General features: G+C 37.8%; 16 protein-coding genes across 29 annotated transcripts; 9 read left to right on the forward strand and 7 right to left on the reverse strand.

Moving 5' to 3' along the window:
- The first annotated feature begins 356 nt into the window (after positions 1–356).
- On the forward strand, positions 357–33,693 carry cabp1b (calcium binding protein 1b). 4 transcript variants are annotated; one of them, XM_056243867.1, is made up of 8 exons: positions 357–1,175; positions 24,892–25,050; positions 27,012–27,042; positions 27,739–27,882; positions 27,970–28,079; positions 29,416–29,490; positions 29,588–29,660; positions 32,931–33,693. In XM_056243867.1, the coding sequence occupies exons 1-8, from the start codon at positions 627–629 to the stop codon at positions 32,954–32,956; spliced, it is 1,167 nt and encodes a 388-aa protein (XP_056099842.1). In that variant the 5' UTR covers positions 357–626; the 3' UTR covers positions 32,957–33,693. The 4 variants fall into 4 exon arrangements, with proteins under 4 accessions (XP_056099842.1, XP_056099843.1, XP_056099844.1 ...); XM_056243869.1 differs by lacking the exon at positions 357–1,175 and adding an exon at positions 17,942–18,348; XM_056243870.1 differs by lacking the exon at positions 357–1,175 and adding an exon at positions 17,944–18,348 and having other exon boundaries at positions 24,892–25,054.
- Positions 33,694–38,495: 4,802 nt separating this feature from the next.
- Positions 38,496–48,715, forward strand: gpat4 (glycerol-3-phosphate acyltransferase 4). Its single transcript, XM_056243842.1, has 12 exons — positions 38,496–39,030; positions 42,788–42,857; positions 42,951–43,233; positions 43,737–43,811; positions 46,640–46,729; positions 46,879–46,972; positions 47,083–47,198; positions 47,302–47,357; positions 47,446–47,531; positions 47,617–47,745; positions 48,149–48,228; positions 48,349–48,715. Exons 1-12 carry the CDS (start codon positions 38,863–38,865, stop codon positions 48,455–48,457), a joined length of 1,356 nt encoding a protein of 451 aa, XP_056099817.1. The 5' UTR covers positions 38,496–38,862; the 3' UTR covers positions 48,458–48,715.
- A 12,228-nt stretch (positions 48,716–60,943) lies between these two features.
- rab11fip1b (RAB11 family interacting protein 1 (class I) b) lies at positions 60,944–78,611 on the forward strand. 2 transcript variants are annotated; one of them, XM_056243768.1, is made up of 6 exons: positions 60,944–61,401; positions 70,190–70,617; positions 71,336–72,926; positions 74,693–76,036; positions 77,459–77,570; positions 77,733–78,611. In XM_056243768.1, the coding sequence occupies exons 1-6, from the start codon at positions 61,052–61,054 to the stop codon at positions 77,937–77,939; spliced, it is 4,032 nt and encodes a 1,343-aa protein (XP_056099743.1). In that variant the 5' UTR covers positions 60,944–61,051; the 3' UTR covers positions 77,940–78,611. The 2 variants fall into 2 exon arrangements, with proteins under 2 accessions (XP_056099743.1, XP_056099750.1); XM_056243775.1 differs by lacking the exon at positions 74,693–76,036 and having other exon boundaries at positions 60,945–61,401.
- Positions 78,612–79,231: 620 nt separating this feature from the next.
- Positions 79,232–84,241, forward strand: brf2 (BRF2 RNA polymerase III transcription initiation factor subunit). The gene is made up of 6 exons (XM_056243850.1): positions 79,232–79,366; positions 79,631–79,780; positions 79,863–79,922; positions 81,704–82,025; positions 82,106–82,283; positions 83,610–84,241. The coding sequence occupies exons 2-6, from the start codon at positions 79,633–79,635 to the stop codon at positions 84,204–84,206; spliced, it is 1,305 nt and encodes a 434-aa protein (XP_056099825.1). The 5' UTR covers positions 79,232–79,366; positions 79,631–79,632; the 3' UTR covers positions 84,207–84,241.
- Positions 84,242–88,656: 4,415 nt separating this feature from the next.
- prlhr2b (prolactin releasing hormone receptor 2b) lies at positions 88,657–92,713 on the reverse strand. Of its 2 annotated transcripts, none has more exons than XM_056243881.1 (3): positions 92,551–92,713; positions 90,606–91,061; positions 88,657–89,388 (listed from the first exon to the last, which is right to left on the reverse strand). In XM_056243881.1, exons 2-3 carry the CDS (start codon positions 91,031–91,033, stop codon positions 88,752–88,754), a joined length of 1,065 nt encoding a protein of 354 aa, XP_056099856.1. In that variant the 5' UTR covers positions 91,034–91,061; positions 92,551–92,713; the 3' UTR covers positions 88,657–88,751. The 2 variants fall into 2 exon arrangements, with proteins under 2 accessions (XP_056099856.1, XP_056099849.1); XM_056243874.1 differs by having other exon boundaries at positions 90,606–91,064.
- A 16,280-nt stretch (positions 92,714–108,993) lies between these two features.
- adrb3b (adrenoceptor beta 3b) lies at positions 108,994–114,625 on the reverse strand. Of its 2 annotated transcripts, none has more exons than XM_056243866.1 (3): positions 114,500–114,625; positions 111,996–113,213; positions 108,994–109,079 (listed from the first exon to the last, which is right to left on the reverse strand). In XM_056243866.1, exon 2 carries the CDS (start codon positions 113,199–113,201, stop codon positions 112,032–112,034), a length of 1,170 nt encoding a protein of 389 aa, XP_056099841.1. In that variant the 5' UTR covers positions 113,202–113,213; positions 114,500–114,625; the 3' UTR covers positions 108,994–109,079; positions 111,996–112,031. The 2 variants fall into 2 exon arrangements, with proteins under 2 accessions (XP_056099841.1, XP_056099836.1); XM_056243861.1 differs by having other exon boundaries at positions 111,996–113,311.
- A 3,900-nt stretch (positions 114,626–118,525) lies between these two features.
- On the reverse strand, positions 118,526–130,856 carry anxa4 (annexin A4). Its single transcript, XM_056243891.1, has 13 exons — positions 130,700–130,856; positions 129,247–129,301; positions 128,139–128,226; positions 125,817–125,911; positions 124,610–124,723; positions 121,969–122,059; positions 121,783–121,862; positions 121,542–121,598; positions 120,671–120,764; positions 119,990–120,085; positions 119,847–119,905; positions 119,636–119,758; positions 118,526–118,809 (listed from the first exon to the last, which is right to left on the reverse strand). The coding sequence occupies exons 2-13, from the start codon at positions 129,253–129,255 to the stop codon at positions 118,750–118,752; spliced, it is 966 nt and encodes a 321-aa protein (XP_056099866.1). The 5' UTR covers positions 129,256–129,301; positions 130,700–130,856; the 3' UTR covers positions 118,526–118,749.
- A 2,035-nt stretch (positions 130,857–132,891) lies between these two features.
- Positions 132,892–174,165, forward strand: aak1b (AP2 associated kinase 1b). 5 transcript variants are annotated; one of them, XM_056243793.1, is made up of 21 exons: positions 132,892–133,240; positions 137,043–137,161; positions 138,277–138,385; positions 143,955–144,097; positions 144,313–144,434; positions 146,477–146,558; positions 146,953–147,085; positions 148,769–148,872; positions 149,036–149,121; positions 149,202–149,368; positions 152,740–152,822; positions 154,286–154,588; positions 155,647–155,822; positions 155,974–156,194; positions 156,823–156,910; positions 157,380–157,432; positions 161,250–161,351; positions 161,971–162,072; positions 162,954–163,064; positions 163,939–164,043; positions 172,702–174,165. In XM_056243793.1, exons 1-21 carry the CDS (start codon positions 133,075–133,077, stop codon positions 173,292–173,294), a joined length of 3,168 nt encoding a protein of 1,055 aa, XP_056099768.1. In that variant the 5' UTR covers positions 132,892–133,074; the 3' UTR covers positions 173,295–174,165. The 5 variants fall into 5 exon arrangements, with proteins under 5 accessions (XP_056099768.1, XP_056099775.1, XP_056099783.1 ...); XM_056243789.1 differs by having other exon boundaries at positions 132,893–133,240; positions 161,250–161,354; XM_056243814.1 differs by lacking the exon at positions 172,702–174,165 and adding an exon at positions 165,887–167,513 and having other exon boundaries at positions 132,897–133,240; positions 161,250–161,354.
- A 6,998-nt stretch (positions 174,166–181,163) lies between these two features.
- Positions 181,164–203,462, reverse strand: antxr1b (ANTXR cell adhesion molecule 1b). Its single transcript, XM_056243902.1, has 18 exons — positions 202,880–203,462; positions 199,711–199,782; positions 199,271–199,342; positions 198,877–198,958; positions 198,762–198,795; positions 197,567–197,646; positions 197,207–197,275; positions 196,993–197,073; positions 195,251–195,311; positions 194,946–195,044; positions 192,184–192,253; positions 191,102–191,180; positions 190,066–190,161; positions 189,690–189,734; positions 186,860–186,955; positions 186,600–186,767; positions 183,700–183,780; positions 181,164–181,883 (listed from the first exon to the last, which is right to left on the reverse strand). Exons 1-18 carry the CDS (start codon positions 203,032–203,034, stop codon positions 181,299–181,301), a joined length of 2,025 nt encoding a protein of 674 aa, XP_056099877.1. The 5' UTR covers positions 203,035–203,462; the 3' UTR covers positions 181,164–181,298.
- Positions 203,463–204,492: 1,030 nt separating this feature from the next.
- npffr1l1 (neuropeptide FF receptor 1 like 1) lies at positions 204,493–207,242 on the forward strand. Its single transcript, XM_056244570.1, has 4 exons — positions 204,493–204,497; positions 205,100–205,392; positions 205,526–205,625; positions 206,184–207,242. The coding sequence occupies exons 1-4, from the start codon at positions 204,493–204,495 to the stop codon at positions 206,992–206,994; spliced, it is 1,209 nt and encodes a 402-aa protein (XP_056100545.1). The 3' UTR covers positions 206,995–207,242.
- A 3,465-nt stretch (positions 207,243–210,707) lies between these two features.
- bmp1b (bone morphogenetic protein 1b) lies at positions 210,708–242,229 on the forward strand. 4 transcript variants are annotated; one of them, XM_056243932.1, is made up of 20 exons: positions 210,708–210,950; positions 218,727–218,841; positions 220,900–221,024; positions 221,292–221,409; positions 224,047–224,225; positions 224,400–224,505; positions 229,152–229,276; positions 230,314–230,429; positions 231,160–231,262; positions 231,628–231,744; positions 233,302–233,447; positions 234,180–234,375; positions 234,454–234,579; positions 235,684–235,847; positions 239,157–239,337; positions 239,701–239,826; positions 240,834–240,961; positions 241,079–241,292; positions 241,371–241,621; positions 241,698–242,229. In XM_056243932.1, the coding sequence occupies exons 1-20, from the start codon at positions 210,815–210,817 to the stop codon at positions 241,830–241,832; spliced, it is 2,907 nt and encodes a 968-aa protein (XP_056099907.1). In that variant the 5' UTR covers positions 210,708–210,814; the 3' UTR covers positions 241,833–242,229. The 4 variants fall into 4 exon arrangements, with proteins under 4 accessions (XP_056099907.1, XP_056099888.1, XP_056099898.1 ...); XM_056243913.1 differs by having other exon boundaries at positions 218,727–218,837; positions 220,878–221,024; XM_056243923.1 differs by having other exon boundaries at positions 210,709–210,950; positions 218,727–218,837; positions 220,878–221,024; positions 235,687–235,847.
- A 2,644-nt stretch (positions 242,230–244,873) lies between these two features.
- trim69 (tripartite motif containing 69) lies at positions 244,874–250,323 on the reverse strand. The gene is made up of 6 exons (XM_056243952.1): positions 249,506–250,323; positions 249,325–249,420; positions 247,751–247,984; positions 246,893–246,915; positions 246,673–246,788; positions 244,874–245,418 (listed from the first exon to the last, which is right to left on the reverse strand). The coding sequence occupies exons 1-6, from the start codon at positions 250,025–250,027 to the stop codon at positions 244,874–244,876; spliced, it is 1,536 nt and encodes a 511-aa protein (XP_056099927.1). The 5' UTR covers positions 250,028–250,323.
- A 7,867-nt stretch (positions 250,324–258,190) lies between these two features.
- Positions 258,191–260,571, forward strand: pcna (proliferating cell nuclear antigen). The gene is made up of 6 exons (XM_056243963.1): positions 258,191–258,617; positions 259,181–259,278; positions 259,449–259,516; positions 259,605–259,799; positions 259,885–260,008; positions 260,084–260,571. The coding sequence occupies exons 1-6, from the start codon at positions 258,397–258,399 to the stop codon at positions 260,158–260,160; spliced, it is 783 nt and encodes a 260-aa protein (XP_056099938.1). The 5' UTR covers positions 258,191–258,396; the 3' UTR covers positions 260,161–260,571.
- Positions 260,572–262,839: 2,268 nt separating this feature from the next.
- LOC130078455 (GTPase IMAP family member 8) lies at positions 262,840–267,096 on the reverse strand. Its single transcript, XM_056243973.1, has 6 exons — positions 266,998–267,096; positions 266,148–266,742; positions 265,967–266,043; positions 263,954–264,548; positions 263,823–263,872; positions 262,840–263,700 (listed from the first exon to the last, which is right to left on the reverse strand). The coding sequence occupies exons 1-6, from the start codon at positions 267,005–267,007 to the stop codon at positions 263,069–263,071; spliced, it is 1,959 nt and encodes a 652-aa protein (XP_056099948.1). The 5' UTR covers positions 267,008–267,096; the 3' UTR covers positions 262,840–263,068.
- A 2,001-nt stretch (positions 267,097–269,097) lies between these two features.
- On the forward strand, positions 269,098–270,657 carry zgc:113625 (uncharacterized protein LOC553227 homolog). The gene is made up of 2 exons (XM_056243987.1): positions 269,098–269,176; positions 269,633–270,657. Exons 1-2 carry the CDS (start codon positions 269,122–269,124, stop codon positions 270,394–270,396), a joined length of 819 nt encoding a protein of 272 aa, XP_056099962.1. The 5' UTR covers positions 269,098–269,121; the 3' UTR covers positions 270,397–270,657.
- A 6,662-nt stretch (positions 270,658–277,319) lies between these two features.
- zgc:172131 (uncharacterized protein LOC100002821 homolog) lies at positions 277,320–279,224 on the reverse strand. Its single transcript, XM_056243978.1, has 3 exons — positions 278,790–279,224; positions 278,626–278,702; positions 277,320–278,142 (listed from the first exon to the last, which is right to left on the reverse strand). Exons 1-3 carry the CDS (start codon positions 279,116–279,118, stop codon positions 277,493–277,495), a joined length of 1,056 nt encoding a protein of 351 aa, XP_056099953.1. The 5' UTR covers positions 279,119–279,224; the 3' UTR covers positions 277,320–277,492.
- Between the last annotated feature and the right edge of the window lie 9,134 nt (positions 279,225–288,358).

Consider the following 288,358-nt stretch of genomic DNA (forward strand, 5'->3'; position numbering starts at 1 on the left):
TATGGCTCAAAGTCAGCATCCAGAATGCGACTGACGTTTGCAATTTAAGCAGTGAATAGATTTCTCTTGCTTGTTTTAATTTCAGATATTTAATGAACTATATATTTTTTCTTATAGAGAATAAATGTTACTATTTTTGTAGTCAAGCCTTCAAGTTATGAAATATTTACTGATGTAAAATCCCTCCCCAAATGAAAAGAAACCTGCTTGCAAAGCTTGAATACAAATGGAATACTCTCATCATTTTTATTAGCCTAATGTCATGGTTTTCATTTCACCTGCGCAGCAGTCACGTCACACAGTTATTAATATTTTGACGGTCTTTTATTCTTCAATGGCATCGCAGTTTGACGTAACTTTCATCCTGTGAGAAAGAGAGAGAGAGCGCGAGAGAGAGAGATGCACTTGCTGTATTTTTGTGGTAGCGCGCGCTCAATGGGGTCACGAGGGACCGAACAAAACTCTGCGCGAGCGACCTGTGTGATGATGCTCTCGTGCTCTATAAAGTAATTGACTGTGCTTTCACCGGTGAGACTCCCACCCAACCAACGACACGTTTAGATATTCAGGCTTTTGCTGCTACATCTGACTGAACTGTAGAACTTCACGAGTTTGTGGTTGTCAAAATGAGCTCCTCGCTTCCAAAAAGCGAATCCACCACGTCCCTCATCAAAACAAACCGGAGAGTCCGCACGGACCCCGCGAGTCACCGCAACGGTCACCGGCACACGGGAGGCGGCGGCGGGGAATCGTGTTGGACCGTAGAGTGCGATGCCACCGCCCGCAGACCCCTGTGCCAACCGAAACTCGGACGAAAAGGGGAGAAGATCCAGAATCACCGCGGCCAGGATGGATATCATCAGGAGGATGGACTGCAACACTGCAAACCGTCACGGCACCACCAGCACACCATTGACCCCCCGGTCCAACTCCACGGGAATTCACGCACCAGCCGGACGCCTTCGCCGACTCTTTCCCAATCCAAGCGCTCGGAGGAAGCCGCGCTGTTCTTTGAAACGAAGGGCAAGCATCGGACGGGCTCGAATCAAAGCCTCACCTCTAGTCCACCTCCAGCGCTTCAGCACAGCAGCACGCGCGTCCCCGGGAGAGCTGGCGCGTACAGCGGCGCGCTTGATGCAGACCTCCATCCCATAGTCAAATCAGTCTTTGGACAGGTAGGGTGACTACTGTACGATACCACTAAATATAAATAAGTTATGTAGCTGATTCCTGTATCTAAGGTGACTTACAGTAGCTACATTTAAAACTAAGATCTACTCAGTAACATGGCAAGCAACTTGACTAATTAAATTCAACATCAAAAAGTGAATGATTCAAAATAAGGAACAATGTTTTAAATAGTTCTATTATGTGTTTCATCTCATGTGGTCCATAACCTTCATATATTTATGAATAGTGCTTTGCACATCAAGCTTTTTAGGTTTAAATGTAGACTATATATGGTAAAGGTGATGCATCTTTAATCACCTTTTGCCTTTTTACCAGTGCATGATTGCCCTGTATATACCGGTATATATTTTTTTTTAAATCATTCTATTAATATGAGGTCATTACAGCTCTATGTAGGCTGTATGTAAAAAACTATTAATAATATTTTAAAATATTTTTAGTATGTCTGAATGGTAACAGTCAATTTATCAACTGTGAATCAACATCACAATAAATTACTAAACATTACATCAAAATCAACAACAACAGTGTAAATCAAACTGTCAAACCATAATTATTGTGTATGCCTTGGTGCATGCTGGGAAGGCAGTGATTAAGACCGAACCATAAAATCATTGAAATATGGATTCACTAATAATCTCTTCATTAGGAATTGTTCAAACAGAATGATTATAGCATTCATAGAAAAAAAGTGTAGATTTTATTCCAAACATGTTTATATTAAGTTAACCCAAATTTAGTACAAAGAAAATACTATTATTAAAATTGAAATAAAACTCAACAGGTGATCGGATTAAATAGAAATACACTCAGTTTAAAAGTAATCACTTTTCTGCATTCCAGCTTTAAAACATTTTTGTTTTGTCTTTGCACTAAATGTCTAAGTCACTTTAGATGAAAGTGTCAGCTAAATAACTATCATTAATGAATGTTCTTCCTTATAACCTAATGCTGCCCAGCTGAATTATGGATTATGACTTCATTGTGCATCACAGTGCCTCATAGAAGATGTTCTGAATGTGTAACTGGAGTGCATGCGTCTTTGGGGATATGATCTCTCTATGATCAGATAATGATAAAACTAAATTATGTATGAGGATTTGCAGATTGAAGTGAAACAGAAGTCTCAGAGATGTCAGTTTGAATTCAGTTCAAATGGTGGTCAATCTTAAACGACTGACGGATAAATAATATGCATTTTATATAGTGAAACGGGTGGAGCTGTTGTAGAAATTGTAACCGCATGGTTGAAAGTGCATACATGGTGTAACCTGAGGATCATTTTTTAATCTATTGATGTTATTGGAGATCCTTTGAGGCTCTACAGAAACTTCCAGTAAAACACTTTATGACTTTTAAGAGTAGGCCTATATGACTTATTATGACTTTTTTGATATACACTCTCATGCAATACACTTGAAGAAAAAAAAGACAAGAAAAAAAAGAAAATAAATTGTGCTGGTAATTTTCTGCCAGGACATGATCCGTTAAGTTTATGGACATTTCCATTAACCCAAAACGCAATTAAATGCGTGATTCAAAATATGAGTAAAAACCCTGTGAAAAATCAATACAATAATTTCCTTCATATTAACACAGTACATTGGCCCTATATTTAAGGACTTTTTTTTAGAGTGTGTGTTACAGCGGGACCTGTATCAATGTCGTGTTCATGGATGATCATTCTCATCCTCACTGTAAGTCCATGCCGCTTTCTCCTCCTGCTTTCTATCTCTGAAGGACAATAACTAACCATTCGTCTAATGTGCCACAAATAACACCCTATTTCAGGTTAAAGCTTCAATAGGTCACAGACACAGAATGGCACTTGAAAACGGAAATGGAAACGAAAACAAACAAATTAACACCTCTCGCATAGCTGGGTGGTCACAAGACAAGTGTGAAGGTATGGAGCCCCTAAAGGGACAACATGGTGACAAAAAAAAATGGGATGGGAGGAAAACCTGTATTTCTGTTATGACAACTCTCAGAGTGTTTGGCATGGTAATGGATATGACAATGTTGATATGTTTGGTTTTGGCGGAATAAATTATGCTGTTTATTGCTGCTGCAGAGCAAATAAGACGTGCTGCTGTTGGTTATTGCTGCTGCCGCTGCAGAGCAAGTACAGGACTTGCTACTGCCAATACACGACACACTGCTGTACAATATAGCATACATGAATTACCCGGAATCTAGCAAATCTATACAGGTGGAGCTGGGGAAGGTGGAGGGTTTCTGAAAGCGCGCTGCAACTGCTACAGCAAATGCTGATCAAGTATTTGAAGGTTGAACAGCGAGCTCATTGGCTACTGATACAGCAGGAACCAATCAGCTGTCCCTAGAGAATGATGTGATTGCAAGCAGATTGAGTTAAGGACCTATCAGCATGTGTCATCTAGAGTTTCATGAACTTTGTAATCCAGTGCTTTTGCAAATTTCTCAGGGAAACGGAAATGTTTTGCGAGAGAATGCAAAGTCTCTCCGGGAACATAATAATTTTGCGAGAGAACACAATAGCATTGAAAGATACTTATCTCCCCATTCCATATTTTTGTCTCCTTATGGGCTCCATATAAAGGACAAAATGAAAATCGAAAGTTGCAACTTTTTTTTAAATAGCAATGTTTTAAATACCTTGTTCTGGCTGAAACTATTTTTACTTCAAGTATAACTCATTTATATCATTTTTAGCTTTAAGGACATTCCCAAACAGTGGTTTTGTCAGATTTAGATGACATTTTGAGACATTTCTGCCTCCAATTTACAATAAATATTAAACACTCACAAACTAATAGACCTTATATATTTGTGAGGATGCAATGGTTTTCATATTAAGATAATTATATTTGCCACAGCCTTAACTTAAACATACAGTAACCCTCAAACAAACCTGTTGGCATTATTAGATTTAAAGCAAAACATGATTTCAAACAGTTGGAGCACTTCAGATGTGAATTTGTTTAAATTTTTTTATGTGAAGAGAAGGGGGCAGTTATAAAGAGCCCATTCGTGTCATTATAATCGGTGCAATTTTGAATTTAAATATGTGTTTGATCAATTATTATACAGGTACCTGTAATACAGGTACAACAGAAATCACATTGTTACCACAATGCCTTTTTTGTGAACCACATCTCTGATAACGTCACAAGAAGCCTATTCTGACACCAAGCATCAGTCTTTTCAGTTGGAAACTCAAGACTTCGTATTGCCAGCAACCAGGCTGAGTGGGTCCTAGTTTTGACACGTTTGCTCGGTTTCAAGAGCCTCCCAGGCATCATTAGTCTTTGGCTTGTAAATGTCACACAGTCATTTTGTCATAACCCTTCAGTGTAACCTGCTCAAAAGTTAAAAAGCATGCACATTTCTTGAGAGAACATTCAGCCAAGACTGACGTGACACATGATTGCGATGCGGTACACTATGTTTGTATGAGCTCAGCTCGTATCCAGAAAAGCCTTGCATCTGTGAACGGAAACGCTGCTGTATTTATAGCGCCGTCGTGTCTATTTTTCTTCTCATAGTGGATTGATATTCCTCAAATACTGTGTTTCATATTTCCTTATGTAACATCAAGGCCTGCATACAATCCCTACAGAAATCATTCTCCGCCAGTAGGCGCTAAATATAGCAGCTCAAGACCTGATTAGAGAGGAGAGGGGAAAGCTGTCTTTTGTGCTGGAGTGAAAAAATTCAAATCCATTAACTACCTGACACGTGGGGTTTGAAACCGTGAAAATGAAGAGAGGATTGGAGCGTATCATCACCCTGCCGAGACTGGTCTTAATGTAAATGACAGAATATGGAGTCACATATGTTTGCGCATTAGTTTTAAAATGATCATCAGTGTTTAACTGATTGATAAGTGTGATTTTAAATCTAAAATCAACCAGTATTTTAAAATATGCAAGCAGTGTGTTATATGTACTCTAAAGGTTTAAAGTTCAATTTAGATCCATATCTACAGAAAGAATGTATTGGTGCGAGGGCGGGACAACCTGTCACTCACATGACATCACAGCAATAGCAAACCACAATCATCCAATCAGTTCCCAGTGGACAAAATCAAGCCCTGTCCTACATTTTTCTTGTTTGAGAAGCCGTTTCACTTATATACATCACAATAGGGAAGAAAAGACTATTGCAACTTCCATTTCATGCCAACTTTACAAAACCACCCGATTAAAGTTTCTACACTTCTGTGAGAAGGTGAGAACAGATAGCACCCATAATGCTTTGAAACATAAACACTCACTCAGAATTATTTACATTTACATTTATATTTAAAATTCCAAAAAAGTATAATAGCATAGAGATTTGTAAAGCACAGCTCATAAAGAATCACTTGCAAACCAAGCAGCTTTCTGTTGTTCAATCCAGCGAATTCACATGGCCAACTTAAACATGAGTGAAATTTGCTTTGGGAACTTTTTTGGCCTCAAGTGAAATTCCAGATCGCGCAGATTACTATTAGAACTCGCCCACAAAATTTCAACGAGAGACAGTCAGCTTGACTGGACCTTTTCACTACGATGCTACAATATATAAAAAAATAAGTATGCTAACTATAGAAAAGTTACTTTTTCATCCCCGTATAATTTCATCCTGATTGGCTTCATCACTGTCTCCTCTCCACCAGTAAGCTGGTGTGTGGAGGGCGTTCTGGCGCACTATGGCTGCCGTCGCATCATCCAGGTGATGCTGCACATTGGTGGTGCACATTATTTAAACATGACTAAACTTAAACATGAATATAATTGAAAGCTTTACCTTTATTATTGTTGAATTTTTATAATGATTACATTTTTGTCAGATTTCCTTGATATAACTTAATGAATCGTAGATTTATATTCTTGAAAATGGTATGGGAAAACAGGTTTATGGCTGTCATATGATATTTTCTGCTATGTTCATGTGCAGAAAGCTTTGATGTTGCTACTTAACCTTACAGTCTAATTTCACCACAAATTACCATAATATAGACCCACATTCCAAACATTCACAAATTTTCATAATGTGATCTAATGAATTGTACTACTATACTCTTGTGGATAAAACATTTCTATAAGCAGGTTTATTGTTGCTGATTGATATGGCATACATCCGAAAAAGCTTTTGTTCCTTTACCAAAACTACTACGGGCTCTATAAAATATTCACTTGTTTTTTTGTTTTTTTTTTAGAAAACATTGCAAATTTGTTTTTCAATGTAACAAATGTGTGCCCTCACTGAATTCCTTGTAATACCGGGAAATATGCGAGTATAACACCTGTGCTAGCATCCCTTCATTGGCTTCTAGTCAAATTTAGGATTAAGTATAAGATGTTATTATGGCACCAAGTTACACTAGTGAACTTCTTCAGAAACATACATCCATATGCCTTTAAGATCTGTACAAAGGTTTCAGCTAACCATTCCTAAGTCTCGACTAAAATCAAAAGGAGACAGGGCCTTCTCGGTTGCAGCTCCTTGTTTATGGAACAGTTTACCCCTCCATGTTAGATCTTGTGCCACCCTTGATGCATTTAAAGGTGCAGTGTGTGATTTTTAGCGACATCTAGCGGTTCGGTTGCGAGTTTACACTAAGGGCTCAGCCCACCGCTTACCCCTCCCTTTCGAAGAAGCTACGGTGGCTAAAACGGGACAAACATCACCGACTGAGACAGCAGAGAATAGCCAGCGTAAACCACGTTTCTGTACCACAGTCCATTATAAACCACATCATGGATAAAGTTTCAGGTGAGGATCAAGGGTCTTAATACATATAATAATAGTAATCAGCTGATTGTCTCACGAACGTAACCAGCACATTCTCCCCACATAGCAAACCCATAATACAGCGAGGGAGAAGAACCACATGAAACTATGCAACTACCGGTATATATTTTTTCTAACAGGGTAGTAAAAGTTTAGCTGGCTAATATGAGCTGTTACTGTGGCTGAGCTGGTTAAAGCGTTAAGCCTTGTTTAAACCTGACGCGTCCGCATGAGCCCAAAGGTGCGTGCGGCAAAAATGACATGATTGTAACAGCGCGCGCGCCTCCGCATCCCTAGACACCACTTACTACACACAATAGGCTTTTTTTCTCTGATTTTGGAAACTCGATCGACTTAAAATGCTTCCAAGATCGACGGGTTGGTGATTCCTGTAACTGTTTTACGGTCAATGACAAGAGTAGCCTACTAATCAGCTGTCTCACGAACTTAACCAGCACATTTATCCCCACATAGCAAAGCCATAACACAGCGAGGGAGAAGAATTAAGTTACATGAAACAATCCAACTACATATTTACACCACTGACAAGGGAAAAGTCACTACTCACGGTGTTTATGACTAGCTTCTTCTAGCTTTCTGCGGCTTCTCTTTCAAGGTAGTGACCAAACGCGCTCTGTAGCGCTGTTTGTTCGCTCTCGGCTATGGTAGAAACATGACGTCACAATATGGCGACCTTCATAGAAGAGGATTCCCGCGCCTATGTAGATATAAATGCCTCATTCTAAGGTAATAAAAACATTACGGTTAATTAAGTAAGTTCTTTATACACCACTGAACACATAGTTATGGATGTCATATTGCATTTCTGTTAATAGATACTCAAAAATGTTACACATTGCACCTTTAAATCTCATTTGAAGACTCATCTCTTTTCTCTTGCGTTTGATCGTAATACATTTTTGCTATTGTTTAATACTTTGTTTTATAATCTTAGATTGTATGTGTTGGGCTGTATGTAAAGCACTTTGGTCAACGTGTGTTGTTTTTAAATGTGCTATATAAATGAATGTGACTGATTGATACCTTATTGGGTAAGACTTTGCAATAAGGTCTCATTTGTTAACATTAGTTAATGAATAAGTTAACATGAACCTTACTATGAGCAATATATTTTTACAGCATTTATTAATCTGAGCTACCTTGTCAGATTCTTTTCAGCCGCTGTGTGTCGTAGAAGTCTTGTGCCTCTGCTCATAATCTTCCTCTCTCTCTTCTCTCTCTCTCTCTATCTCGAGGCAGAAGAGATTAATATTCTAATGCTGGTATAACTTGACCTGACTTGCGTTCACTAACATCAAATTATGCCACTAACCCGCTTTGGAGATGTACTGCGTACATCAAAAGCAAACAAATTTTGCATTGATATTGTTTTCACAGTGAGATTTCAGATCAATGCCCTCGCTCTGCCAGCAGGGGCTGCCCGTCTCAGGCTCTCTGAATGGAGTCTGACTAAATGACATTCTGTCACTCTTTGTCAAGTAGCTTGCATCCTTCCTCCCTGCTGGATCCAAACTGGGATGGAGGGATACAGGAGATGAGAATATGAAGGTGCAAGCGTGAGAGACCTTTATGTATTATGTAAGAAAGACACAACACTCAGTGTTCGGAGGCAGGTGATGCAGAACCACTTTAGCTCTGCCTCTCACTCTCTTGGCTCCATTTGCACTCATTTTTTGGGCTTTTTCCAGAGCATTCAGTCGCTCCCGCCCTCCCTCCCTCCCTCCCCATCCCACTTGGGTCACACTGACCTTGCAAGGGTCTGAGGAGGGGGAGAGATACAGAACAAGAGGGAGGGCGGAAGGCAAACGGAGGGATAGTTGAAAGAACCAGGCTTAGAAAGATATGTGAAAGCGATACAAGCTGTGTCGTAAATTCCACGTCATTTCTGTCTCCCATACAATCTCATAGTCTGTGCTATTTATAGAAGCCAGTGTGTGTGTTTTTTATTAGCCCATGGATTGCAGGGGAGGAAATGCAAAATTTCTAAGCCCTTCTCAGTCTGTGTAGTCGAGAGTGAGAGAGAATAGACCTTGAAATTCCTTCCTCGGCACATCCCAAAGGAACATGTTATTGCTCACAGCTTGATCTTTCATTGCTCAGGAGATTTCGTTGAGTTCTCACCTCAGGAAAAATAAAAAGGTGATCCTCACGATGTTCAGGTCACATTTCACCAGAAAATCAAAAATATATTTTTAATAAAATTATGACAGAAAAACATAAGAAAAAAAACATAAAATATAGAAATAATTCAAAATATAAAATCAATAAAAAAAATGAAATATGACTAAATGAAATGCCACAAAATCTTAACGGTCCTATAGCCAATTTGGGAGTAGATCTCACAGTTACGTCACTGCATCTGCACGCGCATTGTGGCGGATAAAAAACAGCAAAAAACAAGTGGAAACAAACACTGCACATCCACGGAAGAAGGGAAACATGTCTTGTTGTGCCTTTGGATGTCAGAATGCGAATGCAAAAAAACATGCTCTTCATTTTTCTAGAACACCATCGTCAAAGACTTGGTTGTAAGTCATTAAATGGAGAGACTGGACTGATGAAACCTGCAATGATACTGTATTAAAGCATAAAATTGATGTAAACAATAGATCAATATAATATACACATATGCAGTTAATAAATGGCATGATGTATCAGCCCAACAGTCAGTTTGTATTCATATTTGAACCTATTGCTCTCACAATTGCATGTTTATATGTTATAAGTACATGTTTATAATTTTTGTTTAAAAACTCAGTATTGCGAGAAAAAAGTCATATTTGTGAGATATTAATTAACCTTGTTTATTCTTTTATTCTGTGGCTTCCATATAAACTGCTACTGCAGAATTGTCACTTTCTGCCGCCAGGTAGGCTACGCTGACAAAACACATCATTGCTGTTTGCAAACACCCAAACGGTCTATATAGGTACAGCTTGATTTATTTTTTTTAGCTTGATTTTGATGTTCTTGACACATTTTGTGATATTCACCCCAAAATAGACAAATTGTGCAATTGTCAAAATACACTCTGGCTATATAGAGCATACACAAATATTTGGATTTGGATTATATTTTGGATTTGGATAGCAGCTCATATCATTTGAATTTGGAAAATATTCTCAGATCTCATCTTAAACTCCACAATCTGCATTAGGGCCAAAAATGACAATTAAAAACACCCTTTAAAAGTAGTTTGTATGACTTGTGTGCTATTACACTCAAATCATGGTAGGTTTGACATCACATGTCATTGATTCTCAAGTGTATTGTCATTTTACGCCAAACCTAATGCGCAAAAGACTTGGAACATAAAAAAAGTCATTTTTATGGTGCTTTTGTCATACTTTTTGTCCCCATTCACTGTCATTGTATGGAAAAGAGCAGAGACATTTTGCTAAATTTCTCCTTTCGTGTTCGAGTTTGGAAAGACGTTACATTGAGCAAATGGTGACAGAACCAAAAGTCTCAATTTGCTCTCCATTTAGTCTCATTGCTCACTATGTGAAAGTCTTGCAATATTAAAAAGATCCCATTTGGGATTTTTCTTTCCTGTTGGAAGGGAATGTGCATTCAGGTGCTTTTATAAAACATTTAGAACATCTATTTGTTTTTAGCTCAAGTCTTCATAGCACCAAAACAGTGCGCCACCGACACGTTGTAGGTTACCCGAGGCGAGCTCTTGACACTCGGGTACGGCAGGTGAGTGTGAAGGGTCGAGTGGAGAGAAAGACAGAGTGAAACCAAAGCTAATGAAGCGTTCGGATGGGGAAAATAACAACACTTCTGAAGAGCTGCTACATTTTTGATGCTCTTAAAAGAAGGTGAATGAATATTTCAAGAGAAATATCGAATTCTGCGCGTAAATCCGGCTCCCTTTTGGGAAACCGACATGAAATGTGTATTAAAGCGAATAATTCAAGACTTTCCAGCAGATCAGCGATCACATTTTTTCAGACAATATAAAAATCTAGTTATCAATATATACATGATTTTCATGATATATTTAAGTTTATATTTTTTTGCAAATATTCCCAAGGTCAGAGATGTTTCTTTGATCTATGTGTGTAAAGTCAAGTCACCTTCATTTATATAGCACTTTTAACAATATGGACTGTTTCAAAGCAACTTTACAGTGATAATAGGAAATGAAAGTAACAGAGATTGTTCTGGCTTTACAGCAGCTCTAGAATAAAGTTAATGTCCAGCTAAAGTTAGTTTTGATTGATTCTGTTGCAAAGATCATTAGTTATTAACTTAGGGGCCGCTAACACGACATTGTTCTAACAGAAAACCCTTAACGCGCTCCGGCCCGCTCATTCGCACAACAACAGTGCCAGGTGTCTCGAGAACGCAAACCTTGAAATAGGTTCCAAGGTGCAAGTCTTGAAAAATATATATAAATATATATATATATTATCTCTGCACAAGCTTTAAAAATGCAAACCTGTGAAAACGCTGATGGCGTGCACATGCGTATACGTGTTGAGGCTATGTGTTTGAATATATATGTGCGCGGGCGTGTAGGCTTTCTTTACAAATTGACCTCAACAAATTCCTTGTCTGGCCTTACAAATTTATAATACAGAATTATTTATCGCTTCCACATCGCCATGTGAACCGGAACTATTTTGACAACGTTTTATCTGTACAGAGGTAAAGGGAAAGAGAAGGAGGCCTTCACAGGGGAGAGACTAGTTGACACTTCAGGACTGCGTTGTAAAGATATGCTCATGCTAAAGATGAACATGAACCTCTCTGCTCATCTTCCTGTCTCTCTGGCAGCCCGTCGCCGTGTCCAACAGGATTATCCATGACCTCACGCCTTCATTAAAATGAAGAAGTACTTATGAACATCGCTGTCAGAATGATCCGTTTTGTGCATGTGTGGCTCAAATGCTCGAGTTCCTGGAGTTTAAATGCAAGAGCGTATGACACCAGCAACACTGAGGTCATGGAAAAAGAAAAAAAGAAAGAGTGTATGTCATTCAACAGCAGAGTACATTTAACATTTATTCATTGAGCAGACACTTTTATCCAAAGCAACAAATGAGGAACAACACAAATGCAAGTTATTAATCATAAGAAGTTGACAGCATTGCAATATATTCTAAACCATGCAGAAAATGTTCCTAACACTGGAGAACAATGATTAATTAACTTGGTATTTTGACTTGTTTTCCAATACAAATATCTAAACATTAGCAAATCAAGATACATACTTGAGAAGATATTATAAGACATAGTCTTGTTTTCTGAAAATAATCTGAAAATGTTTGTGTTTTTGCTTAAAACAAGAACAAATATCTGCCAATGGGGCAGTATAGATTATTATTATTATTTATTTTATTTTATTTGCTTTAATACATTTGTAATGGAAAAAAGGATGTTTTAAAACATCATTTTTTGCAGTGCACTGCCACTGAAATGTGTGTATCTGATGCCACATTTACACATAGCCGGGTATTTAGAGAAACGAATATTTCCCCCCCTCCGTTTTCAATCATAACATCGTGCACACAACATCGTTTTCAAAAAAGTTGTCATTTACATCAACCCGCATAAATACGCCATCGAGCGCCATCATAACTATGCCAAACCTATGGGCGGGCAGTAGGGAGAAGGATAAAGCCATGCAAGTCAATCAGAATCCTCAGAATGTGACGTTTGAGAACCTAAAAACCCGTTTCTCCCAGTTGACACGGCAACACATAACCGGCGTTATCAGAAATCTCCACTTTGGCCGGAGGTTTTAGAAATAATCGGGGTTTTTTTTGTGATAAAAACTGGGTTTTCGTATAAATAAGAGAGATGGTCCTCACTGCAGAACACGAAATCCAGGGGGAGGAGTTGGATCCAGATCCAACTCCTCCCACCTTACATATACCTAAACCTACCCATCTCCACCCCCTAAACCTACCCATCTCCGCCCCTGATCCCTAACCCCACCCCTAATCCTACCCATCTCCACCCCCTAATCCTACCCATCTCCGCCCCTGATCCCTAACCCCACCCCTAATCCTACCCATCTCCACCCCCTAATCCTACCCATCTCCGCCCCTGATCCCTAACCCCACCCCTAATCCTACCCATCTCCGCCCCTGATCCCTAACCCCAACCCTAATCCTACCCATCTCCACCCCCTAATCCTACCCATCTCCGCCCCTGATCCCTAACCCCACCCCTAATCCTACCCATCTCCGCCCCTGATCCCTAACCCCACCCCTAATCCTACCCATCTCCGCCCCTGATCCCTAACCCCAACCCTAATCCTACCCATCTCCACCCCCTAATCCTACCCATCTCCGCCCCTGATCCCTAACCCCACCCCTAATCCTACCCATCTCCGCCCCTGATCCCTAACCCCACCCCTAATCCTACCCATCTCCACCCATTAGATCTGGATCCAACTCCGCCCCCTGGATCTCGTGTACTGCAATGAGGTGCTACTGAAATAAGAAGCCAAACTGCAGGGAAATATCTGCGTCTTCCCTTCGTGTAAATGGGGCTTGAGACACCACACCAGTTTCTGAAACAAAAATAAAGTGCATTAGCCAATTATCATACATCTAACATAAAAACACATCAAGGAGTATTAAGGTGGGAATGATGTTCCAGTGCAGTGTTTTTTAGTTATATATATATAACCAGCGCTTGATATTAACTTTTTTGCTCACCAGCCACTGTGGCTAGTGGTTTTTCAAAGTTACTAGCCACTCCGCATTTTCACTGACCACAATTTTGACATCGATACCATGGGGAAAAACTGCCATATAGATATTTTTAATATTATCTCATTATTTGGCAGCCGGTATATTAGGCTGCTGTTGCTTTAAGACATAACGCACAGGACCCATTATACTGTTTTAAATAGCCAATATACTTGTCTTTAGTGCAAGCACTTTGGGTGTGAGCACAAAATCTGCGGGAATGAGTACAATTATGCTCAATATGCGCAATCCCTCACCCTGTAACCAACAATATTCACCCGGAGCAAATTAAACGAGTGAGTAAAGGGACGCGGGTTTGTGTGTCAACCATAGACTGTAAAGGGTGTCAACTCGCAGTCGGACAGATTAAAGAGGGAGAACGCGTTGCTGGTGCATCCTGCGGAAGAGTTTCAGATAGTTCAGTATCGATATGTATCGAAAAATCTATATTTTTGACAACACTAGATTGCACTTAGTTTATTATTTCAGATGCCTTTTTAAAAGACTACAATTGAAAAATGTATATAGGCCTAATATAAAATTCAGCCCGCCAAAGTGGCTAGTAGGAGTGACTGTGTTACACACCACTGCTGAAATCCACCCGCATATGGCGGGTTGGCGGGTGTTAATGTCAAGCCCTGTATATAACTATAAAAACACTGCACTGGAACATCATTCCCACCTTAATACTCCTTGAGATGTTTTAATTAAGTTTAAACCACCATTAGAATTTAATTATGACAGCCAAGACATATTTTAAATGAACCAAATCATTAAACACCACAACAGTATTGTTTTATCACAAAATGTAGGGGTCTACAGAAGACTGAACATTTTCTGAAAAGGCCAAGTTGATTTTTATCAGTAAGATTGCCACACTGTAACTGTGGTTATTGTTTGATGAATGCAAAGCAGCTCTCCGTGAAAAAAAAAAGTGTGATTGATGTCACTGAAATATTGTACACATAGCGTACTGTAACACCGGTTAAACAGGTTGTGACCAGAGCACTAAATCATATCTGTGTATTTAACCTCGACATACTCCTATAAGCATTACAGTAGTGGAAAGATGACTTAAATGACCATGTGTGGAGGATTCATGCATACATTCATGCACAGTTTTGCGATTACGACAGTTCAAGAGCCGGTCTGAGCATGTATGGATATGTGCGAGTGTGTGTGCGTGTGCGAGTGTGTTTCTGCGCTGCTGGTGCGTTCTCTCGGCTGAGTTGACGTTATGAGAGTGGACGGCGCCTGGCTCTGATTTCTGATGTGTTCCGAAGTTCACAATGAGCCTCCGGTGAAGAGGCTGGCTTCAACTATGAATCATCCTCACCGACAGAGAGAGAAAGAGAGCGAGAGATAAGCCGTACATGAGTAAACCAAATAGATCAGCTGAGAATTAATCAGGAAGGTTAAATGTGTTTACAACAGAGATATTGATGGATCCAGGGGAAAATGTATGTCTTTTTCATAGCTCAGGAGTTCTTATTGAACTGATGTTTCTCATAAAGTTTCCTAAGAGAAATTAAATGAGAAATGTATTTTTTACACATTTACTAACCATTCGCTAAACATTTCACTTGCGTCTTTATCCATACAGTTTAACCATATAAAAAAAAAATACATCAAAAATATCACTGCATAGTATAAAAAGTATCATTATTTCGAGATCAAACATAGGCTCATTATAGATTGCACCTTATTACAAAAATCAGTGTTGCATGACACAATTAATGTTGCGCTATTACAGCCTGCAGAAAGGGGGCAGTAGTGATCACAACAGCAGTGCTTAATCAAATAATCATCACGTGATGAAGAAGACCATTTTTTAGTGCTGAAAACATGATGGCCGCATCCAAAATCGCATACTCTATTGAGTAGGTATACTTTTTTTGAATAAGTAATTACTTCACGACTGCTAAAAAGTATGTTCTATATAGTATGAATGTGTGTAGTATGAATATAATTTGGACGTACTACATCTGCCATGTTGTCATTAACATGTGACCTACCAGCATCAGATGCTTCTCCGCCATTCATTAATCCTCTCCCGTGGCCTCATGGGATAGTAAAGTGTCCATCGATGATCGACCATCGTATGCACACATCAGAATCTACCCGGAAATACTAGGTCATCCGGGTACTTTTTGGCTACTCTTTTATGAGTACTGCGAACGTACTGTTTTCCGCCTACTATATAGTAGGAAAGTATGCAATTTCGAATGCAGCCAATTACAACAAGGCACTCCAAAAAACAGCACAACTACACAAAAATGAAAATGAAAATGAACAGAATAATTAAGAAAAACATCATCCTATTTATCTGGGTCTTTTAAAAAATGTAAATTCCAAAATTAACTCAAATTCTTTTTGAAAAACTGAAATACATGGCTTTGTTTTAACGCTTTTGCATTTATAAATTTCCCTAAAATAAAAATATCATTCTATAAAAACTGAATGTGTATATCTTCAACTATTATACTAAAGGTTATGTCATTTATAATAAACTCAGATACCAGATCAATTTAATTTTAAGCCAATCACATGCCCGACCAAAAGACACTGCTGAGAAGAGAATTATAACAAGGCATATATACATTTTAATATATATATAAAAAAAAAATCAGATGTTTGTGTTGCAATGGTGGCCGTGTTTATGCTGTCACTCAATTAGCATAAAACAATGCTAAAACAATGCATGCAACATGTCCAAATAAACATCAATATCTTTTTTGATAGGTTATGCACATTTTGTGTGATACAGATAACTGATAATTACTCACCATTTGAAGCCAATAATCAATATATTGGCCAATATTAGATGTCAATTTACTTTTCTAGAGGTTGAATACGAAACAAAAAATAATTGACCGTTCGCAAAGACCCGCCCCCCTTAGTTACTGTCACTATGTCCGACAAGCTACGCTGCTCTCACACACACACACACACACATCATGGTCTCACGCAGTGAAAAATACATCGCGGACTGACAACACGCTGACAGACAGGGCAGACCAGGTTACTTTTCGGTTACTTTTGATATTAAACATATTAAACAAAGTCTCACCTTTCAAATTTGGTCATTTTTTGTAAAGAAATTTAAACAATAAATACCGTTTTGTGGCTCTTTAATGTGTCGTGACAGATCGCTGTAGAGCATCAGTTAAAGCTGCTCGTGATTCGATCATCTCTTCCTTCTAGTTCATTTATAGCATCAAATAAACATGAATGAACATAAGAAGGAATGTTGTTTTAACCGCGGAAAGGCATCAGTACATTCAGTTTTTCAAGTTCAAATCCTCCCATGTTCATTTATAGCATCAAATAAACATGAATGAACATAAGAAGGAATGTTGTTTTAACCGCGGAAAGGCATCAGTACATTCAGTTTTTCAAGTTCAAATCCTCCCATGTTAATGGGAGGATTGGGGGAATCCCATGTTAATGGGAGGATTGGGGGAATCTACTAACTCTCCTGACTGCTTTGTCGGACAAAATGGCAGATGGCGAAGTATGATTGGTCAGATCACCTGTCAATCAAGCTCCCTGCGAAGGGTCAATTATATAATCACAAATTTATTATTTTGTAAATAATCCACCTAAAATATTTTATAATATTAAATGGACTGCAGACTTTAGCATAATGGCAGAAAGTCTCCATTTAATCTCAATGTTGTCTAGGAGTATAATTTAAGGTTGAATAATATTTTGTCTAATTTTTCTTGTTTCCTATTAACACAAAGAGATTGTGAGGCGAAACAGGAACCATTGGGTTAAGTAGGCGAGTGCCAGCTCAGCAGGTGAATTCTGGGAAGGGCTTCCTGTTGTCCCCTAATAACCTGCCGTGGCCTTCGGCCGGTGCTCTGCATTTTGGCAGCCTTGGCGCATCCGTGCCTGGTGCCAGCCTCAACTTTTCACATGCAGCTTTTGTGTTTTGACGTCCGGTCTTTGATCTGAACACTGCCTCTCTTAGCTGGGCGGCACGACTACAAGTGTGTGTATTTTTAGCTCTGTAGCCCAACATCCGTATGTGTGTAATCGACTGTGTTCGCTCGTGAGTGTGTGTGTTTTTGTATTAGTGTCTTCAGCATCTTGCTTGGGGGAAGGTGATACGCTCGTCCATGCGAGCCTCTTTGTCTCTTTTCGCCTTGTTTGGATGGACGGTTTTAAAACTGAGCAGCTGAGAGTGAGGGAGAGAGAGAAAGAGGGAGGGAAATGAGGGGAAGAGAGAGTGGGGAAAAAAGGGAGGGTGAAAGGCAGAGAGAGAGAGAGAGAGAGAGAGAGAGAGAGAGAGAGAGAGAGAGAGAGTACAAGCAAGTGAACAAGCAATCTTGGCTTTTCTCTTCTGAGCATCCCTTCACACTGAGACACATGTCTCCTTTTCCTGATCCCTCCATCCACTTCTTCTCTCCTTCATTCCTGTCACCTTGACGTCCAGCGTCGCCACCCCTGGATCATCTACATCCTCCCCCTAAAATCCATCTTTCCTAGAAGATAAGCCTACAGACCTCATCTCACCATCTGTAATCCATGCATGGAGACATGTGGATGCATGCACACGCGCGCATGCGGCCGCTTTGACTCTCAAGCGCGCAAAATTAGCAGAAGGGACTTTACTATGGGAAACTGTGTTAAAACGCCGCTTAAGAATTTCTCCAAGAAGGTAAGATGCTCTTTCTGATAGCTGAGTGTGTGTGTGTGTGTGTATGTGGGCTACGGACTCGACCCAGACCTGGACTGTGTTGCATGGACTGTCAAAGATGAGTTTAATAGTCATGCTCTGAATTCCACTGAGTGTAGCTGTGTACAGTAATATTATGGTAATTCTCATTGTAACAGAATCTGGACTGACTGAACTTGAAATTGATGAATTTATTGAGTTTTTGCTTGCTAGAGAGAACTGGAAAACCTAAGAAACCAATCTGGAGTAGCAAAAACATTACTATGAAAAAAACGGACTTGTCCTGCCTCAGGATGTTGGATGTTTGGTTGCCGCTTTTGACCTTGGAAGTTGCTGGACATTTTCAAGAATTAATACGTTTAATAATATGCTAGATCACGCTGCCTTAAAGGGATAGTTCAACCAAAATGAAAATTCTGTCATTAATTATTCACCCTTATGTTCCAAACCCGTAAGACTTTCGTTCATCTTCGGAACACAAATGAAGATCTTTTTGATGAAATCTGAAAGCTTTCTGTCCCTCCATTGACAGCTGCGCAACTGACACTTTAACACTTCAAAAAGTTCATAAAGAGATCGTAAAACGAATCCATATGAATTGAACGGTTTAATCTGCTCAATATCGCTTAATAGGATGAACAGATTGAATTTATGCTTTTATTCGCATAAACATTGATCAGCGAACATAAACAGAGCTCAACCGAACCTGCTTGACATGCGAGAACAAACGTCATTGGTTCTTGCAGAAGCTCAAACGTGCTGCGTAAGATTGCGAGTTGTAAGTTGATGAAAGTTTATATGTGAATAAAAGCCTAAATTCAATCTGTTCATCATATAAAGCGATCGAGTCTCTTCAGAAATTTTTGGACTAAACCGCTCAATTCATATGGATTAGTTTCTGAACTTTTTGAAGCGTCAAAGTGTCAGTTGCGCAGCTGTCAATGGAGGGACAGAAAGCTTTCAGATTTCATCAAAAAGATCTTCATTTGTGTTCTGAAGATGAACGAAAGTCTTATGGGTTTGGAATGACATGAGGGTGAGTAATTAATGACAGAATTAAATTTTTTGGGGTAACCATCCCTTTAATGTACCAGCAATATAACTGCGTTTAATGATATTATACCGTAAAGTTCTTGACAATAATGTCTGAAGTTGCTGTTCTGGAAGGTTTCAGAAGTTCTTCTCAATTATCGAAATAACTTGGAATGTGCGCACTCGCACCTGCCAAGAGCCCAACGGCACAGGTTTCTTCAGAAGAATATACAAGCTGGCACCTTACAGCCTTGGCAACAGATGGAGTGTGAAGGTCATGTGCAAATAGAGGGGAGATGCAACTCACATGTTTGCACAAACATATATGTGCATGCATCATGAAAACACATTTAAAAAAGCTTGACCAGTAGTGTCAGAAGCTGCATGGCAAGATCTTTAGTATATGAGGCCAACTGAGACTGTTTGTGCCGTGTATACCTCAATCTTGCCCAGCAGTCGGATCCTGATTACTTTAGCCACATGTGGTAGGACAGGATAGCAGGAAGAGATCTAAGGAATAGAAATTAGATCTGAAGGAGAAAAAAACTTTAAGTTAATAAAATCAGTTTGATGTCAACGTAAAAACTCACTTTACTGTAATCTGTATTTGCAAGTAAAACGGGATATTCAGTGAGAAGAAGTGAGACTTTTGTCAATCAGGAATTGATTGGATCGTAAAAAGTGAGCGAGTCATGTGGCTGGAGGGGAGGAGTTGAAAAAACAGGGATTCATGACATCATCTGAAAGGAAAGTTGTTATATTTTGATGAAAGATCATAATTGCTGCGCCCCAATTCGCCTATACCTATACTATGCCCTAAAAGTATGTACTCTTACCTTGTGAAGAAAAAGTACATACTTTTGAGTGTGTACCAGAAGAGTAGGCAAGTTTTGGGACATGCTACTGTGTGCCACGTCATAATTTGCATCCTGTGTTATTTTAGTATTATACTATAGTTTTTATTAATATTTTGAATTAGCTTTTATTTTTATATTTTCAGTTATTATTTTAATGGTACAATGGTCATTTTATTGTTTTTTAAATTGAAATATTACTATTTAGGTTAATTTATTTTTTAATTTCAGTTTTAGTTTTTTAATTTACATTTTAGTGCTTTAACTTAAACTTATTTCAGTTAGTTGTCAAGGTAATACTGAAAAGTTTTTTTTAGTTTAAGTTTTTCATCTAATATTTAATATTTTATTTTAGCTTTAGCTTTAGCTTATAGTTTATTTTATTTCAAATAACAAAAATGTTTTTAATTTTAAGTTAACACTCCGCATTTCAGTTCATTTAATTTACAATAGTGAACAATTCTTCTTACTGTACTGGACAGAAAAGTAGAAGCACGTTGATCTGGCAGTCGAATACTCTCCTCATGTTTTTTGCATAATGATGCATTTAATAGTTAATGACCAAACGTATCTTTATAAAAGTTCACAATGTTGTTGTGGATTAATTAAATATTTTTCGTCAGGTAGTATTTATTATTGATCACTCCCCTTTACCTAAACCTCTCTACTCAGCCTCGCACGCGGCCACCACATTTGTAGTTTTTGAACACTTTTTATTTGTGTTTGTAGTTCTGAACCAAATCATCTTCAAAAAGCACAATGGGTTATGGGAAATATTAGAGCGTGCATGGATCTGCACTTTAAATTTTAAATCCTTTAGGATACTCATTTCAACACTACGATTCGGGACACACAGTATATATGAATTGAATACTATTTAGTACAGATAGTATTTTGCTTTGGAATAACGTGCAACACTGAATTGCGCACAATAAGACCAGGAACTTTAAAAGGATTCATGCTGACTGAGTTGAAGGTCAAGTATAGCTATCTGATTAAATAATTTGAGTGATAATTGATCAGTATAAATACAAACCGATATGGTTTTAGAAAATTTCAGTAGCTGTTTCTCGATAAGCACTCTGATTAGCTCTTAGATGACGTCGGTCTTCTCTTTAATTAACCCGTGGGTCTGTCAGTAATTGGGGAGATGCTCTTTGTGTGTTTGTGTGAGTTATATTCCGCGTGCTCTTCACCTCCTCTGCCTGTCGGCTAATTGGTCATTATAATGTGCTGGCTGACTGGTTTCATTCTTATCCTGATTAGCCCTCCACTAAACATGAGCAGTTATACAGTACGTTCTCAAACCATACTTGGTTATTTGAGAATCTGCTCTCATATAATGATGTCGGTTAGTCCATATCTTCACCCTTCAATGATCGAAACACTCGTGATCAGTGAGTTTCATTAGTGAGAACAATTCGAGAACCCCTTGGATTTGTTTTTAAAATACCTTAAGCTTAGTGTGATCATTTGTTTTTATGGCAGCAATCAAATGGCATGGCATTGCAGCAGTGTGCCGCGAGCATGAAAGTGGATGAATTATTCAGTTTGAATGATATCTGATCTTAAAGGTTCTGTCAGTTGCTGAAAGGGAAGAGAGAATAGAGGGCAAAGTCTGGCACAATGTGATTTACCCAAATAGGACATGTTCCTGGATCCAACAGCCTTTCTTGGTCTTGCATGGAACAATGTTCCTGTCAAACAACCATATCCCTAATGGTACATTTCATGCAAACTCGTATGTGGGATGCTCTGCTCTGAATATATAGATTTAGTTGTCTGTTCTATTGTCTGATGCTTGCGATTAGAATAAAAAAGATGGTTTACCGTATTTGTTTTTGAATGAAATCATTATGTTTGATGAATCTGAACATAGTGTTTATGAATGCTAAATAAAATGATCGTGTTGATGTGCGTGTTTATATGTCACAAGCTTCAAATTGGAAATGGATCTTCTGACATGCGCACACTTTTCTTTATTTTAAAAAGCAGACTTAATATTTATCCATTTCGGGTCCTAACTAGAGACGACGAGCACATAAAGCTTTGTGCTGTGCTGCTTATATTTATCAAGCCGTGAAAACGTCTACTTGTGATCCAATCGACGCATCTTAAAGGTAGGGTAGGCAATTTTCAGAGAGGCTAGCAATAGCGAGCTAGCTTTAAAGCATAAGATCCCAACCTCTCTTCAGAGCATTTTCAAAGCCACGCCTCCTTCAAAACACAGCAGGGAGCAAATAAAAGCGTCATTAGAGACGGCGTTAAACTACCTCATGTCTCAAAGCACATAACATTACAATAATAATGAACATAAACAACTTAAAGAGCACTGACCTGTTCCACCTGACTGCTGCAGATTAACTTCGCCGTTGATAGTGTTGATATTGAAATGTATAAATTCGAGTCACAAACCACTCCGAGTATAACATCACAGATTTCCAGCAGCATAAGCTCATTGTTTTGGTTCAGGAGGAACTGTAAAAGGCGGCTGCTGTTTTCGGTTGTGGTGCTCGGTGACTGACGTCTGTCTAACTCTGCATAGCATGAAACACACTGATGACGTGTGAAAATACATACGTTGACAGGCAGGCAGGACATCAAATCATTGCATTCGGACCTAATGCAATGATTGGACGAACATTTTATGGCCCTACACCTTCCACAGATGATATGTATACTAGGGGTGTAACGATACACTTATTCGTATTGAACCGTTCAACACTAGGGGTGTAACGATACACCTATTTTCCATTGAACCGTATTAAACCGAACGGTTCGTTGGACCATTTTTCCTGCCGACCAAAATTTCGTTATTTCAAATGTAGGCGCGTCACGCGTGGCAAGCGCGCTCATAATGTAAGAGACGCTGGCGTGACCACAACATTGCCCAACATCAAATGGCAAATGTAATGTAAGCGGAACGAAACCAGTCGTTATTGTGTGGTTGACGGACCGTTTATCAGTTTGGACCAATGCAGCGCGAGCCGATCTTAATCATCAGCACTGTTACTACACACCGAAATCCAGTAAAGAAAAAATTTGAATTCGCCACTGAAGTAATAACATCACTGCGAGATCTAGTGAGAAACATTCACTTTTCTCCGTTATTAACAGATCAAACAGCGCTGACGTGGAAACCAGGAAGAAACATTGTGCCATGAATGAACTATCCAGTGTCCACAGATCAGCAACATTCACCATGGGTTTACTGTAGTAACACTACTAACTGTAACCATGGAAGTTTGGCAGGAATAGTAGGCTATAATGCTTTCAAGTAACATTACGTCGGTTTTATTTTGACATTATGAATACAATGCTGCCCTCAAATGTTAATCTAAACTAAAATAAACCTTTGTTTATAACTACTACAATATTACATTTCATTTTGTCCAAGGAGCTGTTTTATTTTATATGCTCCTAAGAAAAGTCAAGTATAGCTCCATCATTGCTCAAAGTAAAAAAATATCATGCTTTATGATGTTAGTTTTGATAAAAATATAATTAAAAAAATTAAATCAAGGAAATTTCTCTGGCATTTCTTTCTTTTTGATGTATCGAAAAACGTACCGAACCGTGACACAAGTGTATCGTATCGAACCGAACCGTGAATTTTGTGAACCGTTACACCCCTAATATATACACATAAATACATTTAGATTAGACCACTTAACTTTGTGATTGCTATCAGGATGCGAAGAGACTTTCAACCAGCATAACAAAAAATGTTTCTGGATCAAATCACCTACCCTGCCTTTAATACCAGGTGAAAACAGGGCCACAGACAATGCGTTTTGGTCGAGCGAATCACAAATAGACTAAGGGAGACACATTCCCGTTTACAGCTGGTGTTTTAACTTGTCTCTTTTGTCCACTGTCGACTGCTTCTGTCCTGATTACTTCGAGGGGAGGGACTATGGGCGGGTCCCTCTGTTTTCGTCAAAACACCAGCGGGAGGGTTAAATGTTTATGTGCACTAACATTACGTCAGAGTTCTGCTGCTTGTGTTGTTAGAAAACATAATGTTACGGGGCGAGTCGACAAGTTTTCTTCGGACTGCATCTTCCGCCCACACCGAGATGAGGCACCTGGTGCACGTGCCTGATGAAGACCTGATCGGGCTAAACGTTGCACTGTTCATACATAAATATATAGTAGGGAGCTGTAACTTCAGACTGCAGCCATTATATTTTCTTTTTTTCATAAAATACATTTCCCATCATCCTCTATAGCAGCACATGAGTGCTAAAATCCATAAGACACTGATTAGAGAGAAAGTGAATTATGAAACTGTCAAGAGAATCAATTTTATTCCAACTCTAATCTCTTAAACAAGGACCACGATCTCATAAATAGGAACTTCCCAGGAGACCCTGTAAGCAATATGCTGATCCAGTTGGGTAAATCACATTAAGCGCACAGTCTGAAGATAGAGCTCTGCTCACAGAAAGATAAAAAAAATAATAAAAAAATTCATTTTCAATCAGTCGCTTGACCTGACGGCTGACTGAATTGACTGACTGACCCGTCCATCCATTGTGTCAGACAGACAACCTTGTAGTTTCTAATTGTGTCTTTACACCACGTTTACTCTTCACTTACTTGTCTGGGGCCGTTGGGATATGATGGCTGCCCTCAGGACCGGAAGCGCAGCTACAAAGCAGTGAAGTCATGTGAGGAAGGGGTGACATCTGGAGAGGCCCTCGCGGCCTTGGCTCAGAACTCAACATACATGCACAATGTGCTCGGGCCTGCCTGCATCTTCCTCCGCAAGGGCTTCGCTGAGAGCCGGAAGGCTGTACGTAAGTCTGGACATGCACATCTACACACATATGATAATGCAAAACAACTTCTCACTTATTTTCTTACATTTCAGAATTCAGAAAACACACTATATGCATTGAATATTATATAAGGGATTAAGTACAGTCATCATCACTAAATAAAGTTGTTTTCTGCCAAATTGACTGGCTGACTTTACGCTATCAAAATAATACTTGTCAAATATTATTTTAAAGCTCCAGTCCGTAACTTGAAAATTCTTATGTTGGTCATACTTCCAAAAAGTAGAATCTGTGATTGCGAATAACTGCAATTGCAGATTTCGAACTGAGATGGCGACAAAGAGGAAAACCTACGGACTGCAGCTTTAAATATACACATTGACAAAGTTTGTACAGTTTAGTAGGAATTACCAGAATCAAGCATTCCAGAGATCATGCAATACATTTAAAAAAAAAATCGGAAATTTAATCTGTACTCCGAAATAGTATCCATAAAAATGGTAATCTCTAGTCAAAATACAGAGATCATCTGTAAATGGGTATTTGACATCCCTTTTTCTGTGATGTTACATGCTATATTAGCTAGTTTAAACAGCATTTCGCCAGTTAATGTGTAATTATTTATGTAAACAGCTTTTATGAGCTCACTGAGAGATTATTTGTAGTTAAAGTGGACTAATGAAGGCAAAAGGATGGGGGAAAGCACATTATAAATGCAATATAAGTGCTTCCCCTCTGTTGAATCTTTAGCGATACAGCAAAATAAATCATCTTTTACCCGAGTTGTGAATGTAAGTATGTATTGAATATGATACAATATTACATAGCCTAGTATTGAATATTATGACTGTGTACCGCCGAATAATGGCAAGAATTGCCTCTATGAACATTGCAGTCTGATTCACACATGAATGACTCTTATGTTCTTTGAGTCAGAAACAGACAGCGCAACCAATGTAGTGTAATTGCCGAATGAATGTCTCTTATGAGACGGTTCTTTTAATGAATCAAAAATATATAGAGCGACCAATCTGATTTCCAAACTAGTGACTCTTATGAGCCGGTTCTTTTGAATCAAAAACATATAGCACAACCAAATTAGTCTGATTCCTGAAAGAGTGAATAGGAGCTGGTTCTGAATTGACTAAAACAGTGCTACCAGTGTCTGATTTCTGAACAAATGATTCTTATGAGCCGGTTCTTTTAATGAATAGCCTAGTTCAAGAAATGAGTTACTGGTTTGAATCAATCTGACAGTTCCTTCACTGAACTGAACCCATTTGAGTGGTTAATGTCTCTATATATGTATAAATTCACACACACACACACACACGTTCTGAACAATATTAATATATAGTTTTTGAATATATACATGTGCAAAATATGGTAAGCACTGCTACCATTTTGAGGTACACAAGGCTGTTTCTTTTTTCAAATGAAGACATTTTGCAGACAGTCATAAAGAAGCAGTGCTGCGTGTGTGTTTATGTATGAATCGCAGAGATCTGCGTTTATTGGCCTCTGCAGGGGTCTTGGGTCACGTGATTGAGTTCCTCTGCTGGAGCTCAGAGACTGTTTGGAGGTGAGCCCTGTGTGTGCTTGTGTTCGAGCTGAGATATGTGGAACAGGGAATGCTGGGATCAAATAAAAACTAACTGCTTAAAGCTGATTATGAGAGATCAATCCTGAGTTTATATGTGCTGTTCCAGATCACTTAATCCAAATGGGAAGATCGAATTAAAAAAATCTGACGTAAATTCCGTTAGAGACGGGGGGACGCCATGAAAAGGTTGGGTGTATTAGTTTACATGTGCCATTGCTGTAATGAGTTGTTGCTTCTCTCTAGCAGGAAATGGTGCATTGAATTAAATGGATTCTTCACAGTGGGAGAAGGATGCAGCTGATGTCATCAATGGAACAAAAGTGCACACATTTGTGTGGATTGTTGTTGATTACTTTGTTTATTTTGTTGCAGAACAGAGAGCTGAGACCAGAGGAAATGGATGGTAAGTTCTAGCTCATTGTTAATACTTAGAAATGTTTCTTGAACACAGCAAATTACAATGATTTCTGCAGGATCATGTGACACTGAAGACTGGAGTAATGATGCTGAAAATTCAGCTTTGATCACAGGAATAAATTGTGTGTGTGTGTGTGTGTGTGTACTTTCTTTTTACACTAGTAACTCTGACATGCAAATCTAGTTTTTGAGTATTCAACATTCCAACCTTTAATTCCATAAGCATCTTTCATAAAGCCTTTTAATAAGACAAAGATTATCTCACCCTCTGTTCCCTGCAAATGCATTATAAATAGAAGCGTTTAGTAAACATGCAGTTATTAGGTTGATTGTTTGATATTAAACTAAACAGAGTGTTTTGAACATGTAATTCTGGCATTCCAATGTGTGAAAATTCCCGCTATTGAAATTTCGCAGCATACAATGTGTCAATCGTTCCATTTTAATTTGAAGAGCTTTTATTTCTTTTCGAGTCGAGAGGGTTTGCAAAGAAGTATTTAGTTACAAGTGTTTTGGTCATTCATAGATACATTGTTGTGCTTTGTAAGTGCTTTGTAATTGTCTTCAAAATTGTTTTGCATGAGGGAAGTGTAATTGTACATTAAAATATTCTCTTTTCATCATTTTCGACTCCCTCTCAACTGTCCTTTTTTTTCACCTGACCTGCTTTCTATCTTCACAGAGCTACGAGAAGCCTTCAAAGAGTTTGATAAAGACAAAGACGGCTTCATTGGCTGCAAAGACCTGGGGAACTGCATGAGAACCATGGGATACATGCCCACTGAGATGGAGCTCATCGAACTGAGCCAGCAGATCAACATGAACCGTAAGTTTTCTTTAACTAAATGGCTCTATTTGATGCTGCCTACTGTACATAGGAAGCTCACTAAGTTCTGTGTCCTCTGTCTTATAGTGGGGGGACATGTGGATTTTGAAGACTTTGTGGAGTTGATGGGCCCCAAACTTCTGGCTGAGACGGCAGATATGATCGGAGTAAAGGAATTGAGAGACGCTTTCAAAGAGGTGAGTGAGGGATAGAGCTAAATGATTTGGAGAAATAATCTTTCTTATAAAAATGGCGATGGCGATTTAAAAAAACATTCCAGCTTTGCTGTGCTTGTTTGTAGGGCTGCACGATTTGACCAGAATTTTAAAATGATATATCAGTATGGCTATAAAATAATAATAATTATTATTATTATTATTAATTATCTAAAAAATATAAAACATACTAAATAAAAATGAAATAAGAAATATTACTAATATAATATTTCACTGCACATAAAATGGAGTTTTTAAGAAAAATATGATAATAATTATTTTATTTTACATTACAACTGTAAAAATCAAATTGCTGTTTTTCTGAAAATATTCCAGCTTTGCTTGTTTGTAGGGCTGATCAACTGACCAACATTTTGTGATTTTATATCAATATGTCTATAAAATAATAATAATGAATATTATTATGGTTGTTGTTGTAGTTGTTATTATTTTATAGCAATTATAAAACAACAATAATAAATTATGATTATTTTTATATAAAATAAAATTTACTATTACTATATTTGTTACTATATCATATTTTTTACTATATAATTTACAATTACTATTGTAATATTTCACTATACAATAAAAAAAAATATTTTAGAAGTATATAAGAAAAATATGATAATACAATTTTTTTTTTACATTACATCTGTAAAAATCAAATTGCGATTTTTCTGATAAAAATTGCTATTGTGATTTAAAATGCAATTTTAAAAACATCCCAGGTTTGCTGTGCAACACAATTTGGCCAGCATTTTGTGTATATATCTGTATGGCTAATGATAATAATTAATATTAATATATAATAATAAATATAAAAAATACTAAAAAACAAAATATTTCCTATTGTAATATTTCACTACAATACTATTATTTTCATTTTCAAATGTTAAACCATCAGTCTTTTATTTTGATGGAAAACTGCAGGGAAACACATTGAACGCCAGCGGATAATGAGCTGCTCACGTGTAAGAACAGTGTCGCGCCTCAAACTGAAACATGTGGCACACACTATATATATATTTCATTAAATCGCAGCCTTTGTGATTTGATAATCGCACTAAGCCATGCGATGATTTGGGTTTTATTTCAATGAATAGTGCAGCCATAAGGTGAAGGCGCCACACAACATGAAAATTAACAACAAGGGGTAAATGAAGAACTAACATTAGCAAATAACAAACAACATGTACCGTTTCTGTGTAGACTTCCTGCTTTCTTCGTAAAACACAGTAAAATTGCCATTGAGAGCAGGATCATTTGGATCCAGACATGTTAAGAGAACACTCTTGTTTTGTTCTCCTTCTCTCAGTTTGACACCAACGGAGACGGTCAGATCAGTACAGCAGAACTCAGAGAGGCCATGAAGAAACTGCTGGGCCAGCAGGTGCTGTTATTTACTGTGCTGAACCATCTGAAAGCTTTTAGCTCTCCGCCAATCCTCTCATCCAATTTCATCATTTTATTGATCCTCTTTCCTTCAGGTGGGTCACAGAGATCTGGAGGACATTCTGCGGGACATCGATTTAAACGGAGACGGGCACGTGGACTTTGAAGGTGAGCCACCTTGTGTTGATTTTGCGCTGCTAATTAGTAATGCTAATTTCACTGCTGCAGTTTCTATATTGCTGCGCAATAGCTCGATTGAATCAGTTTACGCGGCCTGGGAGAAAAATGATCTGTCCACAATAACCCCAAAAATCTTAGATTCACATTCCCTCTGTGTTTCTGCAGTAAAATGTAATTATAATAAATCATAATCCCAAATTGAATTATATGTTTGTTCTCTTTTTGTTTTAAAAATTATTAAAGTAGCAAGCAATCAGCAGATTTCCCTTGTGCTTTTAGAATAAAAAATACAGAGATACTCTTACGTTCACAGCCCAAACTTCAGTCTAACCAGACCATGGTTCATTCAGAGGGAAGATTGAAGAAACCTGGACTAACATAAGTGGACTTCAGGGAAAGATGCAAGGCAAAATATAGAATATGAAAAAAAAGGACTGAGAGAAATGATCCCTATTTTTGGATCTATTATTATTTCTATTGGTGCCTGTTGCTGTGAGCCGCTGTCACACAGTTTAGCGGCTAGTGAATCTCATCATGGTGAAGGCGGTAAAGTGACAGTAGTAGAGCTGTCAACCAGATTATCTCTTAACCACGGGATTATTTCACCTCGCAAAAAGAGCATGAAAACGGGAAGGACAAAAATAGCTTGCGCTGTTACTCCTGTTGATGTCTGGAGGTGTGACAGTTCAACGTCCTCTTGCTGTATTTTGAGCTCAGGCTGAATTTGACTCATCCGAGGTCAATAGTACATTTCATTTTTTTCAAAGGAAATTTGTAAAGCAAGAATTTATAGAGCAGTGGTTCCCAAATGATGGGTTACGACTCAAAACTGGGTCACAGACAGCAAGGGAAAACAATGCCAAATGTAAAAATAACACAAGGCGACTGATAATAATAATAATAATAATGCACAGTTTAGACAAAATTCAAGTCAAGTCACCTTTATTTATATAGCGCTTTTTACAATACAGATTGTATCAAAGTGCTTCACAGTGATAACATGAAAACAATATAACAAAGTTTGTTTCTAAAAGAAAATTGCGTCAGCGTCCACCTTAAGTAAGGCAGATCAATAACATTATTGAATATTAAATGTCCCCAACTAAGCAAGCAAAAAGCCAAGGCAACAGTGGCAAGGAACTAAAACTCCATCAGGGGACAGAATGGAGAAAAAAACCTTGGGAGAACCCAGACTCAGTCGGAGGGCCAGTTCTCCTCTGGCCAACGAAGGAACAGTGCATGATTCGGGCAGCATTACAAGTCAGATTGGATCGGAACATTTAGAGTATTTATCCATTTCCATCTTTTGGAAGTCCAAGTAATCACGCCGGTATTAAGACGAGTTGTTGAGGATCAGTGCCGTCCACCATAGAGAGTCCATATCGCCCGTGTTGAGTCGTCACTTCACAGGCTTTGTGATTGGAGCATCTGAAGTCTCCGTGAGAGGCTGGATACAAACTGGAGCTGAAGAACGCCATTTTCTCGGGACTCGCGTCCCGAGATAACAGCAGAAAAGCGAAAAGGGAAAATAATTAGCGTAGCTGCTGTTCATAATGATGATTTCCATAACACAGGCGTAAATGATAAAACATGAAGACAGTGACTCTTGCGTCCCAAAATCACCCCCCTCCGTCCCCCACTCAACTCAGCCCAGCTTACTGACCTCTACGTCCCTCCTGCTGCTGAGACCTAACCACAATCTCACAATCTCTCCACAACCCAACCATACGCGCCAACCCGTTTGACTAAGGCTGTCGAGCCCCACTGGTGCGTTAACATGCAGTTTCAGTGGACAACGGTTCCGTATGGTATACCACCTACCGCAACACAATATCTGCCCAACCACCCGTCATTCACGCAATATATACAGAAACGTAATGACTGTAAATACTATGCAACCTATACAAATAACCTACAGTCTCTTCAAGTTTTATAGTATTAAATGCATTTGATCTGATTCAGCAGTGGTAAAAAGGTAAGCATTATGTAAATGCTTGGCTAAAGAGATGCGTCTTTAATCTAGTTTTAAACTGGGACAGCGAGTCAGAGCCTCGAACTCAGAGCTAAGTGTGAGAACGCCCTCCCTCCTTTAGTGGACTTAGATATCCTAGGAATGACCAGAAGCCTCGAATTTAGTGATCTTAAAGAACGCGATGGATTGTAGGGCGATAGAAGGTCCATTAAATACACAGGAGCTAAACCATTTAGGGCTTTATAGGTCAGTAATAGTACTTTATAATTGAAACGGAACTTGATAGGTAACCAGTGTAGAGATGATAAAATTGGTGTTATATGATCATATTTTCTTGACCTAGTAAGAACTCTAGCGGCTGCATTTTGCACTAACTCTAGCTTGTTTATTGAGGATGCAGGACAACCGGCTAATAAAGCATTACAGTAATCTAGTCTCGAGGTCATGAATGCATGAACTAACTTTTCTGCATCAGAAACAGATAGCATGTTACGTAATTTAGCAATGTTTCTAAGGTGGAAAAAGGCTGTTCTTGTAACATATGAAATATGATTTTTGAAAGACAAGTTGCGGTCTAGTATAACTCCCAGGTCTTTTACCGTAGAGGATAAAGTAACAGGACATCCTTCTATATTAAAGTTGTATTGTAAGTGGTTTTGTGGGTAGTTTTTTGGACCAACAAGTAATACCTCCGTTTTATCTGGATTTAGTAGCAGGAAATTACGCGAAATTACAAAATAAATAGGCATTTCAAGTTTAAAGGGGGAGAAAAATTGTTACAATTAGCAAATTAAACTTGAACTATAAAATAAAGAAAAATGAACTATATTTTCTATTTTATTATATTTATGGATATTTGTGTGTGTGTGTGTGTGTGTGTGTGTGTGTGTGTGTGTGTGTGTGTGTGTGTGTGTGTGTGTGTGTGTGTGTGTGTGTGTGTGTGTGTGTGTGTGTGTGTGTGTGTGTGTTTTATGATATAAGAGGACACAAATTTGCTTAATTTAAAACGGTAATTAAAATGACATAAAAACATACTAAACAATGTTTTATAAAAAAACACTGAAAGTTTTCTGTGATGGGTAGGGGGATAGAAGATACAGTTTGTACAGTATAAAAATCATTATGTTTATGGAAAGTCCCCATAAAACATGAAAACACAACATGATTGTGTGTGTATGTGTGTGCGCACGTGTGTGTATGTGTGTGTATACACAGTAAATAGGACTTGTTGTTAATTGAGTATTTCAGTGTTAAATTAAACCAATTTCTGGTCTTTCTTCTTTCAGAATTTGTGCGAATGATGTCTCGCTAGAGGAAAGGTGGACAAACCACATCAAAAACTGGATCTCCTGTGCTCTGACATTGGAAGATGAGGATGGAGGAGATGAAGAGGAGAGGAAAGATTAGGAGGAAATGGGAGCAGCCTCACAAGAGGAACTTCTGGAATATGACCTCTGACCTCAAAGCACAAACGAAAGAACTGCACTATAACCCTCCATGACAGCTTTTATGAAGCACAGAAGCCAACAGTGGCAATGAGAGGATGCCTCGCTCATACTGTGATCTCTGATATATATTTGTGAAACGGGTTTTAAACCCCATAAAAAGCCTGCGAGGTGTCTGATGCAAAAAACGCCCCGAGAGCAACCTTTCAAAAAAAGCGAGTGATCAAATTGCTGAGTTAATAAGCATCAAAATATCCAGTATACTTTCATTTACTGGCATCTCACACCTACTTTGTGACAGTAGGGTGCAATAACATTGCTGTTTCATATTTAAGCTATTTATTAATATTTGTAAAGTATATAGAGATGAGTGTGTATAGTTCCCCTTTAAAAGACTCTGGCTGTTTTACAGTAGCCTATGATATATTAGATTATCACAAAGATTTTATTTTATATATCAATGTACTGGGAAATGCTGGAAATCTTTGCTATCAATCATTTGCTATTTATTGTACAATACATTGGACCTATGCACTACTGTATGTGTGGACATATTTTTGAAAAAGTTGAGAAAGATTTGCCATAAAGAAAACATTAAACTGCCCTTTTTTGCACATTGTCTTGCATGAATGCTAGTGCTGATGCAATTGTGAGTCAACACAGCAGAGTAGCCTACTGTAAGCATACGTTGTGTAGTTTTGTCCTGTATTTAAATGTTGTGAGTTTTGTTAACAGTCAGATGAGCGTCTTTGATCTTAATTCACTCTTTGAGAATGAGTGTGTGTGTGTGTGTGTGTGTGTGTGTGTGTGTGTGTGTGTGTGTGTGTGTGTGTGTGTGTGTGTGTGTGTGTGTGTGTGTGTGTGTGTGTGTGTGTGTGTGTGTGTGTGTGTGTGTGTGTGTGTGTGTGTGTGTGTGTGTGTGTGTGTGTGTGTGTGTGTGTGTGTGTGTGAGAGACAGAGAGAGTGGATTGGATTTCTTGTATCTTATTTGTGTGATTTCAAGTTTGTCTTGAGTTATTCTATGCATGCCAAAACAACTTTTTGTAGAGTGTAGATTTCATTAAAGAGTTGTGCAATCAAAGAGTTCGTTTTACCTTGTATTCTTCAAACACCAAGACCAAACAATGAAAATAATAAAGCAATTGAATTACTGACCCAGATTTAAGGTCGCAAACAGACACATTTTATATCAAAGGATAAGTCAAATGTACTCAGTGCAATACATTTTTTGTTGTTATAATATATTTTATTCCAAATGGAATCAAATAGTTTCTGTTACCTGCATGATGACGCATAGAGTTCCAGCTCCAGCATCTGGCTAGAGGTGGTTCTGCAGTATGATGGTATCGCCAACATTAATTTATGAATGTCAATTTCACAATCACAATGCTCTCTGTAATAGGAATGACACAAACCATTTTTAGAAGGCCAGACTGGAACATAAGAACCACTGAATTTACTCTGTATGGAACAATTTAACGTATAAACATTTGAAATGAATTGGAACTGGTTAACTTAAAAAAAAAAAAAAAAATCAACAGTGGGGAATTCATGAACATTTCCACCGCATTATTTCCATAACATCACATGCACTTACATTTTAAACAATTTTATGACAAAATGGCCAACTTATTTGTTTAAGGCTATTCAAATTTGGATTTTTTATTGCATTCTAAATACATCCGATTCAATAAGATTTTCACACTTATTGCACAGTTTGACACATTAAAGCTAGATCGGAAGTGACGCACAGATATATTTACCTTTTTAATTTTATTTCTTGTCTTTATCACAGGCGTCTCATTTCATCTCAGGAATGCTCTTTACTGACTCTGTTGTCTCCTAGGCAGTAACCAGGTACGCTAATTGGGGCATTTTTTTTAGTTTTGGTGGAAATGACATCACTAATAGAACCGTTTTATTTCATTAAAAAAAAATCTAAATACATACGATACATACAAATCTAAATAAATAAATAAATATTATCGTTTTTCAATAGTTTTTGATGGATTAATGGATTGGATTTTCAGAGTTTGAACGGTCTTGAACGGTCTGGGCAAGAGTAAATCAATCAAATCTACATAAAATGCATTTTAAAAGTTTCAAATGAAAAGTATGGTAAGTTTACAAGACAATTTCAGTGTGATTTTTGTATAGCCTAACAAAATGGAAAATGGACTTAGTTTAAAAAATAGCCTAAATATTTGTAACAAAATATAATTAATTAATAATAATGCAGACGCCGCTGGTCTAGAATCAGCTATCCCCGCAACTATTTATTCCCGAAACACGAGTGCACCATAGACTGTAAAAGAACAACTGCTCGGAGATCAGTGGTAGGAGGGGCAAACATCCTCAGCCAATGTCGAAGCAGCCGAGCCCACCGGAAGCGGAAGTTGTGGATGCTGCTGATCGAGCAACGCGCGCCGCTACTGATGCTCTTAAACTTGTTGCATAACAACAACAACAGCAGCGTCTCACGTTGCTAAAATATCAAATCAGTATTTTATTGAGAGGACAAATCTGCATTTAAACGCCATCTTCAGGGAACAGGTCAGTATAAACAGCGGGTTTCATACATTTTAAGACGTTTGGGAGTTTAATTAGCCTACGTGATTAAAAGAGAAGCTGTTGATAAGCGCTTTAGCATCCAGTCATTTACAGCTGCATTCAAACAATGTTTCATACAACTGCAGTTTTAACCCATTTATGGTTCATTTAAGATCTAATTAACATTTATTTCAGATGTTAAGATGAAGATTATGCTTTATAGATATTTAGCTTTTAGAGTGATGTTGAATTGTCCGTTACAATCCGTTAAATAAGCTACTGATTATAACTAAAACTTAGTTGTTTAATAGTGTTCATCAATACATTTCATTACTCCGAATCTAATTCTGCTTTAGATGATTAATCATAAAGGGGGTAAAGCCATGTATCATTTTATTTATTAAATAATGCCAAAATATTTGATGTGGACAATTGTGCATGGAAGCATATGGGTACCAATATTCAATTTGAAATGTAATATGCAAAATGACAATACAATATGTAAAATGGCAATGCATTTCTGTATTTAATTGTACTTTTTCCATTACATTTGTGCAACGTTGGTGGAAAATGAAAAAATCAATTAATTTACATTTGCCATTTCATACACTAGTTTTAATATGTAAATTGAAAACATATTTTAACGCTTTATAAGTTGCTAAATTAAAATGTATTACAGAAATGATTTTATATGTTTAACATGTTCAAGCAAAAACTGTCCCATTTCCCATTTCTATTTTATTAAGCATATTGATCAGATATTGATAAATCTATAGGTACAGTAGGGTCACGGAATCTGACGGGTCAAATTCATACTGAAAAATGTGACCGCTCTTTATTTCACCACAACTGAATGTAATGTTCAATAAAGTTTCTCATTTGATGTGTAACCATTTACCCTTTCTATTTTATAAAGCAGCATATTGATCAGATATTGATCAGAGGGGGGAGGGGGGGCTGGTTACATCACCTGTAATTAAAGGCACAATATCTAAGATTTTTTCGCCACAAGAGGGCGCAGTTTCCAACGATAACAAAGGCGTAGGTTGATGACGCAGTGATGAGCTGAATGATGGGACTTGCTGTCAAGCTGATGGATCTAATAATGTTTATGGATGAGTGCAAACAGTCATCTTTTTTAACATTACAGCAGTATGAAGCAGTTCGCGATTGCTAAAGAGACAGATATCACACGTGAGTCCCGCGGATATAAAGGAATAAGGACATTTAATTCTACCGAACTACCCGCAAGTGCTGGATTACTCACACAGGTCAGTTTATTAGACGAATTAAACTTGTGAGGTAACGCAGCGCTGCTTCACTTGGTCTAACGTTACACTATCACACTAAACTGCATTTAAATGTGTGTTGAAAGTTATAATGTTATACTACGTGTTAGTTCGTTTGCTATACGAAACTAGCAGTAAGCTAGATCAACATTAGAATAACATACTGACCATATTCTAACATTTCATCATGTTGAGCTAACGTTATATAACATTGATTTGTTTTATGTACATCTGCTCACCTGTCTAATAAAGCTGTCAATTCGTGACTCGTGAAGCTCTGTCAAGTCCAAGCTAGTCGCGGACGGAGCTCTCGGCATCTCAAAACGCCGCGCTGATAATGATCCTCATCTTAGTTCTCCTTGTTTGTCCCAAAGTCTGCTTGCCATGGTCTATGTTTGAAAGAAACAAGAACTGCAGGCCGCTAAACGTTACGCACTACGCAGTTGTTCACGTCTGTCGCCATGGTTACATCATGGCTATGGCAGTATGGACGGAAACAGAGGATAGCGCGGATATTGCGTCATTGACAGGCGACATTTTTTTCCGGGACGGCCACTTATTTAAAATAGGAATTTCTCTGAAATAAAAAATCTTTGGAGACTTTTGGGATATTGTAAGTACACACCTGCAGGAAATATATCACACTGTGCAAGTGATTTTTGGATATTTTATTACAAAATTCTTACATATTGTACCTTTTAAATGTCTAATATCTTAAAAACCGAAGCAGCACAAACAAAACTTTACCCGGCACAAACGAACGAGACTATTTTATTTGGAGCTTGAGGGGGGCTGGGTGACTTCAGAATGACCTATAAAGACTCTTTTAATATCTAAAAAACCGAAGCAGCACAAACAAATAAATTTACAGCACAAACTAAGTAAAAACGATTGAGCCTATTTTCCCGACGTTTTGCATTGGGTGGGGGCGTGACCAATTTCATGCAGTGATTGACAGGGTGTGAGGGGGCGGGGCCAACTTCACACAGTGATTGACTGACGTGATCGGCTTGAAATGCATTTTCAATTTGCAAATTGAATTTTGCTACATTCATTGCAGGACATTTAAATGCAATCCCAAGTGTCTTAACTGAGTGTAAATGCAATTAAGAAAAATAACATTTAAATGATAATTTTGCTACAGTTTTTGCTTGAACATGTTAAACATACATATCTAATCATTTCTGTAATACATTTTAATTCAATTTACATATTAAAACTAGTGTATGAAATGGCAAATGTAAATTATATAATTTAATTATCATTTTCATTTTGCTCCAACGTTGCACAAATGTAATGAAAAATGTACATTTAAATACAGAAATGCATTGCCATTTTACATATTGCATTGTCATTTTGTATATTACATTTCAAATTGAATATTGCTACCCATATGCTTCCATAGTAGTGATGTGGAACTCTTCAAAAACATTTTTCCCTCTTTTTTTTCCCCCTAGATATGTCAGAAACAAAATATTTTAATGTGGACAGGTGATTATGAGCTTATTTGAACCCTTCAAAAACATTTTTTTTTCCTTCTTTTTTTCTAGATATGTCAGAAAAATGTCAGTGGACGGTGATGTGAGACGATTTCAAATAGGCCTAGGTCATTGATGAAGAAATATTCATTCCAAGAGACTGTGAAAGTAGCAAAGATTGAACATTTATGCACATTTATTTATATTTCCAACACTCCTGTCTCATTCAGGGTTTTCTTAACCCTGATGTGTCCCGCAGACATGTCTGTAGCATCGTAAGGTGTTAATTTGATGGATATGGAATTATGGATATAAAATGATAATTTTCCCCTACATGCCCATGAAGGCTGTGTTTCAGCGTAGGCTTCAGAAATTGAGGCACTAGAGGAATCCATCAGTCTAAGTTTAGGTAATCTCGTCACTTTTAAATCGTTCCTTCCCTGCGTCTTGGTCAAGATGGAGTCCTACCTCTTCCCCTTCGACAGCCTGATCTGTATGCTTCTGGGCATTTCCTTCACGGTGTGGTTAACCCTTCTGCTGGTGTTCATCATCGTACCCGCAATCCTCGGCGTGTCTTTCGGGATCCGCAGACTGTATATGAAGTCACTGATCAAGCTTTTCGAGGTGAGTGAGACCATTTACAATGATTATCTCATGATTAAATTTCTGAACAAGAATATCAGAGGAGCTGTGGAAAGTTAAACAAGGTGAGATGGTCTGTGGTGTAAACGTCTCATAATATAAGTTGGAAGGTCATTCATGGAGTCTTTTGCTCTGTGTTTTACTACTTAGTTCAGTAGTCAGCACTCTCTCCCTTCACTAAAGATGCCAGAGGCTAAAAATAGAACACGCATTCACGTTTGACTGAATTAGTAAGCCTGGAGGGTCTGGCTGTCATTTGACTTTGCCTCAGACTTTAACCTGTGCTGTCACATATTCTTCCATGCGTTGTTGATCCCCGGAAAGTACCCGACTACTCGTTTTAGAAAGTGTTTTTTTTTTTAACCACATGAGTGAAAGAATTTGTTTTGCTTCAGATCATCAGCATGTAACTCTTTGCTTGAATTTATGTGAAAATATAAGCCTAAAAAACATAAAAAGTCATTAATTGTGAATCCCACATTGATGGGTCAGGTACATTACCATTCAAAAGTTTGGGGTCAGGATGATTTTTTTTTTTTTTTTGAAAGAAAGAAATACTTTTATGAAGCAAGAATGCATTAAATTGGCCATTTAAGTGACAAAGACATTTATATGTATTCATCAATTTAGCATAATAATAAGAAATGTTAAATAATAAGGATTATTAGAATGATTTCTGAAGGATCATGTGACACTGAATACTGGACTAATGGCTTCTGAAATTTCAGCTGCTTCATCATAGGAATAAATTATTGAATATATTAAAATAGAAAGGTTATTTTAATAATATTTCACAATATTACACTGTTTTTTGATCAAATAAATGCAGCCTTGGTAAGTATAAGATTTTCACAAATATTAAAATGACCTCAAACTTTTGATAATAGTAACTTGTGTTGAATTTCTTTGAATTTTGAATTCACAGGTAGGTTCTGATGCTTTTGCATCAATATGCATTCATTTATGAATTCATTTAAATAATTCTGGAAATACTTTATTTTAAGGTGACGTTACACGATACTCTAGTAATAAAAATTATGCATAATTACATGTAACCCTAAACCAAACCGTAAGTACATTTAGTTAATTAATATTACTCAGTACTTATTTGAGTTATTACAATGTAACTGTCACCTTAAAATAAAGTGTAACTGTAATTCTTTATTGTAATACTGCACATTTTGGCAATTTAGTAGATCACCTGTGTGTTATGTGCACACAGATTGAATTGACATGCTGTTCATAGTATGCACACCGTATCCTGTAGAACAGTTAGTATGTTAGTCCCAAGTCCTATTGCATGTTTCCATTCAGGAATGGAGAAACAATGGCCTGTCCTCTGCTTGGGTTTCTCTTTTTGGAACTGACAGCAAGCATCAAAGATATCACATACTTTGGATAACATGAAGCAAATCATTAGGTCTAATGCACGATTTAATGCAAAAGATTTGCTCCCCTACACTGTAATTAAAAAAATTGAGATGCATCAAGAATCACATTCTTGACTCTGTCAATTAAAACCAAATCATGAGGTGCCTAAATATTCCTAATTGTTGCAACAATTTGTTTGCTTAATGCGTGTCAGTAGAACTGTGTGTGACCCAGTAGCGTAGGCAGAAATTTTATTTTGGGTGGGCCAGTGAAAATGTGAGTGGGCCTATAGATTTTCATAGAAAAAAATGACTTCAGTAATAATTAACCTTAGAGAGTAGAAAAATGAATCGACAAACTGCAAAAACAGTTACAGCTTTATATTCGGCAAATCATCATGTTCAACCAACAGAGCTTAATAAAGGCTGGACAAACCAGTGTAGACATTAGACAATAACCTGTCTATTTTATTCAGGCTAGTCAGCAATGCAAAGACAGTTCACCCGAAAATAAAGTAAGCTAAAATAATAATATCGCTATTAGATCGGCGGGTAAACCCGAGTCGGGCTGACCGGGAGAGAGGGAGCAAGAAGCAGCCGCCACCAGCACCTGACTAGCCTTCTCCTGGGGTAATGAGTCTGAAAAACTGGGACTCGGTAGTTGAAGGCAGTGGCGTGTCTTCTTCCTCAACTCTTGCTTTTTTCAAATAGCACATTAAAGAAAGTTGTTTAGCCATTAGTGTGGCGCCGACGCCGCTGTGAGTTTTCCTGTCGGAACCCCCAGCAACCATAGCAACCAATAACGTTCAGGAGAGAGGCTTTCTACAACTTGCTTCGACAGTTCCGTTTTATTCGGAAAACGAATTAAACACACACAGCAGTCAACAATAAATCAGGTATATATTAATATATTTTCTTAAATACATTTGAATAAAAATAAACTAAAAATGTATTTTTATCAAACTTGCCTGGGCGGGCCAGTGAGTAATGTGGGCGGGCCAGTGCCGCCCTGGCCCAATACTGGCTACGCCCCTGGTGTGACCTTTCCTATTTCCTACGGTTCCACTCTCTCATCCATCTGGACTGATGTAGTCACTCGTTCAGACCGTCTCCAGACTCCCTAAGAACCTCCAGATGGCTGTTTTTCTGTGACTAACTTCCACTTACTCTTTTGTCCGGTGACCCTGAACAGGGGAGCAAAATTTAGTCTGACAAGCAGCTTGACTGTTCACTCTTTCCCCATCCCGACCTTCGCTTCCACAACTCCCTGAGTCACAGGATCATCAGTGAGACCACGAGAGAGTCACTGTTTACTTTCACACAGCGAAAGGACATCTTTCCACACTCGGTGCTCAGCTGCTGTCCTTGCTTGACTAATCCACTTTAATGATCCCTTAGGGGAAATTCAGATGCAGCAACATCAAATGTTGAGTCCACACCGCGCACACATGTACATGCATGCGCAGGTATACATAAACAAGGCAACATTTTTTTACAGGGATTACGCAAGTGTCTTCAGTTTAATCAAATTTAAGGTTACGGGAAGTAAAAACTAAGGGCCGATTCTCACAGAACGTGTTTTTGCTGTTAAAAATGTGGAATGAATAAAACAATGGAAAAGTGGCGCAGTGGAATGGAAAAACACATTCTGTATTTAGTTCTGTGTGATGTGACAACCCGGTTCTTTTAGCCTGTTCATTTCAATCTGAACTGATTCTTTTAAGTCAAGTGCTCTGGTTTCAAATAGGTTTTATAGATTCCAATATGAGCTTGGTAGATGCTTTGTGAATCATTTTGACTGAATCATCATAAAGAACTGGTTCCACAAAACGATTCATTCTTTTTAAAAAAGCCAGTTGAACTGTCAGTGGATGGTGTATATGGGTTTAGATGAGGTTTTCAGGGGCTTTGGCTGAACTCCAGGTCTCCACAAGGACACATGGATCAGCCGTTGTGTTCTCCTCCCCGGTGGCTGTATCTCTGTGGAATCGGCGCCCCAAAGGCTGTTTATCGCTTGAATGTTGTTTGTTTTCCCAATCCTCATGACAGCTGTATGAGTTTTTTTGGGGTTGCAGACCAGCCCGTCATTGGGGATACATAACAAATGTAACAAAAGGAAGATTAAGTGATCCAATTAAGACTCGTGTCATGTAATTCCATAATGAAACGGATCCACCGTCACGTCCATAACAAGATGAATATTTTTTTTCATCTTTAATTTGGACAAATACCACAGTTTGAAAAATATCACTATTTTGAGGCTTTGTTACTGCGATACTACAATGGACACAGCAGGATACTGTTCTGAACCATTACTGTGTGCAGTTTATTTAATTTGTCTAAATAATTCTCATTCTTCTTTCTTTCAGTGGGCGACCTTAAGAATGGAGCGAGGAGCCAGAGAGAAGAATCAGCATCTCTACAAACCCTACAGCAATGGTGAAACACTAAAAAGATCATTCACATGAGTTCCCACCTACGTCATATTTCCGACATTGTCGTAACCCTGCTCTTTTTTTTTTTTCCCCACAGGGATCATTGCTAAAGAACCAGCGTCCCTCGAACAGGAGATCCAGGAAATGAGGCGTGGCGGTGCAGAGCCTGAGTTTGACATGTCTGACATCTTCAATTTCTGCCGGCGAGGCGTGGAGAGCATCGTCGATGACGAGGTGACCAAGCGCTTCACAGCGGAGGAGCTGGAGTCCTGGAACCTGCTGACCCGCAGCAACTACAACTTCCACCACATCAGCACCAGGCTCACGGCGCTCTGGGGGGTGGGCGTACTCATCCGATATGGGTTTCTACTGCCACTCAGGTGAGAGGGAGATCGATGGATACTGCATGAAGGCTTTGTGGACGGATATGGTTGGTAATCGCCAGAGTAGTGGTTTTCAAATGGGACTATTCAATCAATTAGACGTGATGAACTGGCTCTGAAAAGATTTTGTGTTTCGGTTCCTGCTTGCAGAAATATTAGCAAACTGATGGAGCCTAAGTGAGAAATAGTCGAAGTTCTCTGTGGCCCGATTCCAAACCTTAGAAACAGATGAGACTTTAAGGATTCACCGGTTTTAAACTGTCAGCACTTTTAAGGCATCAGCAGTTTTAAGGCCTTACGGTGCCCAATGCTAAGTGCTCAAGGATAAACGGACACCTTGTATTTTTATTCAAAAGAACTATGCCGAAAAAATGGCTGTTTGTAATCTCCACTAGCCCAGGACGATTACTCTAATGCAGACATAATGTTTGTGGAGTGATTATTTTAAGCTGTGTCCTTCTTAGATCTTCCTTTTAACATTTGCCGTGTTGCTCTTACAGGGTCACGCTTGCTTTTACTGGTGTCGGTCTTCTTGTGGTTCAGTCGTCAATCGTTGGCCTGTTTCCGAATGGAAGGTATGTCTCGGTACACTTCTGAAGGTCTGAGGCTGTTGAGTTGGGTTTAAATACTTGGTCTCAACATCTAATCATTGTATTTGTTTAGACTACATGTAAGGGACAATTTACAGTTACTAAATAAATCCCAACAGTGTTATCAGGATACGGGCAAGGGTTTATTTTGTGATAATGAGTGGCCGACTGTACATAATTCTAAATATTGCACAGCTACTTACTAAAATGTTCTGGCTCACAGAGGCAAAAAAACCCAAAACAACATTAACTACACTGTCAAAATTGAGTTATGACTGAATTTGGGTCTCTTAGACTATGATCTGTCATGTGATGCAGCAGTTTGGCTCACTTTTGCTGTGATTAAATGAAAACTGTAAAAATGTATAATATGCACTACTACCGTTCAAAATTGTGGGATCATTAAAGCTACAATATGTAATTTTTCGCCGCCAGAGGTCGCATTTTCAAAACAATAACAAAGACAAAGCTTGATGACGCTATGAAGGAGAGTGGAACGATGGGAGATGTATAGAATTCACAAATCATATAAATGATATATCGGCTAATATATTAGTTTTTGTATTACCTGTACGTTTGATCACACTATGTTATGTCATCGTAATGAATTGGCTGCCAGGAATGTGAAATGTAATGCTATAATAGCCTGTTACTAATATGTGACTATTTGTCAAATGATTTGGTGGGTTAATGCTGCGCAGTTTTACCCGTTTAAAACAATTGTACTAAAGTACTTTTGAACAAACCCACAGTATTTGCAAGTAATGGCTAAATATTTTTGTGCAACACAAACTTAATTTCACTGCATAGACTTGGTCACCAGACTTGATAAAAAGCGTTACTGAAGTACAAACAAAGTGCAATAAAACTGTATGTGTTGTGTACAATAAATAATATATGCTTAACAGTCTATTAAAACACATGTGAGAGCGGAGACTCTGTGGACAGATCAAGCCCCATTCTGATTTCTCTGTTTTTCCCAAAGCCTGCTTGCCTAATGCTGGGTAAACACCAAAAGATTTTTTACATCTTATAAGATTTTCAAAATGTGATAGACCACAAACATGAGGACAAAAAATCCTAGATTTAAGCGTTTTGCTCCTATAGTGTGTGGTGTGCCATGATGTGACAAAGACAGCACACCACACATGAACAGATTTTCAACCAGAGTCTCGACTGTGAACAAAGGAAATCTCACAAAATCTCGCGAGACTTCAGAATAAGCTTGGCGGACGATATGCAGGAAGAAATTGCGATGATAGTGTTTGGAATGATTTTCACAGAAAAACATTCGTGCTGTTGCCACAAATCAACAAGCTGATCCTCCATCTCTGCTGTCCACATCAATTCAACTTTTTGCAACGCCATGACTGCGTTTGTTATGCTTCCGTCTTCCATCATCTCGCTTTCTGATTGGATATTGTTTTGTTTCACGTGATAATCTCCACAGCGTGCACACGTTTGTCATCGGGGTTCCCCCCACACATCAGGATTTCTGATCGTAAATATTCAACATGTTGAATATTTACGATTCGCGATCGGGGCGGCTTCGACGTTCTTCCAAGCAGGTTCGGACACTCTTAACACACCTCACACCAAGGGAAAATCTGATAAGATAATCTGTAGAACCATCAAGATAATCGGGACATAGCTAGGATTGTCGGAAGGGGGAAAATCGGCCCAAAATCAGCCCGATTCTCTTTTGGTGTGTACCCAGCATAAGTTGATCTATGCTTGTTACGTTTTTTTGGATTTTCTTTACTCGCCAATCAATGATCGTGAACCATGATGACTGAACGACACAACAGCGGTGTGCGAGATATTGTATCATTGATATGCATACATAGATTCCTCATTAGTGGCTTACGTATAGTGGCCCATTGAAACGGCAGCTAATGAGGAATCTATGTATTGTATATATGGTTTCTATAAGCGGAAACCGAGGATAGCGCAGATATTACGTCATTGATAGGCGACTGACCAAGGACAAGCCATTATTAAAAACTAGATTTACAAACCCTTAGGAACTTTTGGTACACAGCGCATGAAATATATCACACTGTGAAAGTGGTTTTTAAATATTTTATTACAAAAATCTTACATATTGCACCTTTAAAATTATTATTTTTTAAATACTTTTATTCAGCAAGGACACATTAAGTTGATCAAAGTGACATTCATAGTGATGCAAATAATTTATTTTTCAAATGCTTTTCTATTTAAAGAATCCTGAAAAACTTTATCACTGTTTCTACCAAAATGTTAGCAGCACAAGTGTTTTCAACTATCATAATAAAAAGAAATGTTTCTTGAGCAGCAAATCAGCATAATAGAATGATTTCTGAAGGATCATGTGACACTGAAGACTGGAGTGATGATGCTGAAAATTCTGCTTTGATCACAGGAATAAATTACATTTTAAAATATATTCAAATAGCAAACAGTTATTTTGGATTGTAAAAATATTTCAAAGTATTACTTGTTTTAATGTATTTTTTTCCCATCATTGGAAAAAATTAGCAGTTTTCTATTGTAATATATTATGAAATGTATATAATTTACTGTATTTTTTTTTAATCAAATCTTCTTTCAAAAACATATAAAAATCTTTCCGACCCCAAACATTTGAATGGTAGTGTAAAATCAATGTGTATAATAATAATTTAACATATTAGAAAGTGTTTGACTTTAGTAATAAGCTATAAATACATGCATATATATTAGCTAGTTGATTTAAACATTCTCAAAGACCCGTTAAATCTCTTGTTCCAATGTAAAAGTGTTTACAATGTTTTCTGTGCTCTAATGTGCAGAGTGAAGAATTATCTCAGCGACAAGGTTCATTTAATGTGTTACCGGATCTGTGTACGAGCCCTCACGGCCATCATTACCTATCATGACAGGTATTGACACACAAACACTTCCATATTCCAGTATTAAACATTATTAGAGTTGTCATGTTGCTTGGTGACTACAGCTACACATCTGTATGCCTGTTGCATTGTTTTATTTTCCATATTTCTTACTATCCACTTACTTTTTTTCCTTCAAGTGAGAATAAACCCAAAAACGGAGGAATCTGTGTGGCCAATCACACCTCGCCTATCGACGTCATCATTCTGGCCAGTGACGGATGCTATGCTATGGTATTGTGATGTTTGTATTTATGACTTTGGTTTGGTATTGATATTTAATGTAATATGAGTCCTCCGGTTCTACTCGCACCGCTCTGAGTGAATAATTCTGTATGCATCAGGTGGGCCAGGTCCATGGTGGTCTGATGGGGGTCATTCAGAGGGCGATGGTGAAGGCCTGTCCTCACATCTGGTTTGAGAGGTCTGAAGTGAAGGACCGACACCTAGTGGCCAAACGGTAACATTGCATTTAATCACATGCATCCATTTTCTTACATTTACAATTTGAGCATTTCTGTTTGTCACAAATTCAAACAAATTAGTATTATTATTATTTTTAGTTTAAGTGACCACGTTGCAGATGAAGGCAAACTGCCAATCCTTATATTCCCAGAGGGTGAGTGTTAAAATTCCTGTTTATAAATAACCATTTCATAGTGAAGTATGTGTGGAATAAATGACCTTTTTTTTTGTCTTTTCTGAAGGAACTTGTATAAACAATACTTCAGTCATGATGTTCAAGAAGGGAAGCTTTGAGATCGGCTGCACAGTTTATCCTGTGGCCATAAAGGTAAGAACAACCTCCTTTTTTGTGTTATACGTTGTCTTCATTGTTATAAAGTGGCTTTAAATTCCTCTGGCTGTTGTTTTGACAGTATGATCCTCGCTTTGGTGATGCGTTCTGGAATAGCAGCAAATTTGGGATGGTGAACTATCTGCTGCACATGATGAGCAGTTGGGCCATCGTGTGTAGCGTCTGGTACCTTCCACCAATGAGCCGAATGGTGAGTGGTGAAGCTTCAAAGAGATGGAAAAACTACCGTTCAAAAGTTTGTTTTAAAGAAATTAATACTTCTATTCAGCAAGGATGAATTCAATTGATCAAAAGTGACAGTAAAGACATTTATATTAATAAATAATATATTATTATAGACTCAAATAGAAAATAGTTGTTTTGGATTGTAATAATATTTCACAATATTCATATTTGTACTGTATTTATGATCTAGTAAATGCAGCCTTGGGGAGAATAATAGACTCAAAAACATTAAAAAGTCTTTCAGACCCCAAACTTTTGAATGGTATTGTATTTTTTTTTATTTTTTTTTAAACATCTTTGCATCTTGGAGCTTTTTGCCACCCCTTCATTATATTTAGGTGAGTTTAAAATTCTTCTTATTTTTACAGGAAGGGGAGGACGCTGTGCAGTTTGCCAATAGGGTAAAAGCAGCCATCGCTAGAAAGGGAGGACTGGCAGACTTGTTATGGTTGGTTCCTCTTTAAAAAGTGTCAAACACAAATGTAATATGAGTTGGGACTTAAAGAACACTCATTGATATTTTAAAATGGAATAAAGCTTAAACCTTTTGTGCTTTGCATGCTCACAGGGATGGTGGACTGAAACGAGGGAAAGTCAAAGAAGTTTTCAAAGAGGAGCAGCAGAAACTTTACAGCAAGGTTTTAGTGGGCAGCAGCGAAGACCGCAGTCGCTCTTGAAGAGATGCAGCTCGACTGGCCCCTTCCTGAACCTGCTCGGACACAACTGTAGAACAGAAGCGATGAAGTCATTCGTGAGCTGTGTTGCCAGACCCTCGGCTCACTGCTGCGCCTCAGGAGCTTTTGCATTGTTGCACGATTGTCTCTGTTGCTTTCAATTCCTGGGCTGACTATGATTTCCGTTTGGAGTGAGAGTTACACATGGCATACTTGAGTGAATTTTTTTTTCATTATATTTATTTATTTTTTCCTTCACAGTTTGTTACATTTTTGAATTTTTGTGCTCTTTTACTGTAATGCATGATGTCCCAGGAGAAGGAAGAGTGGAAGAGTTTGAAGTGATTTATTTAAGATTGTGTAAAAAAGTGAAGGGATGATGTGCGTAGAACTGTAATGTTGGTAGAACCATGAAGAACAATGTCTATTAAGTGTTTAGCTGCTCAGATCATCTCCTCATGGCAGCCTCTCTAGTGTGCTGTTTTTTTTTTTTTATACAGTAGTTGGGCCTGATTTTCGTCTTGCACAGTCAACATCTCTTAAGAATTTTCAAAACAAAACCCTAACTATCTTTGTTATATATCCATAATGTGTAGGGCAGTGTAATGAAAAAGGAAAATCTTTTAAGTTAGAATGGCTGGTCAAAGGGTCTAGACCAGGGGTGTCCAAACTCGGTCCTAGAGGGCCACTGTCCTGCGGAGTTTAGTTCCAATTTGCCTCAACAAACCTGCTTGTAAGTTTTTAGCATGCCTAATGACCTTCAACCGCTAATCAAGGTCTTGATTAGCTGTTTCAGGTGTGTTTAATTGGGGTTGGAGCTAAACTCTGCAGGCCAGTGGCCCTCCAGGACCGAGTTTGGACACCCCTGGTCTAGACAGTGTACTTTTTTCATTCCACCGTTTTTATCAGCAAAATACATCTCTGTGAGAACTGGCGAAACGGTAGCCTAGAAATCTAGACGCACCCTAGCGGCAGCGAAAATTATTTCGCAGCCAGTGTGGTCTAGCAACTCTCCATAGGCTTTTGAGCTGGAAAAACCAAAAACTGGTCAGGCCAATCACATCGTGTATAGAGTCGGCGGGCGGGCTTAACACAATGACGGCACAGTTCATGCCGTTCCGCGTGATTTCCATAGGTGATTTCCCTGCTACTTGAAAACAATGAAGATGCAGCGGTCTTTCGAATCGGCTTTGGCCGCGACTCTGGAGGACTTGTGAGTTAAGAGAACGTCACTTGTCATTCTTAAAAAAGGAAGATGTGTTCGGAGTTTTGCCGACCTGATACGGCAAAAGTTTAATATATGAATTAGCTCCGCTGGTGGAAAAACGCATGGGACTCATGCTGCGTTCCAGGCAGGTTTTTGAGCACGTAAATCACGACTTCAAACCACGACTCACGACTTTGTAGCATTCCAGGCCAGTCACGCCAAACTACCTGAGCGCAATATACATACTTATTTTTTCAGACACATAACATTGTAATACATAATCGTGTGTGTATATACATACTTATTGTTTCAGACACATAACATTGTAATACATAATCTTGTGTGTATTATTATCATTATTATTATATTATTATTAATTTGACTGCAACGTTATATTGTCCTAAAGTGTATTCTCACTGTGTACCGCCTGCAGAAACACTGCATCTGTAGGGGCTGCCATTGTTGTTTTGTATGGTTTTGCGGGCTATGTGACGTCAGAACTCGTAACTGGGAGTACATCGATCTAGTACGAGTTCACGGGTGGGAAGTCAGGGGATTGACTGCCGTTCCAGTGCACTTTCACGGGTATAAGGTTGGAAAAACACGGGTTACAGGTTGCCTGGAACGCGGCATCACTCATCCACAACCGTTCGTTGCTCTGGTTGGTTGTAGCGCTATCCTATTGAATGCAGAGGGATTTTGAAAGGTTTATCCCGCCCCTCGGATTGAGGCATGTCAATGGAGAGTTCCCAGACCTAACATCTTGATGTAGGTCTGGCATGCCAGGCTAGCGAAACGGGTCTATACAGAAAAACGTTTAACTTTTTCATCTGTAAAAAAAGCCCATTATCTGTTGTCAAAAGTGAAGCGATGTATGAAACACAGCTCACGCAAAAGCCACTTTCACAAATCAAGCAACTGTTGGTCAATGCACAGAATTCCGGAACAGCCGATGGGAAGTCTGCGTAGGGAAATCGTTCGTCCGATCGCGAACATAAGCCAAACATCGGTAAATGTGACCGCACCTTAATCATAAAATAACGTTATAAATAATGACAATTATGTACTGATGTTCCTGCCAATTCCTAGGCGAACTGAACTTCTTCCCTTCTACATTTTGCGCCATTTACTAAATATTGAAAATTAGTATGTAGGCTACTAGCGTACTTTTATGCAAAATGGTTTACCCAAGCGGTTCATTTACAAAACATTTAATTTCTTAATACTTGTCCAAGTAACTTTTCCTCTGCGGTCGCCCTACAACTTGGAAGCAGAATTACCATTACCGCTGTCGTAAATAATTTAGCCTATTGTCGCACGCACGCTCGTTGTTTATCCAGACCAGCACCGGCTTTGGAATGAACGATGTCCACAGACAAGGTAGAGTATGTTGCATGATTTCATGAAAGTATGATGTATTGCGACATCAGAAACGAAGAAAAACTAAATAATGACTATCTGGCTTGACGTAAAGCAAGTCAAATTTGTAGTTCTCTTATGTCTCACTACAGAAACGCGACCCAGTCTGGCAATCTTGATAGCGTGGTTATAGCAGATATAGGACCGCAAAGCGAATCCAGAAGTGCCTTTCACCCTGTTACGACTTAATGAACCACTGAAACGATTTTGGAAACATTATTTTAAGGTAAAAATTTTTTACTTAGTGTTGCTTTAAATCTAGCCTTTTTGTCAGCTTGATTATTAGCATTATGTCGAAATTTGCACAGCACCGTCCCATGGATCTAAAACCAATAATTTATTCATATAACCTATTAATAACAAATGGCAAACGGGATCTATAGCCTAGTTATGAACAAACTCCATGAAATCAGCCCCAGTGCTGGAGGAAGTTTCTATCAATTCTCAAACAGATTGTAGAATAGGCCATTCAAGGATGACACAGGTTTTTAATAGCAAAAAAGTTTTTAATTTCTTAATAACTCTTTATCATTGAATCATGTTTTATTAGATTGTGCAGGTTTTAACCCTGTGCAAAACCTTTTTTACTCGGTTAACTCTTGAAGATTTTTTTTAAACAAAGTTAAACATCTCCGGTTGGTTACTAAATTCGGTTCCCTGAGATGAGGGAATAAGACATTGCATCGGAATCTAACACTTTATGGGAAACCGAAGCAATTTCGAAGTGACTGAAATCAAAACCTAATAGTATAGTTTTAGAGTTTTTAGCAAAAATAAATAGTAAAAACATGGTATAGTTTTACCATATATTTTTCTTGCCATGAAAATAGCCACAGAAGCTGACATGGCATTAAAAAACAAACAAACAAACAATGACATCAGCAGAGAACATCATGTAGGCCTACAGATGTTCATGGGTGGTGGTGACCGCACACAGAGCCTCCATATCTCTAAGCTCCAGAAGAACGTTAAAAATACACCATAAACACGGCTGACCCATACTGGCACAGCACAGGCCAGAAACACAAACCGATTTTGTTGTTCTTAAAGGGCATTTCGATTCAAAGCTTGTGTCAGACAGATGAATTTGACAGGTCCATCACCATGGGGGTTTCGTATCTGTGGAGGAAGAGACTTCAAGAGGACTCTGACTGTCTCGAAGGTGAGCTGGCACACATTTTCTCCTGAACAAAACATTTTGAAACTGTAAAGCATAAGATGGTCTATAGGACTTCTTCTCATACTGTGTTTTGACAGGTTCATGAAGGATGCAGGGCAGGTGACGCTGGACTGCAGGCAAGGGACGTTATTTTGGAGATGAATGGTCAGGATACTGGAGCAATGTTGAATGTGAAGGCTCAGAATAAAATCAAGATAAATGAACATCAGCTTTGGCTTCTCATTGAAAGGTGGTAAAATCACAAAATAATTCGACTTTGTTTTGGCAGCATTACATGATTCCATAAATGCTACAGGTTACAAGCTTACCATCCGTCAAGACAATTTTAGGGAGCAATCTTTTGTACAGTGCATTATTTTCATGACAAGAACATCACTCAAAAAAATATATATATTTCAGACTGTTTTTAAAATTTACCAATTTCAATTGTAAAGTAAAATTCCATCAAATTGAATTGTATAAATCTTACATATTCATATTATTGATTAAGATTTTTTTTAGATGTGTAAAAAAACCCCAGAGCTTAATAAAACATTTAGTATAAATCTTAATATAGGCCTAATATAATACTTTACTTTATTTGTGTTCGAGGACTGGAAATACTATAATATTTCTCATTATCTTACAGACCTGCACAAACCGCTGTCCTGCAGCACTGTGGTCACCCTGATCCAAGACTCCCTGTTCATTCGGTTAGTTATTCACACAGTTAACTGGCCAGCTCTTTGTGAACATAAAGTTAATGTTAAATGTTACTACAGTGAAGGCCCGTTTAGCTTGTTTGATTAAAGCTGGATTGTGACAAGAATCCAGTTTTCTGTTGTGCAACTTCCTGCTGTTCTTCTTACCCTGCAGGCGTCAGTCAGGCCAAAGCAAACCCATGAGTGCAAGAGCTGAGTGCACTAGACCCATGCTGTGTATAAACAACATCACATGTTTCTCATTGTTCATGTGTTCAGCAGTTCTCAAAGCTTCAAAGCCCCACAGGAGAGACACTGCAGTCGTAACCAGCTGAAACAACAGGAGCAGGCTGGAGCATGCAAATACTAATATTACACTGGAATAATGTTTGCCTTCAATTCAAGTTTGTACATTTAGTTTAATACCATTACATGGACAAAATTTCATGTTGAAGGCTTTTGAAAGCTTTGCTGCCATCTTGTGTTCCAGAAACAAATCAAGTCAAAATTAAGACGTCATATCTCATATCGTATTAGTTATTTTAGAATAATTGATATACTATTATAGTTTTTGTTAATATTTTGTATTCAATTTTATTTTTATATGATTTATTTTATTTTCATTTTAAGTTTTAGTCATTTTGTGTGTTTGTGTCATTTGTATTATTGTTTTTTAAATACCTCTAGTTTTGTATATATATATATACAGATATATATATGTGAGAGAGAAAGAGGGAGATTTTTATTAAGTTTTAATTTAAGTAGTTATTTTACTTAAACTTAAACTAGATGAAATAAAATAAGTATATATATACTTTGAAATATATTAGTGTAGGTTTTTTTTCAATTGATGTTTATTTTATTTCAAGTAATGAGAATTTTTATGGTTTTTGTTAACAATAATATTTCCGTTTATTAATTTCAGAAGGTTTCCACCACAGAACACAACTCTGCATCTGATTGGATTCCAACATTTAAATCACAGACCACCAAGAGAAAGTAATACCATCATATACAGTCATGAAACTCTAGAGGGCGAAGGCTGATTTGATTTCAGGTCCTTCACATGCATTCTGCAGGCAATCACATCATTACCCCATGACACAAGCTGATTGGCTCTGCTGATCCTGCAGCCAATGAGATCGCTTGCTCAAAATTTAAATTGTCTGGTTCAGTGTTCAGCTAGTCCTGGGCTGCGTTCCAGTCCAAGATTGTCATGCCCTTCACTCGCTAACTTCCCTCCGTCTCGTTCACTCGGATGTCGTCATTGTTTACGTTGCATGAGTGCCCACTACTGGCGGAACCTTTCCAATAGGCTGAATTGGAACATGCTAAGCCCTTGATCACTTAGAATCCACTGTGAGGTTGATTTATTTTCTTTTTTTTCTTACGAAATTCCTTAATGCAGCATTCTATATGTATATAGGTCTGTTTGAGTTGTTTACATTAAAAAAAAATAATGATAATAATATAGGCTATCATAAAGTTGTTTGTGATGGGGTAAATTAAACGCAATATGCGTTGACGTCACAATTGTGTTGCATTGTGGTATATGGAGCTGCCTGAAGTGTAGACTCGCTCCTTCGGTCAAAATCGAGGGAGCGAGGGTCTGTCCATAAAAACTTCCCTCGTCCACTTCACGAAGTGGAACGCACTTCAAAATGGTGGCAGGGATTCCCCCGAGGGGAAGTGCTTAGGGAAGTTTGCAAGTGCGTGTCTAAAAGTGGACTGGAACGCAGCCCTGCTATCAGAGTTCCTCTGAAACCCTCCACCTCCCCCAGCTCCACTTGCCTCTTGCAGCAGTCTTACATGCTCACACAGCAGTGTCTGTAAGCAGACATGCATACTTGCTCTACAGCAGCAGCAGTGTAGCAGATCTTGTAAATTAATACATTAACACTGCCATATTCAATAACATGCTATAACTATTCAGAGAGTTGTCGTGAGTGATACATCTCATTTATAGAACATAAAAGAACATTAGGATGTCTTGTTGAACTCATGCTCTCTGACTTTTGTCTCAGGGTGAGCTTTAATTATCCAGTATGGAGCTACGGTCCCATTGACCCTGAAGAGCTCAGGAGGATCAGGACGCCAGTTCAACCTCAGCGACCCAGACAGTCCAACACTTTCAGAATACTACAGGAAGGACTAGAACGTGATTATTTCAGTTCACTCTTATCACATGATTCATTCTTGCATTAAAAACTCTCAAATTAAACATTAAGTGTGCCTCATGTAATATAAATGCGCATGATTTGTGCAGGAACATCACAGCCATCTGGAGCGATCCAGCTCAATCAAAGGTTCCGCACTTGTGAGAGATGTGGCTACGTCACTGTGTGAGAACCCTAAAACATATTATTATGCTTTTTTGTATTTTCTACTTTTTTTAGTGTGTAATGTTGCTGTTTGCGCATGAAAAGGGTCTGCAAAAGCACAAAGTCACACCAAAGGGAGTTATTCTCTGATTCTGAACTCCTCGATTGTAGTCTTCAGTTTTCTTGAATGTACGTCACAATATCCCTCATTTAAATAATTGCTGCACAAAACATACGCAAAAAAAGGAGTGAGGCCTGGTTGAGTTGCGTTATTAATGTGTTGAAACTCGCGGTTATGGTAAGGCCTGTAACATTTCCGAAACAAAATCGAAACGGCTGACCAATAACAACACACTGGTCCAGCCGACCAATCAGAGCACACTGCGCTTTTCAGGAGGGGCTTCATAGAGACCGGAACTAAACAGAGCGTTACTGACAGACTGGGAAGAGAGGTGCTGCAACAATTTAAAATATTTAAAAAATGTTTTTTGAACAAGCATGAAAATTCTATTCTATTCTAGTAAACCTCCAAATCAAAATCAAGACTCTGAAAAAGGGCATAATATGGCCTCTTTAAAGGTGGGGTATGTGATTTGCAAAACGGCCGGCAGATTTTGAAAATACACAACTCAAAAGGTCCTACCTTCTTTCCTCCAACGCTGGCCCTGACTCGCTCGAGGGGGTTGGGGGAGGGGGGTATGGTACGACTGTTTGATTGACGCACTTACTGTCTAATGATTCTAGGTGGTCTTGGAAATGATTGGCTGGAGTTTTTCGAGTCCTGCCCGTTCCACAGATGATTAATTTGCTCAATTTTCATTTTAGTGCTTCTAACTCAGTGGCTGTAAGTGGGTTAGGAATAGGATTTCAAGTGATTTTGAAAAAATGGTCAAAAAAGAAAATCACATACCCCACCTTTAAATTAAGCTTATATTTTTTCCATCCTGCGGAGTGAATATTATATTGTCTCACCAAGAAAGAAAAGTGATAGTGTTTTGACATTGTCTAATTTTAAGTGTGTTTTAATATCCAAATACTTGTTGTGGTCAATGCATGTCTGAAATGCATCAAGATCATGTATGTTTAGCTCGTTTGATGGTGTCTCCTGATGCAGAACTCAGAGAAGGAAGGACACTACATGCACGTGTGAGACTGTGATCTCAGTCTCATGGAGCGAGGACACTTCTGTATGGATGACGAGCTGTACTGGGAAATATTTTCGGCAGAGATGCCAGACAGCCGATGGCCTCCACTTAAAACACTGGTGACGAGCACTTGGATTCAATGCCATATTCAGCACCTTTCAAAAACGACAACGCACCATTAAAGCAGCACTAAGTAGGAATTCCGTTTTTGTCAAACAGCGACCCCTAGAGTCGCTGTGGAGTTCTTGTACTGTCATGAATAGCACTCACGCAGAGATGGCTCACACTCACGGCCGGATCCCTCCCCCTGTACACGTTCAGTAGGATGGACGCTGTAAGAGTGGAATATAAGCAGTGTTGGGGAAGTTACTTTTAAAAAGTAGTGTTTTCTCGTTACTTCTTAAAAAAGTAATCCGTTACTTTACTTAGTTACCCCCTTTGGAAAGTAACTTTTTATGTTACTCGTTACTTTTACGTTACTTTTATGTTGCTTGACTTTGGGCAGAACCCAATATCTGTTCCTAAATGTGTAGGCCTACATAAAATTCTACTATGAACTCTACTTATTGAAAAACTAGAAAAAAAAGAAAGATTTTGAGATAGAAAAATAAAATATGTTTATTTAAATAACATTTGAAAAACCTGTATAAACTGAACACCAAAGCACAATATTAACTATTGAGCGGTGGTGACGCGTTCATGAAAAATGTCACAAAGAACCGGCAAAAGAAATGATTATGAATATCGAATATCAAATATAGCAAGGAGACATTTCAATTGTTTATTAATAAACAAGTGTTTTCTTTGTCAGTCAGTGTCGGCTGCAAAGATAAAGTTGACGATGCTGACTCGCGATCTTCACAGTAGTGAACGCGCCAGAGAGAAATGCACATTTCATATGGATTACATGCAGAGAGTCTGTTTTCTCTCGTTTTGAATAGTTTTGTTTTAAAGTACACATTTCAAGCTTTCTATATATTTCTCAGATCTTTGAGGCAAGTAGCTTGCGCTAAGTTTCGGTTAATTTATGAGACGAGCTCAGTCCACGCGCTGGCACGGAGCTCCTGAGAAGTCCTGATTATATTGCCTGCTATATATACTGCTTATTTATTAAAGACAATTGGTTGATGAAACATTGATTAAAATTAAGATACAATTAATACAAAACGAAATTCACTTTAAAGAAAGGCTTTCTAAAAAAACAAACTTAATGAAGTGGTCAAAATCATGTCTGCCCACTCTATTTGTCCCCCGATTGCGCATGCTCTTACTCATGCTTTTCACTTTTCATATAATCAACATTGATGAAATTAAAAAATAAATTATTTTATCTAAACAGAAATATGAAACTAAATCGTTTTCTTTAATGACTAGGCTACAACACGCAGGTCTATACAGAGAAATTTAATATCGGAGCGGGATTTGAGCGAACGCCGTCTTACTAAGCATGTGGGGGTAGAGGTACGATTTTCGAGCAATCATTGAATATTATTTTGCTTGATATGCCAATCCTTAATATTTGGTGTTTTAAATGCATGTTTGAGGTCTCTGTGAAAGATTTAAAGCAGTCTTTTAGTGCCGCTTTCAGAGCGGTCAAGTCGGAAGAACTGTTACGTCCATAACATTGTTTCTTTCCTCATAAATGCGAACACGAAAAATTCAATACAATTAATATTTTATGTTCTGTGGAGAGCCAACCCTTCTTCATCCGGTGGGAGTATTACTTTTGGTTTGCGCAGTGTAATTCACAGAATTGATTGCTCTGCTACCAGCCTCTGTCACGTTCCATGTGGAGCTTGTGACTATTGCAAGCGCGCAGCAGAGGAGACAGTGTGTTGCTGTCAAATCTGTCCATGGGAAAAGTAACGTTGTGCGGAATTGAAAAAGGAACTACGTTTCGTTACCAAATTTTCAGTAGTAACGCGTTACACTACTTTTTACCCGAAAAAGTAGTTACGTTACTGTAACGCGTTACTTTGTAACGCGTTACACACAACACTGAATATAAGGTAATTTTATCAGATCTGTTTTTTGCCGTAAAGCAATTCGTTACCTCGCGAGACCTGATATCACACGATACTTCCTAACACTAAAGCCAGCGGCCCGCCGGCCCAAAGTTACAAGGGTGGTTTTGCGGCTCACAGGCACCAGGGGGGTGCGAGACGACCACCATTCAACACGAAATCAGTAATATAAACATTACAATGACTCCAAGCTGTTCGGTTAAGGTAAAAAAAAAGTTACTTAGTTCACATCTAAAAAGCATCATAAAAATGTCCTGAAATCATCAAGTCCCCCCTGTGGTGAAAATTAAGCTTTTGTTTGTATGTCTGTGTGGTGTTTTAATATGCTTTAAGAAAAAACATGTGCAAATAATTCATAAGTCAACACCACTGCTGAGTATTTTCTCCTTAAAACTGCAGTGAACCAAAGACAGTCTCAAAAACGCGGTTTAAAGTCGCAAGTGATTCTGACGTCACAAACTACCTTGTAACCAATCAGATCAACGTGTGATCGTCAACGATTGGATCTCTGAGCTGGTGTGATTGAGTGGAGGCGAGGCTTATTTGCATATTCATAAATCCACGTATACTAAATGAGACATGGGTGTAGAGTTACATTCAAGCTATTTACATTTTTTAAATTAACGTTTAAATATTTAATTTTGGTGATCAAAGATGAGTTTTAAGGGATAAAATTATTGATTACAGGGGGACTTTAAACCATACAGTAGCTTTGTGTTTTTCATTGTATGAGTTTTCTTTTGGGTTCCACATTGTTAAAAAAGTTATATAAAAAAATCCATGATGACGATTCAGATTTTTGGTTGAATTATTCCTTTATTGCATTGGTTCTTAGTCCTCTCTAGAGGGCAGTATTTTCTCATGATTCACTATTGCATTAGTAATTCAATACATGTCTGTGACTGAATGATAAAATTATGCTTTCAATTAGTCTCTGGCATCTTTGTGGAAGAGAAGACATAATTGGAACGCATCCCACGGCCATAACATAGAAAAAAAAAAAGTGTGGCATTTCATAGATGCTTTTCATATATTATGAATGTATTTTTGCTGCTGTAGCAAACCATATCCTGCAGTCTGACCTCATTTTATTATGTAAAAGAATTCAATGATAAAGAGTTAGACGGCCGTGCCCTGTTGACTTCCACTCCCCATGCAGAACTATGAAGGCCTTGAACAACGGGTTTCAGGAACAATACAAGCACTTATCCTCACGAAGCAACTGGTGTTTGTCCTCGTCATGTTTATTAAAGAATGACAATGAAGGTTCATCAGTAATGTATGATGGTAACTGTGTTAATACCGGGTGTTTTGTAGTACAACAACAGATTAATATACAATTATAAATTATGAAACAAGTAAAGTCACATATTATAGTGCTCTATACAGTGCAGATTGCTTCAAAAGCAGTTTCACAGTAATAAACAGGAAAATACATGTTGTTAAATTCGTCACAACTTCAATTTCAGCTGTAAAGCAGCTGTACGGTAATGATATAACTCCCACCAACAATTCTTTGTTTTGGTTGAATCTATCTCTATATTAGGTCATTATAAAACTTCATTTGAAGTAATCAGGGTGGAAGTGTTTGTTTTAGTATCTTAAATGGCTTATCTCTGTTGTTTTTCTCTATATATCAGAGTGCAGACTGTGTTCTTTGCAGAAAAGTATTTCTTTTAAGTTTTAAATCTCTTTTGCAATAAGAACAGAATAGATCCTGTTCATTTGTGTTCCTTTTTTCATGAACAATGAGAAGGTCACTGCCAGTATGACAATTTAGTATAGGCCTAATTGTTGCTTTGTGACACTGTGCAGTTCTCAGATCTCTAAATTTAGACAGTTTAATTATACATCTCTATTAAAGTGTCATAATTGAAAGAAGCCTCAATTATTTTAAACTACAAAATACACAAGTAGCTGGGTACTCGTGTGTGCAATGAAACAAGCTGTTGCTAAAAACAAGTTGCAAGAAGCATTAGTCATGGTTTAATTTAGGCATTGTCATGTAGAAATTAGTCCATAAACCTTCCTTAGAAATCAAAATGATAGTATAGCCTATATAGCAAAGAAGCACAAAAATTAAGCCTTTTTCAGAGTTTTCCAGGTTTTTTTTGTTTGTTTTTTGAAGAAATATCAAAACAAACAATACAAATACAATACATTTCAAATGCTAGGGGGAGGTATAAACAGTATTATAGGAATACTTTATGTAGCCTATAAAATTCGAATAGCTTTTTGTTTCTTCGAGGGCAATATTGACTCAATTTAATGCTTCACTTCATTTTTAAATGTACATTTATGAATGTGAAATTTACACCATCAAAATAAAAATAATAATAAAATAAAAATAAATAAGTGCGGGGTAGATTGTTTCCAGCTCTGCCCAATGAAACAATTATTCGTTGCGTCACAACAGGCCACGCCCACACGCAGCTGCTCCATATGAACAGGCGTGTGGGCGTGGCCTCAGAGTGACGCTCACTTGTTGCTTCACAGGATAAGTGAAACTTTTCCAGCGAAACATTAACGGACCTTTGACACAACTTCTCTTCTGGCAGGACGGCTCGCGCGTCCTTGTTGCTTTTTCAGTTCCAACTGAAACAGGTTAGGTTTTCACAGAAATGTCCCTGGCAGAGCAAAGCCAGCAGTGGTATCCCACCAGCGTCCAGGTAACGGTGCTCCAGGCGCGGGGGTTGCGGATCAAGGGGAAGAATGGCACCAACGACGCGTACGCCATCATGCAGGTGGCAAAGGATAAGTTCTCCACCTCGGTGGCCGAGAAGAGCGTCGCGCCGATGTGGAAGGAGGAGGCCGCGTTCGACCTGCCGCTCTTTCACCCCAGTAACGCGGAGCGCTGCACCCTACAGGTGTGTGTGATGCACCGGGCTCTGATGGGACCCGACAAAACACTCGGTCAGGCGAGCGTCAACCTCCTGGAGCTCCAGGACAATAAATCCCGTAATAAACCAGAGTGAGTGAACGTGACTTTACATGTATCCTGATGACTTGTGCATTCTTGAGTTCTGTTGCGTCACATGAAATGCATTACACTGAAACATTTTATTATTATAATAATGTTGATACCATATATAGGCCTTTACACACCACACACTTGGCAGAGGATATCTGATATCCTTCTGACAAACTAAGGCATTTCTCAAGTGCATGTAACTTTTCTCTGCTTCTTATTTAGTATTTGAATGGTATTTCACAAGCGTACTTCTGTGCTGAGGGATGCCATCAAATCATTCTCATGTGGAAATAATGAGCTAAGCTTCTCTCAGTTCTCATTCATTTGTTCATGGTAGAGATCGAAGGAAACAAGATCCCCCCCCCCCACCCCCAACCAGAACCGCCACAGACCTCCATGTTTTCACCAAACCAATACTAACTTGTTGGATAGAAATTCCTATTTTGGGTTTATTTGTTCAGAATTTCAGTTTATCCAGTGAGATATGTGATTCTTGTTTGATCCTATTAGGATTGTTTGGTGGAAATTCCACTGGCTTTCCAATTGGAATGTTTGTTAAAGGTCTGATGATACAAAAAAAAAAAAGGTCTGCTGTAATCCAGAGCCACACGGCACAGACTTCATGAATAAATTAGTTTAGCTCTAGACATCATTGTAACATCAGTCACGGCAATACAGCAAAGGTCAGAACGGAAATTTAAAAAGTGGCACACAAATCTGTCACAGCATTCTGACCTTGGATTTGAAGAGCTTGCTTTAAAGAGCTTGTTTTCTCCTGCTCCCTGAATGACTTTCATTGTTTGCTTGTAAATGCATAAAGCTTTTGATTACACCTCGTCTGGTCATTTTCATTACGAGACCTAATTCAATCTCCTGCACAAAGGCAGCCAGCGCACGTCTGGCCTTCTGCCGAATAATTGTTTTTCTCCAAGTTCATCTCACTGTTGAGTCAGAATGAAAGCTGTTTTCTAATGAACTGGGCCACTAGAGAGCTTGGCTTCTGTGCCGTCGGGTTCTTTTGAGTCTGACTGAGATGTTTCCTGTTGTGATCTGATAGAGTTTATGCTAAGTGATATCTTGTCCTGTTCCACCGTGGGCTGCTGTTCCCCTCAGGTCACAGGAACCGGTGTCTCGAAGTAAGTGGACTCGTATGAAACTGGACCTCTGTGTTTCTTGTAATCTGATCTGCCATTCTGATGGTGATTTAAAGGATTAGATTGCCAATCTTGTGGCTGACTGACATGAACATGGTGTCATTGCTGGAAAATCTCATTTGAATATTCAAGATTCAATGCAGTTGAGCTCAATTGACAGCATTTGTGGCATAGGGTCGATTACGACTAAATTAATTGATTTTTACATCACATGTCCGTCCTTTTCTTAAAAAAAAAATATTAAGGTTGAATTGGGCCAATTTTTGAAAAGTAGAAATTTGAATCTATAATAATAAAAAAAATTTGTTGTTGTTGTGGTAATCAGCATTATGCTAAATCAATTAAGCATAACTTGTATTGAAACCAGAATATTGCTTATTTCAAAGAAGCTGATTCATTCTTTCTGCCAAAACTTTAATTATTTCCTGTACTTCTCATTGCTGTCAATTTCACTGATCGTCATATCAGTATTTTCTTACTGTTCTTAGTTCCTGGTTTTTCTTTTATCATAACATAAGAAAATAAAGGTCATTACTTATAAAACGTTTATTACTTTTTGGTGTTAGTTAAGCCTAACAGAGTCAGTTACACTGCCGTTCGGAGTCAGATGAGATGATGATTTATTCTTTTTTAAAGAAATTAATGTATTTATTCCGCAATAATGCGTTAAATAAATTGATCAATTGGCCGTAAAGACATTGATAAACTTATAAAAGATTTCCATATCAAATAAATGCTGTTCTTTTGAATATTTAAAACAATAATAAATGTTTCTTGAGCAGCAAATCAGTATACTTCTGAAGAATCATGTGACTGAATGGAGTAATGATGCTGAAAATTCAGCTTTGCATCACAAGAATAAATTACATTTTAAAATATTTTGATATTAGAAAATGGTTATTTTAAATTGTAATATTTCACAATACTTTTTTACTGTATTTCTGATCAAATAAATGCAGCGTTGAGCATAAGAGCCACCTTTCAAAACATTAAAATACCTTACCAACTCTAAACTTTTAAACATTAGTGTTTGCGTGTTTTAACACCCCTCAGAACCTCGGTGTGTAACTCGCACCCCTTCTGTGCACGTTTAAACTTGCACTCAGATTCCCCGGTTATATTGTGCAGTTATTTAAATAAAACAGTATTTTGGAGAAGGCCAAATATCTAACATCCCTTTTTCTGGTTTGTGATTGTTCTGTTTGTGCCCCAGTTCTCTCTCAGGCTTTGACACACATGTTGCCTGATAACTCCAGTTCTGTTAGTGGGGCATAAAGCCAATGCTTGTAAACTGCTTCAGACTTCAAAGTCGAGAAAGCACTTAGTTTTCTCTGTCATAGAGGATATGCCTTAATGCCTCATGCTAATACAGAAGCTCCCGAAAGGCATCAGCCGTTTCTTTCTGCGTGTCCCTATCCACTGAGACTGACACGATAACTCTTTCCTGATTGCAGGCCGAAGGGGAGCATGTCTTCTCCGACTGCTATCAAAGTTTTCGTTGTTGGCAGTCTGTTGTCGTCTTATCTCCTTTGACTATTACAGGTTCTGTCAGGACCACTATCGTCAAATACGATTCACAATTAGCATACAGTTTGGATTGGCGGTATGGTTCTGTTCTGGGCTAGCCTGGGAAAACCCGGACAACTTCCGGCAAATTTAGATTTGCTCTGAAAGTTAGTCTGGCAAAGAGCTCATTCAAGCCCATTTCCAATCCGCCGAAATCGAGGCACCAATCAGAAACGTTGGGGCGGGCTTTACACGATGACGACAGCGCTGGGATTTTGAAGCAGATTTTGTGGCCTACATTACAAAGATGGATGCCGCCGTCGAACATCACTCGTTCGAATCAGCTATCGCGTCTGTTTTAAGCGATTTGAACGTTTCCTTTTTGTTAAAAACCGAGCAAAGAACAACACTCGGAGATGTTTCTGCCGCTCTGCATATGTCATCTCCATCGCTCTGATTGGTTTTAGGTCTATCCGCGACGTCCGTTGGTGACGCCCCTCTGGAAATGATTTGTCTATGACGCTTTGCCAGACCATAACTCAGTTACAACTGAGAATGGTCTGGTTTTAACCAGGCTAGTTCTGGGCAAGAACTCCCAGCGCATGCAGTAAAAGTCTGCCATGGATAAGAGCAGCGATAACCCCCCTTAGGGTAAACGGAACACAACAGAAACAACATGAATGTATGCAGATATCATTATTCAGTATTTTAATGTACAACATCATTCGAGAATTTAGTCTGATTCAAAGGGGAGTCAGAATACCAAATCCTGACTGACGAGAGGAGGAGCTGGGGAGGGAGGAGGGTAATTCGCTCCTGAGAAACGCGATAGCTGGCGATAATACTGAAGAGCTTATATATGTATACAGTGATAGGCGTCGTATTCCTATAGGTAGACATGGATCAGCTGAGAGTCAGCTGATGCGAGCTAGACTAACATGACCTGCCAGAACTGGCGCTACGCTTGATTTTTGCAATAAGTTAAATTTAATGTCTTTTACCTCAGCAGAAATAATTCAAGATTATGAAGACTTAAATAGGTAGGAAAACTGGGCATGTTGCCGTCCAAGGCCACTTCCACCAGTCTGCTATGGATAGGCTTACCAGAGTCAAATCGCCTTGCTTTAGTAGGAAATACTACTTGGCAAACGTTTGGTCATAATGGTGTCGACTTGTACTGTTACCGGGTGCAGGAATTCAAATAAACGTTTAGCGGGAGTGAGTTACATGCCGTTTCCAGTGAAGGATCCAGAGCATTGCAGGCCGTGACTAAAGGCTGCAAAGAGTCGTACATATGGAGAGAATTCCGCAATGGAAAATCAGTCTTTGTAGTCACTGGTGTGTTTTGCTTCATCTGGCAGACGTTTTCTGATTCCTCAGCCCAGGTAACATGGCGAATGAGTAAACATTATTTATTTTAAACCCGCTTTGTATTGTTACAAAGTTACACTTTAAGTCTTGGTTAGTAATGTGTTGCTGGTTTGGAAATATGAATAAGATCCTATAAAGTATAATGTTTTTATGTCATATGACTAAATATGTCTGAGCAACATAGATCATTTGAATATCAACAACTAGGTGAAGCAAGGTCCCTGCGCTGCTGTGTGTGATAAAACAGTCCTGTCAGTCAACGGTCTTATCAGCGCACTGGCACATACAGGAAGTCAAGCTGTTGAGAGAGACACACACACTGGAACAATCCAGTGCTGATTCATCTGATGCTGCGTGCACTTCCTGTCTGGGCACAGCTGTTATTGAGGATGAGTTTATCAAGAACTTTTGCTTATTTCGGTGTTTTTTTATTATCTTACCTGACACTTTCCATAAGGAGGGTACAAAATAGTCACTTCAACAAATGGTCAATGAACCATCAGTCATATAAACAATTATATGAGCATATTTTAAGGTGTTAAATTAGTGTATAGTTTAATGTGTTAAATTAGTGTAATTATAATAATTTTTACAACTTTATTACCACCTGTTGGTTTGACAAGTTTACATTTTACATAAATTAATTTAAAAAAAATTAGTTTGATCACTTTGTCCTATACTGTAGTTGAGCTTGACCATGTAAAATGTGAGAATATAGAATAAGACTATTTGGCTGTCTAACTAAAACTATATAAAAAAACAGTGCTTGAAATGAAGTAAACCTTAACTGAAATGAAATGAAATAAAATTTTAATTTTATTTCAGCTATTTGCCAAGGCAACATTTCTTTCTTTTGTTAAGCTGAAGTACTATAATAACTAAAACTAAATACTAAAACTAAAAAAAAAAAAAACTAAAGAAACATATTTAAAAATAAAAACCTAATTCAAAGTATTAACAAAAACTATAATAGTATATCGATAATATTAAAATCTAAAGACACTTGTTTCCAAAGAGAATTTTAAGAGTGAATTTTGAGAAATTTTAAGAATATCTTTTTGTAAAGGAGAAATCGTGATGTAACGTCAAAAGTAAAAATCACTTCAATATATTATTTTAAAGTAATGACATTGCATGATTTTAACGTGTGTGTGCGTGCGCATGGGGCGAGGGGCAGAATTTATTAAAAATAGCTCGTTTCCATGTTAATTCTTGACTATAATAGCTTATCTAAAAGGTCTCACCAAAAAAAAACCTCTCGCAAGACAACACCCTGTTGCAACTTCCCTTCTGTGAACAGAACTGTATGCAACTTGTGTGCAGTTGACAGCTATCTGAATGACATCACAGTTTGCATCAGTGCATTTCTATGGGTGTGAGGTGTTGTCCGAACATGTCGTGTTAGATGAGCACCTCCCAGATGTGCAAAGCCGGTTCTCTTGTCATTGTGTAATTAGTTGGTTTAGCAACATCTATTGTTTAAGGGCATAATTGTGATTGCTTATGGTTGAGTCTCTCCAGGACTTGATTCAGCAACTTTATGGTTACCAGCCCTTTAACCACTTCTGTTTAATGCCTTGCAATTCCTGTCTTACACCATGATTTCATTTATTTAGGCTTCAGTAAAGCCAAAACTCTGCCATATCAAATATTAGATTATTCCATGTAGTAAACATTAAAACATCCATGCTGTGATTCAGAAATGTAGTCAAGCGACTTCAAAAGCCTGGTGATAACTTTATTGCATATTCAATATTGCTTTGTTGTCAGTACAAAATTAACCAACATTGTGATGATTTGAATGATAACCTAGTGAAATGGTCTTGAAATTTTACATGCTTTTAAAATATATTGCTGTTCACCCCCCCCCCCCCCCCCCCCATCTTTTTTAGCCATTTCAGAGCAAATATATAAATATCATGGCCAAAATGGAGTTGTTTTTAGCAATAGGCGTGTTGTCCATTCTTAGCCAGTATGTTATTCTCTGACGTAGATGTGCTGTGTAATGGTGCTAAATGTTGTTGGCGTAGGCAAGCGGCAGAGATCATTTACTAATAATCCCAGGGTTAGATGCTATATTTAGCTCCAGAGTCATCACAGTATTATTCATCAGATAGACACAGAGTATTTAAACACACGCCCAACATGTTATTTTCTCCACAGCATTATCATTGCATTACTCACTGTGTCCAGTGCATGTTCTGTGTTATCATGGACACAAACTCCTGGTTTCACAGAATAAAATAAGCTGTTAACTGAAAAATATCTTCAAATAGCCTATGTCAGCCATTGTTTTGTCTCAAGATGCACACCAGTAATGTTTTTTTTGTTTCTAAGGGACAATTAAAAAGCTACTTAAATGTCTAATCCTGGCTTAACCTAAGCCTTGTCTGTGAAACAAGTAGCAGCTGTTTTTTTAAGTGGCTTGTTGAGACCCATAAAGTCTCAATTCAATAACCATCAACCAACCTGGTGATGATCAACCGTTGATCATCACCAGTTCTCCATTTCCCCCCTGGACCTCATAGAAGAAAACAAGACAATTATCCCAGCATTTCATTTCCAAACCCTGAAGTCAGGCACTTTTATATATGGCTTTTTCCTATTTTGTCTAAAATGCATATTTTAATTTCAAAATGCACTTTCATTTGAGACAATTATCCCTCTATACAGTGGACTTTTCAAGTCATTGTCTTCCGCTAGTGTCCTTGAGTTACGATAAGACAGTCACTTGGTCATTGAACTGCAATGTGCCATTCTGGTTTATTGCCTTTGAGGAATGTCAACAATCACGTGAATCTATTTACACAAGGTTTGGAGATAAAATAAAATAAATCCCAAAGTCTATGTCAGGCACTATCTGTCAAATTTTATATGGGGTTTTCCTGCAATGATTAAAGTTGTTCAAAGAAACCCACTTGGCTCTTATAAGGTTTTAGTGAACTGCCATTTTTCCTCGTAAACTCCTCATCTGACCCTAAAATGCCAAAGTGTGTTTTTTGCCCTGAGTGTCAGTAATGTGTCATTCACAGAGCTTTCTCTAAATTGCTTTTCTAAGCCACCCACTCAATTCTCAGTCATACGCTACTGCTTTTCCATAAAATGAGGCCTGTGTGCAGTTACAGCACCCTTGTGTCCTCATCTTATTCCTCTGTTTTTTCATGGATCTAAGTTTGTTGTTTCTTACAGTCATGTTAGCTCAGTCATTTATTTTCTACAACATTCAGTCTGGAAAACATGATACGTCTCTTATTGTTGCTTAGAAACAGCTTGCTCAAGGCTGTACGTTTGTTTTTTGGGCATTTTAGATTGACCCATTTTATTGATGGCCGAAAGGAAAATGCAGGATTTTAAATTAAACCTGTCCAATGCAGTAGGTTTTTTTTTTTTTTTTTTTTTTTTTTTTTTTTTGGACTGTAAGGGGGTAACAGTTTAGGACCCAAGGACCAGATGTTTAAATGAAGACCTGGAGTCAGAATAATAATAAATTGAAGAAAATATTTACTTAAGATAGTTTGTAGTTTCTTTAGCAGAAGTCAGCTTCAAGACTCACACAGGAGTTCGTAGGCCGCCCCGCTTACAGTTACAAAGATCACAGCAGTAATGCCATACACCAAGGTCTAAGCTACGTCCTTGCTTCAGGTTGCAGTTTCTGATTGGCTAAGAAATAGATAAACAAACATAGTAATTTTCCACACGTATACAGATAGACGGAAGCATATCTCCATTGATTATGCGGCTGACACTCGGACCCTGAAGTTAGGCGCGTCGTGACCTTCCAGGTCTCAGATTTGGGTTGCTGGGCACCAGCCCGTCCCGAACAACAACTCGGTCAATCTCCAATAATGCCATTGGTTCCTTAACCTGTAACCAAGAAGACTAACACACACATCGACACACAGCTTTTCCAAGGTTGGATTTGGCCAGGCTCTAACTATAAACAGGAGAGTCCTCTCAAAACATCAAGATAATGTGTTCTTTCTCTCAGGGAGAGCTACACTTTAGTCTAACTGGAAATAAGGCTTTAACAAAGAAATGGTCCCTTAAACTATTGGCTTCAATGACCTCTATATGTTTTAACACGTTGAAGACCTTTCTCAAACACAAAACAAGTCCATATTTCATTTCTGGAAGGCGGCTAAATAAGCAAGCACTGTTACTGCATGCAGATATCAAATACAGACATTAAAGAATACATGAAAAGAACATTTCAGTAATTACACTGGAGATTTTACTTTGTTATAGAAGTTACCAAAGAAGTCATTCAACTTTGATATTTAGAAGGAAACATATTGATTAATACCTTGATTATAATCACTCATTACATATACATATACATTGAAGTAGCAGTGCATTCCAATCCCCCCCTTCACAACCCCCCCCCCCCCCCCCCCCCCCTTTGGGACCCTGAAATCATTGTTCTCCGCCAGTGTCCTTGAGTTAAAACAAGTCAGAGTCTAGCTCATTGAACCATAATATGCCACTCTGGTTTAGTCGCTGAGGAATGTCAACAATCACATGAAACTATTTACTTGGACTTTGGAATCCCATAGCTTTGAGTGCACAACAACCTTGTCATTTTTTGCAATTCTGACCAGTTTTGCAAAGTGTAACTACATGGCACAACAATCTTATTCTATAATCTCATATTTTATCTCAAGCTTGCCTCCGGCTTTCTTTTTTCTTTTATGATGGGGGTTCTCTGGCAAATGAAAAATGCTTGAAACTAAACATCCTGTGCTATTTGTTTCCAACAGATGGTTTAAATTGATGGGCAAGACGGGGAAAGCTGACAAAGACCGGGGTGAGGTGCTCCTAGATATTCAGTTCATGAGGAACAACATGACAGCCAGCATGTACGACCTCTCCGGGCAGGACAAGTCACGCTCACGGCTTGGCAAGCTTAAGGATAAGCTTAAAGGGAAAAAGAAAGATGGGATGTCAGATTCTGCTTCCGCTATTGTGCCTTCATTTGGACAGGTACTGACTGACAGCGAGGGTGAGGAAGAACCTGAAGTCACACCTGGAGCCAAAAAGAAGAATAAACTGAAGTCTCTCTTTGCACCCAAGCCGGGTTTGCACCGTAACATGTCCCAGTCCATGTCCACGCTCGCCACCCTGCCTGAAAAAGACTCGGCCATCAGTCTGAGCAGATCCTCTGGCCTAAATGTAGAGTCTCCTGAAGGTATCACCACACAATGCATTGCTGCAATATTGATATATCTGCTACCATATTGTTCTTGTAGGTTAGTACAGTTTAATGGTAGCAATACCAAGGTTATGGGTTCGATCATGAGAGTAATCATGAACTGATTAATTTATGCTCTTGTATCTGCCAAATGTAAATATTGATATCATTCATTATTAATTATACTGATTTAGCTGAAGTTGGAATCAAATGCACCAATCGACCGTCCATAAATTTAGCCTATTCTGTACTTGCGCACAAACTGCATTGCAATCATTTACCAAAATCTCATTTGTGTGGAAATATTTCGAAGTCTGTAAACAGGACGTTAGCACAGGACAGAGACGGGACACGCTGAAGACAGATGCGAAGAAGAGAGCAGACGTGCCAGCAGAGCAAATACTGTACCAGGCACAACAAGCTCTCTGTTCACAATGTTTAAAAATATAAGAAAAATATAAATATTGAATTGAATGCATTTTCTTTTCCTCTTACCGCCATATAAAGTAGTGTTTACAAGCACAGCGCTGCTTTGTGTACAAGCGTTAAAGAAACTGCTGCTGCTCCATAAGTGCCACCTACTGTTAGATGGTGAATTTGCATCGTCATTCAGTCCGTCTGCTGTTTTTGTTTTGTGCAGATGTCTGCCAAAATCACAGAAATTTTCCCCTAATTTTAAGGTGTTATATTGATGTATCTCTTTTTATCTTCAAAGGCAAAAAGAAATTTAAATTTCTGAAGCACAAGCGGACTGGAAGCTCTGACAGCAAGGTTTCCCAAGGTACCGGCTCTCTTGGAACGGGCATGGTGCAGGGCAATGTGTGCATCAATGGCAGTCACGTCTACACGAAAGCGCAAGAGAACAGAGCTGGTTCCACCTTCAGCCTGAACAGCTCAGGCCATGGGTCCATGGAGGACCTGCGCAGAGGTCATGACCAGAAGACCTCAGTGGACTCCCTTAAAACCTCTGACCTGAAAACTCAAGACAATTCAGTGGAAGAGATGCACAGAAAACAAGAGGAACAGAGGAAACAGGAAGCGGAAGTCAGGGAACGACTGGAGGAGGAAAGGAGACAGGCTGAAAAGGAAGAGAGGAAATGGATTGAGAGAGAACAGGAAAAAAGGAGATTAGAGGAGGAGGAGGTGGGGAAACGGTTGGAAAGGGAGGAAGAGAAGAGGAAGCTAGAGAAACAGATAGAGGAGAGGAAAAGGATTGAGAGGGAGGAAGAGAGAAAGAGGATAGAGAGGGAAGAGGAGCGGAAACGGATGGAGAGGGAGGAAGAGAAGAGGAAGCTAGAGAAACAGGAAGAGGAGAGAAAAAGGATTGAAAGAGAGGAAGAGAGAAAGAAGTTGGAGAGGGAAGAGGAGCGGAAACGGATGGTGAAGGAGGAAGAGAAGAGGAAACAGGAAGAGGAGAGAAAAAAGATTGAGAGAGAGGAAGAGAGAAAGAGGATAGAGAGGGAAGAGGAGCAGAAACGGATGGAGGAAGAGAAGAGGAAGCTAGAGAAAAAGGAAGTGGAAAGGAGGATTGAGAAAGAGGAGACTGAAAGGAAAAGGATTGAGCAGGATGAAATGATCAGAGTAAAGAAGGAACAGGAAAGAATTAGACAGGAAGAGGAAAAAAGAGGGGTTGAGGAGGAGAGGATCAAAGAGGAGAAAAGGAAGAGAATGGAGGAAGAGGAAAAGACAAGGAAGGAAGAAGATAAACGGAGAAAAATGGAGGAAGAGGAGAGAACAAGACTTGAGAATGAAAAGCTGCGAAAAAAAGGAGAGACCGGAAAGATTGAGATGGAAAGACGCGCTGAAGAAGAGGAAAGGCGACGGAAGGAAAAAGAAAAGGTGGAAGCAGAGGAAAAGAGGAAAAGGGAAGAGGAGAGAAGAATGACTGAGGAGAAAGAAACGAAAGCGCAAGAAAGGTTACGGCTGGAAAAAGAGAAGGTGGAGTTCGAGAAAAAGAAAATGGAAGAAAGGATGAGAGAGGAGCAGGTGAGAAAAATGGCTGAGGAAGAGGAGAAGAGGAAGCTGAAAGAGAAAGCAGACCAGGAGAGAATCAGGCAAGAGAAAGAAGAAATGGAGAGACAGAGGAAAGAGAAAGAACAGCGGCCCGAGGTGAAACCCAGAAGTGCTCGACTGAATACAAGTAAAAAAGCACCTGATGAGATTAACTCAGACTACACCCCATCCACCAATCCCTTTGAAGACCTTCTCTCAGTAGACGAGAGCGCCACCAATCCCTTCGAGCAAGCCACCGTTCCTCAACCTGAAGCCCTCAGTCGCTCAACCAAAGTGTCTGCGGTCAAGCCAAGGTCAGTTTGTTACCTGAAGTCACAGAAGCGTGTGTATTTAAACTACACCCTTTGGCATTATTCATGAAACATGAACAGATTTTTCATGTAAATTCTTGGGCAACAATTAATAGAAGAATGAATTCACTAAGAATGTTTTTTTTTAATGATTTACACAGAATATCTGCTTGTGTTACATGAATCCGGCCCTAAAACAACATGACAACTTAGTAATTTATCTGTCCTCCTCAGTGAAAGCAAAGGAGTGGGAACGTATTTAGCTTGTCAAGTCACATTTATTTATTTATTTATTTATATATATATATATATATAGCTTTTTACAATACAGATTGTTATAAAGCAGCTTTACAGAGATAACAGGAAAATAATGCAAAAAAGTTTGTTTCCAGAAGAAAATAGCGTTACAGTCCAGCTTAAGTAAGTTCAGTGATGTTTCATTTTTGTTTTAAAAAAAGTTATTAATTTTATATAAATATAAATAAGCCGCTCTGGAGTGAACCGTGATGTCATCGTCGAGCTCAGTTCAGGTCTTTTATAATATTGTCAGTGCAGGCAGAGCAATATTATTGTTGAATATTAAACTAAATGTTAGATTTAATGTCCCCATCCCTCCAAGCTTGTTTACCAATCAGAACCAAAAGGAAGCACTCCTTTTTCATGAAGTTTGTGGCTTGACAGACATCCGGCAGACTCTAACAACTCAACATCTTTGGAGCTTACTGACAGTCCATGTTCTTCATAACTCATTCATGTATCATTTCACAGAACTGTTTCAAATCATTCTCCAAACGCCTTCTTTTTACCATTTCTGCTGGAAGGCAAATCCATGACCTGTGATCACAGCTTTAATATTAAAGTCATGGAAGTGTCTCTCAGTGTTTCTGTGGTATGCTTAGACTCGATTTCAGTGTGGTAGGGTCCATACACGCTGCCATGATTAACACCATTATGAAATATGCAGTCGTGTGTGTGTGTGTGTGTGTGTTATAAGCGTGTCTGTTCATGTCCTAAAAACGTCTGGCATGAGAAGCAGTACTCCAAGTATAATATAGACATGTACAACTTCTATTAGTCTTTCTCTATCATATTTTCTGAAGATGATTGCCATACCGACTAAGTTGAATAACCCTTAACCAAATGAAGAACAAAAACCTGAATAAACGAAATCTTTCTTACCGTGGTATCTATTTATTTTCTGCTGAGATGCATTAATGCTGACAGTTATTTCTAAGGTCTCTAACCCTCATTGTGTTCACTCTTGTGTGGTACTTAATTGAGGTCTAACCCAGAGGAAACTGGAGAAATCTGTTTCCCTGGAAAACGGCTGATCCAAGCAGTTCCTTTTCTCTGACTCATGTGTTTAGACTTGAGGGCTTCATAATGGTTCTGGAATGTGTAGGAGACAGGAAGTAGACAACACGATTTGTGGGTGGCTCTTTAAATCTAAACCAGTTATCTCTAGCAGTTAAAGAACGTTCTGTCCTGAAATTTTCCTTCTGAATTTGTCTCAGAAAGCTTTGTTGCTCAAATGTATTAAACGTCCATAGACTTATTCCAAACGAGTTTAGAATGACATGAGAGAGTAAATGATGGCATACTTTTAATTCTGGTTTTTAATGAAAGTAAATCGGGTCAGTTTTAATGCTTTCAGTGGTTTTGATTGCTATTGAGCAAAGAAAAGTGGCTTTATCTTGCAACATATTTAGACATTTAGCAGATGTGTTTGATCGAGTTTAATCTTCCCTCTCATTATCCTGCTCCTTCAGTTCTTCTGTTTCTGGAAACTTCTTTTCACAAGCATCTGTGCCAAACACCAACCCATTCTTAGATGATTCTGATGCCATTAGCCGAAACACAGAGAGCGTTGTCAGTCTCACAGAAAGATCAGAGAAGAAACGACGTGCCCCGATGCCTCCTCAGAACACGGCGCAGATGGAAAAACCAGACATCCCTCCAAGAGCACCAGCAATTCCTCAAGCCACACAAAATTTTCAATCTAGAGCATCTGAGGAAGGTGGAGACTCTGATTCCTGCAGTTTACGACAAGACAAACGTCCTGCACCTTTACGACCAGATGTCTCAAAGAACAGGCAAGAAATGCAAAACGAACGTGCAGACCAATCCACGACGACTCTTAATATTGGAGAATGGAGAACTACTAGATTCCAAGAAGAAGACCAGATGAACCAAGGGCGCCCAGTCTCGCAGGATGAGTCAAGGACTTTTGACGCAGACAATTTTAGGAACACCAGTTTATCACATCTTAGCCTGAGTCTTCCCAGTAACCGACAAGAAACCAACCCTTTTATATCTACCGAGGTCAAAGTAAATAAACACAACAAGGGTCCAGCTCCAAAGCCTTTATTACAGTCAACGTCATGCAAGAATTCTGCATCTGAACCTGAACCCAACAACCTAGCCATTCGTAACGTCTATTTGACTGAGCATGCTGTATCCCTTGTTGAAGACAGAGCTACCTCAAACTCTTGCATTGATCAACTAGATGAGTCTTCAAACCAGTTTACTGGAAAGCTTGTATCTGAAGATCCTTCCACCAAACCTAAATCTGACCTTTCATCAAGAGAAAGTAGACAAGAGGATGTGCCAGCAAAGTGTAAACTAGACTTTCTTGAAAGAGACATTTCTTTAAGGTCTGAACCAATCCTTGGAACAGCTCTTTGCCATATTGAAAATGTCCTGCCTGATATTGGTGTTTCCAAAAAGAGTCGGGCCCCGTTGCCTCCTGCCAATTCAGCAGCAACTGGCAACCAGAACTCAAGCCAGCAACCAGAAGCTGTACTGAAGTCAACCAGTCAATCCACCAGACCAGATCAAGACAAGTCATTAACTATTAATAGTAGCATGTCAACCTCATGTTTTACCTTAACCCATGGAAAGTCTCCTCTAATCTTGAATCAAGCTCTCAAGAAAAATGAAGTGCAAACTAAGAATGAACATTCTCCTCTGAGAGTGGAAGCAGGCCAAGGGTCAGGGCACCGGTCTCTGCCGCAGGCCAGAGTTTCACCGATTGATGTTAAGTCCATCATTGTGCAGAATAATGGAAGTGAACATGAGAGAACAGGTGATACTGCTGCCTTCAAACCCTGCAGGTGAGGCCTCTCGTAGAACTTCTAGAGACCCTTAGAAGTAGTAGCAGATGTCGATGGTAGGTTCCTGTTAGCCATTAGTTAAAATTCAACGTTCTTGAGAATTGAAATGGTTTTAAAGTTTGTAGTAATGTTCGACACAGAATTACTCTCGAGATGTTTTTTTGTTATTTTCAATGACTCAATTTCAATGGAGAGCAGACAGTAGTATTAGAATGATCTTGGCTCATGAATATTAATTATGTGAGATGATGTACACCTAGTTCTCTAAACTCAGTGGTGTCCAGTCCTGCTTCTGGAGGGCCACTGTACTGCAAAGTATAGCTCTAACCTGCCCCAACACACTGGCATGGACTGTTTCCCAAAAGCGTAAGTAGATTGTAGAAACCATTGGCACTCGTGGTCTGTATGATCTACTTGTTTTTAGGTAATGCAGCCCTAGAAGTTTCTAACAATATTGGAGACCTTGATTAACTTGTTCAGGTGTGTTTATTTGGGCTTGGAGCTCAAATCTGCAGGAAGTTGGCCCTCCTGAAGCAGGATCTGGTACCCCTGTCTTGCCTGAATTGTGCTTACTGCTTGTGTGTTTAACCAACAGAACCCTTTGCTTGGTGTTGAAGTTGTCAATTGATGTGGCCAACTGCGTTTTTTTTTCTTCGTTTAAGACAAGTAACATAAACATTAAAAGAGCCAATTATAAGAGTTGTTGGTGTAATTTTCCAAAAAGTAGCAAGGTTATTATAAGTTATTTATTATGGTGTCTGTTGAAGACCACAACAAAAGTTCATGTAACTTATTGCCTGACTGCAAGATGTGCATATTGGTCTACATCAGATTACACTCTGGACCCTAGATTACTCATTGTTGGAACTTCCTGGTGATGTTCCACATAACTAGTCTTTCTTAAAAACAATGGTATAAACTTTGTCTTAGTCTCTGGTGAAATCAATGGGGTGTTTAATTTCTCAGGGTGAACCTTCTCTTTTTACATTAACTATAAAATGGCGATCCAATCATTGAAAACCACAGATATGAACCCTTTCATCTTTGGAAATAAAGGCTTCAATTTTCACTTTATTTTTTACAAAGTACATTTAAAGCAATGTTTCCCAAACCTGTTCCTGGAGGCACACCAAACAGTGCACATTTTGGATGTCTCCCTTATCTGACCCGGTCTTGGAGTCTCTACACATTTTCCAACTCTTCCGAATCAATCACACCTGAATCAACTCGTTAGAAGTGTTTGTGTGCCTCCAGGAACAGGGTTGGGAAACAGTGCATTAAAGCCAACAAATTCAGGGCTCAATGTATTTGTTCTTTTTTTTTAAAGAATTATCTTCTTGCAGAGTCCTCTGACTGCTTTTTATTCCACCCCTGTATTCTTAGATCTGCTTGTAAGACTTACAGCTATCCTTCTCTTGTCAGGCCACATGCAGTGAAACCCTTGAGCACCACTGACAATCATCCAGACCTCAGAGAGACCCAAGACAATTCCAGATCTGCTGCAATTACAGATGACATGCAAGTCAAGATGAAGGTAGTGTAAGCTTTTTTCTTTTCTTTTTGTTTCTCATCTACTATTGTGCAACCGTTTACCATGCATTGAACAGAAATCTGATATGGTGTTTAAGATGTTGTTCCTCTCACTTGACTTTTTTTTTTAAAAAGATTATATTTCTGTGTTCCAACTATCTTTTAGGCCTCAGAGGCTAAAGGGACAGGACCGTACTCCCAGTTAACCAATGAAGAACTCGTAAACTTGTTGGAAAAGCAGAAGGTGCAGCTTTCACAAAAGGACTCTAAGATAGGGGAATTGGAGCTGTATATAGACAATCTTCTAGTCCGTGTCATGGAGGAGAACCCCGCCATCTTAATGTCCTTGACTTCGATGAAGAAATCCGTTTGAGGGACAGTACTTTAGTAGTAGAGGGTTTTGTATCTAATCTGCACTGTAATCACAAACATGGGAAGAACAACAATACAAGGTTGTGGGCAAATCACAGAGGCCTTTCACTAGACCACACTACTGAGCTGAAGATCAGGTTGATGTATACCTGATTTGACATCACACTAAATGGTGACAACCTGAATGTTTATTATTTGGCTTCCCGCAGATCCACCTAACCATGTGACTGATAACATATGATTTATTTCAAGAATTTAAGTATTTTCCCCAAAGGTTTTTACTGTCCACTTTTTCCATTTGAATTGCTAATATTCTTTGGTTGGTTTTCTTTTTTCATGTTATCATCTATTAAATGTTTTGGTCAAAGCATTCAATGGAAGTGATCCCCACATTTTCACTAAGTAAACAATTTCACTATATCATATTCTTTATGCTAAATATTTTATATTGGTTATGAAGCTGACAAGCTGTATAATGTTTTGTAGACAGAGCACTGTATTGATACATATTGAAGCACTTTAAATGAATCAGGTCATCTGTAAATAATAAATATGTGATCATTTGTATGTTATGCCTTTTGTCATGTAACTTTACAGCTTTATTATTCTCTTATTCTCAGAATGTATTCTGCTTTTGAAATAAAGAATGGCATAGGTGTGGCCAGCCTCACAACATTGTGTCAATGAGCATTTTTAAGAAGGCAGGTTAAGCTTTTAATTATTATAATGAAGAGCATTGAGTGAATGTCAGATGACTGTCTACACACAACACTCTTGGAAATGTTTACATGCTGCTGTTCCTCTGAGAGGAAGACTAACCACATTTATTTTAGTGTTACATTCGCAATGATAACTGGTTAATATAATATTACCCTAGTTCACACTTGATATATTACTCATTGCATTTACATTAGTTTAATTGTAATCTCAGTTATTTTATTAAATCTATATCTTTTCGGACACTAATTTCCCATGAAACTTGTTAACTAACAATGAAATATTTCCAACTACAAAAGTATTAAAAATAATATTTAGTACGTCAGAGATGCATAGAAGAGAATATTATTTGCTGGTGTGTTAAGTTTTGTCATATAAAGAGACCTGTATTAATGATGAGAGTGTTTGTACATTTCTTTTTTATATTTTATTATTTTATTTACACTTTTTATTATTATTATTATTATTTTTCGAACATATGTAGTTGCATAATAAAGGAACTTTTATTGACAACAGTCTTGTTTCCGCCCGGACCAATAACGTCATCGAGAAGCGCGGCGGCGTCTCGTTCAAAACAAACGTACGTATGTCGCAAAGGAAGGGTGATAGAAGCCGCTTTCAGAAGTTTGTAATGTGCATAACAGGAGCAACGCATTTTGATTGTCTGCCATATTAATACTCCACCGACCATTTGAAGAGCAACTGCCACCAGTAAGATCTTCAAAATCCCCAGATATTTGTATAATAAATATTGTCTGTTTGTACTGAAACGTGCGGAACAGTGTGATTCTCTTTCGTTTGTTTCATATTGCAGAACATTGCTTGTTTGTAATTTGCTGATCAGAAACTAAGCGCTGCTGCTAAATGCCTTTAATACGAATATAGAGATTTTCTGTTTTCTCATAAAGAGATCTGCTAATGCTCTGCTTGCATTAAGTGTGATGGTGGACTATAGTTGATGTGCTTCTCATACAGGAATGCCGAGCAGTTGCCCTGAGTGTGGCTCGTCCAGTGTGGTGGAGGATGATCTTTACTCTCAGAGGCAGTGGGTGTGTGAGGACTGTGGCTCAGTGGTCGAGGAGGGCCTTCTGACTACCTTACTGAGCGATGAGACCCAGGGCAGAGGTAACCCAGCACGGGACATTTCGCTTTGAACTGATCCTCTGCTTGAAAGCTTCTGCTTTGACACCGGTTTCATTTTATCCAGCTGTGCCCTATCATGCTTCCACGGAGGAGATCAAGAAACCGTGCAGAAATCTAATTGCTGGTAAGATCAATGGCTCACGTTTAATCATCATTGGGTAACACTTAACAATAAGGTCCCGCTAGTTAATGCATTAACTAACAATGAGCAATACAAAATTTTTTTTTACAGTATTTATTCATATTTGTTAATATTAGCTAATAAAAATACAACTGTTCATTGTTAGTTAATGTTAGCTCAGGTCCATCAACTAATATTAACAGATAGAACTATAATGTATTTGTAAATGCTTAAAAATGAACATTAGCGGTACAGGGGTTGGACAATGAAACTGAAACACTAGCCAATATAGTGTTGAAGGTTTCACACGTATGCACAGCCCGATGGCCGATCTTCACTGATTTCACATTCCATCAGTAAGAGCAGAGTGTGCGGGTTGAATTAGCAGAGCAATAGCACAGCTGTACATAAAATATTGCAATCCACACAACATAATGGGAGACATATCGGAGTTCAAAAGAGGATAACTTGTTGGTGTGCGTCTCTGGCTCATCTGTGACCAGGACAGCAAGTCTTTGTGGTGTATCCAAAGCTATGGTATTCAAGTTAATGTCGGCATTTCACCACATAGGACGAACCACGTCCAACAGGAGTAACTGTCGACACAAGAGGAAGTTGTCTGAGAGGAATGTCCAGCTAATAATCTGAATTGTATCCAAAAAAACCCATAAAACCACAGCTGCCCAACTCTCTTCAGAATTAAACACGCACCTCCACTCTCATGTTTCCACCAAAACTGTTCATCAGGAGCTCCACAGAGTCAATATTCAGTCGGGCTGCTATAGCCAAAATTGTGGTCACTCGTACCAATGCCAGATGTCGGTGTCATTGGTGCCAACAGTGGAAATTACCTTGGGCGGTGGCCAATGTGAAACAGGTATTGTTCTCTGATGAGTCCATCTTCACTGTCTTTCCCACATACGAGAGAGTTACGGTGTGGAGAAGTCTTAACACTCGGACTGTCGCTGCCCAGAGTGAAACCAATACACACAGCAAGACTTGTGATAGAGTGACTTGATGAACATGAAAGTGAAGTTGAACATCTCTCATGGGCTGCACAGTCTCCAGATCTGAATATTTTTGAGTCACTTTGGGGTGTTTTGGAGAAGCAAGTTAGAAAACATTTTCCTCCATCAGCATCACATCGTGACCTGGCCACAGTTCTGCAAGAGGAATGGCTCAGGATCCCTCTGGCCACTGTGCTGGACTTGTATCTGTCATTCTCAAGACGAACTGATGTTGTTTTGGCCGCAAAAGGAGGCCCTACACCATACTAATAAATGATTGTGGCCTAAAACCAGGCGTTTCAGTTTCATTCTCCAGCCCCTGTACTTTTCATTGTTCGTTCATGTTAACTAATGCAGTGAACTAATGTTGACAAATGGAACCTTATTGTAAAGTGTTACCAATTGCTGTTATGTAAACAGTCCCTTTCTTGTGTCTTGGTGTATGCCATTTTTGTATTTATTTATGTACTATTATATTACTTGTTTATGTTACTATGTTTTCAGTTTTCTTAATAGTTCTCACAAGCCCTATTTTTATTTCTGTTATAGTTTTAGTAATTTTAGTACTTCAACTTTTCTCATTTAGGTGCTAAGGCAGCATTTCTAAAACATTTTTTTTCTAATATATTAAAGTTTTCAGCTTTATTTGTTACCTACAATTATTTGTAATAGTTTTAGTACCAAAGTGAAAGTGTTTGCTGGCTTTTCATGGTTTTGAACTTTGTATGGACGGTATTATGCGATTGTAATTTCTCTCTTTTTTTTCTGTCTCTCCAGGCTTCATCCGGGTCCGTGCGATGTGCCGTATACTCAGGTTATCCAACGACATGGAGTCGGAAGTAGTGAGTCTGTTTGAGCGCGCTTACAATCTCCCGAACTTCCTCCATGTGACCTTAACCAAGAAAGAAGTCTTGGGAGGCTGTTGCATACTCTGCGTCTGTCGCCAGAGAAACTGGCATGTTGCCATGGGAACCGTTGCTTACCTGTTGGGGGCGGACAATTCGGTGATCGGCACGGTATATCAGGAGCTCTTAAAGAGTCTGAACATTAAGGCCACCACTACAGGCATCACAGAACTGATGGAAAGCTTCTGCTACGAGTAAGTCTGACGCTGTCACGACTTCCACAATATTTTAGTCAATGTAAAAGTCCGTTTGTTTACTTGCAGTGTTTCTGTAGTTTTAAGCTGGGTCCTACACAGGTGGAGGAGGTGCTCTCTGAAACCCCCCAGCGGCTGCTGGACCGGATGTCTGCTTTGATTGAACTTGCTGCTGATACCTGGATCGTGACGGGACGCCAGCCGTTGCCTCTCCTCATGGGATCGGTGTATGTGGCCTGGCAGTCGCTGAATCCCTCGGTGAGTGACGTCGTATTCTGATGAGTGTGTGTTTCTGAAAGCGAGACATTTGTGTTCAAAGAGAACGATGCAGTTTGTAAGACAATAAAATCGGGCAACATAAAACAAGTGTGCACTACCATTCAAGAAATGAATGCTTTTATTCAGTCAGGACACTTTATAAATGTATTTACTGTCTCTTTTAATCAATATAATGTTACAAAATATATCAAATAAATGTGGAAATGATTCTTGAGCAGCAAAATCAGCATTTTAGAATGATTTCTGAAAGGGATCATGTGACACTGAAATGGGAGCCGTTTCTGTCACATAAGGGGAAAAAATCATGCTTTGGTAAATTATAATTATGACTTACTAAGTCATAATTATGAGATAAAAAGTTGAAATTGTCTCATAATTTCAATGTCATAAATTTGACTTCGTATGTCATTTCAATTTAGTTAGACAATTTTGAATTTGTATTTATCTCATAGACCTTTTAAGTCACAATTTTGACTTTGATCTCATATTTTAATGTCATAATAATTTTTTTAAATCAATTTTGACATTAATCTCATAATTTCGATGTAATAATTTTATCTTTTAGTCATATATAATTTACTTTTTAATCTCAGTTTCGATTTAGTATGTCATAATGTTGACATGTCAATTTCACCTTTTTTGTCATCATTTTGACTCGTTTCACAATTTCAATGTCATAATTTTTATTTGTCATAAATTTGACAGTCGAAATTAAGACATACTAAATTTAAATGATCACAATCTCATAATTTCAGTTTAGTATTTAAATTTTGACTTTTTAAATGCTAGTTTTTGACCTTTTGATCTCAATTTTGATTTGTCAAATTTTATGTCAATTTTAAATTTAGTATGTAAATTTCGACTTTATCTTATTGAATTTAATTCATAATTTCAGTTTAGTATTTCAATTTCTAATTTTTAAATGGTAATTTTGGCTTTTTAATCTCATCATTTCTATTAGTCAATTTTCAATTAGTCATAATTATGATTTTTTTTTAAATCATAATTTCAATTTTTAATCTCAAATACAAAACAGCGATTTTAAATTCAGTTTTTGATCAAATAAACGCAGCCTAGGTGAGCATAAGAGACTTCTTTCAAAAACATTAACAAAACCATACCTACCCCACACTTTGAATGGTAGTGTAAACATGCATTTATTCTATTTGAGTGACCTTTGAGTGTTGTGGCGAAAAGAAAGTGAATTTTATTTTTTGCAAAAAAAAGCATAAACTTTACAGCGGCACTGTTTTTTTCCTGCAGGGAAATGTTAATCGAATTATTCACGATTGTTAATCTTTGCAGGCCCGCATGAAATACTCCTTCAGGACGTTCTGCAAGATTGGAAAAGCACCGGAGCAGTCGTGGCGCAGAAGCCGAGATACGGCCCTGAAGCGTGTGAGCGAGCTGCTGGAGGTGCTGTGTAAACTGGGCCGAGAGCTGCCGTGGCTGAGGGGCGTCCCAGTGGAGCCCAAAACCGTGACCACGCTGGTGGAGGACATCCTGAAGCACCGCAGGGCTTTGCTCTCGAGGGCCGTTAAAAAATTCCAACAACAGCTGCAAAATCAACTCTCAGAGACCCAAACGACAGAATGTGACAATGACCCATCCGAGTCGAACCGCTCCGAACCGCCTTCCTCGGAGAACTCTGACTGGGCCGAATGTGAGAATCCTGCTGATGAAGAAGCTACGGAGTGTCAACTACCAGCTGGCCACTGGGGTAGAAGGCACTTGTTTTTACCCCCCTGCGTGAAGAGTCGCAAGCGGCAGAGGGTGGACGTTCCACAGCTGGAAGTGACCGGAGACGAAGACATATCGGACAGTGAAATTGAATCATACATTCGCTCTCCGGATGAGATTAAATCGTTTGTAAAGGCTCAGAAGGAGCTAAAGCAAGCGTGATTGTCATATCGACGTTTACACATAATTAAGTTCTGCTGATTAGTTTTTCGTTACATTGTTATTTATTTTTTGTTACATGGATTAATTTAGTTGTTTTGTAAATCTTACGAATTTTCATTAATAAAAAATATTTTTGTCTGAACTGGTATATTTCTCCATTTATTTATTTTTGTACTGTTTTATATTGCAAAGCAATGCCATTTTATCCTGGTTTGAATCAGTTAGTTAGTGCTGTAATGAATAGCTGCTGGTGCAGGAAGTAGTTTATAATCTTGCCGGAGATTTCATATATGATTTGATTGATGCTGGATGCCTTTGACGTAAATAATAGCCTCTAACGCCCCGGTGTCCAAAACAAATGGATTTTCCTTTGCCATCGTCCATCGAATGTATTATTCCAGGAAAGTTCATTTCCGAGACCTTGATATTATTAGCGTCCAAGTCACAGCTGTTCCTGCTCACGTCGTGTGTGTGTGTGATGGAATCATTAATATCAGCCGTTTTCATTCTTTCATTTGCTCGAGGCTGTGATACAGACCATTTAAATTGTCCTGCAGGTGTGTGATCTTCACAATGGCAATGATTTAAAGTGCTTGTTCTCATTATGTTGTCGTATTTGTCTGGTCCTTCAGGAGATATTTTCGTTTTAAGATCAATAGCTGCTTTGAATAAAAGGCGTTCTGGCAATTGGAGCTCATTCAAGGACTTGTATTCTGATTTCTGATGCATTTACACGAGGTATTTGTACACTTGAAATTTTTTAAATGTCATTGCATTAGATAACAAAATATCAACCCAGCTGGCATTTATTTAAAAGAAAGCATGAACATAGGCTACTTTCCGTAGTTAATGTGATTATCTACTACACCTGTAGTTGTTAGGACTCTCTTGAGCCTCATTTCTAAAGCGTGTGTATGCACAGATTTAATCTTAGATTGTGCGTACACTGAAATTCATTTTTATTAAAACGGTCTTCGATGTGGAAAAGTGTTTAGCGTCAAGTCAGGGTCTGGTTATTATGGTTTAAACAAACATATTAAGCACAACTGTTTTCAACATTGATGATAATATGTTTCTTGAGCACTAAATCGGCATATTAGAATGATTTCTGAAGGATCGTGTGATTGAAGATTGTAATGATGCTGAAAATTCAGCTTTGCCATCACAGGAATAAATTACATTTTAAAATATATTCATATAGCAAACAGTTATTTTGACTGTTTGTACTGTATTTTTGATCAAATAAATGGTGAGCATAAGAGACTTACCGACCCCAAACCTTTGAATGGTAGTGTACACTGAACATCCAAAAAACACCAATTGATTAAAAGTAAATCTTTATTTATTCTTTAATGGATAGCATGCAATAATTTAATCAGCTTGTTGCAGAAGCTTTGTCTTCGAAGCACAGATGAGTTTACTTTTTTTGTTGGTTTCCCTCATGATGCATCCGACTTTAACATTGTTGCCATGTTGCACTGCACATTCACAGAGCTCTGGTGCATTGAATGATTACAATTCCTTCTTAAGCAGCAAATTGGTAATGGAAAAGTGAATGGTAAAAAAAGTAGTCATTACTGGAGCGCACAGGCTTCTGGGACTCTCAAAGTCAACATGAAAGGTTTCTGGTTTTATTGTGCATGATTTCAAAGAAAGAGCTTTTTTTGCAATGTCATCTCGCAGTGATATGTAATAACTGAAGTCACCAGAGACACTTTCCCAGATGAATATCCATTGAATATCCTGTTCCACTCATAGAAACATAACATTGCAGAAGAAAAATTGGTTGTGAATGCAATTTCATGGTGATTTCACCCTTGTGGATCCTTTGAAAACAGCCCAACAAGTTTAGAATCATTTGTTACAATATCAATAGCAGTAATGAATCAGTCGAGTTAACACAGCCGTCCTAATGGAGCATCCCTTAATTACATTAGGCTATGTCCACACTAATCAAGTGGATCCATTTGAAAATGCCGTTTTCACGTTGTAGTGAGATGTGAAAACTGAGGTATTTGAACACGATGGCGCATGTTTGGTCATGTGACGCATATTGTACCCATACAGTAGATATCTAGATGTGGTATCTGTCAGGAGTTGTACGTTTACACGACAACGATGTACAAAAAACTGAAAAGTTTGTCCTTTGAGTTTTTTTGCGTTAAGGATGACAATGCTCTCAAAACGATAACCATTCGCACGGATCCGCGAAAACGACTAAAAACGAGCATGAAGTCACTGTTTTCACAAACTTGCACATTTTTTTAGTTTATACAGAGATGATAATGGTAAAACTTGCATTTTGGAGTCGTTTACTCAACACCATTTTCAACAAAGAAGGACAACTTTTTATGCTTTTTGCCCATTCATTTACACGACAACAGCGTTTTGGGGGCCTGAAAACACAAACTTTTGGAAACAGGATTCAAATGCAAGTTTTTGAAAGCGATACCGTTATCATCTCCGTCACCGTGTAAACTACAAAAACACGAATTTGAGAAAACTGTGACATCATGCTTATTATGTGTTCAGTCTATGAGCACCTAGTGTTTCTTTGCAAAGTGACATCGCCAACTACTGGCCTGGAATGAATAATGCAGCCTTTTAAATAGTTTTCGTGGATCTGTGTGACTGGGGATCGTTTTGACAACGTTGTTAAAGGAGCTGTATGTAAGAAATTTATTTGAATTAATCATAAAATGGCCCTGATATGCCACTAGACATTGAGAAATCATGTTCATTTCAAATACTTATATCACTGACAACAGTAGTCCGGCCAGGATATTGTCATTCAAAAAGTGAAGTTGCAGCCCTCAACTGATGTTGATGTTGTCATGTTGTGTTTTGGTCTGTTGCTCCACCCTCCACCTATCTACCAATCACGAAGTCAGTAGTGTTGCGCCATCCGGGTTGCCAGCTCTGCTCTAGTTACCACAGCTGCAGCTACACACGTGTCGGATAAAAAAATGCAGCCGATCTGGCAACCTCGAGTCAGGGGGGAGGGGATACACCGCTCTACAGTAATTTGAAAGTGATTGCAGTACCGGTTTTGGCCACAATCTTACATACAGCTCCTTTAACTGTACGTGAAAAAATGCAAAGGAAAAACTTTTCCGTTTACCTTTTTTAGTACCTAATACCTTTCCTGACTTTTGACATCCGTTTTCAAAAGTTATTTTACTTTATAAAGTTTTAAATATGGATATTTTTCTTACACCAACGCATCGCTTCGCTTCAGAAGGTCTTTATTAACCCCACAGAGCCGTGTGGAGCACTTTTATCATGGATAGATGCAATACAGCTACAGCTAGGATGACTTGAAGGCGAGTAAATCAAGGGCTAATTTTCATTTTTGGGTGAACTATTCCTGAACTAGACCCCGATATCCCACAAGCTAAATTGAAGAACAAACTGGTGTGACATTATTTCGAACAAACGCTAAAACAAAGTTCGTTTTGGGAGTTCGGAACAGCAAACATTCCAGAAAAGTTCGTTCCGGCTAGTAAACACCTCATAATAGGTAGCTGTGGCTCTGCAGCTCCACCGTCTTTGATGTGGAAATACTCAACAGTTCATTTGGGATGTTCGCTATGGATTCTGGAATGCACTGCTGCTTCAATGTATATGTAATGAGTGATTATAATCAAGGTTGCTTATTTAGCTCGGCTTCCAGAAATGAAATATGGACTTGGTTTGTGTTTGAGAAAGGTCTTCAACATGTTAAAACATATAGAGGTCATTGAACCCAATAGTTTAAAGGACCATTTCTTTGTTAAAGCCTTATTTCCAGTTAGACTAAAGTGTAGCTCTCCCTGAGAGAAAGAACACATTATCTTGATGTTTTGAGAGGACTCTCCTGTTTATAGTTAGAGCCTGGCCAAATCCAACCTTGGAAAAGCTGTGTGTCGATGTGTGTGTTAGTCTTCTTGGTTACAGGTTAAGGAACCAATGGCATTATTGGAGATTGACCGAGTTGTTGTTCGGGACGGGCTGGTGCCCAGCAACCCAAATCTGAGACCTGGAAGGTCACGACGCGCCTAACTTCAGGGTCCGAGTGTCAGCCGCATAATCGATGGAGATATGCTTCCGTCTATCTGTATATGTGTGGAAAATTACTATGTTTATCTATTTCTTAGCCAATCAGAAACTGCAACCTGAAGCAAGGACGTAGCTTAGACCTTGGTGTATGGCATTACTGCTGTGATCTTTGTAACTGTAAGCGGGGCGGCCTACGAACTCCTGTGTGAGTCTTGAAGCTGACTTCTGCTGATGAAACTGCAAACTATCTTCAGTAAATATTTTCTTCAATTTATTATAATTCTGACTCCGGGTCTTCATTCATCATATCTGGTTCTGGGTCTTTGACTGTGAAACCCTTTACAGTTAACTGAATACCGCTGAACTTTTTTTTGTGTGAAAAATGATTTCGCTGTGAGGGGCCTCAAGTGTTTCCATCCATCATGTCTTTTCTTGTATTTACATTTTGTTGGCCTTTATTAAACTGCACTTCATGAGTTTTTATCTTTTCTGAAGCCCACATTGACGTCATAGTACGACGCTCGCCGTCGCGCAGTGGTTGGCGGGAATGCCAATGCGACGGTGGCAGGTGAACATCTTGCGCAGTTCTGCGCGGAAACGGTCGTGCAGCCACGCGTACAGGAACGGGTTGCAGCAGGACGAGCTCATGGCGCACAGATGACACAACAACTGGATCAACAGGAAATGGCGCTTGTTGATGAGGCGGATGTCGATGTCGCGCAGCACGTTGAACACGTAGATGGGCAGCCAGCAGACGGCGAACGCCGCCACCACTAGAGACACCAGCCTGAAGATCTTCCGCTTGCGTGCCCGCTGGGCCTCGGCCTGGTCCCGCGTGCGGTGTCCGGGGGCCACGCAGTTCCGGAGTTTGACGGAGATGCAGAAGTAAGAGACACAGACTGCGGATAAAGGAAGGATGTAGGTCAGTAGCAGTGTGCTGTAGGCGTACACCAACCGCTGGGTCTCCTGGCCCAACCAGAACTCCTCACAGATGGTCAGACCCTCTTCTCTGAACTCCACGTGATACGTGTGGGCCACAGCGGGAGCGACTAGCACACACGACAGCAGCCAGATCCCAGACAGCACGTAACCGCAAGCCGCCATTGAGATTCGCTTCTTCAAAGGGTGAACTGTAGCGTAGTACCTGTTACAACACACAGATTTTATATTATATTATAAAATATATTTCATTATTTTTCTTCTTTTTAAAAATTACCCCCAAATCAAATCAAATAATTACAAAAAACATTATGTTTTGTATAAAGAAAATTAAGCCTTTTTTTTAGAACATATTAATATTTTTTTGTAATATTAAGCACTTTTAAACTCAAATTCTTATTACTGTAATTCATCTGGACATTTTACATTTGAGTTTTTTTTTTATTCCTGTTAATCTCATTAATAAAATAATGCATACATAATTATCATTATTTATAATAATTTATATTAAAATATCATTTTAATTATCAAAAGAATCAATATAGTTATTTTTACAACAGTAATATGCAGTGATGTTTTTTTTATTTTTTTTATTTCAACAGTAAAAATGCAGTAATGTTTTTTTTTTTTGATTTTTTTTTTGATATTACCCCAAAATTAAATTAAATAATAAAAAAGAATCATGTTTTGTATAAAGATAATGAACCCTATATTCAGAACCATTAATATGATTGTGTGTTTATGTATATTTATATATATATATATTTAGCACTTTAACCCTCAAATACTTCAAGTAATTCATCTGGACATACAGTATTACATTTACAATCAATATAGTTATTTTAACTATAGTGAAAACGCAGTAATAGATTGATTTTTATTGATTTAAATCAACGTAAATTAATTCACTACTACAACATTTAAAATACTATTATAACTTAATAATATTATAACTTTTTACTATTTGTTTTTATTATTATTTTTGAGATTAGAGTAAAAATACTTTTTGAATTATGGTAATGAGAAAATGTGAAATAATGTTACAATGCAAAGATCTTAAAATAGGCTTCATTTTCCTACAATAAAATATAATTATTTCTATCTGTATGGGATTTACAGGGTGAAATATGACATATTTTGTGAGTTAAGAAACAATTCAATTTTGTCAACAAACATCAAAGCAGTAGTGGGGAAACAGCATGGATAGTGAGTGACCTTCTCTCAAACTGCAGACTTCACTTTAGAGACCTCTAATGATCTCCAAAGACGCAAAACCCTTTTCAAAAGAACCATAATTCGGTGCGCATCTTTTGGACATCCTTTCATCTCAAGTGAGCTGACCCACTTTAACCCCACTCAGCTTTGATATCGAGCGCCTGAGCCATTAGTGAAATCATTAGAAGGTCAGGTGGCCGCACTCACCTGTCGACAGCAATGGCTGTGAGGGTGAAAACGGACACGTATACAGTGACGGGCTGGATCAAGAACACCAGGTAACACATGAAGCGTCCGAACGTCCACCCGTGAGCGCTGAAGGCGTAGGCCAGCGTGAAGGGGACGCAGGTCACGCACATCAACATGTCCGAGAAGGCCAGGTTACCGATGAAGAAGTTGGTGACGTTGTGCATCTTCCTCGTGCGGCAGATGACGTAGATCAGAAGGTAGTTGCCAAAGACGCCCACCAGCAACACAAGAACGTAACAGGGGATGATAAGCGGCTTGAAGGTCTGCAGCAGGGCTACGTCTGCGAAGGGAAAGCTGTGAGGGGACGTGGAGTTTGGGACCACCATCACCTCGTACACGTGGCTTCCAGGAGGCTCTTCTCCACCTTGCCAACCAGAGCCCTCCATCCTTCAGTCAAAACACTTCTGTCTCCACCTGCTGGACGAAAACACAAGGGGTTTTCAAAGGTCTCACTCAGTCTTGAATATTTTGTTACATAACTGCTCATTTATGAATCAAAGTGCTTTAATGTACCTGTATGAAAGCGACTATAGAAAATGAAGGTCGTAAAAAGCCTTCTAGTTCACTTTGTTCCAGCATCCCAGCATTTTAAAACACGACAGTGTGCCTGCTGCTGTGATGTATTTTTCAAAAGAGTTTCTGTAATCTTCCTACATTAATCTACTTTCACTGTCAGACAAACAAGAATGATGAATGTCAAAACTTAGCAGGCAAACGCTGCTTAAATTCAAATGTTGCACTCACGTCATCTGTGTAAATGCAACATTTGTTTAAACTCAGATGCCGGTCATTTTGATGAATTGGCATTGTGTTCTCTGTTCTTGCTGAGTTCAGTTGTGCAAAAATGAAACTTTGCAGTTTCATAAAATGCCGCCTTTCAAACATCCATGGTGGATATGGGAAGAATTATGAGATATTTCTGTTAAGTTGACATTAAATTCTTTTAGAAAGTTGAGATCTCTTGCAGTGCAACAGGCTAAACTGTTTTAAACTGAATTTTACTATTCTTCTATCAATCATTTGCATGCAGGCTGTATGATCATATTCATTGAGAGGTTGCATGGAATATTTGTACTTTTCAAAATTCATACATTTGGAGTTCATTAACATCTCTAAAGACATTTTGAATCACAGAATTTCATCATATTCATCAGGACAGCATTTTATCACAATCATCTAAGGAGGACAGCAGATAAAAGAGCTACTTTAATAAATATAGACTATACATGAGAATAAAGGTCATGGATTTATATGGTTTGAGAAGGAATTAGTACCAGACAGGGTAATTATGTTATTTATGGGTGTGAATCTGCAATACCATTACTGTCAGTGTAATAATGCTGATAATGGAACTTTTTTCACCAGTCAGAAATAAAGTCTTCTGTTGTCGGTTACATCCATAGAGTGTTTTTTAATTACGGTATTTTATTTTTTACATTTATTCATTCTAGCACACACAAACTGCTAAATTAAACAGATGCATAGCTTTCTCCACCCTTGATACATGTAGCCAAAATGTAGATTTGATGGTGAATTCTTTAAAAAATAAAATCAATCTATCAATCCATCAATCAATCAATAATACAGCTATCACAACTACATATCTATTGTTAAGTTTTGCAGGGTTGTTTTTTATTTCAGGACTGAACTAAAAAGATATTCTCGTGTCCACATGCTTGAAACGAACATGCAGAGCCAATGCTGCTTTTTTAATCAAAACCTACTGAGATATAGCCCTTGTGACAACTAGCCCCGGGATCTTCTAAATATAATAAAGCATATGCATTCTTTAAATATCATTTCACAAAAATGTATAAGAGAATTCGATGTAGAGTCAAATTAGCAGTAGATCAACGAGACTTCAGGATATTTGCGTTAGAATAAAAAACAAAAGCTACATTACCTAAGACACAGAATATTCCTGTTTCGGAGAAGTGTGTGAAAGCAGCGTTTTTCCGGTGTGGTTCTCCGAGTGTCTCTCAACATCTGATGCGCAGCTTCTGCTCCGAGAAACAAACCACACAAATCAGAGAGACCGAGTGTGCTGCTGGAACAAGTGCTCCACCACAACTACCACTCGTTTACTCAAGCAAACCTAAAGCCCAGCAACTTCTGTCACCCTGACCGTTGCGGGTGCGAATGGAAGGGTTGGGAGGGGTCCAATTAAAGCTCGAACTCTCCTGAAAAAAAAAAGGTTTTGGTTAAAAAATGTGTATAAGAATATATCAACAACGTTGTATCCACAAAGGGGGTATAATTAAGGCGCGAAACTCATCAAAGGAGTGCAAGGAAACGGTTTTGGTTACAATTATTTTATCAATTAGAATAGGCTACCCCCCCCCCCCCCCCCCCCCCCCCCCCCCCCCCATTTTCCCATCTCTTCTGCAAAGCTTTTGTGGATCTCAAGTTTTACATCTGACGTCATGTGTCAATAAGCCATGGAGCTGCAGTCGATTAAAGTCAAGAGCTTTCACATGAAACTGTCTAACACTGATTGATAGTGATCAATTAATATGGATAGCACCACGACTAACCTCCTTGTCTACTTTCGTGTAAGAAAACAGAGGTTTAGAACGAGATATGGGTGAGTAAATGCTGACAGAATTAAAATTTTGGGGTAAAGTTGAACAACTTCCTTCAGGCAGAGAAGCATTAAATAGTTGCTAACCACTGACACAAAACACCACCAATCCAAAAAATAAAGTAAAATTGGAAAAATGCTAATTTGATACAAGCCCAGAGGTCAAAATAACAAGCATAATGAGCTTGTATTAATTTACTCACACTTATGTCATGTGGTTAGTCTTAAATGATGAGCTCTACTGCCTGAGGGCCAGAAATCTGCTATTTTGTGCTGCCAGTAACAAACACATGTTAGGCAAACAACTGCTCTGATGACATATATATAAAAACACTAAAACTAAACTAAACCACCATTTGCACCGTTTCTTTTTTATTTGCTCAGCTTCTGATACTTGATTTGTTGCAAGTGCTTTTATCACACATTTTGTCGTGATTGTTTTCAGTCGTCTATGTTTTAATCAGTTTAAAGCCGCAGTCCGTAACTTTTGGCGAACTCGCGGTTCATAAACAGAACTGTATCTACTTCTCTCTGTTTATGTCGACGCAGGTACTGGGCTACTCCGCAGTGGTACGTCCCGTACTAGCCTAAACAAGTAATTTTGATTAAAGATAATGCCGGTATATGAATTTAAAAACAAAACAAATGATTTGTATGGAAATATATATTTTTATCCTTTAAAAATATATATTTTTCCATTTGATTTCATGGTGACTTTAATGTTCTACATCTTCGCTGAACCGGTTTCCGTCTCGTCCTTTTTAGCAGTAAACGACCCACTGCTGTATAGCATCCTTGCAATGAGGAGATCAACAAAACACTTGAAAAGGAGCTACACAGGCCTGACATTCAGGGAAATATTATTATTATTTGTTTGTGTGTGTGGACATTCTGTATATCACAACTTAGCTTTAGGGGAAAACATAATGTGGCGCATGATGTCATTAGCGAGTGGAGTGGCGTTAGCACAAGCTGAATTAATATCAGATTGGTCTGCTGCACTTTATCATCATAGGATGAGCTTCTACTCGCACAAGAGAATTTTAAATTAATAGCACACCTTTTATGGCCTCCATCATATTTAGAACAGATTCTCTAATTTATACATTATGCAGAGGCTGCATTATTACATTATATGAGAGTCAACTGAATAGCTTATAATCTTCTGGTATGTTTTTGTGTCTTATTGCACATATTATTTCCCATCTGACGTTACTATAATGTGTTTTAGTCTACTAAGATTAGTCTAAGATGTCTGGCTTAACAAGCTTCTACAACAAGTTTTCCACACAAATGAGATTTGTTTAAAAGGGAATACATGTACAGCTTTCAAACATGTTCCTAGAAGAAGACAGGCAGGAATGTTTCTCTGTGTTTAGTGGATTTGAATTCAGACTGATGTAGAATGCAGAAATGTCTTTCCATAATATACTGTACATGATTCTTACCTGCAGTGCTACTGTATGTGCGACCTTGTTGCATAAGAAGTTGCACGGTGCAAACTTGTTCTATTATAATTTTTTGGTGATTTCAGATAGATAGACAGAGAGATAGACAGACAGAGAGATAGATAGATAGATAGATAGATAGATAGATAGATAGATAGATAGATAGATAGATAGATAGATAGATAGATAGATAGATAGATAGATAGATAGATAGATAGATGTCTTTCTATGTGAGTACATTGTATACAGATATATTTATAGTAGTTTTAAGTTGAAAGCACGCAGGATGCTGATCACAGAGTCTGAGTGGACTCATGATTATTCCTGCCATTTAAATGAAATATTCGGAGTATAAATCAGTTGACATTTATCATCGTTATTGAATAATTGTGACTTTGGCCTTTAATTTAGATTTATTTGTTCAGGTTTCAGTGGCTTCCACATGTTCAAGCCAATTAGCCTCCTGCTGTCTGGCTGTTTGCCTGCATGGCATCAGCAGATGTGTGTCTTTTCTGATTGTTAATGGCTTTTATTTGTCTTGTTATTGTGTAGCAGAACATTCTTTTTTACGTTTTCTTTAGAAGGCTTCAAAGGATGATACATAAATTAGACATAAAAAACATGGCATCAGTTCTGTTGTAAGAAAGTGTTTAAAGTGCACTTTTTATCTCTCCTCACAAAACACACATCCATTTTGCTTTTAGTGACCACAGCTCCCAGCTGTCCTCACTCCCTCACAACATAATACCCTTTCTCATTACTAACACCTCTATTTTACACTTCACTTCATTCCCACTTTCCTCTTCTTTTCTTCCCTCTCTTCTCCGTTCGCCAGCTCGTTGCGTCGCAGTTGAGATTCCGATTAAAGGTTAAAAGCATCGAAAACATTTCTGTGGATGCTGAAATCTTAATGATATTTAATGATCAGCCCTTTGCATGTTGCTATGGGAAATGATCACATTCTAGTATGAGCGGAGAATAAAATGCATGTCTTTATATGTGCTCTGAATGCCACATGGGTTTTATTATGTGTCATTTGCTCAGCTTGCATGGGAAGACCATCAAAACAGATTATTTGTGAAATTGTACAGAGCATTTTGTTTTCTCTGTGGAAGCATATAGATCTGTCATCATTTATTCACCTTCATGCCGTTCCAAACCCCTGTAACCTGCAAGTCTTTTGTTTAGGTTTGGAACAGCATGAAGATGAATAGGCCTAAATGATGCCAGCATTTGCCTTTTTGAGTGAACTATGCCTTTAAGGTCAGAATTCCCTTTACGGTCACTTCGTCTAGTGAGCGCGAGTGAAACTCTTCACCATGGGCATGATGCTCTTCCTCTAGTCAACATACAGCATAGGGTGTACGTACATGCTTTCATGCACATGTTCAGATGCTGTTTTGTTGAAAAGACATTTTGACCAGCTGTAGACTTTGACTGAAAGGGTTCGTCTGTTTTTCTCAGTATAGCCCCTTTCACACAGAGATTCCGGAAAATACACGGATAAAGCGACCCGGGATTTGACCCGGGTTCGTTTGATTTTGCTTCATTCACACTGCCAGTGATTTGCCGGAATCAGAGAGCGCGTTCACACACAACCCGTGTATGTTCCGGAAAGACACGTGACATCGATGTGACATGTAATAATGTCTCAGCAACGTGTATAGTTTGTTTGCTTATGAGCTGCGATTTCTCTCTGGAGAAACCACGCTTGTGCATTTTTTCTCTGATTCGATCATTAACTAGCGCATTACGTACCGTTTCACTAGCCTGCTTTAACTTCACTTCAGCGTCATCATTACGACACGGCATTGGTTACGGCTTTTGTTCACACAGCGCGCGTTCCAGGACTGAACACGGCAATGTTACTAGGTCCCCAACCCGGCATCGATCCCGGCATCAGTCCCGGGTCGTGTTTGCGTTCACACAGAAGGCACTCTGGCAATTTGCCGGCAATTTGCCGGGTTCAAAGCGCTGTGTGAAAGGGGCTTAAGACTGCCAGGGCTGGACTGGCCATCGGGCATACCGGGCATTTGCCCGGTGGGCCGACGTGCTTTGTGGGCCGATACATCTCATACTTAATTTTTTTTTTTTTTGTCTGAACGGTCCATAAAACTCGTACATCGGCGGCCCATTGCGTTTAGTTTTGTTTAATTGGCGGCTCTGGGATCTTTGTGCCGGTGTAATGCATTGGACAAAAAAGTCAGCGTAGGTTTTTCTTTTTCTCACAGACCGGCGCATGATGAAACGCGTAAATCAGCAGCCCATTGGTTATCTTCTTGATTGACACTGGGCTGGTCCAATCACATCTTTAAACTCCTCCCCCTTTGAGCTCTGAGTGAGCGAGCAGTGTCAGTGTGTATCTGTCAAAATAGTCAGAGCGATGGAGAAGAAACGCAAGGAATGTGCAGAGAAATAACATGAAAAAAGAAACTTCAAAGGCCCTTCAAGTGTCTGAGGAGGATAAGGAGAGAGATGAGTGAGTGCAGAGAACTGTGGTAAGCAGAACTAGGCTACTGTCACAACACTTATGGTGTGTTCACACCAAACGCGAATAGAGCGTCAAATACGCGTCTATCGCGTTTAGTTATACGCTTGAACATTCGCTCGAGTTCACATTTTTCAACTTGCGCGGAAGACATTCGCGGCAAACGCGTCGCACAATTCGCGTCATTCGCAACGCCCGGCGCAAATGATGCGTCTATTCGCGTCTTTGCATTGACTTTGTATGTAATCTACTCGCCCAAATAATTAAATTCGCGTTCGGTGTGAACACACCATTAGGCTATGTAGGAACCCACTACCCATTTACGCATTATTTACACATCTGCATATTTGACGATTACGCATTTTATTAGAATTGTAATGAGACAATAATGAGTAATCAGTTTGTAAACCATATTTTTCTTGTCGATATAATACTTTATACTCACATGTCTGTTGATATAATTTTAATATCGTGCATTTAAGGCAATTGTTAGGGTTGTTTGTTATTGTTGTGTTTGTGTTTTCTTCATTTTTAATATTTTTTTGTACATATTTTGGAACTATTTAGTAACTTTACATATATATAGATAAACATGTTGAACATGTTTATTTTTACATTCTCTCTTTTTGCATTTGTAATTTTTTTTGACCTCTTAACAGATCTTGTATCAATTAAGTAACTATAGATTTGATAAAAAGGAGCAGATCAATAACTATTTACATCAACTAAAACAAACTTATTACTAACTAAAAATGTTAACATGTTCTTCATTTTTAATATTTTTTGTATATATTTTGGAACTATGTAGTAACTTTATATATATATATATATATATACACTACCGTTCAAAAGTTTGGGGTCAGTGAGAATTTTATTTTTATTTTTTGGAGGAAAGAAATCAATACTTTTATTTGTCAAGGACAGTAAAGACATTTATAATGTTACAAAAGATTCTATTTCAAACAAATGCTGTTCTTTTGAACTTCCTATTCATCAAAGAATCCAAAAAAAAAAAAAAAAAACTGTACAACTGACAGACCAACAACTGTTTCAACATTGATAATAATAATAAATGTTTCTTGAGCATCAAATCCTCATATTATACTGATTTGTGAAGGATCATTTGACACTGAAGACACTGACACTGGTGATGCTGAAAATTCAGCTTTGATCACAGGAATAAATTACACTTTACTATATATTCACACAGAAAACAGCTGATTTACACTGGAATAATATTTAATACTATAACTGATTTTTGTTGTATTTTTAATCAAATAAGCGCAGCCATGGTTAGCAGAAGAGAATTCTTTTAAAAGCATTTAAAATCGTACCGACCACAAACTTTTGAACGGTAGTGTATATATATATATAAACTACTAATACAGAGCTGCCAACTCTCACGCATTGGCCGTGAGACACACGCATTTGATTGGTTTCACACGCTCACACGCCACATCCCCGATCTCTCACGCTGAAGTGTCAACCTGGGGTGCGTTTCCCAAATCCAACTATCGTCGCAAATTCCGTCGTTACCATAGAGTTCAATGGAAATTGCGATCATAGTTGGCCAACGATGCTTTTGGGAAACGCACCCCAGGTCGGTCAAATGCCTGGAAGATGAGTGTATCTATACAGTATCTGCTGTTGAGCCACTCGTGATCGACTTGCTATGCCGCAAATTAGTTAAAATCTCTCGTAATCAAGAGCGAGCGCCAGAGACAGAGATTGTGCTCCAAACTACGTAGCGCGCGCGCACGGCATAGAGGGAAAGCGAGCGAGAGACCTTGCGTGTGACCCTGAATGTCAAATAAAGCTGTTTTCATTTCCTATTTTTTTGTTGTCAGACAATAGAATGAGTAGCTATGAATGATTACATTTTGTATTGGCCTATGTGGAACATTATCTGAATTGAGAGAGTTAGGGAACCGGATGAACTAAGCTCTGTGATAGTGAGTGTTACAAGTAATAAGCACAAGAAAATAAATAAAATTAAAATGGTCAAACTAAATTCTTTAAATATAACAAAAGAAAAGCAGATTAGTGATAAGTCCGTGGAAAAACACTGCTCATTCGCGTCTGTCAGCGGCCGTGCGCTCCTCTCAGCCATTCACTGAACAGGGGAGACGCAGGTAGAGAGAGTGACGACAGGGAGAAAGCAAGACCTCGCGCTCGCAGGACAGAACTGGCAACATTTGGAGGTTACTGAGGTTTGTCCAAAAAGTCGCTAAAATTGTCGCTAGTCGCTTTTTTGAAAAAATGTCGCTAAAGGGGTCTGAAAAGTTGCTAAAAATAGCGACAAAGGCTAAGTTGGCAACACTGGGAAAAAGGAGGGGGTTGGGTAGAAAATAGAAAATAACGTAGCCTATCTCGAGCTGAATTGAATATCGCACCAATTTTGTGATTGGCTGTTATGTAGTGTGGGGCCAGGGTGGGCCAAGCTTCTGATTGGGTGGGCCAGGCCCACCCTGGCCCCCCCCCGTGGAGCCGGGCCTGGTTGGAGCTCTTTATTTTTAACTCTCAAAGTGCACCAGATTGATGAATTTAACATTAAAAAGCACAAAATTTTCTTACGGGGGAGCATGGCCCCGAATCCCCCTAGAGGGACAGAGGTGCTCTCACCACAGATTTCCCAAAATCCTGTGGGAAAAACCGGTATTGCTATCCCAGCTTATAGCTTTCTTTAGGATTCATCACTGTGGAGTATAGTTCAACTTAGTAGTTATTTTCATCGGTTAACTCTTACTCACTCCTATTCACTTATGGCATTAGTGGTTTTAATCATATTCAAGGGCGTGCAAAGTTCGGTTGTGTTATATAGTGGACCAGTCTGGGCCAAAATGCCCGGGCCTATTTTTTGTCCCAGTCCAGCCCTGATGACTCCCCATTTCTGCCTGTTGCATTAAACACAAGGTTTCAGATGTATTAGTGTGCAAAAGGCCAAATGTTCTATACCCTGTTGGCTCACTCTGCTATTTTAAGCTGTTTCTAAGAGGAAATGTAAATAGAGGGGAACTTGTTGAAATTGACTATAAGTACGTTTTAAATGCATGTTCCTGATGGTTTATGGCCAGTTCCATTTGTGTGGTCTTAAATCATATAAATGGGCTCTCATATAGTGATTCAATCAATTACTAAAGGATACAATCAAGCTTTTTTTCTGTTTTTTTTGTTGTCCCCCCCCCCCCCCCCCCATGTTTAATATCCTTTTTCGCTCTGAGAGACAGTATGGTGACTTTAATGCACTCTCTCTCTCTCTCTCTCTCTCTCTCTCTCTCTCTCTCTCTCTCTCTCTCTCTCTCTCTCTCTCTCTCTCTCTCTCTCTCTCTCTCTCTCTCTCTCTCTCTCTCTCTCTCTCTCTATTCCTCTCTCACAAACACAGATTTACCTCACCTGCATTCATGTGTGCATTGCATAGATCTGGTGTGATTATGAAACATTGAAAAGGTGAAATATTGATGGCATGAACTTTCCCCTTTGGCCCTTTCATCAAATCTCAATCAGGTGTGCACAGGAATATGCTTAAAGGTTAGAGCACTGTCCCCTGGGTGTTCACACTCCAGCCTTATAATGTGCTATTATTATGGCTAGGACGGAGTCGAGAATATCAGCAGCCCTTTAAATCATCTGTGATTGAAGATAAAAACATAACTTTTTACTTTAAAGGGAAGTTCACCCAAAAATGAAAATTGTGTCATTACTTTCAATGGGTGCCATCAACTGTCTGGTTACCAACATTATTCAAAATATTTTGTGTTCAACAGAAGACAGAAACTCATACAGGTTTGGAACAACACACATATATATATTATATAGAGAGAGAGAAAGAGAAAGAGAGAGAGAGAGAGGTAGCTAACAATTTGGCTGTGGTGCTTTGCTGCTTGTGCATCATAACAAAGATGTTCCCTGGGGGCAAGAAATGCCTTCTTCCATCATTCCACATACTGCATTGAACTCAGCTCCTGCTTATTCCTTTACTCCTGAGTATATGGAAGTCTGAATGGATGATCAGAAGGTTTGTGCATTGATTGAAGGGACAGTGAGAGAAGTATTTTACTTTGAGCGCTCTTCACTTGAACTCTTCTTACCTGTTTTCATGATGAACCTGCACACCTTGAGCTGCATCTGTTCTTGTCATCCTGCATCTTTGTTGTGCAGGCATGTGCTTTATTCAAAGAGCACCGCATCAATGAGATAGGCACATGCATGCAGAAATAGCAGGTGAAATGATATTATTTTGACACTGACACTCACATTATGAAATAAATGTTTTTCCTCCAAAACACGTTGGCGTTGATGTGTAAATTATCTCTGAAATATATATTCCCATTAATAAAAAATTCCACACCAGTGTCTATCTTTGACTTCTTGTTTCACAGGAGTATAAATACAAGGAAACACAAAGGCCAATAATTCCCTTAATCATACATCACAATGAGTAAAACCAAAGAATATTCTGATGTACAGAAAACGATTGTTGAGCTTCACAAAATAGAAAGTGGCTGTAAGAAAATAGCTAAAGCATTGAAAATTCCCATTTCCACCATCAGGGCAATAATTAAGAAGTTTCAATCAACTAAAGATGTTACGAATCTGCCAGGAAGAGGACGTGTGTCTATATTGCCTTAATGCACAGCGAGGAGGAAAGTTTGAGTGGCCAAAGACTCTCCATGGATCACAGATGGGGGTCAGAAAGCCTAAAAAATATACAATCAAACACCCCTAAATCACCATATGTTTTTTGGGAGAGTTTCAAGAAAAACCCTCCTCGCTCATCCAAAAACAAACTCCAGCATGTTCAGTTGTTAGACACGACTGGAACTTCAAAATGAACCTGGTTCTATGGTGAGATGAAACTAAAGAAAGAGCTTTTTGGCAGCAAACCCACCAGATGGGTTTAATGCAAACTGGGATAAAAAGTACCCCTTGCCCTCGGTTAAATATACTGCTGGACCTTTAATGTTGTGGGCCTGTTTTTTTAGCTGGAGGTCGTTGGACATCTTGTTCAGATATATGGTAACATGGATTCTAGCAAAATACCAACAGATAAAAAATGAAAACCTGACAGCCTCTGCTAGAAATCTTATAATGGGCCGTGGATCTTCCAGCAGGACAACAATCCATAGGATTGAAAGATCAAAAGGATAAACAATGCAGATTTATTTTTACAGCCATCTTTGATCATATTTACCAGGGGTGCCAATAATTCTGACCACAACTGTACATGGCTCTCTGAATGTAATAACATCGGAATCATTCTTGCATTTCAATCCTTCCCTATAGTTGTCTGGTCACTTGCTTCTTCAAAAACTTGTCCCGGACATGTGTTAATGTCGAGCTCTGATATGTATCATATAGGCTATACTATTTTAATATTTATATATTTCCTCCTTTTTATACATGTTTGTATGTACTGTATGTATATTTAAATGCATTATGAAACAACACCATGTTTTCATGAGAATTGCATAAAACACTATTTTTCATGTTATTTTGAAGAGGCATATGGTGTAATTATCCAAAGATTAAGGTAAGGACAAATTAACGAATAATAACCACTGAGACAGCTGATGAGAATTATTACAACCTGAAGGTGGCATTAATGAACCATAAATGCATTTAATTTGACATATCAGTCAACATAGCCAGTCTTTACTCTTTGGATGTGTTCTAGACAGACAGACAGACTGTTGACGACTGACTGAGTGCAGTGTATTGTGCGAGTGCAGTGCTGTTGCATCAGGAGAATGAATCAGTGATGAAGAGAGCAGGGCTCTACTCTGATGAGGAAGCATTGTGCTGAACCACGAGGCTGCTTCTCATGAGCAATCACACCTGTGCTTTGTACAGGCTTTTATGCCTGGGCTATATATACATTTTACAGGAAGCGAGAGTAATTTTCAAGAAGCTTTTTCCTCTCTAAAGCAAACATTAGGCTTGGCCTAAAGCGATGAGAGAGAAAGAGAGGCAGGCTTCTCTTTCAATATTTTTTTAAACATCATGTCAGCTCAGTCTAAATGTGTCTGTGAAATAGCCTAACTTATAGGAAGCTAACACTCTAAAAGGGTACCATGCCTTTTACATGTTGTATATCTACACTCACCTAAAGGATTATTAGGAACACCATACTAATACTGTGTTTGACCCCCTTTCGCCTTCAGAACTGCTTTAATTCTACGTGGCATTGATTCAACAAGGTGCTGAAAGCATTCTTTAGAAATGTTGGCCCATATTGATAGGATAGCATCTTGCAGTTGATGGAGATTTGTGGGATGCACATCCAGGGCACGAAGCTCCCGTTCCACCACATCCCAAAGATGCTCTATTGGGTTGAGATCTGGTGACTGTGGGGGCCATTTTAGTACAGTGAACTCATTGTCATGTTCAAGAAACCAATTTGAAATGATTCGAGCTTTGTGACATGGTGCATTATCCTGCTGGAAGTAGCCATCAGAGGATGGGTACATGGTGGCCATAAAGGGATGGACATGGTCAGAAACAATGCTCAGGTAGGCCGTGGCATTTAAACGATGCCCAATTTGCACTAAGGGGCCTAAAGTGTGCCAAGAAAACATCCCCCACACCATTACACCACCACCACCAGCCTGCACAGTGGTAACAAGGCATGATGGATCCATGTTCTCATTCTGTTTAAGCCAAATTCTGACTCTACCATCTGAATGTCTCTACAGAAATCGAGACTCATCAGACCAGGCAACATTTTTCCAGTCTTCAACTGTCCAATTTTGGTGAGCTCTTGCAAATTGTAGCCTCTTTTTCCTATTTGTAGTGGAGATGAGTGGTACCCGGTGGGGTCTTCTGCTGTTGTAGCCCATCCGCCTCAAGGTTGTGCGTGTTGTGGCTTCACAAATGCTTTGCTGCATACCTCGGTTGTAACGAGTGGTTATTTCAGTCAAAGTTGCTCTTCTATCAGCTTGAATCAGTCGGCCCATTCTCCTCTGACCTCTAGCATCAACAAGGCATTTTCGCCCACAGGACTGCCGCATACTGGATGTTTTTCCCTTTTCACACCATTCTTTGTAAACCCTAGAAATTGTTGTGCGTGAAAATCCCAGTAACTGAGCAGATTGTGAAATACTCAGACCAGCCCGTCTGGCACCAACAACCATGCCACGCTCAAAATTGCTTAAATCACCTTTCTTTCCCATTCTGACATTCAGTTTGGAGTTCAGGAGATTGTCTTTACCAGGACCACACCCCTAAATGCATTGAAGCAACTGCCATGTGATTGGTTGATTAGATAATTGCATTAATGAGAAATTGAACAGGTGTTCCTAATAATTCTTTAGGTGAGCGTATAATCATAATGAAAGAAATGGGAAAGCTGCTTTAGAGTTTGAAGGTGAAGTTTTTTAGTGGCATTGGTATCAGGAAACAGAGTTAAAAGAATAATGATTTTTTTTAACGCATTTTTACGTATTTTATATATCTCATTCGGTCCATTTGTACAATTTCACCTTATCCATAATGTCACGTTGGGCAAAAATCAGTTTTGACCTCCCTTGCCTATGCTTAGTGTTGTGGTTAACTGCAAACCTCAATCTAACTGAAGGAGTTGTTGTTGTTGTTGTTGTTGTTGTTGTGGTTGTTTATGCGTGTATTGTCTTTGGTCCTGTCCTGTAGTGTTTATTTGTCTGTGAAACTGAAAATACTATAATAAATATAATAAAAAAAAGAATTAAAAAAAAAGAATAATGACTTTTTAAAGGATGCTCTTGATCGATCATCCGATAATCACTTCCCATGCAACGATATTGAAATCGTTGCAAATCCTAGAATCGCCCCTGAATCTCACATTAAGTGTAAATTAATTTATCGACCTCACATTTCATGTTTATTAAACCTCATATTTCATCATAGCTGCACTGAAAAAAAACAATAAGTAAAATGTACTTAATTTTTCCTGCAAGTTTTTGTACGCAGATTTTTTATTTTCACATATACCTAGTAGAATTAAGTAAAATCTACTTGACTAAGTTTTAAAAGATTAAAAAACTAATAAAAACTAAATATAAAAAAAATATATAAATTAAGTTGTTTTATGAATTCAATTAATTAGACATGCTTTTGTTTATTAAAATGTAATTAAACCACTCAAATGGAATCCAGAAAAATTTAAACGGAAAACATTTGGTAAAAAGATAAAATGAAATTTGAGAAAAAATAAAATGTATTTCATAGGGCCCTAAAAATCACCTAAAAATGTATTAAAAATAAGTTTTAATAAATTCCTGGTAAATAGTATAAGTTTCATGATTTCAAATAATTAGACTTGCTTTTGGATTAAAAAAGTTTATAATTAATTTAAATTTGGAAAGAAATACAATAGAATTTGGGAAATAAGAAAACGGATTTCAGGGCCCTACTTCGTACACAATAACGGTAACATTCGATGGATCGTTTTTGAGAAGAAAATGAACTTTTTATTTATTTATGCCCAATGCATGATGGGAATTTAATGTAGAATTTCTTTTAGTAGCCTATTTACTTCACCACAGAATCATTTTTATCAGTGTGTATCTAAAAAGCTGAGCTATTGTTAAATAGTGTGTTTGTAATGTAACTAACAGGTCTACTAGTTAGCTTATGGTAAGCAGGTTGGCAAAAGTGTGTTTTCTAAATTCTTGACCTTATTCCCTCTGTTAAGTTGCTGCAACTGCAATGCCAATCCTGATGGACTCTGCAAGATTTGAAAGCTGATGCTATTTATAATGCTGTTTATATTTTCTTGTGATTCAACCATTGGCCTATTTTAGTAGCAGTAGCACTCATGTCATATGATGCTGGAAGAGTATCATATGATAGCTCATGATTAATGCTAAAACTATATTTTTGGCTATCTTAGAGTGCACTCATAATAAAGGATTGCTTTGAAATTTCAGGGATGTAAACTTTATTACGCATGAGCATGACAAATCAATTCAGGACAGTTCGGATAAAGTCATGGTAAGTTTTTCACAGTTGCAGTTGTCAGTGTGTTTCTTCTCATGTACACTTTCAGATGAGAATGGAATATCATACTGCGTTCTGCATATGAACAGTAGCCTGTATACTACCAATAATAAAAACAAAGGTATGTGAAACTTTACCTTTCTATATTGTATAGTTCTTCTAAATCTTTTTATTTGATTTTTATAAATACAGTTATTTTGCATTTTTAATCAGAATTGTAATAATAAATAAAAAATTCGGCAAAGAAAAATCAATCAAATCAAATTAATAAGTTAAACAAAAGATGTGAAAAACATGGCTGATTTTACTTACAGTTCATTCATAACACATACAATGGAAAGTCATATAATGCACATATTGTGGGATATCGTATTTTGTTCAGTTCTGCATATTTTGCATAAAGAAAATCCCTATATTGCAAGCAGTACTTACAGTGCATCCAGAAATAATACGAATATTGTTCCTCCGGCAGGTGTTTTTTCATGGCATTAGCATACTAGCCGGCTGTGCACAAACCTCCAGAAGGTAAAAATTATTATTCAGCAAAATAACAGTGTTTTTTATATTAAGGTCCTCGTATTGATTGTCAGTGGGATCAAGCTCGCATTTGCCTTCGCAGATTTTTGCATCTCATTTTGAAATAAAACCTCAGGATGCTCACTTCAGACTGATGTGTCAGAACAACAGCCTTGGAAAAGACTAAAGCAGAAGTTGCAAATGATGTTCTGACCTTCTGTGAGATTGCAGTTAATTACAATGCTTCCACCATTTGAATAGTTGTGGAGTTGAGCTTTATCAAACTAATGCATTTGATGTTTTCCACAAGACAATGACAAGCAGAGAGAACAGACTCAATTAAAATGACTCATTTCCCTTGTGATGCCACTGATTTGAATTGATAAAAACATGTGAAGAAACAGCTTGTTATTCGAAAATCAAATATTTCCACGTAGCTCTTCGAGATTGCTCCATGAAAAACACTCCACGTGAAGACTTTGGACATATATACATTTTTGTAAACATATTACAAAGTGCATGCATTTATTCATTCTGCTTCAAATTTATGTACAAGGTTTTTTGTGAGGATAAAAGTGACAGTCAGGATCAAAGAAGCAAGAAAAGGCGACTCGCGGTGCTCTGATCAGAAGATGAATAGAAGTTTGTCCTCACCACCAACCACTAATGCCAGTGTGCATTCACATTTGATCAAAACACCAATATCCCAAAGCAAGACATGCAACTGTTCAATTGTCATGATTTGTTTGGCCGTAGTTGCATTTAAAGGGTTAGTTCACCCCAAAATGAAAATTCTGTCAGTAATGACTCACCCTCATGTTGTTCCAACCCCGTAAGACTTTCGTTCATCTTCGGAACACAAATTAAGATATTTTTGATTAAATCTGAGAGCTGGATCACTCCTCCATAGGCTTCTTAAGGGATCGAAACTGACCGGCCCAAAAGTTATGAAAGACATCGTTAAAATAGTCCGAGTGACTACAGTGGCTCAACCTTAAGTTTATCAAGCGACGAGAATACTTTTTGTGCGCAAAAAAACAAACAAAAATAACGACTTTATTCAACTATTCATTTCCTCCTCTGTACGGCCGTAATATTTCACGTAGTGATATTGCGCAAAGCTTCTGTGTTGCACGTCACACGTAGGCTCACTATTGGCCGACGCTGGTCATGTGTGTGATGCGTGACGTACAACCTAGAAGCTTTGCGTAGTTTCACTACGTGAAATATCACGGCCGTACAGAGAAGGAAATTAATAGTTGAATAAAATCGTTATTTTTGTTAGTTTTTTTGCGCACAAAAAGTATTCTCGTCGCTTGATAAACTAAAGATTGAGCCACTGTAGTCACTCGGACTATTTTAACGATGTCTTTCATATCTTTTGGGCCGGTCAGTTTCGATCCCTTAAGAAGCCTATGTGATCCAGCTCTCAGATTTAATCAAAAATATCTTAATTTGTGTTCCGAAGATGAACGAAAGTCTTACGGGGTTGGACAACTTCAGGGTGAGTAATTACTGACAGAATTTTCATTTTGGGGTGAACTAACCCTTTAAGCCAAAATCTTTGGCACTGCATTTATCTGGGCTGTTGAAATCAAACAGATGCTTAGATGTGTGGCACAAAACAGCCAGCTGATCCACTCCAGAGTGCGTGTAGCGTCCAAAATGAATGCTTTGCCACACCTGCTGATGAAAAAATTACCATAAAAAGTTCCTTCCAGCCATGATTTTTCATTTTATTTGAATGATTTGTCTGTTTTTGGCCAGTCATTGTGGCACGTGTGCATTTTGGTGATTTATTGCAAGGAATATTCCATGTGATTCTGGAGAAAAAGAATAATTCCAATCATCCTTTACCGATGGTAATTTTTCCGCTGAGGTTGGAAATGTTTCTTTAGCACCATTTTTGGAGCTATTTGAAATGATGAAGAAAAATATCCGAACTAACTATATGGCACTGGCAGCACATGCTTGTGCGATGTGCTCATTATGTTCCTATTTTTCCGACCAATGGGCAAGCGGCTCTAATTTATTTAATCACCAATGGCAGTCTTTACTCATGTTTTGGACCCTGAGCATTTTTCATTCAAATTCATTTCTGAAGGGCCAATTGGACTGAAAAAAACTTTGTCCATATGCACAACAAATTTGTTTGTTTTTCTGATGGTTTGTAACGTAAAGAGATGGCATGTTAGGACTTTCAATCAGATGTTCAAAAACAACTCTCTGCGTGATCATTTTTTATGTCACGTTTTTTTCTCAATATAATTGTTCCGCTTTCTTGCTTTACTATGAAAATTGGTCTATTTTGCCTTCGCACATGGTGTGAATGTAATACAGCCGGGCTCCGCTTGAACAGCATGACGTTAGAGTACAGTTGATTCCCTTGAAAAGCATATATGATCTGTTTCCAATCTTCAATGTCCCTGTGGGAGGAAAATAATTATGAAATCATTAGACATTTGATCTGTAAGAGAACAGAGAGCTAGTGCGTGTGTTTCTGTGTGCCCTGGTACTTATATGTGCATTGTTTGCGCATAATATGTATTTTTCTATCAACACACGTCTTTTGTGACATCAGAGGGATTATGCTGGGATGTTTCTCAGATGTGTTTGTGTCTGCAGTGTCTCAAAGTGTTCTTTTCAATCACTACACTAGTCTGTGTCTAATCCCATGTGGCATAAGATATATGTTGTTGATTAAAACAACCACAAACTGAACCATAATTCTGATCCAGACCAGAAATATTATAATCTGTGTGCCAGATTCTGCTGTCTGTACTGTACTGTATACTCAGTTCTTCGATTATATTAATAATTTATTAGTTGTGCTTGCTAAAGCTATTGCTCATTCCCAAACTTTAATTATTTCATTTTGGTGCACAACTCACCCATTGTACAGACTGTTGTACTACAATTATATTTATAAAATCATGACTGACAGGTATGGCTTGTTGAATTTTTTTTTCCCCAAAAATAGCCATATATTTACATTTTCATAACCATCTTTTTTTTGGTAATATTTAACCTTAAGTGTCACCGACCCCCATAGCCATTACATATTTAAAACAGTAATATCCTATACTAAACCTAAACTAATATTGACAAACTATATATCATTTGAAAGCTTTCAATCTGTAGTTTTCATATTTGATGTTCAAAATAAATTACAGAAGAGCCGTAATCTATCAATTTGCAACAAAAATATTTTCATACTCCTAAGGTTGGCGTGTTAAGACCTTTATTTTGAAATAGTGATGAATGAAAAAAAAGAAGCTTAGATGCACAAAAGATTAAAATACAACACATATGAGCTCATCACGTAAGCACTCAAGGCCTTTTCCAGCATCATGAAACAGTCACAGCACTACCTCTAGTCTCCTATTATTATCTCACATTAATGAGGTCATGAACACTTAAGATCCACCCTTAAGTATTCACACACACACACACACACACACACACACACACACACACACACACACACACACACACACACACACACACACACACACACACACACACACACACACACACACACACACACACACACACACACACACACACACACACACACACACACACACACACGAATGTCTCTGCCAACTCATTTCAGCCACTTCAGAAACATCTTGAATTGTGTTGTTCTAATCAGTTTTGAGGGTCTGATATCACCCAAGGAGTATTTTAAAGGATATGAGGTAAAGGATGAGAGGTTTAATCTTGCTAAGTACTTTTCACATCTATCAAGATTGGAATGAAATGCATTGTGGGACAAATCTTGAAGGCTGCTTCTCTGGTTCTCTGTTGGAGAGGAAGAGGTATAGATTTATGTCCTAATTTGTGTAATCATCACCGTCGTACTCGAGATCCAGGATGGTACATGGAAACAATGTGGCAAGCTGTGACCCATATAATTCTGAGAAGCATTGCCACCAAAAAAAAAAAAAAAAACTTTTTGTGTGGTTGCTTGTTTGTTTTGTCAGCAAATTGTATTGATTTTTTTTTTTTTGTGCACATGTCAAATTGTATTGAATATGACCATAATGTTTTATTTTTTATTGTTTTTTGCCTTTATTGAGATATGAAGAGAACTGACAGGAAGTGAAGTGGCAGAGAGAGGGAAAGGTCCCCAAGCCGGGACTCCAACTCATGTTGCCCACGAGGCCATCGCCTCCGACGACCATAACATTTTTAAGTTCACTTTTGAGTACACTTGTCTTATTAGCTTGAGTTAGAGATGTTAGTTATTTTGTTCTGTGCATTCCATTCATCAAAGAGGAAGTTCAGTGAAACGCTTTCAAACGAATGTGAAAGTGATAAGTTGACAAACCACAATCACCACCCACATGGAAATGGTACAGTTGGCGTGAGAATGTCTCATTTGTGGCTTTTTCAAAGATAAGCTTGATTGTTAGAGTTACACTTTATTTTAAGGTCATTTATTTGTACTTTATTGTACTTACTCAGATAAGTACTGAGTAATTGTACTTACTATAGAGTTACGGTTAGGGTTTGGTTTAGGGTTAGTTACTTGTAACTATGCATAATTTACTGTTATTACCAAGTACATATAGTACTTACACTTTATTTTAACGTGTCATTGTTACAGTGTAATTATATATTTAAGTACTATATAATAATAATTAACTACATCTACTTACTATAGGGTTAGGGTAGGATTATGGTAAGTACATGTAACATAATGTAACAAGGACACTGTCAAATAAAGTGTTACCTAATAAAGTTCATTAGTTCAAATAAATAAATAAATTATTTACTATAACTTTTTTTATTTCCTAGTTTACTGAACTAAACCAAAACCATAAATTTCTGCTCTATTGTGAACCAATAATTCTAATGGAAAATTATTGTGAATTATTTATTATTAATCATAATATTTTCCAGATCATATTTTAATCATTGCTCTTGGCTTCAGTACAGTGAAAGAGTTTTTTTTAACATATCATTTATAATTTTATTTTTAATATCACCTTTTATATCACACTGTAAAGGAGGAATAAATAGCTTGGGGGTCTTTTGCATCAGTTAATGTGTAGAATATTCAGAAGATAATGTGAGTGCTGCTTCAGAACTCAATGCCGTAATGCTAGGGTATTGCGAATGCTTGCCAGAGGATTGGTATAAGGTGTTCTGAGTAGTTCTAGCATGTTGTTATGCAGTTTCTAGGGATTCTTGGTGTTTTAAATGTTAATGGGATTTTTTCCCCCAGCCATTTGATCATCCTCAAGGTGAAGATCCAGTCACTTAGATAAGTATTAGCACACCCCACCTCACCAACTTGAACGGGTTGAGGCATCATTCACATTATTCACCCTTACCTTAAAAGTCTCTTCTACATTGATCCGTGCCACATTTCAGTCATTGGGAGGCTGTGTTTCTACCTCTTGCACTTCAAGAACTGCACACGTGTCAGAGCACATGTTCCCACCCTCTGCAGTCGGATCTTCGTGACCCAAGCAAGCCATCCTTACAGAACTGTTGCATTGGATGTATGAGGTGAGGCTCTGTAGATGTTTGTGCATGGAGTCATGATTTAGCCTCATTGCCAGTTTTTTGCACCCTAGGAGATTCAGGAAGGCGTTACGGTACTCGGGACTGTGGCAGTAGATGATTGGGTTCAGGCCTGAATTGGCGTAGCCGAGCCAGTTCAACAGGAGCAACACGAAATGTGACAGCACACTGGGATTAAAGACCTTGATGATATTGAACAAGAAGAAGGGTAGCCAACACAAAATGAAGGTGCCCATAATAATCCCCAGTGTCTTGAGCGCCTTGTGTTCTTTTACATAATGCCTCGTGGACTTCCTCCTATAACCACCAGCTGTTTTGCTTCCAGAAACTGTACTTTCACTAAAATCTTCCATGCCTGTGCTCGGAAAGCGCAGTCTGTCCTTTTCGATGAGTTTCAGCTGTCTGGTCGCGATGGCAAACACCTTCCCGTACACAAACACCATAATCACGAGGGGCACATAGAAGGACACCACTGAGGAGAAGATGGCATAGGTCTGGTTAGTATGGAAATCACAGCACTCTTTGTTATTGTAACAGTCTTGCGCATCGGTGGTATTTGCATGAGAATAATGGCTCATGATTGGCACGAAGGAAACTAGGGACGACACCATCCACACTATGCATACGATGTAGACGGCTCTGCGCTTGCCCAGGAGGACCTGATGCTCGAGGGGTCTTGTGACCGCAACATAGCGCTCAACGGCGATGGCGCACAACGTCTCGATGCTGGCCGTGACGCAAAGCACGTCCACGGACGTCCACAGGTCGCAAACCGTTTTGCCCAACAGCCACTTCCCGCTAACCACCATGCTGAGGCACAAGGGCTGGACCACACAGCCCATGATGAGATCCGCAAAGGCCATGGAGATGATGAAGACATTGGTGGTTGTGTGGAGCTGAGAGGTGCGAGCAATAGCCAGGATGACCAGCAGGTTCCCCGTCACCGTGAGGAAGATGACCAGCGCCAGAGGAACAACAAGCAAGGGAACCAGGCTGGAGTTGGTGACGTTCATCCTGAGAGGAAGCTTTCAGTGAAAAAGAGAAATGGACAATGGATTGGTCAATCCCAAAATGCAACAAAAAAAAAAAAATTCTGTCTTCCTTTGCGTGCTGGGTTAATGTCCTGCAAGAAACAGATTCCAGGTGAGTTCACGTTTAAGAACAACGACGGAACGTTTTCACCATCGAGATGGAGATATCAGCGGCTTGCTCATTTTCGAAAGTTCATAGGCTTTATAAACATGAGAGATAATTGTGTGGAAACTCCCAGACTGTAAGTTAAGTAGCTGGGCAAGACTATTTGTCTTCATGCACTAGGAGGAGGAGCATTCGCTGAGTAGGAGAACTGTTTGTTAACATATAGCTTTGAGAGACTTCTTGACCCTCCTTCTGACCTATAATGCATTATTTGTGTCATAATATTTTTCATGTGCTACTTTGAAGTTTATGAAATATAACACAGCAGCAGCTTAATTCAAAATACATATTTATGTGCTGAAATGAAACAGACCGGCATGGAAAGTTTGATGCCTTTATGAAGTAATAAAGCAATTTCAGCTTACTCAGACTTCTTGTCATTTAAGATGATCACATGACCCATAATGCATTATATGTGCCATATTTTTGACTTTTTATTGATTTTATTGTATTATTTTCTTAATATTTACTGCGATTTTCATTATTGTTGATGTCAGTTAATTGCTAATGCACTACTCTGCATTTTATGCAGTATAAGGTCACAAAAACAAAGCTGCAAAATATTTGCTGCAATGAAACCGGCCGATGTGGAAAGTTTATGCATTATGAAGTAATAAAGCAATTTCAGACTGGTCATTTGGGATGATCACAAATCCTCTTGACCCATAATGTATTATTTGTGCTAATTTCATTATTTCATTATTCATGCACTATTCTGCATTTTATGAAATATAACTTCACAAAAACAAAGCTGCTGCTGATTACTTATGTCAAAAAACGTATTTACATGCTGAAATGACACTTACTGATGTGGAAAGTTTGATGCCTTTATAAAGTAACAAACCAATTTCAGCCAGCTTATTCAGACTACCTCCTCCTGACCCATAATGCATTATTTTTTGCCATATTTTGAGGCTTTTATTGCAAAATTTACTTGGTATTTACAGCTATTTCCATTATTGCTAATGTCATTCAATTCTTAATGCACTACTCTGCATTTTATGCATCATATTTACACCAAAGCAAAGCTGCTGCTACATATCTATTTCAAATATTTCCGTGTTGAAATGAAACCAACTGATATAAAGTAATAAAGCAATTTCAGCCAGCTTACCCAGAAAGGAACTTCCTCTCTCAAATTATCTTGATTAATTTACGCTGGATGAGAAGTTACCCCACTTTAAAACTCTTATCTTCCATTACCGTTCACTCTTGCTCCGCGCACCTTCCCATGCCTACATATATGTGAACATTATGTTCAGAAGGATGCAGGACGTGTGGTTTGTGGCAGGCACCGTGTATTGTCAACTTCCTGTGGCAGAATGGCCTTTACAGAACTGCACATGGTGAATGAGAGCATTGCTTTCAAAAATGTCATTGTTCATTAAATAATTAGGCCAAAAAAGATTGCAATTATGCATTTCTGTTATAGTCACTGTAAAAAAAAAAAGAAGAGCTGCCTACATTTTTTAAGTAGCCTACATTGAACTTGGATGTTTAAGTCATTTCAACTTAAATTACATTAAACTGACTTAAAAAAATGAGCTTGTATAATGTATTAAAAAGTTGAAAATTGCCTACCTTATTTTGATGATTTAAAGCAATGTAAAAACATATGTTGTCATAACTTATTGATAATATAATTTTTTAAAGTGTGTTTTATAACTCTTGAATCAACCAACAACACAAAGCTGTTACTCTCTTTACACTTTGTTACAGGACGGTGCTTGTTTCCTGTGTTGTTGCATCTTAGTTTAAGTTTTGTTTACTCTAGATTCACAGCGTATAGATGGTCATGCTACAATGCCGTTCTGTTTGTCAGACATATTACCCATCATTAATTTGCTTCTGACTGAGTTTCACAACATTTCACAACATTTTCGATTTACATTTTGACAGATTGTTTATTAGAGCGGGTTTATGGGAAAATATCACAGAATGGCATATGGTTTGTCGGGATGTCCATGTTAATAAGGCTACCGAAACCGTCTTAATTGCTCAGTACAGAAAACTGACTTGGGAACATGTTAAAGATCAGCACAGCTTGACATTGATGGACTCTGGCCTCAGGGGAAGTTTGCCACTCGCAATTTCTCACACACGTGGTTTTGGATAAATATCAGTCTGGTTTCAGATCACAACACAGTACAGAGTCTGCACTGCTTAAAGTTTTAAATGACTTATATCTGATTGTCGACTCTGGTAAATGTGCTGTTTTAATTCTGCTGGATCTTAGCGCGGCATTTGACACTCTCGATCATGGTATTCTTTTAATTCGTTAACAGCAAATCGGAATCCAAGGTTGTGTTTTGAATTGGTTTGCTTCATATTTAAAGGATCGAACCTTCTCAGTAAAGACAGGCAATTATTTATCACCTCGTGCACCAGTTTCATATGGGGTTCCGCAGGGCTCGATCATGGGTCCTGTTTTATTTTCCTTATACATGCTTCCGCTGTATACTATTTTTACCAAGTATAATGTATCATACCACTGCGGCTCGCCGGCCCAAAGTTGCAAGGGTGGTTTTGCGGCTCCCAGGCACCAGGGGGGTGCGAGACGACCACCATTCAACACGAAATCAGTAATATAAACATTACAATGACTCCAAAGCTGTTCGGTTAAGGTAAAAAAGTTACTTAGTTCACCTTTAAATGATTCCAAGACGGAAGTCTTGATTTTTTGGCTCATCGAAGTTTACAGAGGTTGTCGCCAGTAAATTGGGACCTTTATCTGGCAATATCCATACACATGTTCAAAATCTGGGTGTGATTTTTGACTCTGCTTTGACTTTTGTTAAACAGATCAATGGTGTGGTCAGAAGTTGCTTTTATCAGTTAAAGAATATTGCGAAAATTAAGGCATTTTCATCACCCAGAGACATGGAGTCTGTGATACATGCTTTTATTTCATCGAGATTAGACTACTGCAATGGACTATACTTGGGTGTCTCACAGTCCCTTCTGTCACGTCTTCAACTGGTCCAAAATGCTGCTGCTGGATTGCTAACAGGAACAAGGAAAAGAGAACATATTTCGCCAGTATTGTTCTCTCTCCATTGGCTTCCAGTTAAACATCGTATTGAGTTCAAAACACTGTTGTTTGTTTATAAGGGATTGCATGGACTGGGTCCTTCATACATCTCTGATCTCCTTTTAGCCCACCATAATGTTTTTAGAAATCTCAGGTCTACCAGTAGTCTACAGCTGACTGTTCCGAGGACACGTCTAAAATTAAAAGGAGATCGTGATTTTCAGTGGCCGCTCCACAGCTTTGGAACAATCTGCCATCTTATATAAAGACTGCACTGATTTTAAATCGTTGCTTAAAACACACTTATTTACTGCTGCTTATGGTCACAAGTGGCTGTTGTGGTATTGTATTGTTTTTTGCATTGTTTATCTGTTGTTTTCTGTTTTTATGGATACCTTTTTACACTTTGGCCAACAGCTATTGTTTTTAAATGTGCTCTATAAATAAATATGACTGACTGGCTGACACACACACACGGAGTGGGTTTGTTTCTCTGGCTTACTTTGGTTCTCCGATGATAAAAAAATTCAGAAACTTTCTTCCAAATTGACTACTAAATCTTGGGAAAAATCGCATGGCCTTAAGTGGTAGAGATTTATGCTGTGGGCCATCATTAGCCCGGGAAAGAGAGAGCGCTTTCTGTCAGAGTTGCTGTGATCGCAGCGGCTGCTTGGATAATATGGAGATTTACAAACCGCATGTCAGGATGTTTGGTTTCCATACTGTCTTCCACTGTAGAATCTTTGAACAAAGTCTTCCCATGTTGGTCCATCTCTGATACTACAAAAATCTTCAAACTTGGACACATCTGCAGGGCCAGACAATCTGAACACAAGCTAACTCGAGATAACACTTTCTTTGATCAAACACACACGCCCAAGATTATAGACTTGATTCAAATTTGAGAGTGAATTTTCCAACACACACACACACACACACACACACACACACACACACACACACACACACACACACACACACACACACACACACACACACACACACACACACTTGTTTGCTGGCATCATGGCTGCCATTATCTGCTGTATCAGGCACTTTCCATGAATATGTTACAAATAAATTGGTCTTAACATTTTCTGTGTATAGGAATATTTAAATCATACAACAGAGCCGGTTGCATAATTTTGTCATAAGTTTAAAAATTTAAAATTAACTTGTTTCGAGTAGTTTTATTTATTTTAAATTACCAAACTAAAAAAAAAAGTATAAACTAACAAACAAAAGTCATTAAATTGACATTTTTGTTTTAGTATTTATTGCTGGAAAAATAAAAAATATTCAAACAGTATTCAAATCAGTGTTATTTTAGTATCATTGAGATACTATTATGGTTTTTATTCATATTTATGTTTAGTTTATTTTAGTTTAGTAATTTTGTTCTGTTTATGTTAATTTTATTCGTTTTTTATAATGTCTCTATATTTATTTATTTTCTTTCATTTTTAGTTACTTTAGTGCAATAAGCTACACTAAATGAAAATGAGAAATAATGCCTTGGCAACTAGCTTTTAATAATATTTTATTTGGTCAGTTAAGTAACAATTTATGTTTTTTGTTAACTAATCATTTCAATTTTATTTTTTAGTTTAAATGACCAAACTACCAAGAAAAAGGATTTAAATAAAGTCATTCAGTTTTATTTTTTTATGTCTTAGCATTTAGTGTTTATTGCTAGAAAAATAACAAATGTTTTTAAAACTGTATTTAAATATGTCCAAAAATAAAATACGGATAATGTAATATTTTGTGCACAGTGCCACTTAGTGGTAAAAGTGTAAATACACTGCTTTTGTCAGTAATTTCCCCATAATTCTACCAAGCCTCTCATTCATTCATGCACTTGATTAAATTGAGGCATGTAGTCTGTGAGACTTCTAGAATCTAGAAAAACACAGAAATAGAGTCTCATATGAGATCTCATATGCCGATGCAAGCAACCATGAGCAATTAGTATAATTGGGCCGAGTACACATAGATGTTGTACATTAAACAAATTATACTCTGAGTAATTAAACAAATGGACCTCAATGAGTGTGCTGAGATTAAACAAATATCCAGAGAGACAACAAAAGATCAATACAGTCAATATGGGCTGTTCTTTTCTCCCTTTATTTATTTGACAAACTCTAAGATGTGCCAATCTATAAAGGGCTCCCATAAATTCCAAGGCAATAAACAACAACAAAAATCACAAATCTCATTTAAAACGTCACTGTTTGCTTTTAATTGGTATTACAAACAAGGAATGTGTTTGAAATGCGGCGGCCAGGCGTGAGGGAGAGCGTTTCACACTAATGAACGTGCCAGATGTGTTACTTTTCCCCTCCGCACAACTCCAACAGGATCTTACGGTAATCGCCCGACGTGTCCCCCTAGAAAACAAACAGAACAGGGTTTCACCATGGGTTAAACCAGCGGAGTGCTTGTGTCTGTAGAAAAGTTTAGAGAAAAACAGTGTAAAAACTATAAAAAATAATAATACTGTAACATAATAATATCAAATTATTATATAAATAAAATAATATTTTATGAATTTCATTACATTATAATATATTTTATTATATATTTCTCACATTTATATTTTTTTACTTTTTATTATATATTATAATAATTTATACAGTAGCTGCCTTTTCATTTTTAGGATGGGGGCCCTCGCATCAGCATGACCATATTTGAGGGTCTGTGGCATTGAAAAGATTGAAAACCACTGGGTTAAACGTTAGTACTTTTGATATGGAATTTTTGTGTGTATCTGGAAAATTCCCTAAAATTAAAAGTTTGGTTTCATTCCTCACGGATTGTTTTAAAGTGATTGTAATAGATGTTGTTAAAGGGACTCGAAAACAAAAATCCTGTCATCACTTACTCCCCCTCAAGTTGTTCCAAACCTGTATGAGTTTCTTTCTTCTGTTGAACTCAAAAGAAGATATTTTGAAGAATATCTGTAACCAAACAGTTAACGGCCTCATTGACTTCCATAGTATTTTATTTTCCATACTATGGAAGTTAATGGAGCCCATCAACTGTTTGGTTACAAACATTCAAATATCTTCTTTTGTGTTCAGCAGGACAAAGAAATTCATACAGTTTTGGAACAACTTGAGGGTGAATAAATGATGACAGAATTTAAATGTTTGGGTGAACTACCCCTTTAAATGGCTTTTAAGTCAAATGTCCTCAGTGAAAGCTGTGTCCCACCTTTATAAAGGAGTGAAGGGTCTTTCCATACATCTTCAGGAACTCTGCTTTAATGTCGAGCATATCGATCTCGGCGCGAGCCACCATGATCCTGATCAGCACGCTATCTGTGGTGCCTAAACCCTAAGAGAAACAAGAGAAATGATTACTTTAGCACCGGCCATGTCCCTATCGTGTGCAAATTATTAGATCAATTGGTGTTTTCATTTACCTTCATTGACTTGTAGAGCCTTTCAGCGAAAAATGCCGGCTTGTTTTTCATGCATTTCACTGCAAAGGTGAATGGACGCTTTTTTATATCCAAGTAGGCAAACCATAAAAAATGACAGAAATATTGCAATACTCACAACTGACCTATTGCCAGAAATGCATCCTCTAGGGAGCCGGACATCTCTCTCTTAATGCTGTCTTCAATGTCCCGTCCGGAAACCTTCTGATACTCCTGAAACACTGGGAAAAGAACAGGGCTTGAGAAAATGTTGGATGTAATACTGCAGCGTATGTAAAGAAAGTATGTGTGAAACAATATGCAGTGATGAAGGTTTCAAACAGTAGTACTGGCCGGACAATTTTGCATGTTCAATTCAATGACCTGCGTCTAGCCATCGTAGAAATAAACAGTCATTTTGCATTTTTAAATACAAATAATGAGTTAATATAACAAATAATTAACATTTTGCTTGTCATTTTGCTAAATATGATACTTGGCAAATAAATGGACTGCATATATATATATATATGTGTGTGTGTGTGTGTATGTGTGTTTAACCATTTTATTTCAAATTAAATTAAATTAAACCTATATATATATATATACACTAGTAAAATAACACTGTACTGCACATCATTTAAATTGATTAGATGTGACAGAATGAGAAGCATGCCTATGTCAACTATGTCACCACAAGGTGGAAGTAATGAGTCTACTTCATTGTTCCAGGGTTATTTCCCCATGCTGCTTTCTAAGGTTACATAAGAACGATCACATAACTGGCAAGAGGGATTGCTGTTATTATGTGGTGGTGGCACAGATACCTCGGAGTAAGTGATTTCTGTTTCTCACACACAGCACAGTGAGGAACTTGACCTCGTCTGTTCCCCATCGAGCTTCGCCCGCCTCGTAGATGTCCTATTGGATAAACAATAGAGAACTTTACCTGAGCAATTTCCTTTTTAACTGTTAATGATTAATAAACATCAGCATGCCTGTTGTGTGTCTAAGGCTGATCCACACACAATAAAAAGCAGCTCACTGAATGTAGCAGAAACACAGCCATGAATAATTGTAAATATGGAGATTAGAGCAGCCCCATTCATTCAAAGTATTTGCACACCTCAGCCACTCATAAAAAATATAACTGTGTCACTGTGTTAGATAAAATATCAAAGCAAGCGGTGTTTATTTTAAGGAATGGAAGGCAGCAAAAGAACACTTTTCACAGCTGCTGAATCAGCGCGAACAGTGCCGTCCGAACAAATTCATTTAATGAATCGGATCTTTTGGTGAATCAAAAACAAAGTTGTAAGACGTGAGGTTCGTGTAAGGCTAACTGCAGTTACTGGCTGGTTGTTCATATGACAATGTTGAACACTATGGCTTTTAACAGTTGTATTTTATATATATATATAAAGAATGAAATATGCATTTTTATTGTTTAAATTGTTTCTTTTCCTACAAATAGTTTTTTTTTTTTTGCTTAAAGAGACTAAAAATGTGGTAATGAAACAATTAAGGAACCGAAATCAGGAATTCAGGTTGATTGGGACACTTTTTCCCATCATCTCAATGGCAAAAAGTGTCCCAATTAACCTCAATTCACCCTATATACGCAAAACCCGTTACACCACAAAAATCGAATGTGCTTATTAGGCAAAAAGCTACAGCCGACCACGTCAAAATCTTCACCTTTGCATCCTGGACAGCCTGAGCCTCATCTACCTTGGTGCTCTCGTCACGGCCAGCCTGTAAGCAAAGCAGAAAAGACAATATCTATAAATCCAGCATGACAAACCATCAGGGGTCACGCCTGCCCTGGCCGGACACTGTGGACGGCGAAGGTTTGCATGGTAAATAAAAGAGCTGATGAGTGAAGGCATCAAAGAATCTTCTTCACAAATAAGATAATACAGACGATTTGTTCATTTACCGAGAGTAAAGACACCAAGACCCTCTGGAACATCCCAGACGTGTCTCCGCAGATATCGTCTTCAAGACTCTTGTCATTCACTGTGATGACGTAAGAAAAGTGAATGAAAATAGTGTAATATGGGAAGAAATATATATTTTCACAGTCTAACTTTCTAAGTTTCCATCCATAAATCTTAGCATGTACCTCTCTTGTAAGTAGCGATGATTTCCTTAACCTCGGAATTGGTTCTTGAGGCCAGGATGTCAATAAGACAGGCCTCCTCCGTCCCAGCACCCTGGACACAGGGAAGAGAAGAAAAGAAAATGAAGAATTCCCCTAAAGCCATCAATACACAGGATAAGTTCATACGGAATATTGCTGATGAAGGTAAAGGTTTTTTATAACGGTACTATTATGCCTATTACCAATAATAACTCTGCCACAGGTCAGGTGATCTGTGTCTAAGTGTTTCCTGTTATGTTGCCAACAACATTGGCCTTTAATGTTACACTGAGTATAATTATCTTGTGGACAGATTGCTATCAATTTAGATTTTTGTGACTTTTAATAGCTTATATATATATATATATATATATATATATATATATAAAAAAGAAATAAAAAACAATATATAAAGTTATTTTATGCATTTATATATTGCTTTATTTTTATTTATTAATTAATTTGTTTTTTATTTTATATATAAATATTTTATTTTATATTGATATATATATATATATATATATATATATATATATATAGGTCTCCATGATTGCAATCAATTCTGATTTTTGTGACTTCAATATCTTAAAACAATATAAAATAAAATATTATTGTATGAAATGAAAATATAAAAATGAATATAAATAAAATATAAATATGTAATAACAAAACAATATAAAATATATAATTGCATAGAAATGTATGATTATATTTGATTATAATATAATTTTTTATATATAATAAATATACATGCATATATGGTCAACAAGATTGCGATGGATTCTGATTTTTGTGACTTGATAAATAGCTTAAAACAATTTTTTTAATAAGGTTTTTTATTTATTTGTGTGTTTAAACTAGGGGTGTAACGGTACACAAAAATCACGGTTTGGTATGTACCTCGGTTTTAAAGTCACAGTTCGATACGTTTTCGATACAGCAAAAAGTAAGAAATGCCAGAGAAATTTCCTATTTGTTAAAAGAATTTTTTTTTTTTAAATAAGTGTGAGTTTTCCTACATCTTGAAACTTTCAGGTTTATAAATGGGTGTCATCTTTGAAGGATGAACAAATAATGTTTTGGTCATCACATTAAAAATAACATTTAAATATATGAAGAGTTCAGATGCAAAAGCCATTTGAAATTTTCTTTATTTTTATCAAGCTTGTATATTTAAGTTCAGTAATTTCACTTAAATGGCAATGAAGATTACCTATTAATTGTCATTTGAGTGAAATTACTGAACTTAAATATACAAGATTCATAAAAATGATCATTCTAGAAGAAAATTTCAAATGGCACTTAGAGGCTTTTGCATCTGAACTCTTTATATATTTATATATAATATTTGAGTGTTGAAGTGCTGGAAAAAGATGTGTGAAGTACTTGAAAGCATTTCACTATTCCAGCCAAACTGGTTACAGTTAGTTTTGTTACTATATTACATCCATGGTGAATGTTGCTGATCTGTGGACGTAAAGTATTAGTTCATTCACGGCGCAATATTTCTCCTGGTGTCTACGTCAGCGCTGTTTGATCTAATGGAGATCTACGGTTAATAACGGAGAAATGTGAATGCTTCTCACTAGATCTCGCAAAGATGTTATTATTTCAGTGGCGAATTCAAATGTTTTCTTCACTGGATCTCTTAGCGCTGTGTGTGTAGTGACAGTGTCGCTTGATCGAGATCGGCTCGCGGACCGGAAGCCTCGAACCGAAACGGTTCAATACGAATACATGTACCGTTACACCCCTAGTTTAAACTACATTGAACAAAATTGTTAATCTGTAATTGTTTGTGAAATTTCTGAGTGAAAATTGAATATGAAACTGCATATAACACATTTAATTAAAAGTGAAATTTTAAAATAGACTGACTTCATAGTTTCATTCATAGTAACTTAGAACACATACAGTGTACCACATAATTTACATGTTAAAGGGATAGACGAATACAATCGGAGTTGTATTAAAAAATGTCCTGGCTCTACCAAGCTTTATAATGGGAGTCAATGGGTATATTTTTTTGGAAGTCCATCAAAGCGCATCCATCCGTGATAAATGGCTGGATGGGGGGCAGGGGTTAATAAAGTCCTTCTGAAGTGAAGCGATGCGTTAGTGTAAGGAAAATATCCATATTTACAACTTTAGCGACTAAAATAACTAGCTTCCGGCAGACGGCCGTACGCAAGTCGACTAACGCCAAAATAGTAACGCTTGAATTATAGACTTTTAGTCTATAAAGTTTATCACGGATGGATGCGCTTTGATGGACTTCGAAAAAAAAATACCCATTGACTCCCATTATAAAGCTTGGAAGAGCCAGGACATTTTTTTATATAACTCTGATTGTATTCGTCTAAAAGAAAAATGTCATATACACCTAGGATGGCTTCAGGCTAATTTTTATTTTTGGGTGATGCTATCCCTTGAAGTACAATAATGGATTTTTAAACCATGCCATGGACATGGTACATGTCCAAATCCCATACAACCATGCAAAACGGTTAGCAAGATGATTTTACCCAAGAACATTTTTCAAACCAAACAGAGAAAGAAAAGAAAATGGTCCCTGATTTTGGAAATAAAGCACAGTACACTTCCCCCCTCTATCCTCACTAACCTTGATGGCGTTTCTCAGCTCATATGCGTCGTACACCGGGCCGGGCATCATCAAGCCGACCACAACCGACTCAAAGTTTCCAGTGAGCTCGGACTTCAAGCAGTCAAGCAGTTCCTGAATGAGGGTTTCAAATATACTGTTATTTACCACATGCTTTTAAAAATTCCAATGCAGAAAAGCTTCAAATTAGAATTTTTCTTCTTAAACAAATTGATTCATGCTTTAAGCCACACGGTTACAAATCTTACATCCCAGAAGGAAAGAGAAACAAGTGGATTTGGTGTTGGGAAGTGGTGTTTTGTTGAGACAGCAGACCAGCGCTGTAATATCTGCTGTAAGTCTCCAGAGGGAGCTGGGTGGGGAAGGCATGTCGAGTCCACGAGACCGTCCTGAACACTGTCCAGAACTTCCCCCACAATGACTCACACTTTCTTGCTCTACACAGAGCGCTTTAGTCACTCAAAGTTTCCATTCACAAACGCATCAAGACCTGACTGTGACTTTCACTAACCGAGTTATAAAAGGTTTACAGATTAATAGAGGACAACCACCAGTGCTGCATTCTGCATAGTCGGTTAGATAACAGTCATAAAGCAGGGATGTCTCCTGAAAGACACCGTTTGTAAATTGCATGGACTCTCTGTTCCCTCAGCGTGTATATTATTGACATGAAGAGTTAATGATTGAAGTCGACAGCATCTGTTATCAGTGACACATACTCTGCTTTGTCTATCTTCATTCCGGCTACAGAATCATCAAGAAATGTCAACACTGTTATCTAATCACCTCGTAAACCATGTGTTTAATGTAAATACAAACTGATGGCTGCTCACATCGTCCCTGCCATTAGGACCTTCCCCAAAGATAAGATAGCAACAACAAGCTTCCCTATTTTAGTCAAGATGCTTTCAAAGGAGCGAGCAAAGATGAGCGTCGCCAACATCCATCACGTATGCCGATTGATACCTAAAAGTTGTTTTTTTTTCTTCTACTTATCACTAACATTCAGATAGTAAAATTGAATAAATAGCCAACGATTTAAAAAAACTAGCTAGGTTAGCTGCATGGTTTCCTTAAAATACCATAGATATTGATAACACTTTCCCTGTTTTCCTGTTTGTTTATGTGACGTTCTGCATAAAGCCCATTGCAAATGAGAGAATGATGGCTGTTAATGAGGCAAAAGGTAAAGTATGGAGTATGTTACCTTTCCCACGCTCTGTTTGAAAGCTTCCTTGATTTTTTGCCTTTGTACAATAGTGCGATGAGCGATGATCTCGATGAGAGCTGCCTCGTTGGTTCCTGAAAGTAGTTCATTTCAAGAAACAGTTAATGCAAAAATTCAATTTCAAAAGCAATTATTTAACCATTTTGAGAATATCAGCATAAGCCGATAACTGCATCCTTTTCACCTTTTGTCATCTTCACCATAAACACATTGATAATGGATAGTGTGGTTTTTAAAGTGATATTCAATATATATAAAATACATTATATAATAATTATTACATGTATAATAAATAATGTTGCATTTTTTTAAAGTGTCTTATGCTCACCAACGCTGTATTTATTTGATCAAAATACAGTAAATAATACAGTGATATTGTGAAATATTATTAGTATTTAAAATAACTTTGGATTTTTATATATATATATATATATATATATATATATATATATATATATATATATATATATAATGTAATTTATTCCTGTGATGTCAAAGCTGAATTTTCAGCATCATTCATTCCTCCAGTCTTCAGTGTCACATGATCCTTCAGAAATCATTCTAATATGCTGATTTGCTATTTAAGAATCATTTCTTATTATTATCAATGTTGGCGTTATCTTATTATCAAACAGTTGTGCTGAATAAGAACAGAATTCACAGAAAGTTCAAAAGCATTTATTTGAAACAGAAAACTTTTGTAACATTGTATTGATTTGTATTTGATATATATACAGTCGTGAAAAAGAAAGGACACCCTTTTGAATTGAGTTTTAAATATCAGGACATAATAAAAAAATCGTTAGCAGGTCTTAAAATGAGGTAAATACAACCACAGATGAACAACAACACATGACATAATACACCGTATCAAAGCCAAAAATGGAGAAACCATGTGTAACAAAATAAGTACACCTTTTGATTCAATTGCTTGTAGAGCCACCTTTAGCAGCAATAACTTGAAGTAATAATTTTCTGTATGAATTTTTGACCATAAAACTTTGCTTAACTTCTTTGTGGTTTGCGGGCATTTGTTTATGCACAGCTCTCTTAAGGTCCCGCCACAGCATTTCACTTCTTTTCTTTTTCTGGTGTAGATTTTCAGGTGTGCTTGGGATCATTGTCCTGTTGCATGACCCAATTTTGGCCAAGCTTTAGCTATTAAACAGATGGCCCCACATCTGGTTTACATAGGAGTTCATGGTCGACTGGTCCAGGTCCTGTGGCTGCAAAACAAGCCCAAATCATCACACTTACTGATGATCAGTTAATAAAAGGCATTTGATTATCAGCGCCCGACTGCTACTTACCCTCTTCATTCCTATGGAGCAGTAAGGGTGTACTTAGTTTGTCACCCATGGCTTCTCCATTTTGGCCTAGTTTTTGTTAAATAAATAATGGCACGGTGTAATATGTCATGTGTTGTTGTTCATCTGAGGTTGTATTCAATTAATTTTAAGACCTTCCAAGGACCAGATGATTTTTTATTATGTCCTGATACATAAAACCATATAATTAAATAGGATGTCCTTTCGGTTTTACATGACTGTATAGTGTATATATAAACACAAACACACATATATTATTTTTTGTTTTGTAATACATTCAATTGTTTATTCTGGAGAACTTCCCATTTTACTTTCATGTTCCATGGAAGTGATTGCACAATTTTCATTTCTGCATAATACAGTTTTGACACTTTTTGAATTACCAGCTTATTGGTGTTTAGAGTATCGGATTACATGTTAGCCTTAAGGCCTCAGGCTGGATGTCACATGCTTGATTGTAAAACTGCAAGAGATACTTCTTTTTTTGCACTTTTGCCACTTTCAGAATTATACGTTCACTGTTATTCATAGTATACAAATTGCATGTTTCTCATAACTCACTTTAGGCCAACAAGCGACTCTGTGTGAGTGGTGTTTTGTAATGTTTCTCACACTAAAATCAGCTGATGTCCATTAAACTAAAAAGCTGCATTCTCATCATAATGCCAAGCTCTAGTCTAAACCGATGAGGAAACACCTTTTCGGTTACAGGACAAATGCCAGAGATGTTTCTTTTTTTGATCAAAGCCCAGCTGAGGTGTCAGTGCTGATAACAGCTTGCAATTTTAACTGGAAATGAAGTGCGATTTAGTTCTCTGATCTGCCTGTTAAGACACTTAATGAGGAATGAATGCTTAGACATCATTTAAAATGTAACCAGGGGGTGATTCTCATTTTATTCAAATGGGCCGAAAATGTGATCATGTAAATATGCTCATCTCAAAGTCCGATTCTGATTTGTCTGATCACTTACCAGCTCCTTTCATAGCACCATAGATTTTCTGGGCATCTTCCTCTGGCTTGAAGCCTGATGCCTCAGTCACGGTTCCACGGTTGCCCAACTACACCAAAAAGAAGAGAGAACAGCACCTTTACACAGAGAAGTGTAAACTGACACCTATAAATTTAGAGTTGCTGTCACAGGGCTGCTTGACAACTCACATATTTTTAAGATCAGATTGTGTCAAAGGAAAAACAGAAATGTGAAAAATTAAATTTAGAGTATCACTCAAAATCTTGGACACACAAAGCTAAGATTTTTTTTAATGCTTTTAAGACCCTTCTGCTGACCAAGGCTGCATTTATTTGATCAAAAATATAGTAAAAACAGTAATATTATTACAATTTCAAATAACTGTTTTCTATTTTAGTATATTTCAAAATGTATTATAATAATATAATTATTTATTATTATTATTTATTATAATAATAAATTATTGTCAATGTTGAAAACCGTTGTGCTGCTTAATATTTGTGGAAATGATTTTTTGCAGGATCCTTAGATGAATATAAAATTCAAAAGAACAGCATTTGTTTGAAATCGAATCGTTTTGTAACATTATAAATGTCTTTACTATCACTGTTGATCAATTTAATGCATCCTTACTGAATGAAAGTATTAATTTCTTTTAAAAAAATCGTACTGACCCCAAACTTCTGAACAGTAGTGTACTCATTCTCTATCGTGATGTTTTTCCACAGAACTATTTTCCCATTATTTGAGAAAATTTACACAATGTCTATTTGTCTACAAAACTAAGTTGACGCATTTAAGCAGAAGCCTTTATATCAAAAGGTTTACAAAATCCAGATTTCTTACTGGCAAAGCAAAATGAGAATTAATGAGAGAAAGCAACTTTCATTTTACTACAAATATGTGATAAAATAAATTGCCTTTGAATTAGCTAGAAGCGTGAATAAACGCGTCAGTGTTTCAGACGTGCTCATGCAAATGGTAAATAGCAAGATGACGGTAACAGTGTATTTTTATAACTGCCCGTATGGGAAATGTAATGGTAGATGTGCAATACATTATTTTTTTTATTTTAAACCTCTCTTTACATTCAAAATACTTTTCTTACCGCTGCCATTGTGATGGAGGAAAGGTTTCAGTCTGGAGATGAAGAGATGAGAACACTAAAGGCAAGAAATACAAAATAAGCTTTAAAATCATTAGGCAACCTTGCATATAAAACACAAATACATTTTTACACTGTCAAAATGCAAAAGTGGTTGGTTATACTAGATTTTGAAATCCACAAAGATTCACAAAGCAAAAAAAAGAAAAGAAAAAGGTTTATTTTTGACATATACCGGACAAGTGACAAAGTCTGTGATCTTTTTGCTAGAATAATTAAAAGGAATCAAGACTGCATTTCCCAAAAGCATCCTAAATCGATCATTTGTGCCAGTGGTTTCTGCGATCTACTTAGACTTGCAAAGCTTATGGGAAACCCAGCCCAGTTTGTTTGGGTTTTGAAATGTAATAAGGGGGACTGAGCTCTTAATAACAGGGTTAATGACACTGTTAAATAAATTATAACTTTGGATGCCTCAAGCAAAATGGTTTCCACTTTACTATTCAGCTCATTAAACAGAAGAGGCTCAACCGGTAATTAACAGCCTTCTGCTCTGTATCAGTTTCCCCATTCAAACAATCAACGTACAACCTTTTGTTGTAAGGTTTTGTTTGTAAACCCCAAAAGACCCCATTTAAAACCCAGAAACAGCTGACAGTCTTTCAAATTTCGCCTCATTGTATTCTAACATTGGCTCTATGACGATATAATGCATCATTTAATGATCTTTTAATAATTTATTCAACATGCTCTACATTCAATGTTGACACAGTTGCAGTGCAGTGTCAGAAACCTCTTTTGATTTTGAGTCACACTATCAGAGATGAATTCATTGACATTCACAACATATTTCAGTATTTGAGACATCTCAGCATCTTTCTACCATAGTCTATTCTGCAAATTAGTGCCCAGAGCTCAGAATATAGCTCAGTTGTAAGTTATGATTTATCAACTAAATACGATTCCTCTGAAGAAATTAAAACAGAAACTCAAAACTAACTTTTGACACAATAAGAATTAGACCATTAGAAAATAAATATATTCGAGTTCATATTGAAATCTCTGATTTTTTCTTTCTTTTCTGTGAGACCAGAAGTAGGTCATTGTCATGTATATGTAAAACATGTGTTGTAATTTATTTGCAATGCAAAGCCATGATATGACTCATTGTATTTTAATGAAAGCCACATATCGAAGTATCATGTGGAGCTGTACAGTCACGTGACTGGAATATGGGCGTTAGTGCTCTCGCAAAAACGTTAGGATAACACTTTATTTTACAAGCTTCAATTCACGACTACTAGTTTTCATTTCCATAACATGACTTCTATTCGCCTATTAAATAAGAAAATGAACGTCTATAAACGTTCGTTATAGAGCCGAAAGAGACGAGGGTAACATGAAAGCGCTCAAGTTTTCTATTCAATTCTATAAAATTCTATTTAATGTGTCTTACCTGAAGCGCTGGATTCAACGAGATGCGCGAGACCCGTCACTCTAAATGGATGTACGGAGATCTGCGGGAATGTTTCTGAGTTTTGTTGCCAACTTTAATGGGTGTTGGCTTGTGGACTGCTTGAGTCGTGTTACAGTTCCTCATTTACGGCCCCTCCTCTTTATTTTACGTTGAGATGAATGATTGAACGGTTCATAACCCGAGCTGAAACTAGGACTCACTTGTTGACTTTATAGGATGTGCTTACTGAACCTTTTGAACTCTGTCAAATGTCTCAGCTAACCAATATAGCCAATTCAAAAGTGTCTTTAATTTCTGTTTGTTCTAAACTTTGTGGTAAAGTTTATAGTCGTACATGTTTTAAGTTTTCCTTCAAAGTCAAATTAAATGGTTTACCCTAAAAGGAAAATTTTGTCATTACTTACTCACCCTCAAGTTGTTCCAAACCTGTATGAGTTTCTTTCTTCTGTTGAGCACAAACTATGATATTTTAAAGAATATTGACAGTTAACTGCACCTAGACTTCCATATCTATAGGGAAAAAAAACGGCAATATGGGTGACGTTAACTGTCAGGTTGAGGTTATATTTTTAAAAATAATCTTTTGTGTTCAACAGAAGAAAGAATCTTATACAGGTTTGGAACAATTTGAGGGTGAGTGAATGTCTGAATGATGACAGAATTTTCATTTTTGGGTGAACTATCACTTTAATCGCATTGCATGATCCATCATAAGTAAATCAGCTATGTTACATATTGCAGCAAATATGTACTTTTGTAATTGTGTACCTGTTTGTACATAAAGCTCTTACCCTGTTGACAAGCGTCTCTTCAATCATTTGCATAATTTTTAAGTTATAGCATCCCCTCTTGACAAAATTGAAAGTGCCATCCTTCACATAAACAGCTTTCTATTTTGTTATTTGTCTCTGTAATACATTTAAACCCTTTAACCTTATCCTTATACTTTTTCACTTGTTGTCTCTCCAAAATGCATGATATGCCATGATGCAAGTCCTGGTGTCCTCTACAGAGGTCATGAAGTCGATGCTGTTTTGTAAAAAAGTCATATTCTGGTTTGAAACCCCATAACATTTTCCTGAGGTGTTGTTGATTTCTGACAAACAATTTGAAAATTAGTCAAGATTTAAATGATAGGCCTAATTAAAAAATATTATCATAAGAGTGCTTTGCAGTAAATGACAGTCTTTTTGCTTTGGTTATTTCTTGTTGCTGTTAAAGTATGAAGGTATAGTAGTGACCTATTTATATTTTAAAATGAGTAAAAGTAGGTCTTTGTAATGCTATTTACATGTGGATAACAATTTTTTGTATGTAATAAGTACATTTACAATATGTCATATTTTATACCAATTTCTTTTTCTTACAAATACGTATTTATATGTGGACGCCCCACATTTTGATGACTATGTTGCAAAACTCATAACAATAAAGTAGCTACAATAGAGAGTTTTTCTATTAAGAGTTTCGGACTTTTATTATAGTTATTTTAGCGCTGGCTTCACACTTCCGGTGTGGTTTCCGGTTAGCTGGCGCATCTGCAGCATCCGAAGCCGCAGACGAGAATCGCCATGAACAACACGCTAATTTCTGCATGAATTCGATTCTGTCTGATTAAAATCAAATCGCATCCGTTCACCGTTCACCTGCAAGCCACCGACGGGAGCGCGCAGATGAGATGCGAAACGCGTCTGAGTGGGTTTTGCAGGAATGCTAGCGTTAGCGCCTAGCTGATCATATGTTGAATTTAAATTATTATATTTTCATCAGTCAAGGGACGAATTAATATGGTTACGGGCGTTTAACTAATGAAATTATCCATCATCCTGATTAATATCCGCGTGTCATTTGTTTTTCTGTGAAAAGTGGGTGCTTTTTCAGAGGTTTTAATGAACTGCACAGCTGGCTGATGATGGAGAGTTTGACTTTCATCCATCCAAACAATCATTCCTGTTGACTTCACATCTGAAGGTTCACTTTGCAACTGGCCTTGAATGTTTACATCGATTTCAGCTGGATTTAAATATTTATATCGTGATATGGGCTCGTGTCACTTGCATAGACACTAGTCAAACACATTAATCATATCAGGCCATCGCTGATTAATGCTGTTTATTTGGATATACTCAACTGTGATGCTTTAATTTAGTATATATATATACTGTTTACAATCATTTGCTTGTACGTTTTTGTGGCTATACGGTTCATTTAAGCTGTGGTCAGCACCAGAGTTGGGCAGCAAGTCCATGTTTGACAGTCGCAGCTGATCTAGACCTCTGGCACCAGAACAACCAACCCTCCCACTTCAGTTTCTAATAGACTTGCATAAGTGTTTAAGGGATCTTTGACACATCATGAAGAAGTTTTTTGACTCCCGGAGGGAGCTGGTGGGCTCTGGACCTGGTTCTGGAGGGGGAGCTGGAGGTTCTGGATCCAGCAGTGGTGCTGGTGGGAATTTCATCGGTCGGGCTTTCACTGTCGGGAGACACCAGGTCACTGTAGAAGAAACTTTGGCAGAAGGTACGTCAGGCTGATGTTTGATATTTCCTTTCAACCTACAACCTTTCACTTAACAGGACAGGACAGATCTTCGGCTAAGCACACCATAATCAACATCATGAGAATCAAAATTCTTTCAACGATGAAATTCTTTAAGACTGGGTGAATTTAATTTGATTGAGCTTCAAACAATATCCAGATTTGACAATGACGATGAAGTTATCAATCAAAACATTGTTACTATTATTTATAGATGATCAAGTGGACAAGTGTAATGCATTACTGTCCCATGAAAAAGTAATGGATTTCTCTTAATTTTTCTGTTATTTAATTAGTTACTCCTGATGTAATTGCATTAAATGCTGTATAGACTATAGAACAATTCTATAGGAACCACTAGTGGATTTAACATAAAAATTTAACGGATAATTAATGTATGTTTTTTTATGTAACCTTTTCCCTTTAAATACTTTGGTCATATTTAAAAAATATTTTATTTATTTGAAGGAATTAAAAGAGCAGTTTCCAGTCTATCCTTGGATTGTTCAACTTGTTGAGGTTGTTATGGGATTTAGAAAGTAATAAGTAATGTAATACTTTTTAGAGAGAGGAATTTGTACAGTAATCTAAATACACTGTTTAAGATGTAATTAGTAGTAGCTAGTAATGAATTACTTTTTAGAGTAACTTACCCAACACTGATTGTGAACAAGGTCATCCTGGTCATGGAAAAGCTGGAAATATGGGAATTGTAAAAGTGTTAGCAGTTTGGTAAATTCATAGAAAAGTAATGAATTTATTTATAGATAGATAGATAGATATGAAATACTGTATATATATATATATATATATATATATATATATATATATATATATATATATATAACCACACACAAATTAATAATTATGCTATTTTTTTCTCAAAATTCAATCTTTAAATGTTGTCATTCATTTGCCAAAGCTGTCAGTCAATTTTGGACTTACAAAAGGGGCAGGTAATACATCTGCCAATCATTGGCCAATGCTGATCATTTCAAAATCTCCAGATATTGAATAATTATTCTGGTTGACATATCGCTCTGTCACTGCATAATGTTTTTTTTTCCCGATCCTTCCTTGATGTTCAATCATTATAGGCCAGCTAGTTACAGATAATTGAATCCACCAAACAAATGTCCTGCCGGTGAACTGGTTAGATCTCTGCTCTTCTCGGCTCCTCTGGCAGCTTTAGTTAGTGGCCTAAATCCTTTGTGTGGAAATCCCTGCTCATCTGTAGTTGGGTGTTGACATGTCCGGCGGTGTGACATGTTATATTCCATCTAAGCATTTCATTGATTCTTTTATCATTATTATTATAATGCATTTTTTCTATTAATTGTGAGACTATATTGAGTATTTGTACTTTAAAACATTAATTTGCCACATTGCGTAAAAAGATATACTGTACCGTTCAAAAGTACAGGGTCAATATTTTTAAGAAATATATATATAAACGATTAGTTAAAATTATTTTATTCGGCAAAGATGCATTATATTGTTCAAGTGATGGTATAGACATTAATAATTTATAATGAAAATATTAGGCTATTTCAAATAAATGTTCTTTCGAACTTTCTATTTATCAAGTAATTAACCCTGGAAAAAAAAAAATCACCATTTCTACAACTGTTGTAAACATATAACAGTCATAAATGTTTCTTGAACACAGCATATTAGAATGATTTCTGAAGGATCGTGTGACACTGAAGACTGGAGTAATGATGCTGAAAATTCAAAGGAATAAATTAGATGTCAAAATATATCCAAATAGAAAAGTAGTTCTCTATAGACATTTGTTTAGAAAAGTAGTTATTTTAATGGTAATATTTTACAATATTACTGTTTTTACAGTGTTTTTGATCAAATAAATGCAGCCTTGGTGAGTAGAAGACACTTCTTTCAAAAATATTTAAACAATCTTTCGGTAAAACTTTACAGTAAGGTTCATTAGTTAACATTAGTTAATGTATTAACCAACATGAACTAACAATGAGCAATACATCTGTTACAGTATTTATTCATCTTTGTTAATAAAAATACAGCTGTTCATTGTTTGTTCATGTTAGTTCACAGTGCATTAACTAATGTTAACAAACACAACCTTTGGTTTTAATAATGTATTAGTAAATGCTGAATATAATATTAACTAAGATTAATAAATGCTGAAGAAGTTGTTCAAGGTTAGTTCATGTTAACTAATGAACCTTATTGTAAAGTGTTACCAATCTTTCTAACCCCAAACCTGTATGTGTTCATTCTAACCTGATATATTGATGATTCAAAGATCCATTTTTTAGCGAGGAATTTGAAGGTACAGTTCACATAAACAATAACAATCTGTCATTATTTACTCTACCTCATGTTGTTATAAGAGAGGACATTTATTGACACCATACTAGGAAGTGAATGTTGTCCAGGTGCTGTGAAAGCTTGATTTTATTTAAAAAAGCAATATGAAAATTCTGCCTAAAACCTCTTTTGTGGTGTACAGAAGAAAGCATTAAATTGGTTGAGTGTGCGTTCATTGCGTCGTCATGAATTGCGTGTGTTATCAGTGTTGTAAAGGAAACCGTTGTTTACTCTGTTTAATTGAATTTCCAGTTCACAGATGGAACTGGTAACGAAGCGAGTAGACTTTCTCAGACACATCTGTGCTGTTCAAACACCTCTCAGCATCTTTTTTCAGCTCTGCAATAAAAACAAAACAGAGATAATTGTTACCTCTCATTGTTTGACTGTAAATTGACTGTTTCTATAGAGCTAGAAATATCTGTGTCCTCCTTTCCCCCAGCAGTTTCCCCTGTGCCTGCTTTGAGGAATAACACCCTGCTCCACATTATGCTAACACAGCAAAATCTGAGTGCAAACATACAGGCTCTGATGTCTGACTGGACACTTCAGCATGGACTGTAACACCATGAGTAAATGCTTAGACTAAGTGTCTATATGCTGTTCACATACGCCTGCAGTTGCTTACACTGGTTCCCAGTGCTTCCACTAAAAATGTCTGGCTCAACGAAACACAATTTAATGCTTGCATGCGTAAATGTGAATAATGGATTTTTTTAAGTGAACTTATAGACAGGGTGAGCAGTGTTTGATCACAAATAGTCCCCCTGTGGTGAAAATCAAGCTTTTAATGTTGTTTATATGTCTATGTGGTGTTTTTAATATGGTTTAAGACAAAATAAGTCTAAATTCATAAGTCAACACCATTGCTGAGTATTTTGTCCTTAAAACTGTAGTGAACCAAAGACGGGTCTCAAAAACACGGTTTGAAATCGCTGGTGTTTCTGACGTCACAAACTACCTTGTAACCAATCACGTCAACGAGTGGATCTCTGAGCTGGTTGAGCTAGTGGAGGCGGGGCTAACCGTGTATACTAAATGAGGCAAGGGTTTAGAGTTACATTCAAGCTATTCTAAGACACAAAGACATTTTTTCAAGGGATAAACGTTTAAATATGTAATTTTGATTATCAAAGATGAGTTTTAAGGGATAAAATTATTGACTACAGGGGACTTTAAATAGCCTAATCATATTAATATCAATAATTTATTATTATTGCTGTTTTGATTTATTACAAATTAACTATTTAAATTATAACAATTTTATATAATATAATAATTCTAACAGAAAATAAATTTCTAAGGTAAACTGAATTAACATTCCCGCTGATTTCCACATGGAGGCAGTGTTGTGGTGTAAATATCACCTTACTCCTTTAGTTCTCAAGCTAGTTTTCAGCAAAAGCATTTAAACTTTGTGTGTTTTCCTTTGCAGGCGGCTTTGCAATCGTCTTCTTAGTGCGGACTAATCAGGGGGTGCGCTGCGCACTAAAGAGGATGTATGTCAACAACGAATACGACCTGCAGGTCTGCAAGCGCGAGATCCAGATCATGGTGAGCATGATGAAATGTCTTCTGTGCTTTAACACTGATAAGATCATTTATATTTGAGACATGTTATACTGTAAAAACATGACTTACACTACAGTTCAAAAGTTTGAGGTCAGTAAGTTTTTTTTATTTATTTAGCTAGAATAGATTAATTAAATTGATCAAAAGTGACAGTAAAGACATTTATAATGTTCCAAAAGATTTCTAGTTTAAACAAACGCTGTTCTTTTGAACTTTCAATTCATAAAATAATCATGTTTTGCACAAAAATATTTGTGGAACCAAATCTGCATATTAGAATGATTTCTGAAGGGTGACACTGAAGACTGGAGTAATGATGCTGAAAATTCAGCTTTGACATCACAGGAATAAATTACATTATTACTTTTTAAAATTGTGATAATATTTCACAATATGACCGTTTTTATGATCAAATAAATGCAGCCTTGGTGAGCATAAGAGACTTACTTTTTTTTTTTTTTAATGGCAGGTACCATACAATATTTAATTTAAAGGGGTGATGAACTGAGAAATCAAATTTTCCTTGAGCTTTTGACATCTAAGAGGTCATCATATTATAAGAATATCCTGTAAGTTTCAGAACTGAAAACGTCCTTGTTAGTCCAATAAAAGCTTTTATTTGACACCAGGCTCAGCAAACGACTCGTTTTTCAAAGTGGGGAACTATGACGACAAAGAGGATAAAACACCACCCCCGCAGAAGAAGATCAACGCCTACTTCAACACGGCCGGTTTAGCCCCGCCCACCGATTCGCGCATTACACGAAACTCATTATAATATGCAAAACGGTTATCCACTCACAGCAGTGGGCGTTTACTTCCAAGTCTTCAATGCGAGACGCCCATAAAAACCGAGCGTTTTTGAGCTAGGCTCAAAACTAGGGTAGAAAATAGCCTATTACTTATTCATTTTGATGTTTTTGAATGTAAAAACCAAGCGAACGTCATAAGTTGACCTCAGACAACAATATAAATTTTTTTTAAAAGCCAGTTCATGACCCCTTTAATATAGTATTTAAAAAATCTGAGCTTTTTGTGACGTGTGCCTGCTTGAGCTCATTTCGTCTGATTCATTCATACACTTTCTGGTATTCCAGCGGGATCTCAACGGTCACAAGAACATTGTTGGGTTCCTGGACTCCAGCATCACGGCTGTAGGAGGTGGAGACGTGTGGGAGGTGTTTATCCTCATGGACTTCTGCAGAGGTAAGTCTGCCTTTCAGCCCCATAATGCCTCTGTGCACAGCCGCATTGTGCTCTGTGTGGGAAAACAAACAAACTATATGACAAACAGTGATGCGACTAAAAGCTAAAATTCTTTTCAAATGTCTTTTTTAAATAAAAGCTCTTTTCAAATGTCTCATTAAATTTGCTTTCATTTAGTTTGTGTTCACTGTTCACACTTGTAGTTTAGTTCTTTCGGTCCGGACCAAAGCAAAAAATGATACATTTAGTCCTGGTTCACTTAGCTTTCCAACTGTCATTTTTTTACACTGAACCTAAAGATACAAAAAACTAAAACAAAAGAAAAAACGCTTTTATGACTTATATTTTGCAAAGGAAATGCAAAGGTGTTCTGGCCTAAATGTGCTCGGTGTGTGTATGTATAAATGTGATGGTATTTTCATATGCTGAGAACTCACGAAGAACTTAGAAAATGTGTCAATGAGTCAAAACCACGCTAAAAATTCTTCTGATCTGCTCTAAGAATATGGCAATTGTGACACCTGTCCTGAACTGTAATATGCAACATTGCTCCGATGACGTGAAAAATCAAGTATGTTTGAGCGTTCTCTCCTTTTAGGGTTGCATCTTGTGGAATCACGTCTTGTTTAAGATGAGAAAGAGATACTGTCTTCATCTGAAAGGGTTTCCCTTTGTCTTGATTGGTTAATTCATGGCAAGATGTTATCCTTAGAATTTCGTAAAGCTCAGAACAGATTATTGATTTTTTTCATTATTCTAAGAGATGCTTGTTTCTTTCTTTTAAGTCTTCACAAAGGCCAACCCATTGGATGTCTTTGAATGCGGCTTTCACAGTGAGCTTCCATCACGGGATATTGATATTTACAAGATATTGATTGAGATAAACATGCTTGTTAGGGAGTCAAATGAAGGCAAATTGACATAATTGCTGGCTAATTGAAAATGCAGATTCACTCTCAGACAGTAAGTTGCGCTTATAGAACAGCGGCAACATGGCGTTTCTTTGGTTGCCGCTGTACACTTCCTATATTTTGCATGTCGTAAACTGTAAAACTTTTGAGCTTGGTACAGTATTTGTTCTGCTCTTCTTCGCATCCGTCTTCAGCATGTCCAGTCTGGCCTGTGTTAACGTCCTGTTTAAGAGATTAAGAGACTTTGTAATATTTCCACACAAATTACATTTTGGGAAATTATTGCAACGCAGCTTGTGTGCAAGTTCGGAATAAAAAATAAATAAAAAAAAGATTTCTGGCAGGTCGACTGGTGCATCTCTATTTGGAAGCAGCTTTTCAGGGGTCTCGCTCCGCTTGTTTGGTGCGCACCAGGGTTTGGATGGCGGCGTTCACGCTCATTCAAATGAACCGCACTAACAAAGCAATCGCACCAGAGTTCGGTTTAATCGAACTGAACCTGCCAAGTGTGAGCACACCCTTAAAAGGATCTTTGATTTATTTTATTGTTTAAACAGCCACAAAAGACGCCTGCTCTCCGAGACCTACTGACCTAATGCGTAAACATTATTGGGAAGCACACTAGCCAGACGGGATTTAAACTTTGTCGGCTGGAGACCTAAGTTTGGTTTGAAGATGAAAAACGTACCAAGCACAATGTTCTCTGATCATTCCTGATTTCTAACACACACTCACAGCGTTCGGCGTGGTCTTGCGGCTGTCAGAGCAGAAACGAAAGCTCATGCTCTCCGTATGTTTTTCTGTGTTCTTCGGGAGCGTTCATGTGTAAATTGCGTGAGCTTATTTTGTCCATTAGATCGAAAAAACCTGAAAGAACTCGTACATTTACCAGCCCATAAACCCGCCCTTCAAACAAATCAGGACAGAAGTGGTTGAAAGTGTACAAAAGAGAGGGATTAAAACACCAGGTGTAAACGGGAATGTGTCTTCCTCGTCTACTTGTGATCTGATCGACCAAAACGCATCTTAATACCAGGTGTAAACAGGGCCTTATCTATCTATAAATTACAGGAACGTCTGTCTGTCTGTGTGTGTGTCTGTCTGTCTGTTGATCGCATATCTCTCGAACCGTTAGTCCGATGGATCTCAAACTTGACAGGTGTCTTGCTACGGGCACGAGTAAGTGCAGTGCGTTGTTTGGATTAGAAATGCAAAAGATATCGCTAAATATATCGCTAAAAGAAGCACACATTGGTTTTTGCCGCTCTAGCCGCTGGCCACTCCCCCTCTCACACTGCACACTGAGTGAGCACAGCGCAGGACCAGAGACAGAGGGACGAAGAAAGCAGATTTGCTTCCTGAATCGTCGCGCTTATTCATTTGTTAACTGAATCTGTAAGTCAGCTACGCTGTTTACTTCTTAATATTATATTTAATGCGTTCGTAGTCTCTTTCACGGCCATCATTTGTAGTAAATGCTATTAACGTTATGTGTCATGCGCGCTGAAGTTAGCATGTATATGTTAACTATGTGATGTTTAATGTGCTATGTTAACTATGTCATGTTTAATATGCTATGGTAAATAGTTGCCCTGCCTATTCAACAGTTTATGATGACATAAAGAATCGCATGCACAGGGTAAGATTTGTGAAAGCGTACATAAGATTGCAAGCGTACATTAAATTTGCATACGCAAGAGAAGATTTGTAAAGGTGTAAATCGCCCTTCAAGTGTAAGAAAAAAATATTTGCAGCATTTAACTGTTATTCGTAAGTGTAATTCATGCATTTTGAAGCTGCAGCTTCATGCTAATGCAAAATAAATAGAATCTGTATTCTTCAAACTTTCATTTTTCCGCGCTAATACTTTTGGCACGGTTTTTGCGCACAAATGCGGCCAAAAGCACTGCAAGCCTGTGAACAGCAATTTGCAACCGAAAACAACAGAGGCAGGAACTGCAAAACAGATTACCTGCGTAAAAGTTTAATATGTTTATTTAAAGCTACGCTGTTTACTTCTTAATATATTATTTAATTCTGGTGCGCTTAACATTGTCGCTATCTTTCACGGGCATGTATCTGTATCCACTCTAAATATATCCTCCAATGGATCATTATGTCAGTATCAGTATGCTTTCTACCATGCACAAATAAATATGTCACTGAACTTTTCCTGTGTAATTGTAACAATGAGCACTCAAACACACCAATCCAACAATTGCTAAAAACACACACAAAAAAATTATTTTGCACGGGCATTTTGCACTAGTATATATAGTATCTCCTCTTGTACAAGGTGTTTGTGCTATTTATACAATTCATCCACCTGGAGGTGCTCTTTAGATAGATTTCAGACCTCCATCACAGCCTGACATGGCCCTTACAGGTCCTTCTCAAAAAATTAGCATATTGTGATAAAGTTCATTATTTTCCATAATGTAATGATAAAAATTAAACTTTCATATATTTTAATTCATTACACACCAACTGAAATATTTCAGGTCTTTTTATTGTTTTAATACTGATGATTTTGGCATACAGCTCATGAAAACCAAAAATTCCTGTCTCAAAAAATTAGCATATTTCATCCGACCAATAAAAGAACAGTTTTTAATACAAAAAAAAAAGTCAACCTTCAAATAATTATGTTCAGTAATGCACTCAATAGTCAATACTTGGTCGGGAATCCTTTTGCAGAAATGACTGCTTCAATGCGGCGTGGCATGGAGGCAATCAGCCTGTGGCACTGCTGAGGTGTTATGGAGGCCCAGGATGCTTCGATAGCGGCCTTAAGCTCATCCAGAGTGTTGGGTCTTGCGTCTCTCAACTTTCTCTTTACAATATCCCACAGATTCTCTATGGGGTTCAGGTCAGGAGAGTTGGCAGGCCAATTGAGCACAGTAATACCATGGTCAGTAAACCATTTACCAGTGGTTTTGGCACTGTGAGCAGGTGCCAGGTCGTGCTGAAAAATGAAATCATCTCCATAAAGCTTTGGAGCAGATGGAAGCATGAAGTGCTCCAAAATCTCCTGATAGCTAGCTGCATTGACCCTGCCCTTGATAAAACACAGTGCACCAACACCAGCAGCTGACATGGCACCCCAGACCATCACTGACTGTGGGTACTTGACACTGGACTTCAGGCATTTTGGCATTTCCTTCTCCCCAGTCTTCCTCCAGACTCTGGCACCTTGATTTCCGAATGACATGCAAAACTGAGCAACAGTCCAGTGCTGCTTCTCTGTAGCCCAGGTCAGGCGCTTCTGCCGCTGTTTCTGGTTCAAAAGTGGCTTGACCTGGGGAATGCGGCACCTGTAGCCCATTTCCTGCACACGCCTGTGCACGGTGGCTCTGGATGTTTCTACTCCAGACTCAGTCCACTGCTTCCGCAGGTCCCCCAAGGTCTGGAATCGGTCCTTCTCCACAATCTTCCTCAGGGTCCGGTCACCTCTTCTCGTTGTGCAGCGTTTTTGCCACACTTTTTCCTTCCCACAGACTTCCCACTGAGGTGCCTTGATACAGCACTCTGGGAACAGCCTATTTGTTCAGAAATTTCTTTCTGTCTTAGCCTCTTGCTTGAGGGTGTCAATGATGGCCTTCTGGACAGCAGTCAGGTCGGCAGTCTTACCCATGATTGCGGTTTTGAGTAATGAAACAGGCTGGGAGTTTTTAAAAGCCTCAGGAATCTTTTGCAGGTGTTTAGAGTTAATTAGTTGATTCAGATGATTAGGTTAATAGCTCGTTTAGAGACCCTTTTCATGATATGCTAATTTTTTGAGACAGGAATTTGGGGTTTTCATGAGCTGTATGCCAAAATCATCACTATTAAAACAATAAAAGACCTGAAATATTTCAGTTGGTGTGCAATGAACCTAAAATATATGAAAGTTTAATTTTTATCATTACATTATGGAAAATAATGAACTTTATCACAATATGCTAATTTTTTGAGAAGGACCTGTATATCCTAATCTTCATGTCCCTTGAGAAAGCTTTACTTTACTCGAAGTCTCGAATTGTGTAAGGCCAGTATGTGATCTCCAGCACCTACACAAAAGACTTCTCCTCATTACTGGGAAAACATTTTCCAGTGTCCTCATCTGAAAGGGTTTCCCTATGTCTTGATTGGTTAATTTACTGCAAGATGTTATCCTTAGAATTTCGTAAAGCCCAGAACAGATTATTGATTTTTTCATTATTCCAAAAGAGCTTGTTTCTTTCTTTTGAGTCTTCAAAAAAGGCAAACCCATAGGATGTATATGAATGCGGCGTTCACAGTGAGCTTCCATCACGTGATCTTGATACTTAAAAGATATTGATTGAAATTTAAACATGCTCGCTAGGGAGTCAAATGAAGGCAAATTGACATAATTGCTGGCTAATTGACTTCTGAAGTGCTTACAGATGGATTTAAAGGCCGACGTGTGGGTTCTTGTGTTCAGGTATATAATGTCTAGGTATACACTTTTAATTAATTGTTTTGATTTGGACTGTGTATTTACCTTTCTAATTTCAAATAGTGTCTCCGCTTTAATTCTCCTCAAGAACCTCAGAGAAAACCCTCTCAACCCGCTTTGAATACTATCCTGGTTGTCTTGGTGTTTACTTGGTTCTGAAGTGTTGTAGTGTTTTACATCTCTGTTTGTTTGCGTACAGGTGGTCAGGTGGTGAACCTAATGAACCAGCGTTTGCAGACGGGCTTCAGCGAACAGGAAGCGCTCCAGATCTTCTGTGACACGTGTGAGGCTGTGGCACGTCTGCACCAGTTCAAAACTCCCATAATCCACCGAGACCTCAAGGTTCCTTTATTTTCTGCTTTGCTTTTTGATTACATCATTGATTACATGAGTCACAGTTAACAGCTGTTTGTGACTGACTGTTACCTTGGTAAAACTACTTCACAGTGAACACTTAATCAAGAGGTTGACTCCTTGGGGTTTTTCTCAAAACATTATTTTATTAGTTGAAGATGAGATGTTGTACTGGAGTGTAATTTGTGTATGACTCTTTGCAGGTGGAAAACATCCTGCTTCATGACAGAGGACACTATGTTCTGTGTGATTTTGGCAGCGCCACCATGAAGTTCCAGAACCCCCAGAGTGAAGGAGTGACTGTGGTGGAGGACGAAATTAAAAAGTAATTCTATCCAATCAGCCTGTTTCTGTGAAATTCAATTTGATTTATAACCAGTGGAAATCGGCAGAGGAGGTTTACTCGTAAAATGACCCGTTTTAATCAATTTCTGCAGAACTCAGAACAGTGATGTAAATAAAAATATGTATTTTAGATTTTCACACGTGCATTACTGGAGGTGAGTCCACTCTCTTCACGGATTCCAGGAGGCTATTGATTATTTGGAATGAATATGCATAATGTTGTAAATTGTTGTATTGATGGTCTGTAAGTTTTACTGCATGATTTTACTCATTAAAGGGATAGTTCACCAGAAAGTTTTAATTCTGTCGTCACTTTCTCACCCTATGGAGAAAAACAAACAAACAGTGGAATTCAATGATGCCCATCAATTGTTTTGTTATCGACACTCTTCAAAAAATCTTGTTTTGTGTTCAGCAGCAGAAAGATATGAATACAGGTTTGGAACCACTTACTTTACTTGAGGGTGAGTAAATGGTGACAGAATTTTCATTTTTGGGTGAACTATCCCTTTAACATTCCTATATTGACAAGTTGTTGGGTGAGTGATCAGAAAAAATATAAAATGTTGTTAATCAAGACTAGAGAGAGACAGATCATATAAATTTTTTTTTAAGGAATGAAAACTTTTCAGTAAAGATCAAGTATTCAGTATTAAATTGGTAAAAAGAGACCGTAAAGACATCTATAAATGCTACAAAAGATTTCTATTTCAAATAAATGCTGTACTTTTGAACTTTATATTCATCAAAGAAAGTGTAACATATTTTTCACAAAATAGTAAGCAACTCAACTATTTACAACATTAAAGCTGCAGTCCGTAGCTTTTTTGGGGTTAAAAATGATCATAAATACCTTAAAATATTAAATATGAAAATACATAACCAGCCAGTGTTCAAAACTATCTGCTTGCCTTAGCTCGATTCAAAACGGTAAGCTTGTAATAATGTTTTTAATTCCAGTGGTACTGGTGGATTTCCTTGGGAGATTCGAGCATGTCTTTGCGTCATTACGTCACATCTGTACACATAAAGGAGGAGTCTCGGCTAGTATAAGCTATATTGCATGTGAGGATGTTGGAGGTAGCGATTTATAGCCTTTTCTCACAGCACTTGATATAATTAAAGTTATTAATTTGATGGCGGATCCAGAAAGGTTCAAACGACAATCACCAGTGACAACTAGAGACTCACCCGTTGTAAAATGTAAAAGACTTCGGAGTGGCTACAGAAGAAAAGAGACTGCAACCGGACCCATGCGAAAACAAGGATAAATATCGGAAGGACATTACATGTAGTCACGCAATGCTGACGTTGTTAACATTAACAATTTGAGAAAGTATAATTTGCACGGTTTTGTGTGATATGATAAGCGATTTTTAGATTTAATCAGCGAGCGTGATTTACTGCAATGTCAGAACCAGGACAAAAGTGGATGTTACTTGTTCAGATGACATTTTCCGGTGAAAATTATTATGTTGGTCATACTTCCAAAAAGAATAATCTGTGATTCTGAATGCCAGTATCCACACCGGCACGGTGATTGACAGCTGCACACACTCCTCAAACATTGTGTTCATCCACGCTGTGCCGTGTCGAAGTACAACTCGCGTGAAGTTGATAATTCTGCGAATAACTGCAATTGCAGATTTCGAACAGAGATAGCGACAAAGAGGAAAAACTATGGACTGCAGCTTTAATTATATATATAAAAAAAATTTGAGTGGCAAATCAGCATATTAGAATGATTTCTGAAGGATCATGTGACACTGAAGACTGAGTAATGATGCTGAAAATTCAGCTTTGACATCACAGGAATAAATTACATTTTAAATACATTAAAATAGATGGCCAATAACCATTATGATGGATAATATTCTAAGTCTGTACTGTTCATCCTTCAACCTAGAATTTTGAGGTGAAATCGGCCATTAAAAAATTGCTTGTATTTATTGCAAAATATGACAAATTTCTAATAACTCTAATTATAATGCAGAGTATGATGAAATTGTCTGTTTTGTTTAGGTACACAACCCTGTCCTATCGCGCTCCTGAAATGGTGAACCTGTACAACAGCAAAATCATCACCACTAAAGCAGATATCTGGGTAAGTAAATATATTAAAGATATCAGAGCCAATCAGAAGATATTTTAAAGTGGCTTTTCTTAAGCTTTTCGAATCTATCTTTCACCAGACTAAAAGCAAGTTTGCTAAATCGATGCCTAAATAGCTGTTAGGTCATTGGTTATATTAACGTCAGTAGATAAGCAAATTCATTCCAGAAGAGATTACAAAATGTTTACAATAAGACCAGAATGTGTATTTAAAAAATGAGTATGGTCAATTTTGCTTTCTTATTAACTTTAATGTATGCTTGTTTTGTACCAAAAAAACAAAAGAACAGAAGTTATAAGACTGTTTAATTAACCTTATTCAAGGCTTTTATACATTATATTATTACCTCAATCGAGGGTCTTTTTCCCGTTCTTTGTTCTTTCAGGCAATGGGCTGTCTGCTCTATAAAATCTGTTTCTTCACATTGCCCTTTGGTGAGAGTCAGGTGGCCATTTGTGATGGCAACTTCACCATTCCAGACAATTCCCGCTACTCACAGGACATGCACCGTCTCATCCGTAAGTATCTGTCTGTCGCTGCTCGCGTCTCGCACCAGGTGTGTTTCCGTCTCACCACTGGCTCAGTATGGCTGTGGGTCTCACTTGAAAGGGCCAAAACTGAAATTTTATCATCATTTATTTACCCTCAAGTCCTTTCTTTCTTCTGTGGAACACAAATGGGGAATATTCAAAGAAAATCCTAGTCATTAATTAAAGGTTATGGAAGTTACAACGTAGCTTTGTGTGAAGAACAGAGCAAAATGTAAGTCAAAATACACTAAATATATTCCCTTCTTTTGTAGATATTTAAAATCAAAAACATGGCAACATTGATGTCAATCAAATCAAAAATAATGGTGTCAACACGCCATTTTATTGTCTATATGGCTACGTTCAGACTGTCAGTCCAAATCTGATCAGATTTAGCAAGTGTGAACGGCAAAAAATCACAAGAAATAACATTTTTACAAATCCATTTCGAGCTACATGCATATGTGGTTTGAAATCCTATTCAATCGCATAGCTGAAAATCAGTTTCAGTCTGACTGATCTAATCAGATTTCGCGTAGTATGTGACTTTCTCACGCTGCGTAAAACGTAAGCGTCAGACGTTGTTATAGGAACATGCTGAAAGTTGCTGCAGAAACAAGGTTATGTTGTTGCAAAGTGCTGGACGAGCAGAAAATAACAATATTACGGAGACATGTTTTGAGGCCGACGGAGACGACGGCATGAAATAAAGCGGCACACATCAGCCTCCTACGTTTCTGCCTCTGCCCCAGAAGACGCACATTGTCATGTTGTAAATAAGACAACATCTGTATTGCAAAGCCCTCTATGTTTCGCGTGATGGTGTTGTTTTTGGCATATGCCTAGCAATGCAATGGTATTGCCATAGCAACCGATGCAGATATTCCCGAAAACGAAAGAGCGGCATAGACATATTAATCCGATCTGAAAGGTTGCTATACACAATGTGGACGTCAATCATTTTAGATCAGATTCCAATAGGAAACAGATTTGGAATGAAAGTGTGAACTTAGCATAAGAGAGTCCATTTTAGAGCTTTAATGAAGTGAAAATTTAAATACAGGTCAGGAACAGTTCACCAAAATTTTTGAATTCTGTTGTCAATTACTCACCCTCATGTCGTTCCAAACCTGTATGACTTTTTTTCTTCTAATAAACATCAAAAATATATATTTTTTAAAGATTGTTGGTAACCAAACAGTTTCGGTTCCCATTGACTTACTTTGTATTTTTTGTCCACACAATGGAAGTCATTGGGAGCCAGATAAGAGAGTAAGATATGATCATGTTGTTCCAAACCTGTATGAGTAATTTTTTTGGGTGAACTATTCATTTAAATTTGTCTGTTGCTCACACAAAGCTATCACTGACTTTAGTGGTTAGTCATTTAGGATCTTGACATTTCATTACATGGAAAAGATTGGAATGGATTTAAAAAAAAAAAAAACCTACTCCTTTTGTGTTTTATGGATGTACAAATGGGTTTTGATAGTGAGTAAATGATGAAGACTTTCTAATTTTTGGATGTGCTATTCCTTCAACTAATTCTATTTATGAACGCTTATACCGATCATCCACTCTCCTCTTTTTTTCCTTTGTCACGTTGTGACACTCTCTCTTCCTCCCACTCTCCCTCCTCTTTACCTCTCTTTGTGGTGGTGATTTTATCAGGGTACATGCTGGAACCAGACCCTGAAAAGAGGCCTGACATTTATCAGGTGTCCTATTTTGCTTTCAAACTGGGCCGGCGGGACTGCCCTGTCCAAAACGTCAAGGTTAGTCTCTTTCCTTCCTCTCCTCCAGGGTTACTCTCGGCCTGTTGTTGGGTCAGCACTTTTACCTCTGGGATCAGTTGTTGGATTGGGTGCTTGTGTGCGTCAGCCTGCAGGAATGCCTGAAATCTTAAAAACAAAACTAATCTGAAATATGTCCCCCTAGAATTCTCCCATTCCTGCTAAACTTCCTGAGCCAATCAGAGCGAGCGAAGCAGCCGCGAAGAAGAGCCAAACGCAGACTAAGGCGAGGTACGTGTCCAGAGGCTTCATAGTGCTTTATGGTCGGTAAATTTGACCTGGTCTCATTTGTCTCTGTTTTTGTCCCGTAGACTTACAGACCCCATTCCCACCACTGAAACTTCCATCACCCCACGCCAGCGGCCCAAAGCAGCACAATCCCAGTCTCAGGCACTAGGAGGCATCCTGCCCATCCAGCCTGCTGCCCTGACGCCACGCAAGAGAGCCAACTTACCCGCCGGAGCCGCCCAGCCAATAGGTACAAATATGATGAAATATTCATCACAGTTCTCTGTGTATAAGCACAAAATAAGCTTAAGGCAAATAGTAGTTTTAACATGAACATAAAATCCCATTCACAAAATACTTACTATTCAGAACGTGAAGGAGAATGTTGAGCTGGGTGATGTTGAGAAGTCCTATTGTCGTGCAGTGTTTAGATATAGCCAACAGAAGCAGAGAAAATAATGGGCTATATGCACGCATAACTTCCTCGTTTGACGCAAGGATGTTCGTGCGTTTCCGGTTGGGGAGATTTAAAGCGGAGGAAAACCGAGGAAAACGGGATTATGGCAGAGTCTTCAAAATTTACTGTCCTCTCGTCTTTGAAACGAAACTTTAATACGTTTAGATGTAATTTTATATATAGTTATGTTTATTTAATATAATAAACACAGAAGCATAAACAAAATGAGGAGTGTCTGTTTTGTCTGTTTTTGTGACTAACGTTTCTTTAGTATAGCAATAGAGTATAAAAACCAATATAAATTCTCGGTATAGCATTGGACTCTACGATCGGCGGAAGTAATCGAGCATCCTTAGACCTTCACCGGAAATACCGCCGTGCATAGAGCCCATTACATTTTGAGGATTTTGTAAAAAAAAAAAAAAAATCTTTGACAACATTAATATTTATAATATATATTTTTGTTATAAACAAATTTATAATAAACATACATTAAATACTTATAAATATTACATGTATAACATTTTAAATATATAACTTAAATGTTAAATATATATATATATATATATATATATATATATATATATATATACACTCACCTAAAGGATTATTAGGAACACCTGTTCAATTTCTCATTAATGCAATTATCTAATCAACCAATCACATGGCAGTTGCTTCAATGCATTTAGGGGTGTGGTCCTGGTCAAGACAATCTCCTGAACTCCAAACTGAATGTCAGAATGGTAAAGAAAGGTGATTTAAGCAATTTTGAGCGGGGCATGGTTGTTGGTGCCAGACGGGCCGGTCTGAGTATTTCACAATCTGCTCAGTTACTGGGATTTTCACGCACAACCATTTCTAGGGTTTACAAAGAATGGTGTGAAAGGGAAAAACATCCAGTATGCGGCAGTCCTGTCGGCGAAAATGCCTTGTTGATGCTAGAGGTCAGAGGAGAATGGGCCGACTGATTCAAGCTGATAGAAGAGCAACTTTGACTGAAATAACCACTCGTTACAACCGAGGTATGCAGCAAAGCATTTGTGAAGCCACAACACGCACAACCTTGAGGCGGATGGGCTACAACAGCAGAAGACCCCACCGGGTACCACTCATCTCCACTACAAATAGGAAAAAGAGGCTACAATTTGCAAGAGCTCACCAAAATTGGACAGTTGAAGACTGGAAAAATGTTGCCTGGTCTGATGAGTCTCGATTTCTGTTGAGACATTCAGATGGCAGAGTCAGAATTTGGCGTAAACAGAATGAGAACATGGATCCATCATGCCTTGTTACCACTGTGCAGGCTGGTGGTGGTGGTGTAATGGTGTGGGGGATGTTTTCTTGGCACACTTTAGGCCCCTTAGTGCCAATTGGGCATCATTTAAATGCCACGGCCTACCTGAGCATTGTTTCTGACCATGTCCATCCCTTTATGGCCACCATGTACCCATCCTCTGATGGCTACTTCCAGCAGGATAATGCACCATGTCACAAAGCTCGAATCATTTCAAATTGGTTTCTTGAACATGACAATAAGTTCACTGTACTAAAATGGCCCCCACAGTCACCAGATCTCAACCCAATAGAGCATCTTTGGGATGTGGTGGAACGGGAGCTTCGTGCCCTGGATGTGCATCCCACAAATCTCCATCAACTGCAAGATGCTATCCTATCAATATGGGCCAACATTTCTAAAGAATGCTTTCAGCACCTTGTTGAATCAATGCCACGTAGAATTAAGGCAGTTCTGAAGGCAAAAGCGGATCAAACACAGTATTAGTATGGTGTTCCTAATAATCCTTTAGGTGAGTGTGTATATATGTATATATATATATATCTTTAATAAAATATTTAGTTTATTGTAGTTTTTATTAGTGTCGTTTAGAGATGCACCGATTGATCGGCTGGTGACCGGAATCGGCCGATTTTCACGTGATCGGCCATGATCGGCGACCGGCCGGTCAGTCTGACATGCCGATTTTATACAGGTCAAATGCACTCTGGCGCCGCATGATTAACATCGCGCAACATCAGCATCACACGTGCACACGGAACACACATGTAGGAAACCTCGTGAATTACGACCGTTTCACACCGCAAGCGTGAGCAGCGGGTTTTTTTTTTCTTCGGCGTGCATGTTAATCAATGAGTGCATTCACACCGGGAGCCGGAGCAGCGCGTGAGCGTCAAGCAGGAGCGTCGCGTGAGCAACAGTGAAGCGCTGGATTCAGCGCCGAGTCTATTTTGCTCGCGCTCAATTAAAGTGAAAGCATACTTTTGATGGACAAAATAAATATGATTTCACCCCAAAAGTGCCCAAAATGCACAGAATTTGCACGTCTGGTGTGTTTTAACAAGAACTGAAGTAGCCAGGCTATGTCAGAAAAGAAAATTAAGACTCAAAAATATTTATAGAAAATAACTTGTTTTTATTCCAAATCGTTTCCCTGCTCATGCTCCACTTGTCCTGTTTAGCCTGGCTGGACATGTGTCAGAGAGAAAAACTGTTTGAGAAATATAACTTGCCATTGATGTACAAGTGATTGCAATAGGCCTGTGTGTGTGTGTGTGTGTGTGTGTGTGTGTGTGTGTGTGTGTGTGTGTGTGTGTGTTGAGAAATATATACTGCAAGGGTAGGCTATATTTATTTTATTTTTATTTGTTATTTATATATTATTTTATTGCCATTACCTGTTTTCATACAGAAGTTTAGTTTGCTAAATATATCAATTTTTTTTAGTTGGATATTGGATGTGAAAAGGAAATGGTTCTTCATAGCACTGCACTTTAGATGTGTGTGGATTTCCCACACCAGGAGTAATTTATATAGTCCTATTTTATAGCGATTATCTGTTAAAAAAATGTTCTATGCAAAATGTTCTATTAAAGAGAAGATAGAAAATAAATATTTGTGTGTGCTGTAAAGTGGTTTAAAAAAAGGAAATCGGAATCGGCTAAAATCGGTATCGGCAGGTCAAACTCAAGAAAAATCGGAAATCGGAATCGGCCTAGAAAATTGTAATCGGTGCATCTCTAGTGTCGTTATTAATTTAACATTAACATAACATTTTATCATTATCTTTATAAAAATACATATATTGACATACAGCAAAATGCACCCACATCTATCCAATAACTCCACACAATTGTTCTCTGTTTCCCAGCTGTCAGTGTGAACTTGGCTCAGCCAGCGGCAGCTCTTCAGTCTCAAAAAGCCCTGGCATCTCCAGCCCCTCAGCATAAAACGGTGAGTGTCTTTACTCTCTGTATTTCACTTCACTAATCCAATCCCACAATACACAGCTCTTTTTAATGGCATAATACATTATAAAAGAATGTTAGAAATTAGTATGTCATTGTTACAAATAACAAGAAAGCAGGTTTGAAGGAACTGAGATGAAATGGAGGAAAATAGCTACCGTAATTCCTCAAATAAAGACCGGGGCCTTTATTTACCTGAACTGTAGCCGGCTTTTATTTGAAGCAGGCTTTTATTAGAGGCAGGCCTTTATTTCTAATTCGCGATCCCCGCCCGCCCGCCAGCCAAGTTTCCATGGTGACGCGTCATGCTTGGCACGTGTTCACCACAGCTAAAATAGCGCTGTATGACAGATGTAGCTCTTTTATTTCTAAATATTAACAAACTTGCTTACCATGTCATCAACTATCTTCTATTCTGACTCTCAAATCCGTGTAAGTGAGTTTGTTTTGTCGTTTAAAACCCTTTATAAATTATCTTGATCTGTAACGTGAGATGGGCACCGCAGTTCAGAGATTCCTGTCTGTTGGATTTGTTACGTTACAGCGCGTGAATTCTTCAGTTTCTCCCGAAATACATGAAAGTAAGTGGCCGGTGAACTGGGAGAAGAATAGAGTAAACTTTATAGTTACTTACACTGTGTATCTGATATGAATAAAACACGTCGCCAAATATATTTGAATGGATTGTTATTGCTGCTTCCATAGACACCATTGTGTATTTTACAAACTATAAATTTATTGTTTTGCTATAAATCATATCTATTTAAATGTCTGAAACCTAAAATAAACATGTGGTTAAAAACACTGAATAGTTGTGATATGACAACCGCTGAGCGAGTCCGTCTTTGAGTGTACACTAATTTTTCCCCGGCCTTAATTTGAGACCGGCCTTTATTTGTCCGCGTTGACCACGCCCCCGGCCACTATCAGAGGCCCGGCGTTTATTTGAATACCGGTCTTTATTTGAGGAATTACGGTATGTAATGTTATTCTATTTGAACTTTATTACATTTAATTCCATGGAAGAATGTGTAATTTCTGTGCATCTAATGTCACCAAGTATGACTGCAAAAATGTCTGATTTCCAAAAGGTTTTGTGAACATTATTTCCATCTTTCGTTTGTAGGACAAACATATAGCCCTGCCTCAAACTCACGCTATTGGTTGTGAGAGATGGCAGAGATGCCAATCTTATTGCATGTGTTTTCTAATCTATTTATTGGTTTGAAGTCCTACGAAAGCAGTAGAAAGTAGTGAAGTTTGGATAAAAAGAAATAAGAGTCGGATCTATATGACGTCTTTCCTTGGCATCACATCATTTAATTCATTTCAATGACTATTCCAGCCGGTAGATTGCATGCATTAAATGAAACCTACAGTCTGGGGTGTGAAGGTCACATTTACAGTTTGCATCATGGTATAGTTGTCTGGTGCGTGTCTTTGTGCCAGCCCGTGCAGCCGATCTCCATCACAGCAGCGGCTGCAGCAGGAGGAGGGGGCGTTCCAGTAGCAGCGGGTAACCCTGCGCCTCCGAAAGCTGTAGCCACTCCTCCTCCATCCAGTCCTGCGCCGCCCACCGCACCGGCACGGAGCGCCCGTCGTAAGCAGGCGCCAGTGGCTCAGCAGCAGCCCATGCCCGTCCAGCCCACTACCACTCAGCCGGCTAGTGCCCCGCTTCCAGCACAGGCAGAGCCCACTGTCCAGCAGCCAGCGCCTCAATCCCAGATCAGCCCAGAGAACGCAGAGGAGAGGGTAATCACCTCCATCCTGTGCATGCTGTCCTGTCCTGTCCTGTCAAAGAGCTGGCAGACTCACTCTCACTGTTGAAGCACCTCATTCATCATCCATTGTTTTGCATCCATCCATCCCTGGTTAGATGGTTTTGATTGTTTGTGTGACGGATGTTTGCTTGTTTTGGTTTATTTGCTCTAAAAAGTGTCTGAAGACTGTGACAGACAATGTTTTTGTTAAAACAATACGTTTTGATGAAGTTAAAATCAAATGGTGTTTATGCTTCATTTACTCTGCATTCAAATCTGATTTGTTTGTAATGAAAATGAATGATGAAATCAGCCATTTGTTCAGACAGTGTAGTAAATATCGTGTGTAATAAGATGTTTAAATGTAATTTATTCCTGTGATGGCAAAGCTGAATTTTCAGAAGCCATTTCTCCAGTCACATGATCCTTCAGAAATCATTCTTATATGCTGAGTTTGTGCTCAAGAAACATTTATTATTATTATCAAAGTTGAAAACAGTTGCTGCTTAATATTTTTGTTGTGGAAACTGTGATACTTTTTCCAGTTTAAAGGAACAGCATTTATTTGAAATATAAATCTTTTGTAACATTAAAAATGTCTTTACTGTCATTTTTGGTCAATCTAATGCAAAACAACAAAAAAAGTCTTACAGACAACAAGCTTTTGAATGGTAGTATCGCTCTAATAGTACATGTAAATGAGTACATTTTTCAATATCAAACCACAAAGAGATGTGATTTCGGATTGAGTTTATAAAATATATATTTTTTCTACTACTACAAATGATTTTGAGTCTGATACGTCAAATTCTACTACCTGTCTGAATTTTATTTATCTTGCTATAGATAAGTCATTTTGGAAGTCATCTGTTTATATTTTTATTTTATATCTGTATTCACTGACGCCTGATCAATCACCTTTTCATTTTGTTTTTAACTTTTTAACCATTTCGCTGCATTTAAATTTAATTTGCATGTCACACTCTAATTTCTCTGTATTTTATGAGTTCTTAGTTGCTTCATCCTCCTGTCTTTTCATCTTCTCCTCAGCCTGTGGTCCCTGGCCTGTCTCAGACTCCTCCATCGTCCCCGAGGACGGCCCAGAAGGCGGGGCACAGGCGCATCCAGAGTGATGTCACACACAGTGCTATGTTCGGAGTGCCGGTCAGCCAGTCCACTCAGCAGCTGCAGGCGGCCACAGCAGAAGCCAGCCTTAATAAGTCAAAGTGAGAAATCAAACCTATAAATATAGAATTGAAGCCCTTCGCAATGTGACACTGCCATTATACAGCCTACATAATCAAGAAGTGTTCTGTCACCTTCGAACCTACTTAAACTAACATATGAACACTTCTTTCATTGTTCGGGCACAATTAGGTCAGCCAGTGCCACCCCTTCCAACTCTCCCCAGTCCTCCCAGCAGAGTGTGTACCAGCCTGCCCAGCAAGGCAGCGTTTCTGTCCCCCAAGCTCCTGCTTCAGCCGCTAGCCTGACAAGCCCCCCGGTCCAGCCTACCTGGAATCCCTTCGGAGACGACAATTTCTCCAAACTCACGGCTGAGGACCTGCTCAACAAAGACTTCACCAAGCTAGCTGATGGTAACTTTGCTTGTTCACACACTTTGCAGAATGCAGTTATCAATGTTTTGAGGCTACATCTACATTAGCCTTCTGATAGATTCATCCAAAAACGCTCTCCGTCCACATTTTCCAAAAGTTTTTTGTACACACTGAAATGTCAAAAAATGGCAAAATCCTGTTACTGTGCATGCGTAAAACGTAAGAAAAACTCACTGAGATGATACTGAGAGACCAAACATAACACATTTCTTATGGTGTTCTTTTGGCACAATCATTTTATTAGCAAAATATCCCACCATTTACTGGTGCATCCAGTTTGCACTCAGTCGCCATTCTATGGTCTAAAATGCAATTGCTCTTATTTTTTGCATAGTACATTTTCTGTCATCTTTGCAAGAATGTAATGAAGATTGTACAAAGTAACATTTATCTTTAACAACACTGTGAAAGTGAATAGCACAGAGCAGACACAAACCAGTGTAAACAGAGATATCTATCTGTGCAATATGCATGACTAAACATGCTTCATCGGTTTCAAATACCATTTTCCGATTTATCCACTTGGGAGAGTTTCTTAAAAAAAAAGTGTTTTCAAATGGAGCCAGATTTAGTGTGGATGTAGCCAAATTGTTTTTGCTGTTTGCAGAACCTGTTGAACCTCTGATTGCTGCTACTGAGAGTCTTATTCCCGACCTGGAGGCTGCAGAACCTGCTCCTCCACCACCTCCCGGTAGGTGTACCATCAGCCCTAATCTGATGTTCCACTCTTAAAGATATTTGAGTGAATTGAACTCGCATAGCAAAAATGAATCACTGCAAATCGTCCCTAATCCACTGCAAATCCCCTTAATAGTGGCATCCTTGCTTTTTTGTTCCATACATGTGAGAGTGCCAGTCCCTCTCTTTATTTCGATACCATTCCTGGCCTCCTTCGCTAAATGTCAACACATGCTCAGTATATCTAGAGGAATTCAAACTGGTCTTCAGAATCAGCAGGAGACTCCTATTAAGATGAAACACTCCAGTACGATGTGCCCTTTGAATCGCATCCCTCCACTTACCTCAGAATCCCTGCTGAGCTGCTTGTCAGTGTCTGTGTGCTGCTTCTATTCACGCCGATGCTTAGCATTTAATGACTCCCGTTGATGTCAAGCTCTTCTTGACTAACTTATGTTTCTTTCTCTGCTCTCATACAGCTGAAAGACCTACTGACATTCTGGGCTTGGAACCGGGAGCTGGTTTTCTAGCTGTGCCAGGTAATGCAGGCCCATGCCAGCTGTACTCACCTTAGTACTCATTACACACATGCAGTTGTCACAATACCAAATTCCTATTCTGTTGAAGGTTTGTGATGCACAATAACATTTTTGATACCAAAGCGAAGACTATTGTACTATTGAACAATATTTGTATTTTAATAATAATATTAACAAATTAATCCTGACACACAGTCTTTAGGCAATTCTAGTCATTTTTTAAATAAACTCTCAATAGTACATTTAAAGAACAAAGAAATGAAAAGCAATATAATAAATGCGGAACAAAGAAATGCATTATAATTATAGGAAGCTGCTTGAGCTTTATTAGATATCATAAAAAAATATTAACTATTCAAGTAAAGTAAAAAAAAAAAAAAAAAAAAAAAAAAAATTGCTGTAGTCTTCACTGCAAGATTATTTGATACTTAATACTGATTGGATGCTGTTAACTGAAAAACTGCTGTAGTTTCTTTTGGTTTATCTTTATACTGAACTTTGTGTTTTTTTTTATTTTTTTTATTTAAGGTAAGCCAAATACGCTTACATTAATACCTTGCCAAAATGGTCATTTTAACAAAAGAAGGTAATTTAAGCATATATGCATACAAGCAGAGGCATCATGCCCAGTACGGAGACGAGTCTGGTCATAGGTCTGTGCAGCGGACTTATCTAGTTCTGGTTCTTGTGGTCTTTGCTGAGGATCTGTGCCGATGGCTGTCGTGTCGACGAGGCCTTCACAGGGGATTGTCTAGTTGACAGAAACTCTGCTGACCTTCAGGGCTGCGTTTTGGTCGTGTCTAGGTGCAGGGTCAACATCTGATCTGGATACGGACCGGATACGGCTGACAACGGTAATCTCGGGATAAACAGAGAGACTAATATTAGCGTAGATCATTCTTATGATGAAACAAGTACATCGGCTGTTATGGGAAGGAAGTGCTCCCCGTTTGGCCTAATTTATCCAGCCTAACAATCCTTTAACAGGTGTGAATTACAGAAATGTGATAATGTGTTGTGTATGCCAGGCTAAAGAGAGTGTTTGGTAGGGTTGGGTACCGAAACTCGGTGCCAATAGGGAACCGGTTCCGACGTAAACGGTAGTAACCAGACCGAATAAGAACGAAAATTTCGGTGCCTGATTTCGGTGCCTAACTTCATTATGCACACACGCACACACACACACACACACACAAGGTCTCTCGCTCTCTCCCTCTCCGCCGTGCGTGTGCTACACAGTTTGGAGCACAGTTTCCTCTTCCTCGCATGCGCGCTCTTTCTCGCAAGGTTTGGCTGCATTTCACGTGTAAAATTACGTGTCAGAACGCCCTCTGGGTGTGCCGATAGTCTGAATCCCATATAGAATCAAGCCAATTCATTGGCTGATGGCGCGGGCGCCGCATCGACGCACTTACGTCGTCATATGTTGGCGCGCGCGCGCCATCTGCTCCTCTGATTTCTCTGCCGAAAAAGGAAGCTGGTCGGCAGCGCGAGGAGCTTGGCGGCGTCCCGTTCCCTTTTGAGAGATATGTTACACCAGTAACCAGAGATGTTCTCTTTCATAGGTTTACTCAACGCTGCGTAGCTAAGAAGCAGTGGATTTGTAGGCTGCCGTATCACGTGCCGTTTGAACTGACGCGCTACAGCGATCTGTCACATTTCAAAGAGCCAAAACGTTATTTATTGTGTGAATCTCGTAAAAATATTGACAGAATCTGACAGCTGTGGATTTGTTCCATATCAAAAGTAACCTTCTCTGTCTTGTCTGTCGGTGTCAGTGTCCTCTTTGTCCGCGATTTTTCTGTGTGAAAAGGGTCATTTGCGTGAGTCTCACGGTCAATGCGTGAGAGTTGGCAGCTCTGCCTGCTAGTAATCTCTATTAATCTCCAGTATTATTACATTGTTTGATACAATATTGTTTCATTTGATATTATGTAAATATTAATTTTTATTTTATATTGGTTTTATTATTACCATATGCTACTTGTAATTATATGGTTTAAAGATTTAAGTTAATATTGTGTCCAGTTTGGCCCTGTAAATTAAAGGGTATTATTTTTTGATAAAGTGTGTGCGGTTTCATTTTCTTAAGTACCGATTTAAGAACCGTTTAAGCACCGGAACCGTTTAAAAAATACCGAGTAGGTACTGGTATCGGATAAAACCCAAACGATACCCAACCCTAGTGTTTGGGTGCTAAATAGGTAAAGGATCTACCGCCTGCAGTTGACTTTAATATTCTAGCTATTATCAACTGGCAAGAATTTTGAGATTGAAATAGACGAGAAGGACTATAATGCGTTAAGAGCTCGCTCAATTACTGAGGAGGTAAACCATTCAGTGCTTTTTAAGTAATTAGCAAGAATTAAATTTAAAATTGGTGCAATGTTTAATAGGGAGCTAATGCAGTGTTGACAGAACCGGGCTAAAATGGTCATACTTCCTGGTTCCAGTAATAACTCTAGCTGCTGCATTTTGAACCAGCTGGAGTTTGTTTATTAAGCGTGCTGGGCAACCACCCATAATAGCATTACAATAATCTAGCCTTGAGGTCATGAATGCATGAACTAACTTTTCTGCATTTGGCATTGAGAGCATATGTTGTAATTTAGATTTAGATTTTTAAGATGGAAAAGATGCTAGAAATGTGGCTTTCAAATGAAAGATTTGTATCAAAGAGCACAACCAGGTTCCTAACTGACGACAAAGACTTGAAAGAGCAGCTATAAAGTATTCAGTATTCTAGGTTATTATATTCAGAGGTTTTTGGTTCAGTAATTAAAACCTCTATTTTTTCCGAATTAAGTAGTAGGAGATTACTAGTCATCCTATTTTTATATGGTTTTTTTATACATCAACTATGCATTCCGTTAATTTTGTGAATTGGTATGTTTCGTCGGGTGCGAGGAAATATTGAGCTGAGTATCATCAGCGTAACAGTGAAAACTAACGCCATGCTTTCTAATGATACTGGTATCTAATGATTCTATAAGGATAGAATGTACAGGGTGAAAAGCAACAGTCCTACTATTGAGTTAATGAAATAATTGAGTAATATTAAGTATGATTTGAACCATGCCAATGCAATTCCACTAATGCAATGTAATTTTCGAGTCTATTCAAAAGAATGTTGTGATCGATAGTATCAAATGCAGCACTTAGATCCAGTAACACTAATAGAGAGATACAACCACTGTCAGATGATAAGAGCAAATAATTTGGAACTCCAATGAGAGCTGTCTCAGTACTATGATACAGTCTAAATTCTGACTGGAAATCCATGCAGATACCATTTCTTTCTAAAAAGGAACATAGTTGTGAGGATACTGCGTATTCTAGTATTTTTGACAGAAAAATGGGGATTCGAGATAGGTCTGTCATTAACTAGTTTAATAACAGCCTAATGACAATGATGAACTAATAATATTAAGAAGAGGATCTATAATTACCATATTTGTAACAGGGAGTTGGTTTTGAAGTCATCGCTTTGCTGCAGAACTTTAACGTCCTCAACATCGATTCCATGTGACAATATTAGATCTGAAGTTTGATTATGACCATGAGTGGGTCTTTTACAAGAGTGGGTAAAAGACTGTCTTTTACATTGTGCACTTGGCCTGAATTGTGCAATGTATAATTTAGACCCATCAATAATTCTTCTGCGGTTTATTTCCGTCTGTGCAAGTTAACTTTTTCTAATCATCAGTCTGGCTTTCAAACCCTCCATTGTCCTTACCCTTTCCTCTTAGTTTATGCATGGCTACATTTCTGTGTTTATTCTGGCTAACGTTCACTGTTTCCACTGGCTGACTTACAGAGAAGCTGATAGAGGGCCTGAAGTCTCCAGATACCTCTCTCATGCTGCCTGATCTGCTGTCCATGGCCGACCCCTTCGGCAGCTCCATGGACGACACCAGAGGTGGTGAGCTCTCACTGACTGTCTTTCTGTGTGCTTGCTCCTTTTACAAAAGCTATACTAAACACTTTCCAATTCTCTGTGACAAAGGATATTTTCTATATTCATCCAGTCCCTGTATTTGTGATAGCTTGCAATTTTCTCCTCTTGTCACATACAATTTAACTTGAGGCAAAAATGGATTTGTATAGTTATTGTGAAATCAACACAAAAGGCTGAAACGACAGTTATAGCTGTGTGTTATGCAATTGCATTGGAAGAAAAAGCTGAGTGATTTATCATTTAGTGATGGGTCCCCGAAATATTGTGTATTTAAAAAAAGACGAGGGGGCTAAGCACCGAACTCTGAGGTACACCTGTAGTTAGTTTATATGACTTGCACACCCCTCCTCTCCACGATACCTTGAAGAATCTACTCATCACGTAGGGCTCAAAGTAGCGAAAGGAAGTTCTTATGATGTCCATTGTTGAGAGAATAGACAGGGCAGCACTGTGATCAAGGCAGCAGAAGGTCCAGCAGAAAAATGATAAAGATATCGGTGATGTGTTTGATGATGTTCTAAAAAAATTGGATTCTGGCATCATCTGTTTTCTTTGACTTTCCTCTCTCTCTTACTCCCAGTCAAAACAGACGTGTGTTTGGACTCTCTGATTCCTGGCTTGGAGCCCCCTCAGGCTCACCTGCATCCTGTGGAGGCTGAACCAATATTATCAGCACTGGCAGGTAAAAATATGCATCAGAGACTGGCAGAAGAGCCTCTGCCTAGCATTATAACACCCTGTCAGATATTCAGGGGTGAGAGAATGTTTTCTTTGTGCGGAGAGAGTGCCTGAGGCTATGACTGATTTCACACATTAAAAACCCTGCTACCCTAATCCTTTTCCCCTCCACATTATTAAAGATGCAGAATGTTGTACCTTAAGCAGTTAATCTGTGTTAATCAGATGTGCTCAAAGGGGTCATATCATGAGGAAATTTCCTTCAACTTTAGATATAAATTACTTCAATGCACTTTGAAAAAACTGTAATGGTGCAGTCATATTGAAGGCAAAATTCAGCTATTTAAAAAGAAATTGTGCTTAGGAATTTTGTGTAAAACTTCCCCATTCAGATTTGGCAACAGGTTCAAGTTGGCCACGCAGAACAGAAAACTGCTTGGTTTGAAAGTGACTTCTGTGTGAGTTGTGCTTCATACATCGCTACACTTTTGACAATAAACAACAGACCTTTTTTTGGACTGCAAATTTGTATATATTGAAATTAAGTTGCAAAAACTAAGTTGCCACGTCTTGCTGACAGATGTTGAACACATGTATGTATTAAATTTCCACATACACCTGTTTGGTGTGTATATGGGGAAGCAAAAACTTTGTTTGAATCGGCATATCTAAAACATCATCAGAAGGGTCAGAAAAATAGTAGGAAATGGTTATAATGATAAACTATATTGACTTTTTAGCACAAAATCCTTCGACAATATAAGTGGACCTTCAAAAACATAAAATATCATGATATGACCCCCTGATTTTTTATGTACGGTAGTTGGCATCTTTGTGATTTAATGTTTTCGTGTTTCCCTGGTGTTTCTCTATACTGCACTACAGACCCTTTGATTGGTGAGGACTCCCTGCTTGGCTGTTCACTCCCCTCTGGCTCCGCCTCCTGTCTGGATGACTTTGCAGCTGTCTCAGGAGGCATCTCCCAGAACATACCCGGTACAACCAATCATTTATCGTTTTTCTGGCATTTATAGCTTATGTGCCTTGGTGCAGCATATAACTTGGGGACAACACTGAACATTTTACTGGAATAAAAAATGAAAAGTAATTATTATTTACATACCATATGGACTTTCTTGACATTCATTTAGCTTTTGTAAAGTGTCAGCCACGAACATTAAAGGACAAGTTCGGTATTTTACACTTAAAGCCCTGGTTTAAGATCTGATGAAATAGGTTAAGATCGAAATTTGGACACATGCTGCTGGCCCGAGAATTTTTGGTTTCTGTGGTTGCATGGGTGCACTGGAACAATCCTTCCTAAAACGCATTAAACTTTAGTTTACAAAGACTTGAAACTCACCGAGTGGTCTGGGGCGTTCACTGATAAGCTCACACAAAAATCGCTGCAAAAGATGCTTTCCAACAGGTTTTACTCCATTGACTTTGACTTGGACAAAAACTACGATAAAACCTGTTGGAAAGCATATCAGTGAACACCCCTGACCACTCGGTGAGTTTCACGTCTTTGTAAACTAAAGTTTAATGCGTTATAGGAAAGATGGTTTCTGTGCACCTATGCAACCATTGTGGAGGTGTGGGGGAGTGCAACCACAGAAACCGAAAATTCTCGGGCCAGCAGCATGTGTCCAAATTTCAATCTTAACCGTTCCATTTCATCAGAAACAATCTTAAAACATTGCTTTAAGTGTAAAATACCAAACTTGTCCTTTAATGTTAAAGTTTCAGGGTTTACATCATGCTAACAGTGCTGTATTTTTCTCACCCATCTGTTTTTCTCCCTACCACCCGCCCTCTTAAATCTTTTACCCATAAACTGTCATTTGCCCCAACTTTCATCACCTCTTAGCTGCAGACTCCTGTTTGATCTCAGGCTTTGAGCCTCCGGGCGCTGAGACAGCCAATGAAGATGAATTTGACCCCATACCAGTATTGGTCTCCAAGAACTCCCAAGGTAAAAGCTTTGAGGAACCAAATCCTCTTTCTGAGAATAAGTGAGCAATTTGTTTCTTGGTCATTCCGTGTCAACTCAACCAGAGGTCCCCGGCTCAAATTTTAGATTTTGTTAATATTTTTTTCTGTAGAAAGACAAATATAAATAGTGATGAAAGCCAACATATTAAATGTCACAGATGTATATTTACTGAGTAATCCACTATTTTGTTGAGGGGGTCAAAATGACCATTTTCACCTGAGATTTGGAGCCAAATTAGAGGGGTGTAAAATGACTTAAGAAAGATGGCAGCAGCATTTCTTTTTTTAAAGGGCTTTGTAAGTCTATTAGTAAAATCTGCTGACTTTAGCAATCTTTTTTTGCCTCAAGTTTGCATGCCTGTAACTCAAGAAGTATTAAAGATATCTTAATATCCTTAGGCATGCAAACTTGAGGCAAAATAACACAAGAAGTGCGTTTTGCCATTTTTGAATCAGCGTTGGCATTTAATGATATAAAGATTGCTAAAGTTAAGTCAATATAATTTACTAATAAACCTACCAAACCCTGTAAAAATAAAATAATGATGCTGTCATCTTTCTAAAGTCATTTTTACACCCCTGTAAATTGGCTTCAAATCTCAGGTAAAAATGGTCATTTTTACCCCCCTCTACAAAATAGTGGATCACTTAGTTAGTGACATTTACTATTTTTATTTTGGCATAAATATTTATCATCACTGTTATGTTTGTCTTTGTACAGAAAGCCAGGGAAGTTTCTGAAATTGGTTTGATTTGACACGGAATGACCCTTCTCACTCTCATTGTAATGAAAGCAAGCAGCTAGTACATATATGTGTGTGTGTGTGTGAACTATATTTTGCTCAAGTTTTTTATTTTTGGCAGTTGCGAAAATTCCGAATTGAGATGTTTTGTTCAAGGCAGATGAGCTATTTTGCACTCATATGGCTTGGGATGGGAATCGAATAGAAATTCTTTACACTTTACAATTCATTATAATATCTTATAAGATAAATATCTTCAACTCTGCATTGCCATTTGAAACACCAATCACAGATCACAGAACAATTCACAGATTTTTAAGCCTCATGCATGCATAATAGTGTAACTAGTTCAAAGTTCACATGGCATGACAAAAGGACTTTGAAAAAGGAATATGCATTTTGTGTTCTTTGTTTTTATCAGTATCAATGCAGACAAGCCAGTTTTTTAGTATCATTTCTATATTATTGTAGTATTTATGTTGAATTAGCTTTTTTCCCCAGTTTTTATTCTTATTCAGTCTTTAATTCTTATTAAATATTTCCATGTTGCTTTCATTTTCTTTATTTCAATTTTAGTACTTAAACTTATTTGTTTCAGATAGTTGCCAGCCAAGGCAATGTGCCTAATTTTCATTTAAGTTATTTGTATCCAATACTTATTTCTTCTATTTCAGCTATTTCTATAACCAAAAACGATTGAATCGATTTCGTTAATAACAACAACACTGAGACAAGCTTCCGTTTTTTTCCCCTTAACTTGTAGATTCAGTAGTGGTGCAGGAAACACTGTGAGGTACTACTAAAAATGAACAAATGAACCTCATGTTTCATGAGTTTTTTGGGATCTTTAACTGAGTGAGATATCATCTATAGTTAGTTTATAGTTTGTTTAAAAGAAATCAGTTCCCAAGGTCTCGATTCCCAACCTCCTCTCTTGACTTTTCGTGAACATCTACTTACCTTTGTGTCTTTCTCTCCCTCTCTCTTCTGCTGTCCCCTTCCTTGGTCTCTCTTTGTCTCGATTTGACTGTCCTCCCTTTCCTCCTCCCCTAACCTCCCTGTCCATCTGGCCTCTTTTAGGAGGTCACTCTCGCAGTAACAGTGGCAGTTCTGAGTCCAGCCTGCCCAACCTGGCCCGTTCCCTGCTGTTGGTGGACCAGCTCATCGACCTCTAGACCCTACAGATAACTCCTGCTGTGCTGAAGATGACGTCAACCGCTGTAGTCTTCTGCCTTTAACCATGAATCCCTCCTGCTATCATTTGTCCTATCCTCCACCCTCTATCATGGTCCATTTCCTTGTTTAATCAGTCCTTCATCTTTCCATTCTTCCTGCTCGTCACATCTTACGTTTTAAGTTCTTTCCCTTTCACTTTATTCCTTCAGTTCTTGTCGTCATCAGCACCATCGCTCATTTGATTTGACGAACTCAACATTCCTACCCTGCACCATGCCATTTCTCTCCCCGATGAGTTTACGTTCAACTTTTTTCATTCGAGTCTAGTGCGACCTTTTTCCACAGGCTCAAAATCCGATTTCCTCTGGCATCCATATCTGTGCTTCCTTTGGACACGCATTTCATCTGCCTCGCATTCAAGAGTGCAAGCTTCAAACATCAGATGTTTGCCCAATCCTTCTTCTCTTCGGTCTTTATCTGTGTATTCAATGGCACTCAGGAAGCTCGTCTCCAGATTAAACACACATGGGTTTTAGTACAAGCGAACCAAATGTTTACAGACAGGAATATTTTAGCTGGATGTTTACAGATCTGCAGGTAGGCAAACACAGCTTGTAAGAATTTATCTTCATCCAGACTGAGCGCAGGGTACGAACAGATCTTAACACTTCGTGTAAAGCTGACCAGAAACTCCTCATTGCCATCAGTGGTACCCGTTTTCACCATCTCATGACCTCCAGACCATCATTTCTCTGTTATTTCTTTGTAAATAGCTCTATTGATGTTGTACGTTGGCTCGAAGCTATGTAAATTGATGTATATCTGCAGTATTCGACTCTCCCGCCCTCGAAAGTGATTTGTTCTTCCTGTGTATAAAGCATCTGGTCCAAATGTCCAGCCATTCCTTCAGAGATCCCTGTCTCACCCCATAATATACATGGAGAATCATTTAAAAAGAACTATTTCATATAAGATTAAAATTATATGTGAATATGAATAGAGTGTTAGAGAATGAATGTATGAATCAAGTATCCATATATAAATGCAGATATGTGTATATGAAACCTATTTAAGAGGAAACTTTTATCTCTTTGTTCTGTGTGTTGAGACGTGTTTGCGAATGTAAATTTGTCGGTTTCATCTTCAACGGCCATCGCTGAACAAAGTCAATTAAGAAAAGAGGACAATCTCGAGGCATCGTGACATGGTTTGACGCCATTTGCGAGCAAATCGGCTGGATTTGTTTTTCGGTTTTCATTGCCTTTTATTCTGAAGACATTTATCAACAAAAACAGGTTGTAGTCTCGAGGAAAATCCTCAACGCTGTACGTATACCATTTCCTCCTCCGAACTACCGCCCGATGCCATGCTTTCTTGCACAGTTCTTATGAATCAAACGCATATCGAAGCATGGCAGCTATTATGAATATGAAGTTAAGACATGTCTGTGGCCAATCTTCATATCAGTACTGTACGTATGTGTGCGTGTATGTGTGGACGTGAGGTAAATAAATAGCTAGTCTTAGTTGTTGGAAGTGTTGAGGTGGTTTTGTCTTTGACATGGTTTAAGGACCCGCAGCAGGCACCTCGGATTCAAGCACAGGTTCTCCTCATTCACTGAGTCTTTAGACGTTGAAGTACCTGATTGAGAGCAGGGGAAATGCTCGTAATGCTGTACGAAGAGCAGAATCCCGATCAGTGAGAAATGCTGTAGAATTGAACGTTCTGTAATCATAAAAAACAATATCAGCTTTTTGACATTGCGGAATCTGTAAATGACATTGAAATGGGTTTGAGACGGTGGTTGTCATTTCACAAGACGCATAAGAGCGACTGCAGAAGGGCTGGGCGGTCTGATAGAGATTTTGCTATGCGGTTTATATAACTGTAGATATATTTGCACGGCTATAATATATTAACAGCTTTTCCCATGCTGTCAAATGTGGCTTATCTGACCGGAATGTTTCTGGTTTAATTTTACTATTTTGAATCTTTTTAGTTTTTTTTTTACTTACAGAATGTTAAGGTTTTTTTTTTTCTTCTACATTTGATGCTAGGTGTGTGTGTGTATGTATTTTTGTATGTATGTAAGTGTGTGTGTGTGTGTGTATATATATATATATATACACACACACACATACCTGTATACATACATACATGCATGTGTGTGTGTGTGTGTGTGTGTGTGTGTATATATATATATATATATATATATATATATATATATATTAATTAATTAATTGTTGGTAAGATTTTTTTGTACCACTTTATTACAATAAGGTTTCATTGGTTAACATTAGTTATTCAACTAACAATGAACAATACTTATACAAAATGTATTAATCTGTTAATGTCTACATTTACAAATACATTATAAAAATCAAAAGTTGTACATGTTAACATTAGTTAATGTTCTGTGAACATTTTTATTAGCTTACATTAGCAAAGATTGTAAAAATATATTGCTCATTGGTAGATTGTGTTAACTAATGCGTTAACTAATGAGACCTTATTGTGAAGTGTTGTCTTTTTAAATGTTTTTGAAAGAAGTCTCTTATGCTCACTTAGGCTGCATTTATTTAATCCAAAATACAGTTAAAACCGTAATATTGTGAAACATCATTACAATTTGAAAATATCGTTTTCTATTTGAATATATTTTAAACTATAATTTATTCCTGTTTCATTGCGATTTGTTGGTCAAGAAAAGAAGTATTTTTTATTATCAATGTTGAAAACGGTTGTGCTGCTTAATAAAATAACAGTATTTATTTGAAATAGAAAGTATGTAACATTATAATTTAATGGATTTTTGGTGAATAAAAGTATTAATTTCTTTCAAAAAAGGAAAATCTTACTGACCCCAAATTTGTGTGTGTGTGAACCTTGCGTTACAAATCTTATTTTAATGAGATCAAATGTAGTACCTATTCTTTTGTATTTAACCGGTTTAAAAACAAACATTACCAAAAGTATATATAGACAGTATATATGCACATACACAACTTTTTTTTTGGATTTCCATCTAATAAACATAGTTATATGCCGTTATATAACACTGAGATATACGATATTAGTCATACCGCCCATCCCTAAAGTGCAGTAATGAAACAAAAAAAACCCAATTCTTCAAGTTTGGGATGTTTTATGAGGCATTTTGTTGGAGGCATTGGTGAAAAACCACAGAATAGCACTGCACATCAATGATGCTCTTGCAGAGGAAAAGAGATGCTGCTGGGTCTCCGTTACTGATGTTTGTTGTTGGCAGTGTGGATTTCTGAGATTTCTATATCCTCGCCTCTCCTCTGTACAGCCGTTCGCAGACTCTCATGTTAACCTATGCAATCCTAATGCTTCATCTTGTAGTTCTCAGTAGAGGTCTTTGCCCCGCGGGTAGTGTTTGACTTGTGTTGTTGTGCAAAAATCAAAGATTCCTTTTATGTGCTGTTTTTGTTCAGAGAAAAAAACAATATTTATGACCATGTTTATCCCCAGAGTTGGAACCTCATTGGTCTCTGTAGCAAACACCCTCAGCCCAGTGTTAGAACAGTAATGGGTTCATGTGCACCTTCTATTTTTGTCAAAACCAATAAACAAAGAAAGGGGTGGAAAATAAACATGTAAATGTGAATGTAAAGTGTGCCGGTGTTAATTGTTTTTTTTGGTCTGTTGAAACTACTAAATGTGAACCACTGTTGAATAATAATAATAATACAATATATAAATATGAAATGCTGTTGTAATAAGAGAAAAAAAGATATATTTACACATTGGATTATACATTAAAAATATTGATGTGTAATTCGATTATTTAAACTATATTTAAGTAATAAATTCTTTGTTGATCAAAAATGGGCAGGGAGGGGGGGGGGGGGGGGGGGGTGTAGGAAAAGAAAAAATAATTGAAATATTAAAACTGTTTACTATATTCTGTGAATATTTATTGTGAAATGCGCTATACAGATGCACTTGAGTTGTTAAAAAATATCCTCCTTTTTTAATATTTTAGAAAGGCCAACATATTTATCAGCTTCTTTTTGTGATTCACATTGGTGATACTCAGGCCTCTATGTTTCCGTAAGACTGCAGTCATGTTGTGGGCATAACAGATTTATCAATATATTGAAGGATTACTTGGGTGTAAAACAGTTCTCTCTTTCTTATCACGTTACAACTTCTTGCTGGAGGTCTGGCTGACATAGCCGCGTCTTCTCCAGGTACGTTTTCTTCATCAATGTTGTATTCTTTCTCACTCTTCCTCCTTTGTCATTCGACCATTCACTTGTATTAGAGAATTGCACTTTCACACAAAAACATGGCACTACATGACTAAGGTTAGTGCAAGAATTTCAATGAAGGAAATGGATTCCTGGCAGACACAGAAGGCGAGGTGTCTTAACTGAATCATAAATCTGCAGAATCACAAAACAAGACAAAAGCATTGGCCTTTCTGCCTCCATTACGGCGCATCTTACAAAACATTATTCAAGGACGGCTGAGTACCTTCTGCTTTTATGTCCTAGTTCTACTTGTTTCAGACGCCTAGATCTGTATGCTTCCAGACCTGAATCAGCCTTAACCTTTTAAATATTAATCTTAGGTATGTTCTTATTATTTGTCATAAACTAACCGTCATTCTCTTTCAAGCATAGTGTTTTACAAGTCAATGTAGCCAAAATTGCCAGGATGCCTGTAGGTGTTTTCAGTAGATTTTATGGAGTTTCATTCCATTAAATTCACTTTTACTGAGACTTTAATTGACCTCTTAAAGCATCAAGTTCATGAATAAATTAGGGCTTTGAAGCAAGAGTTGCCTAATTTGGTACTGCGCTTCAGGCTGTGCATTTCCTGCTGGCATTCAATAACAAAAACAGCCTTCCACAAAGGCTTGATTATCTACACATTTGAAGAATTCACAAGCAGTTTCTTTATACAAATGACCTGTTTTGTGATTGGCCAACCTCTTTGCATGTGAAATGGGTAACAAGTCGATAAAGATGATAAATGTGGGAACCAGACAGTTGACGGTAGGCATTGACTTTCGTAGTATTTCTTTTCTTATAATGGAAGTAAATGACTACCGTCAACTGTCTGTTTACCAACATTCTTCAAAATATCTTCTTTTGTGTTCAACGGAAGAAAGAAACTCATACAGGTTTGGAACAACATAAAGGAGAGTAAATGATGACTGAATGAATTTTAATTTTTGAGTGAACAATCTCTTTAATTTCCTTTATATCAGTGGTGATCGAACTCAGTCATGTATAAGGCCGCTGTCCTGCAGAGTTTAGCTCCAGCTTGCCTCAACACACCGGCCTGGAAGTTTCTAGTCTGCCTACCAAGACTGTGTCTGTGTCCGAAATCACCCTCTATACCCTCATTGGCTATTCCCTACGTTAGTCCAATAATATAGTTCACTTGAGGGAGTGAATGAAACGGGGTGAGTGAACACTGAGTGCGCCAGAAGGGCTGCTGCTTTTCCATAGTTTGTGCTTGCTGTTTAATAATAACTTAAACCATAGCAAACTGGCAACTCTGTTTGTCATGTAAACTATGTACAAACCTTAATTAAACATGAACCTTATATATTACACCTGTATGATATTACGCTGTAACCACATTGGACCAGCGGTTTGGAAAATGTATTGATGGATGGATGCTTCAGCTGCAGCGCCATCTTCTGGTGAGACATGGAAATTCATTCAGCACGCGACTCTCATAGTGCATTGTGGGTATTCTCTAGCCGTTGAGCGTACATCGATTGTATTGCGGTGCATTGTGGGATTGAATGAGTGCACTCGATAATGTCCACTATGATTTCGTACACCACTACAAATGGCTGTCTCCTCATGTAATGCCCTGTTTAAGGGTATAGGGGCGATTTCGGACTCAGCCCTTGATTATTAACTGTTATAGGTGCGTTTAATTGTGGTTGGAACTAAACTCTCCAGGACACTGGCCCTTCAGGAGCAGGATTGGACATTGAAATAAGTTTCTTTTTAGTTTTTTTATCTTATCAGTTAAATACATTAGGGTTTTATCTTATGTTGTAAAATGTTGTATATTTCATTATTTTAGTTTCAATTGTGTTACAGTGATGGTGTTTTTTTTCTGTGTATGACACTGTGCAACTTCTATTTTCCTAGTATTCAGCTCAGTTTGTGGATTTGTGATGAACTTTGGTTCATCGTGTGGCTTTCTCTGTACCACATGTGTATTTAAGATGATTGTCAGTATATTAAGTTAAACAGAATCCAGTTATTTAATATATTAACATTATTGTTTTAGTTTTGTTAAATGTATGGGTTTTTTTTTTACTGTAAATTTAAGTATAATCTGTAAAACTTAAAATATGTATCTTATGTATGTGGTTGTTTTTATTCATCTTTGTCATAAATCAACCGTAATTCTTTTTTTATTTTTTTTATGTTCACAACCAAGTACAGCAAATCTTGCCAGGATGGCTGTAGGTATTTTTCCATTCAGGAGATTTTAAAGTTTTTCTTTCCATTAAAATCACATTGACTTTAAAGGGTTTCTTAAAGGAGTAAAATGTTGCTTATTCATATTTTTGTAAAAAAAAAAAAGAAAAAGAAAAAAAGTGAATCTTCTGGAGTTTTTTTTGTTTTGATTTTTTACTGTAAATTTCATTTTTTTTATAGTATGGAAAAGCAAGCGTTCTCTCCTTTAATTCGTTGTGCTCTTATTCTCTTTTGCAGATGATCTTCCTAATGTGAACGGCTACGCATTGGCATCGGGAGCCAGTGACATCCAGAGCTCAGAGGTTCCTTCAGAAGAAGAAGAGGTTCTGCACACGTGCAGTGGCTCAAAGCTTCTTCTGCTGGACTCCAAACTCCTCAACACAACCGCTCTCAAACTCTCGCCATCATCCTCTCCAGACGTTTTCTCAAGTGCCCCATTCCCTGGATGTGGGCTAGACGGTAGGGACATCTTCACCAGTGCTCCCTTTCCCCAAATTCAACGAGCCCATACGCAGCCTGACATCTTCCTCCAGGCACCCTTCTGCAGGAAGAATGATCCACAACATCTTACAAGATGCTCGAATGGCAACGAGCCCATCTTGCCCCATCCACCTGTGCACAGTCAAATCCGGTTTCCCTATTGCGCCGAGGCTCCGATGCCCCAGCAGCCCATTGCCGCCCATCGTGTGGTCTCCAGCGTGGGCCAGCAGGCAGCCGTGAGCTCCGTCCCCGTCGGACCCCTTCACTCCTGGACGGTAGGTGTTCGAGCGGTGATGGACCCCTTCCTGGCGGCCCCGTTCCAACCTCGGGGCCCATTGGGAAAGCCTTAATGTTTGAGAATGTTGCGAGCGCCCCTTCTTGCCGCCCCATTACTGGTCGTATCTGTGGCAAATCTGGCGTAGTCTATCGTGAGACGACTACCTCAGCCCTCGTGATGCCTCATCTGGTGTTTCCACAGCACTTTAGCTCCGCTTTACTCCGATGTTCCGCATCCGTGCATCGCACCACCAGACATGTAGAGAGCGATTTCATCTTTTGATCATGATATAGAGGTCTATTACCCACATGTATTCATCCATTTCTTTTTTGACGCTCTTTGTAATGGTTTACACAAGCTTTTTTATATCATATGTAGTAAATTATTTCTTACTTCTACATTGAGTCCAGTATTAAAAGGACGTAAAATGTGAAAATGAAGGAAGTTTAAGGTGTGGTCACATCAGCGAAATGTAGGCAAAATTTTGCAGGCAAAAAAGTTCCTTTTCCATCGTCAATAGTAAAGCGATGGGTTACACTTTGTTAAGGTGACGTAGTTACAATGTACTCACTTAAATAAGTAATGAGTAATATCAATTAACTACGGTACATGTGCTTACTATAGAGTTATGGTTTGGTTTAGGGTTAGTAACTTGTAATTATGCATAATTTACTGTTATTACTATAGAAGATTGCACTTTATTTTAAGGTGTCTGTGTTACAGTGTAATAATGCATTTAAGTACTGTGTAATAATAATTAACTAGATGTACTTACTATACGGTTAGGGTTAGGATTGGGGTTTGGTTTAGGGTTAGTTGCATGTAATTATGCATCATTTATAGTTATTACTACAGAAATAAAGTGTTACCCTATAGAATGTACATGCAGTAACGTGTAACTATGTCACCTTAAAATAAAGTGTTACCTAGCATGTATGAAACTGCTCGAACGACTTTTAAACGAAGAAAGTTCCTGATGGTTGGCGCTGCAAATTTGCGTGACCAACTTGAACAAAAGCAAAATCTGCATGGGGAACGTTTTCACCCTCACGCAAAACTCCCAATCGCACGCATTCCTATTGAATTGAATGGAATTCGCATGCGAAATTTTGCAGTGCAATGTTAAATGTGACTGCACCTTTGCTCTCTGTTTACTGGTATTTTTGTATAAGGGAGCAGCTGATGAGACTATTCAAAGGTTTTAGACTTTCTGTAGTACTAACTTCCCTTTTGAGTCTCAAAGCAGGCAGAATATCCAGAACCTTGTGACAGAATTGTGTTGAGGCCTTATGTAGGTAACAATGGCTGGAGAATAATGTTTCTTTGCTGTTATTGTGCTTTTCTTGAACCTAAGGTACTGTAGACGTTTCTAAGCAGGGCTGGAATGGACTGAAAGTAACTGACGGTCACATCCACACCATCTGGTGTGAACATTGAAGCACTTTTACAATCTGTAGTCGTGGATATACTAGTTTTGCTATATAACAATCTGATGTATATTCACTGTATATTCCTTACATGATAAAGACTTTGTTAAAATGTCTTGTCTTTGACTCTTCCTTCATAACTTAATATTATATTAATCATCCCTTGAACACCTGCAGGACTTGAAGGTTGAGGTTTATTGCTGCAGTCTTTGGATCAAAAGCTTCACGTCTATCAAAAATTCAGAACTTAATGGATTTTTTGGTGAACAAAGGAAAATATATTTCTGTGTGTGTGTATAACTATATATATATATATATATATATACACACGCACACATACATTTTGTTTGTGTTGCGTTTGAGGATCAACATCAAGACCATATCTATCAATTTTATTTATGGATCTTTTTATGGAGAATGAGAAAAGAATGTATAGGCTTGTAGCTACATTTTCACACATTGAATAGCCTTGAGGAAACTGCTTCACCTGAGGTGAAGGAACCAGCAGCTCTTTTTATTTAATTTAAAATGAAAATTCTGTCAGTAATTACTCTCCCTCATGTTGTTCCAACCCCGTAATACTTTTGTTCATCTTCGGAACACAAATTAAGATATTTTTGATTACATCTGAGAGCTGTCTCACTCCTCCATAGGCTTCTATTGTAATTGAAACTTGCCGACCCAGAAAAGTTAAAGACATCGTTAAAATAGAAATAGAAACATCAAAACACATTTGCTTTTGATGCTAAGCATGCCTACACTAATACATTGCAAGGCAGAACGGCCATGTATTCTGTTTTATGTAAATCCACCAGTCTTCAATATATTTCTCTCAATATGTGTCTGTAATTCTGAGGTTAGGTTTACATGACAACGATGTATTAAGAACAGAAAAGTTTTTCCTTTGCATTTTTCTCGTACATACAACGTTTTCCTAAGGCCTATTTACTTTGTGTGAAAGTCTAGCTTCAAGCCTACAAATCAAACATTTTTATTATTCTCCATAAAAAAAATCCATTAATGGGTTTTTGATAGACATGGCTCTTGATCCTCAAACAAACACGCACAAAAAAACGTGTGTGTCAGGGGGGGTTTCTCTGGGGAGGCAATGTTTCCTCAGAAAATTGGTTACAAAAATAAACACAAAATGTGACATTAAAATGTGTAAAAGTCACTTGTTTTTATAAAGTAACACTGTCCAACAGCGACACCCGCGGGTAAAGTTACAGCGGGAGGCTTGCCTCCCCTGAGCCCATTGACTTTTAACAGAACCCCTAAACTGTGCGCTGGGTTTGGTGGGGGGTAATGGTGGTGCAGGTATGACGTCAACCGGGAGTTAGCATCACACTGGTTCCTTCAACAAAAAAACTATTTTTCCATAGGCTTTTGGATTATTGCATAAAACAAGCTCTCTGATCAACAGAAGTTTATGAAAACGGTGTAGTGTAAATGAACCTTTAGACAGCCACTTCTCTAAACACCACAAGTATCTGAAATTACACTCAAGACTGTGTAGCCTGACACCTTTTTCAACTAAAAACTGAAAAAATTGACATGACAAAAACGTTTTTGGGGGCCTGAAAAAGAAAACTTTTAAAAACAGGACTCAAAAATCAAGTTTTTTGAAACCAATTCCCTTATCTATGTAAACTAAAAAAAAACTAAAAAAAAAACGTGCATTTGTATTACGGCTTCAGTCTATAGGCGTGTAGTGTTTCTTTACAAAGTGACATTGCCAACTACAGGCCTGGCAATGCCTGTAGTCATTTTCGCAGATCCGCGTGAACGGAGATCGTTTAATGTTGTCATCTGTACACGAGAAACGCAAGGTAAAAACCTTTACGGTTTTAGTACATCATTGTTGTGCAAATACCCAAAGATATAAGATAAGAATCCCTTTGTTCTCTTGTAGATTCAGAGAAGTATCTTCAGTTTCAAGTGCATTGAGTTGCATCAAACAGGAGTTTTCACAAGCTTGGAAAAGTCCTTTTAAACCAAATGAAACATTAATTTGTAATGAAAAACGTTGTCTTCCCTTGACTTCTGTTTTTAGGATTTATACAAATATTTGATTTCTTCTTTTATTATGTAGCCTACATTTAGCATTCAAAAAGAAATAAAATCCTTTTCTTTCTCATTTCTTGTCTGACGCGTAACACTTTTAATAGTTTCCCGGTTAGTTTTGCGGCCAATTGTCCTTGTGAATGTGAGCAACACAAGAGTGGAATTTTCCACCCTGCACGCGCACTCGCCTTTCAAAACCAGTCGTGCTTTGTGTCCTGCTTTATATGTAGCTCTGTGTGTCATGGTCTAAAGACAAAAATTAAAAGGTCACAGCAATTTATTATAGTCAGGATCCTGCAATAATCAAACATTGATCATTAGTACTCCAATAATAATAATTAATACATCTGTTTTTACGACCCTCAAGCTTCAATTAAAACCTAGATTTTTACTATTTTCAAAAAAATGTTGGGGTGTTTTGGTTGTTTGCCAGGACATTGCTGACATTATTTTATATACTCTTCTTCTATTTATTCATATTTTGAATTTACTGTTATTTTTTATATTTTCAGTTTTCATTTTATTTTTAGTCTAAGTTTTAGAAATGTTATGTGCTTTTGTCATTTTTATTAGTTTTTCTTTCTTTAAAAATGAAATCTTTATTAAATTAAATATTTCTATTTTGCCTGATTCTTATTTTAGTTTTGGTCATTTTAGAGTTCTTTTGTTAGTGTGTTGCTGTGTGGTTGCTAAGGTGTTCTGAGTGTTTTAGCATGTTGCTAAGGAGATTAGAGTAGTATTTTTCTTGGTTGCTAAGATGTTATGCATGCTTTTATGTGTTTGGAGTAGTTTTTACCAGTCAAACAAGCATTCTGATACGATTCTGATTCTTAGATATGATTCGCGTCCCTCTTCAATGTTTATTGCCCACAATAAAATATAGAAAGTTACATATAACACATATAACACAGAAAGTTACATATAATATATAAAGTTACAATAACATATAGAAAGTTCAACATGCGAGTAAAAAAATAGGCATGACGAGTATATTAAACTCTAACGATTGTTAGTTTGCTGTCGACTGGTAATATTTTTATAAATTCTAACAATATAATGCTATAGAGAACATGATCGAGAACAAACATAAATGATGCTCTGAACAGTCATTGTAAGCTTCCTTGCCAGTTCAAATATTCAAACACAAGAAGATATGAACGGGAACTCAATTTATTACTCGCGCGCTGTGTTGGAAGTTCAAACACCCAGAAAGCCGAGTCTCAGACAGCACGCAAATGCTAAATTGAGCTCTCTTTCAAAATCTTCTCGTGCACGATCAGACAAATTCACACCAAATTATGTAAAAAAAAATGCCCGTCTCTGTGAGTATCCTATAGTAAAAAATAAAATAATTTACGTCTTAAATGAACAGTTGAGAAAGAAAATGCATGTACAGAATGTATCATTGGATCCGTGTATTCGGTTTTAAAGTGACAGCAGCCTAATATTCCTGACGCTGTCTGCGTTTAATGTTAAAAATCACTCACTGCTCGTGACTGAATAACTTTTGAACTTTAATAAGGATCAATCTGTGTTTAATTTATACAGTGAAGACTATGCAGTGTTATTTTACATTTGATTAGCCTACTTTACTCAATTTCTGTACCTGAAAACTATTGTTAGACCTGCCTGGAAAGCACTGTTTATTTAACTTGTGTCATTGGCCGGTAAAACATATTTATGGCCGGTAAATTTCCTAAAGTCACAGGCTGTTGGCAGGGGTGGCAAAAAGTTTCAGGCCCTGTTTTCAATGCAAGTATTTATGTGTTGTTCTTGAATAGAAACGCCATCAGTAAAAAAAAAAAAAAAAAAACAGTGGGGAGGCTGAAAACAGCTCCAACAGAATCCCTTTATTCTGCTGTTGTGGCTACAAACCTCTTGAAATGTTTACAACCTTTTCAGTAGGGTGAGTATGACCAGGAATCAATTACAGCTGTTATAATCCGCCTAGAAGTCATTTTGACAGGTCAGTCTGCCACACTTCAGCATGAGATTAAATCCTTTATCCTCCTCTTAGGTATTTACTACACTTGGCTCTTGAAAGCTGAGAGCTGATGTCATTAGCCACAGGACTGAGAAGACTGTCTCACATAAAATAAATCAACAAACAGGACTGCAAAGCCTTTGTGACAGAAAAAAAAGGTATTCACAACAGAGCCAGAAACCACTGCCACGTTGCTTGAATGCTTCATCAAACTCTATTTATCTGACGTGTAAGAGAATGCAAGTGTATTTTTCTGTAAATTGAGCGAGACTGTTTGTAAATGTAGTCCACTTGCAGATGCCAATGCAATTTTACATTTTTAAAACATATTTACTGGGAGGAGAACCCAGTAAAGTCAACATGAAACTGCATTCACAACCCATTTTGCTTCTGTATTATGGCATCTCTGATTGAAACAGGATATGCAATGGAAAGAAGCAGCCGTTACATTCCAGAGTGGAGCGAATGATGTGAATGTGTGTTTACATGGACCGGACTTTTGGACCAGAGCATGGGGGTTAGATGTCAAGTTCACCCTCCAGAGCATCTCTACATATTTCAGTGGTAACGCTGCTTTTTCAGATCTATTGTTCAGTATTTGCAATTATTGTTATAACCTGCATGTGTGACATTAACCAGCATTAGATTGCAGACGCAGCATAAAGTAACTAAATAGCCGGCTATTGATTAACTTTATATTCAAAAGCCTCTGCAGTGTAAGTGACCAGAGATGAATTTTTGAAAAACGATTGTGAACAGAAATAATTAAATATTTATTTATTTTGAAAAACGTACACTGATGATTCATGCACAATTAGGAAAACATAAAATTCAGTAGGGTTCATTTTAATTCCAGGTTGACTTTATGCTGGATTTATAGAGCCTTCAAAGGGAGCTTGAGTTTCGAGAATTACAAATAACCATGCTTCATATTTTATATCTGAGTGGCTTGTCTCAACAGTAGGCACATGAATTATACATTTCCTGTAGTACAGGAACACTCTAATGTACTGTAGCATTCAAATATAAATCCATAATCCATAAGTGTGCTGCTAATCATTACAAAGAATGAGTTGACCACGGTTCATAAAGCTGATTCAGAACCAGTTCTGGATATTTGATTTGCATAAGGACATGTGACTCAAGTTGAGTGTTTCCTTTATCAACAGTGTGGATGTTTTTTTTTTATACTCCCCAAAAGCCATTCAAAACATGCTATTTTGCTGAAATTCTTGATAGCCCTTATAAATGATACTGACCCAAATGTAAGACGCAGAAATACAAATTCCAACATTTAATTGAAGCGTGTAAAAAACATGCTCTTCGTTTACAAATAATTGCCTGACACACACTGAACATCTGCAACAGCTCAAGCACAAACTTTCAACCCAGCATGAGAAATAAAAAAAAAACATTAAGTAAAAAAAAGAAAGAATAGTTCAAACGGCAAGATTCTGCCATATTTGAATGAATAGTTTGCAGAATAATTATACATTCTGTGATCGTTTACTCATTATCACGCTGTTTCAAACTTGTGTGATTTTCTTTAGCAGAATATTCTGGGAAATATACGAAATTCATGGAAAAGAGTATCCCGGACATCCTTCATTTGTGAGTACTCATCCTTGAGGGTGAGTAAATGATGACAGAATTTTCACTTTTCAGTGAACTATCCCTTTAAATGCATCACTGGCAAACAACAGAACATTTAAATTAAAGAATTAGTTTTTTTCATGAATTTTTAATCATGAATATTGATCTATTCTTAGCACAGCTGTTTGGAAAGCATTCATGTATACAAAATAAAAGCCTGCATTGTTCCTCAAACATTGGAAATTGGAAATGTGTGGCTCAAACATGTTCATTTTCTTCTGGGTTTCAGTTTTTGTCAATGTTCCCTTCCATTGTTGCAGTCACTTGAAGGTCTTATCTGCAGATGACCTATTCAAAAGGCATCAAAGCTGAACATGAACATGATCTGTAATACTGATGCTTCTCGTTCGACCTTTTCTAATGTATCTGAAAAACGAATTAAGATGTTAATAATGATGACAATGTGAGTAATTTACAGATTCATTTTTACTAACAATGAAGACAGTAGGTATTGGAATATGGCTACTTTTTTACCAAAGAATTGTCAACAGACTGCCGAATAGTCAATTATTTAATGGTCTATCATCAAAAATTCTGTTTCAAGACACCATTACCTCATGTTGATGTTCAAATAACTATGCATTCCATGGATTTTTTTTAAATTGTTATTCAAATGTTTATCATTTGTATCCGATTTGCTTCGTCAGTGTCTCTTTCTGGTTCTTTTGCTCTGACTCTCTTTGGCGTTCTGTTCATTTGAAACAAAAAACGAACATGGCAAGGTGATTCTGAAAGTTAACAAACCTAGAACTACTTTGACGTGCAGTTTTAGAAAATGAACACCTTTGGATGTTTGTCAACCAATCAGAATGAAGTCACTGCCATCTGCAGCCATTGCCAGTTGGAATAATCGTGCTGCTCCTTCCTTTCTCTGCCTGGAAAATGTAGGTCTCAATTTTTGCCACCAGCATAACCAGCAGTTTTTCTTGTGCAAATCTCTTGGATCTACTCAGTCCTGGTAGAACTGTGGGTCCTCGGGGCCTGGGCGTGGAGGTGGACGAGAAGGGGGCGGGGCTCGCCCGGGCGGAGCTGCCTGAGGGGGCGGAGTCAAGGTGCTGGGTGATGAGGGTGGTGTGGGAGGAGAAGGGGGCGGGGCTCGCCCGGGCGGAGCTGCCTGAGGGGGCGGAGTCAAGGTGCTGGGTGATGAGGGTGGTGTGGGAGGAGAAGGGGGCGGGGCTTGCCCGGGCGGAGCTGCCTGAGGGGGCGGAGTCAAGGTGCTGGGTGATGAGGGTGGTGTGGGAGGAGAAGGAGGCAGAGTCACATTGATACTCAGACTGGTAGAAGGAAGAGCTCTGGTTGGAGGTGGTGTGTAAGGGGGAGGGGTTATGGATGTTGGGGGTGGGGTTGATGGCAAAGGGGGCAGGGTGGAGGTGGGAGAGTGGGCGGAGTAGCGTGGGGTGGGCGGCAGGGTGCCCTGTGGGACAGGAGGGCATCTGCTATGGGGGAGGCTGTAGATGTGGCCCGAGGGGTTGTTGTAAAGCGGGTATCGAGGAGGTGGGCAGGATTTCATACGGGTGAATTTCATACAGCGACCCTAGAGAGTAAAAAATGTAAAAAACCATTTATATAAGCTTTTATATGTTTTTACACATGGGTGTGCTAAGCTTCTGAAAACCTAAAAAGAGTCAGTAGTTTTTTTTTTTTTAAAGAAATGAATACTTTGATTCCCCAAGGACACATTAAATTGAGCCAAAGTCACAGTAAAACATTTATAATGTTACAAAATATTTCTATTTCATCTAGTAATGATGGTGAAAATTCAGCTTTGATCACAGGAATAAATTACATTTGAAAATTGTAATGATATTTCACGATATTAGTGTTTTTACTGTATTTTTGATCAAATAAATGCAGCCTTGGTGAGCAGAAGAGCCTTTTCAAAAACATTAAAAAAAAATATTACCAACCACAAACTTTTGAACGGTAGCATATACGTATTAATAGTTTCTGTTTTCTAACATCAGAATGAGCTGTTTTTGCACTATTACTATCCAAAGCATGTTTTTAGTACATCAAACTCTTATTTTAAAAGATCAAGGAAAAGAGTGTAAGAGTTTCTACTTGTTTGAAATCAGGGTTTTTTTCCCACAGTATGGCTCTGAATAATAAAGGTGGCATTCGTGGGATGAATTTAGCCCAGTTTTGTGTTATATGGTTCAGTGCAGTTTAATATTGCTTTAAAGTATCAACAGAAGCTCTTTCCCTGTGAAGATGTAGGCCAATTGCTTTCATTTTAAAGGCCATTTGATTTCTGTCCAGCGTTCTTGTTCTATTTACCACAGCAGATCAGACAGCCTAAAACTCCCCTCTGTGCATTCCTCTGAGGGAAAGGGGAGGGTGGTTGATGCTTTAAGCAGACTATGGTGCATTCCTTTAGGCAGGAGGCATATTAGCAGACTGGTCCTATTGGTCTGAACCAATGCCAGAGTCCTGAGTACTTTCACTCTGCCTCTGTTTCTGACTGCACTTATTGCTAACAGCTGGCCTCCTTTCATCCTCAATATACCTCACATTGTTTTTCACGTGATCCTCACAATCTGCCTGCAACATTTTTAACAAGAATAGATTCTGGAAAAACCCAGAGGTCTGCTTTTCTGGGCATTAACTACTATTACCTCCTTATGTGGAAACAGATTCTGCCTTTTAATGTAGTGTTTTTCTAACTTAAAAAAATTTGTCATAGACATAAGCAATAAGCACAGCTGAGTAGGGTGTAACGATACTCTCATGTCACGACTCAACACATATCACGATACTGAACTCACGATACGATACGATAAAAAATGTACTGTTGATTAAAATGCTTAAGTTTATATTACATTGTGGGTGTAAATGAATAGGCTTGGACTTGGTGCTGGTAACCCAATGCACAGGACAATGGTGACACCAGAATAAAAATATTGATGAGTCTGAAGCTGAAAATACAGAATTATTTTAGACGAATATGCTTGCACTCTGTCACTGACTAGATATATTTAAAATAATGTATGACACTTTTTACTGGTAACATAAGACATTTGGCACTATCAGGACCCACAAATATTCCCCCATTGTATTATTATAAAAATTATATTCAACATTATGTATATTAGTTTAATGTAGTACTGACACTAAAAGTCTGAAAACTTGATTTTTTTTCTCACACAGTAATTTTCATTTTGGGTGAACTATACACAATAAATATTGTCACTATCCATTTTTGTATTGCGATATATTGTGACACGATATATTGTTACACCCTTAATATAAATATATATATATATATACCTGTATATATGCGTAAGCCACAAACTGACAAAATATCTGCAATTTTATGGAGCATTTGTGTAATGCATGACACTATTTATCACCTTCTCTCCAGGTTGAGGTCTCATCACGGATACACGGTCATATCCTCTCCTAAGCCACACCCACAGGGCATCCAGTTTCCCCTGAAAGATTCAAACACAACAGCGGTTCAAGGAGATCAACACTTCAGAGCGTGCTGCTGGGAAATTCAAGCTGCAAAACACACTTCATCAACAATGCAAAAGTGATTGTCAGGGTAATCTGTAACTGACTACCCAAAGCTGTGCAAAGAGACAGAGGACCAAGGTACTTCATTTACATTCATTTTATGCAGTGTTAATTGACAAGTTTCTAAGTTTCTAATTTCCTGTCTGAATCAAAGAAATATGCCTCTGTATAAGTGGAACAGCAATGAGAAAGAAATGTATGTTCCTAAAATTGGAACATCTAATTGGAACATCTCATTGGAGCACATAATTGGAACATATAATTGGAACATCTGATTGGGACATCTGATTGGAACATCTAATTGGACCATCTGATTGGAACATTTAATTGGAACATCTCGTTGGAACATTTAATTGGAACATCTCATTGGAGCACATAATTGGAACATTTAATTGGAACATTTAATTGGAACATCTAATTGACTGACTCTTCACTTTGTATTTTCAACTCAATGACATGTAAAGTTTCTCATTATTTGGCAGTAAAATAAACTGCTTAGGATGTAGCAGACTGAATTTTACCTGTTACTTTTCTCAGATATTGAAGAATAGGAGTGCTGAACAAATAAAAATAAATCAAGTATCAATGTATTTAATAATAATAAAATGTTACTTTTCAAATTGATAAATAAACAATTAAATTGATAAATCTTCAACAACATTTGCCTCTGTTGGTGGCCAGTGTGTGTCCAAGGAACATGTCTTGTTTCCACATATGAAGGGTCCAGTTGCATTTTTTTTTACTTGATTAACAAGTGGATAATGCAAATTGATTAAGAAAAGCAACTGGAAATCATTTGAAAATAATTAAAATTCTATGCATCATTTTGTTTTTATTCATTATTTATTGTTGCATTCAACTACCATTTTAATTTGTGAATTTTGTGAACATCTGTGAACATTTTTAAATGAAAAATAATCTATACATTGATAACTGATTCCTTCATTTTATTTGTATGTGGCATATTTTTGTTTTGTATTTTGTAGCAATTCCATCGAGATTGCTGGGATGGATTTCCATTTATAAGTCAGCTACAAATCATTAGACTTGCTTTTTAGTACACAAATGTGTCCAATATGACAAAACATCCAAATATTTTAATATAGCTCAATAGAGGATTGGCTGTTGGAACCACCAATAACTCCCTGAGGTACAGTAAATAATTTTCTCTTAGAAACAGTTATTAGGAACATTTGCCTCACGCTGTCCTGGATAACATCTCACTTCACTTCTTGAAGAGTTGTGGGCTTCAATGGAGACTAAACAGAGTGAATTTCGTGCAGAATCACACAGACTGAAGTTTGTCTTCATTTTTCTCAACCTGTATGTGTGTTTAATCTCTGCCTCTCAGAGAGGACTGTCACCCAACATAATCCTGAGGAAAGAAGGTGGAAGAGAAAGAGAAAAGGAGTTTGTTTTGTTGGGAAACGGACCAGCTCTGCAAAGCTCATCTCTCTTGGGTCAGCTCGGTTCAGCGTCTGGTTTATATCAACCCTCCCCTTCCATCTGACAGAGACATTATGAAACAATGCATGAACCGCTTCCCGGACTGGCCGAGGCCACCACAGCAGCACGCCGCTTCTTCTGAGCTCCTTCCAGTCTTCCATACCCTGGCCACGACATTTGTTGTCCACCAGATGAGCATAACGTAAGCATGACACTGTACTGGGTCATCCATAGCTGTTGGTTAATGTGTTTTTGTGAGGACACACTGGGATTTGAAAATATTTTGGCTTCGTAAAAGGTACCTTTTTACAATGCCATCCCTTTTACCTTTTACAATGCCATCCCTAGACCAATCTGAATTTTAATTCTGGTCCAAGCTGGTTAGAGCTGCTTTGGTTCTGGTCACTGGTTGGCCAACAATGAAATGCTGTTCACCAGCAAAACATGGTGAATCAAGAATTCAAATTTGATATAAAAAATAAATAAAAATTGTAATATATACTGTCATTTTGTGTGAATTAATTCATCTGTTGGTGTAAAAACGTCTGGTGGGGAACACCATCTAATGTGTCACAATACATTAATATGGATCAATCAAATGACTAACAATATAATGTATAGATGAAAAAATCCATATAAATTGTAAATATCTATAACATCTATTAGAAGACTTGTTTGACTGTTGTAAAAAGATTTGTCAATTAACTGTCATCAAATATTTCATTATTTTACCTTTTTTTCAGAATATTTTTTTCATTGCTTTCAGACTGTTTTATTGGTTATCTCATTATGTTAACTGAGTTAATAGCTTAGTTAAAGGTAGGGCTTTTTTTTTATAAACACTTTTTGTTATACTGGTTGAAACTCTCTTCACATCCTGATAGCAGTCAATAATAGTGGTCTAAATATTAAAGCATGTACAGTACAATTCTCTGGAAGTTTCAGGACCAAAAAATGTTGTCCAAACATTACATTCGGTCTGAATGCAATGATGCGCTGTTGTACCTGCCTGTCCATACCTCATCACGCATCATCAGCGCGTTACATGCTATGCATAGACAGACGTGTCACCGAGCGCCACAACTAAAACTTTTACTGTTCCTCCTGAACCAAAACAACGAGCTTATGCTGCGTTCACGCCATGTTGTAACTATGATTATGAGATGGCAACCCGTGATTTTCTACTTTGAGAGTTTACTTTGTCTCTCGTCTCGTGGTGGTTTGAAGAGGTGTGGCTTTAACCTACTTTTAATTGGACAAACAAAACCTTTGGCTTAAACAGATCTACCTTGATAGGGGAGTACCACTTCTGAGGGGAGATTGGTTTTCGCATGCCGTTGTTTAGGGTCCGTGTGGTGGGAAACTCAAACTCTTGCTCGGGCATTTTCACCCGCGCATTCTTGGCCTTCTCCAGTTTGGCTCCTTCATCAGTGGATCCCTTATCTCCCCAGCGCACCTGGAAATGTGACGGAGACACACATTTGTATCACTGCAGTGGACCGGAGCGAATGCAAGCTGTTCTTTTCTTTCCAAACACCCTTGACTTACTTCCATCCTTTTGATGCCACCAACTCCTCTCCCACCGTAGTACGAAGCATCCACTGTTGGCCACTTCTTCTTTGGGTAGCCTTCATCCTCTTCATCCTTTAGAGAAAGACATTGTCATTAAAAAATTGACGCGAATTATTCATTGAGAAATGTTGAGCAGAACTTGATTGATTGATTGATTGGATTGTGAAAATGCATCTCTGTGTAAAATAAATAGTAAATAAATAGTTGATTTTAATTCCATGCTAACTTAAAAATTGTCATTGGCAATTAAAAACATCTACAAGAATATAGTGAAATATTTTCCATTACTTAAAAAAATTCAGTGAAGGATAATAGAAAAAGATGATTTTTGCATAGGTAGTTACTTCATCTAGCAGCAGGGGCGGACTGGCTTACGCTAACCAGCCAAACTGACCCAGTTATTAAGCATTAAAGAGATCATTTGAAGTGTTTGGAAGAGCCAATTACAAATGAATGCATCCTTTGTTTGATTTGATTATGCCAAGGGCGCAACAAGAACAAAGTAATTATTTATTCTCATGAGCTGAAATACACTTTGAGTTCAAAACCATGAAAAAATAATCCTTTCCAAGCACCCCAGGAAATGATGTCAGCCTATACCTTCCTGTCATCTATCTGAATTTCTTGGCTCATAAGAAATCAGACAGAATTTAATTTCCATATGTTCCCTTGCAGTCGGACTGCAACCGTTTTAATGAAGAACTGTTATTTTGAGTTTTACCCTAGATTACCCTCTGCTGAAACTTTTGCAATCTGGGAATGATCCACAACTTTATCTTAAACACTGTCTTCAGGGTTTAAGAAAAATGTGTCATTTTTAAAATGATACATTAAAAATAATAAAAAAACAATTTTTTAAATGTAATTTTTAAATTCCATTTTAATTCTGCTGTCTTGGGAGAACTGTTGACTAATGGATGAACCAAAGCGTTTGGAAAAAAGATTTTTTTAAAAAATCATAAAATTGTTACATTTTAATTATTTTTTTAAATGTGTTAAGTTTGGGGTCAGTAAGATTTTTTTAAAATACAGTCTTCTATTTGAATATATTTTAAAATGTAATTTGTTCCTGTGATTGAAGCTGAATTTTCAGCATCATTACTCACATGATCCTTCAGAAATCCTTCAAAAATGCTGATTTGCTGCTCAAAAAATTGTCATCAAAGTTGAAAACAGTTAATATTTTTGTGGAAACCCAATTTTTTTCCAGGATTTTTTTTAATGAACAGAGTTCAAAAGAACAGAGTTTTTAGAAATCGAAATATTTTATAACATTGTAAATGTATTCAATCTCACCATCTATCAATTCAACGCGTCCTTGCTAAATATAAACGTCATTCTTAGTAAATCTTAGAATAAAAATACTGACACCAAACTTTTGAACACAGTAGTTAATATGTGTGAATTGTTTTCAACCATCATGACCCATCCCTAGTACAGCACAGTTGATCTTTCTGAGGTAAAAAGATCTAAATGTCGCAGTGATGACCCTGAGAGCAGGAATAAGGGATCAGTTTATACTTCCACTGCAGACTGTTACCTCAGACACTGCAAGACCTGCTTTAAGCTTGTGGAATTTCCTGTTTTGAAGGAGAAATCTGAGACTTGGAAAGAGGAAGACTTACAACGTGTCCAGGTTGAAATGTGCTATGGACAATTAAATTGTTCTCAAAAATTCATAAACTTGAAGAGGTAGTAGGCAACAAAAATTCCTTAACAGTGGAACTGCTCTTTGTCATGTCGTCTCCAGATGTTTACATTTATCCTAGTCCAAAAGGGGGGAAATCATTAAAATTCATCATTACAGGGTGAATTTTCTTTGAAAATTCGAGACCTTAAATCACATAATTTTCTGACACTTTCTGTCTTTTGTCATTATCAGTTTGGCACCCGGGACCACATCTGTGAAAACTTTGCTGAGCAAATGTTTGGAACAAATGTCAGCTGGCGTCTTCTCACAAGCAAACCCCCCTGAAGAAATCTTGTTGGATTGGAAAAAGGTTTCATGATGAGAATACACTGTGGCTCCTACCAAAACAGCAAGGCATGGCATTGAAAATTACATTCAATTAAAATGATTATTTGCTAGAATTCTACCCCTCTGTTTTGGCTCTCCAATCTAATTCGAGCTGTTCGAAATGTGCCTTGAGAGCTACAGCAGAGGGGAAGAATTTCAATGTCTTATCTGTTTTACACAAAGCTATCACATGGCTTCAGACCAGTGTTATTTCAGTTAAAGTTTATTTTATTCAAGCGACAAATTATTCTTTTATGGTTTTAGATTTAGTTTAAGTATAATAACCCTGCTTCAGATGACTAGCCCTAATGACTTCCATAGTATACTATAGAAGTCAATGAGGCCCATCAACTGTTGGTTACTGACATTCTTCAAAATATCTTCTTTTCTGTTCAGCAGAAGAAAGAAACTCATACAGGTTTGGATCAACTTGAGGGTGAGTCAATTATGACAGAATTTTCATTTATGGGTGAACTATCACTTTAGCAGCTCCAGTTACTATCAGCCTGGATATTTTCCTAAATTACTTCCTTTTTGATTTCCACAGAAGCAAGAGAGGTACATGCTTTCAAAACGTCACGAGGGTGTGTAAATAATGACACCCTCATTATTTAGTTTTTGGATGAACTATCCCTCTACAGTTACTAAACGTGCAGGTCTGGAGATGGACATAAAATCAGATTTTTCACACTGGTCTCCCAACTGCTGACTGCAATATGTGATCTTGACATCATTCAGGACTCTGAAAAACATGGAAGAAAAGCAAAACCAAAAGAAAGCATCTCTTACCGAACTGTCGTCCATCACGTGTGGCGGCGGCGGCTCATGGACGATCTGTTGCAAATGAAAAGAAACTTTTTTTTTTTTTTTTTTTACAGTCTTTCATGTCACAGGAATCATCTTTGAAGGAATGGAAATGAGATTTTAATGCAAAATGTCATTTAAAAAAACCCCAACTTATTTCTTTTTATCCCATCTCACTTCTTAGCGATACTTTTTCCATGGCTCAAAATTTCACATTCATTTGCACTTCAGAAGAGAGATTATAGACTCAAGAACTGCTTGAAACCCACTTTTCAGCACAGTAATGACTGGATTTTGGCCTCCGGTTGGGGTAACTTCTGAAAAAGAAAGCTGAGATGAGGGGCTTCAGTGCGAGACTTACCACGGTGCAACAGAGGGGCCAAAACCACCAGAGTATGGCCATAGCGATCATCAGCAGCAGTATCAGCAGCGCTATGGCCAAGAACGTCCCGTCGGTCTGATGGACAGAGCAGAAACACAGATCCAGGGGAGGTTTATGGTCCAAAGGAAATAAACATTGAATAATCTTCCTCATGCCACACTCAAACCCTTCTGGATGGGGTTCCACTTAAAAGTTTGCGGTGTAATGGAGTTTAGGGAGAGAATATTAATAGGAATTTAAGCAAGGAGCTTTTTTTAAAAGAGTATCTGGATCTCTGTGTGAGTGACTATGCCTGGAAGTTAAATATAGTATCTCACGAAACCTTTAAAAAACATTTCAGTCACATTTCACCACAAAATCAAAGAAAAGAAATAAGAATGTATATTTTGATTGGAAATGAAAATTAACCATATTTCCTGACTGTTAAGATTTTTTTTTTGCACTGTGACATTATTTTCTTGATTATTTTCATAACTTTTAACTAATGCAAAAAAAAAAAAAACCATTCAATTATTAGATAATTCAATATTTCAACTGATTTTAAAAATCACTGTATTAGTAATAAGATTATGAGAATCACCTTTCAGAGTAAAAAAAAAACTGAATTAAATTAAAAAACAATGTTACAATGCAAAATATATATATACATATTTATTTATATCTATATATTTATCTTCTGGTTTTCAGGTGAAATGTGACGTGGACATGTTTTCATGAGATCACACATTCAACACCTTAACAATGGTGTTCAATCAATTCACATGCTTTTAGGCCTCTGTCTCGCAGCAAATCTGCCGCAGTCTACCAGCGTACTGTTGGAAAGGCACCCCACCAGAGGAGCGTTGGTTTTTAGAGAGGGCAAGAAGGACAGAATACTGACTGTGTTCAGAGGGTAGACTGAAGATGGAGCTGAGCTAGAGGAACTGCCCAGTGTAGTGGTACTGGGAGTGGCTCTGCCCAGTGTAACAGTGGTAGTGGGCGTGGCACTGCTGCCCTGCAGGGTTACTGTACTCACACAGCTGACGGTCGTGATGGTCACAGAGCTGGAGATAAAACTCAGGCCGTTGTTCATACTGACATGGAGGGAGGCAGACCTATGAAGGAAAAAGAGAGACACAAATACCTGACTTGTTTTGTTCTTCTTTTTTTAAAGCTCTTTTATGAAATATTTGGCTTTCATATTTAAATACAGTAAATAGTGATCAGTTGACTTAACTTAAAAAAAAATTAGGAAAACGTTGCCTTAAAATTATTAAGTAAATAAACTTCATTCTTAATCAAAAAAAAAAAAAAAAAAAAGGTAATGTGGGTATACAGTGTATTAAATGACATATACACTACCATTTTTAATCCTGGGGTGGTAAAACTATAATAACTTCATAAATCATTAATAAATATTATATAATGCTTAACGGATCATTAGTTAATAGATATTCAAATAGCTAGAAATATGAAAAAGTGCTTGTTAATGTTTACTAAAGGTACTAAATGTATTATAAAGTATTACCCCTGGGATCGGTAAAAAGTTGTATGATATTACACTTACAGTAAAATACGTAATTCTGTGAAATATTATTAAAATTTGAAATGTGTCTTCTATTTGAAGATGTTTTAAAACGTGATTTAATTCCTGTGATCAAAGCTGTATTTTCAGCTGTCTTCAGTGTCACCCGATCCTTCTGAAATCATTCTAATATGCTGATTTGCTGCTTAATATTTTTGTGGAAACTGTGATGCATTTTTAGGTAATGTATATTATCATGTAAAATCTGAAAATAACAAATATAAAAAAAATTATACAATAGAATCAACTATGATGGGTTATGCAGGGACTTCCTTTTACTGTTTCGACTGTAAATTAAGACATGACTATATGTATTGTTTAAATTTGATTTTTACTGTACAGTAGGCTACATATAAGATTATGAAGATGTTTTACAATGCTTCATAAACTAAAAAGCCTGGAATAAGAATGCCTTTGAGAGAGCTGGGCGTCTTTCTGTCCTATGTTTGAATTTGTTTCTTGGCTTGTGTGTTTCTCTTTCCATTCTAGCTTTATTTGCTTCAGCTGAAGACAGAGTTTCCAGCAACACTTACGTTCCCTCCTCCTTCAGTACAGGCGCTGGGCAGAGCAGGTACGTGTCTTCAACTACCAGAGGCCTCTTCACTGGAGAATAACACACAGGACAAGAAGCAGCTTGGCAAGTGCCCTTAGGGTTGATTTCAGTGATTCTGTTTCTTTTGACCATGTATTTGTGGATAATTTTACAGCAGCTCAACATATAAACCAATCTGAACCACCCTTGCAAAAATAGTTTCATACCGTTCAAAGGTTTGGGGTCAGTAAGATTCCTTTTTTATTTAAAGAAATGAAGACTTTAATTGAGCAAGGATGCATTACATATATCAAAAGCTTCAGTAAAGACATTTATAATGTTACTAAATGTTTTGGTAACACTTTACAATACGGGTGCACTAATAAGCATTAATTCATGCTTAACTAATGCACAGATAATACAGAATTAATGTGTAACTAATGATTATCTAAGCTATTCATTATTGATTACCACATTAGGAACTAATTAAGAGTCTGTATGGTTAATGTATTAGTTCATACATGAATTGTTATTAATTAAATATGTAATTGTGAATTAATTCCCTAATAACTCATTGTTTTAACTAATAGTGTTAATTAATATGTTAATTACCAGAATGAGCCAAAGCCTTGTATTTCAACTTCCAGATAATACAGGTACACTAATATGCAATAATACATGATTAATTACTTTATTGTTAGTGCAAATTCATGTGTAAATTACTACAATTACTAAATGACTAGTTAATAACGATGTGCCTCAACAAGTAAAGTCATAACATAATGATACCTTTGCAAATCATTAGCTAATGATTAATTAAAGCAGACAACTGGAAGTTGAAGTGCATAGCTTTGACTAATTGTGGTAATTAACACATTAATTTACACTATTAGTTAATAACATATGTTATTAAGGAATTAATACACAATGACACATTGAATTAATAGCAATTCATGTATTACTTAATCTATTAATCATATAGACTCTTTATTAGTTGCTGATGCAGTAATCATTAATTAATGGTTTAGTTCTTCATGAATCATACATTAACTCATGATTATCTATGCATTAGTTAAACATGAATTAATGCATATTAGTGCACCCGTATTGTAAAGTGTTACCAATGTTTTTTTTTCAACAACCCATATTTTTCCACAACCATGTTCCTTTAGGGGACACTGAAGACTTGATAAAAATAGAAAACAGCTATTTTTTTTAATTTTGAATAATATATCACCAGTCACTGTTTTACAAATAAATGCAGTCTTGGTGAGCATAAGAGACTTATTTAAAAAACATTACAAAAAAATCTTACCAACCCCAAACTTATGAATGTCATTGTAGTTTCCAATATTAAGTTTTTAATAAACAAATCCATAATAAAATAGATTTTTATTTGTTTGGAGCATAATTCCAGTGCTTAATGTAGAACTCAACACCAAGATGATACAGTGATCTGGTTGGTTGCCAGGGTGTTACTATGTAGTTTCTAGGCAGTTTTGGGTGATCGCTAGGTGGTGACTCCCTGTCTCAAGTCAGAAGTGTCCACACTCAAGTCTCTATGATATTTTCTTCTGTAGATATGACTCAAATCCCTGTTAATTTGTAAGTCTATTGGGTTGTTTTGCTCATTTTCTCGTAATAGCACACCTCTTCTCAATAAACGGCATGCTTTGAGGTATTATTCATGCCTATATAGCACAAACAGTGCAAGACAAGTTATTTGAGGACCTTTGAAAAGCCCCTAACCCTACGTATAAGTGATGGAGATGCTTGCCTTAGCAATTACCGCACTTATAATTATTTTCAGAAGAAAAACACTGAAGCTGCATTGCATTTCTTTACCATTCAGGTTCAGCCTACAACTGAAGGGCAGAATTTTTCATCCTCCTGTCATTTTCCACATGAAAAATGAGAAACTGGAAAATGTTTGACTCCAAAGCCTCATTTACCCTGGCCGAGAATCGCACTGGTGAGATGGGCCCTGCATTCCCCTGTGCCATCTGATATTCTTTAAGTAAACCAGCAGCTGAGAGAGAAGGATAGAAGCTCAGAGCTCAGAAATCATTAAGACATCAACACCGCAGCAGACCAATTTCTAGCCATTCACTTCCAAGATAAATCCAGCGCTCCAGGCGCTGTGCGTTGAGCCATTTTATTAGTTACCAAATGTAACAGTTATGCAAGAGCCATACGATGGGGAGTATAATTTACGACATACCCTAAAATAAATTCAATTTGTTCACCTATATGTCTAACACATTCTACACATGCTAATCAAACCAATACATATACAAATCTAATATCCTGAACCAAAAGTCCTGGTAATATTTTCCATAGTGTGTCTTTTAATCATGTGTAGATGTGTGTTTGTTGCACATGTGGTTTGCGTTCAAGGAAAGTCTTGTGATTTACAAGTGTTGCGGCCAACCTTTCTCGAGCCCATTGCAGAAAACACGGCAGCCATACTGACATTTGGATTCAATTGGCTTCTTTATCATTACAAAAGACAAAAACAAAGCTGTCTGCATTGCCACATGCATGAAGACAATGCTTATTTTTCGATTTCCTCTGGTGAGTTGACCTTGGCCTGGATGAATAAAAGTTTCAGTCATTTATCAACTATCACTTTTGTTCTTTATCAACTGAGGAGATCATTTGGGTTAGCAGCTAATGCTAACACAGGTTGGCCTATTAATAATTCAGCAGCTCACAGCTAGCAATGCAAGGAACAGGAATCCGTCTGTGCTGTTTTTCACTTACTCACGGTGAGGGTGTTGTTGATACGGAAGCTGCAAAGGATTCTGCTCACATCGCGGGCGTGAAGGAATCCGTTCCCTTGAACCACCACCTCAAAGGATTCTGGGAGGGAGGAAACACATTGCGTTTGATGTTATATACATGTGTCCCGAACAGAAAAAACCCCCCCTGCAATCCGATATATAAGTTCATATAAAAGTTCAGATTTCATGTGGTGTTTTACAGTTGTATATGTAAAAAAAAAGAAAAGAAAAAAATTTGTTGCCTGTCTGAACTAGGTCTTTGCTTCAGGCCTGACGTATGTTTACCTCCTGCACAAATACTCGAGGGCTCCACGGCGAGGATCTCTATACAGGATCTCTTCAGAATCTGAGGCAAGAAAAAATTTATGAATTTATGTTTGAATGTTTTGCATGTCATAGTCAATTTATTGTAGAGACATCCACCAATTTTTACTGTAAGTTTTCCTTGTGTGATATAAAGGCTCTGTGCCCAAACCTAGTGAGCTGGCTTTCTCTCTAGTGCATACAGTATGCACCATTCTAAAGCACTGCGCACTGTCCGTGTGACTTAATTTTAGTCATCAGGAGGGTCTTTCCACGTGCAGGCCAATTATTTTGTGGCCCTGCGGATGGTGCGCGTACAACAGCGCATATGTGAGTGACTAGACTTCAAGGCCAAAGGAGTGTACTTTGAAAGGCTCGCTCAACTGTGCACGAGATGGAGCAGAACATGAAGTATACCCGTGCCTTAACTCATGAAAACTCATAAATGACTGATTGTAGTGCTCTACACGGGCAGCTAATATGCGTCAACTCACAATTGATTTCAATAGAGTTTATCTTGAGTGTAATGGAGGCCAGCTAATAAGAGCTGTTTAAGTAAACCTCACTCGCTTGGCCTCAAGAGGCATACTAGCAACTGACGTTAGAGGCCGCGCTCTTTAGTGTCCTTTTTATCGCACCCCCCATCCTATGTTGGAAACGCTGGTTAGAATCCTGCTCGTTACGGTGCGAGTAGAACCGGAGCGGTTATATTGGTGCCGTGACCCGGGTGGGAGTGAGGTTTAGGGGGGTGAGTCTAATACCTGTTACAGACTGTGCGATTTTGGCAATCCTATAAAATCAATACAAATCACACTATATTCATGGATCTAATAAACTTGGGTACGACATGTATATGTAGACTGTACAATGATGATACATATTGAATCGTAGGCTACGATGCAAGTTAGTATAGAAGAATAAAACGTCATCAGCATGCGCTAGTGGTGAACAAATAGAGCCAGATGAATCGGCAATTGTTGTTTTTATGTGCGCTGAAAAAAAAGAGGAGAATATGGACGCGGTCATGGCTAGGGAAAAGAGGCCAGCTTGGCATGCTAATCTAGCAAATGGAGCTTGAGGTAGTTTTAAGTTTTAGCGCCATGTCACGTTGATAATTTTATTGGCTAGTCAGTAGATGCAGGTCGTAGCAGCAAACACACTGTGAGATGATCATGCTTAATTTCTGACACTGTCAGAAAATTATCGCAGGCTAGCTTTGGTCGCAAGACCGTGACAATGGCAGAACCTCTCACACTGTACGACGTAGCGCCAATGTTTAGGAGCCACGACCACAGGAATCGCCACGTTTGGTGATCTTTCGTCTGGGACAAAATCGTACAATGTGTACCGACGGAGGCCAGCTAGTAGAACCAGTGTTTTTTTGATTAGCTAACGATGAGATACTCTAATTAGCATCAAAATACATGGCACTGTATATGTTGGCCAAACTTGTTGCTGGATTTGAATAAGATTGAACTATTTTTTTAAAGATAAATGTTGATTTTTTTTCACTGAGTCACGTTATCAAATTGCCTTTTCAGTGAATGATACATGCAAATTTGGCTAAAAGACGCCATGCTTTTTGTCTCAAAAGAGCACATCTGATAACATAAAATGCTGCCTATAGGCAGCTCACAAGGTTTTGGAACAGCTATTTACATCAATAAAATGATCAAAAGAAAGATGTGAGAGTAGCTGTTACTGAGTTTAGTCAATTCACTCACTGAATCAATGACCCCTTGCAGTGCTTCAAAGCCATCATTAACAGGAAAGACGTGATCTTCGCTGTCGGCTATTGTTGCCAGCTGTGACCGAATGAGAAATCATGAAAAATATGCTTCTCTATTCTTTCGTTCTTACATTGTACATCAGTTGCTGAAAAATACAGATTGTGGTGACCTGCTCACAATGAAGGGGCAAATCATTTTGTCACCTTACCTGGGTTTCATTAAAGTCCTTCACTCCAACACAATACACAGAAGCTCCCAGCTGACGTGAGCGACCGGCCTGCCATTTCATCGTATCAAAGACAGGGTTCAAAAAGATGTGTTGGGTTGCATATTCAATTAGAGCCAGCACATGTGAAATATCAAACTATGCAAATATTATCTAGATAATAGGCTAAAAGAGACTGTCTGAGAGAAAGAAGGTCCAAGGTTCAGTTTATTTTATAACAGCTGCCTAAAGGGTAAAGTCAGAGCTAAATAGGCTGTTGGTGTTACATACATTTTTCATGTTGGGGGAGAAAGAACGGAAAATATGGCAGGATAACAGGATCTATAAGGTGTAAGGTCTCACCTCTCTGGCTGCCAAGTCAAATTCATTCTCGCGCAATTCTCCATCTGTCAGAGCAATGATGACACTCGCAGTGCGGTATCCTAACAAAGAAAGAGAGAATCTATAATAGTCTATAGAACCGTCATCTGTCTTTAACAAGTTTTAAACTTTCTTTGTGTAAACATAATAACATGATAATGACAGTAGACTACTTATATTTTTCGATGTACATCCGATACAAACCTCGTCAGGCGAAAGAACGAATATGACATCTTTAAACATGGTGCGGTCACATTAGTGACATTTCGTGTATAGCTAACCCCTCTGGTTCTACTCGCACTGTGACGAGCAGGATTATAACCACTAACCAGCGTTTCCAACATGGGAGGGGGTGCGATAAAAAGGACACTGATGTTTTTAAATTTGTGGAGTAAAAGTTATAGTTTTCAAAAATTTTGAAATGTATGAAACAGCTTTTTTTGCAAGCGACATTCCTGCTTGCATCGATTCCAAGTGAAATTACTGTAGGCTACTTCGTAAATGTGCTAAATTTAAACATCGGCTTAGTTTAACTTTTCAGGTTGTTGTAACGGCGTTAAAAATGTAACGTTATAGCTAGCCTAGGTAACATGGGGAAAGATGCCCCGGCTCTTAAGAACTATGTGCATTCACTTTTAAACTGTAACCTATTTAGATACAAGTTTAGCATGTGAAGGATGATGATGCATCAGCCAATGTGTTATTATAGGAAATAAATAGAAACATTTGAACAAAATGTACAATTATTCAGAGGCCATTTTACCCCACCAAACCCCCACCCGCCCTTACCCCTGGGGTCTAATTTTAGGGTATTTTTTATCAAAATAAAAAACTATAACTTTTACTCCACAAATTTAAAAACATTAACGTGTCCACAAATCTCTCATTAACAAGTAGACACAAAAACTTAGATATTTAACATAATACAATGTCATAATTCACTATTTTCTAGAGACACACATTTAGATAAATTAACCTTTCTACTGACTAAATCTCACAAGTGTTAATATTCAGCTGAAATGACAAAATTAAAGATACAGTAGCGTATAGCCATTCATCAAAAGTGAGATTTTGTGTCAACTATATGGTCAGGACTTACCCCTATCCTAGCTACTGAAAAAAAAGAAAGGAAAAAAAAGTCAAGTCAGTCACCAGAGGAATTTGATTCGTAACGTACCGTCACCTGTTCCATAGTAGATCTGCTCGCTTGCCTAGAAAACCACACAATATTTTTTTAATAAACTGCATTTGTTCTGATTTGTACTTTAGTGTATTTTACAATATCCGCTTACCCTCTGAAAACCTTTGTGCATGAAGGTATCTCCACCTGGTAAGACATGCTGAAGCTCCTCCAGCCCAGCACGAATCTGATCCCTGAATATTACGATTTGTAGCATTTTGAGTTTTTCATGGCAATTTACTCTATTCAAGTATTTATACATCATGCAATATTAGCTTACTGCTTTTTATTTAAATAAACACTTAAAAAGAGAGATACAATTCATATTAATTAACATAGAGCGTAAAGCCTGGACCAGCATGGATGTGAATGCTGCCAGCTCTTCTTGATTTGTTGGATCGACACAAATAAAGCTGACAGACTCACAGCAAGTAAAGAGATATCAAAGTCAAAAGCTTTTCAGATGTTGGCAGTATGAAAGCACAGCAAGTGTTATAAACTCTTGCCTGTCTTCTGTAAGTTTCATCAGGATCCTTCCCTCCGTTGAAAAGACTATAAAGGACATTCGGAGCTGGGGGCTGCAGACAGAGAAGAATAGGAAAATGTAATTGGTTTATTCCCAGACCATCATGCTGTCGTTGCCGACTAGCTGACATTAATAGGGTCTACTAGGAGTTCCATTATAGCCATTTCTATTATACAAGCTGTCATTATTCCTTAGCACTTTAATTGGCTTTGCAGCCTTTTATTTATATTATATTTTTTGGACAGTGGCAACTCCAAATTGCACACCACAGTAAAGTGTGCAGTGTTTTGACAATTTAATTTTAACAGGACAACTACCTAAAACTTTAGGTTACACACCGGATTTTTTATAAATACATTGTTGTAATGAGATCACAAAAAAATAATAAAAGTCAGCATGCTGAGTTTCTGCTGGAATCACCTGATGAACTTGTGTGCAAGGTGATCAACAAAGTAGTAGATCTCATTCCAGTGGTGCTGTACACTTCCAGACCTGAGAAGATGTTATGCATTAAGGGTTCAGTATTAGATTGCACAAAATAACATAAAAAAATAAAAAAATGGTCATACACATATATGGACATTAAGCGACACTAAAATGAACGAATGAATTTCATTAGATAAAATATCAAGCTAAGAGGCATCTGCTAATAAATACTGCAGGAGTTTTGTAAACAACTAATTTCTTCATATCGTTACTTGTGTTTTGGTTTTATTGGACATGATGTTAGCACCTCTTTTTTTTAGTATTTTATATTTTCTTTATTATTCAAAGACAAAATCTTTTCTGAACTGTTTTGCTTTTTAAAAAAAGTGTGCTTTGTCTTTTTTTCCTGGACAAATACCACTTGCAAAGGCAAATGCAAATACAAATGTCAGTGTATGCAATCTTCTAGGTATCATTTTGTTAATGTGACATATTGCAGAGGCAGAGAGCATTGCAAGACCAGAGTACTTTGGAAACACCCTACTCTTTGGAAAACGTTTAAAAGTTCACATGATGGATTGAATCCACTAAAGGATTTAGGCTGCATGGTCATATAGTGGTGGAGATTTCCCCCTGAAATTACACACTACTGATATCCTATTTAAGGATTATCTCGATATTCATTACAGATTTGCATGGCAGCATGTCCCTTTCCAACTGTCTTAAAAAGTAGTTTTAAAAAGCGTCTGACACAGATAATGATATCTGAGCATCTAGACTCTAACTTCTTGTTAAGTGGGCTTCTTTAATGCTCAGCTTGTGTAATAGCTCATCTGGCAGGGCAATTGTGGTGGAGACAAATCAAAAAAGAATGCTAAGCTTACGTAAGCGACGTCGAAGCCTTCCAAAGTCAGCATAAGCTTTCCTCTGCGCACACACACCCCCACAAACACACCAGTGCTGCTAATTCAGTCTTGATCAGTTCAACAGATGGTGATGCACATTTCTTTTAATGTGGACAGTCTATTGTTGTCTAATTCTTTTACTGTTCTATTTTTCGATAGTTTATATATATATATCTTTTTGGTGTGAAGATATGGAATTGGAGCCAATACCAGACCATTCAAGACCCAAGACTAAACTTGTCAAAGCTTAAATTCAGACAAAGACAAGAACCATGCAAGGCCAAGCATTTTAGCGAACTGAAAAAAAGACTGAAATTATTGTAGTATTCATTATGAAACACTGCTTTTTCAAATTCTCTGCAATACCTCACTGACCTGTGGTTGAGGTCACTATCACCTTTGCAAATAAGTTGCGGTTTTGTCTGAAACCATAAGCCAAGACGCAGATCCAGGCCAAGACCACATTTACTGTACATTTATGCATTTAGCAGCTGTTTTTATCCGAAATGACGTACTAAAGCAATTTGTAAAAGAGCCAACAATTTTTGTAATATACAATGGCTGGTTTATTAGACATCTAGATTAGGAAGCAAATTAGTGAAGAGGAGATATGTAGAGAATAAATATTTTTTATTTATTTAAATATTTAGTTTTATTTCGTTTTTTTTTATTATTACTGCAAACTTTATTTAAAACATAATTCTATTTTAAAACACTATTTGAAATTTGGAACATTTCGACACGAGGAAAGTGAGTGTGAACCTTTTGAGGCCCAGATCCTGTTAGGGTCCAAAAAGCTGGCTGTCCATTTTAATGAGTTAAAAAAGAGAAAATTCGGAATACATTTCAAACGCTTAACCACTTGCCGATCCGTGATTGAGGTAATTATCACATTTAATACATTGAAAATTGACTGTGGTCTTGTCTGAGCCCATAAGCCAAGACCTAGTCCAAGAAATACATTTTGAGACTCAACCCAAGGCCATTTCAGCATTGCCATTGTGCATCTGCACTGTTCCAACAGGAAAATGAAACTTGCAGTGTAAGCCAATACTTCGCTATGACCTCATCATATAAGAACCTATAACCATCACTGAAAAGACTTTTCCAAAATCTGGGCTGTTGTCCTGCACAATGAAGGCATTGTATTATTCTGCCTCCAAAGAGAAATCCAAATATTTTCATGCATATTATATTTGCCTAATGCACTCCATATTCATCACAGGGTGTGTGTTTTTCACATGTCTTTTCTCTGAGTTTATCTTTGCTTTTGAATGAAGAATGTTAAAAGCATGACTAAACAATGGCATACTTTCTCTGTCTCTCCCTCCCCTCGGTCCCTTTCTCATCTCCATATCATTTGTGCTCAGATGCGAACTCTGATTCAAGACAGCTCTGAGGCTTTGGAACATCTGGCCCTGCTGGTGAAAAGGTTCAGCACACGAGGAACCCAAACAGCCCTAAACGCTCCACTCACCTTCACCTCATGACACCTGCATCAATCTACTAGGGTTTCCCATTAAATAATGACCCTAAAAAGTGACTTCAGACTGAAACTGAATATAATAAACATCATAAACAAACCGAGGGCAAACCGTCAAGAGAGCTACAGTAAAGGAAAATGATCCTTTACAACCAAAATATCCCACAAACATCAATAAATTTGGAAAAACTTTTATAGTGTCTTTTCAATAATCACTTCAGATCTTCTGCTGTTTTTATGTCTTTGCAAAGCTCTTTCTGGGTTGTTGTCCTCATATAGTTACTGTTTTAGGGTAAATGGTTATGCATCCACAAAGCTATTAGAAATACAATACAACAGCTATACTGCAGTGCCATTCTGCGTTTGAGGATTTTATCTGCACATGATATGCTTTTGACCATGTCTATATGTTTTCATGCTTCCTCAAAATTGCAGAGGTTATACAGGAGCTGACCCTCTTAGACGTCTCCGATATGCTGCACAGAATATTATTTCCAGGTAAATTTGACATTTTAAAGGCCTTAGGTTTATGCCATATATATAGGCACATTCAAACCTAAAATGTCATGATTCGCAGCATCAAAATGCGAGAGACTGTAATGATGCTTAATGCTTCTGAAATGCTTGCTGATGTGTCTCTTCAGAGACATAATAACTATGATTGCCTGCTTGACCTTTGGTTGTCATGGATGTTGAATTAACATCCATACAGCATCAGATTCTCAGGTGCCATTACAAAGACACTCTCAAAGCTTATGGAAATGGAAACACTCACTTGTCCAGCACAAAATAGAGGTCAAACCCTCCATAGCACGAGGACCCAGCCTCCCAGCGTTCATAGCTCTGTCCAGCACAGCAGCTGAGCCTCAGGATAAGCATCACAAACAAGCCTATGAGCAGCCTGTCACCTCCACGCCAGTCCATGGACATTATTCCAGGTTGATAACAGCAGCCTTGCACAAGTCAATGGCACTTCCCAGCAAACCCTCAAGGCAAGACATCCAACTTTGGTGGAGATGATTTACTCTGCAGCCTCTTTTGCCTGTGATCCATCCAGGTTGGAGCAGGTCTGGAGTCCTGGAGCTGCAGATCCTGAGGAGCCTGAATCACTCCCTCACGCTCAAATAACTCTAATACTGCTGTGCTGCTGCCACAGATGTGTTTCAGGCTTGTTGAAGTGCTGGCCCTCAGCGTGCCCCTGAGACCTATGTTGACAGTGACTTGGGTTGGATTGAAATCTTCATGAAATAATTTGATTTGGTCTGGTGGTGTCTGGATCTCTGTGAAAATGGGGGTTTATCTTCAATACAAAGAGGGAGTGACATGGTTACTTTTGGAAAAACGTTCAAAACAGTTTTACACTGACTCTCTCTCTCTCTCTTTTTCTTTGTTGCTCTCAGCTCTCTTTCTCTGAATGGGCTTTTTGTTGAGGGTATGTTTGTTCTCTGCTGCCACAGTGTGGTGACTTTTATTTTTGTTGTAGTGGGGGGATATTCGGCGCGCCAGTGTAACGAATGTATAAATTAAAAATGGCACCACATTTTTTCTTTATTACTTTTATTTAAAATATATTTCGAATAATTATTGAACTGCATTTATGTAGCTTGTAAAAATAGTCAAAGGGATAGTTCACCCAAAAAATGATGTAATTTACTCACCCTCAAGTTGTTCCAAACCTGTATGGATTTCTTTCTTCTGCTGAACACAAAAGAAGATATTTTGAAGAATTATGGGCAACCAAACAGTTGACTTCCATCGGGAAAACATCCATTGACTTTCATTGTATGGGAAAAAGAAAATACTTTGCAAGTCAATGGGCCCTGTGTGGTTACTTCAAAATATCTTATTTTGTGTTCAGCAGAAGAAAGAAACTCATGGTTGGAACAACTTGAGGGTGAGTAAATGATGACAGGATTTAAAAAAAAAAAATATGGGGGGGGGGGGGGGTTTGGCGAGGGTTTGGCGAGGGTTTGGGGGACTATCCCTTTAAGTAAATTCAAACACCTGATAATCGAATCAGGCTAAATAATCTGAAAATATTTCATCTCATGGAAACAGACTGCTGGAGTCAGTAAATGCAGGAAGACTTGCATTCCTTTCCCCCTTCAAATATCTCCTCAAAACGGCTACTAAAAGACTAACCGGAATCGTTGTGGTTAAATTTTAATTGATTAGTTGTAGCTGAAACTTTAAGTTAATTTATAGCCGAACTGTATAGGCTAGCCTACACACAATCATGTAGCCTACTTATTAATTCATAATCCACTCGGGTAAAACATCTAATAGCCTACATGATTAACTGTACTGTATGATGTAACTGTACTGTCACCGCACTAGAGGAATCTACTGTCACGTCGCGCGCATGTTTCCAGTTCACTGCGCTTTACGATGAAGTGAGAGTTGCGCATTGCAGCCAGAACACACAACACACAGCAACCTGCTCATCACACGAGTGGATTTAACACAGGCACACACACGCAACAGGTGAGCAGTCCTATTCGCTTTTCGACTGATATAATCCTTTCTTATGATATGCTATGTTGTAAGACTTTTTTTGTTGACATTCAAACTTTTAAAATACGCAATTGAAATGGTCAGACTCTGTGGCTATAGATGCTGAGCTGATTAAACTCTCGTGTTTATACTTTGAATAACACGTATGCACAACAGTAAAAAAAATATTTACTATTGTTTTAAGAATCTGTTATGCAATTATTGAAACCTAAACTAATTAAAATATATATATATATTATTAATAAATTAATATAAATCTATCATTTTTAAAGTTCATTTATTAAAGTTCATTTTTAAGTAAATGAACTTTAATAAACTCAACCACACCACAAGTAGCCTACTTTGTGCTGTGGTTGAGACATTTTCATCATTTAGATATCTCATCATCAATAAATTGTGGACAGTATTTTTTTTTTGCAGTATTTGATCAAACCAATATGAATATCTTATCAGAATGAATTGTGTCATTTCCCTTTACAAGATCCAAAATAGACAAAATGACCCTGAACCTCTCTGCTGACAACCTCACCTCGGACAACTTCACGCTCCTGCCATATTACATCCACTCGGCAGGGATGGCGGTCAGCTACATCCTCTCATACCTGCTGGTGCTGCTCCTCTGTGTCGTGGGGAACGGACTTGTCTGCCTGGTGATCATCAGGAACCGACACATGCGTTCGGTCACTAATCTCTTCATCCTGAACTTGGCCATTAGTGATCTGCTGGTCGGCGTGTTCTGTGTGCCCACCACACTGATTGACAACCTCATCTCAGGTCAGTGGGTCATCATCTTCATCTTCATCATCATTGCCATCATTATCAATATCAGAATGTGACCATCATATTCAATATCATGACTTTCATATCAGTATCAATCCTGACAATCCTGTCCTTGATTTCTCGACAGGTTGGCCTTTTGGCCAGGTCACCTGCACTGTGAGCAACCTGGTCCAGGGCATGTCAGTGTCTGCTTCTGTCTTCACCCTGGTTGCCATAGCAGTTGATAGGTAATGATTTATAATTTTACATAAAGAAAAGGCACAAACCTAGTCCAAGACTAAAATGCATTATTGAGCTGTTTTAACTAAAAGTAACTTGCACTGGTATATCTTAAAATATGTCAGTGCCATTGTTTTGTCTCAAGATGCACACCAGTAATGTGTTTTTCTAAGGCATGTTTATAAAAGCTACTTAGATGTCATAATTAAACTAAAGCCTAATTCTGGCTTAATCTAAGCCTTGTCTGTGAATCTTGCCATAGTAATGTAACAGTTTCATTAGAAAATGATTCTTGGTAAAGTAGTGTAGTGCAATAAATACGCTTTTGTGTCAGAGAGATGGGAAGGGCTGTCGTTCTTTTAGGGTATCATTTGCAACTAGTACACTCAGGGACTACAAAACACTGCTGCTGGAAAATTGCCAACCTCAAAAAGCATTCTTTGATCATTTAAATGTCTTGATGTCTAAAATATCAGCAGAATACAGTTTTTTTAACAACTAGTTTTTCTTAATGATAATGTCCCTGTTTTTAACTGAGTACTTAAGCATTACACGTGTCTTTACAGGTTTTCCGGGATTGTTTACCCTTTCCATCACCGCCTGAGGCCGGTCACTGCACTCTTCGCCATCATCTTCATTTGGCTGCTCGCTTTTGCCATCATCTTTCCTTCCGCTGCAACCCTGACCGTCATTCACCTGGATGACATCTACATGGTGCAGGACAAGCAGATCTACCCACTGTTTGTGTGTTTCGAGGACTGGCCGAGAGCCGACATGCGACGAGTTTACACCACAGTAATCTTCATCCATGTTTATCTGGCCCCGCTGGGTCTCATAAGCATCATGTACGGCTGCATCGCTGGCAAACTCTCCAACAACCTACGTGAGAATCGAGCTCGCTCTAGGAGGAGGATGAAAGTCATCAAGATGCTCATCATGGTTGCCGTTCTCTTCATGGTGTCCTGGCTGCCGCTTTGGACTTTGATGCTTCTTACGGACTATCAGGATCTGGACCGCCAACAGATTGACTTCTTGAGCAGCTATCTTTTTCCTGTAGCTCATTGGCTGGCGTTCTTCAACAGTGGGGTTAATCCGATCATCTACGGCTTCTTCAACGAGAACTTCCGGAGGGGCTTCCAGGCCGCTATGGCCTGCGGCTCCTGCAACTCTGTTGGGTTGGAGATGTGTCACACGCACTTTGCTCTCCCGCCCCCTAACAAAGTATCCAACGGGAGCCGAGGTGTGACCAACAGGCGGAAAGATTGCTGCTTCGCTGTAATGCCTCAAGGGGCGGCAAATGGTATTCAGGGAATTCTCCTTGAGGACATGAATGTAATTACAGCCTCCCACAGAGTTATAGGAGCCTGGATGGAGTGAAGGATTGAGGAGTTCTATATCCCAGGAGAAAGCTGTAGCATTGCCATTCTTCTCAATGACTCAAGTTCCTCAGTTTGCTTCATAGATAATCATTCCCCAAACATGTGATTCTGAACTTTTCAACCTTTTTGTATGTTGCTCGCAAAAATTATTTCAGAATAAACAGCTACTTTTGAATGGCTGTGTAACGAGTTAGCTCAAAGGGGAAATATTAATAATAACTCATAACTTGTTATGATTAATTATGAATATTTGGGTCAGTTAATTGGATTAACTTGATGTAGCTAAATTAATATTACAATCAATTTATCAGTTCGTCCAACGAACTCTTTTGATTATTCATTTATTCTAAGAAAAGGGTATTTTTCATGGTCACAGAAAAATCATTCTTTCTTAGCATGTACAGCGTGTGAAACTTAACCAAATACATATGGATTTGGTTATGTTTCACACGCTGTACATGCTAAGAAAGAATTATTTTAAGAATTATTGCACAAGTTTTATTAACTAAGTCACAAACACATAACTAACATACAAACAATTACACATACTGTACATGGGTAGATGGTAAGTGACAGATTGAAACCGGAAATGAAATGAAGCTACAGAAAAGATTCATTGAACATGAAAAAGAACCATCAGCTTATTAATTTCAGAGCACCTGAACTTGCATAGCCTTTGCAGTGAAAGCATTTCGTGACGTTTTGATGGTTCCGTGAGTGTCAAGCATTGAAGTTGAAATCGTTTTCTTCTCCGAAGGATGAAGAAGATATGATGAACTTGCATGGTTAGTTCGACTCTGTTCTGGTTGCAAGTTCCCTCTCTCCATGAGCACATGGCTGGTTGTGAGTCAAGGCCTGCTGCCCTGGGGCCTGCTGAGGCCACGCAGGACAGGACAGCACCCCGAATGTACCGAGAAGGCCAAGAGAGGGAAGGGCTTGTGTAGAGACCATTTAAAGCCTGAGAAAGATCCCACCTTTCAGGGTTGGAAAGTTCCTCTGTTGGGAGGATTTATGACTCTATCTCAAATGTAGTTAGACATAGCAGGCCTTGCCGTTTGTGTCCATTTATACTCAGATAGATATAACAAACACATACTGCATTCTAAGAGAAGGTGATGTACACTAAAGTGTGAGTCAATAAATGAGGATTAATTAGATAGGAGACACGATACAGGTGGGGTTACATTGGCCTTTGGTTGTATCATAAAATACATACTGTAGTATCAAAGACATAATAGTACACAAGACAGTAAATCATTCACACAGTGTCCTGGGGTGCATGTTCACTTATAGATCAGTTCGTCCATAAATTGATGCAGGAAAGTCTGTTTTAAGGGCTGTGGGTCTTTTTCTATGGCCTCTGGTTTTCCCATGTGACCACATTTTTAACCCTTCTTGCCCTTGTTGGGGGGGATGGCACCATAGATCCCAGTGTGAGTTTTAAAGATTTTTTGTTAAATATAACAAATAATTGTGTCTGATTTGTCTCAGTCGTTACAACTGTCAATGGATAAACATACTTTTTTGTCTACTTAATGGTGTAACAGGATGATAAAAAAAAAAAAAAAAAAAAAATGTAAAGCTAAATACAGAAGCACCGAGAAAGAAAAAAAAATGAAATTATGTTTTTACATACATTGTGAGGTTATTTCATGTGTGGTGACATGCTGTAATGAACAGAATTCTTATCTGTCAGCTCAGTTCTTGCTGCCCAGATTTAGGAGTGTTAATGCCTCTGAAAGCACCATATTATTTTGCTGCTATGTATTCATGAGTAACACACTGTTATACAAGTTCATGGAATCATAACTGAAGATAGACATCACCTAACTGGAAAATAAAGCCATTTAATGTGTAAAATGTGACCGCTAAAGATGTTTACTGGAGTCAATTTTTTAAATTGTGAATATGTAAATTAAGTAGATATTATATTCATTTTGTATGGGTTCTCTTTGGCATGTAATTCATATTTTAATTGATTGGTGCTGCTAAATGCCTCTTATATTGAGCTACCAACACATAAGTTTTACATTCACTTGCAAGTAGGGTGACCAAGGAACAGCACTCTCTGAATAAAATGGGACAAAAGTTGTCACTGGTACGGTACCCTTTAAAAAGGTTCTGCTATGTACCTTTTAGTACCACTATGTATCTTTGAGGTACTAATATGCACTGCCCCCAGTGACTGCTTTTGTACCTTTTTTTTCTGAGAGTGTGGTAGCCATTTTGTTTGGGTTGTTCCAAACAGAAGCGCTCAAAAATAACCTCAGGGCCAGTAATAATACATCTGCACCAGGTTTGCCAAATGTAATGTAGTTAAACCAGCTTGATCTGCAAAATGTGCTTTCACAAAAAGAGGTTTCACAAAAATGTCTGTAATTGTTATTATGAACTTTTGAAAACATTTTAAAATCCATATATATTCTTGTAACTGGGTGTAACCGGTCGTACTCAACCCGCTCTGGGGTGCGTTTCCCAAAGCCAACTATGGTCGCAAGTTCCATCGTTACCAATAGAGTTCAATGGAAATTGCGATCATAGTTGAATAACGATGTTTTCAGGAAACGCACTCCTGAGCGGGATTCGAACCGGAGTTGCTGTGGTGTGGGAGGTGCCTCTTGAGGCCAGGGGAGTGAGGTTTACGGGTCACGGCACCAAATGCAACCAGTCCCGCTCAACCCGTTTTGAGCGGGATTAGAACACGAGTCACCAGCGTGGGAGGCGCGTGTGCTAACAAGAACGCTAAGAACCGCAGCCGATAGAGTCGGTATAAAAATAACAAGTCAATGGTTTTGCATTCCCTCAAGAAACTTTGCAAACATTTTGCAAGCGAACAAAAAGTGTCTCTCACCAACGCAAAACATTGGTGAGAGAACGCAAAAGCATTGCCAAATTATTATCTGTCAAGATATTTAGAGAAAACTATTACAAATAGAATATGGTGTGACTTTCCAAAAACAGTGCCTGGATCACTTTTTATATTGGCTACAAAAAAAGCCCATAGTCGACTTAAAACAACTTTTTTTTTTTAAACGACTGTTTTTGCTTAAATATAAATAAGTAACTATATTAATAATAAATAACTTTCCTGGTTAAAAAAAATCTCTGTATATTCTGAAATTTCACAATTTTGCCTCGAGCATTTCTGATGGGCTTCTTTTAACATTGGCTAACAGATCGAAGTGCGGGCCGCTCCGCTTGGAGACAAGCGCAAAATATGTAGATAGCGTTTCTGATTGGTTAATAAAGCGTGGGTCGCCCTCTGCTGTTTACAGATTTTAGCGCAAAATGAGTCACACGCAGAACGCGTTTCTGATTGGTAAAAAAAAAAAAAAACGCGGGCTGCTGCTCACCTGGTTCTTCCTGCTAGTCTGTCACAGAGACAGGTGTGATTCTTCAGGACACATTTCAGATATAGGAATATTTTATGATTGCTATTCAAAAGAAATATAAGATATTGCCACTATAAGTTCAAATAACGAAATATCCTTTGTTAAAATAGCGTCGGATTTGTGTTTAAGCATTTTTGCTTCTGCTCTTCAGTGAAATGCACGAGCGAGCGCGTTCGCGTTCTTCTCCCACACAGATGGGCTCAGGACACTTTGAGTGCACTGACCTCCGATCTGTGATGTTTGTAAGCTTGGTGTTGGCACGAGGCCCGGGTATTTGAGCGAATCACTGGACTAGAATAAAAGCATTGAAGAGAGCAAAGCCTCGCCTTCCCGGTATAGCTCCCATTTTCCCAAGTCCTTCCAAGCTCCCACCGCAGCCCTCAGCTCTCCGCCGGCTCCAGGTCCACATCCGCACTCATTCCCGTCATGAATTCCCTGTGGACATGTTTGCTTATGTTCAGCCTTCGGCTTTTATTAACGATCGCATTGAAAGTGGATTCAAACTATCACACAAGTCCAGGAGAAAGTGATGAAGTTGACTACATGGACCCATGCAAAGCTGGTAATTGCCTATATGACAGTTTATGTTTCTAAACTAAAAGTTTTTGTTTTGTTTTGTCTTATTGCTGATGTTATTTTGTTTTGTTTAATAGCCTACTGTTTTGTTTTATTATTATTATTATTTGCTTTGTTTTGGTTAAAGTTTTGTGATGTTTTGATTTAATTTTTTGTTTTGATTTAAAGTTGTTTTGTTTTATTTTGATTGCTGTCCTGTTGCTTTGTGTTATATTTTGTTTTGGTTAACATTTTGTTTTATGTTTTGTTTAATCTTGCGTTGTTTTGTGTCATTTGGGTTGTGTGTTGTTGTTGTGCTGTGTTGTTTGTGTTGCTTTGTTTTGTTTAGCTGTGTCCTGCAGGACAGCATGAGATCTGGGACAAGTGAATGGGGTCCTGGTGATTCGGCACCTCCCCCTATCCCAACTCAGAAATCAGCATCCTCGGGCAGTGTGTAGAACTAAAATGTTGCCTAATTTACAGCACGAAAAGCATTAATTACCCAACCAAATTTTGATGACCTGTAAAAGTTTAAACCCTAACGTGACATCTCAGACAAAAGCACCAATTCTTTGAGCTAAACTTTTTAAGTGCAGTAGACAGCAGATTAAATGTTGTTTGGACTATTAGAACTGAATTTAATACTAGTATTGTTTACATGCCATATGGTCAAACAGTGCTCTGCGAAAAAAATTTCACAAGAAAAATAGCTACATATTCACTATTTATCATTTTCATTATTGCTGAGTGCAAATTCATTATTATTATTATTATTCATTATTAAATCAGCACGTTTTCCACTTGCTTAGAGGCAATGTTACTGAGCCAGTGGCCAAGCGTATGTGATTCCCACCTGCTGATGAAATCATTAACCTTGTAGTATTGATTTTGACTAATTTATAGTTCACCCAAAAATGAAAATCATCCCATGATTTACTCACCCTTAAGCCAGATATGACTATCTTCCCTTAAGCCATCAAGCCAGATATGACTATCTTCTTTCAGACGAACACAATCAGAGTGATTAAAAAACAAACAAAAAAACATTGCTTTTCCAAGCTTTATAATGGTAGTGAATGATGGTCCTGATTTTGAAGTCCAAAAAAGTGCATCTATCCATCATAAAAAAAGTGCCCCACACGGCTCCAGGGGATTAATAAAGGCCTTCTAAAGTGAAGCTTTGCGTTTGTGTAAGAAAAATATCCATATTTACAACTTTATAAACTAAAATAACTAGCTTCCGGCATACGGCCTAAGTCGACTTGCACCAAAAGAGGAACAGTGTTTTCCCCGAAACTAATGTTGCGGAGCGGGCGTGTTATGGATACATGGTGTAAAATTTTTTAGTAATCAAAAATCATGTCTAATTAATTAAAATCATGAAACTTTTATTATAAACTTTTATTCTGGTAATCAACTGAAGACATAAAACATTAATTACATTTCTTTTAATCATGAAATCAAACAAACTTTTTTTCAAACAACGTGCTGGACAATAGGCCTATTTCACAAGATGGCCCCCGAGACCGGAAGTAGGGTAAACTCTTTTCCGGTGAAAGCGCTAGCAGTTACAGTCGGAGGACAAATGCGGAAACTATAAGCGGTTTAGTCCTGTTGCTTACCTTTTTTTATGGTGTTTATGTCAACCCAAAGAAGAAACAACCCTATTTATCACTTCACAGCTTTCCGTGTCTTACGGGTTTTCATGGAACAACTGGGGAGACGTTAAATCACGCCAGACACAGACGGCAAAAAGACTTCTGGTCGCGCCGCCCGCCCGAATCGCCATTCATTTTCAAAATGGACTTTGAACAGCTTGTTTTCTCTCCCAGTCATTCATATAACGTTATCTGCAGGGCTTGACATTAACTTTTTTGCTCACTAGCCAATGTGGCTAGTGGTTTTCCAAAGTTACTAGCCACACAGCATTTTTACTAGCCACATTTTTGTTGTTGTGAAATTACCTGATTAAAGTTGACTATGGCGTGCTAAAATTTACTTGAACTAGATTTACAACCCTTTTAAATGTAAAACCACTGTACACACGCAAATCAAGACTAGGTATAACAATACAGGTCATTATCATTAGCTCTGATAAGGTTGTGTGTAAAGCTCCTTTAAAGCTCCTATAAAACCATGTATTAAGATGAAGACATAGCTTCTTATTGCATAATAAAAGTGGTGCATGGATGTAGAAGATTAATAAAAAAATATAAAAAACTAAACTGAAAAAACCTTTAGCATTAGAAACACTGTCTGTTTAAATATCAGAATCAGAATTACTTTATTGAGCCCCGATGGGAAATTCGTTGTTACAAGTTGCGTTTTCTGTGTCTTTGCACAGCAGAAACGTGTCTGACTGGTGTCTGACTGGTGTCTGCTGGTAACGTACATGGAGGGCTATCTCGGGATTCGGGCGTTGCAGCATAGACGGCAAAATAGGCTATAAGAATATTTCGTTCTGTATTGACAGGTGCAATATTTGATTTTTTTTAAAATTATATCTGCATTTGCCAAAACCTATGGACTTTCAAACATAAAAATGCCATTTATTAATATGTGTTCGTGTCAACATGACATATTTTCCTATTCTATTTAGCCTGGAAACTTTTCCAACAGGCTTGCGTGTTGCGTGAGAAATAGGCGTCGGTTTTTTTTCTAGCATGCACGCGTTTTCGGCGCGGCTCGAGACGCGCGTCACGCAGGCAGTGTGCAAGTTCTAACCTGTTAACATGGGAGCCGAAATAAAAACGGACACACCACGCAGCTGAGACGCGCACGCCACGCAGCCAGTGCGCTTCAGATGCCTTTTGAAAAGACTACAATTATTCAACCCGCCAAAGTGGCTAGTTGAAGTGACTGTGTTACCCGCCACGAGCAAAATCCACCCGCATTTGGCGGGTTGGCGGGTGTTAATGTCAAGCCCTGGTTATCTGACAAAAGTAAGAATATCAGATGTTGTCCGTTTTGTTGATAGTTTTCAGGGAGTTGTGAAAAGATCGAAATTGGACAAATTCTTGACGTTTGCTTAGTGCTTACATAAAAAAAGTTCCATTCATTTTTGGCATGACACTTGATGACTAAGCTCACATTTAACGTTAATATATCGAAAAACAATAAATAAATAAATTGAAATGATGTCTGATTGTAGGCTATGAGTTAAATCTAGTGGCTTTTGTTAAAAAAAAAATCATGTTATTAAGTGTTAGTCCAGGAGATTGCAGCAATCTTCCACTACTAGATTATGGCTCCTTTTTCATGTTACCATGAATGAAACTAAGAATTGTACATCTTTACAGTGAATTTGACCTAACGTTGCTAGTATGTCTAATAATGAAATTAAGGCAAATAAAAAAATATTTAGACTAAAAACATAAATGAAGTGATTGATTTTACATGTTTAAAAAAAAATCATGTTACAAAATAATATTTAACTGTCTGGGGTCCCCTTATGAAAAGAAAATATTCCCTATATGAATGATCAATATATGAAATGGTTTAACAGTATATTTGAAAACATACAGAATAATATATGGTGATAATATATTACAATATATTGAATGAAACATGTCATTCAAGTCACTTTTTGCATAGAAACAAGTCATTTTCATATATTTAAAAATGTGAGAATATATTTACTAATATATAATGTAATTTTATATTCAGTAATACACTAAAAAATATATACAGGGATTAAAGTTATCCGTCGCTACGACGGACTTCCGTTAATATCAGGTTTCCCCCTGTCCTTATGTCTTAAATCACCCTTTTCATTATTTTAAGGCCGTAAATATGCTTATATTACTCAAATAGTGTAATAAATGTCTTAATTTTAGTTCGAATGGGTCGGAAGGACGAGGTGTTCACCCGCTTAGGGAGATGTGATCAAAGCCTGGACTGGAGCAAAAGCCCGTTCCTCTCTGCACAGAAGCGCTCTATTATCACTCCGCTCCAGATCCACTCCGGGTTTTCCAGTCCCACTCACGGGAAAAACTGCTCCGTGTTCAAACAACTTTAAAAATGATTCCAATATGTTTAATTTTTTAAACCACAAACGTCTTTATTTATAAGACTATATGTAACGGTTTGGAAAGTATTTTACACGTTTAATAAATGTCCCAGCTGCCCTTGCTTGCACAAGTAAACAGCAGGCCTGGCATAGCGCACCCAGGTAAAAAGGAAAGAAAGTTACAGAAAACAACTTCTACAAACAATTTTAATTTGCCAACAGGTAATAATAATAAATAAAAGTGCATGACGTGCAAATCGGGTACCAATCAAGTGCCATATAAACATGTTTTGTCAGGGCATCAGTCCCGAACCGGCATCAACACCCCATTTCAACATCTGCTTCCTCCTTCACACGCGCCTGGCGTGATTTAACTTCTCCCCGGTTGTTCCATGAAAACCCGCAAAACACGAAAAGCTGTGAAGTGATCAATAGGGTTGTTTCTTCTTTGGGTTGAAACATAAAAAGGTAAGCAACCGCTTTTAGTCTCCGCATTTGTCTTCCGACTGTAACTGCTAGCGCTTTCACCGGAAAAGAGTTTACCCTACTTCCGGTCTCGGCGGCCATTTTTGTGAAATAGGCCTATGAGCTTTACTGTTAAAATTAAAACATGGAAGAAAATATTTGATTATTCCTTAAATAAAGTTTTGATCACAATTTATTTGTATTAGTGTTAGTATCATTATTGCTAAATTGAGATGTATCTAAATTCTACTGTACAACAGTAATATATTTCTGTCAAGTTAAACCGAACTTTTATTTTGACGGGTTGCCGTGAAGACCTTTGAGTTTCTGTGTTTATGACACGACGATAGTTTTTCTCAAATGAAGCGGTTAAATGCTCACGAAGTGACTTTCAGAGCGGATCTAGAGTCTGGAGATAAAGTTCATGCATTCGGTTCCTCATATAGGCAAAAAAAAACAAAAAAAAAACAGCTCGAGCATCACACGTGCTTCAGCGTGTGTGTGTGTGTGTGTTAGAGAGAGAGAGCGAGAGAGAGAAGTAAATGAAACTGCGTGTTGTCTGCACCATTCATTCTCACAGAACATGTAGGATTTAAAATATTAAATATTTAAATAGTCTTTTTGCGGTTTAATATTCACACACTAGTCTATAGGCCTATTGCGATTTTATGATGGATATGCACTTTTTGGACTTCAAAATCAGGACCGCCATTCACTACCATTATAAAGCTTGGAATGCCAGGACATTTTTTTTTTTATAAAACTCATATTGTATTCGCCTGAAAGAAGAAAGTCTTATCATCAAGAGAAGCGCTTTAAAAAAAAAATAGTTAAAAGGCATTTGAATTTACATATTAATCATTTATGTTTCTGACAGGGGCTGCCCAGCATTTTGGACATCTGTTCATTACCCTCACAGCATGAAGTGGGCTTCAGGCCATTGAAACCTGTCAGGAATTTGGTTTGGCACAACCAGCATTAAATTGAGACTGTTAATTTGATGCTAACAAAGAGAAGAACTGAAATGGGAGATTGGAAGAGAAACAACTACTGCTGCCATGTAGCGGTAATGACTAGATTCGATGGAACAAAAAGAACAGATTTTAAAGGAATAGTTCACCCAAAAATGAAAATTATCCCATAATTTACTCACCCTCAAGCCATCCTAGCTGTATATGGCTTTCTTCTTTTAACCGAACACAACCGGAGTTATATTAAATAAAATCCTGGCTATTCCCAGCTTTGTAATGTCATTGAATAGTGTCCATTTGTCCGAGTTTTTGAAGCTCCAAAAAGCGCATTGATCCATCATAAAAGTAATCCAGTCGGTTAATAAATGCCCCCTAAGCTAAGCGAAGGGTTTTTGTAAGAAAAATGTCCATATTTAAAACTAAATTTTGATATAAGAGAAGAGGAGCTACGTCTGTAAAAACGCATCGCTTTGCTTCAGAAGGCATTTATTAACCCAGTGGAGTCGTATGATTACTTTTATGATGGATGGATGCGCTTTGAGCTTCAGAGACTTAAGCACTCAGGCCCTTTTCAATGCCATTAAAAAGCTGGGAAGAGCCAGGATATTATTTAATTTAACTCCGGTTGTGTTAGGCTGAAAGAAGAAAGCCATATACACCTAGGATGTGTGAAACTTTGATCGATTTTGTGTCTGTACACTTTTAGTTTTGAGCAGAACAACAGTGAAGATGGATGCTGATAGTGACACATGGTCATTTTTCTGTCAAGCTGTATAGACAGAAGATTTAAATTTAACCTTTAACTGGGAACTGCTTTACCTCAAAATTGGTATGCTGTGACTTGCTTCTTTCTTCTTTTGACACTTGGAGAACAGTGTGACAGGAGGGCGTGAGTGTATGTTTTTATATGCATGTTCATAGATTTGACAGCTTTGGGTGAAAAATTCAAGTGAGACAAAAACATATTCATATATTTTTGTTTAGTAAATGATTCAGGCTCAATAAGGTGTCCTGCCAGGCTGAAAATACCAGGGTAAAATAATAAAAGTGCTCCCTGCTGCCTCAGAGTCCATAAAACTATTAATTCTGCTGCTAGGTCACAAATTCCAGACATGAATGTTCACAGCCACTCATGCAGAGTTATGATGTCTTTATACAGAATAAAAAAGGATGAAAACAATTAGTAGAAATAAAAGCCATGATACCAAAACAAGGTTTTATTCCATTTAGTTGACAAAATAAACTTAGATCTATTTCTTTTAACATAATATATATTGGGCAAGCAGACCAACATTACAGTTGATTCATCTTAATACTTTGTACAATAAAATGTTCTCTAGAACGACGTGGTTCCATCTTCCTAATAAAACACAAACTAGGGATATAACAGCTATTGGCTATTTAAAAAGCCGTTTATTTGATTTGATTTGATTTGAAAGCTTTAAAGGGATAGTTTTAATTTTGTCATCATTTACTCACCCTCATGTTGTTCCAAACCTGTAAAGAAAGTTTCTTTCTTCTGTTGATCACAAAAGAAGATATTTGAAAGAATTGGTAATGAAACAGTTGATGGTAGCCACTGACTTCCATAGTATAGGAAAAAAATATGTCTGGTTTCCGTAATTCTTTAAAATATATTTTTATATATTTTTTCAACAGTTATTAAACTTTTCTTAGTTGCGAAAAAGCTTACTTTTCCCTTCACTTATGGATTACAGTATATTTTAATATACAGACTTAGATTTAAGGATGGTGGTGACTTAAAGTTTAAAAGCTCTAATGAATATAATGGATTAAAACCCCAATAAACAAGAAAACTAACACAGAAAGCAGATTTTCCAGACACGGGAGAGTTACTAGAATCACAAACTTGCAATTACTGTGCTGTCCTTGAGGGAATTACTGTCCCTGAAAAATGCAAAAGTGTCTGCTGAAAGGCTGCTAATAGGTTTTTAGAAAAAGTAACACAAATCCCCGTTCATTCAGATTTGTAAAGTGCCTTTTAAATCCCTCCATTTTAAAGCCACAGCACCTGCACTATATACAGAATGGTAGCGTTAATGATCAAAGCCCTGGAGCAAAGTCACTGGAGTCTTTTTCTGGAAGTTGGCGTTGGTGTGTGGTTCCTTTTCAAAATCTCCCTGCAATCTGACCAGCCTGTATGAGAGTTATCCCATTAAAATCTGAGTTGAGACTGGTGTACAAGTTGCAGGTGTGACCCCAGAGCACAGATTTAGTTTTGGGGGCCTGTGAACATCTAACAAGAACCTGAAACTGGGCTGAAAGCTGCTTCTCATCATGGTGATTCAGCCGGTGATTTATTGTCATCTTTGTTTAGCTGCTTTTCTAGGGGACATAGCCTTAGATGAGGAGGACTTGCGCTTTCTTAAAGCGAACTATATGGATGCTACAGAGAGCGACTCTTCTAAGTTCCCTATACCTGATTCAGGTGAGTATGGTTGCCATTGCCAAGCACAGACTGCTGCTATACCATGCAATGATATTCAGTGCTGGGTAGTAACTGATTACATGTAATCTGGATTACGTAATCAGATATATATTATACTTGTAATTAGATTATATTACATTGTAAAATACTCTTAATCATGATGTATAGCTGTGAATCATATCCAGTGACCTTCACTAATTATTGACTCTGGAAAACTGAAAAAAATAAATAAACCTGGAAGAATTTGGCCATTGTAGTGACTGAGACAGATCAGACCAGGTTTTTGTCGGCCAATGGCGCAGTCTATTTCAGTTGCCTCAAAATAGCAATGCGCCAATAATGCGCCCGAACACACCTCCTTTTGACGTCCACAGGCCCACAAATAGGCGCAAATGCAACCTGGCGCAGAACGTTAAAGGGGTCATATAATGGTACATGCACTTTTACAAGTTGATTGTACTGAAATGTGTGTTGGCAGTGTCTGTACACAACCATCATAAAATGATAAAAATCCATCCAGTGTTTTTGTTTTAATCTCCTTATATGTTTTCCCCTGCCTCAAATTGAGCCGTTCGATTTTGTGACGTCACACGCTCGGAAGCCCCTCCCACGATTGTTGATTGACAGCATCGTTTCAACACAGACCCGCCCTGGCTCGTGAGCGAGCTGTCAATCATAGTCTGCGCGGACAGGCGCGGTCATTGTTGATATGCTGGAGCACTGTCTATGAGCAGAATGGCGTCTAAGCGATTGTGGTGTTCTGTTCTTGGGTGTAATAACGAACACAGTCATTTTAATGTTCCTAAATCCGAACCGCTGAAGACGCAGTGGCTGAGTTTGTTTTCGAAGGGAATATTCCAAACGAGCAACGTCAATGCTTTCATGTTTGCGCGAATCATTTCACACAGCGGACTGCTTTATAAAAGAGGGTCAGTATAATGCTGGATTTGCTAAGAAGCTGCTCATGAAAAAAGGATCGGTACCAGCTATTCGTGTTCCTGCTGAACCTCTAGAACAACTGAAGTGAGTGTAACGTTTTATTAAACTTTATATTAATATTTATATTAATCTTTGCAAATCGCTAGCTGCACGCTTCACAATGAATGCGTCTAAGGTTTACACTCAGGGTACATTGCGGCATGTTTTCTATGTATGATGTTCTCAATATAATTCATAATCCCACGTTTATACTGAACAACGCGTTATGGTTATTGTGTTATTGTGTTACAAACGGTGTACGCACAGAACAGAGGGGCGGAGTGAGCAAAGCTCATTATCATTTAAAGTCATATGCACTGAAACGGCGTGCTGAAAACAGAGCTGTTTTTGACCAGGTAAAATAAGTGTTTTCTTGCAATACTAATGAGAATTTTTAATTAAAGTATATTACAAACTTTTAATTTAGACCCTAAAGAATCATACTAGCTTGTACAAAAATGGCATTATATGACCCCTTTAAAATGAAAACTAGCAAAAAACAATTGTGATGCATTGCGGCGGGTGTATGATAGGGCCCAATATTTAAAAATTGAACAGCACGGTTCCCTGATGGTTAATTGCCATTCAGGTTAACAAATAAAATATTTCATAATTTATTTTTTAATATTTTTTAGTACTTACTACTTTTATTTTAATAGTTGTTATTATAAAATTATTTATTTTAATTTTACATCATTAAGATTGAATTAATTATCTTTTCATCAACTCACGAACACCCTGCACAAAGCTCAGTTTTGGAAACCATGATGTAATGTGATGTTTAATGCATTTCATGTTGTTAATAACAAAGTAGATATGCAATGCTTTTTCTTTAGGTCAAAATGTAGTCTGATTTATTACCCATGCTAAAATGTATAATCTAATTGATTACACTACAGACTACAGTTTTCCTCATGTAATGTATAATTGATCTAGCCAGCACTCATTATTAAATTAATGCGCAATACTTAATTTTGTGCAATCAGGCCTTTATAAACTTGATGTAATATTCTTAGTAAAGTAGACAAGTACATTTTGTCTGAAGCATTGTCTTTGCCCTAGCAAACAGATCCTCAGCTAATAGCAGTGCAAAGGACCCAGTTTTGGCCAATCGAAGCCTTTTACGCAAAAGGAGAGCAGCCACAGCCAGACCTGAGAGAGTTTGGCCGGATGGAATAATACCCTATATTATTAGTGGCAACTTTAGCGGTAAGGCCCCATGTTTTGTTTTTTTATTTCATATTCTCCTGTACAGTATGTGTTTTTTTCCCCCAATGTCCTAATGTTCCAGTGTAATGTAGTTTTTCCAACTGCACTTAACGTCATACAAAAGCTCTATTTCGCCGTAAGCTTAACACTAATCCTAAATTGGAATATTTTGTTAGTCTTATTATCCTTTGTAATTTTTCATTAGTAAGTTGGTGCCCAAAGTGCTATCTAGATGTCCTTTACTGATTTAAATCAAATGCCCTGCAGGCAGCCAGCGAGCCATTTTCAAGCAAGCCATGCGTCACTGGGAGAAACACACTTGCGTGACCTTCAAGGAAAGGAGCACGGAGGAGAGTTACATCGTCTTTACCATCCGGTCATGTGGGTAAGTTCATGTTCTGAGTTTCTTTGTAGAGAGACTACTGTTGCTCACCTTATTGACTATTCCAGTTTCTCCCTCAGTCCCCAATGCACAGAAACTCACCTCCCTGCCAGCATCCCAAAGCTCCAATCATTACAGCAGTTTCCTTGATTTGATTTTCTATAGGCAACAAGTGCACAAGCAAGTTTTCTTCTAGAGCAAATCTGGCTCCCAGCATGCATTGCTGCAGTGCAGTCACTGTGAATTGCCATTCACAAATCATTTTATAGGATATTCGACACACACACACAAAAATACATTATTGTCTAATTAGACACTATTGCAGCTAGAACTGTGTGAATGTGTATTTGCAAAATCAATGTCTAAATAGCTTGGCTATTGGTTAACATAATTCAATTGTTTGTTTAATTGCCATTAAGAAGGTAAATTAAGGGTCAATTGTGATTAAAAACATGGCTTTGTTACTTTTCAGAGTGACCACACATACATGCATAGAATTAATATAATAATACAATAATTTTAATATAGTATTAATGTTATTATACAATCCTAAGAAATTTTATTTTTGTTTTTTGCTTAGCAGATGATTATTTTATTTTTATTTTTTTTATTTGTAGAAAAAAAGACAAAAGGGACACATATTAATGAACATTTTTCACAAATGTAAATATGCCAGATTATAGCCATAGGCTAATTTCCATCTGCAGACCCCCAAGTAGGTAGATGTTTCACATAATACATATAGACACACTATGCACAGGCTATATACAGAGAAGCAAGGACAATAACAGTGATAACAACACACAAGCCCATATTACACTGACCCCTTTTACACAACCCATGCTATAAACAGGTTAAAAGGTCCCCTAGACCTGAGCCATACACTATTGTTCAAAAGTTTGGGGTCAGTAAGAGTTTTTTTTCAATGTTTTTGAAATAAGTCTCTTATGCTCACCAAGGCTACACTTATTTGATCAACAAATATACACTGTTTTTATAGCACTGAATGAATGATTGACGCGGAGTGTAGTAAAAAGATGGACCTTGCTGAAGTTTTCATGGCTCTAACAGCCATGCCACTCCACCGCAGTTCCCAAAAGAGCAGGCCATGTGCCGCCTGTGACAAAAACATCCTTGCTTTGGAATCAGTCAACACAAAGCCTTTTCTTCTCTGCAGAGGCAGATCCTGACCTCAAGGTCTGACAGACTATAGAATTTGCTGCATTCAGCTCACTGTGTGTCTCACAATAACTCAAAAGGCTGAAGGATGAACTTATTTGTTGTCATGCTCGATGGTTTTCAAACAGCTTTCTCAAACATCTTCTGCCCTGGCTCGTTTGTTCAGACAAACAGCACTTACATTACATTCACTAATGCTGCATATATTTGGTATAAAAATACAGTAAAACACTAATATGGTGAATTTTTTTTTATATATTATATTGTTTACTATTTTGATATATTTCAAAATGTAATTAATTCGTAATTTATTTTCAGCATCATTGCTCCAGCCTTCAGTGTCACATGATCCTTCAGAAATCATTCTAATATGCAGATGTGCTGCTCAAGAAACATTTGTTTTTTATTTCATATATTAAGCAACAACTGTTAAATATTATGTTTGTGGAAACCAGTGTTGTGTGTAATGCATTACTAGGTAATAAATTACAGTATTTGAATTACTTTTCCCTTGAAAAAGTAAAGTAGGTGATTACTCTTATTTTTTCCGTAATTTAATCACAGTTAATTATGTAATTGCATCAAATACTGTATAGATTATTGAACAATTCTATATAAAACAATGACAATTTAATGTATAATGTTAAAATGTATGTTTTTTTGTATGTAACCTTCTCCCTTTAAATAGCAATTTTATATTTGTTTGAAAGAATTCAAAAAGCAGACATGAGTAGTTTCATGTCTATCCTTAGATTGTTCTACTGGTTATTAGTAATATGTAATAGTAACACTGTTGAAGATGTAATTAGTAGCTAGTAATTACTTCCTTTTTAAAGTTACTTACCCAAAACTGGTGGAAACCATGATCGTTTTTTTTTTTCAGGATTATTTGATGAATAGAAAGTTCAAAAGAACAGAATTTATTTGAAATAAAAATCTTTTGTAATACTATAAATAGAAAGTTCTGTCATGAAACTCTAGATGGCGCATAGTTCTTTAACTCAATCTGCTTGCAATCACATCATTGTTGATAGGGCACAGCTGATTGGTTCCCTCTGTATCAGTAGCCAATGAGCTTGCTGCTTAACCTTCAAAGACTGGTCAGCATTTGCTGTAGCAGTTGCAGCGCGCTTTCAGAAACCCTCCACCTTCCCCAGCTCCACCTGTATAGATCTGCTATGGGTAATTCATGTATGCTATATTGTACAGCGACAGCATGTCTTGCTCACAGCAGCAGCAGCAGCGTAGCAGATCTATTCTGCCAAGACCAAACATATCAACATTGTCCATTACCATGCTAAACACTCCAAGAATTGTCATGATAGAAATGTCTTTTAAACGGTAGAGTAGCTTAACCTGAGAAGAGAAGAAAGTAAATATACAAACATTAGTTTGACTCAGGAATTCTTCTGCCAAATATGTACAATAGTGTTTTCTAACCCCAAGTTGGCTTCTTTGCAGGTGCTGCTCATTTGTCGGGCGGAGGGGTGGAGGTGCACAGGCCATATCTATCGGGAAGAACTGCGACAAGTTTGGCATCGTGGTGCATGAACTCGGACATGTCATTGGATTCTGGCACGAGCACACACGACCTGACCGGGATGAACATGTTAATATATTTCGAGAAAACATCCAGCCAGGTACAAGAACTATCTAAGCCTCTGGTTAACTGGAATGACATCTCATACTTCTGTTTGCTTATAGTTGCTACTTGTAACTTGTTATGCCTTATACTATATCTAAAATCCAGAATAATACGTGCATGGGATTCAGTGGAAGTGTTTGTGTGATGGAGCCTATGTTGCATTTTACAGGTCAGGAGTACAATTTCGAAAAGATGGAGCCAGATGATGTGGACTCGCTCGGGGAGGTTTACGACTTTAACAGTATCATGCATTACGCCAGAAACACCTTTTCCAGGTTTTGACTCATAAGAATTTAATGCAATTGTACACCACTAGATATTGTTATTTTAGAGATAATTGGATAATATATAACATACAAATAAATACCATTTCTGCTAAACACCACTTCAGTCTGATTATGCAGCCTCCCATTGACACTTTTATTATATTCTGTGTGTTGATTGGAGAATCATTATTATAAAGAATTATAAATATATTAAGAAATATAAAGAAGTATTTATTCTACAAAAAATGTAATGGTAAAACTTTACAATAAGGTTTCATTAGTTAAAGGGTTAGTTTACCCAAAAATCTAAATTCTGTCATTAATTACTCACCCTCACGTCGTTCCAAACCCGTAAGACTTTCGTTCATCTTCAGAACACAAATGAAAATCTTTTTTGATGAAATCTGAGAGCTTTCTGTCCCTCCATTGACAGCTACACAACTGAGACTTTCACGCTTCAGAAAGTTCATAAAGAAATCATAAAACTAATCCATATGAATTGAACGGTTTTCCCACATTTTCTGAAGAGACTCGATCACTTTATATGATGAACAGATTGACTTTAGGCTTTTAATTCAGATTTAAACATTGATCAGCAAACATAAACAGAAGCTCAACCAAACATGCTTGACGTGCGAGAACAAACCTCATTGGTTCTTGCTGAAGCTCAAATGTGCTGCGTAACACGAGAATGAACCTCATTGGTTCTCGCACGTCAAGCGAACATGCTTGAGTTTTCCATTTACCACAACTTATGTGTGAGTTGATGAATGTTTATATGTGAATAAAAGGCATAATTAAATCACTCTTTGTACATGTTCATGAGAGCACCACGACACATGCATGTGGTGCTGACGCATGAGACCGTTTTCAGACATAGAACCCGGAAGAGCTGAGGAAACTCAGTGCAGCGCTTCTGGGTTCTATGTTCGAACACTGGCTCTTGCGTCAGCACCACATGCATGCATCGTAGTGCTCTCGTGAACGTGCATCGGAAATTGTTGAATAAAGTCGGTTTTTTTTTTTACACTTTATAAAATTAAGTTTGAACCACTGGAGTCACATGGACTATTTTAACAATGTCTTTACTACCTTTCTGGACTTTGAAAGTGTCAGTTGCTTAGCTGTCAATGGAGGGACAGAAAGCTCTCAGATTTCATCAAAAAATATCTTAACTTGTGTTCTGAAGATGAACAAAGGTCTTACGGATTTGGAATGACATGAGGGTGAGTGATTAATGACAGAATTTTCATTTTTGGGTGAACTATCCCTTTAACTAACAATAAACAACACTTCTACAGCATTTATTAGTCTTGGTCAATGGTTATTTCTACATTTACTAATACAAAGTTGTATTTGTTAAAAGTCCCCTGACATGGGGTTATTTTATTATTTTAGAATGTTTCCTGGGTTGCCCTTATAGTGTTAGTATGTTTTTTAGATCAAAAATAGTCATAATTTAGAAATAAAAGGCAATTTTCCTAGCCTGATTTAAGCCTCTGATTTGAACACTCTGTTTGAAGGGGCGTGTCTGCTGTGGGATGCAGTGTAACCGGCCAATGCTGTGATTGGCTGACATGCTGGCATATGAAATAGCTACGTATTACATGTGAAAATCTCTTGAATACTTTTACTACAGCTATTATACGTTTTTACTATTACAGCTATCGAGATTAACGAATCGTGAGAAGTTTAAGTATTTAGATCTATTCCCATCACATAAAATGTTGCCGTGATGAGCATTGAGCAGATGACAGTCTGTTGATCGCCAGAATGAAGATCTTATCTTTGCAACACAGTTTCTGCACTCTCTCTAATGCTTTCACCAATGCAAACACGATGATGTACATACAGTAAGAGCTTCGTTGAGCAGTATAACGTGCGTCATTGATTTCATAACGAGTTGTCCAGATAAACTCGCGATGTGTGGAAAGATTGTTTTTTGATCGCTTTCTGTATAATTTGTTCGCAATTTAAATAAGATCATTTTCATCCTACTAAAAGAAACAATGTGAAATTGATATTTTAGTCACTGGCTTGACTTATGCATAAACAGTATTGAACGATTTTGAGAGAATGATTACCTGTCTGAACTACAATTAGGCTACACATCAGGAATTGTTGCTTGGTAGCTCGATCGATTTATTTTCAGACGTTCATCGAGGCCAGCTCTGTATTGGCCCAAGTTGAGGAAACAGTCGTTGGTGAACTTTGGGAAGTTGTGTCGGCGCATTTCCAGAGAAAATAAAATTAACCCATTGTTTCTTCAGAGGCTCGGATGAAGGAACTAAAGCATACCTTTGTGTTCATTTGTACATCCGAACACTGATCAACTGCCATGCTTCGCTCGTTTGCAAGCCATGATATCTCTCCAGGAAAAACTCAAATCGCGCTCACGCGTTCGTACTTCCTAGCTCATTTTCTCATGGGCGAGCCAAATTCTCTGGGCGGGCAAAGCAGAGAAAGGGGAGGTTACCTTTCCTCCTTATGATGTCATACAGAGGAGATTCAAGATCAGCTCGTCTGAGCTTTCATTTTCTCAAAGGCAGAGAAAGATAGCCAAAGCTTGGTTTACACCGATTGAAATTTCTAGCCACTGGGGGACCATATACAGGCTAGGGGAACTCATATTAATGTTAAAAAACCTCAGAAAGTGAAAATTTCATGTCAGGGGACCTTTAATGCTCTGTGAACTAACATGAACAAACAATAAACAATTAGATTTTGACTAACTAATGTTAACAAAGACTAATAAATGCTTTATCAGCTATTTTGGTCATTGTTAGTTCATTCTAGCGAATATGTAAATGAATGTGAACAAAATGAGACCTTATTTAAAGTGTTACTATTTAAACAAAAATAAAAATAGACAAATATTAATTTCTACACTAATTATAAATGACAGGGACATCATTGCATGTGTTGGTGTGTTAAAGTCTTGGCGCTCTCAGCGACTGCTGACTAACCTGTTGTTAGTGGCTTGAGGATGGAGATTCAGCCAGCTGCTCGGTTGTTTAGGACAAGAGGAAGGAATCCAGACAGGGAGCCTTTGGTCAGTTCTTTTGGGTCTTACAAAACTTCTCTGAATTAACCATGTTTAAAAGCTGCAAACAATTTGGAAACAGTGAGGGTAATTCTGGTGTAGTCTTAAACAGAAATAATTCATATTCAAAGTTGGTGTGGTCAGCTTCTGTAAAAGTCACATTATTCTACATTACTCAGTCAGGGTTCCCACAGTCATGAAAAAACTATAAATGTCAAGGAATTTGTCAATTATTTTATTTGTATTTTTTTAATGAATTGGTACTGTTCTGTTTTGTAGTTTGCTGAATGCTGACCTAGTTATTGCTCTTTGTGTGGAGTACAAAAGTTGTGCTTGTGAGCTTTTTTTAGTTGGTTCTTTTTAATGAATCAGTTAAAACTATTTACAAACTGGTCTGAGTGATTCGCTAGCAGATCGGTCTGAATATAGGAATCTGGCATGGTTTCTCTCTGATTGTTATTTTTAGTGTTTTGAAAAGTGGCCCCTGTCCTGTGGCCTCTCAACTAGGAATATTCACATTGTGCGGTTTTACCTCCAGCATTTTGCGGTCAGGGGATCCTGGAACTAGGCCAAAATAAATAAAGCCCTTCCAGGCTGGAGTGCTGTTGTGCTCTGGCATGCAGGGTGGGCTTCAGGGAGTCGGAGTCTAGGGAGACAATGCATTAAACTCTACTCTGACCGCTCAGCGTCCGCATGCTGGCCATTCAGGGTGCTGTCATCATGGGAACTGGAGAGAGTGAAGACAGCACAAGCCAAAACCTATATATACTGGGCAAATGTCAATCAAATATATTTCATGGGTTAGGCAGATATTTTAATTTAGGAATATTGGCATTGGTTGGAGTGCAAGCTGGATCTCTGATGTCATAAACATGTACAGTGGCCCCAAAACGAATTTGGACACCTAAGACACTTAAATATAATAACAAATGTTTCTTGAGCACTAAATCCGCATATTAGAATGATTTATGAAGGATCATGTGATATTGAAGCAATGTTATTATCATCAAATAAAACTAAAACCATAAAAAACATTTTCGTTATTCAAAACAAAATAAACGTTAACTGAAATAAAATATAATGTTATACTTTATTTCAGCTAGTTGGCAAAGTCAGGACTATGTACAAACACAATATTTTTTTGCTACACACAGAACAGACATCTAGCAAATATTCACAAAATTGTTTATTTGGGTGTTGATTTAAATTCTCAACAGCCTTTGTAAGAAATTACTTACTGCACCTTAAATTGTGAATTAAATGTTCAAATACTTTTGGGTCACTCTGGTCTCATCATGAATCAACCATGAATGAACTCTTTGGGTCATTTGTCAGTTTCATAACATGTAATGTCTCAATATATGATTGGATTAATTTTTAGATGCACACTGTAAAAACAAATTTGTTTCAACTTATGGGTTCGTGCTGGCTTAAAATCTTTAAAGTTGACTAAACTTAAAACTAAGGCAGCACGAACACTAACTTTAAAATGAAACAACTTTTTTTTTGTTTACAGTACATTCTCCCTGCTGCTATATCTTAGATACTCTCAAAGGTTTCTGAGAATCCACTTGTGAATAATTGGGGAGTTATTTTTATGTCTGAAAAATAGAGGCACCTATCTTGACACCATGCTGCCAAGGTACGAGGTTGATGGAGTCCGACCTCCCATCGGACAGCGGACGAGACTGAGCAAAGGGGACATCGCTCAAGCAAGAAAATTATACAAGTGTCCAAGTAAGTGGGCCTTCACATCCCAGTAGGATTGTGTAATTAATCGTAATTGATTTCGATTTTGGCTTCGAACGATTATGAACACAAGATAATTGAGGTAAAATGATTATTATGTCTTGGTTATGTCTTAAGTGAATGTAAACGGTTGAGAAAGAAAATGTGCGTGTATCAGTATATTGGATCCATGCATTCAGTCTTAAAGTGACAGCAGCCCAATATTACTGCTTTAGTCTGTGTCATTAATGTTAATTCAAAATTCAAATATAAAATCACTCACTGCTCTTGGATAAATAACGTTTGTAGTATTAATAAGGATGAATCTATGTTTAATGTATACAGTGAAGACTATGCAGTGTTATTTTACATTTGATTACTTTATTCAGTTTCTGTTGTAGACTATTACTTATCTGAATACCACTGTTACATCTTCCTGAAAAACTTAACTTAAAGCACTGTTTATTTACTTTGTATTTTTGTTCTGTTGTATTTATTTGTCGGTTTTTTGTTTTTTTTTATATCAATAATTGTGATAGAAAGTGATACATTTGACTGATATCTAAAATAAATTACTTTTATCATAGTAATTTATTATCATTATAGGCCACCTATAATCATGTTAAATAAGTGTGATTTCAATATTGACCAAATTTTTTTTTTGCCATAATTGAGCAGCCCTACATCCCAGGCACTTTTGTACTGTTTCTAGATTTCCTTCTGCACTTTCTTCTAAAGTTAGGCTTGTTCTTGACAGATTCATTTGCGACTATGACATCAGTTTAATTATCCATTTACAGTGGGAGAATGAAACCGCTGTATAATTATCCCTATAAGTGATATAAGTGAAATCACTATAAGTGAACATTTGTTTTTGCAGTCATCTTTTTTAATCTTAGCTGGAATTATGGTGATTTCCTACTTCAAAATAAAAGCATGATCCATAAAACTGACCTTACCATCTGCAAAACTCTTACTGATTTCCAATAAGAGGATCCGGTTTCAAGGTCAATGATCTGTGAGTGGTTTTGACTGTTTGTGCACAGGATGTGGTGAGAGCCTTCAGGACAGCACTGGAAACTTCTCCTCCCCTGGGTTCCCTAACGGATACGCTGCATATATTCACTGTATATGGAGGATATCGGTCACGCCTGGGGAAAAGGTAGAAGAACTTCACATAGAAAAGACATTTTTCAGTCAGTAAAACATTATTTTATTTCTACTTTGCTTTACACGCAAAACACAATCAAATAAATAAAGAAAATAAAAAATATTTTAATAAAAGATTGTACTTGTTTTTAAACAGCTTTGGGAAAGCATTTATATCTAAACTTATAATATACACCATCGTTCAAAGGTTTGGGGTCAGTTAGATTGTTTTTAATTCTGCAAGTTGATCAAGAGTGGCAGTTAAAACATTAATAATGTTACTAAAGATTAGATTTATATATATATATATATATATATATAAAAATTCAGTATAATGCTTGTTGAACTTTGTATGCTTTAAAGTATCCTGAAAAAAAGTATCACGATTTCCTCAAAAATATTAAGCAGCACAACTGTTTTCAACATTGTTAACATATGTTTATTTAGCAGCAAATCTGCATATTAGAACGATTTCTGAAGGATCATGTGACACTGAAGACTGGAGTAATAAATTACATTTTAAAATGTATTCAAATAGGAATCAATTCTTTTAAATTGTAAAACATATTTCACAATATGAATGTTTTTACTGTATTTTTTAATCAAGTAAATGCAGCCTTGGTAAAAACATTTAAAGACATTGCAAGAATCTTACAGACCTCAAACTTGTCAACTGTGGTATAAATAACCTTCTTCTGACTCCCAACTTCTCTCTTTTGTCTGTATTTCTTTCTCTTTGTTAGATCATTCTTAATTTTACCTCAATGGATCTGTACAGAAGTCACTTGTGCTGGTACGACCATGTGGAGATCCGTGATGGATTCTGGAGAAAAGCACCTTTGAAAGGTTCTCATATTTATTAAGATCATTTATGTGTTCTTTTTGTATTAATTAATAATTATAATTCGTTACATTTATATAGCGCTTTTCTGGGTACTCAAAGCGCTTTACAGGGAAGGGGGAATCTCCTCAACCACCACCAATGTGCAGCATCACCTGGATGATGCGATGGCAGCCATATTGCCCCAGAACGCCCACCACACACCAGCTTACTGGTGGAGAGGAGACCAATTAAATATTAAATGTGTTTCAATGGCTTTAGGATTATTGGAAAGAAACAAATAATTAAATATTCAGTCAACCCTGTCCATGATATTTTGGAAGTAAGTTGAGCTCCATCACTTTTTAATCAATTGGTTCTTTTGCTTCAGGCCGTTATTGTGGAGACCAGCTACCCGAGGCCATCGTCTCCACTGAGAGTCGACTGTGGATTGAATTCCGCAGCAGCAGTAATTGGGTGGGGAAAGGTTTCTCTGCTGTTTATGAAGGTATAAGTCCACTGACCATTGGTCTCAAGTCTCGTTTATTTATAGAGCCCTTTTCGACTACAATGTAGACCAAAGGCCTTTACGCTTAATAGCAGTCTACAGATGATAGCAAATAATAATAAAACAACAAAAAGCAGCGAGGAATAGGCATAACATACACATAAAACATAATACAAATGACAAAATTGATATTTTTAAATTTCGATAGAAAACATTTGTTTTCTATGGCTTTCAATTCTTGAAATTGAGGGTGCCGATCTAATGTCAGGTGGAAGGGTATTCCACAGTCTTGGACAACAGAAAAAGCCCAAGCTTTAAAAGAGAGTTTTAAGAATTGCGAGAAGTAAACAATTAAGTGATCGTTGAGGTCTACATGAATATGCATATGTACATATTCATTACCAAAACTGGGGTAATGTGCTCCCTTTTTCTAGTGTTCGTGAGGAACCTTGCAGCCGCATTCTGGACCAATTGCAACTTTGAAATAAGACATTGACTTGCTCCCAAATAAACTGCATTGCAATAATCCAAGCGGGAGGAAATAAATGCATGAATCACTGTCTCAAGATCAGCAGCAGACAAAAAAGTTTACATTTGTGCAATAGTCCTTAAAGGGATACTCCAGCATTTTTTCATATTAAACTGTTATTCCCTTAACTAAGACGAGTTGATACATACCTCTCTCGTCTCAGTGCGTGCACTAAATCGCTCTGTCTTGCGGTGAAACTTTGATAGCACTTAGCTTAGCCCAGTTCATTCATTAGGATCCAAACAGAGAAGCGACCAAACACCTCCGTTTTCCCTATTTAAATACAGTTACACGAGTAGTGTAACTCGACCAAGAAGGGTGACACAAAATAAAACATTGCGCTTTTCTAAGCGTGTTAAGTGTGTAACTATAATGTATGGAGGAATACCATAGCAAGTGCTTGGGAGCACTTTGACTCGGCGCAGTAATATCATCACTCGTGAAAAATCCTCTCTCCCTCTCCGGAGTGATTTTTTTTTTTACCACACCCTTTATCTGATCAGCGAATGTTAAGGATGAGTCAAAAATTACACCCAAATTCCTTATCTTGGGTCGCACAATTATTGACCATGGACCCAAAACATCCGTTAAGTTTCAGTCACCTTGATTTGGCCCAAAAATGTTAACTTCAGATTTAGTCGCATTTAGCTGGAGACGATTTTGTTCTAACCATCAATTCACCTCCTCAAGACATAATAACAAAGATGAATGAGGAGTTGATCCTCCAGATTTAATGGGCAAGTAAATCTGAATGTCATCGGCATAAAGATGATACGACACACTGTGTCTTTTAAAGATGAGACCTAAGGGCAACAAAAATAAAGAAAACAAAATAGGCCCCAAAATTGAGCCTTGAGTAACTCCACAGTCAATATGAACTACAGAGGAAGACAAATCCTCAATCCTTACTGAAAAAGACCTTTCCTTCAAATAAGAGGAAAACCATTTTAAGACAATCAGCCGAGAGGCTCATCTGCCCATCTGGACAGATGTAATGCTAATGTGTGATGTCCTATCCATGGTTTCAGCTATTTGCGGAGGTGAAGTGAGAAGAGACAGTGGACAGATCGAGTCACCCAATTACCCTGACGACTATCGGCCTAATAAAGTTTGCACATGGAAGATCATCGTATCCCAGGGGTTTCATGTGGGCCTCATCTTCCAGTCGTTTGAGGTAGGGTGCATGAGTCTTGCTTTTTTTGTTTGTTATTGTCATGCAGTATTCTATAACTAGCCTCAGACAGCACTTTAGCAGAGCGTCTGAAACCACTAAAATATACATATATCAAGGTGGGTCCTTCTCAGGAAATGTTGTAATTTGTGCACCATGTGTCCCTATGATTATTACTAATATAAATATCAGCCATGTCTCTATCGTATTTCACTTTATATACAAAAAATATTATATTATATTATATTATGTCATGTATTTAAATATATTTGTAATGATGAAGTTGCAATTTAGTATGTTTAAAATATATTAATTTTGCATGTAATATCGGATAACACACTATTGTTAAAATTGTAACAAAGTATTTTATATATTTTAAGATTGGAAGTACACTATACAAGCACATTCAGTACAATTAAGCACACTTTTTGACAAGTGTTATTATGGAGGAAAGTACAGAGAGAACAATAAATGATGGGAGAGAGGGGGAACTAGACTGGGAAATGTCATAAAATGTTAAAGTCATTGATGAGTAGCAAATACAATATAAATCCATGAAATGTCTGTGATTTACTGCGGCTTGAGCTTGTTGTCATGGCACCACAAGTGCTTATTAGCAGTATGAGAGTCTGAAGCATTCTTGTGTTGTTCCTCATTGACTTTTCTGACAGAGAGATGTCATAGGTAACATTTCTATGACAATCCTTTTCTCATGAGCTGCTCTTTCACACTCAGATTGAGAAACATGACAACTGTGCATATGACTTCCTGGAAGTGCGAGACGGTGATTCTGAGAGCAGTCCTCTACTGGGCCGTTTCTGCGGATACGAAAAGCCAGATGATGTCAAAAGCAGCTCCAACCAGCTGTGGATGAAGTTTGTATCTGATGGTTCTGTGAACAAAGCTGGATTTGCAGCTAATTTCTTTAAAGGTGACACTCCTAAATTGCATATTGACCTCTTTACCTACTTTTGTGACCTTCTGACCTTGAACTTTGCTTGTAATGCAGAGATTGACGAATGCTCCAGGCCTGATAAAGGTCATTGTGAGCAGCGCTGTGTCAACACCCTGGGCAGCTACCACTGCGCCTGCGACCCTGGTTACGAGCTCGCCCCGGACCGCCGAAGCTGCGCAGGTGATTCCAATTACCTGCTCATGTAAAACGCACAGCAATGTGCTGAAAACCATGCAGAATACCCTAGTTATATCCACGATCCTCACATTTAAGCAGAAGTCTTAGTCAACAGAAGTTACATTTCTTCTATAAGACAAACAGTGCTGGATAGATTACTTACAAATTGTAGTGAGTTACTGATTCCAGTTACTGTTTATCACATTGATTTGAATAGGATAATCTAATAGCAAGTGTTTTTTGCTAGTTTCAGCCCGACGCAGTTATTATTTCCACATCCTGCGCTACATTGTTTAAATAGCAAATGGGTGCGCCCATGGGTGTGCTGCTCTGAAAACGAGGTGTGTTCAGGCGCATTGTTGGCGCAATGCTATTTTGAGGCAACTGAAATAGACTGCGCCATTGACCAACAAAAACCTGGTCTAAAGTCAATGGCGCAATATTTTTTGTCATTTAAAGAGCGCGTTAGTAATGTGTGCCTATAGGCAGGTGCACAATGCGCGTACACTCTGCTTAATACACACAAAGGGATGATCAGCAGCACACAAACTAGCCAAATATTACAAATAAAAGGATTACAATGTAAAAGATTAACATTGTGTACATAAAGATATGCTGGGCTTGTCCCGTAGATGGTCTGCTCGCGTGGTTCAACCTCCGAAATTTTCGTATGCGTTTTTTTCAGATTCGTCATTCGGTGGCTCTGAATTGTCAAAACACCTCTCAAAATGCTTGCTACGGATGCTGAAAACGCATAAAATTGAACTCGATCCGAATTTTTTTATGACGGACAAAAGTTTCGGAGGCAGTGTGTAAACGTGATTGACACAACCATGAGGTCGTATTTGTTTTTTAACGTGTGACAATTCCGGATGAGAATTTAGATTACATGCTATTTGCATCTAAAAGCCATAATGTGTATCATACAGTTGGTTTAGTGATGCTTGCATTCAGGTTGCTTTAGATCTTTGGCCAGCTTTGATGTTTGGCTAGTCAGAATATTTGTGTTTAACATTCTGGGTTATGTGTATCTCTTTGCATGTTGGCTTGCCTCAAAGTCTAAGTCAATCAAGCCAATATAATAATGACTTCTCTATCTGATCCCAGCAGCAGCCTGTGGAGGATTCATCTCCAAACTCAACGGCTCCTTCACTAGTCCAGGATGGCCGCAGGAATACCCGCCCAACAAGAACTGTGTGTGGCAGCTCATTGCACCTGTGCAGTACCGCATCACGCTGCTTTTTGACACTTTTGAGACCGAGGGGAACGATGTAAGTTGACTTTTGACTTTGATGTAACTTTTCTGTATTTACAGAAATGACAAGACTAGGGCTACCCCCGACTAAAGATTTTTCTAGTTAACTAGTAGTCGTTTATTTATGCCATTAGTTAACTAATTACACGTTTACCGTAAACTTTTAAATAATAGCCGATAGGGGTGGAACGGTACATGTATTCGTACCGAACCGAAGCGGTATGGGCGTCACGGTTCAGTGCACGAATTTACACGGAGAATACACGGTATAAAAATAAATAAAACTCGCGTGGAAATTAATTAATGTAATGCGGAACTACTGTTAGATACGCGGGTTCTTTAGGGACACATAATCTGTACCATCGGCTTAGCTCTGAACGCGCGTTCACTTCAAACGTTGGCTTTATACGCGCGTCCTATTCGCTTTGGACTAGCGTCGAACTAGACGCGATAGACGCGAATTTAACGCTCTATTCGCGTTTGGTGTGACCACATAATGAAGAGGCTGCGATGTCAAGATTGCAATGCTGGAGTGTGTGTGTTTGTGTGTGTGTGTGAGAGAGAGAGAGAGAGAGGCGCGGCCGCGATCGAACAGTGAAAAACATAAAAAACATACTCCGTCATTTTGTTCATACAGATCATTAAACCTGCAAAGTGTTTACTTATATTTGTGTACACTCGCAATAAAACACAACATTGTGCTTTTGTCACACTGTAAACTCTTGTCAAACTGTAACCTACAACTGTCACCCAACCAAAATCTCTCTCTCTCTCTCTCTCTCTCTCTCTCTCTCTCTCTCTCTCTCTCTCTCTCTCTCTCTCTCTCTCTCTCTCTCTCTCTCTCTCTCTCTCTCTCTCTCTCTCTCTCTCTCTCTCTCTCTCTCTCTCTCTCTCTCTCTCTCTCTCTCTCTCTCTCTCTCTCTCTCACACACACACACACACACACACACACACACACACACACACACACACACACACACACACACACACACACACACACACACACACACACACACACACACACACTGTTTTAAAAGCAAAACATATTTATCCAACTCCATTTCAAAACAGTCTGAATGTCCCATCTTTTGGACATTCATCGCATTGGTTTTCATTTCTCGTCCTCGGAGCGCTAATCTTACACATTCTACATTGATTAAAAAAGAAAATTTAATGCGTTATTAATGGTAGTATTATTTTATACAGAAATCAATTATTTATAATTCAGATGAGAATAATGTTACATTGTTAATTAATAATGTTAATTAAAATTAAGGAAAACAAATATATTGATCTGAAATATAGCAAATTAATTTTAAATTAATTCAGGTACAATTACCAAACATATCGCAAGGTCTTTTTGTCTTTTTATTAATTTAATTAATAAACTAATTATATAAAACTATTATCAGTGCACTACAAATAAACTGGTTTTATGCCTTTATTAATAAAACTTATTTAAAAAATACAATGCCTTCTGCATTTTTGTTTTGCTTTTCCCTCCATTGTACCGAAATCGTACCGAACCGTGATGTATGAACCGAGGTATGAACCGAACCGTGACTTCTGTGTACCGTTCCACCCTAATAGCCGAGTCCCAAATAGACGCCTGTCTCTTTTACACGCCTGGTGTGGCTGCAGGTTTGGGTAAATAAAGGCCGGTCTCAAATAGAGGCCGGGTCTGTTTTTTAGTTTCAAGTTGTATTTAATCTAATAAAACCCGTCAGATCGTCCGCTTTTTGGCGGTCGCCAAAGCAAATTTTTGTCCCGCTAAAGCCTATTTTTTTTAAAAGCCCGGGCTATTATTTGAAGTTTTACGGTATACTAATTTAAATAAATATATACTAGGGCCAAATATATAGCCTATTCAGCACTCAAGCAGAGGCATAAAGCTTGCCGCGAAGCACCAGAAAAAGTATTGATTATGGATGTGTCGGGAAAAATAGCAAGGAGACATTTTAATTATTTATTAACTCTTTTCCTGTCTGCGTTGTTTTTTTGTTTTGTTTTATAGTTGCCAGCCACCGCCGGCATTTTTGGTCATTTTTACAAAAGTTTCATGGCCCCCAGAATATTTTATTGTTTGAATATCTGAACATGCAGTTTATCAAAAGAAAGAACAGAGCCTCTATCTTTTTACAACACAACCTGTTTTATCCTAGCTTCCTGCATTCTTTTTACCAACACTTGAATATGGGTTAGTTTCATTAAAAAAAAGCAACATTTTGAGCAAAAAGCTGAGAAAATCACATTGTCAAAGACTTTGTCCAGCTGGGATTCAGAACGATGATCAAAACACAGATGTAGTAGATCAAGTCCATCAACACCCCTAATGCTTCCACAGTCTTGTAGCTCGTCCTGGGTCGACACATTTCATTCAGTAACATTAGGCAGTTTTGATAAATATGCTTTTTAATGTTGGTGATCAAGTTATTTTACATATGCATATGATTACATATGATATTGCTTGTTTCTGCATATTCTTCACGTGTTTTGATCAGGAGATTCAGTACTCTTTCAGAAGAGTTATAATGGCGTCCTGTACCATATAACAGTAAAAAAAAATTCCGTCAATGGCGGGGAAAGAGTTAATAAACTGTGTTTTCTGAGGCAGTATCCACTGCAAAGATGAAGTTGAGGATGCTGACTCGCCATCTCAACAGTAAAGTGAACGCGTGATTATTACATAATCACAGAGTATTTGTTTTCTATTTGAATTGGTTTGTTTAAAAGTAGACATTTCAAACTTTCTACAGTATATACTTCTCATGACTGTGAGGCAAGTAACCTATCCGCTGAGTGCTATACTATAGCTTCCACACTCTAAAGCCTAATAATCATACACATTTATCTAGGTTAACGTTAAGAGTTATGTAAAGTTGCTACTAGCCTACTTACATGTTTGGATTTTCTGCCCAACATACAATTACCAGAAGGACCCGTCGTTTACGATCTGTCCCTTACAGACTGTGTGACTTTGCCACTTCCTGTGGACTTTTTTCTGCGACTAACATCAATTTTAAACAATTTTGGTCGACTAAGCCTCTTGTAGTCAACTAAGGTTTAGTCGAATATTAGGGGTCAGCCTTAGACGAGACACGCTTGGGCGAGTAACGTATGTATGCAATTTCCAGCGAAAACCATCCTGACAGGTCTAAAATATTAACACATTTAATAGGCTTACCATGAATCAGGGTAAGACAAGAAGACGTTTTGGAAGAAGGATTGATTATCTATTTGTTTTTTAAATGTTGTTCATTTTGAGCAAAAAAAAAGTTATTAAAAAAATGCAAAATCTATTCATTGGTTGTCTGTCTGTTTACAGGTTTGTAAATATGATTATGTTGAGGTACACAGTGGTTTGTCCACTGACGCCAAGCTTCATGGGAAGTTCTGTGGCACAGAGAAACCGGAGGCGATCACGTCCCAGCTCAACAGTATGCGTGTCGAGTTCAAATCAGACAACACTGTGTCCAAGAGAGGCTTCAAAGCTCAGTTCTTTTCTGGTGAGCATGAGAATTGATGATTTGCGTTTGTCTTGTCAGCTAACAATATAACAATATAAATGAGTTTCAGACAGTCTTGACTTTCTTTTCTGACAGTTTCTGACTCTTTTAAAGAATACTTTCTAAAGGTTCTTGCACTTAACCCAGAATTTATGTCAAGCTGTCCTTCGGTTTGTAAATGCATACATTTACAGTAATGTACTTACAATGGATGTCTGTGGTGAAATACGGAACTGTCAAGTTTCCTTTAATAGCCTCCATGAATGTTGTAGACTCGTCTTTCACTGTTATTTATATAATTGGTCGTATTATGTCAATCAACAAACTACTGAATAAACTACAGTTCCTCTTTTTCTCTGGCAGACATGGATGAGTGTTCTAGGGAGAATGGAGGTTGCCAGCATGAGTGTGTTAACACGTTTGGGAGCTACAGCTGTCAGTGTCGCAGCGGCTTTGTGTTGCACACCAATAAACATGACTGCAAAGAAGGTTCGTCTTTACATCACGTTACCAATCATTCTTGTATTAGAGGCATTCATTTTGCATAAATTGGACAAAATGAAGTCTTGAAGATACTTCAAAGCTCTATATTCTTTTTGAACTCACTCAGATGCAGAGATTAATGTTTTTTGCGAAGGCCGTTTCGTTATTGCTCCAAGGCTGCCCTGAGTACACAAAAAAAAAACCCATTTCCATTTGCTTTTTGTAAACTCTTTAAACCTGAAGTTACGATTACCTATAAAGCTACAATATGTTAAAAAAAAAATTTGCCGCTAGGGGTCGCTAACCTCTTACAATAACAAAGGCGTAGGTTGATGACGCAGTGATAAGCGTAATGATGGGACTTGCTGTCATGCTGATGGATCTAATAATGTTTATGGATGAGTCAAAACATTCATGTTTTTTAACATGACTGTGGATGAAGCAGGTCGCAATTGCTAATAAGAGACAGATATCAGCGCCACATGCGAGTCCCGCGGATATAAAGGAATAAGGACATTTCATTCTACCAAATTACCCGCAAGTGCTGAATGTATATATATATATATATATATATACAGTACATGCATATAATTAATATCAGTAATATTTTTTTTCAGTTATTAACTGTCATAATGTAATGTTTAATGCACTTCATTTTGTTGTTGATGTCAAATTTTCAACAATTGTTTTTCTCTTTGTATTGTTATATCACTATAGTACAAGATTATCCATTTCAAATCTATCTGATAAACAAGTTATGGCAAAAAGTAAGGTCAAAAGTAATCTAAAAGTAATCAGAGTGGTGTGATTACATTACCAAAAATGTGTAATGTAACAGATTACGTTGCTAACTACATTTTTCAGTACTTACAACTATTCAGACAAGATAAAATTTCATTTAGCTTACAGATTTAATATTTAATATTTTATTAAAAGCTTTAATATTTTCTATGCATCCTTTCCTTAGTTGAGGATTCACAATAATCATCTATGTCCTGGTTTTGTGTTTTTAGTGGGCTGTGATCAAGCAATTACCAGTGTGTCCGGCATCATCACAAGTCCAAACTGGCCTGATAAATACCCCAGCAAGAAGGCCTGCACGTGGACCCTATCCACCACCCCAGGCCACCGCATTAAACTTGTACTTGCATCATTCGGCCTGACAAAATGAGTGGTTAAAGATACAGTATACACTAGTAAACAATTCCACCAGCTCTGTTTGTGTGGTGATTAATCCGAATTGTATTCTCTCCCATAGGCTTTTGAAGAGATTGACATGGAGGCTCATCAGGAGTGTACATACGACCACTTGGAGATATATGATGGCCAAAATGGCAGAGCGACCAGTTTTGGACGCTTTTGTGGGGGCAAAAAGCCATCGCCGGTCATTTCCAGTGGTAACGCTATGTTCCTGCGGTTCTCCTCGGATAACTCGGTACAGAAAAGGGGTTTTAAGGTCTCTCATTCAGCAGGTATTTCTTTCTCTGAGTGGTCCTGAGGTTCTCCATGAACGTTTGATTTTGGCTACCGATAATTGTTCTTGTTCTCAGAGTGTGGCGGTAGTCTGAAGGCGGAGATAAAGACCAAGGATCTGTATTCCCACGCTCAGTTTGGTGACAACAACTATCCCGGAGCTTCAGACTGCCAGTGGGTGATCTCAGCGGAGAAGGGCTATGGGGTGGAGCTCATCTTCCACACCTTTGAGATTGAGGAGGAAGCTGACTGTGGCTATGATTACATGGAGCTGTTTGATGGCGCTGATGTCAAAGCGCCCAGACTGGGACGCTACTGTGGGTCTGGGGTAAGCTTGACATTTTTGTTAAGCCAGCATAAGCGCACACATCTATACATTTATGTCTCAATTTTATCCTTTATAGCCACCAGAGGAGATCTATTCAGCTGGTGATGCCATTGTCATCAAATTTCACTCGGACGACACCATCAACAAGAAAGGTTTCCATGTTCGGTACACAAGCACCAAGTTCCAGGACACCCTGCACTCTAGTAAGTAAGTTCTTCATGACAGAAGAGCTCCTGTGCACCTGTATTGTTGAAGCCCCCCTTGGCCTCTTGCTCCCTCCCCTCCAGAATGCAAAGAGGAAGTCCTAATGGTGCCATCCCCATATGTAGCCTTTCAGCTATAAAAAGCAGAGATGACAATCTTGATGTAGGGATATGGCAAAAAGAAATTGTCGTATTTCAAAGGATCCATTGAAAACTCTATTGGAAATGGAACATCAGACTGGCAGATGTTATTAGTATGAAGAGCTTTGTTGACAACAAGTCAAGGAGGAAGGATGAATTGGATTCAAAATGTCCCTGATGCACTTTAGCCTCCCAGAGATCTCTTCCATTCCTCGAAGGCTAGCATCTTAAAGACTTTTAGATGTTTCTTTTATTATAAAAATAAAATCACTTTTTTTATTGCCACACATCTGGGTAATTGTTTGGAAATGTATAAAATATCATTCAATCATACTTACAAGGATTATATTTTTTGTAAAAAAAACACAAAAAACCCCAATTCTAGCACTATTCCTTACATGAGAGTTGTACATGATTATTCAGACTTCTAAACTTAAATTATATTAGTATAAACAGATCTAGTGCAACTTTACCCACTCACAAGTTGCAAGGAATAAAGTAAAGCAACAATGAGAGCCTTCTCTTAGACTTAAATTGTTTGGCATTTGAAATTGTCCATCTGAACCAATGAACTGAAAGACAATGTTAATGTGACTAATAAACAATTTGAGATGACTAAAGGTTTTTATTGCTCTTTTGCCTTTGTGTATAAAATGAGCTAGGATCATCAGTGAGTAGTGTGTGAGTTAACCTTTACCAGGAATCATGATCTTTTGAAACTAGGCTACTAGGCTAAGTTTTTAACTATTATAGCCTGTCTGCAGTGAGCCAACTTGGATAAAACCTTAGTTGTCAGACTGGACACTTTTCAGCTGGTCAGGCCCATAGACTGCAAAAAAAAAAAAAAACTACTGTAGGAAAAAGGCCATTTCATGCTCAATATAGCACGGCCTCAAGTGTATTTGTTGCATTTATGGGACATTTAATACATAATAAAAATATTAATGACAATTTTGAATTGTGAATAATTTTTATTTTATAATTTTTTTCAGTAAACATCATTAAATGCTTTGCTTCCGTTGGAAGATATTCCCTCGTAGTTGCGACTCGCACAACAGTAATGTCTGTTTATCTATGTGTATCTATGATACTTATAAAACTAGGCTAACTTCATATCGTACATTTTTGTTTGTATCATCATCCAGATCCGGAACTACCTTAAAAACAATGTCTAATTTTAGAAATTTCTTCTCATTCTTTTCAAACGGCCGTGTATAGGCTGATTATTTAACGCCGTATGCCACACTTTGAATTTTTCACCCTGTAATTATAGTTTTTTTTTAACCACATTTATAACCTTGAATATAGCTAATTCTTGAGTTGTTCAAGTAGGACCCCACAGGGCAAAATAAAGCCAGATCAATTTTCATTGCAAGTTTAAAGGACTTCATGACTCATGCCACTTGTTGCTTAGGTCATTGTGACTAATAATTATAAAGGTGGAAATCAAGAGCTTTAGCGTAGGCCTAATTATGTTTAATTGCTGTTCCCAGAAAACTAGACAGTGAGCGTGGATATGCCTTTCCCTTTCTGTGTCGAATTAACACTGGGGTGTCCAATCCTGTTCCTGGAGGGCCAGTGTCCTGCAAAATTTAGCTCAAATCCCAATTAAACACACCCGAACCAGCTAAATCAAGGTCTTAATAGGCATACTAGAAACTTACAGGCAGGTCAGGCTGGAGCTAAACTCTGCAGGACAGATACAGTTTGGACACCCCTGGCTTAACATAACAAGAGTACAATATCACCTCCTTGTGGTTAGTAAAGGCAACTGCCTCGATCATATAAAGTAACAAGGTGGGAAAGAATTTGTTTCATGTTTACCAGACAGTAAAAATTAAGCAATGCACTTTGTTGTTGGTTTTTAATGAATTTCTTCCAGAGATTGTACATGTTTGTGTGTGTATATATATATATATATATATATATATATATATATATATATATAAAAAGATAAAAACATTAGGCTTGTAGATTTTAGATTATAACTAGTGCACATTATCCTACGACTGTATAGCCTAAATGTGATGTTTTTTATTTATTCACATCTGTATAGTTTCTTTTTCTCAGCAGGATATGTAGGACCATGTTTCTTTATGCATAGAAGCCTAGGTTTAAGCTGATATAAGTGGTATTTGCACTGGCTACACTAACCTGCACTGACTCTATTTAGCTGTTTACAGTATTGAGCTGTGACATTAAAGGCTGCAGATAGGGGAAATAGCTATTTTTGAATAGTCCATTTTCATGCTTTTAATGTCCTTCAGAAAAGAATCTGTCACTGGTTAAATATATACTGTAATATACTGAAATCATTTTGATATGTTGCTTGCAAAAAAATAGTTTTTAGTCAAAATATACTGATAATTTTGAATGAATGTCGATGGAGAAAAATGCTTTTTGTTCTCAGATGGGTGTAGTTACTGCATCTACCAGCAGGGGCTGACTGGACTATCCTGACCAGCCAAATCTTCACTCACCCCTTTTTTTTATAAAATCTAAAATATCACAGAAACATGTGTATATACAAAGGCAGTGATATCTGTCAGGGTATCTTATGCTTGTTAGTCGTCCTAAATAAAATAGCTTACAGAAGCATTAAAGTGAGAAAGGGTCATGAGCCATGGTTTATAACCATTTTTTAAAGATTTGGTTTCATTTTACATGTGCCTCCACTAACCCACTTTAATGTTGACATAAATGCTTTTGCAAAATATGGTGTCATTTAATATATATATATATATATATATATATATATATATATATATTGTGGAAATTGTAATTCGCTTGCCTTTAAAACAATATTCTCTTATTTTAAAAAACTTCAAATATCCAGGTCCAGCCTAGTGTTTATATATAGAAAAGAAATATTAATATTATGAAATATAAAATAATAAAGCATATCAATTCAGATTTTAGGTAGGAACACCTTAAGAGGTTCATTTTCATGCACTTTATCCAGGAACCCCAGGTTAAAATAAGGGTAGAGGGTCTCAGTGAAGGTGTCCTTGAAGGTGTAGAGGTGTGTCATGTTCTCAGCATCGTAGAAGGACACCAGCCCTCTTTTGAAGTCCAGATAAACGCCGATTCTCGCCAGTGGCTCTTCCAAGGCCAGTAATGTTGGTGGAGACGTCCCAGCCATGTATTGAACTCCATACGACAGTGAGAGCGTCCAGAAGCCGTTGGCAGGCATGGTATTGATGACGCCTTTTCTCGTGACGGATTCACGAGCGACTCCTACGGTCCACACTGTGCTGCTGTACACCTCCACCTCCCAGTAGTGGCGGCCTTTAGTGAACCCTTGACTGCCCATGAGAGACAGGGCGGCGTTGAAGCGCTGTGGGTTGTCCTGCACCGTGATGTTGAAGGTCTGGTAGCGCACACAGGTGAGCGAAGATGTAAGACTGAGCCAGGGGTTGGCTGTTTTGGAGTTAAATGTGATGGCTGAGGGAGCTAGAACAATGTAATAGAGAAATGTTAGTTCAGGATATAGTAATCAGTTAAATTTAATCAAATAAGTCTTAACTGCATTTAATGATTCTAGATTGTAGTCTATTGGAATCATTGGTGCCCCCTTGACTTGGTTTCGATCTTATGTTACGGGTCGTACTCGATTTGTAAAGTTGAAGCGGTTTAGATCAAAGCCTTAGTACATCAATACTGGTGTTCCGCAGGGCTCAGTTTTGGGTCGTTTTTTATTTTATTATTTATCTTTTACCCCTTGGTAATATTTTTAGGAAATTTGGTATTAAATTCCACTGCTATGCCGATGACTTTACCTACCTGGTTTACATCAAATTTTCTTAAACTTAGAAGTAAAAATGAAATTCTTCTTGTTGGTTCAAAAATCAATCTGGCCAAATCTAAATGTTCCTCTGTGAATATTGATAATTGGATTTCTGGTGTCTGTTTCTAATCAGATTAAAAGTTTGGGTGTCATCTTTGACAGTACTTTATCATTCGAAGCACATGTTATTGTCAGTGTCATTCGCTCAGCATATTTCCACATAAAATTTATCGACTTCGTCCAGTTCTCTCAGTAAAGAGCACTGCAATTCTTATTCATGCTTTAGTCACTTCCTTTATTGATTACTGTAACGCTCTTTTTTTTGGGTCTGCCTTTAAAGCTTTTCTACAAACTCCAGCTACAGAATACTGCTGCTACAATTATTTGCAGAACTCCTCTAACTGAACACATTACTCCCATATTACACTTGGATTGGCTCCCTGTTAAATATCATATTGATTTTAAAATCCTCCTCCTAATTTACAAGGCACTCAATAATCTTGCCTCATCATTTTTATCTGACCTTCCTCATACACTCCTACTTTTTACACTCATCTTATGCACTCACTCTTGTTCTCCCTCGAACTCGTACAACTTCTATAAGGGTCCCAAGCCTTTAGTCATGACTCATGCAGCTCCTTATTTATTGAACTTGTTGCCATATGATGTGCGAAACAGTGAAAGTCTTCTTGTTTTTAAATCTCGCCTTAAGACCCATCTTTTATGTGATTGCTTTTATGCTTGTATTCAGTTCTAACCAGGCTGTAATGATGATTATTTGTTGTTTAATGTTGATAGTTTTATTGTGTTTCTAAGGTGTCCTTTAGTGTCATGTAAGGCGTCCATAAATAAAATGTATAATAATAATACTGTGAAAATGCATTTTTTTTAATATATATTTTTTAGGATCATTCCCAAACCTGGATAGATGCTTCCCTTCAGTGACTTCCACACTCTGTACTGCAGGGGCCCGGCGAAGCGGCCCTCACACAGGCTGGGTGGTGTCAGTGCCTGCCTCTCGAACTTCGGTGGCTGCCTGCTTGAAACAACAAAAGCCCAGACACAAAAACAATTCAAGCACTTCCTCATGAAAATATTAGTGAACACATTAAATGTAACAGATCCATAGAGGTCACTCACCTTTGAAGCAGGCCCTTTATACTCTGCAAAAAAGACAGGAAAGGGGAGATTAATGAAATTGGCTCAGTTCGAGAGGCAGGGGCAGAAGTTTTCCACATGAGATCAGTGTTTGAATCTAAGCTACATCTGCGACTCTGGAAAATCCCCTTGTGCTGCACTAATGACATTATCTTCCTATTGCAAGGGTGAGATCATTAGATTGTTTCCTGTGTTGACCCAACCCAAGTGATGTCCCACAAAGCTTTTTTGTAACAGTTAACTATTGAAATGATAATTTAGGATAAGATATATATATACATTTTTAATGTATTTAATATTTTTAAATTGTTTACTCATATTTAGTATTATATATACATACATATACACAGAAAAGGAAACAAATTAAAATGTTTAATATTTATTTGTATGTAAAATATTAATGTAAAAATATATATGTAAATATAATTATAATATAAATAGAATTCAATAATTATTTAATATTTAAATGTATTATTATTATATGTAATTATTAAATATAATTATAGTATTTTAATTCAACTATATAATACTGTATATAAATAAGTAATAAATATATAAAACTATTAAAAAATGGATCTCAAGAATCAATTTTTTGTGTTATCCAATTAACATTGCCTATCTTTAAAGGGTTGTTTACACCGAGAATCACTGACAGCACAGCAGGGGATTCTACTCCACTGCAGGATCCAACTGACACACAAGCTTCACTGTCTGCACACCAATTGCCAACCTTATAACACACTCCAATTTCGATTCTAATCATCACCACCTCCCATTGGAATGTCTTTGGTGCTGCAAATATCTGTGTGTGAACGTGTGGCTGACTGTTCACTCACTCACCCTGAGTAGCGTGTAAGGATCCTGTTCGCTGAGTTTGACCTCGATATCATGCATAGCTCTGCGCAGGCGGGATATCTCCACACTGAGCAGGGCCTTGTGCTCGTCCAGCCTTATCAGCTCCCGACGCTCCTCCGTCTTCAGCTTCACCTGCAGGAGTTTCTCTTCCTGGTACAGGAACTGGTGGAGCTCGCTGAACTGTGCCTCGATTCTCTGCTTCAGATCTGCAGTGTGCTCCTGCGTTCACAAGCAGTCGCATTTGAGGTAATGTTTTCCCTCAGAGGTGGAAGTCAACACGTACAGTGTCAAGCATTTGCAACTCAAGCTTGCGTGAAACATTTAAGAGAATTTATTGAAAATGGTATCGAATGTTTTGAAATTGACTGGATCATGAAAAGTGGGCATTTTATACAGTGGAGCCAGAATTGTTTTTCTTCCATTTTCCCCATAAGTCTTGGTATTCTTAAAGCGATAGTTTACCCAAAAATTAAAATCTGTCATCATTCACTCACTATCAGGTTGTTCCAAACTTTCTGCTGAACACAGTAGTAGATATTTTGAAGAATTTCGATAACCAAACAGTTGACATACAGCAGGCGACTTGGTTCACCCTCCTTCCAAAACAGCACTCTTAAAAATAAAGGTTCCAAGAGGGTGTTTTCGCATTTTTGCCATTTGAAGAACCATTTTTGGTTCCTCAAAAAAACGTTAATTTAAGATTTTTTAAAGAAACATTTTTTTTCCTTAGAACATCTGAAGAACTATTTTCCAAAGGACCTTTTGTGCAATGGAAAGGTTCCATGGATATTAAAGGTTTTTCATGGAACCATCAATGGCAATAAAGAACAAACCCAATACAAAAATACAAAAAGTGTATGCATGTCTTGCTTCTGCAGAAAACAAAAAAATATATTTCTTTAATAAAAATGTCTCAGTATTTTTGGTCCATACAATGAAGGACAATGGGGTGCCATGTTGTTTTGATGGCAAATATGGACAAAAACAGTTGAAATACTGCATCTTCAAAATATCTTCTTTTGTGTTTGGAATGACGCGAAGGTGAGTAAATGATGGCAGACTTGTCATTTTGTGTGAACTATCCATTTAAGAAGTTACTTTGAATTTGTTTATTTGAACCTACTATTTACTTACTGGAAAGCATCAAGAATTTAGATCAGGTCCAGGGTTCTTATGGTCAACTAATACTAAAATCGCAATAATTAGAAAAATATATATATTTTTGTTACTTGAAATTAAATTATTGTAAAAATAAAATAAAATATAAAAAAGTTAAACTTAGAAATTGTAATTTTCATTAAACTTAATATACTAAAATAACCAAAGAAATAAACTGAAATAAAAATTAATTAGAACTGTAAAAAAAAATAAAAAAATAGATAGAATAGAATTGACAAAAACACAACAAAATAATCAATGATAATGGAAAATATGAAAATAAAATAACACTGACTAAAATAGCACTGATCAGGTTAGGTTTAGGAATCATTGCCAATGCTTTGCAGGGAGTATTGAAGAGTGTGCATGAGATTGTGTGGCAGGAGTTAGTTTCTACTTACCTTCAGTTTCTTCACCTCCTCTTCAGTCTCTCTCTCACACTCTAGAGCAGTGTTGAGCTCTTTTTGAAGGGCAGTTGCAGAAGTGGTTAGAGAAGCCTATTCAACACAAAAACAATGACCTTTTTTATCTGCTGAGCTGAAGAGGTTACAAAATAAGAGACAAATTGTCTTCGATTCTTACCCGATATCTCTTCTGTGCATCTTGCACGCACACCAGCGTGTGAGCCCGGTGGTCCTGAGAGATCCCGCACACCAGACACACCAGCTCCTGGTCTTCCTCACAATAGAGTTTCAGCTCTTCTCTGTGTCGGCTGCAAAGTGGGGTTTTAGGAACCGTGTCTGCCGGCAACTCGGTCAGCCGACCCCCACTTTCCTCGATCCCCTGGCAGTAGCTCTCCACGATGTTGGCTACAATGCGGTTGGGTCGGTAGCTCTGGCCAGGGAAGACTTTCCGGCATTGAGGACAGGAACCAGACCCGCATTGGCCTTTGCCGCGAGGGCCGCTCCAGTAGCTGGAAATACAGGCCTCGCAGAAAGTGTGGTCGCAGGGCAAGGAAACCGGATGCTTGAAGAGGTCCAGGCAGATGGAGCAGGTGAGGTCCCTGCTCAGGCGCTGCGCAGAGCACTTAGACACTCGAGGACTGAGTTCAGCCCTCAGCTTTTGCTTGTCCATTTTGTCCTGTGTGGGAAGATTGTTGGACATCTAGTCTGTTCTCTGTGGTCTTCAGTGCTGTTCTTCTCTTGGTTCTTCCCTGCCTGCTCTCTCAGAGCTCTGGCCCTGTCTTTCCTGTTGACTTTGAGACAGGATAGGGGGAGCTGAGGGGGCGGCTCTTGTCTCAGGCTTGATCCTGCCGAAAGTTGGCTGGAGTTGCACGTCCCCTCTGCTTTCCTTCAACATGACGTCAGACCTACAGCTAGGAAACCAAGAGCCTAGAGCCCAAGGACTGTTTATTTTTGGAGAAAGCCCCTTCTAGATTGGTCCTATATGAAATCTTGTATAAGAAACTTTATTGCACACATACAGTAACCTGGTATTTATCCAAAACATTTGAATCCCCTCCATGTGACTGTGCATATGTCAGCATAAAAAGCTTTGTAAGTAAAACCAGATGTGCCCTACTTTTTCCCCACTCTTTCTTTTCAAAACTTGCATAAAGGATATAAGCATATTTAACAATGCATTTTCAGATGCATTATTATATTTATCAGTTTTCAAGTTATTTTTGCATTATTTTATTTTATTGTATTTTACTATTTTGTTTTAATTTTTAAAAAGGAAAGCACATTTTCTGACGCATCAGTCTATTTATTAAAGTTTTGTCTCACAACTTCCATCCAATTACTTTTAAATAATTTATTTTATTTCTAAACATAAAAGCAAATTTTATGATACATCGTTATATTTATCAAACGTTTGTCTCACAACTCCCACCCAATTACTTTTTAAAATATAAGTTGATGTATTTCATTTGATTTGAACCTGAATAACTACATTCTCTGTGCTTTGTAAGTGCTGTTGTGTTTTCCTGCGTCGCACACACCCGTCCTCAGTAAAACAATATTTATTTTTCTCTCCTGATTGACAATAAATATCTCCATGCATTATGGTAAGATAAACAATAACAAACTGGTCATTTAGTATTATTTCGGATACACTTTATTTTGAGGTGTTCTTGTTAAAGTGTAACTACATTTAAGTACTGAGCATTATTAAATAACAACATGTACTTACTATATAATTAGGGCTAGGGTTAGAGATTGGTTTAGGTGCATGTCATTATGCATAATTTACTGTTATTACTACAGTAAGTACATGTAACAAGGACACTGTAAAATAAAGTGTTACCAATTTTTTAAAGTTAGCATTTGAGGACGACTGCTGAGACAGTTGTTTATCCTGTTGACAGTGTCGTTGTGGTCTGCACATGCCTGCATGCTTGTGTTATATCTCTAGGGACTGCAAGCCGAAAAGAAAGGGCTGGGTTCTAACTCTCTCCTCATGTTCCCCAGGACCGCTCGGCCTCCGCTTCCTTCCTGTTCGTTCAGTATTGTTGAAGTTCAGTTCCATATATCCTGCCCCTCTTCCAAGTTCTCAGAGAGAGAAAAAAAGATGGAGCTACAGCTATAATTTAATGCAGAAAAGAATAGCCAAGTGGATGTTTGAATAAACATAGATATAGCTGTGGAGTGTCTCTTGGGAAACACAAAGTCAAAGTCTTGAGGGCTCAGAGTGACTCAGAAATGGGTTTCAGGTCAACTCTACAGAAGTGGTATCTCAATCTTTACAGGAAACTTGGCAGTCACGATAGGGGCTTTTAAATCAGAGACTCCTTTACAGTTGTTTACTAGCATTGGGAAATTCCACCCCACTTCAGCTGGGTGGGTTTAAGAGTTTTGGGGCTAAAGTGGAAACATGAGAATCCCACACTAGGAACCAGCTGGTAAACCCTGCGGTTGAGGATTCTGCCTGCAAACAAGGCAGAGTGAGTGAACTGCTGTCGGATTCGTGCAAACACTGCGAGTCACTGCATGAAGCCTCATGTGAGTTTCAGTGCATGAGTCAACATTTGATCCCATTCCACAAACGCTCTAATATCCCCACTCTGTATTTGTTAGAACATGCTATGGAGGAATGTTTATACACAATTTGAGATCATTGCTTCCATTTATTCATGCAGGGAACTGCAAAAGGATAGCTGTCCTGACATGTCCCACAGTCGAGGCAGTGATCTGTTTTTAAATAATTATTATAGTACATGCACTTTTATGATTCCATGGGGTGGTTTCACAGACAGGGCTTAGATTAAGCCATGATTAGGCCTTAGTTCATTTAGGACATTATAGCTTTTATAAGCATGCCTTAGTAAAAAAAAAAAAAACATCACTGATGTGCTTCTTGAGACAAAACAATAACACTGACATATTTTAAGATATGTCAGTGCAAGTTGCTTTCAGTTAGAACAGCTCAAACATGCACTACTAGGCCTAAACCTAAGTTTCATAAAGGAGGATAAGTGAAAACTCTTGAGTATGTTAACCCTGAAATGAGGGAAACTCTGGGTTTTCCATTTCAGAATGGCAGGCCTATGTCAAATCTGAGAAAGCAGGGTAAGTCAAGACTAACTTATACTCTGAGTCAGTTACCATGGTAACTTACTCTGTGAACCTAACCTGGGGTGCGTTTCCCGTAAGCATCGTTAGCCAACTATGGTCGCAAGTTGGTCGCAAATCCCATTGAACTCTATTGGTAACGACGGAACTTGCGACCATAGTTGGCTAACGATGCTTTCGGGAAACGCACCCCTGGTCGGGAGCAGGTTTTCTGCGGTAAAACCAGAGTTTCTTATAATCTCCTCCCCCTTTTTAAAGTGTAAGTGTTGTTTAAATACTTCATTCATTCATTCATGCTGCATAAATACTTCTTACCCCATTGGCAGATAATTTGCAAAATAAGAAAAATGCACTTAAATTATTTCATTTTCCCCCCCCAGGAAGTAAGACTAAACAGCCCACCTTATACCTCTTAAGGCCCAAGCTGATTTTTTACATGCATTTTTTAATTCTCTTTGCTATTTGGGCTTATTGGAACATAATTAGAATAAAAACTAAGAATCATCTTTTGATATGATGTACTTTTAGAGAAAAATGATGTCCACATATGTGGACTCATGGTCCGAATTTCCATAAAACACAATAAAGTCACCTTTGTGTAATAGAATGAAAAACCCTTTATTTCTGCCTTGAACACAGCAGTTTTTTTCCTGACTGTTTTTTAATGTATTAATAACACATACACACATATTTTTTAACATGTTTTGACTATCAGAGAGTAAAAACAACATGGAAACATTGCAATATTTAAAAATGTATACGATGGTTAATAGGGAGCCAATGCAATGTTGACATAACCGGGCAATATGGTCATACTTCCTGGTTCTGGTAAGAACTCGAGTGGCTGCGTTTTGAACCAGCTGAGGTTTGTTTATTAAGCGTGCAGGGCAACCACCCAGTAGAGCATTACAATGATCTAGCCTTGATGTAATGAACTAACTGTTCCACATTTTTCATTGAAAGCACATGACGTAATTTAGATTTTTTAGTTTTAAAGTTGGTAATTGCTAGTCATCCAGTTTTTATATCAGCAATGCATTAGGATTTTTTGTATTGGCAAGTTTCGTCGGGGCGTGAGGAAATATAGAGCTGAGTATCATCAGCATAACAGTGAAAACTAATGCCATGCTTCCTAATGATATCTCCCAAGGGGAGCATGTATAGAGTGAACAGCAACGGTCCTAGAACTGAGCCTTCTGCCTTGTGGTACACCATACTGAACTTGTGATCAATAAGACATCTCTAAGGGATCATCGTTATCAGACACATCCAAATCTGTGTTATCTCCATCAATTAACCCAAAGTAGCTCCAATGCTCTTTGCACAGAAAAACGCTCTGGAAATAAAAACATGATAAAATCAAATACAAATTAATTTAATTTATGTAGGTTTGCATTATTTATTTGTTATTTATTCCAATGGGATAATATACAAGCTAATTTACATGTGCACATTTTTACTAGCATATTACATTTTTACTAACATTTTCAACCCAACTAATTTAAGTATGTACGTATGTATTTAGTGATTTAATTGTTATTTATGTCATTGGGACCATGTGCACCTTTTTAGCTGCATCACAGCTAGCTTTTTTCCCATTTTATGTTTGTGCATGTTTACTAGCATATTAGCTGTTTCGAGGAGCTTCAGTCCATAAGTACACATACGTGTACTTCATGTTTAGCGACCTACAAAGTTGGTAGTTTTGCACTTTTTTTTCAAATTTGCATGTCATGACAAATATACAAGGCTTTTATAAATATCTAAATCAGAATAAGCCATGAAATATGACAGAACTTCTTAACTGGTCGACGTTTGTGTATGGAGCTACCACTTGAATCTTTCCTTGTGTTTGCCGCCATTTTGAATTTTGACCATAGTGTGTTATAAATTTCTGACACTACCAGATGGCAGTATAAGTACCCCCATACGTGTCCATAACACCACCAATTCAGCAGTGAACACAATTGTGGACATAAGAGCAAAAATGTGCTGTCCACGTATGTGGCCACTAAGCCCTAGGAGGATTTATACCATTTTTATTATGATTGATTTAAGAATCTTTAGATATTTTTTACTGGACACAAGACAACAATACTAAGTAAGAGTAATACAAATTTTTTTTTGCAGTGCAGGTACATTCATTCATTGCGCATATTTCCATCATGAAGACACTGTTAAAGGGACAAAAATGGCATGTCATTTTATACAGGACCCTGTACATGAGGAGGCAGCATTCATTCGTAGGGAGTTACATTTATGTCGGGAGAGGACTTTTTTTTGTCATATCCACATGCATATTTATTTGAGCAATACCATTTTTAAATGGTATTTTATAACATCGGGATCTGCTTGAGCACATTAGTATGGCCACTGTATGCAGAGTGGTAAGGAAACTGTGCCTCGCTCACTTTTGTGCCTCACACTCACTCAACATGTCACTCACTCACTATCTCTTTCACTCACTCACTCACTCACTCACTTACTCTCTAACTATATTTCACTCACTCTCTAACTATATCTTTCACTCACTCACTATTTTTTTTTACTTACAATCTCTTTGACTCAACCACTCACTCACTCACTCACTATATCTTTCACTCACTCACTCACTCACTCACTCACTCACTCACTCACTCACTCACTCACTCACTCACTCACTCACTCACTCACTCACTCACTCACTCACTCACTCACTCACTCACTATATCTTTCACTCACTCACTCACTCACTCACTCACTCACTCACTCACTATATCTTTCACTCACTCACTCACTCACTCACTCACTCACTCACTCACTCACTATATCTTTCACTCACTCACTCACTCACTCACTCACTCACTCACTATATCTTTCACTCACTCACTCACTCACTCACTCACTCACTCACTCACTCACTCACTCACTCACTCACTATATTTTTCACTCACTCACTCACTCACTCACTATATCTTTCACTCACTCACTCACTCACTTAGTTACTCTCTAACTATATCTTTCACTCACTCACTCACTCACTCACTCACTCACTCACTCACTCACTCACTCACTCACTCACTCACTCACTCACTCACTCACTTACTCTCTAACTATATCTTTCACTCACTCACTATTTCTTTTACTTACTATCTCTTTCACTCACTCACTCACTCACTCACTCACTCACTCACTCACTCACTCACTCACTCACTCACTCACTTACTCTCTAACTATATCTTTCACTCACTCACTATTTCTTTTACTTACTATCTCTTTCACTCACTCACTCACTCACTCACTCACTCACTCACTCACTCACTCACTCACTCACTCTTTAATGAAGAATGTTACATTTTATAACATTTGGCTCTTTTTCAGAGCATGATCAAATTGTTCCATTAAATCTCCAATTATAATGTTCCCCCTCCCCCAGTTTTATAAAGTTTATAACCAGCAGATCATACAGAGTAACACTTTGTCCATACCACCCTGTCACAGTGAACCACTCCAGCATGACAACAGTTACCACCCCGTCACGGGGCCATTTTGTTAAAATTTTATGGAAAGGAAATGAAATTTTACATAAATTAATGTTGAACGATGTTCTTGTTGTGTGGACTAATCAAATTGATGTAACTTTATTTGTATTTTTGAAGTGAATTTGTTTTTTTTTCAGTACAAACAATGACGCCATTGAAATGTTGAATTCATTTTTCGAGATAAAAAAACTAAGAATAAAAAAATGGATTAAATTATAGACTTTTCTATTGATGGTTTCCAAAAAAAGGGACATTTTACTTTTAGGAAAACATTAGATTTAAAAATGAATTTCTTGTTTTACTACTCTATGGCATACATATTGTCCCTGATGGGGTGGTACAAGAAAGACTCCCTTGCTGAATAAAAAGGATAATATTATTAAGGATTTTGTGCCTGAGGTGGGAAAATGTTTTTTTTTTTTTGGAGGATTAACATAACTTTAAAGTTGTAAATTTTTAAAAAATAAGTTTATTCTTAATGAAAATTTGGAAAATTGTTAAGTGGAAATGGCACCCTTTTTGTAGAATGACTCATGCACTTTCTTAGAGTTTTTTTGTTGTTTGTTTCCTGGGTACAAACCCGTGAGAGCCATCAAAGAGGAGTTTCACAGGATTGCAGGTCAGTGGTGTAGAAACCGCTTTAAATGAGGCTAATCTGATAAAGACGTTCACTTGATAACATCTTGCTCAGACCTCTGAAAGGAACCTAATAATTAGAATTTCCTTTAGGATTTCCTATGTGGTTGGATTCATTGATAGCATATTCCCATACCTTCCGGAATTGAAAGAGATTAGGATGCCAGACGGAAGGGTAGTCCGAGATTTAGGCCTATGCCGTAACCAGCTGTTAAATAAACACAAATTATTTAAAAAAAAAATTGCTCATCTTAACTTCCAAATACAAAAGCAATAACATATTTTTTCCTATTGGATTTGAATATTCTTCCACAATCTCCTCTTCATTTGTCAGTGGTGGTGGTGCAGGCCTTCCCCCCATTTTGCGAGCCTCTGGCTTCTTGCTGTTGGCTGAGTAGAAGTCAAATGTTAATTTAATTTCATTACCATAATTAAGAAATGTAACGGGTTGGATTAGAGAACATTTAATTATGTAAAAAGAGCATTTGGCTAGGTAAAAGCTGCTACAAAAATGAAAATGAATATTAGTTCAGTAACTTTAAACTTACCGTTCTGCCGGTTTTCAAACAGTGATTAAGAATTAAACTTGCGTATTGACTCGGAAGTATGCGGACGTCTTTTTGTCTGGTCCTGTTGCCATGGTGAATAGTAATTTTGGAGCTCCATTGATCATAGCTTTTCATAGTCGTGCATTAACTCAGTCAACCTACTCAGAGTTGATTGAACTAGCGAAATTCAGCTGTTCTGAAACTGAAAGCTCAAGTTTCCCATCTTAGGGTAAGTCAACTCAGAGTTCAAGTTTTAACTCAGAGTTGGTTGAACCTTACCTCATTCTTGAAACGGGCCCCTGGTCTGTGAAACCGCAGACACAAGTAGCCTACTTTTTTTTTCTTTTCCATACTTTTTTTTTTGTGGTTTTCGTAGATCAACAACACACAAAAAAAACGTTACATGTGACATCTCAACATCTTATATATCTCTTTACTGCAAAAACAATACAAAAGAGAACTGCAAGGCAAACAATTTGGCTCAAATTAATAATTGACGTTGGAATTGTCACCATCTTGTGGCTATTAGCTGCATTCACATTTCAGCGTTTTCAAGATTCAATGTTTTTTTTTTTTGACAATTTTACATGCGTATATTTATATATATATAATATAATATTTTTAATAATTCATTTATCACACTGCGGGAGGATTACATTTAGATGATACCTAATTTAAATTCATAGGGCCTAAATGTTAGCCTACACATGCACCCACACATTCATGTTATACTTATAGTTATACTCATGTTATTTGTAGGATTTTTTATGGAAGGCTTTTTTTTCTTAAATGCTGTCTTCCAGTTTCCTTTCAGTTATTAAACATTCTCAAAAAAAACAAAAAAAAAACAGTTAATTTCAAGAGTTACGGGTTTGAAAAAGGACGAGCTCACGCAACACATCAAATGCGTATGAAATGACGCCCTCTTGTGGTCTGGTCAAAGGCTGCAGTTCGGTCCTTATTCCAGGAGGAGTCAAGCGTCAGAGGAAATGACGAAGGCAAGAGAGGGTCAGTTTATCAAAGTTCCAGCAAAAGCGCGCGCAGTTACATTCAGAGCCTCGAGAGAAGAGAAGACGGGACAGATAAACCAGTGTCTCTTTTACAGTCTTTGGATTTGTACCTGCTACCGTTAAAACACTTTAATAGACTAATAGTACAGCGTTCCTGCACTTGAAGACAAGCAGAAAACCAGGCCGCGCTTGTGTCATAACAGGATTTAGATAACTATTTTCTTTCTCCCATAAGAAAGGCGCACAATGTTTGAGGCACGTCTCGTTCAAGGATCAATCCTTAAGAAGGTTCTGGAGGCTCTGAAAGACCTCATCACCGAAGCCTGCTGGGATGTCAGCTCCTCGGGCATCTCTCTGCAGAGCATGGACTCCTCTCACGTGTCTCTGGTGCAGCTCACACTCCGGAGCGATGGGTTCGACTCCTACCGCTGCGACAGAAACCTGGCCATGGGTGTCAATTTGAGCAGGTAATGCTGGAAATTATTGTGGTTTTCTCATTATTTGTCGTCTAACCGCTTAGAGAGTGCAAGTTGAACATGTCTGTTCATGCCTGACTGCGCGAGCAAACAGCAGCCCGCCATTTTTAAAATGTAAAACAAAAATGTGTCCCATTCACAGTTATTAGTTTTGAAATGCATAGGTTTAATGTGTTTAATATGCCGTTAATGTGTTCCAAATATGTCGGTGGTAGCAATATTTGGCGCGCAGAGTGTTTCCTGTATTCTTCCATCACTGCTGGTCGTGACGTCACTTACGCGCGCTCAAGCTTGTTGGCGGGAAAAAAAAGCCGGGTTGTTGAATGACAATATGGCTTTACAGTTAGACAAAGAAATCTTGCTTAAAAAGAATTGTACACTACCAATATACAGTTTTATAAAATAAAAGTGGTTCAACGTGGCTGTAATGTGTTTTACATTACAAATATAAAGAACGTTTTTATGTTTCATACATTTATTCAGCATGTCATTCTACATGTTTAAATAAAAAGTGCCTGTTTATTAATTTGAAAGGAATTGTTCTTGTTTTCCAGCATGTCAAAGATTCTGAAGTGTGCTGGAAATGAAGATATCATCACGCTCAGGGCTGAAGACAATGCAGACTCTTTGGCACTTGTCTTTGAAACACTCAGTAAGTACATAAGACTAAATTTAACTTTAGTTATGCATTTAATCTGATACCGGAAATAATAATTTCCAGTACATATAGCCAAAATAAACTAGATATAGCTCACTATCAATAAAAACAAGTCTTGAGTTATACTAGACTGAGCCAGTGCTGATCTCTGAATGTGTTTGTAGATCAGGAGAAAGTGTCCGACTATGAGATGAAACTGATGGATCTGGATGTGGAGCAGCTTGGCATTCCAGTGAGGCTTTTTATTAAACATGCTTAATTTTGATATGATTGTGCATGTTTTCTCCAATGGTCATGTTTTGTTCTGTTCTTTACCTCAGGAGCAGGAATACAGTTGTGTGGTGAAGATGCCCTCTGGTGAATTCGCCAGAATCTGCAGGGATCTTTCGCAGATCGGCGATGCTGTCATGATCTCATGCGCCAAGGATGGCGTGAAGTTCTCTGCCAGTGGAGAGCTGGGTACAGGCAACGTTAAGCTTTCACAGACCAGCAGTGTCGACAAGGAGGATGAAGCGGTAACATTCTTTTAACATTGACAACATAACTAACTAAAGTCTGTACTAACTATGAGGGTAATTGACAACACTGTGTTCCTCGCAGGTGACAATTGAGATGAATGAGCCAGTGCAGCTTATTTTTGCATTGAACTACCTGAACTTCTTCACCAAGGCCACTCCTCTGTCCAAGACAGTCACACTCAGCATGTCCGCAGACATTCCACTAGGTATGGAAAAATGGTCACATGCTCATTACATTGCATTTTGAATTAAAATTATTGATTGTCTTTTTCCTCCTGCAGTGGTTGAGTACAAGATTGCAGACATGGGACACATCAAATACTACCTGGCACCCAAGATTGATGAAGAATCCTCCTAAATCCAAGTAGAAGACTTAAGGCTGTCATCTGTGGGATTTCATTCTGCATATCAGAATTTTTTTTGAGAAAATGAATTTTACTACTCGGTGTCTGCTGTGGTTTCCAGTTCAATGGATTCACAATTCTGTGACCTAAGCCATTTTATATGATTGGCAGATATATGGGTGCACTTAAACTATGGTAGTTTGGTCCTTAGCTTTACCAGGCACTGTGGGCTGAATCTAGAGTGCTTATGGTAGCATACAGACTCAACTTTGGCTCAGTCTCATTTTCTCAAACTTGGTCCCTCTTTATTCCATTTCAGGTTTTTGTCCAACTGCTCATTCTTATGTATAGATAATTGTCTGTAAATATGCTAATTGGACACTGTTCATCCAGTCAACCATTAATAAAACTTTTTGTAATGATGATTTGTGATCGTTCATCTCCTGTCACAAGATGCTTGATATTTAAAAGATGAAGCTGTTTAGATGTTATAAAAAAAAATGCTTAATGGATTGTTGGATTTTGCAGTTTAGAACAATTTGAAAGTTTGGGCACTAGAGGGAGCCAGCGTAACATTTACCGCAGTTTGATATGTTTGCTCAAGCTTAATCATGAAACCAATCCTTTTCATAGTCTTAATTATTGATTAGAATGGGAATAGTCTCTTTTCTGTTGAGTAAATATCATTGAAATAGCATTTGAGAATGCTCATAAGAATATCTAATCGAGATAAATATTTACATTTGTAAGACAAAAGACGCTGGATGTTTGAATGCAGCTCAAAAAAATCATTCTTTAAAGAGTTAGTTCACCCCCCAAAAATGAAAATGTTGCCATTACTTAAGTTGGTCCAAACATGTATGAGAGTATTTCTTCTGTTGAACACAAAAATATGGATAGAATAAAAAAATAAGGAAGAAACTCAAACAGGTTTGGACCAACATGAGGGTGAGTAAATGACAAATTTAATTTTTGGGTGAGCTATCCCTTTAATGCTGAGCGTACACCAAAAGACTTTGAAAAGATTTAGAAAAGACTTCATAAGATTATCAGCTCACATCTAAAGACTTTGGGTTCACAGTTTTTAGTCTCAGACTAAAGATTTTACAAACACTGAATCTTGTAGTGACACTATTTACAGGACTACAACTAGATTATTTTAGCTTTTTATTCCCACCATATTCCACCCATCATGCTCAGCAGTGATTTAACAAAAATGGAGGAGAAGCAGCTACAGTTAGCTACTGTATCACATTATGTTGTATGATCCAAAATATGTCTGAAGGTAGGCCTACAGTGGTGGTGGTATATAAGATAAGATAGACCTGACATTCCCACAATGGGGAATTTCTCAGTGTTGCAGCAGCACAGTGGATATACACCCCTAGACACATATAGTAAATATGTTCACTTTCAGCCTTTAAATCATTTTTCACACAAAAAAGACTTTTTTAAAAAGTTTTTTTAAAAAGACAAACCTCAAAAAAAAAAAAATATATATAATAATAATAATGTAAACAATGTATACAACAAATAAACAGTGTAGTGATGGCTGCTCAGTGCAGTGATGGTGTTCTGCAGGGGGTGGGAGTCACTGTCCAAATTATGTGATTATCATCATTAAATAATAATAAAAATAATAATAAATTATCATTATTATTAAATTATATAAAGGCAACCATACAGTCATGTGAAAAAAATAGGACACCATGAAAGCCTGTCTATTTTTCAACATACGGACATAATAACAATTTTAACAATACTGAAGGACCCAGTGATTTAACTAAACTATTTAAAAATAAGGAAGGTCTTTTTAAGACTCTCTGTGAAATGTAATTTTAAAAGAATGCAATTTTTGAGGAGGAATAAATTAGGACACCCCCCCCCCCCCCCCCCCATATATTTCCCCCACACTGCTTATGAGTGTGGAAAAGGATTTAAAAAGATGCATATTTCAAAGGACTTTGACATCAGCCATTCCACCATTTTATCTCACTGAATTAATTTCAACAAAGGGGGGTATCACTAGTTATTAGGGGTCCTAATTTTTTCCTCCATTAAAATAGGCATTTTTATGCATATTTTTTTGGTTTGATGAGTAAAAAAATGTTAATTTATATTGTTTAATTACAATAAATCACTTTCTTTTCCAGTGAACTTTCTTTTCCATAGACGTTGTTATGTGAACATTTCTTAATAAAGAGTTGACTATTTAATGGGATGACAAGCTCGACAAGGCGCTCCTCTTTATCCACGGTACATTTTCGCCTACTTGGCGCTCGTTGTGTTTCCACGTCCGTCGACATGTTTCTTTGTTGTGACTGATGGCTTCCTGTTTCCGGTTTTCTGAGAACGATTTTATTGGTTGTTGATTGTTTTACGTCAGTAGGACTACGCTAGGACTTGCGATAATATCAAACATGTTTGATATGAAAGACTAGAGCTGTTTCATTTAAATTTGGGCATTTTAATTGGTAGTAATCTGGTTGCAGGGCCTCTAGCTTGGATATTTGCACTTTGAAGACATCTTGTGAAGATTACCAAAAGAGTCATTGCATATGTGGTGTTGTTATATATAAATACATGATGAAACTATGGACTCATATGCAGGGTTTAATGTTATTTTTATTTTGATACTTCAATATTTCAAAGAATTAGCGGTTTAGGAAATACAGCTAGGCTAAAGGAATTGCATTTAGCAATTTTAATTAGACAAACATTGATTGGAAGCATAAATACTAACAAACCTTAACATTAAAGCCTACACAATTTTAACAACTGTTCAGACTAACCCAAATAAAATCTTTACATTCGTAGAAAATCAAAAATCATGTTTTGAGAGTGTCCCCACACAGTAAAGTTTTGTGAGATTCAGTTTACTTAGGGACAGTTTAGCTGCGCACATACACACAGTTCAATATCTTATAAGATATTGCAGTCTTTGTTCTCCTTATGCTTCTTTTTATAAATGTGATGATTTGCCATGGCCATAATTCCCTGCATGTCAGAAATGATCTCCAGCAGTTTTTTCACCTGATGATGGCTTTTGTCATTGTTGTTAAATGCATGACATCTTGAATGACAGATTTTGATCAGTTCCTGAAGTTCTTTGTCACTTCCATATATGTAATCACTTAAAGTCCTGTTCTTCAGCTTCTCTTTACCAGTGAAAAGAATCACAATCTTTGAAATCACATCCTCGCCAAACTCTTTCTTCAGACGTGGGAGAACTTCTCTCTCGCCATCTGTGAAACGGCCAAGCTGCATAACCAGCAAATATATGTCAGGCCCTGGCTGCGTGAGCTCTTTGCACTTCTTTATCTGCTCTTCCTGGTTTTTAAGGTCTTCACTGAAGAAATCTGGGGTGTCTATGACCCTAATCTGCACATCAAGGACAGCTTCCTCTGCCATCTGGCATTCTTTTGTTACTGGCATAGAACTGGCACGTGATTCAAAATGTTGCTTTTTCAGAATTGTATTTCCTGTCGCACTCTTCCCACTTCCTGTCTGTCCCAGTAGCACAATGGTCATTGGTTTCGGTTGATGCACCTTAACTGATGATGTATAGAATTAGTTAGAAAACACAGCCAGTGCATAGATACCAAAGTAGTATCTACTAGTGTGCAGTGCAGGTGATATTTTCTAATTCATAGGTTGAACTCAAACGTTTTGGTACCTGCTTTGTCTGGTGTTGCTTGCTTTGTCTTCATATTGTCGTGTGGCCTTCTGGAATTGAAAGAGTGATTGATATTGGGTTATAGAAATTAATTAAATTATTGCTGCTCATTATAACTATGTATTACCTACATTTCTCTGACAGAATCAGATGTTTGGTTCGTCTGCATGCCTTCTGTGTGTTTTAGCAGTTCTTTGATTAGTTCATCACTCTTCGTGTCTCTGTTGTAAACACACAATCTGTTTCCACACTCATTCAGGATTATGGAGTTGTCTTGGGAGTAGTATTTTTTGAAGGTTTCTAGTCTGTCTATTGAATTTGAAGGTAACTTTTTTTCACTGTTTACCAGCACAATTGTGTTTTCAACCATTTTCTGTCCAAGCTTCTTCTTCAGTTCAGTAAACATCACCATCACTTTTGGTGACACCATTTTGTTCTTGAGTATGAGGAGGAACACGCGCAGACCTGTGTATGACGGCTTCAACTCCCCCATTCTGTCAGCTTCTGGATCTGACGAGTTTGGTTTATGAAAACGGTCTGGAGTGTTGATAATACAGATCGTCTGACCAGCAACGCTATCCACAATCTTCTCACAAGTGAACTTTTCTGTTTGGAAATGATCTTTGTCAAGAATTATGTTTCCTATAAGGCGCTTATTGTTGCTGTTCTTTCCCAGCAGTATCACTGTCATCTTGCATTCACCTCCATGCGTCTGGATGATCTGTTCTGAGATAAATTCAAACAATTACAGTTAACACAATTGCTAAGACACTAAACCCCATACTCTGAACCAAATTCTCAAAGGCCTAAACCCATTTGTTGAATAAATCACTCTTTCTGCAAAACCTTAAACAAGTTCAGGCTGTTAGACAACATTTGCAAATCTCATGCACATTTTTGTAAAACTCTAACTCATTCTCACTCACTAAAGCACATTTTGCACTGTGATGCTCTTGTATAGCAAAAAGGTAAGCACAAGTAGCAAAAGTTAAACACAACTATACAGCACACTTGTTTCTAATGATGTGATCAAACCAACTGTACAAAATATAAGCCAGCACAAATGGCACCAACAATAGATGGAAACGATATGAGAGGGAGAGGAGGAAGAGTATTTGTGAGAGGTGGTGGATGAGGAGGAAGAGCAAGGTGTGGATTGTTGTCAAGGCTGGATCTAGCACACCAGAAGTTTTTCTTCTTTGCCTGGCAAGAGACAACATTGTCTGTGATGTGGAGAGAGTCCTCAGGCTGGACCCAACACGAACACGTGATGCTGAGGCAAAATTAATACTCTCATAGCATTTTTATAGTATGCAACGGCTGAATATACTGATATTCAATACTATACAATATTCAATTCAATACTGTACTTGCAGTGCATTTCATTATTATTATTATTATCATCAGAACAGACCAGTTGAAAACCACTGTTTTAACAGACACGTTTCATCATGATCTTGTACTTTTAAGGCCAATTCACACTACACCGATGCAGACCAATGCTGTCAGTCACCAGATTACAGCATATCACTTTTAAGACATTCTAACGCAACGCCGATTCAGCATGTTCAATCGGTGAAAACAAGCTTCGACAGACGGCAACAGACACAGATAGGGGTGACAAAGCCTGACGAAGTGTCTGTTGCCGTCTGTTAGTGAATTGTAGTGAACTGCAACCTATGATAACAGACAGATCCCGCAGAAATCGCGTGCAACATTGCACAAACAGATTTCACCAAGTGCAACATATATTCCTGGATCAATGTTTTTGTTGATCCTGGAACAACATTCCAATCAACCAATGAGATTTGATGAACAAGTTTACAGTTTATGTCAGGTTTAGGCTTACAACTAGTGTTAGGTTTAGGGGCTTGGACAACATTTTCAGACCGGAAGCTGACAACAAAATGTATTGACCCAGAAACGCGTCTCACTCGACAAAATCGAATGTGCAAACATTTCAAATCCCATTGTGAAAGAAAATGGCATCCAAAACAGTGCTTTGCATAAAAAAAGTGTGTTGAACTTATTTGACTACTTTAGATTGACGTAAAGTCAGGTGAGAAAAAACAGCATGTTGATTTTATCATATTCTTTTGGATGACAGAGAAAAGTAAGTTGAATAAGAAATCTGTAAGCAATACTTTTGCTGTCTTCAGGCACACTTGACACTTCAGGTATTTCCTTCATTGGTTCATAATGATCCATATCTTCATATAACCTGCAGGATTTAGATGATGTTACAGGTCAAATTATAGGCGTAAAGGAATTTATAGGTATGTACAGAGGTTTTTATTTTATTTTTTGATACTTCATATGTCTTACGGCTCATCAGCAGGTGTGGATTTGTTTGTTTCAATAGCCTGCTTCTTGTGCACTGCCTTCCATTTTTCCATAACCTGTTTGGTCAACTCATTCTTGTCTTCGTTCTTGTTGTGAACACAAATTCTCTGTCCAAACTCATCTAGTAGTTTTTTGAGACTCTCATCGGCTTGGTCATATGGCTGTCCAGATTGCTTTTCTTGACTGTTAACTATCACAACAATTGTATTTTCCACCATTTTCTCTCCAAATCTCTTTTTAAGCTGGCTGACCATATCAATCTCTTCCTGTGAGAGCTGTTTGTCATGCAGTACCAGAAGGAACGCACGTGGACCTGGATATTGGGGGTTTATCTCTTCTATACTGTCAGTTTCTGGATCTTGGTTTGGCCTGTGGAAAAGGTCTGGAGTGTTGATGATACAGACCATCTGATCACCTAGTTTTTCTTCAGCTCTTGTGCATGTCTCTTTTCCAGCTATGAAACGCTCTGCCTTTAGTATGATGTTCCCTATCATAGACTTATCGTTGCTGTTCTTTCCCAGCAGCACCATTGCGATCTTGTCGCCTCCGTCAGATTGCGCCACCTTTGTATACTCCACTATAACAAATAACAAGAATAATTCAGTTTTTAAACTGAGTTTTAGATTAGGAATTTACTTAATTCCTAAATCATAACCCTTGATGACATAATATACATTGCTTGTTTATAAATATTTGAGAAGGATTCTTTAATCCTAGAGTTAAGCTTGAGTATCAAATTAATGCCATTAATATGAGCAACCATCAAGTCAAATCACTACAATTTTACAAAAATAGACTAAAATGTATTTAAAAAAACAAGCCGCTTACTTACATTGAAACATGTTGAGTTATTCCACGTTAACAGAAACAAATAATGAGCAGAGTAAGAATCATTAAACGTGTCTCTAGCACAAAGGACAGTTATGAATAAATGAAAGCAAAAATGTACTTGTCTTAAATGCATGAGAATAAAGGGCTTGTCAAAAATCTGGAATAACACGTCGAGTCACTATGCTAGATAACAGCTGCGCTTATCTTTTGGTTCTCTACTGCAGTTTTTTTGTGAAAATGTTTGTCTTAATGTAGTAATCTAAAAGGTCAGGCTTTGATTATCATTTTCTACAGAGTGAGACTTTCTAAAGAAAACTTTTACTACTAGAGGTAAAATATCTAAGCAATGGTGGGAGAATGGGCACGTCCTGCAGAGTTAGGCGTCAACATATTTAGTTGTTCCTGGAACAACATTCCTGTCCAAAAAATGTAATCATAACCATTTCCCTAAACCTAACTATAAGTTATCCCTAAAATCAGAGGGGAATGATAGGTGAATAACACTAATAGAAGCACCAAACTCTTATTGTAAGCATAAACTTGACATGAACTTTAAACTTGTCCCTCAAATCTGATTGGTTGATTGGAATGTTGTTCAAGTATCAACATAGAAATGAATTTAGGTTCTGCGGTGGGTGGAGGAACTGGAAATAGCCTTTGGTAATTTTATGGAAAAAAACAACTTTACCAAACTCAGCTTCTGTCTACTTTTCTTACAGTAGGCTATGTTTCCTGAAACTCAATGAATGTGTTAGAACAGTGATTCATATATTGACGACATTTGTATATTCTCTTTCCCCTACGAGAGTTTTGTATGTTAATTCTTGTCAATAAAAAAAAAGAGGAACAGTGATTCATTTTAGATTGTTATGATGATAGTGAGAATGAAGGACCTGTAGGCAGTTGTTTTGCATAGGTTTATTGCGCCATCTTTTGGTTACTCTAGACATTACACTATGGGATTATAACTTGTCTTTGCTGTATTTAGCAATATCTTACACCAAGTCCGTTACACAGGAGATACTAAGTGGACTAAGCTGATTTCTACTGCTGTTGAACCAGCTCAGGGCTTTTCATATCGCTCATGAAAACATAAACCCTCATCTAGAATCTTTTTGCTGTTCTCATCAGTTTAATTGGTCTCTATTGAGTTATTTTATTCACTTTCTAAATCTCTACTTTAATTGGGGGAAGATATCTATCTCTATCTCTTCTCTTCCTGTGATAGTTTTGTCTTGCAGTATCATGAGGAACATGCATGGACCTGAGTATGATGGTTTCATCTCCTTTATACTGTCAGCTTTTGGATCTGGGCTTGGTTTATGGAAAAGGTCTGGAGTGTTGGCAATACAGACAATCTGATCAGCTACTCTACCCACAACCCTCTCACACGTGTCTCTTCCAGGCATGAAACCGTCATGCTGGAGGACACTGTTCCCTGTTAGCACCATGGTGATCATGCAGCAGTCACCTCCAAATGGCTGGACATTCACGCTCTCCCCTATGAGACAGTAAATATTTGAATTAATAGTAAATATTTTTAATATATATATTTTAAAATGTAATCTATTCCTGTGATGCAAAGCTGAATTTTCAGCATCATTACTCCAGTCTTCAATGTCACATGATACTTCAGAAATCATTTTAATATACCGATTTGGTGCTCAAAAACATTTCCTCTCATGTTGAGAACAATTGTGCTGCTTAATATTTTTGTGGAATTCGTGATATTCAGATTTTTCTCCTATAAATTATTAAACCAATTTTCTCACAATTAAATGCAATATAATTTCAGGTACAAAGTAAAAATATAGAAACTATCAGACCAAAGAATGTACAGAAATTAGCAAAGTGATAATTTTTTAAAAGTCGATCAAAAACCCACACTAACCACTACGTCTTACTTTTTGGCATGTTGAATTTCTAGTCTGTTCACCAGGTTGCGAGAAACACCTCCAACTATTTCTGTCATGTGGTGAAGCAGGAAAATGATCAAATGAAAGTAAAAGCTAACTTTGTACATTTGCAAAAAATAAACAAGTGGCGTCACAAGGAAATCTGCTACTAATACAGTGTCGCAAAAAATTGTTCCAGTCGTTGTCGAGAGAAACTGTTGCTGAAGGAAATGGACTGTAAAAAGTGTCTGTGTCTGTGCCGTCGCCACAATTCTCCTGAGCGAAGTAAGTTTTCTGTTAAAACTTTTGACTTTTGGTTGTTTAGTAAGATTTCTATTCAACTGGTGAAAGCTCACAACTGCTGAAACATTTTATCATGTTCAAAAAGTTTGAATGGCTATTGTCAAGTCTGTAAAAGCAAACAGAGTTGTTTATTGTATGACTATACATTTAGTAAAAGCTTAAAGAAAAACAAAATAAACAAAAATACAATAGGAAGTTAACTTAAACCAAAGTTTTTGGTCAGATAGGTGTCATGTTACATTAAATTGTTTTGACATAATTTTTGATGCAGATCAAAATGATTTTAATAGATTTGATTCATAAAGCAAATACGTCCCTTAATATGCTACATTAGGGCCAGGCTTCAAATAAAACACTCTATGTCACAGTCCTCCCCTGCCTCTATCAGTTGATTTTATACACTGTATTTTTTTGTCCTTCATTTTGCTGTGTTAATAGGAGGACCACGTCGCATAGTAATGATTGGAAAAACCGGAGTGGGAAAAAGTGCTGTGGGGAACACCATCCTTGGTAGAAAGGTTTTTGAGTCAAGCCCTTCTGCAAACTCTGTCACGACCTTGTGCCAAAAAGCAATGGTCTATGACCCTAGAGAAATTTCTGTGATTGACACACCTGGAATCTTGGATACCAGCCAACCGAAAGACCTCATCAAAAGAGAAATAGTAAGATGTATTCAGATTTCAGCACCAGGTCCTCATGTGTTTCTGCTGGTGATACAAATTGGCCGTTTCACTGCTGAGGAGCAAAAATCTGTCCAAGCCCTGCAAGAGCTCTTCGGAGAAGAAGCTTCAAAATACATGGTAGTGGTCTTCACTCATGGAGATTCACTCAATGGTCAAACTATAGACGACTATGTAACAAAAGGCCATCCAGAACTCCGTAAAGTGATCCAGAGGTGTGGTAGTAGATATACTGTGTTTGATAACACTAACACAATGAAGCGAAAGCAAGTGAATAACTTAATGCAGAAAATTGATGAAATGGTGTCAGCAAATGGGGGAGAATACTTCACTCAGGAGATGTTTCAAGAAGCGGAAGAAAAAATTCAACAACAGAACATGGAGAGAGCGGCCGCAGAGCTTCTGGAATATCAGTTTAGCTTTCTTGGGGCTCTTGACCACAGAGTCGTTTTGTTCCAGCAAATATTGATAGAAGGCTTTCACGAACAGTTTGCTATTGATAGTGGCTCTTGCAGTTACTAAAGAGACTCAATCAGACACATCTTGTGTTTATGTTCAGCGGTAGTTTTATGACACCTTACTCATTTGATTTTATACAGTGTATACATGTCATTCAATAGAGAGGTGGCCAAAAATGGTAGTTTTCTTGAGATCCTTGATGAGAGAATTAGTTTTTAACCTGATCCTATTCTTTTATCAAATGTTGTTAAGACCTCCACGGTGACATTTATTGTGCATTTTCATTTTAACATTGATTTTATTTAAAAAAAATCTCCTGTTGTGGTAAAATAAATTCTTATTTCAATTTTAAGATATAATTTGACTGCAGCACATTGCAGAATGAATATGTTATGGAAGCGAACTTCTTCGTGAAGGCACTGTGAAGGCAGACAAAAAAAAAACTGTCTACTTTATAACTGTAGACATAAATGTATCCCTGTCTTCACCATTCTTTCTTCTTAAAGCTTACATTTATTTATAGTAATCTATGAATAATAATCGGTGACATATAATCTGCATGATATATTTTTAAGACACATTGGAAACTTTCCACATAATTTAGCATTTGTTTTGTTACCATTATCTAACATTTAACATCTGTTAAGAATCAGTTATACTGTGTAAATAAATGTAAAATTGTTAAACACAAGTAAAATGGTTATACTGTGAAAACAAGAGGTCTGCATGTGTTTTGAATGTATAGTTGTGATGTATTAGGGGTGTAACGATACCCTCAAGTCACGATTCTATATATATCACGATACGATATTATTGCGATACTCCAAGACATGTGGTAAAAGTTTAAAAAATGTTTTACTGTTGATTAAAATGCAAAATTTGGTATTACATTCGGGGTGGAAATAAATATGGACTTGGTGTTGGTAACCCAATGCACAGGAGGACAATATTGACACCTGAATGATTCTGAAGCTTAAAATACAGAATTATTTTAGACAAATATGCTTGCACTCTGTCAATGACTAGATATATTTAAAATAATGTAGGCCACTTTTTACTGGCAACATAAGACATTTGGCACTATCAGGACCCACAAATATTCCCCCATTGCAGAATTATACATTATATTCAACATTAATCTAGTACTGACACAAACTTGAATTTTTTCTCACAGTAATTTTCATTTTGGGTGAACTATACACAATACATATTGTCACTATCCGATACTTATTGTTGCATTTTTGTATTGCGATATTTTGTGACATAATATATTGTTACACCCCTAATTAGGACCCATTAATACACTATTTATTTTTTCATTTCACAAAGAAAAATGACCGTGTGTCTAACAGTGCAAAGCAATTTTTTTAATACTGTATATGCATGTACTTGTGTATATATAAAGGGAGAGACAGCGGAAACAACGGAGGGAGAGAAACACACACACATATGCACCGGAATACAGCCTCAGGCGAATATGTATATATAAGCTGATTTAAATTATTGACTTTTTTTTTTAAGCAGTGTCTTCTTTAAAAAGGGACCAAATAGGTCTACATTGCAAAGCATTTATATATTACAATCATTTAAGTTCAGATCACAAAAAGGGATTGACAGTTAAAAGGGAAGTGCCAGCCTCATCAGCCCTGTGAAGGCCTCATCGACACGACAGCCTTCGACACTGATCCTCAACAGCTCGTCTCCATACCGGCGTGATTACTTCGACTTCCAACCAGAAGGAAATGGATAAATACTCTAAATGTTCCGATCCAATCTGACTTGTAATGCTGCCCGAATCATACACTGTTCCTTCGAACTGGCCCTCCGACTGAGTCTGGGTTCTCCCAAGGTTTTTTTTCTCCATTCTGTCACCTGATGGAGTTTTGGTTCCTTGCCACTGTTGCCTTGGCTTTTGGCTTGCTTAGTTGGGGACATTTAATATTCAACAATTATTATTATTGATCTGCCTTACTTAAGGTGGACGATGACGCAATTTTCTTCTAGAAACAAACTTTGTTGTATTATGTTCATGTTATCACTGTGAAGCTGTTTTGATACAATCTGTATTGTAAAAAGCGCTATATAAATAAAGGTGACTTGACGACTTAAAAGATTAAAACAATAATATTTATGGATTATATGCCTTTTTACTGGGCAGAAAATAAGCATTTTTAAATCTAGGCATTTGGCAAAACCATTTTTATCCAAAGCAGTTTAATTTACATTGAAGATGTTTTTTTTTATTCAAGATAAAAAAAAAATTAGTTCATGCATTCACCTTATATAGTTAACTATACTATAGTTAACTAAGCCACAGGAATGCATTTTATTTTTTGAGTTCCCAGAATTCCCTGTTAGCTTCTTTAAAAAGAAGACCTTACAAAGCAACTTGACATGGGAATTTTTAAAGCACGCTATATGGTCTTACATTTCTAGTTTGAGACATGACTAAACTATGTTCTAGAACACAACAGGAAATAAAAAAGTTCCTTCACAGCAAAATCCCCAGTGTTAAATTACTCAAACTATATTTTGAATAAAAGATCAACATCCAAACCTCTGTTAATTCTCAATAAGAACTTCTTCTGTAGACGTATGACAAAATTTAAAGTCAAACTGGTTTGTAATGTAGCTGGTAACGCCGTTTGTGGAGTTATTTAATCATCCTCTGCTGAGATCTCGAGAGGTTTTAATGTCTTTTATCTTCAGTTGATTTCATCTAAGGCTGTGGCTGGAAGTCATTTGTAGTTCTAGCATTTCTGCTCATCTCTTCTCTTTTTTTTGTTCTTGTTTGTTTCTCTTTTCCCTGATTCTTTACGTCTTAAAGTCCCCCTGTGGTTTTTAATGTTGATTATATGTCTTTTTGAATGTGCTTTAATACAAACCATGTGCAAATTCATAAGTCAACACCATTGCTGAGTATTGTTTCCTTAAAACTGTAGTGGAAAAAAAACAAGGTTTGAAATAGCTTCTTCTTACGTCACAAAATACTTTGTAACCAATCACGTCATCGTGCCTGCGGGCTTTAGCATATCATATGCTGCGAAGCAAGGGAGTCTCAAGAGAGGCCAGGTTATCCCGGTATATTTTTCTGTTGATATGAAAAAATCAGGTACATTTAGCAAAATAGCAGTTGAATTATGTAAAGGCTATGATGTATATCACAATGTTATGATGAAATATGCCTTTCTCCATTGATGTTCTAAGATGTTTACTGTTACCCCCAAATCTGATAACATTTATTACCCACTGGGGTCAATTTGACCCCAGTAATTTAAACCTCCACAATATGATTTTTTTTTTTTTTTTACAAAGGTTTGTCTCAGGTAATTTATGTATTTGTTGACTACTTAAGTAACCTTTTAAGTTAACATCCACCCACCACCCCCCTCCCCACCCCTTATACATCCGGAATACCCATTGCACGACTATGGACAAATTTACAAATTACCATAAAATCTTACTGATTGACCTAAAATTATAAAAATATAAATAGTATAAATATATTTGGTGTTTTATTTGTTTTATAATATTTCTAAGTATAGATTTTTGTAATCTATAACATTTGGAAAGAAAAACTATTTATTTTATCAAGGATAGTAACACGAGTTATGTGTGGGGTCAATCTCGCAAAAATGATGTTTTCCACTCCCCATGGCATGGGAAAGAATTATTAGTTCTCATGAGAATTATATCACATGTCATGTGAACTACTAGTGGTTCTCGCAATACTACAGATATGGTTATGTTAGGTTAGAGCCCTAAAACAGAGGGACTTTTTTAAATATAATATTGAATATGTAAAATTATAATGAACATTATAAATTCACATTATAACATGTTATAGTGACCTCAATAAAACAACCAAAAAAATGTGTGTGAAATTTTAATATGTTTTCTGTTTTATTATACAGCTAAAAGAGCCTGGAAAATACGGACGCACCAGATACACGTCAGCAGTGTCTTACGTCAGCAGCGTCACTGAACGCGGATCCACAACAGAACCGGAAGACAATACAATGCTGAATAAAGTCGTAGTTTTTGTTATTTTTGGACCAAAATGTATTTTCGATGCTTCAAAACATTCTAACTAACCCACTGATGTCACATGGACTACTTTGATGATGTCTTTATTTCCTTTCTGGACAAGGACAGTATATCGTACATACATTTTCAAAGGAGGGACAGAAAACTCTCGGACTAAATCTAAAATATCTTAAACTGTGTTCCGAAAATGAACGGAGGTCTTACGGGCTTGGGACGACATGAGGGTGAGTCATTGATGACATAATTTTCATTTTTGTGTGAACTAGCCCTTTAAGTGTAGCAGGTTGAAAGTGTACCCTCATTTGTTCATTGGCAGTGTCATGTGAAAATGGTGACCCTATCAGTAGTGGGGTGTGCAGGCTGCCCCGGGGTTCAGGTTGGAACGTCTGTTTTAAGGAGGCTTCTCTTCAATGGAATGTTTTCTTATTGAGTTTTTATGTTTTGTTGACGAACTATGGTCAGCGACCACGCATAGTATTGCGCTGAGAACATCTCCTGGTATATGTACGAGAGTCGTTCGCCTGTTTTTAGTGGTTTTATGATTGTTTTTAATTCTGCTGTTTCATGTTCGACAGGTTGATTGCCTGACCAAGAGTTTCATCGCCGTGTTATGGGGTGGAACGCACGTCTAGTGATGTAACGCACGTCTAGTGATGTAACGCACGTCTAGTGATGTAACGCACGTCTAGTGATGTAACGCACTGCTGCCTTGCCTGGGTCTCATTTCAGTCAATTTTGCATTTAGTTTTCATTAATTAACTTTGTGTGTGATTGTAATTTCGGGCCCAGATTATTGCTCGCCGTGGGGTAAGATGCACCAGCTTAAAGCGTGGCCGTTCGTTGGCCGTTCTGTTCCTCTAGTGTTTTAATACATTTAATAATTTAATACATCGGGTGATTGTAGGCCTTGTTTGTTGTAGTATTTGTTCTTTTTGTGTCTTTGGCTTTGTCTTTGTTTGTATTTTGAATTGTAAACGTTATTATTTAAGTTATTTGTTTGTTTGTTTGTTTTCATATGCACTGAATGTAATGTAATTTATTTTGTTGGTTTAAATTTCAGTTTTTCATTAAGTTAAGTGACTGATCTAATATTGTTTTTCTTTGTTTCTTTTGTTGATGCTGATTTCTAGAAGGTCTGACTCTGAGGGCATGTTTTAACGACACCGTTTTCAACAGAAAATGGAAGACCTTTTATTTATTTTGGCCGATCATTTACACGACAACAGCGTTTTGGGGGCAAACGTGTTTCGAAGTGCAAGGTTTTGAAAATGATGCCTTTATCTTCTCCATGTAAACAACAAAAACGTGAATTTGTGAAAACTGTGACGTCATGCGCATGCATATTACATGTTCACACATGCGTATTACGTGTTCGCGGGGTGTTTCTTGACAAAGTGACTTCACCAACTACTAGCCTGGCATGCATAATACAGCCTTTTTAGTCAATTTCTCAGATCCGTGTGAATGGGGATCATTTTGACAACGTTGTCGTCTGTTTTCAGTACGTTGTTGTCAAACACACCATGAGATGACGAATGGGAACATGGTTTGTGTAACATTAGGAACACACAATTAGCTGTTTTATAACATAGTCAAACAAAAGGCTAATCATATTAATTACCGGTATGTGTCTGACATTGTAGAGAGTGATACATAAAATGCATTACCATTCTGATATCCTGTATAATGTGCTCTTCCTCTTCTTCTTCTTCTGAATCATTTTCTGGTTCAAACATATATGTCTGTATTAAATCAGTATTTCCACTTGCCATTGTGCAGCGTTTACTACAGTAAAGTTGACAGATCTTTGATCTGGTGTGAGTGAGTGAGTGGATATTCATGATTTCACGTATACTAAATGAAGCAAGGGTGTAGTTACATTCAAGCTATTTTAAGGCATGAAAAAAATAAATTCATAGGAATAAACGTTTAAACGTAATTTTAGAGATCAAAGATGAATTTAAGGGGATAAAATGATTGATTATCTTTAATTATCTCATTAACTTTGACACTGCTTCAGTGTTATTTTAACATAGTGTGCACACATATGTACACTGAGCAGTGTTAATTTAACACTGGGGATGCAGTGTTCAAATAATGTTAACTACAACCATACTGAGTTTACCAACAATCAGGGAACACTATCTGTTTGCCATCTGTGCTGATCAGATACGATGCAGAATGTTTCTCACAAGGAAGAAATTCTTCAGAATGTTTCTTATAAGGAAGTAACTATGAAAAATGTTTTTCAGAAGGATTGTTAGATATAGACAGAGATAACCAATGCCACAATAGTTTGCATTCTCTTATCGTCTTTGTAAAAGGAAACACTTTGGAGCATTTTTTAAACATCCCAAAGAGTATGACTTGTAAGGACCACATTCTCTGAAATTTTTACCTCTGACTAGCAGCACATAAAAATGGGGTAACACTTTATTTTAAGGTGCTTGTAATAAGCAGTAATTAACAGTTAATAAGACACTTATAAGACCTTATAAGACACTTATAAGACCTTATAAGATGCAAATAAGATGCCCTGAAGAGATCAGGGAAACTACTCCCTCTTGGGAAGGTCAATTTTTAAGGGCCTGGGAGTTTGTGTTACCATTTATGTTTGTTCGGCTGTTCTAAAAGTGCAATGTATTGATACTTGAGAAATGTATTATTTAATTTAATTTATTTATTATCATTAGTTAATGCTTATATGCATCTTATATGCATCTTATACGGTCTTATAAGTGTCTTATTAACTGTTAATTACTGCTTATTACAAGCACCTTAAAATAAAGTGTTACCAAAAAGGGTGCAAACGATTTTTTTAATATGCCATCTGATTAGGGTTCACAGTCCAAATAGTTTAGTCTGTCTATTTTACTGTTTGTTGTTTATTTGTTTATACCTGATAAATTAAAATGTAGTGCATGGATGAGATTTTTAAATAAAATATCTTTATTTGTACATGTAAAGTATTGACATGCAACATAACAATGATGTATATTCATTTGATTGTAGCAAAAATGAACTAAACATGTTTTCAAATCAAACTACTTGCACAGAATAAAAGTCAACGAATCAGTTTTATACACCTATCACATGAATCATTTGCCAGTGTCTACTGGATTCTGCAGTCCTTTTTCTCTGGTTCTTTGGAATATGAGTAGTGTTCTAAAATGTCTGTATTTCCATTTTTCCTCTTCATCTCTAAAATCATCTCTAATAGTCTCTCGACCTGAGAAACATTGTGGTCATTATTGTTAAATGCATGACACCTTGACCCACAGGTTGAGATCATCTCTTGAAGTTGGGTGTTAGTGTTTTTAATGTACTCTGATACAGTTTTCCCTCTTAATTTCTCCTTGCTTGTGAACAGAACAATGGTTTCTTTTACCACGTCCGCACCAAACGCTCTCTGTATGTTCGGAACTATTGCTCTCTCGCCATCTGTGTAACGGCCAAGTTCCATGACCAGCAAATACACGTCAGGCCCTGGCTGCCCGAGTTCTTTGCATTTCTCTATCTGCTTTTCCTGTTTTTTTAGGTCTTCATCAAAGAAATCTGGGGTGTCTATGACCCTGATCTTGATTCCACAAACAGTTTCCCCTGCCATCTGGCACACATGTGTTACTGGCACAGAACTGGCAAATGATTCAAAATGACGATTTCTCAGGATGGTGTTTCCGGTAGCGCTCTTTCCACTTCCGGTCTGTCCCAGCAGCACAATGGTCAAGGTGTTTTTCTTCTTGATGGCAACTTGGCTGCCTCCTTAAATATGATATAATATAATTAATATGCTGCATGTAACAATAGAAATTAAAAATAAAATAATTTTATTTCAATTTCATAAACTGCATCCTTTCTGTTCCGACAGCATTGAACCAATTTAAAGGGATAGTTCAACTGTTTGGTTACCGACATTCTACAAAATATCTTTTCTGTTCAGCAGAAGAAAGAAATTCATACAGGTCTGAAACAACTTGAGTGTGAGTAAATGCTGACAGGATTTTCATTTTTGGGTGAACTATCCCTTTAAATATGTCACCAAGGTAATTGAAATCGCAAGAAAGACTTGTAAGTATCAAACAAATCAGCAATTGACCATCTCCACTCTTTACATGAAAGATTCTCCTCTATCAAAGTCTAAAAAATAATTTCTTAGTGTCTTTCTTAGTTTCTTTCACATGTGGGAATGCAGATTACGTTTTTGTTATTATATTCTTTGATAATTTAGATTTTAATGGTTGTTACCTGGTATATGCTCTCGTGTCATTGCTTCCTGTGGATTCCGGATCTCCCTTTCCACAGATGTGGTCCTGTGTGATGATCTGCAGTTAAATAGAATATGGATCAAGGGATATGATCTCTCTGGAATGGGTACAATCATCTGGATAAACTCATATGTTTTGTCATACCTTTCATGCTTGTATACTTGGAGCTCAGGCACACTTTTGCGACATGTAATCAGTAGTTCGATTAAGTCACATTGCTCCAGATTTTTGTTAAAACCACACACTTTACTTCCACATTGATAGATAATGCTATCCAGGTTCTCATCTGATTCTTTGTTTGGCCTTACTGATGTCTCATCTTCGCTACTGACCAGAACTACAACAGTATTTTCCTCCATTTTCTTTCCAAATTCTTGCTGAAAATGTGCAAACGTTTCCATATCCTTCTGTGAAACATGGTCACGCTGCAGAACAAATAAAATCATACATGGACACCTAGATGATGTCTCCATGTAGCTCTGAATTACAGTCTGAGGCCCTTGAATAACAGTAATCCATTTGACTCCTATCTGCAGCGATACCTCTTCAGCAGATGTGGACTGCTCTGGCAGGAAATGTTCATACCCAAGTGTAACCCAGACTCAAATTAGCATATTTGCAGTCTTTGCTCAAGTTAATTTGTCCAAAATATTTAACCATTAAATCATTATAATTACATATTTAACTAAATGTGTATGTGACTGAACAGTAAATAGAATAAAACTTCATGACAGTGTAATAGTTTATTATAATATTTAAATTATACATTTTATTATTCATATAGTGATATTTAAATTATTGCAGCAAATCTCAACCAATGAGAATTGGGAATAGCACTGCAGACGGTAGGCCTCCAATCAGGGAAATAGGCCGCAGCTTTAACTCCGCCTCCTGTGAGCAACGCAGATCGGAATACAGAGTCGCAGATCTAGAGAAAAGAGACAGAAATAGAACACAGAGAGGAGAAAGTGTTTTAGAAGATTAATTGTGAAATATTTACAAGAAGTCTTAAAGTTTTCATTTGAGAATAAGTTTATGTTATAATTACATCGATTGAGAAACTTTGTTTGGATACTTACCGTGCGTGTAGTCCGGTTGAAGCTGATGTTGGAGATTAAGCTAACGCTAATGAAGCAGCTCATCGTGGTTTATTCGATGAAACCTGGAAGATAAGCACATTCAAGAACAGTTAATTAATAGAGGAATCGGTGAGTTAAATGTTTATTCTGATTAATGTGGTTAACTGTGTTCATGTACAATACTAATGTGAGTCTAAACAGAAAAGAAACTGTATTTTTCACTATGTGTGGAGTGTGATTACAATGTATATTGTTGTTTAGAAATGTGCTAAATGATGCTAATGTAAAGTGAAATCACTAAGGATATTGCCCTGTTGTGTGCAGGCCAGTTTTTGCATGTATTTGTTCTATACTGTGGACTTCGTTCTTTGGTGCGGATGCATCGAGTTGCATGACGAGTTAAGGAAGAAGATGGCGAGCCACCCGTAAACAAACCGAACTTGGATCTGCTTCTCACTTTCCTTTTGGATTCGCGTCGTTCCCACAGTTCCTTCATCTGGAGGATTTTGTTCTCTGTTGAACTAAAGGATTGAGGTATTTGGTTCTCTTTGGACTGGGACAGTTCTAAGAGCAAGAAGGAAAGCGAGACGTTATTTTTTGTTATTGTTTGAACTAAAATCTGTGAACTGAAAGTAATTATTTGATCTGATAAGATATTTACCTGTTCTGAATATTTTTCTTTTCTTTTTCTTTCATTATTAATGTGGTGAAGAAAGGTTTTGTACATTCATTGGGTTAATTTACATTTCGTTGGTGAACTGTAATTGATATTTTGGTTGAAAAAAGGAAAATTTCTAACAAAACTAAAGGTGTATATTCAAAACCTAAGAATATAATTAAAGATACTAGTCAATTAGGTGAACTAAATTGAGTCAAAAGCCAGTGAGGAAAATTTTAAATAATAAGCAAACTCAGAACTAAACCCAAATTAACTAAAAGAGAAGGGAAATTGAAGGGTTAAATTTGGATAGCCTACTCATCTTTGGTTGATACGGTTGGATTTACTTTGGGGAATTGTTTTAATTGGTAATTGAATTTAATACGAAATTGAATTGTGTTTACTTGCTTTCTCTAAGGAGAATTTATATTCAAAGTCAAACCCTTATTCAGTTGTTTTATTGTTTGTTTGTTTACCAAATTCCATTCATCATTTACTTTTCCTAATTACATAAAGGTGTGCTTGGAAAAGTTTATGTGTGTGTACCTTTGTCTCCTTCGACTCCTGTGTCTTCTGATCGGCCCAGTGATCTGGTTTATTACCAATTTTGCAAAGCAGGTGTTACATATATTTATGGCGAGCCAGCCAGGAGACAAAGAGAAACACACACATTAACCAATACTTTCAATTCTAGAGTTCCCCTTGAAAAAATTAACTAAAGACATAGACATAAGTGTAGAAATCAACCAAACTGAAAAAAAAAGCTCAAAGAGATGGAGGTTATAGAGGAAAAGGGTGTAAAAGTCCCAAATGCAGTCCTAATTAGTGGCCTAACTGAGACTGAAGTAGATGAGGAAATATTGGACTTTGTAAAACAGTACGGGTCAATTAACCGAATCATCCCAATAAGTGATCCCAGCTTAGAGTCAAAGAGGTCTGTGATAGTAGAGTTCAACTCTGGGCTAGCAGTGCAAAACCTCCAGCCAATGCTACCATATACTCAGCAAGCAAAGAATAATCCTGATGTCTCTTTCCATGTGACAGCTTTATCAAATGTCTATGTTGAGAGGCTGGGACGAAACACAACCCAAACTTACCTCAATGAGCTGAAAGAGCTGGCAAGTCGCAGTGGAGAGAATTTTGAGGATGTCTTGAAGGGCATGTTGGCTCATATCCAAGAGAGCGTGGTGCCAAACCCATGTCCTGTGCCTGTTCCTTCTGATGGTGATACCTTACCTGCTCATTCAGCAGAACCATCCTTGACTGAGTTCTCTTTTAAGCCGTCTCAGACACCAATAAATGTTGCACGACATCACTCTGTTCCACAAGTGTCAGCCACAAGCCCAGAATCCCCATCGATCACCGTCAGTGATTTAAACCCACCTAGTGTGCAGAAAGTTGTAGTGGAGCATCTTGTACGCACCAGTGACTTAGCCATACCTGGAAACTCACCGTTACGACTCCGTGTTTTCTCTGGGCGAACTCCCCATCCGTCCAACGAGGTTGATTATGAAACTTGGCGCACTAGCGCTGAACTACTTTTCCAAGATCCAACAGTCTCCGATTTCCACAGAGTGCGCAGAATCTGTGAGAGCCTTCTTTCCCCGGCAGCAGACATAGTAAAATCTGTTGGCCCGTCAGCATCACCTTCAACTTACATTCAGCTTCTTGATTCTGCTTTTGCGCCCATTGAGGATGGTGATGAGTTATTCGCCAAGTTCCTGAATATATTCCAGAACCCAGGAGAAAACCCATCCGCTTACTTGCAACGATTGCATGTTGCGTTACAGACCACTATGCGCCGTGGTGGAGTCCTTGGCTCAGAGGTTGACAAGCATCTACTTAAGCAGTTTTGCAGAGGATGTTGGGAAAATTCCTTAATTCTAGAGTTGCAACTAGAGCAGAAAAAACATTCACCCCCATCCTTTGCAGAGCTAATGACTTTATTACGAACTGAGGAGAGCAAGCATGCTTCCAAAAGTGTGCGAATGAAACAACACCTGGGAAATGTTAAGCAGCGTGCCGTGATGCAGTCTCAAACAACCACTAGAGATGATGTGACTCAATTTAATTCTGTTACTGCTCAGTTGGCAAGTCAGATAGCAGAACTCCAAAATCAGCTTGCATTATTAACTTCGAAGCAGTCTAAAGACAAACCAAACCCCAAGTCGAACATGGTTAAGTCCTCAAGTAAGCAGAGTGCCATCAGTCCTAAAGGAAGAACTAAAGTTCCAGACACGTCCCAGACAGTTAGACCAAAGCCAGGCTATTGCTTTAGGTGTGGAGAGGATGGGCACATTGTCAGTTCTTGTTCCAATGACCCAAATCCAGCCTTGGTGTCAGAGAAGCGGAATGAACTTGCAAAGAGACAGCGTGAATGGGACTTACGGAATGGCAGTGCTAAACCTCAGTTAAACTGACTGCAGTTTCCGTTGCGGGACGAATGGGAACTGGGATTGAGTCAAGTTGTCCCAAGTCTTTTAGGGCGCTGTCAGCCCAAGCACAAGTAAAACCACGACAACCTGTTTTACCCAAGGGGTTAATTGGAGCAAAATGCACTGCACAAGTAAATGTTGCAGGTGTGATGTGTAATTGCTTACTTGACACGGGTTCACAGGTCACTACCATCACAAAATCCTTCTACAATGATAATTTGTACAATCAGTCAATTCATTCCTTAAATGATCTTTTGGAAATTGAGGGAGCGAATGGCCAAAATGTTCCTTACCTCGGTTACGTTGAGCTGACCATCACTTTCCCAAAGGACTTTGTGGGAGTTGACACAGAGGTATTTACTTTAGCCCTGATTGTCCCTGATCTTCCCTCCACTTCTCAGCCTTCAGTGTTGATTGGCACGAACACTCTGGACAACCTGTATAAGAACTTTTCACAGCAAGAGACTCGATACTTTTCTCCCACTTATGGATACAAGCAAGTGCTTAAGATTTTGGAGTTGCGCCGGACGCAGAATGTTGAAGGAAATGTTGGATTAGTGCGGCTATCTGAGAACCAATCACAGGTGATTCCAGCCAGCCAAAGTGCAGTTCTCTGTGGAGCAGCCTCTGTTGCTAGTTCACATTTAGACAAGTGGGCAATTGTTGAACATCCGTCTTGTTCTCCCTTACCTTGTGGTCTGATCGTCAAGACATGTATGGTCACACTTGGAGACAACAGACATTGTCACGTGCCCATTGTAGTTGCAAATCCTACCACACACGACATCACAATTCCTCCTAGATGTGTGGTGGCTGAATTGAAGGCGGTCCAGTCTGTGTGCTCTGAACAGCCAGACCATGGGAATGTACAAGAGGCCACTCCAGAATCTGTTCTCGAGTTAAATTTTGGTGATTCACCCATTCCGCCAGAATGGAAAACCAGATTTACAAAGCGGTTACAGGAGATGCCTGAAGTATTTTCTTTGCATCCCCAAGATTTTGGGTGCACCGATAAGGTCAAGCATCGGATCAATCTTGTTGATGAAACGCCTTTCAAACATCGGGCGAGGCCCATACATCCGGAGGATCTCGAAGCCGTGAAGAAACACCTTCAGGAATTATTTAATGTGGGAATCATACGAGAATCTCAATCTCCTTACTCGTCTCCCATTGTTGTAGTCAGAAAGAAAAGTGGCGACATTCGACTATGCATAGACTACCGGAAATTAAATCAAAAAACCATCAAGGACGCGTATGCGCTCCCCAAACTGGAAGACACGTTCATGGCCTTAACGGGGTCTAAGTGGTTCTCAGTACTTGACCTAAAATCTGGTTATTATCAGATTGAAGTTGAAGAATCTGACAAGGCAAAAACAGCTTTCGTGTGTCCACTAGGGTTTTATGAGTTTAATCGTATGCCACAAGGAGTCACTAATGCCCCAAGCACCTTCCAGCGTATCATGGAGAAGTGTATGGCAGACATAAACCTTCGTGAGGTTCTGGTGTTCATAGATGACTTAATCATCTTCTCCAAGGATTTGGAAGAACATGAGGAACGGCTGACTAGAGTTCTAAATAGACTTAAAGAGTATGGTCTCAAGCTTGCTCCAGAGAAATGTGTTTTTGCACAAACTTCGGTTAAATACCTCGGCCATATAGTGTCAGACCAAGGAGTGAAAACTGATCCCGACAAAGTAGCAGCTGTTAAAACCTGGCCGGTTCCTAAGAATTTGAAAGAGCTTCGTTCTTTTCTTGGATTTGTGGGGTATTACAGACGTTTTATCAAAGACTTCTCCAGGAAAATGAAGCCTCTAAATGAGTTAACTTCAGGGTACCCTCCTACTCGACGGAATTTCAAGTCAGTGAGTAATGCCCAATACCGGAACCCTAAAGATCTCTTTAATGGCAGGTGGACAACCGCTTGTCAGGATGCATTTGAATTAATCATCGAAGAGCTCACATCTGCACCGGTACTGGCCTTTGCAAACCCCAGGTTACCATACATCCTGCATACTGATGCAAGCACGTCAGGCCTGGGAGCTGCTTTGTATCAGGAGCAGGATGGGCAGGTTAGAGTAGTTGCCTATGCGAGCCGGGGGCTTTCGAGTAGTGAGTCCAAGTACCCTGCCCATAAATTAGAATTCCTGGCACTTAAGTGGGCAGTGGTAGAAAAGTTCCACGATTACCTTTATGGAGGCACTTTCACAGTGGTGACAGACAGCAACCCTCTCACCTATATTCTCTCTACTGCTAAACTTGATGCAACTGGGTATAGGTGGTTGGCTGCACTTTCGACTTACGATTTCACACTGCAGTATAGATCCGGAAAGCAGAATATGGATGCCGATGGGTTGTCTCGTCGACCCAACGAGAAACTTCCGACTGATGAGGTTTCTCTGAAGGAACAAAACCGCATTCGTAATTTCACTGAACAGCTTACCAGTAACTCTAGTGAGCATGAACTTAGTGATGATGTGGTAAAAGCCATCTGTGAAAGTCGTCTTATCCAATGGCCAGAGTGTCCGAATGAGTTCCCTGCTGCATTCGTCAGTTCTTTGGCAATGCAGGAAACCGCTGTACCTGATGCTTATGCGCAAGAGGATAACTGTGGAGGACTACCACTCATTCCTCATCTTACCCTGTCTGAATTTCAAAGTGCTCAGTTAGCCGATCCTTGCATCCGAGAGGTTATTGCACAACTTCAAACTGGAGAATCCCCTTCGAGTACCGTAAGGAATGCTCTTCCCAGATTGCCTTACCTCCTCAGGGAGAAAGACCGTCTCGAATTACAGGATGGAATCTTATACAGAAGAAGAAACGTCGCTGGGAAAATAATGCACCAGCTCGTCTTGCCTGAAAAGTTCCATCTAGATGTTCTTAAATCTCTGCATGATGATCTTGGGCATATGGGTATAGATCGTACCCTAGACCTAGTTCGAAATAGGTTCTATTGGCCCAAGATGGCTTCAGACGTTGAGCACAAAGTTAGGACATGTGGTCGGTGCATACGAAGGAAAGCCTTACCTGGAAAAACTGCACCTCTTGTAAATATCTCCACCACTCGTCCTTTGCAACTAGTGTGCATGGATTTTCTAAGTCTAGAGCCTGATCATAGCAACACCAAGGATGTGTTGGTAATTACTGACCATTTTACCAAATATGCCCTAGCTATTCCCACTCCTAACCAAAAGGCCAAAACTGTTGCGAAGTGTTTATGGGAGCAGTTCATTTGCCATTATGGATATCCCGAGCGCCTTCACAGTGACCAAGGCCCTGACTTTGAATCACATCTAATCAAAGAGTTGTGTGAAATAGCTGGAGTGCGAAAGGTCAGGACAACACCATACCACCCGAGAGGAAACCCAGTTGAGAGGTTCAATAGGACATTGCTAAGTATGCTTGGAACTCTGGAGAACAAGAAGAAAAGCTACTGGAAAGAGTATGTAAAACCCCTTGTTCATGCTTACAATTGTACTCGCAATGAGACCACAGGGTTCAGTCCTTACGAGTTGATGTTCGGACGGCAACCTAGACTTCCTGTAGATCTGGCTTTCGGGTTACCCTTGAAGAGTAAAGGAGAAGTAACGCATTCACAGTATGTAAAGAATCTCAAGTCACATCTTGAAGAGAGTTTCCGTATTGCGAGTGAAAATTCCCAGAAAATGGCTGAAAGGAACAAGACTCGCTATGACAAATCTGTGAGAGCATCAACATTGCACAAGGGAGACCGAGTTTTGGTCAGGAGTGTCCGACTCAGGGGAAAGAGCAAACTCGCTGACAAATGGGAAGGAGTAGTCTATGTAGTCATAGACCAACATGGTGATTTGCCAGTGTATAAAGTATGCCCTGAGACACAAACAGGACCCATCCGGACATTACATCGGGATTTGTTACTTCCTTGTGGAACTCTGTCATCTGAAATGCGGGAATGTGAGTCCCAGAGTTCAGTTCCCAAGCGCAAGACTCGCAGTAAGACAGCTTGCAGAAATTCTGAGGAAACAGAGGAAAACTTAAATTCTGAGGAAGAGGAAGAATATTGTTCAATGCCTCAACTTGATATTGTGAATGAGTCTTTTGTGGTTCACACTTCTGGAGTGACTCACCCAAACAAGGAAGGTGCTGTAATTCCATCACTTGAAGCAAGCTTGGAGATCAACCAAGGAGTTCAAAGTGAACTACCTGAAAGGGAATTTCAGGTCATTGATGAATTACCTGTGAGTGAACCTGTGAATCCTAAAGCTGACTTACCTGGAAATCCTGAGGTCCAACCTGAAAGAGAAAAGGATGCTGATATGAGTCATTCACCTAGCTTGGAGCTACAGGATCCGAATCATAATGGAGAATCATCCATCCTGGAATCCAGTTCGACTGGAAAAAAGCTAACTGATGAAGAAGCAGCAAATGATGCGGAGAAGGATGAGATTGAACTGAGAAGGTCTGCCCGACATAGAGAGAGACCCAAAATTCTGACTTACCCTGAACTGGGAAATCCCCTTGTGACTATAGTTCAATCCCTCCTTCAAGGTCTGAATGTTGCTCTCTCAGAGTCCCTGCAAGATTCCTCTCAAATAGGACATCTCCTAACTCGGGGGAATGCACCCATTGGTGAGATGCAAAGGGACTTGCATAGTTCTAAGAGGGGAGGGTGTAACCCAGACTCAAATTAGCATATTTGCAGTCTTTGCTCAAGTTAATTTGTCCAAAATATTTAACCATTAAATCATTATAATTACATATTTAACTAAATGTGTATGTGACTGAACAGTAAATAGAATAAAACTTCATGACAGTGTAATAGTTTATTATAATATTTAAATTATACATTTTATTATTCATATAGTGATATTTAAATTATTGCAGCAAATCTCAACCAATGAGAATTGGGAATAGCACTGCAGACGGTAGGCCTCCAATCAGGGAAATAGGCCGCAGCTTTAACTCCGCCTCCTGTGAGCAACGCAGATCGGAATACAGAGTCGCAGATCTAGAGAAAAGAGACAGAAATAGAACACAGAGAGGAGAAAGTGTTTTAGAAGATTAATTGTGAAATATTTACAAGAAGTCTTAAAGTTTTCATTTGAGAATAAGTTTATGTTATAATTACATCGATTGAGAAACTTTGTTTGGATACTTACCGTGCGTGTAGTCCGGTTGAAGCTGATGTTGGAGATTAAGCTAACGCTAATGAAGCAGCTCATCGTGGTTTATTCGATGAAACCTGGAAGATAAGCACATTCAAGAACAGTTAATTAATAGAGGAATCGGTGAGTTAAATGTTTATTCTGATTAATGTGGTTAACTGTGTTCATGTACAATACTAATGTGAGTCTAAACAGAAAAGAAACTGTATTTTTCACTATGTGTGGAGTGTGATTACAATGTATATTGTTGTTTAGAAATGTGCTAAATGATGCTAATGTAAAGTGAAATCACTAAGGATATTGCCCTGTTGTGTGCAGGCCAGTTTTTGCATGTATTTGTTCTATACTGTGGACTTCGTTCTTTGGTGCGGATGCATCGAGTTGCATGACGAGTTAAGGA

Source organism: Rhinichthys klamathensis, unplaced genomic scaffold (assembly GCF_029890125.1).
Source record: "Rhinichthys klamathensis goyatoka isolate OS25496 unplaced genomic scaffold, OSU_Roscu_1.1 h1tg000027l_1, whole genome shotgun sequence".
In the NCBI taxonomy this organism is placed as follows: Eukaryota; Metazoa; Chordata; class Actinopteri; order Cypriniformes; family Leuciscidae; genus Rhinichthys; species Rhinichthys klamathensis.

Coding starts and splice junctions, on each gene's coding strand:
- npffr1l1 (XM_056244570.1), top strand. Junction 205,393..205,525: donor GATTGACAACCTCATCTCAG/GTCAGTGGGTCA, acceptor ATTTCTCGACAG/GTTGGCCTTTTGGCCAGGTC. Junction 205,626..206,183: donor GTTGCCATAGCAGTTGATAG/GTAATGATTTAT, acceptor GTGTCTTTACAG/GTTTTCCGGGATTGTTTACC.
- aak1b (XM_056243789.1), top strand. CDS start 133,075: ATGAAGAAGTTTTTTGACTCCCGGAGGGAGCTGGTGGGCTCTGGACCT. Junction 144,435..146,476: donor GTGGAGGACGAAATTAAAAA/GTAATTCTATCC, acceptor TGTTTTGTTTAG/GTACACAACCCTGTCCTATC. Junction 149,122..149,201: donor CAAACGCAGACTAAGGCGAG/GTACGTGTCCAG, acceptor TTTGTCCCGTAG/ACTTACAGACCCCATTCCCA.
- antxr1b (XM_056243902.1), bottom strand. CDS start 203,034: ATGTCCATGGACTGGCGTGGAGGTGACAGGCTGCTCATAGGCTTGTTT. Junction 192,254..194,945: donor CAACAACACCCTCACCGTGA/GTAAGTGAAAAA, acceptor GTTATTCTCCAG/TGAAGAGGCCTCTGGTAGTT. Junction 191,181..192,183: donor GTACTGAAGGAGGAGGGAAC/GTAAGTGTTGCT, acceptor TTTCCTTCATAG/GTCTGCCTCCCTCCATGTCA.
- rab11fip1b (XM_056243768.1), top strand. CDS start 61,052: ATGTCCCTGGCAGAGCAAAGCCAGCAGTGGTATCCCACCAGCGTCCAG. Junction 61,402..70,189: donor AAATCCCGTAATAAACCAGA/GTGAGTGAACGT, acceptor TGTTTCCAACAG/ATGGTTTAAATTGATGGGCA. Junction 76,037..77,458: donor GCTGCCTTCAAACCCTGCAG/GTGAGGCCTCTC, acceptor TTCTCTTGTCAG/GCCACATGCAGTGAAACCCT.
- pcna (XM_056243963.1), top strand. CDS start 258,397: ATGTTTGAGGCACGTCTCGTTCAAGGATCAATCCTTAAGAAGGTTCTG. Junction 259,279..259,448: donor ACTTGTCTTTGAAACACTCA/GTAAGTACATAA, acceptor ATGTGTTTGTAG/ATCAGGAGAAAGTGTCCGAC. Junction 259,517..259,604: donor TGGAGCAGCTTGGCATTCCA/GTGAGGCTTTTT, acceptor TCTTTACCTCAG/GAGCAGGAATACAGTTGTGT.
- LOC130078455 (XM_056243973.1), bottom strand. Junction 263,873..263,953: donor TCTGATTCTGTCAGAGAAAT/GTAGGTAATACA, acceptor TTTCAATTCCAG/AAGGCCACACGACAATATGA. Junction 263,701..263,822: donor AGCAACACCAGACAAAGCAG/GTACCAAAACGT, acceptor ATACATCATCAG/TTAAGGTGCATCAACCGAAA.
- bmp1b (XM_056243913.1), top strand. CDS start 210,815: ATGAATTCCCTGTGGACATGTTTGCTTATGTTCAGCCTTCGGCTTTTA. Junction 224,226..224,399: donor TCGAGAAAACATCCAGCCAG/GTACAAGAACTA, acceptor TGCATTTTACAG/GTCAGGAGTACAATTTCGAA. Junction 235,848..239,156: donor TTGAGACCGAGGGGAACGAT/GTAAGTTGACTT, acceptor GTCTGTTTACAG/GTTTGTAAATATGATTATGT.
- cabp1b (XM_056243867.1), top strand. CDS start 627: ATGAGCTCCTCGCTTCCAAAAAGCGAATCCACCACGTCCCTCATCAAA. Junction 28,080..29,415: donor TGAGAGACGCTTTCAAAGAG/GTGAGTGAGGGA, acceptor TCCTTCTCTCAG/TTTGACACCAACGGAGACGG. Junction 29,661..32,930: donor CGGGCACGTGGACTTTGAAG/GTGAGCCACCTT, acceptor TTCTTCTTTCAG/AATTTGTGCGAATGATGTCT.
- gpat4 (XM_056243842.1), top strand. CDS start 38,863: ATGGAGTCCTACCTCTTCCCCTTCGACAGCCTGATCTGTATGCTTCTG. Junction 43,812..46,639: donor GGCCTGTTTCCGAATGGAAG/GTATGTCTCGGT, acceptor TCTAATGTGCAG/AGTGAAGAATTATCTCAGCG. Junction 47,358..47,445: donor AATCCTTATATTCCCAGAGG/GTGAGTGTTAAA, acceptor TCTTTTCTGAAG/GAACTTGTATAAACAATACT.
- anxa4 (XM_056243891.1), bottom strand. Junction 125,912..128,138: donor TGGTGCTATGAAAGGAGCTG/GTAAGTGATCAG, acceptor AACTACTTTCAG/GAACCAACGAGGCAGCTCTC. Junction 118,810..119,635: donor CCCTTCACTCCTTTATAAAG/GTGGGACACAGC, acceptor TTTGTTTTCTAG/GGGGACACGTCGGGCGATTA.
- zgc:172131 (XM_056243978.1), bottom strand. CDS start 279,118: ATGGAGACATCATCTAGGTGTCCATGTATGATTTTATTTGTTCTGCAG. Junction 278,703..278,789: donor CAAGTATACAAGCATGAAAG/GTATGACAAAAC, acceptor ATTTAACTGCAG/ATCATCACACAGGACCACAT. Junction 278,143..278,625: donor GACACGAGAGCATATACCAG/GTAACAACCATT, acceptor ATCATATTTAAG/GAGGCAGCCAAGTTGCCATC.
- adrb3b (XM_056243866.1), bottom strand. CDS start 113,201: ATGAACGTCACCAACTCCAGCCTGGTTCCCTTGCTTGTTGTTCCTCTG.
- zgc:113625 (XM_056243987.1), top strand. CDS start 269,122: ATGGACTGTAAAAAGTGTCTGTGTCTGTGCCGTCGCCACAATTCTCCT. Junction 269,177..269,632: donor CCACAATTCTCCTGAGCGAA/GTAAGTTTTCTG, acceptor CTGTGTTAATAG/GAGGACCACGTCGCATAGTA.
- prlhr2b (XM_056243881.1), bottom strand. CDS start 91,033: ATGGAGGGCTCTGGTTGGCAAGGTGGAGAAGAGCCTCCTGGAAGCCAC. Junction 89,389..90,605: donor ACAGCCATTGCTGTCGACAG/GTGAGTGCGGCC, acceptor GTGTTGTAACAG/GTACTACGCTACAGTTCACC.
- trim69 (XM_056243952.1), bottom strand. CDS start 250,027: ATGTCCAACAATCTTCCCACACAGGACAAAATGGACAAGCAAAAGCTG. Junction 246,916..247,750: donor ATCCTTACACGCTACTCAGG/GTGAGTGAGTGA, acceptor TCTTTTTTGCAG/AGTATAAAGGGCCTGCTTCA. Junction 245,419..246,672: donor GAAGGGAAGCATCTATCCAG/GTTTGGGAATGA, acceptor ACATTGTTCTAG/CTCCCTCAGCCATCACATTT.
- brf2 (XM_056243850.1), top strand. CDS start 79,633: ATGCCGAGCAGTTGCCCTGAGTGTGGCTCGTCCAGTGTGGTGGAGGAT. Junction 79,781..79,862: donor CGATGAGACCCAGGGCAGAG/GTAACCCAGCAC, acceptor CATTTTATCCAG/CTGTGCCCTATCATGCTTCC. Junction 79,923..81,703: donor GTGCAGAAATCTAATTGCTG/GTAAGATCAATG, acceptor CTGTCTCTCCAG/GCTTCATCCGGGTCCGTGCG.